The 286,937-nt window shown below is 41.8% G+C and overlaps 8 protein-coding genes across 22 annotated transcripts; 5 read left to right on the top strand and 3 right to left on the bottom strand.

Annotated features, from left to right (window-relative positions):
* The first annotated feature begins 7,321 nt into the window (after window positions 1-7,321).
* On the top strand, window positions 7,322-143,738 carry LOC120457308 (zwei Ig domain protein zig-8). Of its 9 annotated transcripts, none has more exons than XM_039644798.2 (10): window positions 7,322-8,007; window positions 9,826-9,944; window positions 41,794-41,883; window positions 72,772-72,864; window positions 92,882-92,997; window positions 105,756-105,925; window positions 124,160-124,370; window positions 132,907-133,034; window positions 134,014-134,182; window positions 140,487-143,738. In XM_039644798.2, exons 5-10 carry the CDS (start codon window positions 92,949-92,951, stop codon window positions 140,792-140,794), a joined length of 1,035 nt encoding a protein of 344 aa, XP_039500732.1. In that variant the 5' UTR covers window positions 7,322-8,007; window positions 9,826-9,944; window positions 41,794-41,883; window positions 72,772-72,864; window positions 92,882-92,948; the 3' UTR covers window positions 140,795-143,738. The 9 variants fall into 9 exon arrangements, with proteins under 9 accessions (XP_039500732.1, XP_039500733.1, XP_039500731.1 ...); XM_039644799.2 differs by having other exon boundaries at window positions 9,829-9,944; XM_039644797.2 differs by lacking the exon at window positions 9,826-9,944.
* On the top strand, window positions 64,827-65,864 carry LOC120457310 (transcription factor BTF3 homolog 4-like). Its single transcript, XM_039644804.2, has one exon. It carries the CDS (start codon window positions 64,996-64,998, stop codon window positions 65,773-65,775), a length of 780 nt encoding a protein of 259 aa, XP_039500738.1. The 5' UTR covers window positions 64,827-64,995; the 3' UTR covers window positions 65,776-65,864.
* An 8,796-nt stretch (window positions 143,739-152,534) lies between the features above and the next one.
* On the bottom strand, window positions 152,535-160,094 carry LOC120457306 (trithorax group protein osa). The gene is made up of 3 exons (XM_039644790.1): window positions 159,789-160,094; window positions 154,714-155,907; window positions 152,535-154,637 (listed from the first exon to the last, which is right to left on the bottom strand). The coding sequence occupies exons 1-3, from the start codon at window positions 159,789-159,791 to the stop codon at window positions 152,820-152,822; spliced, it is 3,015 nt and encodes a 1,004-aa protein (XP_039500724.1). The 5' UTR covers window positions 159,792-160,094; the 3' UTR covers window positions 152,535-152,819.
* A 16,303-nt stretch (window positions 160,095-176,397) lies between these two features.
* On the top strand, window positions 176,398-177,736 carry LOC120457313 (glycine-rich cell wall structural protein). Its single transcript, XM_039644811.1, has 3 exons — window positions 176,398-176,888; window positions 177,062-177,316; window positions 177,436-177,736. Exons 1-3 carry the CDS (start codon window positions 176,804-176,806, stop codon window positions 177,552-177,554), a joined length of 459 nt encoding a protein of 152 aa, XP_039500745.1. The 5' UTR covers window positions 176,398-176,803; the 3' UTR covers window positions 177,555-177,736.
* Window positions 177,737-264,618: 86,882 nt separating this feature from the next.
* Window positions 264,619-266,071, top strand: LOC120457311 (probable RNA-binding protein 18). 4 transcript variants are annotated; one of them, XM_039644808.1, is made up of 5 exons: window positions 264,619-264,725; window positions 264,788-264,912; window positions 265,031-265,105; window positions 265,479-265,571; window positions 265,650-266,071. In XM_039644808.1, exons 3-5 carry the CDS (start codon window positions 265,037-265,039, stop codon window positions 265,932-265,934), a joined length of 447 nt encoding a protein of 148 aa, XP_039500742.1. In that variant the 5' UTR covers window positions 264,619-264,725; window positions 264,788-264,912; window positions 265,031-265,036; the 3' UTR covers window positions 265,935-266,071. The 4 variants fall into 4 exon arrangements, with proteins under 4 accessions (XP_039500742.1, XP_039500739.1, XP_039500740.1 ...); XM_039644805.1 differs by having other exon boundaries at window positions 264,621-264,725; window positions 264,985-265,105; XM_039644806.1 differs by having other exon boundaries at window positions 264,650-264,912; window positions 264,961-265,105.
* Window positions 266,030-266,997, bottom strand: LOC120457312 (probable 28S ribosomal protein S25, mitochondrial). The gene is made up of 3 exons (XM_039644810.2): window positions 266,756-266,997; window positions 266,498-266,692; window positions 266,030-266,250 (listed from the first exon to the last, which is right to left on the bottom strand). Exons 1-3 carry the CDS (start codon window positions 266,890-266,892, stop codon window positions 266,079-266,081), a joined length of 504 nt encoding a protein of 167 aa, XP_039500744.1. The 5' UTR covers window positions 266,893-266,997; the 3' UTR covers window positions 266,030-266,078.
* A 67-nt stretch (window positions 266,998-267,064) lies between these two features.
* On the top strand, window positions 267,065-267,994 carry LOC120457314 (nucleoside diphosphate kinase 6). The gene is made up of 2 exons (XM_039644812.1): window positions 267,065-267,366; window positions 267,443-267,994. The coding sequence occupies exons 1-2, from the start codon at window positions 267,167-267,169 to the stop codon at window positions 267,693-267,695; spliced, it is 453 nt and encodes a 150-aa protein (XP_039500746.1). The 5' UTR covers window positions 267,065-267,166; the 3' UTR covers window positions 267,696-267,994.
* A 119-nt stretch (window positions 267,995-268,113) lies between these two features.
* LOC120457307 (b(0,+)-type amino acid transporter 1) lies at window positions 268,114-285,514 on the bottom strand. Of its 4 annotated transcripts, XM_039644794.1 has the most exons (10): window positions 274,480-274,731; window positions 274,067-274,238; window positions 273,334-273,380; window positions 271,963-272,064; window positions 271,447-271,553; window positions 271,311-271,386; window positions 270,653-271,151; window positions 270,486-270,582; window positions 269,882-270,200; window positions 268,114-269,813 (listed from the first exon to the last, which is right to left on the bottom strand). In XM_039644794.1, exons 1-10 carry the CDS (start codon window positions 274,553-274,555, stop codon window positions 269,743-269,745), a joined length of 1,566 nt encoding a protein of 521 aa, XP_039500728.1. In that variant the 5' UTR covers window positions 274,556-274,731; the 3' UTR covers window positions 268,114-269,742. The 4 variants fall into 4 exon arrangements, with proteins under 4 accessions (XP_039500728.1, XP_039500727.1, XP_039500725.1 ...); XM_039644793.1 differs by lacking the exon at window positions 274,480-274,731 and adding an exon at window positions 285,360-285,513 and having other exon boundaries at window positions 271,311-271,553; XM_039644791.1 differs by having other exon boundaries at window positions 271,311-271,553.
* Window positions 285,515-286,937: the final 1,423 nt, after the last annotated feature.

A 286,937-nucleotide genomic window follows, 5' to 3' on the forward strand; every position in this document is an offset into this window, starting at 1 on the left:
AAAAAATCATCATAAAAAATTACAAAAAATTCAACAAACAAATTTTTTTTTTTGAAAACACAGTTCGATGGGAAATTTAATTACGAACTCAACGAGGTACGCCATTCCATATTTGGACCTATATTTCTGATCAAAAACACACTAATTTATGTCTCGTAAACACCCGGGTTTCTGGTAGACACTCGAGTGTCTGTGGTAACATAATTACTGAAAAACGAAACAGATTATGCCCAAAATCTGTAGATAGCCTCCTTTTTTTGTATTCTTTTTACAGAAATTTAAACAACACGAAATATGCATTTCTTTTTTATATATTTTATTGTATGCATTGTTAAAATTTTTAATATTTGTTTGCCATATTTGATTAAATAATAAAAAAACAAGCAGCCGCAGCCAAAAGTCAAAAACTTAAGCGTTCCTCTCCATTTTCGCCCAGGTACTCACCACTTTCCTTAAGCTCTCCTCTCTTCCACGTCAGAGCAGACAGCTGGTTCCAGCTCCTGGAAAATAGCTCGCTCAGGCACTTCCTCCAGTAGGTCGAAATCACATTATTGGTATCCTCTGCTGCCACATAAAATCACTGCACCACTCACTCACATTTAGTATTTTTTTTTGAAAAACATCGAAAAAGTGGTTTGCTTATGTAGGACTTTTGAGAAGCGCAGAGGAGGGCACCTCTTTTTTTGGTATTATTTAGTATTTTTAGTATTAAGTATTTAGTATTATTTAGTATTTAGTACTTAGTGTTATTTAGTATTTAGTATTATTCATTATTTCCTTTTAATGTAACGTAATACTTTCAGCTATTTTACTTATAATTTTATAATTTCACTTTGAATGCCAGCTAGAACAATAGAAATAGAATAGTGTTAATTAAGTATAAATATCCAACCTATTAAAGTTCGTTGATTCCTTTTCCGTAACTTTGAATTTTCATAGGAATTTCAACTGCTCTCAAAATTTGTAACTGTTTGTCTAAATGGTGCTTCTTAAATGATGAAATTTACTACGATTTTCACTCTTCCAAGAAGGAGCTTAAACAATATTCTTTTTTGTTTTTTTTTTTTTTTTGGCAACCAAAAACTGGAACTGCTTGGTTTCGTTCCTGCCGCCGTTTGGCTCAATGGACGAGCATATTTCTTTGTTTGCTCACATATTCCCGCGTGCTCACACACTCAGGTGGTGTGTGTACGTGTACCTGATGTCCCTGTTTTGTCTGTTTGGTGTGCTTTGTGTGCTTTGTCTGTTGCAACCCGACAACCCAGCAACCCAGCGTCGACAGCAACAATAACAGTCGGCCAGGGTGCACCACAATGGACAGTTTTGCATAACGCATTAGAGAGGCATTCAAATAGGCATCCAACATCGCGTATACGCCGCGTGGTCGTCGACACGCATTCAATGGATTTTCGCCCATACTTTTTGGGCTCGGTTGAGGTTGAGGTGGCTGTTGCTGCTGCTGCTTTTGGCACGTAATAATAATGGAGGCAATAAACAATGCAAAATTTGTCGAATTTTGATTATTTTATAATAAGTAGTGGATCGAACAAATATTGCATTAATGAAGAAGACGATTCTGACTATGATAGATGGATAGATAGATGGATGGATGGGCAGATGTGTGGATAGATTGTTCCTGCGCTCATTGTTTTTGCCCCTTTGTGGCTTAAACCGATTGAATGGACTCGGGTGCTAACACTATGCGTACATACATATATGCATATTTTATATACATACATACAATAGTATATACGAGTATATTCCCCAATGTTATCGCTACGCACGAGTGATGGATATTAATTGTAATGGCCTTTGCTGCAACAACTGCTGTTTAACAATTGTGCACTTTATTCTCATTTGTCTTCTGCTTAATTAACTTGCTGCCGAGGTCCTTTTGTTGGTTTTGTTAGCTTCGAAATTGCATTGTTTTCACTCACCATAAACCGAGCATCTCGGTGTGGTATATGATGATGTTCTATGTATTATCGGAAATTTCATGATTAACCTAATAGTCGAGACGAATTGATTTTTGAATATTTGCAAAACGCTTTTCCTTCTGGATAGCATAAAGCACTTTAATTTCAGTCGGAACTTGCCATTTTCCAAGCCATTTGCAATGATTGATTACCCTGGAGTCCAAAAATCATTACAGGTAATAAGAAAGCTATTTCAGATTTTATGTTCTATATTCTCCACAGTTTTATATTATCCTACACTTACATAAATGGAAATAGGAACTTTATCGATGCAATTGTAGAGCAGTGTAATTTAGCCTGTGATTTTACGTCACGCATACGCCCCGTTGCTTCATATCTTTTTTGAGTAGCAGTACCTCTTTGGAACATAGCTAGCTTTTATTTTATCATAATGATTGCTATTTTCCCTTCAGACATTCGTTTGGAAAATGCATAGAAATCTCGGCCTACTTTTCGCAAATAATGCTACTGCTTTCTGTTTAATCAAACCCTATACGAAACGCTATTAAATGTGCACATCGTCACGTCGTCCAGTTGCCACTTGGGAGGCAATCCAAGACAATGGGCGCCCGTCCGAAAATGTAGCACTAATGAGGCACATGCCACACGCACACCCACCCCACCACCACCCAATGCCAGCCATTAGGAACACCCACCCAGTTTTAAACACCCACAAGCACCCCTTTCGCCACTCGCGCGAAGAAGTTGCGCTCTGCAGTCGCGCAATTGTCAACAGCAAAACAATATACAAATAAATTGTATTTTATTTCACTTAAGTTGAAAGGCAGCATCGCAAGGAGCCACGCGCTGCGCTGTCTTTTGGCAGCTGCACTGAGATAAATTCGTTGATAGTTGATCAGATTATGCAAGCAAAAGTAAGTACATTCTTTGTTGCGAAGCTGAATGAATTTTTTTTATTTTTACACACGATAAGCAGAAAGTCCTGCATTTTCTGGTTTTGCAATGCATTTGTTTTTCATGGTATTTGGTTAGTACATTTACTTATTAATGTTTCAGTTTAGTAACTTTTACTTTTTTAATGCCAGTTCCAGCTGCATTTGCTGTAACTGTGATTTAACTGTGATTAAATACAGTTTTGCTTATCATAAGCATAGTGTAACTCAAGTTATTTAAATGGCAGCAACTATGATGAATATTTGTGTACCGTGTAGTCGAAGACGAAACGAAGATGTTGCAGATGCGGGACTTGGGACTTGCAGGACCCTGAAATGCGAAGGGGGAGGGGGGGGGGAGGTAGAGGGGGAGAGAGAGGGGGAGAGAGAGGGAAAGGACCTTGAGGAGGCGACAGGAGGCGTTCAGGTGAACGTCGGCACTGACAATGCCCCGTCTTCGTTGTCGTAGTTGCATTTCGTGGCTGTTGCACTAAAACAAAGCAGGCTGCCAGGACAATGGTGGCAGGATAAGCAACAACCAGGATCTGCACAAAAGCCAGCAAGAAAACAACGGAGGGGGAGGGGGGTGGGGAGTATTGCAAAAAGTGGCAGTGGCGCCTGAAAATGGGGTGCTGCATTTAACCCGTTGTAGTGGAGCAGGATCATCGCCAGCGACGATTAGAAAATCGATGCTTAAACTCGTATAATTGCACATTTATAATTAATCGACAATCTAAGCGTATTATTATGCGCTTCCTTTTGCAAAACGCCAGTGGCACATTTTCTATGTTTGCTGTCTGCTTACAATTTTTAAGTTAATAAGCCGTTGAGCTGTGTGGTTTTGTGTGTTTGGCTATTAAGCAGTTATAGAACAATATTATGGCTAAGGGCAACATTCGAATATTTGTTAATTTGTGTGATTCTTAGGATTAAACATTTAGGGACTTACAAAATCTAGAAGCTAAACGAATTTTACATAGAAATTCAAGTTGTTTAATATACATACATACAATTCAAGTTGTTTAATACACATTCAATTCAATTTGTTTAATACACATTCAATTCAATTTGTTTAATATACATTCAATACAAGTTGTTTAATATACATTCAATTCCAACATGTTTCTCTCTCTTTTCAGACGTGCAACATTCACTTTCTTGGGCATGAATAATAATTTAACTTATTGAAAAGTCGCCTCCATGGGGATGGCAAAAGTTCAGGGACAAGAGTTCAGCCTATACATTCAAATATATTTTAAAATAAATGTTTTCATTTCTGTGCGAGAGCCTCGTCGAAATACAAGTAAGTATTTTGCTTACCGAAGAACAGATTCCACAGGGGAACTACAAAAGTTCATGGACATGCAGCCACCCCTAAAAAAGGGCAAAATATATACATATATAAACATATATATAGTATACAAAAAAATTTACATTTAAGAGGGGGAAAGGGGAAGGGGAGAAATGCGTGGTAGTCTAGATAATACACTTGATGGCGAACGCTTAGCAGACTGCTCTTGATTTAAATGAGACCTTAATGGCTCATAGACTGTCAGTTTTCAGTTTTCAGTTTCGCAAGGGGTATGTGTGCTACCATATCTTAAACCCCTCAAGACAGAGGACTTTTGTGGCAAGGTGGCAAAGGATGGTGCTACTGCTACTGCTGCTGCTGCGGCGTTTCGCATAAATGCAGAAAGTTTCCACCAAGGTAGCCGTGATGTTGCCACTGCACTTTTTGTGCCGCATGCCGCAGCAGAAATTCCCCCTTGCAACGCCCTTCCCAGCCAACAGAACTCGCAACTTTTGCCCACCTGCATGCAACAGAGTTGCAGCAACGCTTTTTGGCTCGCTGAGTGCAATTTTTTAATGACAACTTTCGCCGGGGACTGAGTGACTGGGTGGGTGTGTTGTGGGTGGTGTGGGTGGTGTGGGTGGTGCGGGTCGGTCTCTTGGTTGGTCGGTCGAAAATCAACTTGATGGTGCTCGACGATGCGCAAACCGAGCGAAGTGAGTGCAAAGGGCTTAGGACTCTTGCTGCCAAAAGCAGCAAAAACATGGCAAAAATCAGAGGAAAACCATCAACGGCAACAACAATGATAACAACAAGGGGGGAAAACCGTTCAAGTGAGCAGCCATAAGAGATTTCCCCGCCGCACCAGCCAAGAAATTCGAATCCGAGTGGCAGAGCAAAAGTAAAGCAAAGTCAGCAAAGTGCAACGCGCAGGGAAAACAACCTGAAAGCAGAATGCACCGGAAAAAATAGCTACGCCATGAATATATAATTAATCACGCAAATATGTGAAAAACATATTTATATTAATTGCCTAAACTTAACTAAATCAATACAAAAAAGAACTAAGTTAATAGTAATTTTTTAAAATTGCGCTTTTAAAAATATTTCTGTATTTAATTGTAAATAGAGGAAAATCCTTGCTTTAATAGTTAGTGTAATAGATAGATTATTTTCCCCTCTAATTTAATGATAATAAGCTTCTTTAACCATTACGTAATTATAATTTTTTTTTAAATTTTAGCTGCAGTTTTAATATGCATTAATATATGCATGCATATACATACATATATTATGATAAATTAATCATTGCCATGCTGTTTTTCGCTCTGAAAATGGAAGATGTGTGCCACACCATTGGATCTGCAGGCGAGGTGACACACTGGCCGAGTTCAAATGAGTCGAGTATCTGATGCCGAAGTTGAAGCTGAAGTTGAAGCTGAAGTTGAAGCTAAAGTTGGGGGCGTGCAGGAAGCAGGATCTGCAGCTGTCATCTTAATTTGCATGCTGTCGCTGGCGGTGCGTGTGTAATTTATTTGTCGCGCGAGCGGAATTCCCTTGAACTTGTCCGCTGGCATCAGCATCACCATCACCATCAAAACCAGCAGTGGCAGCAACACCAGCAGCAACTGTGGCGGACTTGCAGCATGCAACATGCAACATGAGCAGCAGCAAGCAGTAAGCAGTCATCAGTCCGTCTCGTGTCTCGTGTCCTGCGTCCTGTGTCTGTGCCACATCGTGCGTCTGCCGACGTCACGCAGCACTCTTCGTGCCTCCCGCTGCAGTTGCAGCGCTGCCTGCCTCTCGGTCACGACTGTTGCTCGGAGGCGCCACACGAGCCAAAGGAGCTCAATGGAGTCCACACAGGACACCGCCAGCGATGCCCCGCCCCTTCGATAACAAGTGGGCGAACCTACCTATTTGAGGTAATTATAGAATTATAGAAAATAAAATACATACATAAGTAGTAAGCATTTTGTTTAATTTCTTTACATACATACATACATACATACATAGTACGTACATATGTACCCATATCAAAACAAGAAATAAATTATATAGCCGAGTTTTAAAGCAATTTGGTAGAACTTTACAAGAGTAACAAAAAAGAAACAATATTACATTATTTTCCAAAATATTGTTATATTTAAGTAAATGTTTAATAAAGTCCCAAAAAGTTTGGAAATATCGCAGAACTCATCGAACACAAACTATTTCTTTACAAATACAAAGTTAGGCACAATAACGGAGAATAAGAAATGAGATGCAATTGAAAGAAGAGAGAGGAGATCAAAGTTAAATACGTGCACAAGCTCGTTTTCGTTCTCAGCAAGAATCAGAAAGCGAACCGAAAGCGACATGCAAAACTAACGGATCTTAAATAAAGCAAAGAGAGATGCAAAACTAACGGATCCTAAATAGAGCGAAGGCAACGCGCAAAACTAATGGTTCTGAAATAAAGCAAGCGCGGCATGCAAAACTAACGGTTCTTAAATAAAGCAAAGCGACATGCAAACTTAACTGTTCCTAAATAAATTACTTTCAATACACACTTGACTTGCCGAATTGTAAAACTGTTTGAGAATGAGAAATAACGGAACATAATAAACTGATGCTATACGGTATTTAAAAGTAACTGTTCTTTAGATGCAAATTTGAAAACAGTGATATGCATATGTATGTTATTGTATTTATAAATACATGCATGTGCAAGCTTTTGATTGAAGCAGTGGGTGTGTTTGTTTTCGAACAACACCCTTCCAATTGTTTTCAAAATTTCCAGTGCAAGACCACATTACACGTGTTTATTAATTTTGGGGTGGTTTAACCCTTGGCCGGCGTTTATCGAACTTGTGCTCATCTCCCAAGCGAATGGCTTCCACAGTCGCGTTCCACATGCGCCTGCGCATCGCCCGAAAATGGCACACGAAGTGGATTTCTGTGGGAGCGGAGCGGGATGCGGAAGTGGAGCAGAGGCACCGAACGCATGCCGACACACGCACACTCACCCACACGCTTCCGTCGTGTGCGCTGTGCCAAAGGTGAGTGCGCGTGTGTGCGTGTGTGGAACTCGTGGTCTCGGCCCACTGACGAATGGCCACGAGGGGACACGAAGCGTTGGCCGAGTTTCGAGCTTCGATTCAGTGTCGTTTAGGTTATCGAACGCAACGGTTTGTGCCACGCGATTGAAGGCGGATATTCACTGCATTTGATTCGACTCGATTCGATTCGTTTCGTTTCGTCTCGTCTCGTTTCGGATCGTCTTGCCTCACAACTCGAACTCGAATGCGAGTCCTCGAAATCTGAAATCTCTGCGATATCGAAACTGAAAATCACGAGAAATTCAAACGCTGCGAAAACCGCGGTGAAACGGTCGCGATCGCGATCGCCAAATTGCAATTGTGGCTGGCTCGTCCTTAAGCGCCCAACGCCCCACGTCCCATGCCACCGCCCGCCACCCTCGGAAAGTCGTCCCCTCACCGCGCCGCCTAACAAATTAACCTCCGTTAACCCCCGGGAAATTCAAAACGCGTCGCGTCGGGAAACGCGTGCCGCCGCCGCCGCCAATTGCATCTGTTGTTTGTTGTTTTTTTCGGTTGAGTGTGTGAGAGAGTGCCATCTATATTGCATTGTTGTTGTTTCTCTTTTTGGGGTTTTTCTCAATTGACAAGAAAAACACGAAAACAAAGAAGGCGAGAGACGTACAAGTGAAACGTAAACAATGAAAAGTGAGACGACGGCAGGCGGAAAAGTGAAATCCAGTTGATTGCAGTTTGCAGTCGGCAGCAGCTGCGGAGCGAAAGCGAAAAGCTTAGCATACTCTTGGGCCTGCCCCAATAACTCAGCCGTAAGTGTCCTGTGTGTGTGCACTTTTGTGTCTGTGTGTGAGTGTGTGTGCGGGTGGTGTTGTGTGTGTGTGAGCTTCTGTGTTGGGATGTCCTGAGGCTGTTGCTGCACAGTCTAAACCAATCGAAACGGAAATTCATTTCAATAAGTGCCAAAAACGGGGCTAAAATAAATACCACCTACTAAAATTACTAAAAATCATACTTTTGAAATAGAGGGAATTTCGTTAATTTTATAAACCGCTAGTGGAACAGGATATTACTATATTATTGTAACAATAATACTTTCATTCGTCCTAAAATCTGCTCACAAAAAAAAGATCGCAGTTTTATAAAGAAAATTTATGAAGAGTTTTATCAAAAAACTTGACATGTAAAATATGTTTGCTATTCATTATCCTGTGTTTTGTAATTACTAAAAAATTTGCCTTTTTGGTACGCAATTTTTTTGGGCAACAACAATTAATTCTTTCACCTAAATATGCGTAAAATATTGGGCAACAAAGTTCCTTGGAAGTGCAACAAAAATTAAAAATTTAAAGAAAACGCCAGAAGTGGCGAAAAGTTTGATCTGCGATCTCCAACTTGTACTAATAAATATGCTGAACATTACATTTTTTTTTTTAACTGCAAGTGTGCAAAACTTGTTTCAAGAAATTTTCAGATCCTGAAAAGAAAAGGACGACAAAAAAAAAATCCACACCTGCGAGCAGAAAATTTCAAGTTGATTCCATGGGCCGTCGCCAGAGAAGAAGGCAAAAATGTTTAAGGCGAATTACGAACTTTCACTCAATTTATTCGAACTTTTCTCGCTTGCCTACGGATTTGCTTTCATTTTTTTTTATGCCTATACCTATATATTTTTTTGTTGCTGCTTTTCTTCATTTTGGGTAACAAAAATCGAATCAACGTGGCAGGAGCGGGCAACAGCAAAATATATGTATATGTATACAACGAATAATGCGATAATTTAATCTGGTTAAAGCTGCGAAGGCTATGGCTAAGCTATATAGCTCGATTTTCCCAGGAGTAAAGCTGCTGTGCAGCAGACTTTCGGTCGCGTCTAAGCAAATTAAAAACTTTTTTTCCCGGTTTCCCGCTTCTACATGCTCATTTCCCTTAGCTTTTCTTTTTTTTGTGTCACGTCTTTTCGGGCTCTTTTTTGTTTTCCCGTTTTTTGATTCCACGTCATGTATATTGTATATGCATAAATTGTGTTTATGCAAAAAAATCCAGTCGGCAATAAAGTAGGCCTTCAATTTTGCACAATAAAAGGGCCAAATGCGAAACAAATGTGACGCAGCTGACGGATCCGAAAAGATCTTTTTGGCTATTGGTACGTACTATGTAGGTGGGTTGCAGGATGTCAATTGAAGTGGGTCTTTCGCATGAAGTGCAAATGGTTTGGGGCTCAATACAATCCATGTGAGTTGGGTTATAATATATATAAGTATGTACATACATATGTACTGACTGGGTCATAAAAAGGTGGCATAAAGCAGCGCCTAGATGGAAATCGAGAGAGACAGGCGAGGCTTATAAATATGCGCGACTTTATGGCCTTTGGGAAGTGTTATGTGCGAATTTCCTTTCGCATTCGCATTCCCATTCACATTTTCCCTTTTCCTGGTTTCTGGCCAAGAAGCGGCAGCAACACCTGCCCACTTTTCACACGCAGGAAAAGCTGGAAAATCGGCCAAGAAGCAGCTGGCATTGCTGATTAAAGTGCCAGTCGCACACCCACACACACATACACACAGAGTATATACATGAATATATATATATATATATAGATATAGTATATATATTCATACATAAAGCAGGCACCACGCACCGCGCAAAAGTCAAAACTCAAACTCAAAAGTTTTCTGTGTCGCCGCGTAGTGAGCGGCCACGCCCACGTGCTCTCGAAAAGAAGGCGGCAGGCGCTAAGTAGCAGGTAAGTGCGGCAATAAAAATAAATGGCAATCGCGAGCCGCGCATCAACTTTTTTGCACATTTTATTGGATACGCCACGAAAAAAGAGCACAGGGAGAAAATTAGATCGATTTCAGCTAGATTTATATCTAAATGTTAATTAACTTCTATGATAAGCAAAGCAAAGTACACATGAATACAGGAAATAACTATTTTCCAATGCAACAATAAGTTACATATTTATTCTCTTGCCACAATTTGAAAATAGAGTTGTGTGGAAATATATTTTTTGTACTGTGTGGGAATAAACAGGAAATCTTTAGTGCCGTAGGGAGCTATAGAATGCGGAGTGTGGCCACTCCTAGAATTGGAATAGTAAACAGAATTTTTAATAGAAGGTTTGAAATTGCACATGTTAACTCTTAAAGTTTGATCTTTATTCAAGAAGTAAATGTAAGGGAATGTAAGGTTACGGAGATTATTTGATTTTCTAAAACTCCTTCAAAGTTTAAATTCATCGATACTTAATTTTTTGTATGGATTATATTTAGTTTAGATTTCTTTAACTATCCAACTTTCGTTTAAAGAAACTTATAGTTGAAATTAATTAATAAAGCAGAGAATTCGTTGATAAAATATCCAATGAAACAAAAAGCCAAAAGAAAGTGTTTGCACAAGCGCTTTGAAGTTCGGAAACTAAACAATACAATACAATTCGCATAAAAGGATATTCCACTGAAATATTAAGCGAAAGTGCGTTTTCTCTATCGATTGAATGTGCTCTTAAATATATTTTAGAAAGGTGAACAAATTTTTTCATAGTTCCCTGGACTTTCTTGGGACCTAATTTATTTCGCTATTTTATTTCAAGCCGAGCCACTTGCACTAGCAATATATGTACAATATATACCTTTAAAACATTCTGTCTGTCTGTCTCCCAGGGAAACGTTGTTTGGCGCGCTTATAAATGCCATAAAAAAAAAGAGTCCATTACGGTCTAAATGTGTTTGCCGTATGTATGCCGTTCCGTCGAGTGGGTTACGAGTTGCCAACTCCGGCGGCCATATGGGCAATAACCCGCACTTCCGACCTCCGAACTCACCGAACTCTCCGACTTATTTGCATTGTAATGCGAGCCGGGAGCGGTGATCACTCATGGCAGGTGTCGACAGTTTGTTTTTGGACAGCCATACAACAAGGAGCCAGCCGCCGGAGTCCTTCGAGTCCGTCGGGTGATGAAGATGATGAGGACTTAATGTTTCTGTTTCTGTTGCTGTTCTCGTTCTTGTTTCCCCTCCCCGCCTCGTTACATCATGTCGTCATTCACCGTAATGTGTTATGTTATGCGTTGCAATCCACGATTTGATTGCCCCAGATTATGATGGTCTCTTTGTTTCGGTTTTGGGATGGGCGGTGGATTTGGGTATGCGGATAAGGATCCACATGCCACAGCTGGATTTGAGTTCGCTTCCGCAGGATAATTGGCCATTACAAATGCATTTGAGCAGCGTAATTTGTCGCAAGCAGCAAGTTAAAGTTAAAGGAATAATTATGGAAATTTAACAACAATATAATTCGTTGGCTGTATGTTTTTGTATTTTTTCACCAATTTCTAAGATCTTTATTGCAAGCCCATTTGATTAATATAATTTAAAACACAAAGATATGATGCTGTACCCTTTCTATGTTAAGAAAAACTAATTTATTAGATTAAATGGATTTGTGCGTGATTGGGTAATATTCTCCATCCATTCTATGCATTCGCTTTCATCTGTATGGTAGCATCCATCAATATGCTTGCCCACTTTTTGACACTAGGGGGGTCTTATCCATTTGCCATCTTTCAGGCTTTTAGTCAAGTGGAATCCATAAATTTGCCGGCCATCCAGCTAGCTAGCTACCTACCCGCATTAAATTTGAATTTGCCACGCTAAATCTTCGGCACTGAAGATGCCGCACATCGGATCTAATAACCGACATATATCATGCTAGTAAATAGTGCGCTGCTCGGACACTTTGGACATACTGCTGCTCCATTCAGGCATCTCATTTCGTTATGCAATCCCTCTGGCATGCCACGCCCCGGCTCTAAACCCGCCCCCCGCATCCATTTAGAAGGCATCCTGACCGGAAAGACCGCGAGGACAACGGGAAAAGCAATAAACTTGTTTGTATTTGTATTGCACTTATGCGCTGATTGCTTTTCAGCGCAATTTGTTTTTAAGCGATTCCTAGTGAGGACGGTCGGTTTTCCCCTTTTTTCTGCACCGCCCACTGCTCGACGCCCACCTGTTCACCACCGACCGCCTCACCACCCAATTTTCGTTAGTTAAGACGCAGCTCATCAGCGTTTTTGGTTTTTCCATTCGCCGGCTCATTACAAGACGAGGAGCACAGTTTTCAAGACAAGAAAGGAAAAGCGGAAAAAACACTAACCATTGAGTCACCTTCCACCACACACACGTACATGAGCACACACACTTTTCCAATCTGCAGACACACACACACCCACACCCCCACACACCCACACACACATTGACTCTTACATCCTGGCACTCAGCGCTGTTTGCCAACGCCTCCAACGCTTCGAAGTGCACACAATCCCATACATTCCATGTTAGGTTCGCAAACCATATTCACACTGAAAGAACGTGGAATACGTTTGGGTGTTTGGAAATAATTAGTAATGTACCCAAAAATATGTTTTACTCCTTAGACTACGCTGTAAGTAATTTTATAGTAATGTTTCGTTTTTATCAAAGTCATCCAAAAACGGATTTAATTCGGAACCACTTATTGTTTTTAATCACTTTTAGTAAAATGTCGCTTTAATGAGTTTTTAATGTAATTCTAGGGCAAACGAAGCTAAAAGTGCAGAAAATATATCTGTCACAAGATAAAAGTGCTTGGATGTATACTTTCTGGCCGTAGAGCCATCAAAAAGCGGATGCTTCTTGTTGGAATGCCGGCAATTAGAGGAAATTCGTTTGTGTATTAATTGGTGTGGTTCCTTTTGTTTACTTTTGATCGCTCTGCCACCCAGATCCATTTAAGACTGTTTACATTTCGCTCAGTGCACTTGTAGGTCCGGGTCCGGGGTCTCCGTCCGGGTGCCCGTCATGTCCGTATCCGTGTCCGTCTCCGTGTCCTTGTCTGTGTGGTGTTGGTGTCTCTATGTCCGTGTCCGCTTCCCATGTCCATGTCCGTGTTCGCTCCGCTTGTTCATTTTCAATTTCGTTTACAGCATAGAAAATTTTAGTTTTTTCTCTGTTTGTGCTTTCCATTTTATTTCATCTTCATTTTCATTTCAACGACTTTGATAGCGTACTGGTACTGGGATCGCCCCCTTTTTTTCCCCAGGAATTCCAGTTGTTGCTCTTGTTGTTGTTTTGGGTGGGGTGTTTTGAGTGTTTGGGAGGTTTTGATTGTGGGTTGATGGGCGGCTAGCTGGATGGCCGACTGGCAAGGAACCTCGCCTAGTTACTTACTTTAAAACACATCTATCTCGCAGATACGAGATTCAACGAAATCGAGCTGCTCCGCTGCTGTTATCTCGTTGCCGTGGTTGTATTTTTAGACCCCGGCCATTGTCATCGTCATCTGATTTGGCGTAATTGTTTTTGCTGCGACCAGAGCAACGAAAGCAAATCGGTTATCTCTCCGTTCCGAGCCGCAACGGTCCAGTCATCTGGATTCAGCATTCAGGTTGCAGGTTGCAGGTTACAGGACTCATGATGCCAGTACCACAGACAACAAAACAAAACCCGACTAAATGCTACCAGGACATCGTTGTTTCAGATCCACACTGGAACACGGTTTAAATGCAGGATTGTCATTTAAAAGGATTAGGCATCCTAGTGGCTTGTAATCTCATCGCATGCAATGTTTTTCGGTTCTTTTGGGTCACTGATATCGCCACTTGGTGGAGACAAAAATTTCGTTTTCACGGAAGTGGAAATCTATTAAAAGATTTTGAAAACTAGTTTACAAGTAGCGAATTATTATTAAAATGTATTATTTATATAAAATACAAAGTCAAGTTTTTATTGAGTATCCGAGAATATCAAGCCTATATCGAGTGCAAAGTTATTGGCAGTTTCGTATTCTGTTTGAAGTGCCCCATGAACGGATTTCATTACATTGCAAAATAATCCGAATAGTTGGAAAATCCTTGAGCCTTGACCGATTTTCATCGGAATCCGAATGCATTGTAAATGGCATGCACATCGATGATATTTTAATAGTTTGCAGTAATCTATTTGCTGTCTTGCATAGTTTATAATGATTTGTTGCCAGGACTAATCTGTTGCCCGCTGTTCACCACATTGTTTTTATAATTCGTTGGCCCTGGATTTCCTGAAATGGGCGATTTCGGTGGGTGGAAGCACACTGAGTGGCTCGGAAAAGTATGCAACAGAAATTGTTGCCATTGTTGCCATGCTGCGAATTCAATAAACGAAAAACGCAAGCGAAACGAAGAAATGAAAAGGCCAAGCAACGAGAACAGAATTTCAGCATTTCAGCCATACCAAATTGCCATTCCCGACCATTCTCCAGCTCCACGTCCATCTTTCCATTTTACCATTTCACCATTTCACCATCTTACCAGCTTTCAGTTTTCAGTTTTTCGGGTCTCTTGGCTTCTGTTTTCGCCCAGTTCAACAGTTGTGGCTGCTGCATTTTTGTTTATTGTCATTTCAGTTGTGCCGGGCTGTTTAGTGCAGCAAGGAATCCCGGCGCGGGGTTGCAATTCCTCCTGCATTATCCGTTATTATATTGCCGGCATTAACGTTTCCGTTTGTTCCTGCCACATGGAGAACACCACAAGAGCCTCGTCCTTGTGCAGCGAGAAAAAAGAGTTTGCTTTCGAAATCAATGCAAGAATACAAATAAGATATAATGTTTCCAACCTATGAGTAACACTCATAAATATGAAATGCTTAACGTGTTTTTATCATAATTTATATTTATTTCGAAATACAAAATTGATGGTTTATCTCAGTGCATTTAGATACAAAATGCATGTCGTTGTCGAAGCTGCAGCTCAGATTCTGGTTTTGATTTCGTTTCCGTTTTCGGTGCTGAGCCGTCCTACAAGCCCAACGATCCTTGGCCCTGTTTATTTGTTGCTGCCTCTTTTGCACCGCTCAGCGCTGCTTATTGCCCCTCATTTGGTTACTCTTAACTGGTTTCTGTGTGTTATTTTTAAAAAGGAATTTCAACAATTGCACACGCAATCCAGCCCTTAAATAATAAATAAGCCAAGCCACGCACACGACTCATTGGGAAAAGTAGATGGAGTGAAGATGGGGAAAAGGGCATATGACCAGAGCGAGAGCGAGAGCCAGAGCCAGAGCCAGAGCGAGAGCCAGAGCCACAGGACGATTGTCCTTTTGGCCAACTCAGCTGGAGTCTGGGTTAAGTGCGGCATTAACAATCAATTACAAGCATTACGAGCCGTAAAACTGACGCATTGACCAAATACCAACTCCTCATGTCCTGCGAATGCTTGCTCGCTGGACATGAGAAGTTGCTATTCGTATGGGCATGAGCATGAGCATGGGTATGGGAATGGGTATTATTTGGCTGAGCGAGAGAGGATGGCATTACTCACACACACCCATACACCGAAAATAGCGTTCGCTGTGAAAAATGTTGCGTGCAAAGTAAACCCGGCGGGCAAAAGGGAATCAAGAAATGGGAATGGAACTGGCGATAGAGGTGGAGGTGGAGATGGCAATGGCAATGGCTATGGCGAGGGCGATGGAGCAGGAGCAGGAGCTGCAACCTCAGTCTCAGCGGTGTCTGAGTTACGGTTTGTTGGCTCCTTGTATAATAAGCCAAGGGATATGGCCACGAGGAGAAATGGGAGCTATTGTCTTACAGATGGCAGCTGCATTCGTGCCGAGATATATTTTCTGGATCACTCCCCAGGAAGTCTTGGAAAAAGGTTTAAAAATGCTATAAAATGTAGCTCGAATTATTTGCATTTAATAAGTGTATAATGTTAAGGCAGTAAAGGAAATAGGCAACGTATACGTAATATTGATCGCTTTTAATGGCTATTTCTTGCCTTCGTATTATTTTATTTCGTTTAATCTGTGGGAAAAATGGTCGAATGGCCTTGAAATTAAGGTGCAAATGAAAACAGGAGCCGATAGGTTAGACAACCCAAATGCAACCCCAACTCATGTGCTTCTCCAAAACAGATGAACATACAATAGCCAATCCTATTACGTTCGTTTTCCAAGGATTGGGTCTGGAATTTAATTAACTCAAATGACACGGGACACATGGCCAAAATGAACCTGCTCCATTATTTGGCTTTTTTGCTCATTAGTTGATGACATTTTAAAGCGGGTCACAGACACTTTTTTTCCTTTGAAGTGCATTTGAAAATCGTTTCGTTTTGTCTTTGTCCTGCCAAAAAAAAAAAAAAAACAAAAAACTGCTGAAAATGTATCTGTGTGCCCTTGCTGCTTTGTCTTGTCGTTTCTTCTAATTTTATTTTGGGTTTATTATTATTTTTATTTGTTTTTTGTTCTAGTTTCATGTTGTTGCTTTCGCACTTGAGCGACAAAACAAACGATGTCGACGCCGGCAAAATAATACAAATAAATTTTATTGTGGTCAAGTTATACACGCACACTCGCCCATTACTAACTCGCACAGTTGCAGATGTATAGATACAAGCACGGATAAAGATGCACAGAAAGAAATTTGAGTTGTCTGTATATCTATCTACAATGTAATGGAAACTATCCATAATTCACATTACTTTGATTGTAATGTTTAATTTCTAATGGATCTTGTCTTTGCTTAATGAGGATTATTTCTTTTTTCTGTGTGGGTACTCCACAAAGTTATTTTTGTCACTGCAAGGATACAGAGAGTGAAACAGAGGCGACCATCAAGCAAATGCCAGACGCATTGTGCACAGATTTATGCCGCCTGTCTCCCCGCCCAATTTTCCCACCGACTGTTGGCCATAAAAAATGAGTTGCCGTTGGTGGTCGTCAGCTGCTCGACTCGACCTGCCCCAGTGGTTTTATTCCGACTTTTCCCGCCCCCGCAGCACTTTAATGGCCATTGTTATGCCCGTTATGTTGATTATAAGCTTCTCATACAAACGGCGTTCCCCTTTCCCTTCTTCCCTTCTCTCCGCTACCCCTTGCCCGACCCATGCCCAACCGACCACTCCGAACTTAAACAAGCTAACTGCATAGAAGCGTGTAAGCCTCTGACATTTTTGGGTCTAAACCGGAGCCCACACACCTCCGCTTCACCCCCACTAACCCCCCCCACCCCATTTGAAAATAGAAAAAACAACAAGGAAAATGAAAATAAAAAATTTACTAAATTTGAATTTTTCAACTGCGCCGAAAGGTGTAAAGCCTGATGAGGGTTAAGCGGTGTCCGACTCTGGGCGTGCGTGTGAGTGTGTGTGTGTGTGTGCAAGCGGCGGTGCACTGAGAGAAGTGGCTGATATAAATGCATATACGAGTTACTAAGATATTTATTACTTTTGTCTGATTTTTGTTATACAATTGTTAGGACCCTAACAATAATGTTTTTTCCTATAATAGTTTAATAGTTTGCCCTAGTGTTTTCTGGCAGTGCATTCGAGTGTGCTGCGCCAGCGGAAATGTTTTTGCCTTGTCCGCTGACGGAGCACAAACCAAAAAGGGGCAAACCTAATAGAATGGGCACTGGGTGGCCGGGCAGGGGAGAAGATTAAAAAAGTGTATATAAACAACATTTCATTGCCGGCAACGTTCAGCCTGCCCCGCCACTAACCCCATAACCCACTGAACACCCTTTGCCCCATGCCATACCATGTTCTCCACCTTTCTCCACCTGACGTCCCACCTGGCCGCTTTATATTGAAATATTTCTGTGGCCATGCAAATTTAATTCGCCATATGAGAAAAACAAGCGAAAACCGAAACCGAAACTGAAGCCAAAGCCAAAGCCTCTTGGCCCCATGTGTGCTAATTGGCGGTGCCGCCAAACCAGTGGTTCAAGGGGCGGTGGTTAAAGGGGGCTTGGGTGGTGCACATGGTGCAGTGGTGCGGTGGCGCAAAAAAGCGTCACACAAGCAAACGCAAATAAACACGGCCGAGTTAGTTAATTTTTTAACATGCCACTAAGCTGCAAAACTGTTCAGGCGGCATGCATGCACTGCAAAAAATGTATACTGCCAATAATAATGAATGATTAAATGGTATTTTTATAGCTGTAATACTTTATCAGGCATAACAAAAGTAAGAGTCCATTTCAGATCCTACGGATCTTAAACATTCAAATCCTTTATCATCTGCCAAACTGTATTTTTGGCAAAACTTTAACAGTTTCGTGATTCTCCTTCTAATGCCTTGATTTTTTGGCATTAAAGGCTGTCACACCTTTTGGGGCCTGGCATTTTTTTGGGCTGGTCTGCTTACTCAAGGCGGCCACGCCCACACTCCCGTTGCCGCCCATCTGCGGTCAGCAGAAGGATGTCGGGGCAGAGGATGCCTAAGGCTTTGCGGTTGGGACTGTTGTTTCTGTTGTTGTGTTGGCTCCTGTCATTCCCAGAATGAAACCGAAAAAGCCACAGGATGAGGAGCAGAGGAGTCCCGAGGAGGACCAGAAGTCCACAAGGGGCAGTGGCACACCGGAAGCGCTGCACTGCGTTCACTTCCGGCCGCCTGGCCATCTTTCTTACCATGCCATCCTAAGCAAACCAAGTCCATCCCGCCAACTTGACTTCATTTAGTTATTCCCCCTTGCCACTCCGAAGCCCTGTTTTCAGTTCATTTAACATGCCATTTGTTGGGCCATATCAAAACGGATTTATTGTTGTAGTTGCTGCATAAATTATGGCGCTTTTCACGCACTTTTCACCACGGTAACCGGCTAAAAGAGGCTGGATAACTGGAAAGCCAGCCTATTTTCCCTAGTCTTTGTCTCAGTGGCCACTTAAAGTGGCTTCTGGATGGAGCAGTGGATTCGATGAGCCACTTAGCCTGGGAATGCAAATGGGGAATAAGAAATCTCCTTGCAGAATAGAGAATACCCAGATGAGATTAGGTTTTCTGCCGATTTCTTGTTAAAACAACAGATATATTGCAACTGAGTTATTATTATATTTAAAACCAATATATGTTTGAAATGCATTTCTGAGGCAAATCAGGTATGCCTTTATTAACCCAATTATGAAATAAACATTTGTAGATTTTGTAATACTTATTTTACTGACTAACCAAACTCATCCAGTTGCATGGCTTGTTTTATAAAGATGACCCAGTTTGGCTGTTTCTTTATCTAAACCAGTTTGGCTTTCCGGCCGTCCGTCGATCGACTTCGTCGTTATATCTAAAGTAAGGCCTTTTGTCAGCCATCTAGTCCTATCGCAAAATCATTGCCTAAAAATCCCCTTTTTCCCCATTTTTGGGGTAAACAAAGCCCAGTTTTCGGTGCATGCTATGCGCTTCCGTTGAACGTTGAACTTTCCCCAGCTTTCGAAGGCAGAATGCAAATTGCTTTCGAGATAATTGCACTGACAGGGGGAGCAAAAAAAAAACCAAAAAAAAAAAAACAACAAAATTTAAGGCTTGCTGGTGGCTGGGATTTCACGGATTGAGTTCAGATTTGGGGCTAGTCACCTGCCAAGAGCTCAAATATTTTCTGGCCATTTGCTGTCAATATAGTACATACATATACATATGTATACATAGTAAACTTCTCTATCCTCTAAAATCAAAGAAATAAAATAAATGAAACCACTAAACGAAGGGTGGGCAGAGAAAATTTAAAACAGATTTCAAATCTATTTAAAAGTTATGGCCGCAACTATTTGCTTCCTGCAATGTTAAAGCTTTTGGACTAGACGGACGTAGGGACAAAGGATGGCAGGTGTACTATAGATATATACATATGTATATATATATAAATGCATATAAATGACCAGGGGCCAGAATGCAAAGTGCGACATGCAAAACTGTGCAAAACCTTGTTGGCCCAAAAATATCTTTCGATGGCCACTGAAAGTGGCGCTGTTGATGATGCCGGGTGACGTTGCCCAAACTTTTTGACACTTTAAAAACTTTGCCCACAGACACACACACATATAATACAGACACACACACACTGAGATACAAACACCATCTCACACACATTAACACTGACACGCTCACACATATTTGGCAAGCCTGGTTTTGAAAGTTACGTTAAATGGTTTTAAAGGTTTCGGTTTTAGGGTTATGCCAGGGTTGCCAACTTGTGGCTGCCTGTAAAGTTGCCTGTGTCCTGATGATCCTGCCGAATCCCTTTACAGCTGTCGGTGACTCTCTCTCTATTGAAATTCTAAATTTTTCTACCCCCTGCATATGTGAATTAGTAGTAGTTTGCTGTGGGTTGCATTCCCCAGTGGGTTGCATTCGCATTTGTCAATAATTTTCGTTCTGCAGCTACATTTTTCTATTAGCCCAACATTTGCGAGCCCCAAAACGAAGGTTGCTGTTATATATTTGTTTACACATCGTAATGAGAGTCGGCTGGTTGATGAATGACGTTTTGTTCAACAAATGTTTAATGACAGGCGAGTCGTGTTTGTTTTCATAGTTATCCACACTTTTAGCGAGAATTTCAATACTTATTCATAGTTATTGTCGAAATTGCATCCAATGATGATGAAATTGACAAAGCTTCTCAAATGCATGGAATATTTATGGTTCTGTGAAGATATTTATGCAATATAAATAAGAAAGCTGTCGTTATGTTTATAGAATCTTGGAGACTTTTGAATGCCAAAGCTAAGTCGTGTAGAACACAATTTTCGTACAACTGAATTATTTAGAACCTTTTAAGGAATTTATTGCTTTGCCTTTTGTTTGAATTATGCTTCTGACAAAGACAGAACCCTTTATCCTTTATCTGCGGCTCACCTATAATAAAAACATGAGCTCCTTTTGCTCTTGCATATTTATAGGTTTACTTTTGCGGCACAGATCACAGAATTTACTCCTTTTAAATACGACTTCTTTGACTGGCTTACATTCCGTTTTTCTATTTTTTTTCCTATTTTGCCAGCTTATTCCAGTTTTCTCCTTTGGGTTTCTTTGATTAATGAATCTATTCCGGCTTGGGAAATGGTGAAAAGGAGTCTGTGAGTCCTGAAACTCCTGCGACTGCTCGGCTGCATTTTGCCTCAATTTGTCAGAGAAGACTGCGATTATGGGGTCTCAAAAGAGTGAACAAAAAAATGTAACGATGTGCACAAAGCGACAATTTGGTGTTTTTCTGGCCAGAACAGAACTCATTAAGGCTAGAGCTTACAATCTTGATGAACACTTGCCACTTTTTTTTGTGTTCGACGCACTCCTTTTCATTTTATTTGATTGCCCATTTCTGACGCCTGACGAAATTTTACACTTTTGACATTTTTCAGCATAATGAAAAGCAATAACATTTTTATAATATTCCGCCTTACTCCCAGGCAGCAGTCCATGTTGTTTGAACATCATTCAAATGTTTGCCTCAATGATTCGTTTCTTTATTCTTTGTGGTGTTTTATTTATGCTTTATGTTTTATATTCGTGTTTTTTGCTCATTTTTCGAATGTACAATAAATAAAATGTGGGTTGAGTGAGAAATCTGCAAATGAATCGCTCTATTATGGTAGTGTCCAGTGATCGTGTGATGTCCTGTGCAATGTCCTGTCACACACACCCCCACACACACGCACACGCATTCGCACGATGGGAGATGTGAGACTGAGAAACAACTACAAACGATGCCATTTTTTATCGACTGTCATTTATTTATTATTTATTTGATATGTTCAACTCGATTTTTTCACTCGCCGAACGATTTCGCCTTACAGCTTTATCCTGTCCCGTCACTCTCAGTCATTTTTCGTGTTTGTTTTTTGTTTTATTTTTTTTTTTTGCGACTGGTTGTTTGAATTTATGCTCAATAATTTAATGGGACATCAGTTTTATGGCTTTGCTGTGGCATTAAATTGGAAGGGGTCTTTTGGCCACAGAACCCATGCTCTATACATCATACTATATATCCCTCCTCCTTTCCAAATACCAAATACCCCCTACTTTTGCCGCATGGCCTACGCACTAGCATAAAATTTTATGACTGAGGCGATGCCAATTTGCGAAACGCAATCAAACAAATAAACAAAAAAATAAATAAGGCCGGCAAAGGCGAATCCGAATGCGAATGCGAAGTGGTTGCGGAAGTGTGAGAGATGTGACCCCAGCAAGTTGTAAATTTCCGTAATTTACTTGATTGCCCCGACAACCCTGGCCACCTGTCGTCGCCCCCATCATCGTACTGCCGTAGCCTTCATCAGCCCCATCATCAAGGTCCTTGTGCTCCTTTTGGTCCTCAAACTCCCCGGCAGGCCGACAATGGCACATAATCAACGAAATCGCGCATATTAAAATTGCGAATGAACGCGCATTACGACTTCACACATCTCGAGGACAGCGAAAGGTTCACAGGATGATAAATCCTCGGATGGCCGAAGTCGAAGGGTCTAGAAAGTGTCAGCCAAAAAATTGCATTAATTTGTTGTCATATTTTAAATAGCCGTCTCATATTTATTTTAAAAATGGTTGAATAACTTCTTTAAACTTGTACACAAGATCTAAAATGGAATTTCCCTATAAATACGATAATAATAATAAAAATCAATAAAAAGCCGTGATGATTTAGAGGGATTTTTTCAACGCGACAAATTTAAGAAATCAAAAAAAAAAAAAGGCAATCCGCTTCAGCACGATTAGAGCCAGATAAAATCCCCCAAAAGGCGCTACCAACTCATATCGCTGGCAATAAACTCGGGTAATTGGAAATGCTATTTCTACACCAAAACCACTCATATCGCGTATACGCCACCGTCGCCGGTCTTTTGTCAGTGGATTGCTGTTGATATTTCGCCAGCCTGTTTGCCGCCCTCTAAGCTGGGCGAGCAGTGGGGCCTTGATTACAAACACATCAACATTTAACACAATTTGCATTTTCATAGGTTCTAAAAAGCAGCAAAACAAACAGAACACAAGCACACACACACACGTATACACTCAGCGATGGCAGTGAAATAAGAAATGAGCCGAACGTGAAACAAAAACCCAACAAAATGTGGGACGAGTTTCGGGGGCGGAAGGAACAGGAACAGGAACGAAACGAAACGGAACCGGAGCCAGAACCCGACCGTTAAAGAGCTTTCAGTGAGCGGACGGGATGGGGTGGGGTGCAGAGGGGAAGGCGGAAACGGAAGCGGGCGCTTGCATTAGCGGAAGTTGTCTTACAAGCGACAGGCGGTATTTCTGGTCTTGCTCTTCTGGCTTCGGGGATATTACGAAAATAATTCACGAAATGAGAGAAGAGCCCAGGCAAACAAAATGTGGAAAAAAATGCTCATGAGCATTTCGCACTTCACCTCCTTGGAGACTCATGCGGTTGATTTGGCAGCGCCACGCCCACCTCCCCGGCCGCCCCCATTTCTGCCCCCTCGACTGCCATATTCATAACAACATTTAAACATTCGCGCAATTCGAAACCAACTTTTGGTCACAGCTCGTGATATGAATAAGGCATTTTGGACTTTCTGTTAAGGAATTGTACAAAAACAAATCAAAAACTTATTTTAAGAAAAGATCTTAATCAGTTAAAACTAATTTGATTTTTGCCAAATGAAATATTATGTTTTAAATGTTAAATGCTTATTGAAAAAAAAAGTTTCCTACCCGTCGATTTAATTCAACTTATTTTGGAAAGTTGCTTAATCAAAAATAACATCTAATTGAATTAAAATGTAGAAAGTAATAGGTACTACCCATTCGATCACTTGTCACTTCAGAGTGTTGTGTCATGTTTTTTGAGTTAAAGTTTACTTTCTCTGGTGTTGCTCGACATTGTCTTTTGGCTCCCTTTGACACGTGCGTCTCGCTGCTGCTGCCACCCAACTTCATTCACCCCATAGGATACCATTCCGCTGGCCTACTCTACCCCAGCATAGCCCTCCTTTTGCCAGGACCCTTATTTATGATGTTCATTTGCAGAGCTTAGCATAACTGCCAGCGAGTGAGTGGGAAATGGAAAAGTGGAAAAGCGGAGCGGGAGAGCGCGGCTCATAACTCAGGACATGAGCTGGGAAATGGGTGGTTTTTCTAGCGGGGGAGGTATAGGGGGATGCCATCTATGTTTGGACCAGGTAGCGCTATAAAAAGAAGTTACAATGCCAAAGAACGGAGCGAATAGGAACGCTTGCTGCCCGTAAACAAAGGCGAATTGTTGTTGCCTGTCGCCGTTTTGTCATCGCCTTCTAAATTATGTCACGTAATTAAGCTGCATTAATGTGATAGTCCACAGACAGGCATCTACATACATATATATGTTTATATGTATATACTTAGATGCAGGAGAATATATCTATCCATCTCTGTCAGCGAGTGCGGGTCTGAGTTAAATGCGTAAAGTATTTTTATGCCGAGGCATTTAATTAAAATATGCTCGTGGATCTCTCTAATAGCCTGGCAGCCTTGGCCCAAAATCATCATCATCATCCGGCTCGACAGTCTCTCTGATCCATGAATCCTTGACCGTATCCGTTGTTCATTCAATTCCAGTTGCCAGTTTTTAATTCGCTTTCAGTTTTCCCCGCTCTTCGTGCACTGGAACAAAATTATGATTAAATATTAGGGACTGAGCTAAAAATGTTTCATATAAGTGATCTATATAAATTTACAAAATATTGAGGGGAATTTTATATTGTAATAGGTTTAAAGTAAATTATAGTTTATTTCCTTTAAGGCCCCGTTTACATAATTCTGCTTTCCTATTTCCAATAACTCAGTAATCTGAATCTTAACAAAATTAAATAACAAAATATATAATATTCAAAGACTTATTTTTTTTCTCTGCACCAACAGTGCTTATCTCATTCCGTAATGTTTCCAATTCATTGCCTTTCCAAATTTTGATTCATGACAACAACAGCAACCACTGCAAAAACAACACAAAATACAGGACTCTAAAAATTTTCATTAAATTTTTAACCAAAGCTGGCCATAAAAGGCAGCAAAGCAAAACAAACCACAAATTGCTAGCACCCTCCGGCAAATAGCGACTACTTCTACAAATTGTTCTACAAAATGGCCAATTAAACTGCCAATCGCCGCCAAACGCCGCCAAACGCCGCCAAACGCCGCGAGTATGAAAAATTCGAACGGAATGTAGACGTTTTCCCCCCAAAAAGAGCGACATTCGGCGACCAAGCGAAAGCCAAATTCTAATTCCAATTGCATTTAATGCACAGGCAACGCAGGGCAAACACTCCTGGCAAACAAACAAACAAGCGGGCTGCCAAACAGAAATAGAAACAAAGTGAAAAGCGAAAAGCAAACAGCAACAAGGAGATGGGAAGCGGAAAATAGCAAATAAATAAACAAACAGTATGACAAGAGCCTAATGCAAAATTTAAAACAATCAAATGACGAAAATTGTCTCTCGGTTGTTATTGTTTAAGTTTCGGTTTCAGTTTCAGTTTTAGTTTCCCCTTCTCTTGTTGTTGCAACTGCCAACTAAAGTGTCCACAAGTCACAAGCCTGTCAGCCACACACACACACACAAACAGACACACACACCCACACACACATGCATAAACACTCGTTCTCGCCATTTGACATTGCGTATACGCCGCGTTGGCTGGTTAAATATAAAAATGGATTTCTAGCGAAAGTGAGTGGGAATCCTAAAAAGTCTGGCGCATAAGTAGACACTTGATTGTCAGAAAGACAACCCCTATTTGTTTAATTTTTTAATTTTTGTGCGTGTTTTTTTCCCGTATACACCAGCTATTTATAGGACGCTATTCAACCCCTAAATGAGCGGCAATCGAGCCATTCCGGCTGACTTTATTCCCATTAATTATGTGCTATTTTCGTTTAATATTCCGCTTTAAATAGTTACCATAACCTGGAGGGTTGTGCCGAAAACGAGGTCAATATCTATTGATTTTGCGTCTTGGATTCGTGTTGCCCAATAAGAAAGCAGTTGTGTTGTGAATTATTTATGAGCTCGCAATCCGGCACAACAATAGATACTTCATTACACACTTAATACCTGCCAGGCAGTCAAACTCATACTCAGACTGAGCACAACTTTCAGACAAAGGACGAACTAATTTTTGCACCCTACTAACGGGGCGCGGAACGTAATCCAAACATGGAAGTTAGTTTTCAAATTTGTAATGGTGGGAAAACTCAACCCATGCCCTTTATTGCAGAGACTCTGCTTTTGAGGTGTGTGTGTGTGTGAAAATTTCACTTGGCGCACAGCTGAGTCAACGCTGCGTGTGTGTGTCCACTTGGCACCAGGAAAAATATCCCTTAACCACCCACTTTCAGCCCATTGGATGGTGGCATTGTATTTTGATTGTAGCCAGCGTTTGTTATTTCAGCCCTGCTCGCTCTATTCTTATTTCCCAGTTGCATATTTTATTAACTTCTCTTCTTGTGCAGCAGCGAAATAGAAGTATCTCTCTTGCTGTGAGTTTTATTTAAATAAAAAATGTTTTAATTCCATTTTAATTTCCATATTTCTATTCGCCGCGCTAAAAAAATATTATCATTGTTGATTTTCTGATTTCTCTCCCCCTCCCTTTGCACAAAATGGAAAATATCTCTAAGTTGCGGTGCGACTGAAAATTAAATGTTGTTTGAAATCTATTCCCCCTCAAAAAAAAAAAAACAAAAAAAAACAGACGCAAACATAGCAAGCAAACATGGACCAAGGACCTTCAACCCACCTGAGCCAAGGGCAGAATTTTGTTATTTTTTTTTTGTTTTTTAGGAGGGGAGGTTTGAGCTGGGCACAGGGTGCTATCCAAACAGGACGCCCTGCAGCTGTTTATTTGTCAGACTCTAAATGATTTTTAATAGCGCAATTGAAAGAGTCGCCAAGTCGACTCAACTCAAGTCACTGCCCGCGGCTCAACTGCAGGTGAAGAGGGGGAGCATTGGGGATCGGAGGTTGGCAATGGCTGTTGGGGCTTGGGTCGATTTTTGGCCATGGGGGCGACATGGGGGCGTCTTTGCATACCCAGTACTCATGCGAGAGGTGGGTGTGCTAGCTTCGGTTTCGTACTGAGACTAATTTTTCCGGGATGGAGAATAAACAATCAAAATAGCAAATGTTTTTGGCCAATTTTCACAAAAATCTGAATATATCTTTAGAGTCAACACTAGTTAAATTAAAAAAATATATATTTGCTTTATAGTGCGGATATCAAACGAAAGAATTGAAAACAGCTAATAAAATTTCCCAATAATACCGAAAAATACACAATTTGATTTTCAATCAAGATTTATGTTTGTTAGTGATTGGTTTATGAGATTTCCATTGAGCCAAATCGATTGCTGTTCATCATTAACACGCTTAAACTATTCGAATATAACAAAATGCATTTTGTAGGTACTTTTAAATAGAAGCATCGAATACAGAGAATAATGGAAATTTTGACACACTTCCTAGTGACTTATAAAGTTTAGAGAAGTCAATCAATTGAGCAACTACGAACCTTGGCAATTGCAATTTCTGATCACCATCTTGAGATGCAAAAAGTCAGGTATCTTGAGGTCGAAACTCTGAGTACCTTTGTGTTCACTTGTTCTGCCTGTCGTTGTTGTTGTGCAGCAGCACTTGCCCTGTGTTGTTTGCCCTTGAATATGAAATGGAAAACTCAATGGCGCAGGCAAACAAGCTGGCAAACAAACAGACGAACAGCAGTACGCTGGGGGGCAACACTGGCAGGAGGAAAGGAGGTCGAGAAGAACAGGGAGGAGTAGGAGAAGCAGGAGGAGCAGGAGGAGCAAGAAAAGCAGGAGGAGTAGGAGAAGTAGGAGAAGCAGGTGGAGGAACAGGACCAGGATGTGCCCAAGAAAAATGCGAAGGAACGGGCTGAGCAGCAGACAGGACACACCTCAGGGTTGTCAGGTAGCCGTCGTTGTCGTCGCCAATTCAGTCGCTCTTGTTATGGTCGTTGTTGTCTCATTGTTCTTAGCCCTGAATGAATGACTCCTTCAAGGCGGTGTTATGATGTCCTGGTGCGTTGGCCCAGTCAAGCGGACGAGCAAGTAGCTGTCATGAGCTCGAAATGCTCGCGGGCCCAGGATATACATTACATCCCAATCCAATCCAATCTGACGAGCAGTGTCGATAGCATGACATGGAAAACAAATAATCAAAGGCGACATCCCCACGCTCCTAGTTATTAGTGTGGACCACGGAACTGACGTTGAAAAAATAATAAATTTATAGTAGATGTCAACGATAGTCAGCGTTTAAAATTGAATTATTATTAATTTACTTGACTGATGCGAAAGAAACTTGGTCTTACCTTTAGAGATAATATATTGGATTTTGAAATAAATATGTATCCATAATGCGTAAAGATCCGATTGAATTTGCGGCTTTTGGAAATTCAATGGGATTTAGTGAAAATCATCGACACATCGACTAAGCTACATTTTAGCACTTGTCTTATCAATTTACATTTTGTCCCCCAATGTCCCCCCTCAAGCACTTAGTCATCGCTTTCCCCTCGATTGCACACCCTAATACACTCATATACACACAACACTTTCCCTTCGCACTTTTCCGCGGGCACTTTTCCGCACTCTAATGAGCTTTGATGAGCGATAGGGTGTGTTGTGATTACGAAACTCCCTTTTTTCCCAGCCCCAAGCCCCAGGCCCCCAAAAGCCGGATGAATGATGAATTTCAATTGATTGTGCCTGCATTTGGGCAAAGCATCAAAATTAAATCTACGTAAACAGCGAAGATGCGAGGAATAATAGGAAAAATGCGAAATTTGGCATTCGGGATTAAGACGCATGGCGACAATCAGTGGAATGGAAATATATATTTATTTCTACCATGGCTAGACAAAAAACAGGGACCTCCACGGAAAGCAGCTGGTTTGATTGATTGATGGATGATTGGCAAGCTTGATTGATGCCCGCTGCTACCCGCTGCTGCTGCCCAATTTGATTGACAAGTCGCGTGGGATTCACAGAATGGGCTCGGAGCCACGACGAAGTCCAAGTTAAATGGAATGGTGAAGTCCTAGGAATCTTAAGTCTAGACACATAAGCCAGTTGACTGAGCCCAAGGTGAATGAGTTGCACGATTGGGAAAGCGGGAAAAGCGGGGAAAGCTGAGAAAGCAGGGTGGCAAATCGATTGTTTGAACACCGCTAAGTGCTGCGCTGCAAAAGGCCCACAAATAAGTCTTTGGCTTTCTTGGCCAACACGACAGCAAATAGACTCGGCCAAAATGCCAAGCAAACAGTTAACAATCGTGAGACGCGAGACTCCGAGTTAAGCGGGCAAAGTTAACCCAACAATGTGTTATCCGATATCTATTTTCAGTGAAAGGTTAACATCCTGGTTTAACCCATAGTCGCATGTTAATGAAGCCAAGTCTGGCAGTGCAGTGGCAAACTGAGAACGAAGCTTGATTTATTGCTGTATACACGTTAATTGTCTATTATTATTAGATATTAATAAAATGTATTAAAGTATGTTGTCAAATTAGAGCATTTTAAAATGTTTTATTTATGTGGGAGGACATTCTTTTTATATTCTTTTAAAACCTACAATAATATTAGTAGTTGATGCAATTTCATAAAATATTATCAAAGATTTATTTGGCTATGTAGCGCGTGGTTATGGGAATTGTGAGCCACAAAAACCAAATAAAAAGAGGTTCGCTTGTTAGGCGGCCTCTTCAGAAATGGAAAACTCTTGAAAATCCGGCAAATAATCGTATTATGCGACAGACACACTCGTAGATAAACTGGTTGTGCCGTCGGTTTGTTTGCGGAAAGTACAAACACAATCGTGCATCAAAATAAAAATAAAAAGGAGCTGGCGCACAAAAGAAAAAAAATAAAAGTGAAATAAAAAACAGTAAGCCGACTTATAAATACCTTTTACCCGACTGAAGGGAGTCCGATGATTAGTGTTTGTTTCGCTAGAAGTTGAACGAAAAAATATTTTATAAATTTCAGTGATCCTGATCAAGTATACATATATATGTACTTTATAGGGTCAGAAATGCATTCTTCTATATAGTATAGAGTAGCGGGTTTGAAAATGTAGGAAAAATAAATAATAAAAGCGGGAAAAGGCAGCTGGGCAAACAATAATGGAAAACGATGCCCTAAACGCGAAGGAAAATCACTAAGGGCCTGTGGCAATGACCACATGCAGGCCCTTCTCTCAGCCGCTTTCCCCTTTTTTTTTTGCCCTTTCTCCCATTACTTTTTCGCTGGGCCTTTCGCCGGCACTTTCTCCCCCGCGCTTAATGGCTAGCAAAGTGCTAAAAAATGCTTTAAAACGAATGAGAGCAAAGAGCGCTGCAAGGAAAAGACCACACTAACAAAGCCAATCTCGTCCTGGGAATGTTTTGGGCCGAAAGCAAAACCGATGACAACTCGTTAAGGACATTCCGCTGCAGTAGTCGTATTAGTATGTGCGTGTGTGTGTTTTTTTACTTCGTTTCTTTGTCCGAAATTAAACTTCAACGTTGTGCACGGGCATTAGTGATCAGTAATTTTTACTCCTAAGACAAATTTAGTAGCACACACCAAGGTCATAAGAACAAGGAGTTTCCCTGGAGACTGGCGATCATCTGAGGCCTGCCGGACTTGGCCAACTTCTATGCGTCGAAATCCGCGTTTCCCCAAACTTTCCTCAGTTGTGTGTGTGTGCGTGTGAATGTGCGGGTATTAGTGCGTACTCGCAGATTGGAACACTTGTTAAGTCATACGCTCGATTCGCTCGTAACAAGCCGCAGAAAGAGAAAAAACACGAAAAAAACGAAAAGATGAAAAACGGGGGAAGCCCACTCAGCCACCCAAACTCCTTATGGGTTCTCAGCTTCTCAGGACCTCGTCCTTTGCCTCGCCCCATTGCGTTTCAAGTGTTAATTTGAGATCCCATGGCATAACCAGCACACACAAACACTCGCATCCTTGGAGGTGCGATATGTGCCTCCATTGTAAGGATGGAAAACGGAGGCGGAGAAGAAAGCCATTCAAAGAAAGGAAACGAAGAAGTTGAGTCTACTAGAGCCCAGAGTTGATTCCTTTGGCTCAAATGCTGTCATCGCTTCGCTTGCCAGGGCACACACTACTTCCCGCATCCTTTTTGTTCCTACGGGTTCTTCGAGTGCTCCATCGCTCCATCACTTCCATCGCTTCCATCCACCATTCCATACAATGCCACCGTCCTCGTCTCGAGTGTCTATCTTATTCTGTGAAGTTGAAGTAGTTTAAAAGCTTCAAATTTTCATCGACATGATTTGACCGCGTGCAAAGCGATGGAATGGGATGCTTTCGAAGGTCCTGTTGTCCTTTCAGACAGCAAAATGGAGGATGTGGATAGCTATTGCCTGTAATTAGGTAATAATATGTATTGATGTTATTGTGATGACCAATTGGTACAAGTGCGGTGCATGGCTTGCCAAGTGTGAGACCCGATTGTTGTTGCTTCTGATGGCTAAGGGCATTGTGCTGCAGTTTACTGTAGTGCTCCTGCCCCTGATATGTAATCGATATTGTGTTGTGCTTTGATTAAATAGCGCTTGGTGTACAGATATCACATTAATGGGAATGTGGTTTGCTGGGCAAGACATCAGACTTCATTAAATTATGTTTTCAAATAGCAGGGTTTTCTAATTAAAGGGTGTTTTAAGTTGTCTTATATGTTGCATGCAGGAGCCTGATGGATTCCTTTAAACAGATGTTTATTTGATTTTCAGTTCATAATTTGTGGCACCAGCTTAAATAACATATTATAGTTCAAAAAATACATGTTAGAAAATCGGGTTTGGCGATTGAATGCACACTTAACTCATATTTAAATGGAATACCAAGATCATTGTGTGAATATTTATTGGCTTAAATGACAGACCCAAAGCCGTAATGAGCCCCTGCGCAAATCTCGTCAGGCTTTTCTCGTCAGAGTCAATGATTTTCAAGGTTGATCCGTGAGTTTTTCAATGACATTGCAGTACCTGAAAATCAGCACCTGGCCGAGGCTCTCTTTAAGCTGTCGACAGGCGTATTGTCGCAGTTTCATGACAAACGTTTGTCAACATTCTTTAAATTGAATTTCAATGGATTTTCCTTTCGCTTGTCAACGCACGCAAACAATGGCACACACACACACACACACACACTTTCTGGTAGGCGTGTAAGGGTGAGTGTGCGTGTGTGTGGGTGCTGAAAAGGTCACGGGTTACAAGGGTTAGGCAGCTGCCACCCGCAAATACGTCTGCTCCTGCTCCTGATCCCACTCCATCCCCACCTCATCCTGCCCATTCCTCAGCTGACATCCGAGCCGGCAAACAAAAAGATCTCACGCAACGGCCCCCTTTTTCATCTGGAGCTCACCTGGTGTTTCAGTGCACTTGGAAAAGAGGAAACATTTCCAAAATGTGTAAAAATAATTACTTTTTGAAATAGGAATATACGTAGGAATTAATTCAAAAACTTTAAGAATTGTAGTATTTTTGTATTTAACGAAACATATTAAAATGTTAATGGAAAACATTAAATGCAGAATGTAGGATAAAAGTAAACACTTTATGACTTCAAAGGTTAGTTTTTTATTATATTCATTATAACTCTAGCAACAGTATTTATTTTCTCGCATACTGCACAGAATTTTCGCAGAGTGTGTCCGCATTATTCGACGTTTGACTTTGTTTCGGTCAGTGGTCGGGAGTGGTTCTTACTTTTGTTGCTCGCGTTGCTGGCCCGCGATATTGTTTTGTATAACGGAATACACTTTGAAGTGCATTTGCGCGTAATTGATTGAATTGAAGTTCCAGTTTCAGCGGCTAACACATGAGCTCCCGCATACACACACACTTGCACACACACGCACACATAGTCACGGGACGGCCATTTTCGTTTATGGCACTCTTTGTATGTGCGTCGCATAGTAAAACAGCTTGGTTGGCGACCAAAAAGCGAAACAGGCATGGAATTTAAATTATGTGAGCAAGCTGGAGGAAAAAACAAGTAGGGGATTAAAGGAGTTGGCTAACATTGGCAACAAAGCGTTAACATTAAACGCCATTTGATGTTTTCGTATTCGTTTTTTTTTTGCACAACTTGATGCTTTCGCAAATGGCGAAAATGTCAAAGGAAATTGTGTAGAAATGTTGGTGAGTGGACATACTTGCCGTGCCCCTTGATTTATGTGATTTCTCGGCGGCCAGCACACCGCAATTCAATCATCTTGTGTCATGCGAAAGTTTCATAAAATTAATATTAAATTATTTTCAAGAGCCAGCCAGAAATTCAAGTGAAAATAATATTGAAAACCTTAGTTTAAATTTTAATTCAATCAAAAATCCAGCTATACAGCGCTATTTTGCTACAAAATGCTTTCAAAGAAAATCCAAGTCCATTGAAATTTTAATCATTTCACAGGTGAAAAAAATGAAAGGTTGAAAAACTATTTTCAAACCACTGCAGTGCACTGGACCCCTTTAAACATTTGGTTTTTGATTGGACAAGTTCAATAAACTAATTCCAAACTTGAATCAGGTTTTCTTTTTAAATGTAACTGAAATGGGAACAATTTTAGTTTACATTTCCAATTACTCAAAAAAAGCTCCCAGATAAAAGCACTTGGCTGCAATTCAGGCCTTTGTAAACAAACGCTTGGCAACTTTCTTTTCTCGAGTCTTTTCCCTCTTATTTGCTAGAAATGCCTGAAAATCGCCACAAATTTTGCCACATATCTAGGCACATACTCACATGGATAGCTTAAGTAATTAAATTGTGGGGTTAATAGATCCAGCATCTTGTATTCTTTATTCGTATTTTTTTATCCATTGAATTTGTAGACCCAAAAGCCAAAGTCAGCTGTCAAGCATAAATAGTTCAAAATACAAAAATAAAAAAAAATGCAAAGAAAAAGAGGCGAGATGAGCTGCAACAGTTTTCACAGAAAATAAATAAATAAACCAACTTCATAACAATTTCCACTCGGCCTGAGATTGAAAATAGATCGATGCGGTTGATTGAGTGGTCGAAGGAGTGTGGATGCTGTTGGTGTTTCTCCTGTCTGTCTTCAAATCTGAATATTTTACCAGTTCATCATTTCCACTTTTGTGGGTAAAAAATGTGGGAGGCAAACACAAACACACACACACACACAAAAACTCACATACACATACACACGGCACACAAAGGCTGGGCAAAACCTAAATATAAATAATTAAGGTAATTCCTTTGCCTGGATGTGCGAGTTTGTCTATGGACGAAAGACTCTTAAAATGTCATCAGAAAGGTGAAATCAGCAGACACTTGCAAGCATATCCAGTGTCGCAATGGAAAAACCCAAGTAAACTCAATTAAAAATCCATTGATAGCGAGAAGGAGCAGCAAATGCCTGCATTTATATAGTACGTACGTAAAATGTTATGTGAGTACATATAAGATGGCAACCCATTGAGGGCGGTAACCGACCAACCGAACATATGCTCGATGGTATTATTTATAACTGAGCAGATTGACGGAGCATCCACCATATGGTGGCCCTAAAGTCCTTGAATCCTCCTCGCATCCAAAAGGGAGAGTAGAAGGGGCCAGACGGGAGAGCTACTGTGGGAGGATTTGCGAATGCAAAGTTGATAATAATTAGATTGATTACAATGGGATAGGTTCGGAAAGGGATTGGGATAGGTATAGCTATAGGGATGGGGATAGAGATGGTGATAGGGATATGGATGTGGTGTGGCATGAAATGGTGTCTATCCATACATTTGCTGGGCAGCAAAGAGGATTATTCGATGTACACTCGCGCGAACTGAAGAAGGAACCAACTAAGCTGGACTTGGGATTATGCCCAGATGCACAATATTTACTTCAGCTTAAAATTCAGACATAGCACAAAGTTGAGTTCCCCTTCGAAAAGTTTGGTGTCGGATATTGTGTTAATAATTTATATGCAACTTTTGTTGTTGCAACTATTTTATATAAGTGCCGGGTGGGAAACAAATTTATCCCTAAGCCAGATTAGATAGTGGGTTGCCTAATTGAAGCAAAGCAAATTGCTTTCCCAGGAATGTAAGTTAACAATTAGATTATTAAAATTGGCTTACATGTATAAAAAAAATATGAGTAAAATGGGCACCATTTACAGTACACCATACCGCATGATCATTTTTATACAAGAAATTATAAGAAAACCCTTTGTAAATATTGATAATTTTTCACAAGTCGATTTCCTGTGTTTCCGTCCAAAAGTAACCAGTTTCTTAACCATAACATTGGAAATAATAATCCAAATATGGAATGGCGTACCTCGTTGAGTTCGTAATTAAATTTCCAATCGAACTGTGTTTTCAAAAAAAAATACATTTTTTTTTGAATTTTTTGTAATTTTTGATGATGATTGTTGAATATTGGCCAAAAATAGTTTTTCTGTTTTTTGCGACTAAAAATGTAAGTATTTTGATCAGAACATTCGAAATATTGGTCCGTATATGGAATGTCATACCTCGTTGAGTTCGTAATTAAATTTCCAATCGAACTGTGTTTTCAAAAAAAAATTAACTTTTTTTTTAAATTTTTTGTAATTTTTGAAGATTTTTGAATATTGGCCGAAAATCGTTTTTCTGTGTTTTGCGACTATAAATATCAGTATTTTGATCAGAACATTTGAATTATTGGTCCGATTATAGATTGTCATAACTCGTTGAGCTCGTAATTAAATTTCCAATCGAACTGTGTTTTCAAAAAAAAATTAAATTTTTTTCACATTTTTTGTAATTTTTAATGATGATTTTTGAATATTGGCGGAAAATCGGTTTTCTGTTTTTTGCGACTATAAATATCAGTATTTTGATTAGAACATTCAAATTGTTGGTCCGAATATGGAATGTCATACCTCGTTGAGTTCGTAATTAAATTTCCAATCGAACTGTGTTTTCAAAAAAAATGAATTTTTTTTAAATTTTTTTTGTAATTTTTGATGATTTTTGAATATTGGCGGAAAATCGGTTTTCTGTTTTTTGCGACTATAAATATCAGTATTTTGATCAGAACATTCGAATTGTTGGTCCGAATATGGAATGTCATACCTCGTTGAGTTCGTAATTAAATTTCCAATCGAACTGTGTTTTCAAAAAAAAAAAAGAACTTTTTTTTTTAATTTTTGAATATTGGCCGAAAATCGTTTTTCTGTGTTTTGCGACTATAAATATCAGTATTTTGATCAGAACATTTGAATTATTGGTCCGATTATAGATTGTCATACCTCGTTGAGTTCGTAATTAAATTTCCAATCGAACTGTGTTTTCAAAAAAAAATACATTTTTTTTTGAATTTTTTGTAATTTTTGATGATGATTGTTGAATATTGGCCAAAAATAGTTTTTCTGTTTTTTGCGACTAAAAATGTAAGTATTTTGATCAGAACATTCGAAATATTGGTCCGAATATGGAATGTCATACCTCGTTGAGTTCGTAATTAAATTTCCAATCGAACTGTGTTTTCAAAAAAAAATTAACTTTTTTTTTTAATTTTTTGTAATTTTTGAAGATTTTTGAATATTGGCCGAAAATCGTTTTTCTGTGTTTTGCGACTATAAATATCAGTATTTTGATCAGAACATTTGAATTATTGGTCCGATTATAGATTGTCATAACTCGTTGAGCTCGTAATTAAATTTCCAATCGAACTGTGTTTTCAAAAAAAAATTAAATTTTTTTCACATTTTTTGTAATTTTTAATGATGATTTTTGAATATTGGCGGAAAATCGGTTTTCTGTTTTTTGCGACTATAAATATCAGTATTTTGATTAGAACATTCAAATTGTTGGTCCGAATATGGAATGTCATACCTCGTTGAGTTCGTAATTAAATTTCCAATCGAACTGTGTTTTCAAAAAAAAATGAATTTTTTTTAAATTTTTTTTGTAATTTTTGATGATTTTTGAATATTGGCGGAAAATCGGTTTTCTGTTTTTTGCGACTATAAATATCAGTATTTTGATCAGAACATTCGAATTGTTGGTCCGAATATGGAATGTCATACCTCGTTGAGTTCGTAATTAAATTTCCAATCGAACTGTGTTTTCAAAAAAAAAAAAGAACTTTTTTTTTTAATTTTTGAATATTGGCCGAAAATCGTTTTTCTGTGTTTTGCGACTATAAATATCAGTATTTTGATCAGAACATTTGAATTATTGGTCCGATTATAGATTGTCATACCTCGTTGAGCTCGTAATTAAATTTCCAATCGAACTGTATTTAAAAAAAAAAAGTACTTTTTTTTTCACATTTTTTGTAATTTTTAATGATGATTTTTGAATATGAGCCGAAAATCGTTTTTCTGTTTTTTGCGACTAAAAATATCAGTATTTTGATCAGAACATTCGAAATATTGGTCCGAATATGGAATGTCATACCTCGTTGAGTTCGTAATTAAATTTCCAATCGAACTGTGTTTTCAAAAAAAAAATGAATTTTTTTTTTTTTTTTTGTAATTTTTGATGATTTTTGAATATTGGCGGAAAATCGGTTTTCTGTGTTTTGCGACTATAAATATCAGTATTTTGATCAGAACATTCGAATTGTTGGTCCGAATATGGATTGTCATACCTCGTTGAGCTCGTAATTAAATTTCCAATCGAACTGTGTTCAAAAATAGAGATCCTATTTTTTTCAAATTTTTGGCAATTTTTGATGATGTTACCGCTTACAAAAAAATGCGAATAATAAATAAAAAAAAAAATTGTATCCTAGGCTCTCAAAAACTGATAGGGATCATTTCCAGTGGTAATAGGCTGCCCAAAACTGTTATTCTTTTAGTTATATGACAGTTTTTGTACATCTTTGAAAGAATTTAAAGTAGAAAATTGTTTTAGCGCTTTAAAGTGTTCCTAAAGTTCTCGGCCCTACGTCCTTTAATGTACATTGGAAGCAGGATACCAGCGCCACCTTCTCCTGATCGCCCGACCCGAATGACCTCCGGCTGAAATGCAATGGCAATCGAGGGGCGCGATGACATCGGAGGATGTCAGGGATTCAGATGCAGGCGCCGTGGCAAGTGATGCGTGTGGTAAATGCTGCAGGACACCCCTGCACATCCTGCATGCATCCTGGCCGTCCTGCTCGTCCTGGCCACTTTTCCAGCACTGTTCGCTTATTTTTTTTGCAACGGCATCGGGCCTCAGACGGGCACGCCATCGCTCGTTACAAATCATTTTAATGCGGTTACATGCCGCCACTGAAAATGCCTCACCTCCGCAATCCACCGACCATCCTTGGTCCTTTGCTGGCAGGACCTCTGTAGCCACAGCCGCCCACAACCGCATCATGTAAATAAAAATTATGAAAAGTTGTCGCGGCAGCGCGTGGCAAAATTCCACATAAGTATGCATTTAAAAATAATTTATGGCAAACGAGAAGGAATGAATCAGCGTAGTATGGCGATGCTGGGCGGCTGGCGGTTGGATCGACGGAGTTTCCTTTAAATGGACACAGTCGGCAGGACAAAGTGCGCTTAATGAGGCTCAACGCAACAACATGCCGCAATATGCTGGGCGAAAAGGACGTGACGTTAAAACACTCACACTCACACACAAACACAAAGACAAGCACAAGCACACACAATGCAGAAGGAGCAAAACAGCAGAAGCCTTAGCATTTTCCAGCTGGTGTCCGCTTATTTTTCCCTTCATAATTCCAGTGAAGAATTTTCCCAACAGCAGCACTTAAAGCCCAAAGCAGCTGCCTGTCAACCGGTGTGTGCGAAACGCCATGGGCTTTCTGGGTTTCTGCGGTCCATCAGGATCAACGTTTTGGGATTAATTAATGATGCCGAACGTCCTACAGTCCTGCTGTCCGCCATTCGCCATCCGCCATCCGCTATCCGCTGTCCTTTGTCCTTTTGTCCGTTGTCCGCTCAAGCTGGTCCGTATGAAAAATGCGCATAAAATATGAGCGTTAAATATTTATAAAATCCCACTACACATGCGTGTCCAGCAACGTTAACTGTCATTGCAGTTTTGCGGCTTTTTAAAAATATGACCACCACCGCTCTTTAAGCGGCTTTCCTGTTTCACTAAAGTAGGTAAAAGTGGGGGGTGGGGGGCGAGAAATCCTTCCTACTGAACACTGAATATGGCATACGGAACACTGAGTACCGAGTACCGAGTCCTGTTTGTCCTGGCAACGTCCGTGGCCTAGAGCCGCCAGCGTAGAAATTACATTACATTTTACAAGCGACAAGGGGCGTTGTGCCCGGGACACCGAGGCCATCCAGGCCAATAACAAACAACTGGGGGCGTTCAGTTTCGTTTCAGCCAGCTCGCCGCCTGGCAGCATAAAAATTTAAAATATTAACATAAATTTTTACAATGAGGCAACAATTTGCAGTCGGGACGAGGAGTCAGGAGTCCCCAAGTGCTGGAGGTGGTGGACAGTGGGCGTGGCTGTTGGATGGCCTGGTGTTAAATATTTTGTAATAAGCACAATAAACCAAAGGCAAAAACAAGCTCGAAATTTATTCACCAAGGCAAGGATATACTGTCCAGGCTTGGCAAGCGGGCTATGAGACTGTGTGTGTGTGCGGTTCTGGATACGTCAGACTGCCAGATAATGGTTCAATTATTTTTCCGCCCTATTTAACTGCAAGTAAAACGGGCAGACCCGTCTCCTCCTCCTTCCTTCTTCTCCACCTCCTCGGACGACCGATTTTCCACAATGGGCAGCCAACCTCAACGCTCCCGGATATGTTGGACAATTTTCCGGCCATAGACGAAAGGGAACCGACGTGCTGCACACTCACACTCACAATCACACACACAGACATTTGCCACCTCCAATTCTCGGACCCTCGGAACCGCAAAAATTTGTCACACGTCATATATGCCCGGCCACGCCCCCTGCTTTCACGGGACAACGCCCAACCGCCCACAATTGCCGGCGATGTGGAACAAAGCGCTTTATATGCGCCATTGTCAGCCCGTTAAATGCGACTGCTGAATTGCTTTGCCACTGCTCGTTCAAAGGACATTCCATCCGTCGCCCCCCTCTAAAGAGGACTTAGGTGAGACTGGAGGAAGTCCATCATAACTGACCTTTCAAACAAAAATCACCTGGATATTTATGCAATGGGTGTGGAAAAACATCGATGGTGGGTTGGTTTTGGCTATCGTATTATTTCAATTTATCAAAGGTTTGAATAGTTGAATCCAAACAAGTATAGTACTCGTTGTCTTGCGAAATGAAATTTTCACTCCATATTTCTATAAATTAAACATCGATGTTATCGATAGTGCAATTCGCTTGTTCGCTTGACAACCCGAACTAATTACAAAATTATTAATGATGTTGATGGGCAATCGAAGGCTTCCAGGACACACTCATTCCCCTCTACAAATGATTTTGAAATGCCTAGGCATTTAACATTAATTAACATTAATATAGCCATCCTGTCACGCTGTGTGGACAGTGCCACTTGAGTCCTGGCAACTGGAACTGGGGAGCTGTGGATCCGGATCCCGATGCTCGAGGCCTTCGAGACCTCCTCCTTAATAACTCAGTTAAACAGCTTATGGGCCAATTTAAGGGCCGCAAAGTGTTGAAACGCAAGGAGTCCACAGGACACCACTGTCCTGCCCCTGCAGGATTCGCTGTCGTTTCCTGTGTGCACTTTTGAAATTCTTTGCGGATACAGAAATTTAATTTCCTTTGTAGCATTTTTATTGCTATTTATTATTATGATTATTATGTAGCACTATAGACATTTTGTCGGCCCCGTGTTTGCCGGACTCGACTCGACTCGCCTCGACTCTTACTCGACCAGGACCGGCCGTTATGATGGTCATAAATTTGTTTGCTCACCCAGCTCATTGTGCTCCGATGGTGGATGTCGATGGCGATGGCCATGGTCGGATTCGATGGCGATGGTGGATGTGGATGTGGATAGTCGATGGCGATGGCAATGGCGATGGCGAGAAGGGTTCGATATGCAAACAACAATATTTGCGCAAATTGTTTGGATCCCCGCTTGGGGGGCTGTAAAATTGATGCCCACTGTTGCTTCGCCTGATTATGTTGGGCATTGTGTGTCCAACTGCTTGTAAAACTATAAAGTTGCATGATTTATCTCAATACGGCACTAAAGCCATGGAAAATGTTCAGCCCTGTGGAAGCAGAAGTGGCTTCACTACCAAAAAACGTTGACAAACTTAAAATCTTTCATTTTGATACATTTACTTTAATATTGGTGTCCAAAATTCATAGGCAAACATTCACCACAATTACACTTTCAGCGCTTGAAACTAATTGGATCCACATTATGATTTAATTCCCGACTAATTTTCATTAATTAATAATCTGCGGATTTAGTTTATTTTTATGTTGGCTTTTACCAGTTGCCCAAACATTAGCTTACTATCGTATAATATTTTTTGTTGTGCTGGCAATTTTGAATAACTATACTATGCAGCTAATCATTAACGTAAAGCTAAATAAACATTGAATTTTCCCAGAGCAAAGGAGTGCTCGTGCTTTTGGGAATTTCCAGAATTATTTAAGGGATTTTTCGAGTGTGTTTTCTTGCCGGCGGCTGCCAAGTTGGGTGCGTGATTGCAAATCTTTTTGCTAGCTAAACCCCTTCACTCATCTCGACAAGTCGCCCGCAGGCACTCTAAATTAAACCACAAAATATTTCGCATATGAATATTCCAGGACGGACATTTTTGGGATCTCGCAGCTTGAGCCGGTTCATAATAATTCCCATTCTAATTTTTTTATTCTGCCTTCCTTTCAGGACTCAAGGATCCAAGGACGGGTCCGATCCCAAAAATCGAGCATACGGAAAAACGTTAAAACGTAAAGACCACAAGAGCTCTGCAGTCGGGTAAGTTTCAGACCATCGGGGAGCGGCCTTTGGCTCGATAATGAAGTTGAATGTGTTGACAAGTTTATTTGCTTAATTTTGGCTCGGCACGCCATTTTTGAGATTCCTTTTTGGCGGCGATGTCGGTGGCGCTGGCAGATTCGGTGGCGTCGGGCTCTTGGGGCCCGTTTCCCGAAAGAGGCCGCCGGGAGCGGCGGCCTCGGTCCACGTTCCCAGTTACCAGTTACCAGTTACCCGAGTTCCCAGTTACCAGTTACCAAAGTTCCCAGTTACCAGAGTGCCCAGGTCCCAAGTCCCAGGTTCTCAGCTCCCCGGGGTAGCGGCATAATACACACTCGACTCGGGGCGTGGCCCGCTGACAGGCGCCCTCCATCACAATGATGATGAGTCGTTGATAAATACGAAACGAGGTTATGTACACTTTGGTCGCGGGCGTCGTCTGAAAACAAGTTCAATGCGAATGGCGAGGTAGAGTTAACCAACCAAAGGCCTTTAGCGACCTAAAGGGGCTTGGTCCTTGAACTCGCTCATTTCACTCACACGTGAAATCGCAAATAAGTTTTTGTTTTTTGCTTAAAGTGTAGACGGTTTTCAAATGCATATAATGGATATAGTTGTTGTTTAGATCTAGTTTTGTGCTAAGACAAATTTATTAAACGCAGACGACGGCTATCATAGGAAAAAAAACCAAACACGTGGTGGTGAAATCAAAATGCGAGCAGAGCTAGTACATTTTGCATTCCAGGAACCGCCACACCCACTCGGCATCCCCCACTCAGAATCTGAAATCCACCAACTCATCGCGCCACCTACATCTCAGCCCTTCAGCAGCCCCTGTCGTTGGCTTTGTGCGGCCAATTAGAGCGTTTTGACGCCGCCTCGGGTCACTTTGCGTGCCATTTGCTTATTTTGCTTTATGCATTTCATTTCCCAAATTGCGGTCATAATTTTGTAGCTCACGGCCTGCCCTTTGTGGTGAATGGGTCTACTTGATTCGCTCTTCGCGTTTGTCAATTCAAAATTACACATTAAAGTTTTCATATTTGCAATGTGACTCATTCTTTGAATAAATCTGAATTACTAATTATCCATCACATTAGTTGCTGTCAGCGAACGTTTGGCAATTATTGAAAATATTTAATTATATAAAAAAGTAAAACAATGTATATATAGAGCATTCATTAGGCTGCTAGCTTTACGTATTTGTGTTCGACCCTTTTTCTCCGTTTGTTTGTGAAAGTAATAAAATAATTATTAATTATGAACTGGCATAAGCACACATTTACGTACATGAAGGCTCTATTTGCGGCGTGTGTAAATATTTAATTTAACCATTCTGAGAACTAACCTGGCAATGGCCATCGAACTTGTTCGCTTATCGATTGAAGGAGGGCCTTACCTAAGAAACCAAAATTAAAAAAGCCCGCTTACAAGGCATTGAGAGCAGTGCGTATGAGCATCACGTATACGCCCCGATGTACCACACTTTTTCTGCTGACAAAACGAGCGGTTAAGGGAAAGCCGAAAGGCCAATTACTTATGCCAGTGGTAAAGGAATCCAGGGGCGCATTAAGTACACAATGCACTTGGTGCTGCTGTACTTCTGTACTTCTGTTCCTGTCACACAAGCTGGCAGGATCATCTAAGGTCCTGGCGAGGGTGGACGTAACTGGCAACTGGCAACTGGCAGCTGCATATATTAGCCAAGTTTCGCCCTTGCTCTAGGACCCATGCTCACGTTTTCCCGCGCAGTTCGTTACACTTTTTCCTGGCATGTACGTACACTTTTTCCTAACATGTACGAGCAGCTAGAAACTAGGAATCCGAATCCGAATCAAAATCAGAAACAGAAACAGCCTGGGCACGACGACCGTGCATGGGAGAGGGCTCCATTTCCAGGGTGGCCTAGTGGCAGGCACACCCACATCACCACGCCTCAAAGTTCGCTCAACGGAAACGGAAATAATTTGTCATTTTATTTCTATTTTATGATTATTTATTTTATTCTGGTTCTGGCCATGCTTCCACAAGTTCCACAAGCATATTTGTGCTACCGAAGGGAGACAGCGACTTACACACTTGCTCACACATACATTAGCATTAGTTTTTGGCCACGCTAACGGACTTCCGTCAGCCGTCAAGCGCTGGGGCGACTTGCCTTTCAAGTGCCACAAATTGTTGCATGCTTTGCGGGGCCTGTACGTTATCGATGTCCTTTTTGCTTTGGTGTCGGCTGACTGATTTCAAAGCATTTATGCTCAAATATACCAGGGTGCCAAAAAAAGACACTTTAAATTGTGTTACTCTGAATTTAGTGCATACAAAAACCTTAAGCCGTAGGGTTTAACGTTTAAAATTGTAAAAATAACTATGTGTACACTGTATATACATACATTCACCATCTATTCAATTTAGCATTTACATTTTCTTTATTGATTCGGCATACTAATAATATTTGCAATTGGCTTTTAAACAATTTTTTTTTTCTTCTCTGCCCGTAAAAGTGTGGCACACAAAATGAATGCATATATGTATATATGTATATTTGAAGTATTTTAGAGTTGGAATGTGCAAAAGGGAATGATTAAATCGCTCTTTTATTCCATCCATGACTATCTTTGCTTTTTTGTTACATTTTGGCTGATATTTTAAGTGATTTCATTTAATTGAGTTTTCACAGTCAGGTGGAGTTTGGTGTTTACGTGCAAAGGCGATTGATTAATCCTTCAAATGGTTTTAAATTTAACTTGAGCCAATCGGATTATGGGAATTTTGGTCACTGTGCGCAATGCGATATATATATGTAAATACATATATCTGGTTTATCTGGGGGTTCCTGGGCCCCCCCTCAACCTCCCCGCTTTGGGACACTTTTCATAGGCTATCGCTTACTTGCGCATACTTAGTGGGCAGCCGCCAGTCGCCTTGTTGTTCATGTCACATTCCCGCATTTTTTTTTTCACTTTTTTTCCATTTTTTTTGTAGCTTTGTTTTGACCACATTTTGCTGTCGTCGTCGTCGTCCTTGTTGTTTGTTGGCTTGTTCAACAAACTCGTGCGTAATTTTCACAACAGTATGTGTGTGTTTGTTGTCACTTTATTTATGGGCTCGCTTAGGCCCCAAGTTTCAGCTGTGGTTCAGGTTTAGCTTCGCATCCAGTTACACACTCTGAACACTCTGGGTACTCCACATCCACATCCGCATCCGCATCCAGCGATTCTGCTGCTGACCACTGATACAGTGATTTTTCATGCGATGATTAATTAACTAAAGTCCTGGACAGTCCCGGCCAGTACAGTCCAGTCCAGTCCGCTCAGACCATCCTCTACAGTTCTGGCCATTATTTAGGCCGTCCATAAATATTTAGGCCAGGTCTGAAGTGGGTGACTGGGGGCCTAGGTGAAAAGTGGGCGTACTGGCAACGTGTTTAATTTCCACTCGAGCACCTTCAACACCGCCGCTGAAAAACGCAAAGCAAATTGAAAAATGCTGAACCAAATTGGAAAGAGTCTGGCACAAAAAGAAAAAAAAGCAAATACATAACGAAGAGCAAAGCGAATTACTCTTAATGAGTTGGAAAATGCAAACAAAGAGCTGCATAAAGTTGGCAGAAATCGCACAGCCGCAAAGCAAACTCGACTGTTGTTGGCCAAAATGGCGCTGAATAAAAAATAAACGCCTCCTATATGTATATTTCTTTTTTTTTCTATTTTGTCCATTTTTTTTCTTTTTTTTTTTTTTTGAGGCAGGAAGCGCGGCCAAAGCGGCCGGATATTACAATACAAAACGAGCCACAAGAGCGGCGACGGCAACGGCGACGGACCAAAAAGGAATCAAATTAATGCAAACAGTTGAGTGAAAACTATGAGCGATGTCGGCCGGAAGGGGGCGTGCCACCGCCTCCCCTTGCCCCTAGTGAAGCGACAACTTTGCGTCGACTTTCTGGCACATTGTTTGCATTATATTTGAATATTATTAGCAGAAGAACGAGCGTAAAAAAGTGACTAAAGAAATCCATAGAGTAAAAGTCAAAGGCAATGGCGAAGGCGAAGGCGAGCATACCCTAGAAGTCAAAGGAATTCCTGGTACCACATTGCAGCAATGATTTGAATCCATGGAATTTTCCCACTTTGTCGACTGGAAAATGCCATGAAATATCAGTACATACTCAAAGGTGAAAAGACAACAATGCAGCCACTTTTGACCTCTGACCCTCAATTCCGGACGGGGAATCGGAATCGGAATCGGACTGTGCTCCTCTTTGTAAGTCCAGTTGCGTCCAGTTGACAAATGCTATTGTGCCCTCTGTTAGAGTATACATAATGGATGCCTTCATTTCCGCTTCCGAATGATGTTGCTTCATGGACCCACTTTCATGGCCTTCCATGGGTCCACAAGTACATGGCGAAAAAGGCATTATTAAGTCATGATTTTGCTACTCAAGATGTAAGCAGCGATCATGTGAACTGCATCTATTTTAAAAAGCCAGATGAATCTGTATTCTCGCTGAGCTACTTATTAAATAAAAAAAGATCTTGGTAAATGCAAAATAAATGCTTTTCAAAACATTTAATAAATAAAAGCGCTCGGTATTCTTTGCTTCCCTTAAAAATCTAAAAGATAAAACACATTTATGATATTTTCTCCACTACTTAGAAAACATTTTATGAAAACTAATAGTATAGTATATATAAAGTATTTTAAACGAAAGTAGCAAGACTAAAGCCATCACTCATAGTTTATGTTTCACGTTGCACTAAATATACATTTAAACGATTTTATGATCTTTTTTCAATGTGTATTTCAGCGTATGTGGCAGAGCAATCAAATCGCAAGTCATGCCGCCGCTGACCAGTTCGGTTTTTGGCCAACTCATTTTTGCTGGCCACTTGAGCAGCTTCAAAGCCATGAGTTGCCAGATGCCACATGCGGCCTGCTGTTCGGCTGTTTAATACAAAAAAAAAAAAAAATAGAATCGCATGGGACCATGCTAGTTGTTGGCATGAGGATGCGGATGCTCTGCTGCTCGGACTTTTGGACTGCAAGACACTGGGAGGCTAGGATGGCAACAGCTGCGGCTGCCATAGTTGAAAGCACTTAATTATGTGCGAACATTTTGTGTAGCATGTTTCAAGGCCATCGCCGAGACAGGGACACCGAGGATGAATGAAGGATGGGAATGGGGATAGGGATGGGGATGCGGCCTGCCCTTCAGTGCCAGAGTCATTTATAATCGCCAGTGCTCATGGCCTGCCACGCCTACCTAAAACCCTAAACCGCCACATACCTACCACACACCACACCACACAACGAATTTTGTGGCAAGGTCCGTCGTTCGGCAAAGGTTCTGCTCCTCCCATCCCATGTAAATCAAAGACACTTTTTGGTCACTTTATCAGTCAACAGAAATCTGATTGAGTTTTTCGGGACGGGAGATGGAGGACCGCAATGTCAATAAAGCAGTTTCTGGGAGCACTGCGGCTATGAGGCAATTATTCCAGTAGCCTGAATTGCGGGGAGGTCGAAAATGTAAATGGAGGGCAGGCAAATTAAAATGTGTGACCCTCAGTGCAGCGCAAGAGTACAAAAATGACATTCAAAAGGTTTAAATTCGAAGCAGAAAAATTCACAATTTTGCTTTAAATGTTGAGTAGGAGAGAAGCATTGAAAAAAGACGCGTACAAATAATAATAAGTGGAATAATTACTTTATAATTACTCAATAACCGTAATCTGAAAAAGAATTAAATTGTATTTAGTGGCAACTTTTAATCATCCCATCGTTTATGGCACGCAACTTGCAATTATTAAGTTTGAAGGTCTTTTCCTTCCTCATTTCCAAATCTTTTTTTTTTTTGTTGACTTAATTTGTGACCTTCTGGCATGAATTACCAGCTTATCCTGTTGCTCCCTCTTATCAAAATCTCACTTCTCCAGGGTCTCCAGAGACTTCCAACGCAATCCAACCAGAACTCTTACCCATCTTCGCCTCCAAATCCTCGAAGTGAATCGCTGTCGCGCACATCCCGAAAATTGTGAAGTGCTCTCTGCCGTCGACGCTGTTTATAAACATTTTTATTTGCACATTTGTTTTATGGGGCATTTGCTTTGCTTTCCGGATGATGCACTTGTGCTGGCCACCATCCACATCCATCCTCACTCGCACTTTGGGGATTCGCTTTTGCTTGCTTGCTTGTTGATGTTGCAACAGCCAAAAAAAAAGACGAAGGGGCTAAGAGTCCCGATGAAATGACTCGACCAGCACATACTTCGCAAGAACTATGATGTTTAACAAAAGCATATGGTATTCTTGCAAACATTAAATTTTTTTAATTAGAGACACAGAACAATTTGCCATCGTTTTGATTTCCTGGCAGCTTGGGTTTTTTCCTATATTATTCTTCTCTTGCAAAGACGAAAATGTTTCCTGTCAAAGCTTAAAATAAACTTGTTCTGGGAACTTATTTTCTCCCTGCTAAACACAGTGTACGTATATAAAGAAATATATATATATATATAGATTTTCCCAATCGCAATACGCCCCTCAATTCTGCAATAGTACTGGATATACCATATAATGTGGGAGGGTGAGCGATGGCCAAAAACAAGCTGTGCATAAAGCCAAAAAAAAAAAAGGAGGAGAAAAGGGCGTGGCAGTGCCATGCCGATGATTGTCGGAGTGCTTTATTCGATTTTGGAGACCCGGCAATGGGGTTCGTTGTTTTTTTGCTTTAATTTGCAATGGCGTGGTAAATCGTTCATCATAAATGTCAAGAGATTTTCAGAGCGGATTATGATGGTATATGGGCATGGTATGGTGGGGCAATATGGTTGCAGTGGTGTAGTAAGTGCATTTAGCTACCAGTTCAGTTGTGCTCGTTGTCATTCTATTGGAGGAGAAAAAAAACTAAGAAATGTGAAAATTCCATACCAAAATCACAAGGAAGATGCGAACTTTGAAGCAGTGGCTCCAAGATGGGGGAGACCTTTAACCTTTTTACTTGTTGCTCTCGTCCTTCGCAGGTCGCCGGGGACAGGATTAGGACCTGTCATGTCCTGCAAGCATCCTCACTGCCCCACTGCCTACTTCCTATGCCCTGTGTTGCGTGTCCAGGGCCATAGTTCAATTTTAAGCATCGGAGACAGCAGAAGCATTTTTGCTTCGCATTCTTTTTGGTTGTTGATGTTGACCATGGCATGTTTGACAATTTCCACTTTCCGCTGTGGCTCACAGCCAACCGGCACTGACAGTTCTCGGAATCTCTGGTTGCCTGGTTCCCTGGCTCTCTGGTGCTATGGCTCCCAGTGTTTCTCGATCTGTTGTCACCCTAAACATGCTTTAAACAATCAAAACAAACGACTGGCAGGCGGCAGCAACAAGAACATCAAGAACATCACATCACCCTGGCATCACGACATCGAACACACACTTTCTGCATTGTCAGTTTTAATAAATCGTCTTGTGTACGAGCATGTACTATTATGTATCACAGTCGAAAAAAACAAAAGCACAAAAAATGCAAAAACAAACTTTTGACCATCAGCAAAACTGAGCAAAGCGAAGCTAAACAAAAGATACACGAGCGGTTAGATATGGCAAAATGCATTCAAGAAGCGATGGATTTGTGGGATTGGATTCCTCAGGAGTTAAAAGATTCAAAAAAAGTAATGGATGTTCTTGGAAATAAAAGGATACAAAACGATTGCGTTGCTTAAACCGCCTCGATTTAAATTACTTTCCGGAAATGGTTAGGCAGCAGTGGTGGGGGAAATTAGGAAATATTTATGTGGAAACTTAAAAAAAATTCAATTCAGTTCGCTTTCCGCGCGATTACCACTTTCTTTCAATATATCCCATACCCATTACAATTGGATTCCGTGCGTGATGTTTGCGGCCTTTGGCGGCTTTGGCGTCTATTTTCATTTCTTGGGCCTCGTGGCATTTGCTGTAATTCAACTAATAAAATATTTACAATTCCCGGGATTTTCCGAGACGCTCAAAGCGTATATAGTACGAACAAAGGGCCACACAAGGCCGCGAAAAGAATGGAGCCAACGTTAAGGAACCGATGCATTCGTGTTTATTTTTACTTTCAATTTTCTGCGGGCTCCTATTTCTGTTTATTCATTTTTATACGAGTAATTCTCTATTCGGGCAGGTCTTACCAGGCTGTGCGATGTTTTGATAATGGCTGGAAACAATTTTTTATTTAACAATGTCTTTCAGTCTTAACTACAAAGAATAAAGTACAACAAAGAAAAATTAAAGAATAGACAAAATTCGAAAATAACTTGTGTGTTTGCTTTAAATTAAAACTGTTTTAATATTTATATCTGTTACGAAATTAGAAACTTAGTTTTATATAAATCAATTAAGAATGCTGATATTCAAATTTCCTTGAGAAAATTGTGCTGGGGTATAAAAATCTTCGTTAGTCTTCTTCTCTGCTGATTTTTTTTGTTTGCCACCTGCCGTTTAATAATTATCAACGCATTAGTGGGCGTCTCTCTTGTCCGCTTTCGCTCTCCTTCGTCGCTTTCTCCGCTTTCTGCGCTATCCCCACATTCTCCACTCTCTGTGGCGTTCTGGGCCAGGTTGGAAGCCTCAGGAAATGCTCTTGCCGCTTAATTATTCACGTTTTGGCTTGTAATTTCCCGAATGAAAAGGGGGTGGTGGTTGCTGGAATGAGGGGGTGGTGCGGGGCTGGTGGCCTGACACTTGTTGGCCGCCACTGTGGTTAGACGGCGATTAAAGAAGGAAGCTGCCGGAGGCCAGAGGCAGCCGCCAGCATATTTAATTAAATTCTAAACTCAGCACAAAATGCAGTCCAGATGGAGATGGAGATGGAGATGGAAAGGAGATGGGAATGAAAGCGGAAAAGAATAAGCAGGAAGAAAAATGATAGAGACGGCATACAATCAGTGGTAGCTTAGCAAAGGGTAAATGCGGGGTATAATCTATTTGCATATGTATGTGTGTATTTGTACCGCTACAGCGCGCTGTGTAGTGGTGTTTAGCGGTGTGTGTGTGTGTGTGTGTGTGTGTGTGTGGAGCTTTTGTTCTTTGCCTTTTCGCCATTTCCGGTTCTTCATTTCAGGCAAGCGTGCCTGGCATTATGCAGCGAAATATTCAACAAACATTTTCACTTCATTTCGCCGGGCATCGTTAGCAGCTGCCACGCCCCTAACAAAACGCCCACGCCTGCGCCCCCATTGTGCTGCAACTGATTTTAATTACATTTAATGCGAGACACTTTTTTCTTGCCTTCCTTCCTTCCTTTCTCTCTTTTTTTTTTTTACACTCACTGCCACCTGCTGACTACAAATTTTTATTAATGTTAAACGCTAGTTATGCCTGCGCCACGCCCCCCTCCGCCCACCAGATGGGCGAGTAGATGTCCTTCCGTTTTTCCACCCTTTTTTATTTTGTTGTTGTTTTATATTTTTTCTTTGCATATTCATGGCAGGCGGATGGGTCCATGTTTGTTTGCGCATCAGCCAAAGACAACTGTCGGTGGGAAATGGCGGGGAATGGAGGGGAAAGGGGAATGGGGAACGGAAAGGAAAGGAAACAAGTGTTCCCTGGCAAAATGGTGGGGTAATTGCTAAGTGAAGTTTAACTGAAAGTTGTGAACACAGCGGCAGTGGCGCAGTGGAAACTTTGCAGCTAGTTGATTCCCCCGAAAGTATGCAACATTGATTGAAACAATTAAAGTAATCCCTAATCGACAGGACTGGTTTATTCTTTGGCAGGTAGTTAAAGTTCAGTTAGTGGCGGTCTGGTGGCCTGTGTGCGCAAATACACTGGAAATAAATAGTATTTAAATGCGCTCTCTCTCTCTCTCTCTCTCTCTATTTGCGAGTTGCCCAATTCTGAACAATGAAATTCTTTTGAATGAAAATATTTTCCCTGTGAGCCGAATGCATTCAATTTGCTTTCACTCTGCGGTGACCGTTCATTACATTGATTCGCAGCACAGATTCGATACCCCCCTCCCCCCCTCGGTGCCTTAATTTTTGCGCTTTTTGCCCATTTAATGGCATTTGTAGTCAGTCTGGCTGTTTTTCGCAAATTATTGCCACCAATGAACGCACACACACACATGCACACACAAACAAGTTGCTGGGGAATTTAAGGCAAAATAATGATGCGACGACCAATGGTCATCCAATGCTGGGCCAATTTTCAATTTGATTTGCATGTTCAGCGGGCAGCGGAGAACTTCCATTGGGACCGTCATCGACATCGATATCGACATCAGATTCCGAATCAGAATCAGACCAACATAAAGCCGATCCATTGCATCCATTGCAGTCATTACGACCACAATGAAAACTGGCTTTCGTGTACGTCATTTATTTATTGCAAGTTTTGTGTGTGGCCTTCTGCTGGCTTAACAGGAGGCAGGAGGCACTAATGTGCATTTCATATCCATTAAGTGACATTATGGTCCTTCAAATTCCTTTGATCTGGGATGGGTGAAATATAACCTTTTCTAAAGTGCATGAGCAGGCTTACTGCTTTATTAATTCATTGTAATCTGTGAAAATCTTGGGTCTTATATCATTAAAAAAAAAGGAAATGCAACTTCAGAGGGCTTAAATTAAGTTAAGCATTCACGGGCTTTTACACTAGTTTTCTCATTTTTCAATTTTGTATTCAATTATTCAATTAATTAAGTTTCCCTGGCATTAAGCTTTCGAATCAAGAGTTCAAAGTATAAACAAATATCTCTTTTTGCAAATATTTACCGAAGGTGTTACAAAAGCCTGAACTGATTACACTGAGCTGCAAAATGCGGATTTTGGAAAGTGAAATTATAGATATGTTTATAGAGATATAAGTAAAAGATATTATTAACCTTTCAAATTAAAAAATCATACAGAATTCTCGGTTAAGTTTGAAAGCCATGCAAACAATATGCTACAATTACACGATCATATTTATCGATATAATACTCATGAGGGGTGCAAAGAGGCTTAAGGGCACATATGTGCACATGTGTGTGTGCGTGTGTTGCAGTTGCGTGTGGCGACATGCCACGCCCCCCGTCAGACAGCTGCCGCCCCTTGGCGTGTGCGTGATGGGAACGAGTTCGAATTAAATCACAGGCGGCAATTAAATGAAATAAAATTTCCTTCTCAAAAGTTGCCCACAAAAGCCCACAAAAGTGTGCTGAACAGTTTAAACCGAGCACACGCAATACTCAACACTCACACACACAACACACACACACACTCGGAGATAAACTGAAATCAATGACAAAAAATACAGCGCTATCTGGCCATGTGTGCGAGTCCCTGAGATGGTGTGGGTGTGGGTGTGGGTGCGGATGCGAGTGTGTGTGTGTGCAGACATACGAAGACATGGAGAAAAAAAGAACAGTGAGTCAAGCGAAGAATTCGAATGAACAAGGCAAAAGCGCAGGGCTGCACTGTAAAATCAGTATATTTATATGCAAATGGTCGCAAATAAATATTTTGTGAAATTGCAGCAAAAAAAAATTTAAGAAACTATGACTTATTTCAAATGACATATAGCAAACCTTTAGAGCTTTTATAAAAAGGTGTTTAGGGGTGCCTTTTGAAGACGCTATTCACTGGCTATTTAAAGACTCTAGTTTGGGGGGGTCATTTTGTTTCAGTGCTTAAGGCGTGGGTGTGAGGGTGTTGGCTGTTAGCCACCATCGATTGCTTTTGTTTTCGCAGCCCGTGCCGCTGCCTTCAACCGCCTCGAACTCCGCTGCCGTGGTGTTGCTGTAGTTATTGGTATCTGGTTGCCGTGTTAATCTGCTTCCTTCCGCTATATTTGCGCGGCATATTTACGCGACGCGAGGCAGGACGTTGCTGCCGCTGTCGACGCAGCAGCTGCTGCTGATAAGTGCAGCAGCCGTGACAACGCAGTGCTCGACAAACGTGCTGACAACAACAAACTCAGCAAACAAGCGGGCGAAAGAGATACGATGGCTCAGCACACTCACCACCCACCACCACCCACCATCAACCACCCACCGCATAACGCCCAGAGCCCCTTAACCACCCATTATCGCTCCAGCAAGTCGGCCTTTTTATCCGTGTTGTTAGTGTGCGTGTATGAGTGTGTGTAAGTGTGGATTGCGGCGAAATTGGCAACAAGGCGAGTCAGCGAGCCCAGGACTACAACTCGCTTATCCTGCGAATCAGACGGTGAGCTGTTTAATTAAACATTAGGCTGGCAACTTGCAGGTTGATTGCCAGCGCGTACCACACGGCGTATGAGCGATGTGCGATGTGCGAATGCGAATGCCAGTAGTTGCGGTTGCCAGCAAGTATTTTATTCCGGAATTGAATTTGCCGACGGATAGCAACTGATTAAGTTACCTCGCTGTTAGTACGTGTTTACAAGGGGAAACACAGAATTTAATAGTATATAGTTCCAATAATAGCACATAGGGCATTGATACTGCGAGTATGATTGGACTGCCCGCTGCCAGCGTTCTCAATACATGGAAAAATGTGTTATTAAATTGAACCTTTTAAAGCCAAAGCTGCACTTATATTATGTCTTATTTATTGCATTATACAGCCCGTGGTTTTATAGGTAATAGTTAAGGTACTATTTATTGTTTTTCTAGGCACCAATCGTTGTAAGTAGTCTTGTTGTTGTGTTGTGTTGGTTTCAAAGGCAAACAACTGACGCTAAATATCATTCTAAAGTGGATTATTCCTAAAAATGTTGTGGTTATATTCTCTAAAAGTCTGAATTAAAAATTGAATATTCCTCAACCAAAAGCAAAGTTCCTATCACGTTTACTTTATATTACCGATTGGTTTATATTAAAAACGCTCCATTAAATGAAATTAAAAAATAAGCAAATTACTTTTGTGCAGGGAATCCGGCAATTTCGATTCCTCAGTGCTTAGCCATCCGATTCCCAGCCAGTCCGCCCCAAATGTCTGAGTAATGGGATATTTCGCAAGTGAATTGGGAATCTCATTTGCTTGTTATTCATTGAGGCAACTAAAACCGCTGCCGGCTAACCAAATTAGTCGCAGCTCATCAATTTTCGTCATTAACTTGAGCGGGGTGTCCTGGGGGTCATGGCCTCAAACTGGGCGTCTTGTGCGCGGTGGGCGGTGGGACGGTGGGTCGGTGGGCGATTCTCAAGGCCGTTGGAAGCTGCGATGCCTTTGACATTATGACATGAGCACTTATGACAATACGCTCAGCCACCGATACAACGCATGGACTCATATAGGTCTACACATATACATTTATATATATATACATATATATTGATGCATTATTCATGCGGCGCTTGGGGTTTTGCGCTTTCCATTGTAGTTGCTCATTTGGGCCGCTTGTCGCACACACACATACATACACACACACACACACATAAACACTAAGCACACAAACATACACACACTTATGCGCACGCATGGTGTCTGCGCTTAATTACATTTCAAAGGTTATTATGTAATTAACCTCGGTCCTGGCGCTATCATCTCAAAGCTCCAATGGTGATGGAGCTGTCACATTTCATTCCAAAAACTTCTACGACTCGTCTCGAGTTCCTGGTCCTTTTTTTTTTTGGCGGACGAATCCTTTACCATTCTCCACTCGTCTTGCAATGAACTTATATACCTTAATTAATGTTCATGTTCTCGGTTTTCTTTCGTATAATTTTGTTTTTTTTGGTTTTTTTGACGCCCTTCATTCTGGAGCGTTATTCCCTTGGCACGCGTCAAAATGCAGGGTTTAAATATTTCTTAACATGAACATACATCTTCCTGCGCCGTCAGAGTTTCGTGGGCTTAACAGTGTTTTCCCGGCATAATTTTCCATCTTCGCTTTCTGCCTCTGCCGCTTTCATATCTCTCACTCTCATTTTTGATGCCATAAAATTTTTCAAATGTTCTTCATATAAATGCGGTATATTTGCCCTTGTACCGCCCCATCCGAAGGGCATGGCACAGGCTGGGGCACAACAAAGAGAGTCAAGGCCGTTTAAGGTATACACAGACAAGTATATACACACATGCATATACATACATATATATTATATAAGCGCTGTGATGTGTGCTTAATGTTGGCGCAAAATTAAAATTGCGTTTTAAAAGCAACAAGACCAACTCGTTTTTAGGGTTCTGTCAGCAAAAGGCATATGTAATAAGGTCCCGGCAAAGGAACTTGCTTTAGGTCCAAAGTCGGGATCTTTTTGCTCTCCAGCAGCTTAACTCTGGCTTTGCATTCTGCAAAAACATTTTAAGAGGCTTTCCGAAATGGCAAAAGCAAACGAATCAGATTTTGTGCACAGCCTAATCAAATACATATGATTAAAAATTATAATGGGTATTATTGGAAGGAACTTTGAAGGGATGCTGAAGTTTCAGTAATAATAACTTTTCGTCAATGGACTCCTTGGCTGCGATCATGAATGAAACTACCAATGGTTTCATGAAACTCTGACAGAAAGAGTATAGCTATTTTGTAATTCCCCACTGTGTTCTTTTAGTTTATTTGGTAGCAGTCTAGTTTGTTTTTGGGTCGACCGGCGTTTCTATTAAATTAACAAAAATGTCTGGGCCACCAGCAACAATAACAAGGATAACAGTGGCAAATGTGAGTGCAGCAAAGGCAAAGGCAAAGCCAAAAGGCGACAAGGCCAAAATGAGTCGCATACTAATGCAAAACTGCTGTTTGTCTGGTTGCTTGCTTCCCTGCTTGGATGCCTCGTGGTCCCCTAGTCCTTGCCACGCCCCTCTATCCACATCTCGCCCCCTCCCCCACCCTTTTTCCCACTGCCAATGAACGCATTAGGAGGCAACAACAATAACAGCGGTAACTACTTAACAGGCACATGTAATACGCTCGCATCAAGAGTACCACTTACATTTTACATTTTGCATTTGCATTTGCATTTTGGATGGCCAAAGGGGGTTGAAGGGGGGCCCTAAGAGGGTTCAGGGGGAAGGGGCATTAACCCCCCCATGTTTATTTGTGACCTGTGGCCAGTTGACAATATACAGTGCCACACGAAGTGACGATGCCAGGAGCACACAAATCAGACTGCAAAGTGATTAAAGTTGTCCTGGCACCGTAAAAGTTGGCCCCAAAAGTAGGCAATAATTTTTGCACACAAAAAGGGGTGGACCGTCTGCAGATAGTTCATTACTCCTCGTACATTTCGCATTTAGCTGACTGGCGGCTGGTGCATTAAGCAGCCAGTGCCGTACGCCATATGCCGCGTTTAAAAACGCGACAGCGGCAATAAACACGCGCAAAACGTTTGAATATGAGAAAACGCGAGGCGAATAAAGTGGGCCACAGTGGCAATTGACTAGTGACTAGCACACTTACTGATGAATGACTCTAAGCGATGGAATAATGTATTGTTTCCGTTTCCATTGTTGGCGGCAAGTCTGGTCTAGTCAATATGAGACCATTTAACTTTTAACATAAAACTTCCCCATTAATCATCAATTAAATGCCAAGAAATTACCTTTACCGGTAAACTGCAAAAGAATAACTTTCAGCATCTGTACTGGCTAACAATATTTAAATAGGACGAGGCCGTGATGTAAAGAATTTTGGACCCATTATCTCCTGTTGTCTTTGGCGACCATTAATGTTTGCGTCGGTCACAAAGCCCAACAACACACACATATGGATGTCCTGGCCATCCTGGATACGAGGATATTCTGTCCTGGTCGCAGGACTATGATAATGTTTGCCTGATGCCAGCGCACCTTCACTTTGAGTGTATTACTTGCAGCACTTTTATAATGATATCAGCACATAAAAATCGTGTTATTTGCCAACTTAAACATAAGCATATCAAGCATCAGAGAAGAATATTTTGCTCGTTCCTCTACGGGAAGAGAGCTTATAAATATTGTAGCGGTGGCTTGCCTCTGTTGTTGTTTGTCAAACGTTGTTAGTAGTGGGCAAAGTCGGGCGAATCCTGCAGGATTCGGGGGGAGAACGAGCTCAAAACGAGACCACATCATCAGCTTCAGAAGCTTCTGCTGTTGCTGCTGTTTCTGCTGTTGCTGCTGCTGCTCCTGATTCTGCATCAGCTTCTGAGCAACTGTGGCAACGTCAACAAGCGGCGGGAAATATTCACATGCATCCTCGGATTTGCCTAAGCGCCGTCTATATGTATGTATGTTCATATGTATGTATGTATGCATGTCCATAAAGTCACACACCCGCACACATCCCAGATCTCGAAAGACCTGCGTATACGAGTATATGCATAAATATATCCGTGTGCCAGGGTGTATGCAATGCGCTCCAAAAACTATCAAGAACAGCGATGGCAAGACAATAACAAGAGCTGCAGCCCAAAAAAAAAATGCAAGAATAATATGTGCAAATGCCAATGGGCTGATGCAAAGGTGCTGCTGCAGGACGAGGCAATACCCTAGAATAGATAATTCCATGTTATTAAATACTTTGATATTGATACAAAATTATAATAAAGAATAACCATTGAGTTGTCATTTTGAGCTGTTCTATGCCAAATTATATTCGTAAAACCTCAGTTGGGTAAATGAAAGCCCTGTGTCGCCGGTCTGCCAGCACTGCCATCACTGCCACTAAGCTATCCGCTTTCTCTTTTTCCCCTTTCCCGCCCACCCTCTTCACATTCCCCGCTCTGGCGACTTTCTCCCAACCCTTTATGCGATGCTGGTGCTGCTGCTGCTGCTTTCCTCCAAGCGACGGAGCACACGGGGCGCATGAGTAATCTAGGCAGCTTGTGCTTTGCATTTCCGTTCCGTACCGTCTACGTCTCCGTCGCCGCTCCCCTCGCGCTCTTTAGTCAATCCCTTATGCATCCTTTCTATATACTTTTATTCCAGCAACCTGTGCTGATGTTGTATGTGTGTGTGTGCTGGTGTATTTTTGGTATTTATTTTTGGCATTATTATTGCATATTTTGTGTCGCTCGCTCCTCCCTTTTTTTCCCCCATTTTTTTTCTCGCGCTTTACGTTAATGCGAAATTTATGCTTCATGCGCTTTTAGTTTTGCCCCGCCCCCCTCGCCACCTCGGCAGTTGCCATACCTTTTCTTGGATTTTTGGTATGCGAAAATATTTTCGCCGGCAGCCTGGATAAAAATGGGAGCAACCGCCCCCACCGTCCATTGGCAGGTGTTTTTGTGTGTGGGAGCGGCTGCCTTTGCCCACATATTGATATTGACCAAAAAATATCATCAGGCGCACGAGCGCACACAGTGCAAAAAGTAAGGAAATAAAAGAAGTGAAAAGAAACTTGTTTATCCTGGAAGCAGCAAAGCTAGAGAAATAGATAAACAAATACATAAATAAAAAGTGCAGACAACAAGGGAATACCGAAATGATAAAGAAATACTGCAGGAGGAATGTAGCCAAGAAAGCTAATGACGAAGTGGCGTATAAGTAATGCGGCAAGATGGGGCGTACATATGAGTAATGTGCTGCGACAGGTTATGTGTGTGGTTTTTGTTCCGAGGAAATAGGTTCTCAAATTGGTTACTAGTTGCAGGTACATATAAAGTAAAAGAGAGAGAGAAAGGAGAGAGAAATTTAAACAGCCTTGAGTCGCTTTCCTTTGATCAAAGAGAATTTCGATTACGAATGGCACAAGGAGCTGGGCTATTGATGCTTCAATAGTTTTGCACCACCCCCACCATTCAATTCAGCGTGCCCTTCATTATATTCCTTCCGCTTTCAAAAACTTCGATTGCATTTCCGTTACCATATCCGATTTACGAATATATGTATATACATATATGGTTATACGCACAGCCCGCATTTTCCAAGCACTTTGGCCCCGCTCTTTGGCATCGGATCACCCCATTTGGCTCCCGCCTTAATGGCCTCCACTTGTCGTATTTTATGCCGATTTCATTTTCATTTTCATTTGACTCGCCACGCGCCAGGGCCAACCAAGTACCAAGTGCATGCTGTGTGTGCCTCCTCGTCGGTGAACTTTTCCACATTCCGCATTTGGAGCACACGGAACCACAGACCCACAGACCCACAGACCCACAAAAACACTCATGAGCAGCACCACCGGCACCACTGGCAATCGAAAAGCCCCCGTGCTCGCACCACTCGCCGCCCACTTTCAAATAATCATAAAAGAACGACGCTGAAAATTTATTAAGAAACTTGGGCACTAAAAATAGTTTCTAACAACACAGCGGTGGGGGGGTTGGTTGGGTTTTTTCAAAAAGGGGGTGGAAAATATTACGCCCGACGTTCCAATTTGCTGACGAATGCCCTTTGCCATGGGAAGGTCAGAAAAATATGCCAAAAATAACAGTAATCAGAATTTCAAAATCAATCAACAGTTTTTGCATTGCGCTAATTGCACATCGAATGGACGGATGACTCAAAGTGTAACATTTTGACTGCCGGAGATTTTTAATTAAAATCTCCCAAAAAGAGGCAATATAGCCACAATTCTGGTATAGCAAATCTGGCATAAAGTTTACAAAGTATCGCAAAGGAAGTGTTTTGATCTCTGTTATAATTAAAATCTCATGAGGCATTTAACATATTGGTAAATTCAAAATAAAAGATATAATTTTTTTAATCGAAATATGTTTATTAAAATATTTATTGCTAAATATGCCGTAGAGTATCCAAAACCTAATTAAAAATTTCAAGGACAAAGTTCAAAGTCTTAATGAAATGAAATATGTAAACGGGGGAATTGATAATTGAATGAGCATCATGGGTCTCAACTCACAATGCAGAATTCAATTTCTAAAGTGAAATAAAATCGATAATTTGTGGCAAGTTGCTTTCAACGTTTTCATGCGTTTTTATGTGTCACTCAGAATTTTGCAAGGAAAAATGGCAGATTTTTCCACAACCAACATATTTTTTGTTTGGTTTTTGGTAAAATGTTTTTGGGCACTGCCGGTGGCTAGGCACGTTCATTAACCCCCTAAAAGTGCTCGTTCTTTCTAACTAACTCGGGTCCCTTGCCTTTTACTTTTCTTAGCCATTGTCCTGCTGGTTTGGGCCTCTTCCTTTTCCTATTTCCTATTTGGGTTCGGCTCCAGCGGCCTGTAAAATCCCTTTAACGACATAAACGGGTTAAGCATTTCGGTGACGTAAATATGAACAGTAATAACAACATCGCATGTGTCCTGAGTCCTGGCCAGAGTGTCCTGCCTGTCGGACATTGTCTGGTTTATCCTGCCTGCCCGTAAGCCTTCGTCTCCTTCTTCTGCCAGCCGTCGTTGAGCTTTAAAGCCTGAATTTCAGTTATGAGCAGAACGTGAGTCTCTCGCATACATATGCGACTGCATGCACATACACACACACACACACATGCTGGCACATCCTGTCACACCTACACACAATACACACAGAACCCACACACACTTCTTGGCCAACTCACTCTGCATTTGTGTGCATTGGGCATTTTTCAAAATGGCAAACAAAGCGCGCGTGACAGGAAAAAACGGCCAGCAAATCGTTCACTCAGCCTCAGAAACACCCAAAATCCATTTCCCTCACTCACTCATACCCACACGCTTTCCTTTTGTTTCAGAGTGTCCGTGTCTGTGTGTGTGTGTTTGTGTGGCTGTGTGTGTGTATGTGCGCGAGTGTGTTTGTGAGTGTATGTGTGGCAGACAGTTTGCCAGGCATTTGCTTAATTTAATTTTGCCTGCCTCAACGGCTGCTGCTTCAGCTCTTCTCTCTCTCTCCTCTACTTTCTCTGGGCTCTCTTTCACTTTTCACTTCATTTTGTTTCGAACTTCCCCGGACTTTAAGCTCACCCAAACGGCACGGGAAGGCCTTGGAAATTTCTTTCGGTGTACGCACCAGTGGCTGTCTTGACTTGCAGTTTGTTTTCTTAAAATTTCGCAATTAATCAACTTAACGTGTCCAATCCGGGAATCCATCTGAGCTCTTTAAGCTCGCCAAAAGCCTTCGAACTGCAGGCACTGCGCAAATATACTCAACTAAAATCAACAGCAAACTACAATTGGGTTCAAGAGTTTGGGATATTATCATATAACTCTTGTTTGTACTTTTATCAAAAGTATCATAAAAATGACTATTTAATTGATTGATTGAAATAAAAATCAAGCTGAGCTTTTTATTTTTTGACACCAAAGTGAATGAAAAACTGAAAACGAAACAAGAACTGAATTGAATTGTTTTCAAGTGAAAAGCGAAACAAGTTTGATATTTTTGATTGAAGAAAGGGACTTTCCACTTGCTGCGCTTTCAGAAGAGCGGAGATGTATGCAGCTACATGTGTGTGAGTGCCATCGCTCATCTGATATAATCGAAGGGGCGAAGGAGAAGGGAGGAGGGGCGGAAATGCCCCTTAAACACCGAACCCACTGACACCACCCACAAGTGTCACCCACTCCTTGCGAAAGTTGAAGGCCACAGGACAGAGAAGGTGACAATTGTTCATTTGTTTGGTCCTTTGTTTATCGCCAAACAGTTGACAGCTCTGCTGCTTTGTGGACCAAAAGCAAATGGAAATGGGAAATTAAGAGAGGGAATGGAACAACTGGGGAAATACAAGAACGTGCACATGACGGCTGCTTTCTTTTCGCAATTTCAATTGCTGACAGGCTACTTACACACAGGTACTCTACGTTGTAAAAAGATAACCGATTTTTTAAACTCCTATTAAGTGGGTTACAAATCAAATATAGAAACCGAACTGCAAATATTTAAAATATCTCCATATGTTTTCCTATAAACATTTGTTTATTTGAAGAGTAAAGCCCGGAGTTTTTCATTGGAGAATGTCATCCCAACATAACTTTAACTTTCGTGTTGTTCTGCTATCTGCATTTCTTGTATCTCCAGTGGAATTCACAGGACCATGAAAGATACCAATTAAATTGAAATAAAACCCATATCAACACTTCCGTGCATTTAGATTTCCAATTCCGTTGGCTGGCTTTTTGAGCAGAGCAGAGAGCTGGTGCTACAATTTTTGTCATTTGTGACTGGCGATTGAGTTCCGCTCCCCAGGATGCCAGGGCACTTTGGCACTGTGGTCAACACAATCAGGATGCAGTCATCGCCAGTTGGCACTCCATTCCTCACCCTCTCACTCTCACTCTCTCCCTTTCTCTACCTCTCTCTCTCTCTGTCTGGATTTCTCTGAATTTCCCGAACACACACACACACACACATACACACAGCTGCTCCAGCTGACATAACTCCAAATGCACTTGCTGACAGTCATTGAAAACACAAACTGTAGATTATGCCACTGCTAGGATCCTCCAGTTCGGACTGCCTCCTCCTTGTTTCTCTCCAGGCATCCTGGCAACCTGGCAACCTGGCATCCCAGCACTTGTTATAAATCACAAAACAAGTAAGAAAAAAAATATCGAAAATTTTCTAGCGAAAGGCTACTCAAGAGCAAGAGCTAGAGCATTGGAAAAACTCAAAGACCAAAAATATATAGTACGTAGCCGGGCCGGGCAGGTGGGTTTCATGTCTCTCCTTTTTGGCTTAAATGTGCAGCATTGCAGAAAATATTTCGGCCAAAATGCTGAGGCTGAGCTGCGGCCCATCCTGCATTTTGGCCCATTCACCTTTTTGCCGGTCACTTTGGCAGTTGGTAATGCGGTCAGTATGTGCTTGCTAGTATGTGTGTGTGTGTGCCTCGCTTTTTGGCCCGCTCTCTTATTCTGTTTATAAACGTAACAATGACCGCATTCCTGTTTTTTCTACTGAGCCGCCCTCGAGCCATAGGACCTCCGCCGCCGCCCACTTTTCCACTTTCTCATTTCACATTTCACCGAAAAGTGCAGCAACAAAGTTAAAGTTTTCCACCACTATCTCTCTCTCTCTCTCTCTCTGTTCCCTCTCTCTCTGTCTCTTTTTCTATTGACAACTGTGCGGCTTTGGTGCCAAAAAGAAAAGGAGAAAAAGGGTATCCTTACACAGATACACGCCCCCACCTTCACCTTGCAACACCCACAACCACACACACACACACACAGTCACAAATGAGCAGCAGGAGGAAGACGCCGCGAGCTCTTTACGCGGCCACAGTGACTGCGAAAAAAACATTCCGCTGCGCCAAGCAAACAGCCACTGGCAATTGGCTGAAGCACCGAGCTGAGCTCAGTTAAGAGGCGTTCTGAAATGGTTTGGTTTGGGTTTGGGGTTTGGGCATGGGCTCGAGGTCGCCTCGCCGCATTAAAACAAATAAAATCAAATAAACGTTTATTGCACTGAAATGTTTACGAGGCCACAAAAACAACAACAACAACAGCAGCGGGAGGAGCAACAAAAATGACAGCCAAAGTAGCGAAAATCTGGCAATTTAATCAGCCCGCCCAGCAGCGAAATGATGGACAAATGGCCACAGCGACTTTGTTTGGTTAACACTGGCCATGGATTTCTGGCCAGGAGTGGCGCCAAAAGTGGCCCACTGCCATGAACTCCAGCCACATGGAAGTTTTTCCCTTTACCCATTCTTATTTCATTTGACTTACCTGCATTTTATTTGTATTTTTTCCGGTCGTACATTACTGGCTTCGCTTTATTTTAGTCTCGGCCACAAATGGATTCTTACAACTTCTAAAAGCGTTGCAGCAGGTTAATTTCTTGGAAATACGAGAAAGTAGTGTGACCAAAGACATTAGAATAATATCTTTGGTGTGACCAAATCAGAAAGCCCACTGATATTCACAACAGTTCATATGAACCGAACCTATATCGATAGTTAATGTGCATTTTTTAAATTATTATTATAAATGAATGAATAAATTAATATATTATGCAATTTTCTACCGAAGTTATAAATGCATATTAATATATATTGAAAGAACTAATACCTATTAAACCAGCCTAACATAATAAGAATATGTGAGTCTAGGGCTGCCATCTGCAAAGATATCAAAAAATCCTAGCAACCCTTTTTGCTTCTGTCAAAAATTCCGAAAGGAAGGCGATGACTTTGCATTCTGAAGGCCCCACTTTTCTGATTTGGCGTGACGAGCACAGTCGATTCACACATCTCTGAGCTGATATTACCAAACTACTTGCTTAGTACAGCATTTTTCCAGGTGAAAATTAAAACGAAATTATTTTCTACGCACTTTACACCTTCAAGTTGAAAGAGTTTCGAAGCGAAGCAATGGATGCGAACAAGCTAAAGAAAATGGAGCAGGCGGTGCGCATCGGTGGCAGGGGAACGGTGCGCCGCAAGCACAAGAACATCCCATCCTCGGCTGCGGTCGAAGAGAAGCGTCTGCAGGCCACATTGGCCAAGTTACCATTGAGCCAGGTCAACGGTATCCAGGAGGTGACCATCGAGTTTACCGATTCCAGTGAGATGGTGGTAAGCATGCCCAAAGTTCAGGGCAGCACATCCAGTAATCTGTTAGTGATTACCGGCGATTTCGTGCGCAAGTCGTCATCAGCTGGAGGGCCATCGAAAGTGCCCAAGGCATTCAAGCCGGTAGCTGGTTCCGTCTATAAATCAGAATCGCAGGAGGCCATCAAGGTGGTGGCCAAGAAGCCCAAGAAGCCACGCAATCGTATTCGTTCTCGCAACAAGAAGGCCCAAATGTTGCTCGCCGAAAAGAAAGAGGAAGCATCGGAGCTGAAGAACGACCCCATGGCTGGCGGGGATTCGGAGCCGAAGCAAAGCGCTGCTGCTGAATCAATTCAGAGCTCTTCCGAAGATGGTGACGATCCGAATGATGGCAAGGAGTCATCGGATGGTTCTGATGTGGCTGAGACCATCGTCGGCGACGCAGATTCACTGGGCAGTTTCGACGATGATTCCGACTGCAAGTACGATGACGGCAACGAGTGGAACAATCTATCCTTCTACTCCGATGACTATGATTCCCAGGCGGAGCAGCCCGATCCGGAGACTACTAACGCTCAGGTGTCCGAGGACGAGGATTAGGCATCTTTGTTTGTTGCTACATTTGTACCAATATGCTGAATAAAATGCATAATAAATAAGTGCGCATATGCACCGCCATAAATATTTTACTCTACATTTATTTGGCATTTAATTTTTGTACCAAAAATAGGCATTCAATGTTTACCTTACAAGAACGTGGTTTTTTACGTAAGCATACGTAATGACTTACACTGCGTTACGTTTTTGCCAGTCATTACTTTTTGTTCTCTTTCACATAGTATTCGTTAGAGTTGTCATGTTTATTTGGAGAAATGGCCAACGAATGATTAATCGGCTAAAATCCTGTTGCTGTGTTATAAGCCACAAAACAAGGTACATAAATAAACAAAAATCCTTCTGAAATTAATAAATCATATCAATCGGCCATTTACAACTAAACATTCGTATTTGTTATTTTTATTGAGAAATCGATTAATAATCGATTGTAGTGTTGATAAAGCTATTTAGAGTTTTCAGACTTTAACGGCTCTTTAATGCTTGAAATTTAAATAACGTTTTATTATTTCTTGAACGCATTAAACAAGAAATCCACCCGAAATTCATTTAGCAAACGTTTAAGAGGAAATGCCACGCCTCTACTTTCGTATCATGATGGTGGAAGGGGGAGGGCGGCGAAAACTAATCTGCGCCTCGAAAAATGTACGAAATTAATCTGCACATAAATTAAGCATTAAAATTTAATATATTTGTTTATGGAGCCTCAAAGTGCGATGGGGGGTTGGCGGGTGGGCAGGGGAGGGGGCGGCGCACACAAGGGGGCGTGCCGGATGTGCTGAATATGTGGAAGATGGCATGTGTGTATATGTATAGGTGTGTGGTGTGTGGTGTATGGTGAATGGTGTATGGTGTATGGTGTGTGTGTTCTTAGTGGTAATAAATAAATAGCAAAAAGGTAATAAAACAGATAGCAAAAAGGAAAAAACGGGAAAACATCCCGGGGGGATGTGGAATCTGCCAACTGGTTGCCCATTATCGTATTAGCACATGCCACCAGTGATTATTATGAGGTGTCCTCCCTCTGCTCCAGGTCCTGCCTGTTAGAGCTCCTTTTCCTTTTCCTGCCCCCCCTGCCCCTTGCTCTTTCCCTGATCCTGCTCCTGCTCTCCCTCGTATCCTTTGTCTATGCATGCGTGTATAATTAATTTTGCACCCCTGCCTGTATCCACATCCCCCATGATCAGCACCCAAGCTCCTGCTCCTGCTCTCGTTTCTGCTTCTGCTTTAGCTTTTGCGTTTGCTATTCCCCTTTTGCATTCGAGGCAACAATGGATGGCCTTCATCCCAACTGGGAGCCAGCACTCTGGTAAAATTGGAAGCGAGTTTCCCCAATGGAATCGGGGCCAAATCGGACAGGCTTATGGCCTGTCGACTGACACCAAGCCAACGATATCCTCTTTCCGGACGAGAAAGGGGAATGAGTGCTGCATTTTAATTTCCCACTAGATTCCCTACAATGCATACGCATTGTTAACAGCCAATTGGCTGCGGCTAATACTGATTCATTCGTGCATTGTTCGCCATTACAAGGGACAAAGGTGCTCATTTTCTTATTGTTTTCGTATTTCCCAATGCCTATGAAAAATGGAAAATTTAAAACAAAAATTTTAAGCAGTTTGGTTCAGTTTTTAATCCAAATTTCTGCATCATTTTCCCATTTCTGTCGTTTTTTATGGAGTTTTAAAATGACATATACACAAGCCAGCATAACAGAAGTTATACCCAAAGAAAATGATAACAGCTTAAAAATGTTCAGGCGATGCTACTGAGGCATTTTTATTTGATATTTTTATGGTAGTATATACAATTTCTGTGGGTTTGAACTGAAGCTTCCAAGAGCTTAATGTTGGATTTCACTGGTGTCCAAAAGATACTTGATTCTCTGAGGGTTTCCAGTATCCAAAAGTCTAAGCTGATGCCATTCCATCAAGTGGCTTACTTTACCTTGGAATGTAATGTGAGTGCTTTTCAAAAAAAAAAAAAAAAAAACAATGGAAAGACGTTCAAATGGTATTTGTATTATGTCCCTCGCTTTTCGCCTCTTTGTTCTTGATGAACTCTGGAAATAGTGGCGTTTATAGAAGTTGTCATTTCGATTTGATGACTATTGTCGAACATTATCTACCATAATTCATAAAAGAATGGCGTATCCAGTTGATGCGGCGAATGGAAGATGGATGAAGATGTATGGGCCATAAGAACATCTCATTAGGCTGAGTGAAAAATAGACCTATACGAAACACCTACTTGAATCGCTTTCAGAGTGCTATGGGTGGCTGTGTGCCTTGTGCTACATACATATATTGTCGCCACTTTTGTTTGGACTCTAATGAAATACGCATTATTTGGCAACTGTCTGGCAGGCAGCGTGAATTTAATATCTAGCAACAAGGTTTCTGCTCCTACTCCTGCTCCTGCTCCTGCCCGCTCCTGCCTGTTCTTCCTGATGGCTCCTTGGTCGTGGTCTTCGCCTGTCATCCGCAAACGATGCCATTCATTTTAAGTCACATGTGTCGCCCGGGCATATGGCCACATCCTGGGCAAACCGATTCGAGGACATTGTATTGCGGTCGAATATCCCTATACCAAACCCTCGGCTTAAGTGTTTATTAATATCGAATCGTGCGAACCCGGACATGTGTTTGCCCCCTAAATTGACTTTGCCGTAACTGATAAGGTCCCATTCGCAAAAGACGCAGCCTGTAGTTATTGTAACAAGCCATTTGCGATTGTTATCGAGCTTTTGCGAAGACAACAGATGGTCACACTACACGCACGTATCGCAGCTAGGATTCAAAAGGAGTTCTTGCACAAAGCAAGGATTCGATTCGATTTGTTTTGATTCAACTATGGTCGAAGAACAATTGCGAACTGAGAACTGCAAACGGCCAACTGCGAAGCTCTTGAAACGGCAATTATGAACTGCGCCCTTCTCCGCGCTTCTTACAATCGAAAAGAAGGTCACGGGGTCAGCAGCTGGCGAGAAGTTCACAGTGGAAGGAGGGGAAAAGTTCGCCCTCAGTGCTCTTCAATTATTGTAATCTATTATAAGGGGCTCTTATATCAATATTTTCGATTCGTTTTCGAAAAGTGTTCTTAGCTCAGTTCTTCTGCATCGGTCGTTCCTTTTTAGAAGCTCCCTACTCCCATGCCAAATTCACATTCCTTGTCCGTGCCAAAATTCTTTGCTTAACTTTCGCCTCCAGTGTCTGCGAAACGAGCTAACCTGGCCCAAAAATACTATACTGCAGGATGCTTTCAGGCCTTGGCAACCCTCGGTTGGGCACATACACACAAACACATACACTCGAATGCAAGCACACGTTCTCGTTCCGCTGGGTAATGTCTTTATATTTGAAATTGCTTTGCTATTAAAACAAAATAAACGACGCGACGCGCAACTTATAAATTTTGTTTGAAAATCAAGTGAAATAAATGCAGTGGCAGAAGTAAGGCGCTGAAGGGGTGGGGTTTTCTCCCTTTTTTTTTCTTTATTTTTTTTTTGGGAAAATCTGTACCGGAGTGGAAAAACAGAATCGAAAAACCAAGAAAAGAAACGAGGCGAAAACAAAAGCGCAAGACAAACACGAGATATATACCCTGAAAAAAGGGTGAGGAGTTGGGGCAATAAATTTAACTTTTAGCCGGGTATGTGTGAGTGAGTACACACACACACACACACACACACACACTCACTCTTACGAAAAACACATGACCATAAATAGCAGTGGAAGAAAAACCTTTGCCATTTCCCTTTGCAAAGAGGTCCTTTTCGGCGGTTGCGACTTTTAATTTTATTGCCAAGGTCCAAAGGGGTGGAAAACATACACAATCCTCATTCCTGTCCACTAAAATGTTGGCCAATTGTCTGTTGTTGGCTGTTGGGGTCAGCTAATAATTGGTAGACGACTCTTCATATATCACTGGCGCCCTAAGGTAGTTGATTCTCGTAAATAATTGCCCACCCGAAATAAGTAAGCTATGGAAAATTTACGAGAAGTTCCTCAATTGATTTTGGGTGTCTTAATGAAAATATGTCAACTCAGTTGGCTTGCATGTATGCCGCCTCTCCTTGCTCTCTTTTTCAATATTCACATCCACATCCACCATTTTTCATTTTAATTTTAACATTAATTTTCAATTCAATTTCGCTGCTCATTGTCATCAATTGAAGGCAGCAGCTTGATCCTGCCACGAGTTTGTCATTGATGAATGCCTCGCTCTTGGGCTAAGAAAAGTTTCTCATTTATTTCCTGTTCCTGTTCCTGTTCACGTTTAAATTTGATTTTTATTTATTGCGTATTTTTCTAAGGCTTTGACTTCTAAGGTTGCCTTTTAATAACAGAAAACTCGCATAATTTCGCCCCAAAACTTTCTCCCCAAGCTGATTAGTCCTCTTGCGGTGGCAAAAGTTGAGTTCTCAATGTGGCTGGGGCTATGGCTACACCCGTTTCCTTTTCGGCTTTTGATTTGTGTGTGCGTTATGTAAATTCATTAAGCTGCTGCCTAAGCTGCTGCGGCTTAGTAGCCCCACCTGTACCGCCACGCCTCCCTCCCCTACCCATCGCCCACCGCCCACCGACAAAAGGCCAAACAAACAAATTGATAGCCAGACTTTTGCTCAGTCGACTTTTGCCTTGCACTGACAATGCCGTGGAAAGTTTTCATTATGCATGTGCGCCAAAAACTTGGCAAACAAAGAAAGTGGTCGGGGAGGGGGGTAGGTGGTGCAAACTTTCCCGGACGAAGCTTTGGCATAATTAAAATGTTTATGCGTTTAATTGCAAATGAATTCGAGGCGAAAGTTGCCAGCTGCAACTCTCACACACTCCGCACACACACACAAACACACAGAAGCACACACCATGACAATTGGTGTATCAAATTTTCCGTCTTTCGAATGGAAAAGGATAATAGCTTTGGGCTCGCTCAATCGGAAAATTGTCTTTAAAATTTAATCAACAAGGAAGGGCATCTCGAGGACTCTGAGGAATCTGGCATGTGAGTGACACACAAACCGCATTTGCGAAACACCCGTACCCAACCCGAGCAGATATGGTATGCTGCGTTAGTTAATGGCCTCCATGGCCACTTATGACATCACTGGCAAGGAGTAGCAAGCACTACCAGGATTATTGAAGTGGTTCCCCCAAACCAAACCGCAATGTCTTCGTTCCACACAGATGCTCCGACTGAAATAGAGAGGGTCTACTTTGTTAAGAGTGGCTAGCCACAGGACTCTCGCCACTCTGTCGTCTCCTCCGCTTCTGGCCAAGACATTAAACAGCTTCATTACCTGCAAATTTCTAAATCAAATACGAAGAAAAACCACAGGCTGAGCGGCAACACCAAAAACTGGTTACAACCGAGGAGTCAGAGACTCTTGGAGTCTGAAACTGAAACAGAAGCTCAAGAATTGATTAGCCAGCAGCAGTGACAATTTGCGGGCTGGATGGGTTTTCGGTTCTGGATTCTGGATTCCACTGGCATATATGAACATGACCATTGCAGAAGTATAAACGATGTTTGTTCCCGAAATTTGCTGACAGGACGAAAATGTTGCGGTTAATGTCTGGGCGGAGGTCCTTCAGCTCGGCTTTCGTTGAGTTGACTTGGGTTCATATGTGGGTAGTAAAGATGGCAGATGGATATTAAGGATGGTCACATCGGGCCACATTTACTTGGCCCAGCACTTGCTGGGGAGTTGTCAGGGAAACATTGTGGTTGCCTTGGTGGTCAAGTGCGGAATAAAACGGCAGTCTCTAACTGGGACAATTTCCCCGGGGAAAACGCATTGGATCGCTTTCATCTGTTTTACGATTTGATCTAGTAATCTGTGGTGTGTCGGGACTACACACCTATTCTAAGGCATTTAAATAGTTAGTAAATCCAAACATGGAATACTTTTTTTTCGTCGAACACGTATTTCAATTCCCAGTCGAACCTGAAAAATGCAGATATTTATTTGCTTACTCTGACAAGAGGAAAAACGGAAGGACCCTAATTATTCGTTGAGTAGGTAGTCCCAACTAGTTAGCATTTACCCCGAAAGGGATTGCCTTTTGCCTGGTAGATGGTATTCCATCGCAAAACTCCTTTTATCCTTGTCCCAGGAGCATCGCAGCGAGCACGAGGCTCTTCTGCTCACTTACTGTTTTACATTTGAATGGCTCGGCAGGTCTCCAATCAGTCTCGCCTGGAGGCATTCTTCTAGTTCATTTAATGCAATTTGCTGTCATCGTCACCCAATGAACTCTCCTCGCCGTTTCCCGCTCCACCCGGTCGGCGATAGGATCTGTATTGTATTCTCCTCCCAGCTCCCAGGTGGCTGGGTATCCTCCTGGCAAGGACATCACACTTCGCACACTCCACCCCTCACTTCGCCCATGAACTGCTGTTATCTTTCGGCTGCAACAAGCCAACAAGCAACAAAGCCATCAGGAACAAAAACAGATCTGCAGAGATATTTTGAATGTACAAGCATACTTTATAAAGCAGATACATATACATACATATACTCGTACATATATATAAAAGGTGCGTTCATGTGCCTGATGTAGCAGGCACAAGAAACAAAAAGCACCTGCCCAAAAGAAGTCGGGAAAAACTGAAGATAAAGAAACGTCTTGAAATGAATTCATCCCCAGGGACTTTCGACAGCGCCAAAAATTTGTTTACGGCTTTTTCTTGGGGCCTAAAGAATAATTACATCCCTGGTCGGTTCATCTGATGACACACAAATAGCCGAATGTTAATGAAAGGCCCCTGTTTCTATTTGGAATGCTGCGTAAATAAAAAGCGCTGTGAAATAAAATATGTAAATATCATTTGCAATGTCTTTAATGTGCACGTTCCTAATGAGTTTTCCCCCAGCCAACACGAAGGCCACTCAAAGTGGCCTCCTCTTTGGGTGAAAATAAAAAAAAAAGCTAATATGGCAAATATTTGATTTCAGTTTTCCTCATCTTCCATTTGCAGGCAAAAAAAAAAAGAATAAAATAAAGCGAGAGGAGAACGACGCCAAGCAAGAGCAAGAAGCCAAGGTAACTGCAGCCGGAATTAACACAAAAGGTAAATTTAGCCTCGAAACTTTCGTGGTGTGGCCACCTTGGCCATCCGACCACTTAAAGCCCCACAAAACTGTCGTGCACTTCAGCGATGCTCCAGCTAAGCCACTTATTTTAGTTGGCCAAGAAGTGGCAGGCCAGATCGAAGGGGCTACACCCTTACTTCGCTCTATTTCTCGGGCTTATATTATAAGAATTTCGTGTAGATAGAAGTCGTTATACCCTGAGTTTGTCCTAGTGTTCCTATTTCGTGCTAAATATTGCGAATATTCTAAATGGAAACTAATTTGGAACTAGTTGGAGAATAATATCCAACATGAAACATTTTATGTGCATCTTAAATAGCGGATAGGTGATTGAGTGTAACTTATAAAAATGAGTATTTACCTTGCAACTTTTAAGAGAGAGGGTGCCCCGAGGCTCGTATTGCTCCATGAACTTCTTGCCCAATTTTTCCCCGTCCCACATCCTTTATCCTTCAGCCTGGCCCACTGTCTGTACTGTCGGTCGAGATTCAGACGCTTAACGAGCAGCACTTCGCGATGGGGAAAACTATTTTTCCGCTCGCCGTTTGCTCTCGTCTCCATTTCGGGGTTTTTTTTCTTTTCTTTTTTTATTCGTTACTGTGCCTTTACCTTCTGTATGCTAAGTGAAATTTAATGCTGTGGAAAATTGTAAGATCTCAGTACTAATATTTATTTTCATATTTTTGTGCTGAGTCAACTGAGCTGTGGATTCAGAACGGAATGAAGAGGCTATCTGCACTCTTACCGCTCTGTGCGCAATAATTTAATTTGCAATTTACCCAATCCTGACCGAATTTTCGCACCGAATACTCCTATTGCAGCAAAACCATCGAGCACACATATGTACAAGTGTATACAATACGTATACGTTATACGTATAGATGAAATTAGTTTTTCGGTTAGCTACCATTGTTGTGCGGGAATTCGTGTCTGTGGGCAAAACTAAATTGCAAAATGATATTACCACAATATTATTACCAGTTTTTCAATTTTTGGACCAAAAACGGTACCGGGCACGTGGAGAAGGCATAAAGTACACAAAACCGAAATGTTCAAATGATCGCGCGGCTCTCAGCTTCTGCAAATTTAAACAAACAGGCGAACGTGTTGGATGGGGTTTTCCTCGGTTCTCCGCGAGTTTTCCGTGGGTTTTCCGTGGGTTTTTCGTGGGTTTTTTCCCGAAAAACGAAGGGGTTGTCCTTTTACCCGATAAACGGAGGCGTGTCTGGTTGGACAACGGCAACAACGGAGATGGCTAATGGCTAATGGCCCGTGGAAACGTGCCTGACTGCGCTGATTTGATTTCTCGGGTACCAGAATTTGCCAGCCTTACCCTGGCATTTCGCTGATGAAATGAGCAAACATTTTTATGAACAGAAGCCGTTGCTCGATAGCAGAATTCATTTTCATTTCCAGTTTCTGGTGTAAAGGGCTTTCAAACGGGGTGTGGTTATAAATCAGATTGCATTTTCAACAAGTCGCACCCAAAATCAAAAAGAAAATGAAAAAATACTAAATTTGACCACTACAAAAATTTCCATTGAGTTTAAAATTCCTGCTCCTTTGCATGTTCATTAGGGCTGCCCGATGCAAAATTTGCAAGGTGCATGATGCATTTTATATTTTACAAATGCATTACGTATACGCCGTGTATTCGCGATGCAATCACGCCGAAAATTCGTTTCCATATATTACACTAGCACACGTACACGCGATGTGTGCGTGTATGTATGCGGGTGCGGGTGCGGGTGTGTGTGTGCTTGTATTGTGTGTGTGCTTATAATATTTGTGTGTGTGCTCGAGGGGGCGTTAGGCATTGGGCGGTGGCCGGTGGGTGTGGCTCTTCAGCGAGGAGGGTTAAAATGCTTTTGATTGTTTGCCCCAGCCAGTTATTTATATTTGTATTGACTGCATTTTTGGTTTATGTTCCAGAAGCTTGGCAGTGGGTGGTTGGGTGGTTTTTCGAGTGGGTGGTTCATAGCCAGTGGGCCAAAATCCCCAAAAAGTGGGGAGAGGGGAGGGGGGAGTTGGTCTGTGGGTGCTGGTTTCACTGGGTCATGCCACTCTATATTTCTGTGGGCATTGCGGCAGCTCAATTTCGTTAGTCGAGCTCGGTTAAAAAAATGTTTCATACTCCCAGATTTTACTACTGCTTTTTCTTTGGGTGGTATAAATATGTGTATGTGCGTGAGTGTGTGTATGCACATATATATTTGGTAGGCAAAAAAATGTTGCAAATGCCAATTTTTGTTGCCGTTTGTTTTGGCGTGCATTGTGCATTTGTGTTGCTGTTGCTGTAACATTTCTCATGCTCCTTTTTTGGCCAGTTTATAACATTTTGCAATGCTGCTGTTGTTCGGGTTTTTGGCAAATTGGTTTACAGGCCGAAAAAGAGGGGCTAAAACAACAAAATAGCCACCACTCTACTATCCTTAGGCTAGAAAACTGCGTCGAACACTCAGTTGTTATTGTTGTGATTGCTGGCAAAATATTTATTCTCCCCTTTTTTGCATGTGTTATAGCATATTGTGATTCACCATCACTCTACGAACTCACCCACATTTCCCCGTTTCCACTCGATTTTCCTGGCCTCGAATCATTGCTAACCATCCGATTTTCGCACTTCCTATTTACAAAATGACACACATGTCCTAAACGGATATGTGACAACAAAACAGAAAAATGTATAAAAATTAAACAATTTTAAATTCCCTTGGAAATTAATTGTGCGATTAAATTGCACAGAGTTTTTTTCTGCAGAGTAATATCCCAAAGTGCCAAGCTGAACTGAACTGAACTGAAGGTGAAAAATTGCAATATGTTTCTATATAGAGTTATGTAGTTTTCAAGGAGCGTGAGAGCTAAATTCGATAAGTATTGTGACTTTTATTTCAAATGGTTAGTTGGAAGACATTGACAAGGAAAACCCAACGGAATATCCTTTCGTTTTTCGCCGCACTGCATAAGAAGGAAAAGTTTTCTTAGGAGGAAAGGGAGCTGTGTATTTTACCAAGATATTTTCAAGTTAAAATTCTTAAAATTCCAGAATTACATGCTCTGTGCGAGCTGTGGGAAAAGTAAGCCGCAGAATAAATAAACAGACCTCCAAGAACAATTGGAGACGGGAAAATAGGGAACCGCAACGAATTGGAAAAAGTCAAAAGCGAGAGATGTAAGTGTCTATAGATACATATACATCTATCTATACATATATCTGTGTGTGGGAAATGTACGTATGTGTCAGTGCATGTGGGACTGTGGGTGTGTGGGAAAGCTTCCAAATGACAAACATTTCAATTAAATTCCAATTTGAATAAATTCCTAGCAACCAAAACAAACTCCATCTTCCTTTTGCCTTCGTAGCAGAAAATGGTAAAATAAAATAAAATAAAATAAAATGAGAAAAAAAATAAGAGCGAATGAAACGTAACAAGCAGAAAATTACATCAGCGACTGTCCGAAAGTCGAACGAAAATGCCAAAAACAGCAGAAGGACATCCAGGGGACCGAGATTCAGGGTTCGTGCCATTCTGGGGACTCAAGGACCCCAACCAAGTACGGAAAACAGAGAAACGCACCAGCATCAGAAACTAATTAAGAGAATTGCAATTGACAATGGTGAGGGATGGACAGGGGGAAAAGTCGGGTGGCAGTCGCATAATGAGCTGCGGATTCGACTTGAGTCACTGCATCTGCACCCGCGGACAAATCGGAGGAAAATCAGCGCTTAAGGAAATTAAAATTTGTTAATTTTGCCATTTTTCAATGATCGACGGCGAGATGCTCCTTTACGGCGTTATTATAAAATTACGCTTTAATAGTTCAACACTTCAAAGGTCCAACGTAAATACATATATGTATGATTCGTTTAGAGATTTGGAGCTTAAAGATACTACATAGCTTATGTGCTCCACTCACCAGCCATAAATACTACAAAAGCAAAAGCCACTGGGAGCGAAAAGAGATGGCGATAGCAAGAGACAAAGAGATAGAGTGAGAGAGAGAGAGGGAGAGAGATAGAGAGAGAGAGAGATAAAGAGACAAACAGTCAGAGATAGAGGCCTTCTATCGACCTCAATTCACGGGCTCTGGCTTCAAATGAAATTGTAATTTTATACAAATCGCAGTGGCAATCGCCAGGCGAAAAAGGGCAAGACGAGAAGCCGACGGGCGGAAAACTTGCGGAAAAGTGAATGGGATGGGATGGGTAAATGGGTGAGGGGAGGGGGAGTGGCACCGCCGCCATACGTGCCTTGGCTTCATAGAACATAGAGCACTGATGGTCTTACCTCCGCCTTTCTCGAGTCCTCCGTCTCAGCTTTCTACTTTCTACTTTCTCCTCTCCCTGTTCTCCCCATTGGAACGTGACAAACGAAATCTCCTATTTCCTATTTCTACCTTTAATTCTGGCCGCTCTGCTCCACCTGCAACACCTTTCTCCGCTTCCTCTGATGACCGCAATTTGTAGTCATTGAGTGTGCCAAGGAGCAGGCGACCTGGAGAACCAGATTTCTCACACAGCCAGAAATGAGAAAAAACCTTGGGCGAGCTAAGGGGGCGAAGGACACGAAAACGAGCCACTTGTGTTGTTCACTTAAATAGTTGCAAGTTAATTAAGTTAAAATATGGCCAGGCGCTGCCAGAAGGTGGAGATCGAGCCGAAAGGAGGATGGCACCAAGTGAAGAGTGCCTACTAAACGAAAGTGCACAACTCGAAAGACAAACTCGGCAACGGGGCGTATGTGCGTTGTCCTTGTCCATCGTCTAATAGAGAAGCTGTCCTTAGGCTGTGTGCGTGTGTGTAGTCTGCAAAGTCTGTAATAGACAAATCAGAAGGCGTCAACTAAAGATGATTGAAATTGAAAGAATCAGACGAACTCAGGATGAAGAGCGAGTGCATGGAGCAAAGGCCAAACTTTTTGCACTAGTCATACATGCTCACGTTGAATCAAAAGTAATCAACTTATTAGGGACCTTAGGAGATTTCAATGTTGTGCTGTGAAACTTTTACGTTTACGAAAAATACTTGACAACCAGCTTGAGCAAATTAAATTAATGCAAGTAAAATTTGAAAAAAGTAGATAGTTTTAAATAGCTTTTTGTAGAAGAGGGAAGGATAAAAGAAAGTGGAAGGCAGGTGCCACATCAGCTTCCATGCCATAATTATTGAACTGAACTAAAACTTTCACCTGGCTGATGGCTGTAATGAGATACCCCGTGCCACGCCCCGTGGCTGTTTTCTAATTAGTTTTTAATACATTTTCTATACATTTCCCATAGATTTCCCCCCATACACAGAGCATCGAGTGATACACGAGCTCACATGCGATACAAGCCGCTTACAGGGGATCAAAGCCACTCAATGACTAATTAGCATATGTAGGAAGTTCCACCTGCTGCGGGAATATCTATGTCTATAAATCTATATATACTCGTATACAAGTATATCAATAGAAATAAATAATGTGTATTTTAATATTTTATGTAGACCTTTCAAAGGAACACTTATTGCCAAAGCTGATCTGGTCATTCCACTACACAGAATCCCCTTTTTTTTTTTTTTTCATGTCAAAAAAGTTTTTGCCATTTTTGGCCAAAAATAAGAAAACCAAAAGCGGTAGCTATATCTATTTGTGTTTTATTTTCGCCACTGCTGCCTTTTCGAAACTGATAAAAACAACGTTTGCCATTTCGACAGCCGTTTGATGGTTTTCTTGCCCCGCAGTTCTGCTGTGGTTAGCACTTTTCCAGCAGCTCCCTCCAATTCGAGTTTAGTTGTTGTTTGAGCCGCCATTGCGTGACAGCCGTTTGTCTCATCCTCCCCCCTCTCCCCGAGGAGCTCCTCCTGCCACGCCCCCATCCACACGACAGCCACACGACCCCGAATTCTTCAGTCACTGAGTGCCTGAATGACAGACGGCATGGACAAAGCGACAGACTGGCTGACTGACTGACAGCGAAATCATTGAAATGTCACTTGTGCTGTCACTTTCGCTGGGTTTCCTTGCGGTGGTGCGATGCGGGTGGTGCTGTGGTGCGAGTGGTGCGAGTGGTGTGAGTGGTGCGAGTGGTGCTACACGCTGGAAAATGTGTATTTCCTTTGCCATGTGAGGCTGGGCCTAACCTTTAGAAAACGAAATTTATTTTTTTACTGCGCAATACTAGGCTGTAAACAAAATTCCAAAAAATCTAGCATTGATTTATATCATGTCCTGACATTCATTAAATTGTTGTTGTGCAAATTAATAAAAGAACAAAGAAAATATGACCCTGATTGGTCCTGCCTCCCATCAAAAGTATTTAATGTATAAAATACTCGATATAAATAATTATTAAGACCTCACCTTGGGCGTCATAGTATTGAAAAGTTCTTTTCCTTTATACACAGTTTGATATCCCCTTTTATCCGACTGTATTTCGCCATGTGCCACGTATTGGATTTCAGTGCGGACAAAGATTTCCCCCGCCCAGTCACTTAATGTCAGTTAATTGAGCTGCCTGCCACGGCATTAAATCGCAACGCCCCCCTTTCGCTTTTTGCATAGGATTAAAATATCCTTTGGCAGTATGCCACCAAACACGGCGGCAACGAAAAGAAAATTAAAATCGAATTCGCTGTGTGGGGTGTGTGGTGTGGGGTGGTGTGGGGTGGTGTATTTGGATGGGAAAAATGTGAATGCATACGAAAATAGAATACATTCGTGGCCGGGCTTGCTGGTTGGGTTGACTGAAAATGCCGTTTTTTAATTGAAATTGCACTCATCATCATCTATCATATTTTCAGTATACGCAGTGTTATTTTTGAAGACTTAATTAAATTGACAGCCCGCAGGCAGGCGTTCTACATTTAAATTCGCATGTGCGCATCATTCAGCTCGGGAATCGTCACCTGAATATGGAAAATATATATATATATATGTATATGTATATATATATATATATATATATATAGATTAGTTGCTTACCTTTTGGGGAAATGTGGGAAAAGTTGGGAAAAATGGGTGGGTGGGTTGTTTGTTTGCCGAGTGAGTGAGCTGGTGAGGGAGGGGGCTTGAGTTTAAGTGAGTGATAAGTCCGCCACTCGGACAACTGAATCCCCATCTGTATTGTGAATGCATATGCATGCTCCATCTATTGCTGCTGCTCGAGTATATATTCACATTCTCGAGTCTCGAGTGGGGATACTTTATTTGCTGTGTTATTACGCACCTGTTTCGGTTCCCTTTTGGCCAGAGCATCGACACTAAAAGCATATTCCCATTGCCCCTAAAAGCATGCTGCATAATTTTAAGCTCCTGTTCTGGCGCCATGCAAATGCATTACGTGCCCTCGGTAAAAGTGGGTGTATATAGGTGTATGTAGGTGTATGTGTGTGTGCGAGGACGTGTCTAGGTATAGGTATAGAAAATATTGCCTGTCAAACATATTTTTGGCTAAATTCATGCGTGGCCATCCCGAAAATACCGAACCCCCCAGAATCCCGATGCTTGAATCCTGAGTCCTGAATCCCTGAATCCTGAATTCTGAATCCAGGATCCAACTCAATCTCGCGGCATATGCGGGCGTGCGTGCCAGTGTGGTAAGACAAAAATCGACAAACCCGCACACATCCATAAGCCATTTGACGTGGCACGTGAGTCAGCTTATGAAAATCATATTTCTATACAGAAACAAACTGGATATATGAGATATATGCATACATAAATGTTTGCAGCCACGACTCTGCAATGCCCTCCAATGATGGATATTCCTTTCGCAGTAGCAAAAGAAAGGAATGGAATGGAAAGGAAAGTAATGTCACAGGTATTCGCATTAAACTGACGTGAAAATTTCCATCATTTTTCGGGACACACACATATCAGGAAGTAAAAGAAGTGCAGAGCAAAAATTTGATTCTGGTAATTTATTTGAAATTTCAAACGAAAATTAACCAAGTCCTTTGAATTAAAAATATGTTATATTTTTATTCAGCTAAATTTAATTACGTCAGGAGCAAAAATATTTTATATAGACTTACATATAGACCGCTTAACTTTTCATTTATTGATATGTCAAATTTAAAGAAAATATTATGTAAGCACTTGTTTTTTGTTGTGTACGATAAGCCCGCGTTGTTTTCTGTGTGGCTGGTTTTCCTAAAGAGTTTTCCCAATAGATCGTGTTTGAGATTTGTATTTATTATTCCACTTTGTGCGGGTTAAATCAAATTTGCATATAAGACGTCGACTTTAGGATACGCCAAACACTTTTCACTTTTCACGTCCACATTCACATTCACATTCACTTCCCGACCGCAAGAGCTGGCAAAACTTGATGAAAGACTAAGAACCGGCGCGTATTATAATCAATGGCTAAAGGATTGGCTGGGATGTAAGGATGATGGAAGGAAGTGCGAGTGTGTGCGTGTGTGCGTGAGTTCTCAATTGAGGTTTTCACTTCAAATTGGTTTGGTTTAGTTTGCTGAACGGATTTCGGTTAGAGAGCCAAGTGCTGTGCTCTTGTGGTGCCCAAGAAGATGTTTCTGTTTCAAGCGCCGCAATCCTTTGTGCGTGTGTTTTAATCATTTCACGTGGCTGGCTCAAGGACACTCTGCATCTGTATTTACGCGTAGGTGTGTGTCTGTAAGTGTGTGCCTGTGTGTGTGTTGGCCAGGAAACGGATCCTCTTTTTTACGCCTCCCAATCAGTTGTTAGTCAATCAGAGACGGAGGCGCCTAAGAGTCGGCAACTGTTTTCACCGTGTTTGACTGAACTTAAATCAAGTCTTCCTTCAGAGTTGCCGGGCAAAGGCAAAGTTTTCCATTCCCGTTTAGTTGTTGTGGCCCGTAACTAATATAAACATGCATGCCAGGGGGCAGGAACTCCTAGTCCTAGTCCTGCTGCTCCACCTCCTGGCAGGACCCCCACTCGCTTCCACTTCCTTTCTTCCTTCCTGCGTGTGTGTCTAAGTTATTGAAGTTGATTGTGGCTGCTGTCCTTGTTTGACTGCCTGCAGCAAACCAATGGGGATACGACTGGGGTTGTGGATATATGGATGCGGGATGGGGATATGGATATGGTAGTGGCTCCAGATTCGAGGGGGGGAGGAGCTGCTACTGCTTCTGGGAACTCGAAGTAGACCACAGAATGCGTGCACGTTATGTTTACTGATTGAAGTTCAAGCGTTGGCCAAATTAAATACAGCAAAATAACCCTAGGTAGATAGAGAAAGAGAGTGGAATCAGGAAAATCCAAAGACAAAAAACAAACAAAACAAAACAAAAAAGTTGGAGCAAAAAACCAAAAAGACCACTCCTAAACGAAAAACCTAACCGGAAAGTTGCTGCCGGGCAACTGCAAAAATTCTGGGAAATTATAGAATAAATTTACATGGAACTTAATTATTTCATTACCAAACTTATGTTTTCACTATGAAGAAAGCCTGTCGGCTTATGAAAACAATATTTTTTTTTAATATTTTAACAAGATGGGTGTCGCTTGCAGTTGATGCAGTATTCAGGAACTTTCGTACATAAATTTGGATTTTTATATTAAACTGTTTTTATAGACTTCTTATCATTCGTTATATTCAGGAACTTGCGTACTTAAATTTGGATTTTTATATTTAGCTACTTTTATAGACTTCAGGGATATGAAATACATCGTTACGCATTTCATTATTTTTGTTGGGTTCTTTCTCTTGTTAAAGTATATAAACCAAAGACTCATTTATCGCAGAGTAAAAGGTATACTAGATTCGTGAATATTATTTTGAAGAAAACTATACTCTATACTTCTCTCAGTGTTTAAGACCATGTACATGTCATAGTTAGGTGGCGTGGAGAAGGGAAGGGGTTTTGGGGGAGAGCCAGCCAAAACTGTAACCAATATATACGTAACAGCAGGGGGAAAAAATAATGCAGAAATGTGTAACAAAGCGTTGCTACTTCATTAAAAGCGTTTGATGTGCGCCTGTGTGCGTGAATGTCTGTGTGCTTCTGTGCATGTGTGAGTGAGCTGAGGCAACGCATATGTCACGTATTTGTTTGGCAGTTGCTCAAAACTGTCCCAACTCGTTTGTTCATCTTCGATGTCATCATCTTCGCTTTGCTCCGTATTTAATGAAAACTGCTCAGTTGCAGCAAAAAGTTGCTCCTTTTTTTTGTGTCCGCTTTTCTCATTTTGCTGGAGACCCTGCTCTTCCTCACCTCCTTTGTCGTCATTTTCTTTACGCATACTAAAACCGAAGTTGCACATTTTTTGCCACCTTTTCCCTCCCTTTGTTCCTTCTCTTTCCCTCATTTTTTCCTTCATCACTTCCCAATACGAAACCGCGTCACCAATGTAAAGGGTTTAAATGGGAAGGAAAAGAGTTAAAATATTACCTTATATGGGATTATGCATATACTTAAACTTTTACTAACCAAATAATACTTCAATTTATACTAAGTTGAGACTGCATTTAAAAAATCAATTTAAATAGGTTTTTTTTTTCTCAGTTTCGGCTTTTAAATTCTTTTTAATACCTGCTATAAGCGAGCAACCCGATTGTTTATGATTCTGGTAATACATTCACAGCGCCTTGGGATATTTTTATGGGAATTGAATTGAACCTGCAATCCGAGCGACTTGCGTCTTGCTTTTGCTGGAATTTGGAGTGTGGGCAAAGTGTGGAAATGGAATTGGAAAGTGGGTGGGTGGGTGGGTGGCTTGGATGTGGGTGGATTTCTGAACGTGCGTTCCACTTACGCAGCGACGGTAACGGTAACGAAGGCGATGCTGGCGACGCTTTTAGCAGTCGCATTATGCATGCAGCAATGCCGCGCGTGTATGTTCGTCCGTCTGTGTGAGAGTCCTGTTCCCTGAGTGTGAGTGTGTGTGTGTGTCTATATATGTGAGGGGCGAGTGAGTGAGTGTGTGTGTGTGTGGTTGTGTGTGTGTGGGTTGGCTTCAGCAAAAAGTCCAAAGTAGGGCATGGCACTTAATTGAAAAACTTTTATGCGGTCGACAACGCAGCGAGAGAAACGAACTCTGGGGTGAGGAAACGAACAGTGGGAGTGGCAGAAAAGGCGGACAAACGGACAGCACCTTTTCTGTACACCTCCCCCTCTCCCTCACCCCCCTCAATCCGCCCCAAGTCCCCACCCCCCATAGTCGCCAACCCCTCAAAATCCCATCCTACACAGCTGTCCCATCTCATCCAACGGCAATAAAAAATAGTTTATTGTGGCACACAAAAGGCTTTGTGTCCTTGTCTTATATTCCTCTCGCTTGCCTGACTATTTTGATTTTTCCCCACATTAAGCCCGTTTCCATCATCTGCAATAATGCCACTTTATATGCCAGAATACACGTGTGTGTGTGTGTGTGTGTGTGAATAAATATGTGCGAGTAATTTGCATATGCACACAAAGAGATAGATGAGCGTTATGCGATTGGGATAGGATATACTTTATAAAATAGGCTGTGGGGAGGCGGTATTGTCTAAGACAATATGAGCTAAGCCTTTTCGGCCGAGTTGCATTGATTCAGAGTAATTCAGCAAAACTATTTAGTCGGAAAATTGGCAGCTCCCTAAAATCACTAGTCAAATAATCTCCACGGGGCTTAGGCTAGGCAACAATGCTTAAATAATGAATATTCCTGGAAATTATTAGGGATTTCTAAAATCAATCGGATTGTTATAATTAATTAAGAGTGTGCCTAGTGAAGTCAAATTTGATATCTTTATCTTTGATTTTCATATTTTCGCTTAGCTGTTTATTAGCAAGGTATTTGTTTACTCAATAATGATAATTCTGCATACGCACAATTTTTCAGTTTAGCGTCGACACGTGTTAGTTGCACCACTTCAATAGAATTGAACATCATTCAATTTTAAAGTTTTTTAAAGAAAATATGTAAAAATTAACTTTAATACTTTTTTAACAAGTATCATTGAACATAAAACATTGAATTGCAACATTAAATTGCAACATTGAATTTGCAAAATTAAATTGGCAACATTAAACTTACAACATTAAACATGCAACATTGAATTTGTAACATTGAATTTGCAACATTAAATTGGCAACATTGAATTTGCAACATTGAATATGCAACATTGAATGTGCAACATTGAATTTGCAACATTGAATGTGCAACAATGAATTTGCAACATTGAAACATAGGCAACATTCAACGCAAAACATAAAACATATCAAAAGTTAATTTGTATACATTGTAATTTACTTAATTTACATAATTAATGTAATGTAAACAAAATTTCGTCCACCAATACCTATAATTCCCAATCAGTTCTGACTCAATCCTTATGGGATAGGCGCTCTGGCAGCTCAGAGATCAGTTGACCGGAAGTTATGATGTGATAGTAAAAGTAGTAGTATGTGTGTCTGTGTGTGTGATAGTGGTTCCAGAGGCCATGTGGACATCCCGTCGTGGATCTGGATGCAGTGCACCATGGACCTGACCAGGTATGTTAGTAGGTAAATTATTATTATATTATTATATTATTATATTATTATATTATTATTTTATTATATTATTATATTATTATATTATTATATTATTATATTATTATATTATTATATTATTATATTATTATATTATTATATTATTATATTATTATATTATTATATTATTATATTATTATATTATTATATTATTATATTATTATATTATTATATTATTATATTATTATATTATTATATTATTATATTATTATATTATTATATTATTATATGATTATATTATTATATGATTATATGATTATATGATTATATGATTATATTATTATATTATTATATGATTATATGATTATATGATTATATGATTATATGATTATATGATTATATGATTATATGATTATATGATTATATGATTATATGATTATATGATTATATGATTATATGATTATATGATTATATGATTATATGATTATATGATTATATGATTATATGATTATATGATTATATGATTATATTATTATATGATTATATTATTATATTATTATATTATTATATGATTATATGATTATATGATTATATGATTATATGATTATATGATTATATGATTATATGATTATATTATTATATTATTATATTATTATATTATTATATTATTATATTATTATATTATATCTATTCTCGAAATATCTTATATGATAAGTTTTATACGATTAAGTTTGCTATGATTATGTTTTATATAATTAAGTTATTATATTATGATTAGGTTAAGACTAGTGGTGAACTCAGGTATAATTGAATATGCAGGCTACTTATTTATTTTCGAAACATATTTTATATGAATAAGTTTTCTATGATTATGTTTTATATAATTAAGTTATTATTATTAGCCAAATTATACCAAAAATACCAATCCTAAATATTGAAATTTTGCCGAAAATCGTTTTTCTGCTTTTTGCGACTATAAATATCAGTATTTTGATCACAGCATTCGAAATATTGGTCCAAATATGGATTGGCATACCTCGTTGAGCTCGTAATTAAAATTTCCAATCGAACTGTGTTTTCAGAAAAAAATAAAATTTTGTTCACATTTTTTCCAAATTTTGATGATGTTACCCCTTACAAAAAAGGCGAAAATTTGGCCAAAAATTATTTTAACATAGTCGTTCAAAAAGTGATTTGGTTGGTTAGTATTGGTAATTAGGAGTACAAAAATGTAATTCTTTTAAATTTCTGAACATTTTTAGCCAAGTTATCCCGAAAATAGCAATCGTAAATACAGTAGAATCCGGTTATAACGACTCCTCTTATAGCGTCAGTCAGTCAGTTATGGTACTAGTACTGCATGTACGGATTCGTCGCTTTAATCAAATTAAATTTAAAATAGCGAATATACATTAAGTCTATAGCCTTATGAGTCCCTCAGCAGGAGTTAGCCTGTACATTTCTCGTTTTCTGCTGGCCTCGCTTTTCTTTGAAGTCGAATTGGAAGCCATCGGGCTTAACATTTTAATTGGATATGCATTACACGACGTAAGGGTCTCTCTGCGGTATCGTCATCGGCATCGGCTGAGGGATAAGTGCTGGTCAGGAGTCGGCTAAACAGTCTATTTATCAATGGGCCAGGAATGCCAGCTCGCTTTGACCCCTTGGATGTCTGCCCCGATGTTATACTCCTTAACCAGTTCCCTTTTGGCCTGTTAGCCAGTTGTCCATCCATCGAGCATTTGTGTGCTGCGAACACAATGATGAGGCAGCTGCTGACGTGCTCGTCATCCGCATCCTAGTCATCACCATGCTCATCTCATCCTCATTGTAGCTGCCTTTGAGATTTTCCAGGCGCGCACCAAATGAAAATCCAATGACACGCAGTCACACACACAAATACACAAACACACACACTGGCACACACACACAAATGCAACGAGTGCAATTTTCTGCCAACTTGGCCGCACATTTGTGGAGAATTGTTAGGGAAAGAACATGGAGAAAAGCGCAAAATCATTACGATTTGAATGCCATAAAATGCGTTTTCTCGTTTCGAAAGAGGGGGGGTGCTGGGATTGTGGGTGGTTTTTGGATCAACCAAACAAAAAAAAAAAAAAAATAGCATGGGGACTGAGGTTTGGGTTTGGGTATTGTGTGCTTAACCGCAAAGTGAGCAGGAAAATGTCTTTTTTAGTCGACAGCTAAACACTATTCAGTCTGCCACTTCCACTCCCACTCCCACTCCCACTAGCAATTGCACTCCCTTCTATTTTGTCGCTCCCCTGACATAATAAACTGAACTGTCGTAGACATGCCACGCCTCCAGCTCACCCACCGCCCCCTGAATGTCCTGAACGTTTTTTCCATTCTCCTCGCACATGCAATTGGCAGAAGAAAACTCAACACACAAAAGGCGTCGCGTGTACTTGGTTTCTCTATTATTTTTTTTCAACGTTTTTTTTTTTTTTTATATATTTGTCCCGGTCAACAGTAGGTAAAAACAAAAGGCGAAGAATAAGAATGTCGCTTGCATTACATTTACCACCCAACTCCCACACCTGCCCGAAAAACACCTGGGCTTTCAACGTGATTTCCCCTTCAGTTGGCCAAGCGATATCCCCGAGCAACAGAAACAATCAAATTCAGCTTAACGACAAACACTTGACTTACATACCCCCAGATGCAGACAACTGTAAAGGGATGCCAGATAGTAGCAAGGACTACAATTAAATGGGACATATAGGATTTAAGATGTTACTTACTTGTGGTTACTCGGACATAAGTAACTTCCAAACTAAGTCCCTTCTAATTTTTTTTGTTTAAACATGTCAGCCAACCTTATATTTAAATCATTTAATTGACTGCATGCCTTATGCAGCAAGGTTCAACACACGTTCTGCACGAAAAAGGATATGTAGTCCTTTGCCAAGCCATTACAAAATGCCAGCAAAGAGGTAATAAAGCTCTTATCATTCTTGAGGCAATGAGCATACTGCCATCCTTCAACTCTACATTTTCGCTGCAGCGCTGCCGTATGCAGAGTTCTTATTTTCGTCAGCCTTTTTTTTTTTGGCTGTAATCCGCTTTACAACTTCCTCGAGTACCGAGCCATCCCTTTATATCCTTGCGCCCGCCGTATATCCTTCTACACCCACCCTCGAGAATCTAGAATAATCATAAGCTAACGGCGCCTCAAAGTATGCAATGCATGTGCAAAACTATGCTAGTGGGTAAAAATGTCTGTGTCTGTGTGTGCGTGTCGTGTCGAGTTTTTGTGACCTGCAGAAGGGTGAATTAAATTGCATTTTGTATTGATTTCAATTAAGTTTTGTTCACTTATCCGGATGGGGGGAAAACTGGGGAAATGGGCAAAACTTTTCCTCTATCTGGCTATGAGTGTATGTGTGTGTGTGTGAGTACTTTTTAGCTTTCCCGGCAAATCGAGTGGCGTGTTACGTATACGCCTCGTTGCGCTCCAATTGGCTGGAGTTCCCCTGATTGATTGTCTAATTGTATCGCCGGCAAAAGTGCAACCATCGACGTGCAGAGTTGGCAATCCTCCATTTCCATCTCCATCTGATTTGTGGTCACCCCTTCCCCCCTGTTGGCCACGTAATCTAATAAAAATGTGATTTTAATGTTTTCTTAATATCATACACACACCCACACAGACTCACCGAGATATCAGCGCAATATGTGTATGTGTGTGTGTGGGGGAAAAGAATTTAAGGAGGGCCACAAAAATGTAACTCGATATTTATAGCTCGCAATTTTCTCGGAAGACGCGTGGGTGTGCCGCTTGTAATCCTTTCGACAAAAACGGGGGAATTAATACTTTAGCAGTAGCTATTTATGCGCGCGCACATGTCGCAAAGCATTAAAATGTCAAATTTGGCTTGTAAAATTCACCCTGCCATTTCGAATTTTATTTGCCATTTGCCAGCGTGGAATTTAATTAATGCCTCTAATCGTAATGAAAAGTAATGCGCCCACACACAAAATTAAAAGCCAATTAGGCGGTGACGAGAAGGAGGCGGCTTTTTCCCATAACTCACGCGGTTTCTCTCCAACCCCCTGCGTGAAATGCAACCGCTCCTGGCCAACTGAAATGGGCGCCCATAAATGCCAATCATTGCAGTCCGGCCAAAGGGCTCCTGCTCCAGGCGCTTTCTTTTCGTCCTTCGCTGCCCCACCACCTCCTTTGGACTTTGGAGCGTACAAAAAAAAAAAAAAAAACTGAGGCAAAAAGGCAAGCGAGCAAAAATAACAATTCAGCTTTTAATTTCATTGCTTTGAGCACTCTCCTGGGATTCGCATGATAAATGGCGCCGACCAAAGCCAAGCCCCGTGGAAAAGTGGAGGCGCAGGCAGAGGGGGGAGGGGGGATGGGGGGATATGGTACAGTCAGCCAGGCAGCCAAGTTCATTCACACGAACTGTGTAAATACAAAGAATCGTAGATCTGCACTGAGCGAAAATGCCACGTGAGTAGTGGCCCACTAACTAACTGACATTGAATTAAATTAAATCAGACAAAAAAAACTTTTATTTATGTGTTCGATACCTTCCTCCATATGTTCTCTTATCTGAAAATCAATTAATTTATTTATTAATATGTTTTTACCCCTATGCAGCAACGAACAGTTGATGATAAATGTCAGAAAAATGTATTGCAAATGAATTCCATTCCCACAAATGCTGTAAAATGTTAAATGAGCTGAAACATTTTAGAAAAATGTTGCATCGATATTATTATTACTAAAATGTTAATTGAAATTTACATAATAATTGAAATGAAACTATTTAACTTTTGCCTCAGTGAGCCGAGAATAAAGTACAATTATTTGGCGTGCGGCGAGGAATGCCATCGCCACGCGGTAATCCCTCAAAATGTATATATTTCGACCAATTCCACGAATGGCTAACCCTAACCCCTAATCGAACTTTCAAATTCGTGGCCAACTTTTCTCACTCGAAAAAAAAAAAACGTAGAAAGTATGGCAAAACAAGGAGGAAAGCCAGACATTCGCCTGATATTGTTTAAATGAAATTCGAATTGACTCCCACACCTCAAAGTGGCAGCCATTTTGTATTTGCCTCAACATTTTAATCTAATTTCAATGTTCTCGACCTCTCCCACCCCCCCAAAAAAAAGTGAGGGGCCACAAAGGAAAAACGTAGAAAAGTTTTACTGAACCACAAAAAAAAAAACAGGAATTCACGCAGTGCAGGGTCGATTCGCGCGAAAAATCCTGTGGTCAGTCGTTGAAGATGGCCATACCTATATATATATACGTACATATCCCCCAGTTTCTCAGCACTCACAGTTTTCCACCCACTTTCGCCTGCACCCCGATTTCTATTCGCCTGTCAAAGCGTTGAAGTTAACGCCAATTGCCCGACGCTCTCAATTAACTTTGATTAAATGGAAGCAATCCGCATTCCCCAACCTTTTTTCGCCTTTATCTTTTGCATGGGTAATGGTATTAACATAACTCTGACAAGGGGTTCTGTGCACTTGGATCGTCCATAAATACAGCTTAGTTTGAAATGTCCGAAGGGAAAATGCGCAGAAATGCACAACGAAGATGAAAAGCATTGAGTAGCCAGCTAGCCAGTCTCCAAATGACATGTGACTACTTCTAAGTAATTGCTTGACTACTTAAACGACATGTTTACCATGGAACTTTAATAATATACAGTAGATGGTGGGTCAAATCGTAGGTGGTCTCATAATGGAAATCAAAGTGCCTAGAAGTCAAGTCTTAGGTGGTCGTAAAATGGAAATCAAGGTGCCTAGAAGTTAGGTGGTCTTAAAATGGAAATCAAAGTGCCTCGAAGTCAGGTATCATTAATATTGTAGCTCCAATCAGCTGGGAAACGAAGCTCCGAAACGATCAAGGCACAAAGGCCAAATTGTTGAGGGACCAAGCAGGAAAGTTCTCTGGATTTGGATTAACATTTGGATTGGGACAGATGGATCTCTCTGGACATCTGGCATGGTGGTTGACTAATTGTCGGGTGCTCCAAAGAATTTCAGATCCAGCTGGACCAGGTAGTTTTATTCGGATTTGATTTGACCCCAAAAATGTTTGCCTTTGACAGGACTCGTTCTGCAGCGCCTTTTTTGGTCCTTGACTGTGCTGGTCGGTGGCCCTCTCGTTGGTTCGTGAAACCCTTTTCATTTGCATTGCATCGCAGCTTGCCTTTTTGCGCCTAATTAAGATGACCAACGATGCAGGCAGCCAGGACACGACATGACCTGCAGTTCCACAGCTGCACATCCTTTGAGCGAAAAACTGCACAGTGGCTTCCCAGTTTCCCAGCTACCCAGCTTGCCAGCTTCCCAGCTGAAGCGACTAACCCGGCTTATTATCTCATCCAATTTACGGGGCTTCCCCCTTTCGACCGCTCACCACCATTCACTCGCCCGGCTAAATGAAATCAAGCCGTGTAATGAGCAAAAAACTTTCTAAAATGTGCCAATGCTCCCCAAGCAAGACGGAGTCCATAATTTTCTGTTAACGAAAGCACCAAAATTCCCCAGCTGCTCCAGCTTCATTGCACTTTGAAAAACCGGAGTCAACTGTTTGGCTCGTTATTAATAATAGATCAAGCCATATTTTCTCAAGGAGATTGTATTTCAGAATGAAACCTGCATTTCAATGTTGTAAATGCGTAATTATGATTACATAAATTATTTTAAGGTTTCTTACTTGTGTCTCCAGAAAACCATCAACTTCTTATAAGAAGCTTGACTCTTTTTCGTCAACTGCATGTACTACATTTAAATAAAAACAATTGCGCGCATTGCGCTTCCATTTGTGAAGTGGGCAAAATTATTCAGGGAGCTGCGACAGAATCGCAAAAATTTTAATTGTCGAATGCCGTTGTTGCTGTTCCTGCTGCTGCTGATGTTGTTGTTGTCGACACATCCATACACATACACATAGACACACAAACTTTACTTTACAGAGCCTGCAGGATATCTGCGCTGCTGCCGTGTGTCCTCGGCAATGTTAATGTGTCCATTGTGCTGGTTAACAAAACCAATTTGCCTTAGTGGATTTTTATGTTGCGCTTCGGTTTTGCAGTTCCGGGGCAACAACACTTTTGTCTGCGGTTTTCCGGGTTTGTTTGTTTGCTTGTTCGTCCATTTGTCAGTTTGTTTGTTTGTTTGTTTGTTTGTATGCCTTGCCGACTGCACAATATTGCTGTTTTTGCTGTCTCTCAACTGGTTATGAACTTTTGGCCGTTTGTGTAGTTCATGATTTGCTTTTAATTGCACTCCGCCGCAGGGCTCATTTGTCCAAAATGCAAAGAAATGGCTTCTCTGGGCGTCTAATTTGGTTGTAAGAATAGGAAATGCCACGCTGAAATCTTGTTAGCAATGTGGTAATGTCTTTAAATTGAAATGATGTAGCTTACATATAAAACTTAGCTTAGATAAAATGACTTTTCAGATCATAATTGGTTTGGGGTTTAATCAAATGCTCTGGCATTTAAGTATAATTGCTTGTATAGTTACTGATATGTGTATTTAATATTTATTTCTACTTCCAGCTACCATAAACCGAATCACGTTCCTGAGAAACAGACTTGGCAATACGTAAGGTGACCAAACACCAAGATGTCGACACATTGGATCATTTTTCTGGGCATTTTGTGTCTGCTCGCAGGTGAGTTCAACTAATTCTACTTTCCACCGCCTTCTTCTTAGGCTCTTGGATGACAGTTCTTGGGTCAGGGGCTTGTGGTAAACAGGACACCTGTTTCAGGGTGCATGGGGATTGTGGGATGGCGTTTTCGAGCCACAGACGGCAGCTGCCACGCCCCCTTTTTCACGATGAAAATCTCTTTTGCATGCGCGGCACGTAAAAACAATTTCGTTTGGCTCGAGCATCCGCGACTGCAGCTTCATCAGCAGCATGCCGTGCAGAAATTGTTTTAAATCATCTACTCCGCCATCTATTTTATAAACTGAAATTTAAAATAACAAGCTGTAAGCGTGCTTTGATTATTGTGGGCGTGGCACGAAGGAGAAATCGCAGCAGGACTCGAAATAGAAATAGAAATCGATATAAAATAAAGGCAGCAGCAATTCAGCGCATAGCAAATTGCAAATTGAGCAGAAAAACATTCAGTTGCTGAAATTTACAGGAGAAGAAAGAGATTCAGAATACTGGATGGCCATATTCCAGGTTATTCGAACAAATATTCAGAAGATACACAAAGCTCGTCATAATTTAAGTAGTTCGATAGGAAGTGATTGCATTTATGTATGTTGAGATATATAGGTGGTGCTTAACAGTCATACTTTCTTTTTATTTTAATATAAAATACGAAACATTTGAGTGCCACGTACTTTCATTGTTATTATTTAGTTGGTGACTGACGAACTCAGCAGTTCAATAGCCATATTAAATGGCTTTTTGAGGTCGCCAGCACCGGCGCCTTGATGAAATTAATGTTCGAGTCAACTGATGGCAATCAATAAAATGTCAAGCTAAAAGAAATTGTTGGTCTGATTAAAGTCAGCTTAGCTGGAAGTTCGTGCCTCTCTACTTCCGTGCCGAGTTAATTTTGTTCTTTTTTGGGAAATTCTATCCATGCCATCTCCATCGGGCTACCCCCTTTCAAAAAAAGATCAAAGGGCGTACGTTTTTTTTGTGAGTCAAATACTGGCTGCCTAATGACAAGCGCTAAATGGAAAGTAATCAATAATTTTGTAAGGCATTTCGGCAGGACACAAAAGCCGTAACCTAATGTAATCGCAGTGGTTGCATGGCTACGGTAAATTGAATGCCAATTAAAGTTCGTTCGTGAGGTGGCCCACGCTTCCAGATTAAAACGAATTGGGTCATCGCTTTGGTGACCCCGTTAATAAAATCGAGGAGACCCCGAATCGCGTGCATTTCATAAAATAAGTGCTAGTCAACAGGTTGATCGCGCCCACAATTATAGGAAAATGTAATTATAGTAAAACAAACGGAAACTATCTGAAAGTTGCAACAATTTATTGTTTTTGTGGAACTTTTGTCAAAGAAATAAAACTTCTGAGCTATGTTCATTTGAAAAGTGTTGACTTGTTATTAGCAGCACAAATTAATAAGTAGCTACTAGAAAGCAAAGGAAATATTTTGTTCATAAAACAAAACTTGTACAAGCAGTACCATTAAAGTGGTAATAACAATTTTTATCCCAACCTGCTGACGCTAATGCAGTTTAAAGTGCCGCGAAATCGCTTTCAACTGAGACCTTCATAAATTGCCAGTGATTTCCAAGTGTCGTAAGTCCTCGAATGCCAGCAAGAAGTCCCAGAAGTTCGAGTACTTTTCCCCTGCCAACTAGGCCGCCGCTCATCATAACCCTTGTCGGAATCTGGAGGAGACTCCGCGAGTGACATAAATCAGGGCAGGATCTCCTCCATTGCCACCTACCCATTGCTAGCTATCCGGTGCAACCCTATCAACATTACAATCTCATCTCGCCGCACTGGCCAACCGCAAGTTAAATAGTTTCGAGAACGGCCATTATATGGGGATATATATGGGTGAAATATGAAAAATGCCATCAAAACGCCGCGAAATGAACTCCCAACTCGACTGACTCACTGACTGAATGACTAACCGAAATGACTGACTGACTGACTGACTGACTGGATGACTGACTGAATAAATGACTTACTGACTTACTCTCTCCGAATGAGTGACTTGGTGGAACTGAAAAGACGCCGGGCCATTTATAACCGGGCTGGGTTTGCGTTTGGGTTTGGGTTTGGGCTTGGGTTTAGATGGTGGGGTTCCATGAGCCATGGGCCATGGGCCATGTTCCTCTGATGCGATAAGAATAATTGGAATGTCAGTTTAGATGCGCGCACGTAAAATGCGAACGCAAAGCGACACATACACATCCATTGCCGCCCCATCAACGCAGCGAGGGGCGTGCCAAGCTGCACATGTTGCAGACAACACTGAAGAAAAAATGACTCATTTATGCAAGTTTTTAAGATGTGCAATATATATAGTTTTTTTTTACAATATTTTTTGGTTTTTAAAGTGAATATTTAAAGGTATTCTCAGGAGTTTAGTTGTTTAAATAAGAGCAGAATTGATTTATGTTTAGGCAGATTTTTGAGTGTAACTGCAGCAAATATAGCACAATAGTTGCAGCAACATCGCTGATTTTGCTGCGGCTGCTGATGTTGCTGCTGCTGTTGCTGCTGCTGATGTTGCTTCTGTGTCTGTCGTCGTCGTCGCCGGCGCACTTCGCTGAACAATGACATAAGTCTAATGACAAGCAGAACGACGATGACGACGATGGCCGAATAGCGAATGGCAAACGGCGACCGCAGAGCCACCGCCAGGAAAAAGGACGAGGACAAGGACGAAGGCGAGGACGAGGAGCAGGAGCAGAAGGTCCTGTGGGGTGTTGCCAACCGGAGCTCCAGCTGCTGTGATGACACTGACAACAATGACAACGCTGACATGACATGCCGGGACAAGAACTCACAAAAAAAAAAAAAAGCGATAAAATGTCGAAAAGAGCGGAATTTCAAGTTGGCCATAAAGAAGCTGTAATACCCTAAAGTATCCGAAGAAGAAAAGCGTGTACTGCACTGGGTATTAAATTTTCAACCATCAATTAAATAAAGACGTTGAGGTTCATCATATTTTCTAAGCTTGTGGAGTTGCGTGCTGAGATGAAATGTATTCAATTTGAAACTTAAATGAATTCTGTTTTTACCCAACAAAGCTTTTTTATATATATATTTGCCTACTTACTTTAAGTAAATAAGTAGCAATGAATTGTTTGGAAAACATTTGGGGCTTTGCATTTAAAGTAATATAAATCGTTTGTGGTTGATCATCGTTTAGAGGTGCCTATGCCTGCAAAGAGTTCAGAAAGAAATCAAATTTGAACACAGTGTAGTGCCTCGGTGGGTGGTGGTGCATGAGTGGGTGGGTGTTTTGGGTGGTTGGTGGTGCACGAGTGGGTGGACAGCGGGTGGGCAGTCTAAGCATAAATTTAGCTGCATGCTGCGGTCAGCAATATGCGTCCATGATAAACGAGCTGGAATAGGGTTTTTCGTCCAGCGAGGAGTGCGGGTGGAATTTCGGGAGCTGTCACTACAGGACACCGAGAGGATGCAGTGGAGAGCTCAGGCAGCCAGCCAGCCGTGCCCATTTATCGTCCAAATTGAAATTGAAAATCAGGCAGGCGCAACGCGCATCGGCTGGCAGCAATCGTTCCACAACTTTGGGCGGCGCACAGACACAATCGGGCATCAGGCAGCGTAAATCCTTATCCGAGTCCTGAATCCTGAATCCTGAATCAGGCCAGTGCTGCTGCATCCGATGTCCACCATCCACTTGAGTTGTGAAAAACGGCGCCATGATTAGCTTGTTGCGCATGCGTTGTGGGCGTGTCCATTAGTCAGGGATCAGTGGATCCAGGAACTCGTCCTGCTGCTGACAGGATGTCCTCGAGGCGACCATAAAATGGACAGCAGAAGGGTCGACTCATTTGCCACATAGATGCCATGCCACTTGTGCGGCATGCTGCATGTTGCATGTTGCGTGTTGCTGCTGTTGCTGCTGTTGCTGCTGTTGCTGCTATTTGCAGCTGTTTTCAATGTTGTTGCCACTTCTGTTCCAGTTGTTGCACCAACTTTTAACACTTCTATATAGCTATATATCCAGAGTTGCTGCTGACTTTGCTCCTATTTCCTTCATCATTGTTGCCACACTGCAATTATAGTACTTCCCATTCCTGGTTATTGTTCAACCGATATTGTTGCTGCCGTGGCCATACATCATTTTTCTGTTTTTCCTGCTGCTTCTACTTCTGCTGCTCCTGCTGCTACTGGGAGTTTTCCAAAACATTGAAAACAAGTCAAAGAATCGTTTGTTTCTGTCGGCAAAAGTCATGAAAACTGTGAGTTATGTGTCGGAAAAGAAATGAAAAATTGAGGCAGTCGAACTGCTCGAATGGTTAAAGGAATGCAAACGGGGTGTCAGTCATTACTCTCGAAATAACATATTCAAAATAAACAGCCAATGTGATGCATCCTGAAAATGGCCTTGCATCAGTGGAAAATATATAAATATTTGTTACATATTGCTTGGGCAATTTGTACACCTGTTCAATGTAACAATTAAATTATTCTTTAGTATTCAAGTGGTGTGTACTATTTATACCCGTTACTCGTAGAGTAAAAGGGTATACTAGATTCGTTGAAAAGTATGTAACAGGCAGAAGGAAGCGTTTCCGACCATATAAAGTATATATATTCTTGATCAGGATCAATAGCCGAGTCGATTTGGCCATGTCCGTCTGTCCGTCCGTCTGTCCGTCTGTCCGTCTGTCTGTCCGTATGAACGTCGAGATCTCAGGAACTACAAAAGCTAGAAAGTTGAGATTAAGCATACAGACTCCAGGGACATAGACGCAGCGCAAGTTTGTCGAATCATGCTGCCACGCCCACTCTAACGCCCACAAACCGCCAAAAACTGTCAGTGTTAAAGAATCTCCTTCGCACTTCTACTAGCTGAGTAACGGGTATCAGATAGTCGGGGAACTCGACTATAGCGTTCTCTCTTGTTTGTAATTGAGGTTGTGTAGCTTACAGAATTGATATGAGTTTTAATTGGAAAAATGCATGGTATGAAAACATTTATATTGATTATAAATTCCCGTAATATATATTTCAATTTTCGTTTTTGCAAACGTTACTATGTTTTTTTCTTACTTTGATGGCCAATTTTGGTAATATCTTGCTGTACGCCCTCAACAAAAATAAAATGACCCGGAAATTATGAAAAGGAGCCAATTGAAAATGTAAAATTGCTGAACTTGGCACAAAACTCATTTGACATTCAAATGGCAGTTGGCGCGGGGAAAAAAGGGCGAGGAAAACACATTGAAAGGATATTGAGGGGGTGGCATTCTCACTCGATTTTCGCAAAAAGTTAACGGCGAACTGCGACTTTTGGCTTGTTTCTTGTTCGGACTGCTGGCCACTTTTCTATATATATATGTATATATATACTTGTATTTTTTGCTTCCCTTTTTTTGATAAATGTCATGGGTTGATGGGCTGCCAAGGCCATTAGGCGACAGCCTCTCAGACCGGGTCAACAATATATTACACGCTTATATGCAAATGAGTTCAATTTCTGACCAGCCGAAAAAGCATTATGGACTGCTGGACTCGACTGCGAATATTTGTTAGTGTGGGTGGAGGTTTTACGATGGTATGGCATTGGTGTTGGTGGCTGAAGAAAATTGCCAAGTTAGTGAATTATAAAACGGCTGAGAGGCAGCTGCAAAAACGGAAATGCCCGGCAAAAAAAAAAAATTGAAAATCTATGCAAAGGGCAAAAAGGGGCAGCAAATTGCTCGCCAGCAGTATGGATTTGAGTATTTTCTTCTTTTTTTTTTGGGTGTGAGTATGGTTTTCACATAAGGGGGCTTAAATTTGCATAAGAAACCCTAAAATAAGCTTCCCATTGGCACGCTAGACTGACCAACTTTCTTTTAGCCAATATTAAATGGGAATTTTCTTGCAAAACTCACACACTTCGTGTGCGCTGCTCACAAGTTTAGAGCTTCGAAAAAAAAAAACTTGCATAATTTCACATCTTGCATACCGAAACACTTTTAATTGAATTAAAATGCGAGTGAGCATTTGTGGCTGCATTCAAGCACTAAATTGGTCAACTTATGAGCTGTGACCTTCTTGTCGTGCACCTTCGAGCTGATTTCCTCAAATCTGATTTATCTGTGCCAATTTGCTTGTTTTTTTTTCGTTGCTGAAACTATTTCAATCAAAGACCAACTTTCAATTGGCAAGCCAAAGTGACTGCTTCCTCTTCCACTTCAATGCTGATCCTTGCGACCACGCCTCTAACATAGCCAACGCCCACACTTTTCTCGCATACAAAGAGAAAGCTAAAGCTCAGCATTAAAAAGTTTCCATACAAGTTTTTTGCACTCACATTTTGCCATAGATATATATTTCATCTCCTGCTACTTTGGGCGCTCGTTTTTGTGCATTTTATCAGCATATCATGCTATTAACTTTTACATAAATGCCTATCAGCTGGCCCGACTCCTTGAGCTTTCCACTTTTCCAACTGCTCCTGCTGCTCCGCTGCTCCTTTTCCCGATTTTTGTGGCTCATGTGCGCCTCAGGTGCACTGAAAAAAATAAATTATAAATTCCAAAATTATATCTCAATACTTTTTAAATAAAATCACTTCTCCCTTGGGAAACTATTTTTACGGTAATGCAATTTTTCTGCGATAAGCTCGATTTAAAAAGTATATTTTCCTGTCTGCCAGCAGCTCACATATCGGAAATGAAAGAGCGGAAAAAGTCGCGGATCTATGTATCTCGATGGGCAGACATTTAAAGCGGCGGGACATAGACGTCAAGGGTTTTGGCTGCGATAAGGAAGAGACATCCGCGAAGAAGACGAGGCACAAGCTGAGGGGCAGAGGATGAGGAAGAGGAAGCAGCTGAAAAGGACGAAAAGGAGCCGGCGGCAGATGCTTAGCCCCGTTGACAATTTTATTTGCATACTTCTTGGCGCACAGGGCGACGGGACTTATGACGCATGACGGAAAGATTGCGCTCGCTTCGAGGGCCCCACACTTTAGTCCCCCCCCCCTCCCCTCCCTCTCCACCTCTCCCTCCTTAGATCTCTTGCGTTTTCCCGGCCTTTGTTTGTTGGCTGCTCGTGGAAAAATTTCACTACGGCCTCAGTGTTAGTTTTCTTCATCTCCCTGTTTCGGTTTATTTTTATTTTTTTTTTTGTAGTTTTTCGTGTTTTTTGGCGAGCCAATGCTTTCGTTGCGCTGCCAACTCAATTAAAGTGTCCCCACGGACAGGGAGTAGTAGCAGTTTTTGGCAGTTTGGCATATATGCGCACACACATGCACATACGCCATACGCCATACGGCATACGCCGCATGCCACATGCCACTCGAAGTGGCCGGAAATGCCCGCCAGAGTTGCCACAGTCACGCACGCACTGCACTTGATGCGTCGTCGACTTGGCTTAGTCGCTGACTTTTCGTGGAAAACTCAAACTCAAACTCCGCACCGAACTTTTGCTCTGTGTTCTGCGCTATTCGTAATCCCGACGACCGGTGCAGCCGCACGTAGCACTCCCCGTATGCTAATAAATTATTTTATTTGCTTTATAAACCATAAAATTGGCATGCCACATGACCCCCCCGAGCCACGCCCCTTGTTACCCAACCAACCGCCCACGCTGGCAGCGCTTAAGTGCACACTTAGTCCGGCCCACACTGCGTATGATAAATGTTAAAAGCAATGGCCAAGCCGACAGAACTGAACTCGTCGTTCACTGGACCACAGAGCCAGCCTTTTTCGGTTCTCGCATTTCGGCAGTATGCTTTTTTGTTTTTTTTTGTTGTTTTTGAGTGGAGGCTGCGAGTGGATTTTCCATGTCCCAGTTTCGCGGACAGCAACAGGTATGGGTATAAAAATGAATGTTATAGGGCGGGAAAAGGGGAAAATGGGGGAAGAGCGCTCAAATCGCACGGCGGTAAAATAAAAATGCCCGTTAAATTGAGCTTGGCAGGAGAAAAAAGAAGCGATGTACAGGCAGAAAAAACCCCGCAGAGGTGTATGCATATGCAATCGGCCTAGAATTGCAAAAGGGTTGAGAGTTGAGAGTTTCGAGTTGGGAGCTCAGAGGACTGAGGGCTGAGTGCCGAGTGCCGGCAGACAATCATCGATTGAGGGCCTACAATGTGTTTGGGCATTAAGTCCATGGTTGATGCTTCAATCGCACATTTTTACGGCTCCACCAAGAGCATTCAATAAAAAATTGCACAAATTTATTATACCATCTATAGTATGTGCCATATATTTGCCGAGCATTTTTTTTGCCGTTTTTTTTTTGCGCCGCATCGCAAGATGTTTTTTGCAAACGAATATCCCGCGGGCTGCGCAAATAAAGAAATTACAATTATTAATTTGATATATAAATCTGATATAGGTACTATAAGTAATCGTCGAATTTTGCACTTTTTCATATGCAGATGAGGCAAAGTTTTTTGCTTAAAGCCACATATTTTTTTTACTTTTTTTATTCGTTTACCCATCGGGAGAGTTTGACGGTCGAATAAGTGCTGATCTTTGCTGGAGTTGACTTTTTTGCGCATTTTTGCGCATTTGAGCTTAAATATTTTCATGACATTGGATTAAGTCAGGGCAGTATGGTGATTTTTTTCTTAATTCATATTGGGTATTATTATTAATTCGTTTTACATTTATTCGTGTTTCTGAAATTTATGGACTTTTAAACAAATTTTTTTGTAGCAATTCATAATTTTTGTTGTTCACATGACAGATATTTTTAAGTATTCTGTGCAAATTACAATTCCATTCGGCAGGCTTTTAGCTGAATGGAAATCGAACCAGTAAAAACATGATTGTACTTTTAATAAAACATAAACAAGAGTCAAAAACATAAATTGAACATTTAAAGTATATATGTATATATTTTTTGTTAGTTTTCCCATTTAAGAGCCCTCGACTGGCGAAAATTCTCCAATGGAATGTTAGAAAAATTCATGTGCCCAGGCAAGTGGAGGCTTAATCAAGTTGCTCAAATGTCAGCGGGCATTAAGGCAGTTGCTCTTGCTCCTTGGCCTCATTCCTTCTCTCATTCTCCTCCCCTGTGCACCCTGTACACCCTGTACACCCTGTCCACCTCCTGTCATGCCATCACTTTTGTTATCCTGGCAATTGACAACTTAACGATGCCTCGGCTGCTCTGCTCCTTGAATGGCATGCTCAAAACATTATCACGCACAGCGGGACAAGTCGTTGGATACCAGAATGAATGTTGGCTCATAGGAGTGGGTATATGTCGGTATGGTGTGTAAAAAAATCATAAAAATGCAAAAAGACAAAGGACATGTGATTGCTGGGCGCCCCGTGTCCTTTCGCCTCCGCCACCCACCCGCCATCTGAATATGTGTGTTTAATAAAAAAATTATGAGCTTCAATTACGCAGGAGTGGGGGAGTTTGAGTTTGAGGCGCCGCAGCGAGTGCATAAAACGCTGAACAAATAACAGCCGCCAGGATAAGAGGGCCATGTGTGCAAGTGTTTGTGTTTGCATAACATAATTCTTTCTGGCAAAGTTGTAAACCCAAAACGAGGACGTGTCACGAGGACGGGAATGAGAATGAGCTGGGTCCTCTCACTTTTTACCTAAGTAAGCAACGCTCTGCCAAAAGAATATCAAGCTGGATGTGCAAGAAATGTGTGCGGCACCTTGAGATACCCATTAAATGTGGCAGCAAGTAAGATGCTGAATAAGAACTGAATAATAACATTTAATACATTTCTGAATTAAATAAATTATGAGGAGATAATATGTGAAAATATTTCTAATATAATACTTAATCATAGAAAAGAAACCTATTCCTAAAATACTAAATAATATAAATTGGTTAAATAAACAATACTGGAAGATCCTCTACATCACTGCTGTTGCGTTATATCTTTGAGGGTGTGAGTGTGCCAAGAAGGGTGTGAGTGTTAAGTGTGAGTGCGAGTGTGAATGTGAGTGTGAGTGCGCGCAGGAGACGTGCATGTGAATGGCGGCCATAAATCAGCTGGCGACAGCCAAGGGCAGCCAGGATGAGAGGGACGGGGGGTGCGAGTGTGTCCCCCGGAGGACTGACACTTCGCCTTTAATTGGCTGGCAGCCACCAAGGGCCTTGGGCAGCCTACACCACCCACCCACAAGCCACCCACCAGCCAAGCACCACCCTGCTGCTCATCAGCATAATCGTCGGTGTAATCGTGGCGCAAAAATGTTCTCGCACCTGCAACGCCTACGCCTCAAAATAGAAAAGTGCCACCGGCTCACGAATCATGGATGCCCAAAATGACACTTAACACTTAGCAAATGTCGCTGCCATTTTGGGGCGGCCATTTTCCTCCGCTTCGTTTCGTTTCCGTTTTCCTTTTCCCTCGTTTCCTGCAAGCATGGTTTTTAGTTTTAAAAAGTAATTGTTTAATTCCAGTTCTTATTACGATTTTATTTAACTTATTTTTTTCTAAGAAAAAATACGTACTTTAAATACATAAAAATGAACCAAGGTAATGTGAAATACTTAAGTGGTAAATATATTTCAATTAATTGATATATTTATTTTACAAATGTGTTTTTCTAACGTCAAATTTGCTATTTTGCTTGTGTTTTTTACTTAAAAGTCCTCTGTTTTATTTACACAGGGGCCGATTTATTCAGTGCTTGTCATCATTTCACCTTTTAAGCGAATTTCTTGGGTGTTTGCTACCGATGCTAGCCATTTAAGCTAACCTGCAGACAGCCAGTGTGCAGTCATGTCTGCTGCAAGTTGCAAGTTGCAGGTTGCCGGTTGCACTTTGCACATTGCAGGTTGCAGGTGTCTGGTTTTGGGGTTTGGGTTTGGGTTTGGGTTTCAGGTTGCTGATTCCCGCCTGTTGGCAGCACATTGCAAGTGGCACGGTGGCGTTTCGGAGACGGCCAGTTGGCAGGATGTGCACCAGTTATTTGTCCGTAGATGCGGGGGAATGTGCCTTCAGCTGAAACTGTGAAACTTATCTGTATCTGGCCAGCCCCAATTTGCTACTTGAGGGCATTTATCGGTGGAGACACCAGTAACCAGTAGCCAGTAGCCAGTTACCACTTGCCTGTTACCAGTTTCCCCGATCCAGCGAATATTCGCAGCAAAGAGTACAGCATGTTACATAAACTGCTTACAGAACAACAAACAAGCTACTGGGCATATAATATGGGCGTTTATCATTTAATTAATTGCCTTTCGGAGCCATTTTCATTAAGTAATTTTCGCCTTTCGCTGTTGTTTGCTCTTCCCCGCCTTCGTCTCCCTTCGACTTTTTTTTTTCTTCTTTTTTTTTCGTCCTTTTATCCTTTGTTGCACTTGCCTTGAAGGGAAAAGCTGTGGGAAAATTCACGAGAGAGGAGAGGCAACAGCTGTGGAATGTAGCCAGCTTGTATGTGTACTTATTGGAGTTGCACAGAAAGAATTAGTTTCTAGTTTAATATATCCTAGGTTACTTTTTTATCTTAATCAATATAGTTGTTATAGAAGAGCGCATGTTATGTTTAAAATTAACTCTTTCGTATAATATTTTTATTTGTTTTAGGAAGTTAATAACATTCATTTAGGCTAGTGCCTCTAACATGAATGCTAATTGAGTTTAAATATTTATACTTTGAGAAATAAATATAAAGCATCGATTGCTTTTTCGGCGTGTTCACATACGTTATTTCTTTTGTGTATATAAATACATAACGTATGTATACCTGTGTGTTGGTCCTGCAGAGTCCTGCTTAAGTGTATGTGTGTTTGGAAGTTGGAAGTGTGTATAGCAAGGGAGCTGGCTTTCGATCGGCTCCAAATTGCCACTCGTTGTAAAGTGGCAATTAACGCCACATGACGCTGTCAACAAATGGCCCTGGCTAGGCATTACACACCCACATCCACACCCCCATTCACACACACACACCCACACCCACACCCAAAGCCCAAGCTCGCAGACCATCAAACACTCTCACCCACACACACAAACGTGCACTTACAACACTTGTTAAGTGCATTTTTCAATGCCCCCCTGGCAGTTTTTTTTTTTTTTTGGAGTACAATAAATGAGGAGAGGGCAAGGGAGCTCAGGGGTTCGAATGTACTAATTTTTAAATTATTACCCGAGACACGACAGCGACACGAATGCATTTCTCAGAAAAATATACAGGTGCGACCTGGTGCAAACAACTTGGGAAAGGAATACAATCTGATAACAAAGCCATTTTCCACCCCTTCCACAGCCACGCCCACCTGTCATTCAGAGTCATTGGAAGGCTGGGATTTTCGGTGGGTAAAATTGTATGTGGAGAAAACAGCGCCTGTCACAGGGCTGTCAGGTGATTTAACAGGTCGTAACTACTATTATTATGTTACTCAAAACCTTTGCTGACTTAGTAGTTAATTGTGGAGCGTTTAGTAGAAAAAAAAAGTAAGCGGATACTTGCAAAAGAAAACAGCACTAAGGAAGGTTACTAGAAGAACTTAAGTAGTATGGAAAATCAAACATATTGTTTTCATGTGGAAAATGTCTAAAACGTGCACCGAACTGTCGTCACTGTACTTAGCATTTTTAAGTCATTTCAAAATAGATTAATATATTGGAATAAATGAAATCACAAAATAATTCACAGAATTCCTAACACTGCCAAGTAATTGTTAGAATATGCTGTAAGTATATATCACAGCAGTATATTAGTCCTGCTTATATTATAGCATCCCCTTCAAGGATTTCCCTTCTTACCATTTTGCTACTTTAAGACCCAACTAAATGCTGTTATTCCCACTATTTTACAGGCTGCACGGACGGCGCCTCGAAGCGCTTCTTCACAGACTTCCTGCAGGACCTGCCGACGCCCGGAACCGGAGGACCCACTTTCGACACGACCATTGGCACGAACATCACAGGACTCGTGGGCAAGACGGTGAAGCTGACCTGCCGCGTCAAGAATTTGGGCAATCGCACGGTGAGTACGCACCAAATTGGTGAGAGGGGGAGTGTGGGTCGGGGCGCGGGGGTGGGGATGCGGCAAGTGGATGCTGTGCATAATAATTTCAAAGTACTTGACCAAAAAAGAAATGAGAGAATAAAAAAGTAAAAGTTTCGCAGCGCAAACTTGTCAAAAGGCGTTACGCTTGACAGGGCGGCGAGTGCTGTTGTTGCAGTGGCAGTTGCAGCAGGAGCAGCAGCAGCAGCTGCAGCAGCTGCAGCTGTAGCATGCCACGCCCCCCAAACGCCTCTTTCAAAAAACGCCCCCGTTTCTGTGGGAGGGGGATGGGTGGTGGGTTGAAGAAGGCAGCTGTCGCCTGTCGTTTTTGGTTGCGGATTTTAGCTTGGCCCTCCGGGCTCTGAGTGAAAAGTTGTAAGCTGCTGCTGTACGCGGCCCTCCGCCGCCCGCTTTTCATTATGAAAATGCAGCTGGAAAATGCAGTTGCATTTGCTGGCGCTGTTGTTGCTGCGCTGTTGTTGCTGTTGCTGCTGTTAAACAATTAGCAAATTAAACTTTGAACTTTCAACTCTGGCAGCCGGCGAGCGAAATCGGAAAAACAATGCGAGTAACAAAGCCGTGGCGAATGTTCTTCTTCTGTTTCGCTCCGTTCAGTTCATTTTAGTTGAATTTAGTTTGTCGGTGCTGGTACAACGCTGCGTATGAGTGACGTGGATGCCATGGATGCCGTGGATGCCGCGGACGAGTCCCCCGCCTTTTAACAAGTTTCCTCCTCAAGTGTCGCGCGGCCATAAAACTTTCAAAATTTTTACGCTCCGCTGGCTTATTAGGTGAGTGGTGAGTCCAGCAAGTTCGAGTCCTGCCCCTCCTGCTCACCTCCTAAAAGCCCAAAAATAGAAGAAAAAAAAAACGAATAAAAAAAACTAAAAGTTTTTGCCGCTCGCTTCCCGTTTTAATTTCAGTTTGACAAAGTGAATGAATGACTCGAGTTTCGCTCGCAGCTCTCTTATTTTATTTCTATTTTGGGTAGAAAGCGAGATCCTGGCTGCCAAACTCGAACTGAGTGGGGTTCTTTTTGTCAAGCGGCGGTTATGAACGCGTCCAGCTAATTACGAGTCCTCTGCAAACAACCGCCAATTAAGTACACCTCGTGATATTAATTATTTCTCCGACAAACTATTGGATTGCACCGGTGGAAAAATTATATTGTATACATATATATATATAGCCTAGAATTATATTACATCAAAAGTCTGTCGGCGCGTGTTTCTCATTTCTTCTCCAGTTGTTGCAAAAACTTTCTGGGTATTATTTTCACTCAAAAGCAGACTAAAAGGCATGATGATTAGTTGCTGCGAGCAGCTTAAATTCTTTTATTGAAATTTTAGTCAGCAGAAATTAATTTCCTTCAAGCAGTGCACAAAAAATGTTATTTAATAGATAGATAAATTATGGAATATTTTGTAACCTTCAAGGGTCAATAATCTCGATATTCGTAGAGTAATCCTTATGGTTCATCGATCATTATCCGCGATATATTTGAATACTTTCAGTCCACAAAAAGTTGGATCGATTACGCCTTCATTAAATCGAAATATCCTTTTCATTACTTAGCAATATTTACTCTTACAAGTAGTTTATGCTACCTGACTGGCATAAATCCCGATTTCATGGGAGACTTGATATTTTCACTATATATAACTGGCCAAACACGCAGCGTGATGTATGCATTTGTGCGTTGGTCATCGAAGCTGATGAGCTGGCTAAATACTGTGTAATTAATCACCAGTCGAGCAGTTGAGCAGTTGAGCAGCCTGCCATTTATTACTCGCCAGTCGCCCATGCCTTGGATATCAGTTGATTTCCTCCCAGACGCCTAATTACTCAGAAGATGTTAGTTCATGAATTATACCAGCCACAGAGTGTAGAAGTTTCATTTTCCAGAGAGATCCTGCAGGCTGTAGCCTGCAGCTTGCACATGTCCCTTAATGGCAACAATTTTCCATGCGATTTAACAATTTTCGAGCGCGTTTTTATGCCAAACAATAAATGGCGCCATCAAGTATGCTGCACAGTAGCCGCTTTTGCGGGATGAGAAAGGTTTACTTCGAATAATTTACTCAGCTTTTTAAGAAATATTTAATCGAATTAGTGCGATTTTTAGCAAGAATCTTATCGGTTACAAGTTACGAAACGAATATTTAGTAATATATTGTAATATAATGTAAGCAACTGAAGTTCTGGCTCTTAGCTGTGCTAATTAAATACATATGTACTCGACTATTTAAGAAGCCTTGTTACCAAGGCAATGGGCACATTTTCAACGCATCCTTTGTAGTAGGCCAATTCCTGTGAGGCTCAGAACGCCGAGTGCCTGGGAAATCGGGCGACATTAAAATTTCCCTTTGCAATTCATTAGCAAACGCGATTTGGCGGCTGCCGAGTGTTTATTAACAAAGCCTCCACTTAACTTTGCGTGGGTTGCTTTTTGATGGGTGGTGTCGGTTGGCTGGGTGGTTGGGTGGTTGGGTTTCGATTGGTGGCGCCGACTGAAGGAGCATGTCATTTGCGGTCTTCGAGAGGCGGCGACCGCAAGTCAGGGCTTCTTCGACACCGCAGAATGTCAATGGCTGCAGATAGGGAATTACACGGGTGGAGCGGCAAGCGGAGGGGGGAAACGAAGATGGGGTCTTTAATGGGTGCTCCAAATTCTCAATGCATGTACTTCATTAGTGTGTAATTGTGAGGGTGTGTGAGTGTGAGTGTGTACGCACAAGTGTGTGCCGCATGGAATGTGTGTGTGTGTGTGTAGGGAATGCGCATCGATTTGCATCAATTGAATTGTCAATGCCCTGAGCAATGACCGCAGCCACAGAAGGAACAACGACAACGACATCGTGACCATGATGACCGAGGAGCCCATTGACCAGGTACAGTGGCCAAAACCACATAACTACCAAGTTTCTTTCGAAATGTATTGAGCTTGTGCGCAGGTGGTTTTTCAAAATGGAAATATTGCAATTAAAACTGCCTGTTTAAGAGGCAATTTAAAAAGATTACAAGGAAAAGTGTACTGAATGAAAACTAAAACCTTTCTAAACCTACAAAATATAAATATTTAAATATTAATATGAAAATATTATGATATTAAAAAAACGTAATCTTTTTTTTGCAGTTTTCGTAGTGTTTTTATGTTTTGGTAATCCAATCGAAACTGGCTAAAAAAAATCCACTGTGAACGCCGTTCATTTCTGGGCAACTGCAATTGAAATTGTTGCGGTTGATTTTACAAGTAAATTGTCACTGCCAGTTGTAACACAACCCAGTTCCACTTTCCACTTTCCAGTTTCCACCAACCGAGTACCGAATACCCCCTGGACTCAGCCTTTTGCCCCCAAAACAATTGAAAATGCAATTTAGCGTGTGAGGTTTCGCTGCGCCTCGTCCTTTTCCGTTTGGTTTCCGTTGTTTCACCGGGCCCTTTCGATCCTTTTTCTCATTTTTCCCATTTTTCTCGTTTTTCACGTTTTTCTCGTTTGGTACCCCATATCCAATCTTTGGTCTTTTGTTTTCCGAATGGACACCGCAGCGGGTCCATCACCTGCGCCCTCCAATTTCCCCCAGCTTTCCTCTGAGGTGGCAGGCGCAGCTATTTTGATGCGTTTTCGTTTCGCTTTCATATGTGTGCAAAAAAGGAACATCTGTAGGTCGGCACTGAACAAAATTTCCTTTTTGTCGTGGCTTTTCAAATTCTGCCAAAACTCGGGCTAACTAAAAAATTACCCCTTTAAATCTGAGACTCGTGAGGTATAAGTAATATTTTCAAAGAAATAGTTTAAAAATATCCCTTAAATATTTAATCATTTCTTTCTGCACCTGACACTGTGCCCCCTGAAAAAGTTGTCTTCGTTTTTGCGCTTCTTTTCTTTTTTCGCAAAAGTCACAGGCTTCCTCCACGCACAGAAAAAAAGATTAAAAATTGCGTTTATACATTTCGTTCTTTCTTTTAGCCAGCTGTATCTGTGTGTGTGCGTGTTGTTAGTGTGTGCGCTTGCCACGCCCACTCGCTTTGTGCCTGCCTTGACTTTCTTTCTGTTTGTTCGACGGTACAGAACTAAAAGCAAAAAGCACGAACCACAGTGTCCTAAAGAGAAATAAAGAAGAACTTTCAGCTTCGCCCGAAGAAGGAAAAAATTTAAACACTGTCAACCGAATGACCTCGCCTCCCACTCTGCCAGCCCAAAAATCACTATCCCCTTTTCTTTGTGTCGAAAAGAGAATTCGTAGTGCGTTCATTAAGTTAGTTTTAATACTCATAGAGAACAAAATCCTGGGCAGTCATTAACAAATCAATTTTCTGGAATGACGAAAGTTTTGGGGCGGCCCTTCCAACTGAAAATCGATTGCCATGCCCATATGGCCACGCCCCTTAGGTTGGCGCCCCTAAATCAAATATCAAAATGTGTGTTTACATAGCGAAAAGAAATCACATTCTCCTTCTGTTGTAAGCGTGTGTTGTCATCGCTTTATATGTGGGCGAAAGTGGGCGTGGCACCCTGCCGGCTAAAAGCAAATCAATCAAAGAAATGTTTAATATTTTTCGCTATCCGCTTCACGGGGCGCGGTGACATAAAATCCATCTGAGGGAAAGACCGAACTGAACTGAACTGAACTGGCAAAGTCAAAAGTAGAAAGTTGAAAAGCTGAGCGACTGTCATGGCAGCCGGAAAATCGGAAAAAGGAGTCGGGGGGAAAAAGGCGGGCGGCAACAACAATCGTCCGCCTTTTGTGTCAGCTGTCAATTTTCAAGCATTTACTTAGCTGGCAGGGGCAACGCGGTGAAAATGTGAAAATGTCTCGCGGTGAAAATGTCTCTGCACATGCGGGCACAAAAGAAAATCAGCTAATGATCTCAAGCGTGCTTACCCATCTCATCGAACATAGTCCTTAGATCAAGCTTAACACGAGGATGAAACTAGCTTTGTTACACATTTTGAAAGTCAGTCATGAAAAATCGAAAAAATTTCTGAAATGTGCACATCTACAGGAAAAACAATTAACTTGTATTATTCTCTAGCACTTTGATTTTGAGACAACTGTGCAGACAAGACAAATACAACAGCTACTGACAATGCAAATTTTCAATAAATTCCACATTTTGCTAATGTCTTTTTCCGTGAAAGAGCGGCAAACAATAAACCCAATAAAATATAACAAATTGCTCCGGCTGCTGCAGTTAGATTCGGGTGTGAGTGGGGTTTCTTATTTTGGTTTTTATTTGTTTTTGCCAGGGTTGCCAGGTGACATATGCATGCAGATACACATAGAGTAGTATATCCATATATCCAGCACCCATCCAAATCGTTTATCTTCGTCAATGGTTTCTGATTTATGTGCCCGGTGATTGCTTCACCTTGCGAATATATGTATCCTGTATATCCCAACTCTCCCGCAGGCACTTTTATCCCCCCCCCCCCTCTCATACTAATGTGCTGGGTCAAAGGTTGAGGCGCGACCATTCCGGCATTTAAATACAATTTCCCTGCCCCGCAGCTCAAGCAAAAAAATAAAATAAGCGAAATTGCGTTACGTGCCAGGTTCCAAGACACGTGGATGGTAAACGGATGGTAAAGGGATGGGAAAGGGATGAGGGGCATGGGCAGTGGTCCCCTGCTTATTATTATTATTATTATTTCATCTTGCTGTTGTTGTTGCCCGGGCAATTTCATTCAATTTCGCTTACGAATTTTCGACGCCCCCGGCAATTGAAGCCGGAAAACAAGCCAGCGATCTAAAGGGGAAAGGGGGGAAGGAAGGGCAAACAACAAGGGGATAACAACCACCTGCCGGAAGGAACCTCTAACCTCTAACCTCCAACCCCGCCCCATTCCAATCACCTGAAACAGTGTGGAGCAGCCAGCGTGGAAACCCACCCACCGTTTAGCTCGTTAGGATCGGACACTTGCGGTTTATGGAAAGCTGTTGCCGGCGCATCCTGGAACGTGTCCTGCGAGTGTCATTAGCAGAACCCGCGGCAAATCAAACAATTCGGGCATCCTGCTATCCCGGTTAACCATAAATTTGAGCGATGTGCCATTGATGGCCTTCTTATGCTAATTTCTGTGAAATTTTCATATTTATATTTCGCTGAAATCTTTTTATGGGCCTCTGCTTCTGTTTCTGCAAAAGACAAAGACAATTTTGGGTGACCGATGAGTCGTATGAGTAATATTTTGCGTGTCTCTATGAAAAATTCATGCGACTTGCAATCGCTCACCTCGTTTCTTCATTCGTTCCCAATACTCGAATATATATATTTATATATATATATATACTTTATAAATTTCCATCTTCGCAGCCAGCTGGCAGGCAATGGAAAAACGTTTTTGCAACAGAATAATAAATTATTCAAAATGCAAAACGTTGCGTATGAGTGATTTAAGGCAAATACAAATACTATATATATATGTATGTACATGCATAGACACATTCGCAAATATATTCGCATGGAAAAATGCGTAACCATATGGGATATGTATGAGCTGTACGAGTATATATCCTGCACAGGTAAGAGTGCCACGCCCACTCATCCATATCCATCCGCCCCCTTTGAGGGCTATTTCGATATCTTTGCATATTTATTGGCTTTCAGCATACTCGTGCCATGTGCACCTCCTTTTATGTTAGCTTTGTCTTGCTTACTTTTTATTAGCATACTTGGCTTCGAATCGAAATTGCTAAACTGGATCGAGGGTCAGCTGAATAACCGACTGTGGGGAAAAGTGGGGAAAGAAGAGAAAGTGCCCCAAATGACCACTTTCTAAATGGTCGGTGCAAAGAGATAATGGTCCCAGATATTGTGTGTTATTCTGTGCATCCTTACATTTAATTTGAGCCCCTCTCACCAAAGTCAATAAACCCAATTGCACATATGGAATTTAATATAGCTTTTAATCTTGCAAGCTATCGTCTACTTATTATAACAAATATTCAATTAGTATTAAATACAGCATGTGCTGGAATTTAATATCCAATGATGTGGGCATGTTAATGCAATTTAGTTTTGGTCTTTACCTGTCGTTATTCGCCTAAATAATAAGCCCTTTAAGTATTTTAATAGTTTTGAAATCAACAGCTTGCAAAGAACCGATTTCCATTACAAAGTGTTTAAGAAGCCAACAGGGAAAAACATCACCTATCGCAAATTTATCGATGTCAAGCCGCCCATTGAGTTAAGGCTTGCAATCAATCATCCTTAAACACATCCTCTCTCCAGATTCAGGTCCAATCGACTGCCAACCATCTTGCCAATCAGGCTCAAGCAAAATCTCCGGGCCCCGGGACTTTTCCGGCATTTTCCTTACGTGCTATCTGCCCTCCACTTTTCCCACTTTCATCCGACAGCAGTCGTGCATCTTATTTATTGCTTTATTAAACAGCAAAGGGCAGACGAAAGGGAAAAAACCAGGGACAACAATGGCAACCGGAAACCAAAGCATAAGTCCCCAAATAAACAATGGTCCCCAACTGAATTTGCTGCTCCGGAAAACTATGTATGTCTTCTTGGTCGAACTCTAACGCCTTCAATCAAAGGAGAGTCTCCCCTTCTGAAAGAGTGGCTAGTTTTAACCCTACTCCAATTTACTTACGCTTGGGATGTTTTCAAATATGAAAATACAACCTAAACTTATGCTTCATTAGGGCGGAAGTAAGCTGGAGTAAGTCCCAAATGAAAAAAGAGGATTTGAGCAATCAAAATAAAGCATAATTCATAATTCTTCAAAGAAGATAAGCTGAAATCATAGAAGAAATATACAAACAGCTTGAATAAATTCAGTAAAATCCTTAGAAATTGTTGATATCACTGGGCAAAATGATGCCTAAATGCCCCATACAACTATGATTCCCAAGGAACTGGCTACTTAATTGCATAATTCCAAATCAAAGAGCGAAAGTCAAACGAAACGAAGTGGAAGTGGAATTTTAACAGCAACTGCACACGACAACTGGCGAAAAAGAACGAAAAAGGGGCGAGGGTCGGTATTATAATGCCAGCAACTGTCAGTCCGAATGGCATAAATCATAAATTACACGACGAGCTTGTCAGCGGCACTCGTCCTTAAACACGCACGCACACACACACACACACACTCATAATCGTAGTCCTTTTTTGTTTTTCATTTTTAACTTGGCCAAGTCAAAAGCAATGTTGTCGTAAAACATTTACACGGCAAAAAATAATATGAGTGTGGTAGGTAGGTAAAAGAAACCAGCAGACGCAGTGCGCTGGAAACTAAAAACCGAAACAACCGCAAGGATGTGCCACAGGATATCTAGGAAAGGAAATTCAGGAAAAAAAGGAGAGCTCAGTCGACGAACGGCGGCGGCGGCGGCGGCAAATGAAAACTGTCATAAAAGTTGAGCACGGCGTTGGGGGTATTTGTTGCATTTGTCGGTGAGAGGAGAAAGTAGCGAGGGAAGGCAGGAAAAGAAAGGACGAAGGCGAGTCCTTGCAGGTGATTTCCGTTTGTCGCCAGCGGCAACTTAGCTGTCAGTTCAGACATCGTTTTTGTGCAAACTTTGTCAATGTCGCTCCGCAGTGCGCTTCGCCTTTTGGCTCAGGTTGGCTTAGGATCAGGCTAATCTTGGCCAGCAGGCGATGGGGGATTCGGATGCTGGACCCAGGTCCCAGCGAAATGGGCACGGAAAAGGACACCCAGGACATTCGACGCGCGCTAAGCGAAACACGTACGCCGACCCACTCATCACAGGGCAAGGTCGCCTCTCGGTGGTCTCGGCTCGTTGTCATTCCGCTGGAGTTCCGCCATCCAGCCTCATCTCACCTTTCACACAAATCCAAGTCCTCATCCAAATACACTCGGAGAATAGATACTCCAGAATATCGCGATAATACTCTATTGATAGTTTAGGAACCAAGAGCTAGCTACAAGAATTTCCAAAGTAAAATAGCTTGGAAAAAGTGTAGTTATAGTTGGTTATAGCAGTGATTTTATATTTGACATTTCTTTAATTGCATATTTTCTCCTGCAACTGCATTAACTGCATAAAAATCTCCAGATTAAGTGATTGAAATTACTTCTTTTCGAGTGCCCAAGGTTGATATGCAAATAAAAGACATCGATTTCCCTTCCGCAAGATTAATTTAGAATTAGATAAGTTTTTTGCGCTCGTGTACGGGGTCTAGGTTGTACTTACACTTGATAGGCTTCACGTGGAACGTGTTCGTGTCCTTGTCCGCGATGTCCTGGCAGCGATGTCCCTGTTGCCATGTCCCCGTGTTTCCGTGTCCTGCTGTCCTCGACAATTGGCGCAAAGAAGTTTTCCCCCAGCGAAATTCCAGGGTGCCCACCCATTTCGAGCAAAGAAAAGCGCTGAGAAACATTAGAGCGAAAGTTTGCTCTTAACGAAGCGTTCAAGTGGAATAAGTGGAACAAATGCGACTTTGCGCCCACGGTGTGGGCGAGGGGGCGTGGCCAGCGTGAGGCAGCTCTCCAACTCGATATAATCAGCATCGTCGTCGGAGGCGAACAAAAGGTGCGCCTCTAGAAGGAATCCACTGGCAGCTACCAAGCCAGATGACTGAGTACACTGTGAGAAACGATAGAAGTAATTCACAAAAGCACAAGTTAAATCATTTATATAATATACATATGTTAATTTGAAATTTAGTGGGTTAAATATAAGAAAGATTTTCAAATATATTTTTTTATTTGTTTGAGCTCAATGTTTTGAAACAAACAATGGCAGTGAGATGGCATTTTCACAGTGCGCCAGTGCAGTGCACTGTCAGCAACAATAAGATTGTCAACTAATGGGTGGAATGGGGCACGTTCATGCTGTGCCGATACCCCCGGGCGATACCTATTGATGTTTTCAGACAAGTTGATTGTAAAATAATTGAACAGCAGGCTGCCAGCGGCACACGAGTCCCAACAACAATTGCTGCGGATATGGTGGATACCATTACATGGTGGACGGTGCATTTATTGGCGAACTGAGTTCAGGTATTTACAGATGCCACACAAAGGGAGCATGGTCAGAAGTTGAGTTTATTTCAGTTGTTATTCGCAATGATTGTGACATGGTTGTGCGAAAATTAGAAAAATTGTTTTAAACCTCCCCAGCAATGGCAGCAATGTGCGGCGATAGTTTTACGTTTTGGTTTTATTAGATAGCTAAATATGAACTGCACTGTTTTTCAACTTAATTAAGACGTTAATTTTTTTGCCATATATATATTATTTTGCGACATGTTTGGTTTTGGGCAAAAGAAAAGAACACCCGAATAGGGCCAACCCCCAGAGAGATAGAGACAAAGGCAGGACTTCCCAGGATCTAGGAGCCAGGACCCAGACTGCCAGATAAGCAGATAGCCAGATAGCCAGATAACCAGTTAGCTGGGTAGGCCACCCACCAAGTGAGGAGCCAAACTGAATGGCGAGCCCAGGTCCCTCAAGGCCATTGTTTGACAAGGCCAATCCCTCTTTAAAGGCCGGCGGATGGAAGTGGGTGTGAGAGTGGGGAGTGGGAGTGGGGGCCAAACTAATGAGTGAACGTGTTCGAGCAAATTGGCCCTAACGGCATTCATCCCGGCCCATAAAGCCATGGCCTAATCAAAACCCATGCTGCCATCCCCGTCCCCAAGGTCCCTCCTCGTACGACATTTATTGACCAAATTAAAAGATGCATAACAAAAGCTTTGTCATGCTGCTCTGCTGGTGGAGCAGGAACTGTCTTAAAACTTGGTCGAGCATAAATCATAAAAAGCCATCCCCCCATTGCCCACATCGCCCACATCTCCATCGCCTCGGAAAGACATTTACTAACTAAAAGCGACGTCGTCAACTAACAAACAGTAATGAAAACTTTTAACAGAGCCCCCACAGACAACAGGAAAATGGAGAGAAAAGAACACTGGATGGATGTTTGGGGATGGATACGAAAGGGATGGATGCCAGGATGGTTGGATGGTTAGATGGTTGGATATTGAGAATGGTTATGGGTATTTCTGGATGGACTGGACGAGCTGGACGGGCTGGACGGTCGGGATGGCAGGGAACTGGGATCGGAGAAATACAAAATAAATTAAAAGCAATAATGTCATTGAGGCACTGGGTTTGATTGGCATCCAATGGCATGGGGATGGTTGACCATCTCCACCACACCACAGCACACTGTCGTCATTGCAAAAGTTTTAATCTTAAATCAACCAAACGACGACAAATGTTCACAAGCAATTTCTTGTGCTTAGCAAATATTTACCCAATAAATTCCATTAAAACTAACAATTGGTTTACTTTTTAGCTTAAATGGGCGTTGGCAGGGAGCAGAAAAGTGTGCCGAGCTGTGGAGTGCCAACTTTCGACTTGACTCCGCAGTTTTTTTTTTTTTTTTTTTTGCTGCAGTGACAGGAGACAGCTACCGCAGCAGCTGAAAACTCCAACTAGTACACTGCAAAAAATAAGCGCTACAAACCGAATTGCTGCCTTGTTCTCAGTGCCACTGGCTTCTCTTCTTTCAGTTTAGTTTCTAAAGGTGACATCTCCTTCTAGCTGTTAGGTAAATAACCCTAAATCGAACTATGCAATAGTTTCGATTTCTCTCAGTGTGCGAAGTAAATGAAGAATGCGAGGTGAAAGTGTGTTTCGGCGGAAAAAAAAAGTGCGCGGCGAAAGCCCTTCGGATGGTGTAGCCATGCGTAGGTGTCGTTGTAAGTGCCGGAAGTGGCTTTTTGCACAGTTTTTCTTCTTCCGTCCCGCTATCGTTATTTATCCTCCCTTTATCCTTTATCCTTTTTTTTTTGTTTTTTTTTGGTTTTTTTTGCAACGGGGGCCCAGGATGCGCGACATGCATAAAACAAAGCGATGCGAGCCAGAGTGAAAATAAATAAACATGCAGCCGGGAAAACCCAGACGGAAACCGATTGCGGATTGTGGGGGATCTTAAGGGAGGCTGCTGGTGGTGTCGGTGGTGCTGGTGGTGCTGGGGATTCAGAGTACTGCCTTGTGGCTGCAAATTGGTTTGCCTTTTTTATCCCCGCGCTCTCCAGTTGTAGCAAAATTTCCAACATCAGTTGCGGCGCCCGTACAGCAAGCCAAAAAAAAAAAAGAAAAGCATGAAAACAGCAACCGCAAAAAAAAGAGTGAAGGTTTCAATTGCCAAAGTCAAATAAACTTGAGCTGAGCAAGCGGTTACTGGTAAGGTTTTATCACCAAGTTCGTGACGGCTTTTTACTCCATTAGATTGGTAAATAAAATACAAAATTATGGTAGTTTTGCGCCTAATTTTAAACTATTTGATTACCTAAAAAACAATTTAGTACCTCGCAGATCTGTGAGAATAATTTCGGCATTTTATATGGTACCTCTTTATCTATCTATGCTATATAATCTTGAACTCCAATTTTGGTAACCTTTCAAGATCATTGCAGTTAGTTTTTCTATTGATTGACGAATTGAATTTCAGTCTAGAAAGTATATTGCTTTGCTTGCCAGCTTACAACTATTCGAAAGTTCTCAACTTTGAGACCGAGTGGGAACCGAAACTCCACGCTGATGCCCACTGCATTTCCCGCGACCTATTCAAAATGAATGAAAAGTGTGTGCGGAAAAGGGGAGGGAAAACGGCACAAGGAAAATGCCAATAACAGCGGCGAATAAAGAAATGAAAATCGCATTACAAGGGAAACTAAGGCGGGATGCGGGGCATAGCTTTTCCCCATTTCCCCTTTTTCCTCTTCCCTCGCCACTGGATCTGTCCGCCGAGTTTTCCGTCCGGAGCGTCGATAAAGTCGCCGTAACCGGGCTTTTTGTTATTGCAAAAAGATTTCGGTTTCGCCTTCCCCTTTCGCCACAAATACTCTTTCAAACGCCAGACTTTCGTAAAAGTCTAAATGGAAATATATATCAAGTTTAAATAAGAATTCTATAGTTTTTAAACTAAACTTTTAATATAATAATATAGCGAGATGTGATGAGATCCGTAATTAAGGGCAAAGTTAACTTGTGATGGATTGGGAAATACAATATTTATAAAAGCTATAAGCTTTAGTAGAAACTAATTACATACTATTATACTTCAACTTCTTGACTAAAGTAGAGTATTTTTCAATTCGACTTTCTTGTATTTTATCTTGTTTTTCGGTGGCACACATATCACGGACAGCAGGGACATTAGGAGGTTTCAGGATTCCGCCCTTCTGATGATTGGCTTGCTGGGCAGGGGGGATTTTAGAGGGGCGTTTTTTGAGGTTTTTCCTTTTTCTTTTTTGTGGTTGGAGGGGGGAAGGGGTTGGTTGTGTGTGTGTGTGGTAGGAGCGGTGAATTCCTTAGTCGAATCGGGACTGCGGCATGTGCTTCATATGTCCCCAAAGCCGCGCTGACAAGTTTTTTCCACGACGCTTTGCTCGATGGTTGTTTTTCTTCGCTTCGGCGACACTTTGTTACCCCACTGCCACTCGATTTTTCCTCTAGTTTTTTTTTTTTTTTTTATTATTTTTATTTACTATGGAATCCAGTGGGTTTTCCGTTTTTATTTTTTAGGTGGCTGGGAAGCTAAAAGTTTGCGCTGCGTGAAACTTTTTAGTTGGTTTATATTGCACCGAGCTTGGGCGATGGAAACGAGCGCAAATTATGAGATGTCCTTGCTTTTGAATATGTAAGGAGCTGTTTCTTTTCACTCTCACTCTGTGGACCCCATTTCCCCAATTTCCACGGCATTTCCACAGCCCCCGCTATCCACATTTTTCCCTTACCTGCACGGCTGTTTTGCCAAGTTGTTTGCTTAGTTTATTCTTGCCATTGTTGCTGCACGTGAGAGGCTGCTGATTGGGACTACCTGGAAATACCCGGCGATAGCTGGATATCTGGATACCTGGCAACTGAGCTGGGAGTCCGACTGCAGTCGAAATGAAGTGCCAATCAGTGCCAAAACCCCCCAACTGCGGCACAGAAGGTGGCACAGGTCGACCTTCCCACCCACACCCACACCCACACCCACACATACAAAACAGACACAACTCACAAGTCATTTCGGCAATCTCCTGTACGGAAACGGGAGAAAAAATGTGTCTAAGGATTTCCCGGGACTAACAATCCTCTGGATTATTGTTGCCTCACAGAAGGATACATTTGATGATTGCCATTTACAAAGCATATTTCTGTTATTATTATTTCTTGTTACACATTTCCTATCTTTTTGGACTAACAATTTATTATTGTCTGTCTGCCCTTTTGGAGTAGCACAATTAATGGGTCTGTCTTTGAATTAACTGCAATTGAAGTGAATATTTGGGTTCCGCTTGAAAAACACTAAGGATTCTGCTTAGCAAAAGCAATATTTTTCTTAAATAAAATTCAATTTCATTTTAATTAGGTGCACTTTTTAAATGCATTATGTTTAGATGGATTAGGGCATGTACTAAACCCATTTTAAAACGAAATTGAATTATATCTATAATTCGTTTTTACGTGTTTACCTGCCTCTAATTGAATTGAAAATTTTAAGTCAAATATTTTGCTGGCATTAAAAATGGCCCTAGCTTCGTAGCTCCATGGCTCCATAGCTGCATTCCCCCAATTTTCCGCAGGATTCTCCATCTCATCCGTTTCCGATGGCACAGAAACCTGACTAATGACACTTCCGTGATGTTGGCCAGAAAATTTTGCTAAATAAATTGAGCCCTGCTCTCGCCCGGCAAGATAGTGCAAATAATAATCACATTAAATTAGAAAATTCTGCACTCATAATTTTGCTCATTTCTGCTGCTGTTGCTGCTGCTGGATTTTCGCTTCCTGTCGTTCGTTTGCCAGGGGCCACGCCTCTTTTGGCACACAAAAGAGGGCGGAAGGTGGGCGGAAGGGGGGGAGGAGGATGCCCGTGGATGCCAAAAAAGCCAGAGGCATATTTGAAATGGCTGTAACCGGCAACTGTTCCTTTGCCATGGGTCGAGAATCGGGGCTGTGATTGCAGATTTTAAGGATTTTTGGCGTGTGGGTCACTTCATTTCGAGCGCCTGGAAAAACAGATGCTGCTGCAACTACTGTTGAATCAAAATCAAACCAAAATCAAAAGCAAAATCGAAAAGTGAATGGAAATATTGTAGCACACAATAATGGCCCCAGATCATCAAGTGCTGGCACAGAAATAGACCTCCTTACGATTTTTGAAGTACTGAGCAGCGGAAATCATTTTTGGAGCACCATAAATTGCATTGCCAGTTGGGATGAAGGGAATCCGATGGCAGGAGGTCGAGGACTTGAGCGAATCCGACTGAAATCAAAATGCAATCAAATTTATGCATAACAATATTTGGCGAGCTCGGGGATTGGGAAAGAATGAGAGTGAGTTTTCGCCAATTATTGTGGAGAACAACTGAATGGATAGAGATTCGGAAAAGTTGTAAGCCTTGAATGGCTTTTGGTGTACGAGTATTTCACTTTGAGGTTGCCATCATCAATTTTCCACTCTTATGCATAAATATTTGTATGTTTTTTTTTGGGCGTCTTACGATTAATGCAATTTCCGTTCTGAGCACTCCCTTTGGCTATAATAAAAATTAAAAAACATTTTAATAGCATTTTAGCTTTGGTTTTTAATCTATCTATTGATTGAATTGAATTTTCCCTTTGCCATATGACTTCGGGCTTTAGGTAAACTTGATCAAATGAGGTAAATGTGCGCTTTTAAATTGAATACACAGTAACGTGTTCATTAGGTAAGCTGGCTGGGTATTATTTCATTATATATAGCTGGAAATATATGTTGGCACTGCTAAATGGGCCAAGGCAATCCAAGGCAAAATCCCCCGATTTCCAATTCCATTCTCACACATTTCCTTGCCAAATCATTTGGCCTGCCGCCAACACAATCGGCAACAACGAAAGCGATGCAACAAATGCAACAAAAATGCGCAATTTGCAATTGCACAGAGAAAACACAGAGTGAATATCCCTATATTGTTGGCAGTGAAGGGGGCTTAAGGATATAAGGGGCGGGGAAACAGGACATACAAGAGGGCTGCGCAAAATGTTCAATCCTCTTTTTGGCGTGTGGCATCCACGCCGCATAAAATCAAAATTAATTTGCTAATAATGTTGTCGTAATTACCTAATTGCCTTCATACAGAATGCCCAGAATGCAACTTGGTGATTGGTGATGCAAATTGTACAACAAATTCATTAACAGACCCAAAAGCCGCACAAAATAATTACCAACTCTGTATGTAATGACTAAACCAAACATACTTAAAGTGCTAAAAAGTACATGACGCTCTAAATAAACCACATTTAGGGTCACTTTTTTGGAAGCTAGATTATCTTTATGTTCGTTTACCTGGAGGCTACTTTATCTGGCGTTAGATTTTCTGGGTGTTAGTTGTTTGGAAGCTAGTTTATCTTTAGTTTAGTTTACCTAGAGGCTTGTTTATCTGGGGGTAATTTATCTGGAGGTTAATTTAGTCATTATTAAGCATCACAAACCCAGTTGGCCACACTGAAATCAATCATATTCGAATTTTCTGCTAGTAGTTCGTTGGAGTTTCAATTCCCAGAGCAAAACAAATTCAAATTTGCTGTCATCGTGAGTGGTAGTGCATAGAACCAACAGCCCGGAACAAATAATCATAGGGACTAATATATGTCCAACCCCCCTTTTACACACACACACACCCACATGCATAGTGTGCATTTTGGAGTGGGACTCCAGTAAAATGAATTTTGAAACAAAAGTACAATTAAATGCCGCATCGAACGAGGGTGAACCGGAGAGAGTGCCTTAAAATAATTACAACTGCCAGGGCATAGAAAACGAATATACTTCGATGGATTGCTGCAGAGAGGAAAAAAACTGAAAATAATTTTTGTATATTCGAAATATATCTGATATCAAGTGTTTGGGAGTCATATTGGCAATGGTATGTTATAAAATGCACATTACAAGAATATTATACAAGTAGTTGGTTATAATAGATAATATCGCATGCATGTGTGAGTGGTTTCTCTCAGCGTTTGATTTGAAGTGTGGCCGAACAGGAAATATGAAAATGTGCCAGGGAAGCGGAAGAGGAAAAGGACGATTGTCATTGGGACATCTGCTCCAGCTGCCGCTCCATTTGCCAATCATCCAAAATGTTCGATTCCAATTCGCATTTAAACATGCAGAAACTGGACGTTTGTGCATGTGGCGGTGCAAGTTGGTCAGCCGTATATGTATGTATGTATGTATGTATGCGCCTTTATGTAGTATGCATGTTGTATGTAGTATGTAAGTGCGGGCAGTGGAACAAAGTCAACACAATCCGAAATGCCGAAATCCCGATATCCCGAAATCCCAAATCCTCAATGGCATCCCGTATTCAGTGGCACACGCTTTTCGGCATGCGATTGTTTCGCGCCATTGCCACAGACCACAGGCGATGTCAACGTTCCGCAGCCGAAAATCCTTTTTCCCGCACCCAAAATGCGATGCGTTTGTTGATTTGTCAGGACCGATTCCAGGACCTCACCCCCCCCTTTCCAGGCGCCCCCTTCCATCCGATTTACCAACGCCCCTGGCAGCGAGTTAAGCGGCGCGTAATTATGGCCAACAGTTAAAAGCCGTCGAGGGGGCTGCTGATTCGCCATAAAACTCAAAGAGCATAGAGGAGCGTCGAGTCCTGCACTTTCAGTCCTTTAGTCCTGGACCTTTCGAGTGTCCCGCAAAAGGCAGCGCGCTGCTAAGCTCAGCAAATCCGACACTGAAAGCAAATTTTGTAACTAAGTGTTTTGAAACAATTGCGGAAGATACTTCAAACTATTTTAGGCTAGTCAATGCAAACATTAGTTACATCACAATTGTTTTATAAATAATTTTGAATCCCAAGAATTTGTAAGCTTGCAAATAAAAGCACCTTCGAGTTTCTTCCGGTGTAAGCAGTGGTCCACCCACATACGATTTCAATTTGGCATTTAAATTGTTTATCGTACGACGCTCTCCAGTGGCTTCAGTGCGTGTGTGGGTGTGTGGCGCAAAGGATGTCCTGTAATCGTGCAATAAACACACACAAACTCGTGCAGGCTGACTGCACACACACGCACACACACACACAGAAGTCAAATCGATGACTAAGCATGCAATTAAAAGCCCCAAAAGTCAGTTTTGCAGTTTGGCACTGCACTTTGGAGGCAGCTCGACACCATTTCACCCGCCGTCAGACGCAGTACTAAGTGCCACCCCTCTCTTTCGTCCTTTCAGGTGTCCTGGGTGCGACACAGAGATATACACCTGCTCACCGTGGGCCGCTACACATACACCTCCGACCAGAGATTCGAGGCGATGCATTCGCCGCACGCCGAGGACTGGACATTGCGTATACGCTACGCGCAACGCAAGGACTCCGGCATCTACGAGTGCCAGATATCGACCACGCCCCCAATTGGACACTCCGTCTACCTGAACATTGTTGGTGAGTAATCGAACACATGTATTCATTTGAAATTATATAATATTTGAAGTAACTAAGTTACTTGTACTCAAAGTACAAGTCTTTGCAATAAAGTGGATTTACTCAAGCCCTGCAAATATTGCGATACAAAGCGAGAAACCCAACTACATTTAGTTGCCTTGTTTTTCTATTAATTCCCATTTCCATCTCCCCCCCCCTTTCTTCGGCTAGTTAATCAAGCGGCGTCGTTATTTCGCTCAGTGTGGCCCCAAAACTGCCGCCAATTTGTATGCCATGCACGGGATTGCTCCACCATCTACATTTCCTTCCCCAACTCCCACGACCACTTCCCCACTCCCCACTCCCGACCATCCTAGCCAAGCCCCACCTGCCCCTGCAGCTCCACAGCGCTTTTAGTTGGCTACGTGTGAGTGATTTGCCAACTACTTTGATGTTTACACTGATATCCAATCTGGCATGGTGGGCACATACAGACACAGACCGACACCGAACGACACACAGCCATACCAACGAATGTTGACCACTTGATGGGGTATCTATTTCCGGGTCTCCATTTCAGCTACCTTATCCCTGTATCTCAGTATCCCCGTATCCCCGTATCCCCGTGTCCCTGCATCCCTACATCCCGTATCTCAGTCATCCGCGGCACCCAGAGTCCACCATCCACATCCACCATTTCCACTCTGGCGCGCGGTGTTGGTGTTGCGCACATGTTTGTGTCGTTTTATGGCAGCTTTTTGCTGTTTGATGATTCCCCTGGGCACCATTTGCACTTTATGGCTTTTCACAGGCCGCCGCCACCCAGTTTCTCCCAGTTTCTCCCAGTTTCACCCAGTTTCTCCCATCCAGATTCATTCTGGCCCAGCCGATGAACACCCAAGCAACCAAGCCGACCAGAGGACCAAGCGCGTGATGATCTGAGATGGTGGATACCATACTATACTGTACTGGGAACACTGGGCATGAGTAGCCCAAAGAGGAGCCGCTAATGCTGGCCAACTGGAAGTTGGTGCTAGTGGGATGGGCGGCGGTGTGGCTGCCTCGGCTCATAAATCACAACTTATGCGGCACAAAAAAGGCGATGCCAAGAAAACGTTGCCTTCTTTTTGAGGCGCCGCAAACTAATGACACGACACACAATATTTTGCGTATTTTAAATTTACTTTGTCATGACCGCAGCTGTGGTTACACTTTCAGAGCAAAGTGATTGAAAGAGATCCGTCATATATTTATCACAAGGGAAAAACTATAGAGGATTACAATTCTTAATTCCTAACAAAATGGATTGCCTTGTACAAATTAGTGCCTGATAACTAAACATTTTAAATTTCCTGGGATAAGTTTAAGAATGAAGTCGTTCACTGCATACACTTTAAGCGTGCATTAAAAATGAAAACTTTAAACATACGACTTCACTCTAGTTTCGAAAGTTTTGAAATTTATAATCAATTAGTATGTTTCCCCAAGGCGAACTTCCCTAGATACTTCGCCTTATTAGCCGCCCCTCATTTTGCAACCATTTTTCGTCTGCACCCTCATACATTAGGCTCTTTGTAGATATCTTATTTAAATCAAAACGTCCCTCGCCGGCTCTTTTCAATGCATAATTTCTTTTATTAATTGTCGACAAAAATTACGAGCAAACTTTTCCGGCGGGCAGAGCGTGCGAAAAGTTTTCGTTTTCGGTCGTCGGACGAAGGGGCAGTTTTTCCAGGGGTGTGGCAGATGAAGCTTATTGCTGGGCAGGACTCAGGCAGGACTCAGTCAGGACTCAGGACTCAGGGCTCACACATTCGGAGTCACTGTCAGGCCCGAAAGCAAACAAATATGAAAATAAATAATGCAAATTTGTTTATTTTTCACACTGTCACAATATTTGAATAGTAATCAAAGCACACAAACACACACAGACATGCGGCATGGACATGGACATGGCAGCAAAAGTTGCAAGGGGCGTTAGGGATTGAAATGGGAGTAGGAATAGTAATAGGAGTAGGAGTGGAGATAGGAATAGGAATAGGAATCGGAATCGGAATCAGAACCTGAATCGGAATCAGAATCGCTGTAGAAGCGGAGGAAAGGACGAAAGGACGAACATGTGTACGGTTGCATGAAGCAGACTATAAACATAAACCAAACCATTATTATAATGTCAACACAAACACACATAATTCCACTTTCAACACTTTGCCTTCGGGTTTCGAGTGGGGTGTACACACATACTCGTATATTTATATCAGTATGTGTGCATATATGTTTGTATATGTATGCGGAGCGGAAATGGATAGGGGCTGCAGGTTGGGCCGGATACCGGAACGGGGGGCGTTGCGAACTGGGGCGTGGCCCTGCCCGCAGTCACGCACAAACACATTTGCGGTTGTTTGTCCGGGAACCGGCGCATTTCTGCCCAAGCTTAAGCTATTATTCTGGTTTTGACTGTAGATCACACCCTGAAATTGAGTCTATTGCACTCGCAAAAAGCAACCTATAATTGTGGTCATTTAATTTTGCTATTTTGCCTTCTAGAATTTTTTATCCATTTCGCTATATCAGCAACTAAGGTTTGTTTGGTAACGAAATAAAATTGTTTTATAGATATATTGAATATCATTTCAAGTCTGAGCCAGTTCTTTCGAGTGTAGCTCTGAGTATCCTTGTAGAGGGGTAAACGTTGGCATTCGTCCTTCTTGTTATGCCAAATGCCAGCAAATAAAGTGCGTCCGTCTGTCATTGGCTTCGTGACGAAAGCTTCGTGACGAAACCCGACCGAATCGACGTAGAGAGCAGAAGAGGGAGGTGGGCGGGCGAGTGAGTGAGTTTTTAGCATTTGTCAGTGACGACAGCCGCCATGAAATTGGGCGATTCGAGGGGTGGCTTAGCAATCGCCGGTTAAGTTATTGGCTTGTGGGGTGCGACATGCCATGCGATACGTCGAATGCCAAATAATTCAAGTCAATTTCCTGGACAAACCCAGCTCCATAGGGTTTATGGCACAGAAGTGCACCACCATTACGATTTCGGGGGGAGACAGCAGACGTCGCCAAATGTGGCAGAGGCGATATTTAATGAATATGCAGACATACACATAGTTATTAGTTAGTTATTTACTTGAAACAAATTGTGGCAAGCCCTTACGACAATAATGGATGTGCCAAAACGAAAGGGAAAGGCGCACATAGAGTACCTTACACTTCAAATGTTTGTTTGCATACCTTCAGAAACTTTTGGAAATAGTATGTTGTATTTGCCAAAATATAAACGTGTTACACCGAAAAAGGGCTTAAATGGGCCAACACTTGTCCGGCATCATAATCACATAGCAATTCCGTGCGCCGAGAGCTCTCGATGATTATGAAATGTGCAATGATTTCTCCTTCGTCCAAATCGATTCGATTCCATACCATTCCATTCGAATCGAATCGAATCCATCGCTTATTCCAGTGCCATATATAGATGTACATGTATTAATATGTATGCATGGAGTTTGGGTGCGTGGGTGTGTGTGATGCATATTGAATTTATAATGCACGGTTGATAGATTCTGGCTTTGCATCCTGTCAACTGCAAGCTGTTTGCCAGTACTGCCTTTTGTCCCGATTGTTCGGACAGGCGGAGTCAATCAACGGACAAAAGTCGATTTCGCAATTCGCCATTTGCCATTTGCCATTCGCCATTCGCCATTTGCAATTCGCAGCTCGCGCAGCTCGCATTTATATATGCATGTGTCGGCGGGGCAAGTTCATAAGCCGTTGCCCAATCAACTATTGAACCGTTGCATCGTGTACGTGCCACAGACCGTGGCAGCCAACTCATTGTCCTCTTTGTCCCCATTGTTCCCTGCCAAAGAGCTTGTTGCGCTTTGCCCAAGGGACCACTTAACCATGTCGCCCATATATCCTTTCGACTGGCCAAAAGTTCAAGGCAAACGCAGCAGTCTTCACTGACTGCCAACTAAATACAGATTATAAGATGCTATATGCTAAGATGGGCTAAATCACTAATAAAGTTGTTTAACAGCATGCAAGGCGTGATCAAGAAAGCAAATATATATATTTTAAATAGGAAATCCCATTAATTTTGAATACAGGATGACTTACCGCCATTATTTGCTCGAAATAAATCCCATAAATGGGTGTCGCTCGGTCGACTTCAGTGCTCAGACTCGTTGCCAAGTTGAAATATGTTGACGGTATCATAAAATCGCGCCTCGTAGAACAATGGCGACAACGGCAACAAATTTTATTACCCACAGTCAACGGAAAAATGAAGGTCGCCATCCGAGATCCGAGATCCGCCCAAAACTTCGGGACAATTCAATTGAAAACGCATAAAGGTTTATGAGCGTGTAAGCCTTTGCTGCCTTCTCGGAGTTTCAGTTTCGCAAAAAGTGGGCGTGCCCCTGCCCCTGACCACGCCCCCCGCCCCCGATTTTGTCTAAGTGGGTGCTTGTGTGTTGTTATAGGCAGCATTACGTTAACCTTTATGACAGCAAAGAAAACATATAAAATTCCGCACCGAAACGCTGACACTTTTATGGTTGGCATTAAAGATTGCGAGGCGTTTTTGGGGCTGATTCATAGGGCAAGTGTATATATAGAACTTTAATAAACCATAGTTTGAGTCTAAAATTTTCTGTATGTATTGCATTCATTTAGGCACAAGCATAACGATTTTGATGTATTAAATAAAGAGTTTGATATATTAACAAGAATATTTTATGGGCTGCCCTGAATTAAGTGATTTAAAGAGACGTCGGTCATTGAGTTAAAATCCTTTTCAAATTTTATCGTTCCATACTTAGTATGTCCTTACGAGGTCCTAGACATTACGCAGACCTCTTAAATCGAGGCACATAACAAATATCAAATGTATTTTGGGCAGGCATTAAAAATCAGCTTGTAAACAAGCAGAAAACGCAAATGGGCTGGTCGTGGAGGCGACCTTTTGAGAATCATTTTTGGGCACATACTCACTCGTACACACGTTTGATAGGTTTTATTTGTCTTTTTATTGAAATTTATTATTTGATTTACATGCCTTAAAGTGACAGGGAGCATCGAAGGCGCACGAAGGAACACATTGTGGCATTTAAATTCCTTGGGTTGTTTCGCCAATATGCCAATAAATGTGTGTGTGTGTGTGAGTGTGTGTGTGTGAATTTGGTGTTTGCCTTTCGGCCATAAATCACATTCGAAAGCCCCGGCATAAAAGTTGCAAATTAGGCTCAAATGTTGACATGTCGATTAATCAAAGTGCAAGGCGCAAATGCAGCAACTAATTCGATAAGAGCGCCCAAATAGAAGTTCCCCAAATCGAAAGGGGGGGAAGGAAAGAATTGTGTGGAGAGAAACTAAAGTGGGCCATGAATCATTCATAAGCGCCGTTTACACTCCCAAGGACTCCAAATTACGTTGATTAATGAGTTGAAGTTGGTGCCCAGCCCCATTGGACTGTCCTAATATCTAATATCTCGCCCATCGCCGTTTGCAGTCTGGTCACGCACTTGGCGCAGGCCAAGGTAACTACAGTCGCGGTCAAGATGGTGGCATCTAAAATATGGGTGCTTATTGTATTACTGCAGTAGCTTGATGTATATTAATACCTTCTTTAGATGATATTGTTACAATTACTTAGGTGGTTTAATTACTGATCTATTAATAATCTATGGTTCTGCCACGTTGACATCCATTGTATAGTTCTGAAAGTCGGATTCGGTTGGTAATTGAGTCGGTGAGTGGCAATGGGGGATGGGGTCACTTGGGGTCACCGAAGGAAAACTAAAAATCAGCAAAGATAATCCGTTCGGAATGCTCCAAGGAGCGCATGACCGAGCGCCGCATTGAATGGAATTCCCCACCAGATATCGCCCCCGCATCTTGTCTAAATTAAAAGTAAAAAGGTCATAAATTCCTGCCGGGTCTGATGGAATGTGGTGGTAGGGTGGTATTCGGACCGATATGGCGGGTTATTTGAATGTTCTACCGCATGAATGGCATAAATAATAAACCTGCTGCATACTTCTTGTCGCTACACACACACACACACACACACACACACATTCAAACTGGCAAAACACACAAGCAGAAATACATACACAATGCGAAAGCGTTTGATGATTTCCAGCTGCTCCCTTGTGTCGTATGCGTAATATTTGTTTAATATTAACTCGCCGCACACATACATGCGCCACGCCCTTCGGCCCCAAAGCCACGCCCACCCCCCCACGCCCCCAGGCCCACACACATAACGCCCACATGTGCCGAATGACCCGCAATTTGCTACGCAACCACCCACACCCACACCCCCCCTCCCTAGCCGTGTCCTTTTTGGCATTGTTTTTAAAGGCTCTGGCCAAATTCCGTAGGGTTCTGTTGCCGAACCAGTTTTGGATCAATAAGTTTAATGTGTTGCGAACGGCAAAGTTTAAATTGCCATAAAAGCTGGCGGCCAACGTATGTAGGTGAGACCAAATAGGGAATAAATAAGGACATGCAAGTGTTGTTCGTTCGACTGAATATTTCAGGCATGTGACCAGAAAGTTTCCAGACTAAGGTGACACTTCAAAGTGCAGGCGAAAATTATCTTCAACAAGTTGCCTTGGGTGTTGGGATCTTCGTTTTGCCCGCTTTTAAAGTAAAGTGCAAAGTTTTAAATACTCTCAGCGATTGCAAGCTATGCATGCATTTTGGTTTTAATTTAATGGAAATATTTCAATAAAATTGGATTAAGCTATTTACCCAGTTTCCATAACATGGCCCCTTCGAAGTCCTGTAGCTAATAACCATATCCATATATGTAAACTGATTTTTTCTTTGCATTTTTCGGTTGCTACATTTCGCCCCGAAATGCTTCCACTTTATAAACTTTTGGCTTATGGCACTCGCGAGGCATTTCCCAGCTGAAATCCCATTGAGTTACTTTTTGTGGCGCACGGATATGCAGGGAAACTTTTTGGAGAAGAGCTCGGATTATTCGCAGAGTTAACTGCACATCAGGTTGACCGAGTATCCGAGCAGCCAAGTATCCAAGTATCCTAGTACTCGGAGATCAAATCTCTGGCAAATGTGGTACTAACGCGGGACGAGGGGGGCGGAAATGTACCGCCGAGAGATAACTGCGGAGCATAAAGAACTTCAAATGGAGATTGAGAGATACGAGCACGAGATGCATAGCAAAATGGGGCATAGCCCAAAAGGCAAAAAATCTAGCCAAGTGAACGAAAACCGCCGACACACGGCATGCCACTCCATGCCATGCCACGCCCACCTATCCAGCCGCCCACTTTCTTTTCGGCAGTGCATAACTTTCACTAACCTTTAGCGGCGTTTTCAGCCAAGAGAGCACATTACCGTTAGCGACTACAGTAACTGCACTTTCAGACACACACTCAGACACGCACACACTAACACACAAACACATAAACACCGACGAAAGTTCTTTGAGAACCGGAAGCGCTAAAGCAGCCATTTTGCAGCTCCCCAAAATGGCGACAAAGGGGAGAGCGAGGAAAGAAAGTGGGAGAGGGAGATGCCGAAGGAGATGGGAATGGAAATGGAGATGTAGAAAGAGGAGGAGAAAGGCAGCAAAGAAATCCCAATTTATTAGCATTGAACAAGGGAAGAGAGCAAGAAAGGCTCCTCTATGTAGTATAGACACTAAAAAAACAGTTATATAAACTTTAAATTAATTTATATATTAATTGGAAGTGCATATGTAAACCCAAATATTTTGTAATGATTGTAATGATGTATTTTGTAATGATTGCTTTAGACACTTTAAAGGAAGTTCTATTAGGCTATGAAATTATATGAAATATATGATTGTGATGGCAAGTTTTTTTGCTCACTGCATGTAGGAATTTACGAAAGTGTCTGAGGGGCAAGTTGGGAATTTCCAATTTTAGTTACGACCAACCGAGATTTCAATCAATGTCCTTGAACTAATGACACAATTTGTTGTTTACTTTGGCCAGCATTTGAATTTGAGAGATATCGGTTCCTCACCATTTCTCATTTTTGTCGTATACGAGTATTCTCGTCCTTTTTCCCCTGTCACTTTGCATTTATTCGAACTTACTCTTTTTTCTTTTTTTGTAGCCATCCGCTGTTCTCAGTTACTCGAAAGTCAGAAATTGTTTTACGATGAATAAGAAAGTAAACAAACGTGTAGTTGTCAAATGCACGTGGTGCGAGGTTTTCGAGGTTTTCGAGGGTTCGAGGGTTTGAGTACATGTGCTCTGGTTACGCAGCAGGAAAGAAAACAATTTAACGCAACGGTAGATAAACTTTTCTTAAACAGGCTCAGGACGACTCCTAATGTCCTTGGGCATCTCTCTCTGTCTGTGTGTGTGTGCGTGTGTGTACTTTTTGTTTTTTACTTTTATTGTTGCTGCGGCTTAACCGAAATGAGCTTTCAAAATGGTTTATGCGCCATTTTGTGTGTGCGCCGCAGCTTATGAAAGAGGAATGATTTCACCCCATCCTTAGGCTAAATGTACGAGTATATCTCATTTTTTTTTTGCTCCTTTGTCTTGCAGAACCCGTCACCGACATCATCGGCGGCCCCGAACTGCACATCAACCGCGGATCCACCATCAATCTGACTTGCATTGTGAAATTCGCACCGGAACCGCCGCCAACCGTCATTTGGTCCCACAACCGCGAGGTGAGTGCACAAAAAGCCATCACAAAAATGTATAAATACCGCGAAACCGCAACGAAAACCACTTGACATGTGCACATCTTTGCAAGGCTAACGTATTCATGGCTAACCAACCCCAAGTACCATATAACATTATATAATAATTCGGGCTACAACAGAAGCCGCATCAATAATTACGTTTGATAAGGGTCCTGCATGCGGCTGTCTCTTGAATTTTTACGATTATTATTATTAGTTTCAGCTCTCTGGGCATGTCTTCTTAAAAAGTACCGACTTTTAAACCAAACACCAGCTGTATTCCAGCAGGAATTCCTTTTTGCCTTCGTCATATGGTTTTCCATCATGCCAGCAGATAGGCAAACTATCCCTTTTGGTAATGCCAAAATGCCAAATGTCCAATGTCATTTACATAGTATATGGAGTTAGTAAATGGAAGCATAACTATTTAATTCTAAGCTAACAGCTTTAAGTTGACCAAAAAATATTTACATAAATCCGAAGAACCGCAGCCCGCAAACAAGGTACAAAATCTTTGGTCAGCCACAATCTCATTTGGCCACTTTTTCCAGTTCTACATTTTTTTTTCTTCTTCGTTGCCTGTGCAAATGTCAAGGAAATTCTGTTGCCGGTTTGTATTTTTTATGTTTCTGTTATTTTTTGGGAGTTGCTGGCGAAATAAGAAATTTCCCCGGCATAACGAAGCCATTTGAAGCCAAAGCCAAAGCCAAAGCGCAACCCGGCTTGACTAACACGATGTCATTAATAAAAATTTAACTAACATGCTCTGCACCCAGCAGCCCAGCATCCCAAAAAAGAACACAAGCACAAACCCAAATATTATACCCCAACAACAACTGGAAATTGTAACAATCTAGCCCAGCAGTTCCCTGGGAAAAAAATATAAAAAAATTGTATGTCCTGGCACTTAAGCTGTTTGCCTTCCGTCGACCCCCCACCCCCCCGTCGGCGTTATTTATTTCAGATCATAAATTTCGATTCACCTCGCGGCGGCATATCATTAGTCACCGAGAAAGGTGTGCTGACCACCAGCCGGCTCCTGGTGCAGAAGGCCATCACCCAGGACTCGGGACTCTACACATGCACCCCCTCCAATGCCAATCCGACGTCGGTGCGCGTGCATATCGTCGATGGTGAGTAGCCCGGTATGCAAAACGCTTTCTGCAAACGCTTGCCTAAATATGAGTGTTGTCCTTGCTCTCTGCTTCTCCTTGCACTTGAATAGGAAAGGAAACTGAACTGAACTGGTATAATCTCTAACCTACTGAACAGATAGCAAACTATATAGCTGGGAAATTATAAGCTAGTAATAGAGTGGTTTTAAAAGCCAAACTCAGTTTATAGATATTGCTTACCAACCTAACTTGCTGGATTATCCTTAGTAGTTTTTAAACACATTTCTCGCAGTGCAGGACTTAGCTGCCTTGTGGGTCCGGGGGTCACTTTGCGAATGCGCCAGTCCAGCAAGACAAATGTGCGGCCCCCAAAAGTCAACTAAGCTTGTTTGGCTTTATTTGACAGACGAGCGCGTCCAGTGATTGACGACAAGTTTTTCGAAAAGCTCGTACCACCGTCTGGTTGGCCGTTTGGATTTTTGGAAGTAAAATCGCCGGGGGTTGCTTACCAACAATTAGCCGGCAACTTTGCGTATGAGCAATCTGCTTTTCAGTTTCGTGCATGGGAGAATTTTGGGGTAGAAATTCAATTGCTTTAAAAACTCACTATACTCTTACTACAGCATTACAAAGTCGATTGCAAGGAAAATGGTTTCATTTCTAAATAGGTTTCTTATTTATACGAGCACCATGTACGTTTAGGGTGAAAATAGGTGTTTAAAGTATATAGCTCTTAATTTTATAATACAATATGTTTTGCTTTCACCATGGCGAATCTTTGTGATTTATGATTCCATTAATGCTTGATTCTATTGGCTCCACAAGTTAGATATCCTCAATTTGTTGCCATATCTCAAATTTCCACACACACACACTTACACACATACAGACACACCTACACAGAAAAACGCACATGGTAAAGTCAAAGAAAATTAGTTAGGAAAAACTTTGAGCATCAACATTTGCGCAAGTTTTGACTCGTTTATGCCGCAGACGCCTCACTCTTTTTCGCCGTAGGATTTCCCCGTCTTTTGGCTGCCACGCCCCCCTCTTTGGCCACTCCCCCCCCCTGAACTTCCGCCCGGCGTTCGCCGCTTCCGCTGAGGCCGGAAAAAAGCGCTTACAAAGCAAAAAGTTTAACAACTTGAGCGCAAATGACTTTGGCGTGTAAGCGGCACGCTACAACAAATACGCCATGGAATTAGACTAAAATAACAAAAATTATAACAACAACAATAGCAACAGAAACACTGTTGTAGAAGCTAAGGCATTTGAGAGTGTGGAAGAGAAGAAGTAGCAGAAGAAGAAGAAGCAACTTGTTAAGTGGAACAACTGCTGAAACTTAAGTAATTAACACAAGTTGTTTGCGCTCAGCGTTGCGGGCAAAAGCGCCGCAGGGCATGGGTATTGATGCCAGCGGGAGGGAGAAGGAAAAGGGGGTGGGAGTGGGAGTGGGGGTGGGTGGGTTCGAAAATAGCCACCCACACACCTACCGCCCACCTCTCTCAAGTAGTTTATTTAATCAAAATAAAATATCTGACAGTCCACTCTCGAGCATGACAAAGAAGGAATCAAACAGATCGATCACGAAATGGTCATTTTCCCGCAACAAAGTGGATTGCATCAATCATGAAACTTGTTAGTTAAATATATAAAAATTAAAATAAATATATATATATAAGGAGATAAATATATCAGAAAATGCACTAAAAGCAAACTGCAAACCAAAACAATTTCATAGAAAAGCTCTTTAATTTAGAACGTTTTGAAGCTATAATTGAAAGTTAATACCTAGTTAACAAGTTATAGAAGATGTCACTTTACATTTTATTTTATTTGATATTTCTGTGCAGCTATGTTATTACATTTTTCCCGTGCTAAAGCCGCTGAGTGTGCGCAGCCAAATTGAAATCGACACAGAGGCGTTCAAGTACCAGCGAATAGAGAGATCACGCCCCCTTCCGGAGGGGGGTTTAGAGGGGTTGGGCGTTGGGGATTATTTCCCCCTTCCGGTGGAGTCGAACTCTTTGAGCGGCGAGGCATACCTAAGTCGGTAAATGAGCTTTCGGCAGCATCTTTGCAAATGAGTAAAGAAATCAAGAGCACAAAGTCGAGCAAGTTTTTGGCATCTTATTTCGTTCTGCAAAGTCGAAGTGAATTCCATTTCATGCTCCAATGTTGTCAGATATTCGATTTCAGCTTATTTTCGTTGACTTAAGTGCGTTTAGGCAAAATGGAATATTAAATATTTACTTGTAGTTGCAGAAGTACATGTGAAATGAAGTGTTGTAACAATATCCACTGATTTGCTGCATTCATGGACATAATAATTTTCGACAATTATAAATATTCTCCCAACTGGGAAATAGTGGTCCAAATATGGAATGTCATACTTCGTTGAGTTCGTAATTAAATTCCCAATCGAACTGTGTTTTCAGAAAAAAATTAAATTTTTTTCAAATTTTTTTTACAAATTTTGATGATGATTTTTGAATTTATGCCGTAAATAGTTTTTCTGTGTTTTTGGACTATAAATATCAGTATTTTAATCAGAACATTCGAAATATTGGTCTGAATATGGAATGTCATACCTCGTTGAGTTCGTTATTAAATTTCCAATCGAACTGTGTTTTCAGAAAAAAATTCTACTTATTTCTCATTTTTTGCAAGTTTTGATGATGGTACTTACAAAAAATGCGAAAATTTGGCCAAAAATTATTTTAACAATGTCGGTCAAAAAGTGATATATTTAGTTACTATTGGTAATTAGGTGTACAAAAATGTAATTCTTTTAACTTTCTGACCATTTTTATCCAAATTATACCAAAAATACCAATAGTAAATATTGGATTTTTGCCGAAAATCGATTTTCGTTTTTTTGCGTAAATAATTATCAGCTTTTTTATCACAGCATTAAAAATAGTGGTCCAAATATGGAATGTCATACCTCATTGAGTTCGTAATTAAATTTCCGATCGAACTGTGTTTTCAGAAAAAAATAAAATTTTGTTCACATTTTTTGCAAATTTTGATGATGGTACTTACAAAAAATGCGAAAAAATGGCCAAAAATTATTTTGACACAGTCGGTCAAAAAGTGATTTGGTTGGTTAGTATTGGTAATTAGGAGTACAAAACTGTAATTCTTTTCGATTTCTGACCATTTTCAGCCAAGAAATACCGAAAATGCCAATCGTAAATATTGAATTTTTGGCGAAAATCGTTTTTCTGTTTTTCGGGATAAAAAATTATCAGAATTTTTATCACAGCATTCGAAATAGTGGTTCAAATATGGAATGCCATACCTCGTTGAGTTCGTAATTAAATTTCCAATCGAACTGTGTTTTCAAAAAAAAATTCTATGTCGTTCCAATTTTTTGCAAATTTTGATGATGGTACCCCTTACAAAAAATGCGAAAAAATGGCCAAAAATTATTTTGACACAGTCGGTCAAAAAGTGATTTGGTTGGTTAGTATTGGTAATTAGGAGTACAAAAATGTAATTCTTTTAAATTTCTGACCATTTTTAGCCAAGTTATACCAAAAATACCAATCGTAAATACAGTAGAATGCGGTTATAACGACTTCTCTTATAGAGTCAGTCAGTCAGTTATGGTACTAGTACTGCATGTACGGATTCGTCGCTTCAATAAAACAATTAAAAAAAACATCCAAAAATTAATTGCTCTTTTCGTGAGTAGTGCTCATTAAATGAACTGCAACCTTTCGTTGTTGGATTTTGGATTTCGTACCATTTCCGTGAGCAATAGCGAGTCGAAAGTGCCAGCTTACGGACAAATACATTCAGCATTTAATTTAATATTCTACAGTTTCCACAGAAGCGTGCTTTCATTTCATTGTCTCGACTGTCATCTCGAATCCGTTCGTTCGTCTTCGGCTTTACTTGCCACTTCCATTTTCGAGACTAGAGTTCAGTTCACCCTAAGTTCAGAGTTGCAGGACCTCATTTGGACGAAACTCGTCATTGGTGACCGCCTTCAACTGGAATACACTGGAAAAATGAAATGAGACGTAATTTAATGAGTTTTTAAAACAAACTAGGCACTTTCTATGATGTATTCCTACCTACAACTGATTGCTGTAGATTTTTCCCTCTGTACATACCTTCCTCGGTTGTTGCATTATTGATAATTTAGTCTAGCTTCAAAGCTGGAACAAAGCCGCTTACGCCTATTTGTAGTTCCGCACTGGGTTTTTCGTTTTCCTGGACTTCTTGGCCATTTAAGGCGATCATTACACCTAGCCACACACAAAAGTCGACTCTGTGGGCCGCAGCACACACATCAAAGTCGTTTTCATTAATTGAACTGCTGTCTCAGCTCCATGGTCAAGTTGATGCCCAAGTTACAGAGCTGCCGAGGCAAACATGGACGACTGAATCACTGGAACACTGGACCAGTGGACCACACGATATCCGACCCCCAATCCAATTAAGTGTACTTTCTATGGCGCTTTTATCTGCAAGTGCTTGCTTTTTAACGCACTCAAAGGACGAGTCCGATGCCACAAACTGCGAATGAGACTGAGGCGCTGTCATAAGTGGCAAATGGCAAATGGTGAATGGAGAATGGAGAATGGCTACTGGCTACTGGCAAATCGACGACAATTCATTGTCTTCTGCAAGTTGGTCCTGGTCGGGATGGATGGTGGCGACTAAGGACGCAGGACGCAGGACGCAGAACGCTTAATTATGTCAAACCCTATTAACTGGGGAATTGGGGGAACTGCTCTCCTTTACTTTCCGCCACTGTCAGTAATTAGAGACGTTGGACGATCCGCTCTGCGTCGAGTTATTGGCGTTGTCGTTTAGCATTCGGCATGGAAAACTTTTGAAATGCGTATAGCACGTGGTGTTGCACAGATGAAATGAGTGGAGTGACGAACAGTGGTACATAAATATGCATGGAATACTCATTAATCTACATAGAAACTATTCTTATTAAGTGGCTCTAAAATTGTGTTGGAAGAAAAATGTAATTCCTAAACCCAAATGATTTATTTTCTTGTACTTGACCTATTGAATAGGTTGCCATCGTTTAAATTTATGCGGAGCCATTAAGAATGCCATTTAGAGACTCTGTAGTTTCTTGTAAATGCTGCTGCATTTGTTATATCCAACAGAATTTCAAAGTTTTATTGCCTTAGCCATAATCAGTATTCTGCTTGCTTTCACAAGGTGTATTAGCCCCACAGTGCGGCCCAGTCACACACACTTGCGCCCTCGCACGCACACTGAGACAGTGGAAGACCTAGACAAAGACACCGACACCGACACAGACACAGACACAGACACATACACAGACACAGACGGACTCTTAAGTAACAGCTCATGATGGGCATCAACGAACTCGTAAAGGACGAACGATGCATGATAATTGAAGCTGCAGAAGCTACAGAAGCTACAGAAGCTACAGAAGCTATGGGAGCTATAGTATCCGCCACGACGAAAGACTCTCGCGCATTTCATGCCAAAATTTATGGCTCCCTATCCGCCATCTGTGCCTCCAGCCACCCACTGCCACCCACTGCCACCCAAGCCATCCAAGCCACCCAAACCACTCGAACCACCTTTTCGCTTCCAGAGAAAAGAAAAAAAAACACCCATCTAGTCGAGTGCCGCCAAGTAGTTGGGCAGTTTTTGAATGCGGCTCTTGTTTTTTGTTGCCGCCACTCGCCTTTTTTTTAGCCAGTCTTGGCGTTTTTATTGCCGGCAATTAAGTTAATAGGCAATAAAGCTTCGGGATTTTCCAAAGGGGAACAGCAGTAGCATCACCAGCAGCAGATGCAGATACTACTGCAGGCCCAAAAACCCCCATCTACATTCCATTTCACTCCACGCCACGCCACTCTGCTCATCTCGTTGTGAATCAATGTATTCTAGTGGATCTGGATCTGCGAAATGGGCTTTCGTCTTTACTGCACTGCAAGTCCACTTCGAAATTAACTTCTTGTGCTGACTTTATTGGTCTGCGGCGATTTTTATCGCAGCCAGGCTGTTGATTGTTTTCCAACTATCTGAATAACATTTTCGTGGAAATTTATGTGCTCACTTGGCCAGCAGCAGACTAGTTTGCTTGTGACTTATTCAGTTGGCAGTGAGATTTTTACAGAAAGTAAATATTTATATTTTGTAAATACTAGCTGAATATTATAAAGAGAAGAGTTGAATATTAATTAGTATATTTTTATAGGCAAGGGCATGTAAAAGTGTGAGTGCTTATGTCGTATATGTCACTGTTCCGCTTATCATTATGTACCGCCCATTGACCGCTCTACCGTTTCCGTTTCCGTTTCCATTCCAGGCGAGCATCCGGCGGCAATGCATACGGGCAACAACGGTAACTCCACGGCGACCCAGCCGCCAGTCCTGCTGCCGCTGGTCCTGCTCACCTGCGGCACACTGATGCTCCTCCAGCTGGTGGCCAGCTGCTCCACCCTCGTCCCGGCCACGCCCCCCGGCCGCAGGATCGTCCACCACACCAGCACCTTCGCCACAAAGAAGGCAAGCGGACAACGAAGCAACCGGAACTGCCAGGATCTGCAGGAGTTCGAGGAGTCGCAGGATCTACGCCGCAGGGGAGTCGAGAGGAGCCCGGTGCCTGGGACATAGCTCTTCAATGGATCGAGAACTGGAAACGCTGCCGAATTGCCAACTGGAATCGCATTTTAGGATGCCCTCTCTTGCGCTCACCAACCGCCCCTGTTCCTTGATTCCCTGGTTTTCCGGCTGCCGGCCCTCGATGATTTCCGGTATCCGGTTTCCGGTTTCCGGCTTGATCCTGCTCTCCAGTCCCACCTGTGGGCCTCCTTCTCCACCGCCACCGGACTTTGTGAGCGGGCTGGAGCTTATCCTGTTATCACTAAATTAAGTAGCCCGACATGGTCCGCCGTCAAAAACAACACAACATATTTATCAGACTTTTCTAAAACTAACCAAAAATAGCAAATGCAACGGGGTAAAAACGGAACAAGTATGGATGGACCCCATGAGAAATATTGAGATAACGAAATAGCAGAGGTAAGCGGATGATTTTCGTAATGGTGAATGGTGTCGGGGTCAAGATGAGCGTTTTTATGGGGGGCACGTTAAAGGGAATAACTAATACACCTTGTAAATAAAGCCACTGACACGAGATTTCTCTTCCATTGATAAGTAATTGGTAATAGGAAATGATGACGAGTGCATGAATTCTCATCTACTTAACTTCTTTGGGTTGGTAACAACTTTTACACACACACACGAACACAAACCACATTCTCTAGTACAAGAATAAGCTATAGGTGTCTAAACATATTATGAATAAATTGCAAGTGGATGTTTCGTTGGGAAACGCCGTGCGATTTGCGGCAAGTTTAAGTACGATAAAGATAATGAATTTTTTTTGATAACTAGGATAAGTTCAAGACTATAGTAAAATGTAAGCATAATGAGTGGAGTAACCGAAGAAAAATAGCTAAAACGGATGGGCAGATTAGCTAAGATTAGCAACAGATTGTTGAATTAAATGTGTACATATTAAGCAAATCTGCATTAATGGTCTATGGATATTTTTTTTGTTTTTTTTTTTTGGCTACTCCCCCATATATCAGATCAGAATAATCTCTACCTATACATATATATAGGGCATTTTGATGTGTTTAGGGCTTAAGCGATATTAATTATTGTTGTATGTTTGACAAAACGAAACGAGTGGCTAAAACCAAATGCCATTGAGAGCAGATATTGACATAGAGAACTAACCAACTATCCAATAAAGCGTATTGCTAATTCATCTCGAGTATTTAAGTGTCTCTCTCTATCTATCTCTATCTCTCTCTATTTCTCTAAAAACTCTCTCTAACTGACTCTCTCCAAGGAAATGAAGTATAGTAAAACCCAGTCACAGACACACAGTAACTGTAACTTTAAGCCCAGCTAGTGGAATGATCGAAATACACTGAAAACAACAAAAAAACAATACTGAATCAGAATCAGACAAAGAAGCAGAAGCAGATCCGCGATCCCACCCCAGAGAAAGGGTCTAACCCTATCCCAATCCCAGCCCCTAGAGATCTGGTGAGCCAGGCACTGGATACTTCTCATACGTTTTCGCTCCAAAATGAAACCAAAACAAAAACAAAAACGAAAACGAAAGATAATATGCAGAATACTCTCCATACTAAGCGTAAATATATGGATATGGATATGAATATAAATATGAATATGAATATGATGTACCACTTAGTATCATAAACCATAATAAAGATGGAGGATGGGGCAAAGAACGAAAAACAAAAGGATATATTTTATGAATGTGATGACGTTTAGCAAATTAAAAAGTATATTGAAGACCCTCCCCCAAACTAAAGACCAAGAAAAATTCAGAAAACCCCATTAAAGAATCGAGAAAAATAAAATAAAAGCGTTGAATGTGGCGAGATTCGGCCAGCCGAAACTAGGAAAGCTCCTTCCAAAGGACAACGAGTCCAAGGATCAATATCAGCATCATCCCAACCAGAATTCAAGATGCAATTACCCTTTGCAGGGAGCTGCAAACGCATTTAAAAGTTGATGTATTTGTAAATGTATCTGTCAGTACTTTGATTTTCCTCTCCATCTATCCGCATGCACTAGTCTAAGCAAAACTCAACAAAACAAAAAAACAAGTGTTTAAATGTTTATAAGCAAATTGAATGTAATTCAATATCAAACCGAAATAGATAAAAAAAAAAACAAAGAAAAAAGCGCATAGCAAAAATGCAAAAAATGCAATAAAAAAGAAACAAATCGAAACGACAACAATTTCTATGTATAAAATAAGGTGAAATAAAGTCCATGTTGCAGATGCTAAACCTATGAATATATGGTATATTGTAATTGAATGAATCCGATATAAATATGTAAATGATAAGCGATAATTAAAAATGTGTTGACCCCGTTATTATGTTCATTCGATATGTGTATATTAATTTTATGAAGCTCTTTTTATCGTTTTTACCCCTTTCTCCGCCATGGTTTTTATTTATCCGTATTTTATTTTGTTGTTGTTGTTTGTTTTTTTTGAAATTTTTCCGCGTGTTTTGTTTTTGTGGTAGAGTTAATTAAAGAAAAACGCAAACAGAAAGTGCGTGAAGTGCAAAAACAATTTTAAAGTAAATATGTTAAATACAATTTTAAGCATAAACAATGGCGACAAAAGCAAACAATTTTAATGTGGTTAAATAAGAAAAATGCCGAATTCAATGGAAAATATGTGTGTTGTTCCATTCGAAACGGAACACTTTGAAATATTACAATTCATAATAACTACGAGTATAATTACGAAAAAAGGGTAAGAGAATGGCATCCTACCATCACGTGGAACAAGAGTTACGGATTAAATTGCATAGGTCTAAGATCAAATTAAGGAAGCTATTTACCAGGCCACACACACACTCACACACATACCCAATCAGCATACAAACTAACATACAAACACACTCACAACATTCACACACACACAAACAGTGAAAACCATGCAATTTGAGCCGAAAGACGCGGGAGATTCGATCAGAAAAACCAAATATGAATTCAATAAAAGTGTAAAAAAAAAAAAAAAACTCAAACGTTGTATTTTCATTTGGAAACTCGTAACAATGCTCCCGTCACCGAGATGTGAACAATTTGTGACCGTTTTGTGGACATTTCCGGTTCAATTGGGAAATTGGGAAAAGGAATTCCATTCGTCATTCGCCATTTGCCATTTGCCACTTGCCATTCGCCAGCCTTTAATTTGATAGCTCACAAATTTGTTGACACATCCAAGCGAACTCACCCAGCATTAGAGTGCGGAAAACAAAAAATATAAAATAAAAAATGAAAAATGCATATAATTTATGCATACGCCTTTTTTTCCATCCAGCTGTTGATGATGTGCAATTAAAAGTACACGGCTATCGTGTTTGCCAAAACGCGTGTGTGTGTGTGTATGTGTGCCACGTGTGCCACAAGTGCATGTGTGTGTGCGTGCATACAATGATGTCAACTAGGCAATTAAGTTATGGCCGTCTGGGCCAGGTGTTAAAATGGCGACCAAATCGATTAGCGCCCTGCACGAAAATGGAAAAAATGAGAAAAACAAAAATGTTGCAAATATGGTCAGTTCAAAAGCAGTGAACTCTACAGAAAATGGCAAAAAGGAAAGCACTTGTGGAAATGGTGGAAATTAAGGTGGGACCGGAAGTGGGAATTTAAGAAGTAAGTCGTTTAAGTGTATCACATTGAATGTTTATTTATTTAAACATAATTTCAAGCTTAGTTGTTTTATCGAAAATTCTTTCGTCCATTTAAAGTTGCGTCGCTTTCGTTGAAATCCGATCCAATATAATTTATTGTAATTAATATTTAATTTACTAGGCGGCTTCGATTGCCAACAGCTCTCTCTCTCTCCCTCTTTCTCCCTATCTCTCTCCCTCTGTCTCTGTCTGCCGTTTATATCTGTCTCTGTCTGTGGTCGCATTGAATGTTTTATTTGATTTAATTTCGCAGTGTCAGATATGATTGCACTGCAGTTTTTTGTTCCTTTTTATTGGATTTCGCCCGCTGGTGAGGTTTTCCGTTTATTTTCATTCATTTCGCTTTACATTTTTGCACGACTTTTGCATATTGCCTTGTTTTTTGTAGTTAAATTAATTTGCATAATGCAGGACACTTTTGAATCATGGACGACGTGGACATGAAAGAAGCCTTAACTCCACCGACCACGTCGTCCAACCCAACCAATCCTCTCCAGGAATCGATGTAAATGCAAATGGCCATAAATTGCGACTCCCCTCTGTCTCGGCATATTAACTTAATTAGTTGAACGTTATTCAACCAACCCACCCATCCCATTCGCCACTTTTATTTGCGAATTTAATCGCAATTTTATTAAATGTTTTTATAATGAGACAGAGCCGCAGACTGTTTCCTATATGAAATATTAATAATTATATCCCAGATCAATGGATCTGTGCTGGCGCACGGCAGCAAGTGCGATTGAAATCGTTGTCATTGTCTGACAGTTTTCATTAAGGACCTTAACGTCCGTCCTGCAAAAGTGCAGGGGCACTGGACATCCGGCCAAACAATGCCAGCGACATCGGATAATGCGCCTCCGCCTTTGTGCAGCTCATTTTGATTGGATTCTGTGCCGTGCCGAGCCGAGCCGTGCCAGCTGAAAGCCATCAGATTGCGCCAGTAACCGGCAAAATGTCCCATTACTCGGGATAAGTCAAGTTCTGGCAGGAGTGCCAAAAGGGCTTCACTTTGAAAAAGCCCGCAAAAACTTAATTGGCCATTAAGCGGGCTAAAGGCGAAAATCTGTGGTTTTACAGTGGGAAATGCTAAAACTGGATACTACATATACTACATCATATAGCTGTAGAAGGGATTAAAACTAATTGCTTTTGATCACAATATAGTGCACTTCAAAGTGCTCAAACTAATGGAGCTGTAGATTGGGAATATGAAAAACAGTTACCAAAATATTCCACAAACTTCCTACTTAATTATTTTTATTAAGTACACTCAACTTTGCAACCTTAGCGTTTTGTCACACAGCTAACCTTTCTGGTTCCAGTTAAACAAAGATGTTCCTTCCTTCAAATATTCCCGCCAAACTTGCCCCGTGCAGCTGGCATCTGTTTAGTCCTTCCAGCCTAGGAATTTGCTGCTGCCATTGGCGAACATTGTCCATTTGTCGCTGCTTTTTATATATATTATTTACGCTCGTTTAATTTTTCGCATGCTTTCTTTATTCGACGCGCTCAAGTATTTTAACAAATTTTACAACTTTTTAAGCGGGCCTAAGCGACTACGGCCACCTGCCAGGCATCGCCCAACCACCGCCCCCTTTTAACCCCACACACAAAAGGACACGCGGCCTTGGCTTTTGGTGGCGAGTCCTTTTTGCAGCGCCAAAAGGAGGAGGCTTGCTTAAACGTTTTGTCGAGCATATTTGTTGGCCATAAATTAACACGCCGCTCGCCTGCTTAATCTTTTTATGGCCTAGGCCACGCCTCCACCCTCCTGAGTCCACAGACCCCGCCGCCCACTTGAAACACCTCCCCCGCTCCCCCGCTCCACCTCCACACCCCACTTAGCGGTCCAAAAATTTAATAATTTGCTCAACATTAACCACTTGGCGGCCTGTTGTTGTCCTTGGGCTTTCGGCTTGTTGTCACCGTTTTTTTTTTTTTTGTTGTGTTTGTCCTGCTTGCTGCTAATTATAAGGGGATTATTTGCTTATCCCTCGAAGTGGAGGGCGGGCGACATAAATTCACAGTCGGCAGGTGGGCGTGGCAGGCGTCGTTTGGGGGGGTAAACAAAGGCAAACAAGGAATACCCACTTATTGTCCGCCCCAGCTGTAAATTAACCGCCTGCCCACCCATTCGCCCATTGGCCCATCCGTTCATCCACTCAAGTCTGCCATAAATTCCCAATTAAAAGGTGTAATAAGCGTTTGTTCCGCTTCGGCTATGAATAACATTTTGGGCGCTGAATCCACTCACCACTCACCCACCACTCGCCGCCCAACACCCAACTTGTCAGCAGCTGCGACTTTGTAATGCAATTGCAATAAAACAAACTACAAAATGGCCAACGGGGCGACTATACGAAAGCCCACGGGGATCAAAGTAATGGTTGAGTATGATGGCAGCAAAGAAAGGTGGCTTTTCGCACCGTGGGACAAAAGTCTGTTTGTCCTCAGAGATTTTCTTGGCAAGACAACTTTAATTAATTACAAGCAACTCTGTCCTCAAAGTAACAGATTAAATTGATTTGGAATTAAGCACATTAAGCAAAGAGCAATCTACTTGAAGAAGCTGTGAATGAAAGCAGATGTCCCAACAAAAATCTTAAGCAAATTAAAAGCGAATGCAGAAAACAGTTGCACTTCACAGAAAGCTAATTCGATTTTTAAAACAGAAGGGGCTGTAGAAAATTGGAGTGAAAAATGTAGATTTATATGATTATTTATTTTAACAAAAACTACTAAATGCAGCAACTATTTTAGGTGGAATTCAGTTTTAGTCAGCTCCTACATCATTTGGGCGTAGTGACTGCAATATCCTGGCACATATTTGCAATCAGATGCCACTGCTTTTTCCACGGTGCCCTTTTGACCTGTGGGCAATTAAAAGCGGGTTCGAAGTGCGAGTTGCAAATTATATGCGCATTTAATGAAGTGTGCCAGGCACACAAGCACACAACACACACAAGCACACATTTCACACATGCGACTACGTGCAGTCATTAAACATCATCACACCCACCTTGGCCCACCCACCCATTCTCACCTGAGCTCGCCCCCGGTCAAAGGTCACGCGCTGGCCGGGCCAAGAGGTCACTTAAACAAAATGAAATGAATAAATGCATGAGCTCCACTCATCTTGGGAATCGTGGGGAGTGGGGAGTGGGGATTGCCTGACCTGCTCCATCGAATGGCCAACTAAACGGTTTGTAATGGACGCCTTGGCTGCCGGGATTGAAACTTAATTGCAAAAATTTTAACAAACAATCGCAGCAATAACAATAATTTTTAACCAACTGCAGTGGGTGGACACTGGGCAGAGATACGAGTATCCTAGCTGGCTGTTTGCTTGGCTGCTTGGCTGCTCGACTGGCTTCCTTTTGCCAGGAGTCAAGATTTATGCGCCACAGACTGAAATTAGAAACGCTTTCCCTCCCAGTGTCCTTGTTTTTTGGCCAGCAGTAAACAAGGCTCTGCCACGCCTTATGAGAAAGAAGAAAATGGGCGACGGCCAGGAGGATGGGTTGGTGTTTGCTGGCCAATGGCCATTAGTTGTTGCTGTTCGCCTTTTTCGCGGCGACAAGTGCACTTTATTAGCGCTTTTCATTTCGCTCCTTCGAAAGCCTCCCAGTTTTCTGCTGGGTAGAATATTTCATTTTCTTCTTTTTTTATTTTTTTTTTATTTGCCCTCCTCGGCGAGAGCCATTTGGCATAAATGCGTTCATTAAAGGCACATTGACACGGCGCCGCAGTGGGTCAGCATAAGGACTCGGCGAGGTCCTTGCCTCGGGCGGCACTTACGCCATGTAACCCCAGTTATTGATGCTATGCGGTCGAGGTACTTAAAGTAGTTCTGTGACGTTTATGTGTTTAGTTGATATAGGAGAAATTACCCAACACCTACAATACAGAAATACAATAGTTATTGATGATACAAAAATATAGATCTTAATATAATAATATATTATATAATATTTTATATATTATATACTATAATAGCATATACTAAGATTTACATCGGAATGGGCAAATCTTGTAAAAAGTAGATTATCAGACTCACAAAATGGCGGTTCAGTTCAATTAGCTGTTTAGTTTTGAATCAAAGTATTTCTAAGCACGATGATTTATTTTTATGATAAACAACTATAACAATAATATATATATATATATTCAGCTGTCTACCTTAAATTTTAGATAATGAAACTCAGAAGGGGAATGTGATATTTAACAGTCTAGGTAAACTTTTAGTTATTTCTTTCTCCACAAGTACAAGTGTTGCTGACTGGAAATATGGCACATTCACTTCCCTGGACAACTGGTGTAATCGCTCAAAGGATCCACATGAGCTGGGGTCTCCTTGTGCAGCTCCAAGCTCCAAGTTCCAAGCTCCAAGCTCCAAGCTCCTTGTTCTTTAGCGTTCTTTAGCGCAGCGAACGCCTTGACCTGTTATTTATGCTGACCGCAGTCACGTCCTGGCTAAGTGCTCATGTGTGCCCCCATGTGCTGCGTTCTTGGCTACCCAGCCACCACTTATTCCCTGGCCATCAGGCATCAGGCTGGTGTGCTCGTATTTGTGTCGACATTTGCCGTGGCATTTATAAAATTGTGCATAATTTAAGCTCAGCAGTTGCGGGCTCCCATTCGCCGCCAAGTAAAAGCAAAAGCAGAACAAACCAAGCCAAACCAGAGTGACCGACCACTTGAATGATGGTTCCCGTGGAGCCGACACAAGGATAATACAGAGATGGTGCACAGTGAGAAAAGTGCGCCAAGACGTCTATCAGATCAGCCATAAAGCCGCTTGGATAGATAGCCCTTAACACTCTGGTGTTCTTATGTCAGATGACAGTGAGAATTTTCCAACTCATTTGCCAAGGTAGTTAGCAACTTGATAAGCTGATCTCCTTGTGCTGACTTACTCTTTTTTTTCCCTCTGTATGTGTGTGTGGGGCAAGGTTCACGTCGCCGGCGTCGACGCATTGCAATTGCAGCTGCGCCGGCGACATTAGGATGGGGGTAAAAGGATATGGAAGGGGGGGTGAGGAGGATGGCGGAAGGACGGCGCCGACACGGCAGCTTGAAAAGCATAATGAAGGATAATGAGTTCTTGATTAGTACAAAGTGGAAAATTGTGTATTTTTGCCCTGTCGCGCGCAGTGCGTATAAGCTTTGGCCCATCAGCTCAGGAAAACTCCCTGGCCATTGGAAAGCATCCATTCCATTCTTCAGCAGGCACCAATTAACTGTAATTAGGGTCGCCCCATTTCTGCGTGACCAGAGCAAACAAACACCCAGCACTCGCAACACTCGCAAAAGTAGGCGAACCATTTGCCCGATTGCCATAGGCATCCACTTCCATTCCCTCTTGCCAAAAAAAAAACATAACGTGGCCAAGAAACCGATCCGCGACTTGCAGATACAGGCCAAATACTCAAGTGCAGGACCAACAACAAAAACATTCCACTCACCGCTCACCGATACCCGCACTTTTCAGCTACCGTTCAAATAGGTTCTGCGTATACGTAATGCGTATTACGTATACGCCGTGTAAACAGGACGAGCGTCCCTTCGAAAATACCGCATGGTAAATAAAATCAAGGAGAAGTACAAAAAACACAACAATAAAATACTGAAAAATCAACACCATTTTCAGGACTCTTCCATTTTATGCCTGCTGTAGTGCTTTTTATATATATTTTTATTTTTATTTTTATTTTACCACTCGTTCAGTCTGGTATTTCGCGAACTCTTTATAGTTTTATCTCGCAGGAAGTTGTTGGTATACTCTACAGCATAAAGGAGCTTAAAGCCAGGTGAGCATCTTCAACTAAAAGATTCCATCTTCAGTTTTTCAATATCTCTAAATCTATTCTTGAAAATATATTTATGTAAAAACTATTAATTATCTGGAAAGAGAAACGACTATTTCATTTGTTTTGGCTAAAGAGCATACGAAAGTAGTGTGAATACAAAATGTTCATTTAATTTGCTCCTTTTATATGAATTGATTTTCTTGACGGGACTTTTGTTGGATTTCCGCATTCGCATGCAAATCGACGATTAATCAAAATACCACTTTCCCCCAATTGTTGCTGCAAATTACATTTTTCGCGTTTTCGCTGACTGAAATGACAAATTTACACAATTGGCAGCCGATCAGGCATTGGCCCCCACCACCGAATGGCAATGGCCATGACGAAAGTCAAATTGCGAAAGTTAATGGAAATAAGTGAGAATCGAAGCCACAGCAAATACATGCAACAACTTGTCCACTTGCATCTGAATTCCCCATGAATTTCGATTTAAAGTGTTTCGAAAGAGCCTCCCAGCTGGTTTAAAAGCATCATTCTCATGGCCCTAATTTGTGGTTCTGGGCAGTCGGAATTAAAGAATTACATATAGAATGTGAATTCAAAATGATGCATTTTTTACTTCTGACTAGTTTATTCCTTTTTGCAGTAAGCCGTAGAATAGAGTAATTAAAATGGTTGTAAATCCGAGTCTTACCTTTCGCCAAAAAATACTTTATTCGTTTGAATTGCATCCTGCGATTCCACAAAGAATAGGGCCTCCGCACATCGACAAAGCCCATCTAGGTGCTGCTCATTTTGACTTTTTAATAACATTAATTAAAAGTGCGCAAACTAAATGAATGCCCTGCCAGCGGACCATCGCCATCACCAACTCCTTCCTCCGCCCTTTCCGTCCATGAACTACCCATTGGCCTCCATCTGTCCGTCCGTCCGTCTGTCCGTTCGTCATTCTGTCCGTCTGACGAGCCTTCCGTCCGCCAGTTCCCTTCGACGCCTCGGCAAACAAAGGTGGCGGCTACGTGAAACGCAAATGGGGCAAAAATGAAGTAGAAGTCAGAATATGCACAGCAAAAAAAACATAACGATTTCAAATACTAATCCTCAGTCATTAATGCGTTTCTATTTTATTCAAAAAATAATAAAATATGTAATATAAATATTATTTTCAATGCCTTAGCTTTTGTGTGCTTTTGGGTCGTCTTTTCGCTCAGTGTAGGTGTACGAAACGAAATCAGTAGCAAGGCGAGTCCATGTCGAGGCCCAAACTGAAGCAACCAAATATTAATGAATGGGTAAATAAAGCGGCGAGAGCTTCAGCACCTAACCCACCCACCCAGCGACGCCCAGCTCCACTTGACAACCTAACCACCCAACCACCCAACCACCCAACCACCCAACCACCCACTGCCCTGAAGCCGGGCACGTCTTTCTTGCCTTTTCCCTCGGTTATGTAACGGTATAAATTTCTAGTTAATTAATCACCTTTCGCTTTGTTTATGGCTAATTTAATTAATTTAATGTCTTTTATTGTTTCTTGTTGCTCTTTGGCGGGCAGTCGATTTCTCTGCGGATACGGATGCGGATGCGGATGCGGATGCCCATGAATTGAAATGGAATTGGAATTGGAAGAGGAATCGGAATCGGAATCGGAATTGAGCGTGAGAAAACTTGAGCTCGCGACCCTTTGAAATTCTGGCCAAAAAGTTGAAAAATTATTAATTAAACTTTCGCTGGAAGAAAGAGGGAAGAAAATGGATAAATAGGCAGCGATAAATTTCGTGTAATTCTGGTAAGTCAATAAATATTCATAAAATAGACTAAGCGATTATTCAGCTTCGTTACTAAGTTAACAAATATTTGCTTGAGAATTAATGCGTTAATATAGACTGAAACTTAACCACTGTGGTTATTATAATGCAACCTGGCTATTTTGGTAACACTTGCAGTTGCAAGTGTTGTCTGCTTAGCTCTTTGTCGGCATTTCAAAGACAGCCAAAACCCCCAACCCCCCAAACCCTTTAAAGTCCCCGGCTGCCAGTTCATTTGCCTTGGGTCATCATTTAGTTTTTCGCCCTTTTGCATGCCATTGACTGACATTTGCGCTTTTAGATGACTTGCACTTGACGGCGGCGGCGGCGGCTTTTCACTTCGAGTTCGAGTTGCACAAAGCGCTTTTTCTCTGTATACATATACATATTTATTTATTGTTTAAAGCATAAAATACAATACAATGCTATAATAAATTAATTATTTATTTTAAATAACTTTTATACACGAGCTGCGAGCATGAAAAGGCACTTTTCACGCCACGGGGCATCCCCTCGTCGATTCGCATGCTAGCTTCTTGGTTCTCTTTGTGTGTGTGTGTTTGTTTGTGTTTGTGTCATTATTATTTTTTTTTTTTTTTTATTTCTTTGTTTTAATGGATGCCCCCCCCCCTGTCCCCTGGACTTTCACTTTATGGCAACTGGGGGACAGATGGAGCACTTAGCTCTTAGTTGATGATGATGAGGCAGCAATAAATAGGTTCAAGCGGCGCTGATGAGTTCGATGCTAACTAGTGACTGACTAATGCTTGGCCTCCTCCTCGTTGACCACGATCGGTTCGATCTCCTTGACTTCGGCGGGGGTCTCCTCCTCGTTATCCGGATTCTCCGGCAGGACGCGCACCTCCACGCGATTGGAGGAGCTAATCGACTGCTCCTGCTCCTCATCATTCTCATCGGCATTGGCCAGATCCTGATCCTGATCGTGTTCATGCTCGTGATCGTGCTCATCGGAGCGACTTTGGGCCTTATGGTTCTGGGGAAGATTCTGCTGCTGCTGCTGCTGCTGCTGCTGGCTGGGCTGCTCGATGGCCGTGAGGATGGACTGCAGCAGACCTTGGGACAGGATCTCCTCGTGATTGGCATCGCCATGGGCGACACCAGGGGCATTGTTCAGGGAACCACCGAACTGCACCTGGAAGTTCTGCGTTGGCTGCTGTCCGTTCAGCTGAATGCTCTGCGATTTCTGGGCGGACAGAACATCGAGTCCATCCAAACCTGGAAGCTGATGGGGATCGGTGCCATCGGGCAGTGCTGCCACCGCATTCTTCTGCGATGCATATCCGGTGTGGTCGTAGTCCAAGTCATTGCCAGATGGCGGTGGACCATAGCTGTCCGCCGGTCCGGTGACCAATTGCTGGGTGTGCTGCTCCGCCACCGGGATGCTCTGCGAGATGGCATTGTAGGCACCGGCGGATGCGGCGGAAACGCTGCCAAAGTGCTGCTGCTGCACCAGCTGCAGTTGCTGTTGCTGTTGCTGCTGCACCTGGTAGCCATTGCTGCTCACCAGATTCGGACCATGACCGCAATCGTGGACGATGATGGGCTGCTGCTGCTGCACCTGCTGCAATTGCTGCACTTGCTGCCCTTGCTGCAGATTGAAGCGGGGAGCCTGCTGCGGCAATGGGAGTCCTTGGGAGTGGAACTGCGAGGCGCTGTAGCTGTTCTCCGAGTGGTGGTGCTGCTGCTGCTGTTGCTGCTGGTAGAAGAGTGGTCCAGATGGCGCGGCGGGCAGGTACTGCTGAGTGGGTGGTGGTGGTGGTGGTGGTGGTCCCAGGGGTCGCACATTGGCCACTGGTGGTGGTGGCGGCGGCAGGTACTGGGGCTCCGGTGGTGGCGGTGGTCCCGGTGGTCCGAACTGCTTCTGGTGAATGAAGATGGGACCGGGCTGTGGAGCAGGCAGCTGCTGCTGCAGGCTCAACTGGGGCGCGGATGGTGGCGGCGGTGGTGGTGGTGGCTGGTAAAGAGCCTGTGGCGATGGCAGTGGCTGTGGCGCAGATCCGGAAACGGGAATCTCATTGGCCGCTGGCGGTATATAGGTCTGTGGCTGCTGCTGTGGCTTCACTCCAAACTGATCCAAATGCTGGACGGTGGCTCCAATGGACTCCAGGAGACCAGCGGGCACGGGTGGACGATAGGCCACCGGTTTGTTGGGCTGACCGGCTCCGTGCTGCGGGAAGGGCTGGGGATTGCCGGATGGTGGTCCGTACTGGATGTTAACATTGGATTGCGACTGCGAGTGGGCGTGGCTGCTGCTGCTGCTGGTGAGGGCTGCAAACTGTGGTGGTGGAGGTCCGTAGTTACCACTTGGTGGTGGTGGTGGTGGAGGTCCGTAGATTCCACTTGGTGGTGGTGGTCCATAGTTACCACTTGGTGGTGGTGGTGGAGGTCCGTAGTTTCCACTTGGTGGTGGTGGTGGAGGTCCGTAGTTACCACTTGGTGGTGGTGGTGGAGGTCCAGAGTGTCCGATAGTCTGGTACTTCTGGGCATGCACAGAACCGGGAGCGAAGGAATCCGATGGAGGCTTCGAATACGAATCATCCAGGGAACCAATGGCGGCCTGTGAATAGAGAGTGTTATTAGAAAGGAATATACAGGAGGTAAGCAGCTAGTCCCGGGGTTAGTCTTCAACGCACCTGCAAGGCTTCCGCTTCAATGGAGTTGCCTCCTGGTCCGGTGATCACATTGGCTCCATCGCCGCCACCCTGTAGCGCCACCGCCACGAGCTGTTCGTCAGTGAGGCCGTCGATGATGCTGCCACCACTGCCGCTTCCAGTGGCACCAACGCCCAAGCTGTACTGCGTTCCAAAGGTGGATCCAACATGTCCCTGGGCCACCTGGCTGTAGCCACCCTGCGTCTCGATGTGGTTCTGCTCTACGTAGGCACCCACTGGCGCCGGGATCGGTTTCCAGCCATCGCAAGCCGTGTGGAATGGCGCCTGGGATCCGCTTACACTGTGTGTGTGACCCGACGAGTCGATCTGGATCTGCACCTGCTTCACTGGCCCGGGTCCACTGGGTCCACTCGGCCTGGAGTGTCCGCCGGTCAGGATAATCGTGGTAGCTGGTCCATTGCCGTTGCCGGGCAGAGCCACGGGCAGTGGCGGTGGTCCGTAGTTCGGTGGCGGGGCATCGAAGATCTGCTTGGGCGGCAGGTTCAGCGGTCCGGAGGCAGGTGGTCCGTACGAGGTGGCTGGCTGGTGGGCGGGCTTGAAGAGTGGTGCCGCGTGCGGCGAGGGCAGCAGCTGTGGTGGTGGTGGTGGTGGACCGTACTGCAGTTTCGGTGGTCCGTATTGTGGAGCCGGGCGGTGCTGGATCTTCAGCGGCGGTGGTGGTGGACCGTACTGTGGTGGCGGTGGACCGTACTGAGGCGCCGGCTTCGGTGGTGGTGGCCCATACTGTGGGGCTGGCTGCGGGGGTGGACCGTACTGTGGTGCTGGCTTCGGTGGTGGTGGGCCGTACTGTGGTGCCGGCTTGTGCTGGATGTGCGGCGGTCCGTAGAAGGGTTTGGGCACTCCGAAGTGCGTCTTGATCTGCTCGTGCAGCGAGCTACCGCCGCCACCGCCTCCACCTCCCAGGAAGTTTAGCTTAGGTGGGCCGTATTTGATGGCCGGCGGACCGTACTCCCGGAAGGGAATCTGCTGCGGCACACCGTATTCCCGGTGGGGCACGTGCTGCTGCTGCGGCGGTGGGCCGTACTGTGGTGCAGGGCGTGGCGGCGGACCATATGTGTCGAATCCCGCCTCGCGGCGCTTCACATCCTTGCCATGCACCACCGCCTGGGCGGCGCAGAAGCAGCAGGCGGTCAGCAAAGTCAGGCGGAGCAGCATCTGGTGGAGGGAAGGAGCGGTTAGTGTGGGTCAGTCATTTGTCAAGATAGCATCTGGCGGGAAAATAGTTGGCCCCAAGCGATTGGACCGGAAGTTAATCTCCTTCGAGCCAAGCCATAGAAAACATAACTCAGAAAATCCAGCTTACGAAACTCGCAAAAAATATGGACCAGCGTATAATAATGGCAATTGAAAGTGCAAAAAATTTACTCCCATTTGAATTATTATTTAAATCAGAGAAACCCATTCTATAAATTTCTATATATAAAGCACAAGATCCTCAAACATTTTATTTAACTAGCTCAACTAATAAATGCCTAATTAAAGGTATCATATAACTGGATGGGTGGTATATAAGCCTCAGCTTGTTAAAGTGACAATTTTTGTTCATAAATGTAACAAATGATTGCAACAGAAAGAGTTGTAATATGACGGGTGGTTAGTCAGTCGGCTAACCGACATCGTAATATTCATTGAGTGGCATCCGCACAAAAGTGTCTCCAGTTGCCATCCATCTCGGCCATCTCGGCCATCTCAGTTATCTCGGCCATCCGGCCTCAACCCCTTTTAACCGCTACCCATTTGTTAGCTGTCTCGGTGACCTTTTCGGCCGCCGGCAACTTGTCAAGGCTTGTCAGAGGTCACGGGTCACAGGTCGCCGCTCACAGGTCCTCAATTCGCTCGCCATTTCAGCCAGGTGTCGTTTTCCGTCAGTTGCTGACAGTGTGTGTGTGCGTGTGTGTGTGTGTGTGTGAGTGTGTGTGGGTCGCCCTAATCCCAATCCCATGCCCAAGTATGTAACCATTATATGCGCTAATTTGCAAACCTACGATTTACTTAACCCTCTGAAAAAAACACTGTGCAGCAAGTTCAAGTTGGATAACATAATTAAAACTAAGAAAATAACATTTACATTTGCATTTAACAGGTGAACTTTGCCTATTGCTTAACTATTTTATTGCCAAACTCTGTAATTTAATTTAAATTTTTACTGTACACAACTTTTAATAGAACCCCATTTTATTACCTAAGAAATAGTTATACCAATCAAAGCTTAAGTACATTGCTAAATACTCGAGAGCCATAAAACATTTATGATAAATTGGTTTTTGCTTTTGGCCAACGGAGGAGGCGCTAATTAATCCATTAAGGCCAAGTTTGTTGCGCGGTGTAATTGGCATTGCGGTTGCCCAGAAAACGTTGGCGCATTACGCTCTAATTAAAACATAACCCGGCCAGACTTGCCACCATCGCCATTATGATGATCATCATTACATTCGTTATGGATGTCGCCGCTCATCATGATCATCAATAATTCAGCAGACGAGTGGCGACTTTGTGTCACTTAAATAAGTAACAAAATAACAGGCAACTGAAAAGCCAAAACAAAACTGAAAATCACCAAAAATAACCGAAAATCGGAATGAAGGGGGGTATTTAATTGGTTTTATGTTTAACAACAATGGCAAATAAGCCAATCAAAACGGGCCAAAGAAACAAAGAAAAAACGATATCAAAACGGCGCTTCTTTCAAAATTCCACGCACAACACGCGATTTAGTAGCCGGTGGTGGTGATGTGATGCCAATAAAAGTGGCAAAAGGCACGCGGATCGACCGCAAAAAGGTGACGAAGCTGGAATGCCCTTACATAAGAAAGTGATGGTTTTGTTGCGTAAGAGGTGAAGGTATCGTGAAGATGAGTGAATTGTGTACTCAATGAATCATGGATTTTGTAAATACAACTTTTTCCATAAACGATATAGTTTGATAAGTCGTTTTTCTGTTGACGATTTCTGTCTTTTACTTACATTGCTTGTTATTGTTTTGCTTTTATCTTAAATGTATAATTTACTATCTTAGAAAAAAGTGCTATCCACTTGACCTCACAGATATACGAAATGCTATCCCAATTGCTCTTATGCAAATGCCCTACGCAATTACTTAAGATGAAATATCCGACTGCGAAAGAATCAAACCAGAGACATCTCAAACTAGTAGCCAACTGTAATAGCCAAGTTATTATGCCATTTGCCATGATCGCATCGCCTCTTTCTGAATTGCATAATGCGGGCAATCAGCAATCTTTGGAAATGGAAAAGTGCACCTCAATGGTCAGCGATGCGCATTGAATACAACTGCCACAATGAGCCACAAAATGTGTTGTTACTTCTTTTCGCTTTTTTTCCTCTCTTTTTTTTTGGGTTTTTTTTTATATTGTACTTTTTGGCCAGCGGCGGCGTTAAAATGTCATAAGCGGGCGAAACGGAGAAGATACAAAAAATACAAATAAAAAAAAAGAGCCGCGCCGAAAAGGTAACTTTCACTTGGCTCCGGCTGTATCTCAATATTTCCATGTATCTGCGTATCTGTGAGGTTCGCTTCGTGGGGATGAGTAGGTGTCACAAATGTTGGCAGTGAAATTATGCGCCGCATAATGAAAATACATTATAAAAGAAATGGCAAACAATTAATGGGGGTGCTGGTAATGGTGTGTTGGGCATGGGCGTATGTTTGCCGAAGGGCGTGAAGGGGGAGGGGTCCCATTGTCTGTGGACCGTGTGAAGTGACCCGCATGTGGCCACCACTTGCAACTCCACTCCATTGTGGATCGGTTTTGCAGCCCGTATACAAGTCACTAAGCCACTTGGTCGCATAAGCATTGTTGCAAATATTATACAGTTTAAATATATACTATATATATGGGATTTATTTATATAAAGGGTGTTGCAAAATCAAAGAGAAAGAATACATATTTATCTCGTTTCTGGATGGCTTTTTGTTCGATCTCAGCCATTTGTGACCCACAATTGAGCACCTGTCTCACTGGTCACCGTTTTTGCGGGCGGTCACTTCTTCAGTCACCGCTTTCTTTGGCCGCCGTTCGATTTCTGTTCATTAGCATAGCCCACAAATATTTGTTATTGATGCTAAACAATTGACAACAACGGCAGACGGCAAACAAATAAAACCCAGGCTATGGCAACAACAGCAACATCAAAAAAAAAAAACAAGAAAACAACATATAAACAAACAGACGGACCGGCAAAACTTTCACTCTCGCTGAGAAGACGTACATTTAGTTCGAAGACGAAAAACGAGGCAAAAGTTCAGCCGGGAAGCGAATCCGGAATGCCAAAAAAGGGTTGGCGGGTGGGAAGATGGGGCCCTAAGTTTTTGGCCACAGCTGCCTGTTCTGTGCCCAAAAGTCGAGAATCGTAATCTCCGTTAATTAAATTTCCTCCACCCCTTTGCCCCACCAACGGCGAGCAAATGTGAATGCGAAATTATTTATGAATCAATTTCGATAATGAATAAATTATGTCCGGAGACAGGAGGCCCAGCTTTCGCCCAACTCCTCTCGCAGCAAATGAATAATCTGGCCCAGGATTTGCCAGGTCCAGGCAATCCGGGTCCTGCATCAATTTTCGTTTGGACCAACCCGGGGCAACCCTCATCAATTAGCAGAGGTCGTGTCACAAGGTCAAAGGGTCAGGGCGCAGGCGTGCCAACCCACAAAAAATAGGTATATTTGCACAGAAACTATAGGCGATTCTCTCCTGCATTTCGATTTTAGAGGTTTATCTAATACTTAAGTATATTTAGATGCACTGTCTTCTTTCAATGTGAGTTATAATTTACGTTTGCTAATTTTGTAGTTTCAATAATCTGCCCGCTTGAATATCCTAATTTGTTTTCCGTGCACTCGGATTTTTTTCCAAAGTTTTGGGAAATCTATTTGAGCCCCCAAGGGATCGGGTAACTTTTACTTTCGCCGGCATTTCCCTCGAGTGCCCATAGACTTTTTCCCTAATTGGGCTTGTGTTTGAGTTTCTTCCGTAATCCTTTGCACTCGAGTCCAATTAGAAAAGCGAGTCTTTACCATGCCAGCTGCTGGTTGTGGGTGGTTATCCTCGGCACAAAAGCACTCGAACAAAAAAAATGTTAGTTGAATTCAATTCGATTGTCGAAGGCACTGCACACAAAAAGGATCCGTAGCTCGTTAAAAAAAAAAAAAATTGAAAAAAATAAAATGCAATTAAAACGCGGCGCACTCACGAAACGGATCACGGGGGATCACGGTTCGGAAACGGTACGAATCGGTACGGATCGTATTGGGATGTTTTAAACTCAGATCTCGGATCTGATCTCTCGACAACGGATCGGCGACGGCGACCGCTGCTTGTCAGTCGCGAGTTGAAAATGCTGCCGCTCAGATGATAACGCCAGCTCATATAGGTAATAGCCCGGCCAAGCGTCGACCGCGCTGCCGCCGCGCAGCCGCTGTAGAAACCGAAACTGATTCCCATTCCGAATCCGAATCGGAATCCGAATCCGAGTCCGAGTCCGAATCGAAACCGAAAGTGAAGAAATTTCGTAAACCCGGAGCAAGGTGCCGCCAAGTTTTAAGGGACAGAAGAAGCTGAATCTGAAGCTGCAGCTGAGAGGTTTTCCCTCTCTCGCGACCAGTTTTGCAACATTTTCACATCGATACCTTGGCATCGAAGCGCTGGGAGCAACCTTGCCACATGGGGCAAGTCCGCCGCCCCATCATGATCATCATCATCATCATCATCATCACCAACCATCTCTTCTCTCGCAACATCGCGATGCCAAGTGTCATTTTTTGCAAGTCAAAGTTGAGGATCCTTGTCAAAGTGCAGAGCCTTGCCTTGAACACCAACTTGAGTGTTGATTTTCAAGTGACTCAGTCTGGGGCTCTTGACCAATGTAAACATGACTAAACTTAATGGGTTTCCAAAGCGAACGCTTCCTCATGATCGCCAAGTGTTGTTAGTCCGGAAAACAAGGGAGTTTCATCATGAGTTGCAAATGGGTTGCACCAATACGTGTACTTATTTACTTTTCAAGTGGTTTTTGTTGCATTTTCTCCAACATTTCCTTAAAAATATAACCACAAAATAACGTTTTTCTTAAATTATTATATGCTTAAGTATGGCTTAGATTTCCAACTACATATTTCTAATATTTCCAGCCAAACTTAATAATTATTTGAGAATAGATCAATTAAAAACAAGTACTGCATCTTTAATAAATGTAAGATTTATTCGACTTTCAACTGCCTAATTAAAATCCGTTTTAAAACTCTTCCATTTTGTTTACAACCATGCATTCGTGTTTCGTGTTTTCTACTTAATTCAAATTTCGATGTTAAATTCATACGAGTCCATTTCTATTTCGATTAATATGTATGATGGTATTTACATAATTTCCATTTCATATTACTTAATAGTCGCGTCGCCTCCGAAAGTCATGCCAAATTTTCTAGGTTGCAAAATGAAGAGCTCTGCGATATTCATGAGTCGCTTTAGTGGGCCAACCGGCTGTAGAACAATGTCAACACACTTGCCACAATGTCCGATAGTGGAACTCTTTTTGATTTTTTTTGGTTTTGCCCCCTGCTTTCCACAAAGTTGAGTCATAAAAGTGCTGCGGCTCTCAACTTGTTAAAGAAGTTGCAGCCGCCAGAGAGATCAAGTTTTCATCTTGGCGAACAAAGGGGTATTTCGGCGTCTTCTGGGGGAAATGGAAATGGAGATGGAGATGGAGCTGAAGTTGAAGCTGAAGATGTGCGGCCTTCGCGTGACTCGATTTCGCTTTCATTTGCATTTCTTGGGCCACTCTTTTCTCTGAATTTGTATTTTGCCCCAGCGGCAGCCACACCATCGTCAACATCTCCATCTCCATCTTCATCATCATCATCATCATCGTGGTCATCGTCATCGTCATCCCAATACTCATCTGCATCCCAGCAGCATCATCAACATCATCACCATGATCGCCATGGCTATCTCAAGACTCTGCAGCCAAAACAAAAATCCAGAAAACGGCTTTCTCGAATCGGGGAATGAAAATGGGAATCCACTCCTTTTCCCTTATTGACGGGCTGCAGTTGAAAACCAGAAAGGAAGTCTGCACCCAAGGCGAGAAACCTTCAAATACCCTACCACAGAAAATGTATATTAAAAGGATGCAAATACTATTTATTGTCTTTTGGAGAAGTGTTAGCTTCACAGACTTTCAGTGCTTCGCCAAAAAAACTCAAGGTAAGCAGCAAACTTACATAGATGAGTATACCCGTTGTTAGGGTATGAATGAAATCCGAATATTCGCACAACCCAGTCGCAAGTCGCCAGACGACAGACGCCATCCATTTGGCGACTAGTGACCCTCTTCCCTCCTGGCCAGGTTACTTCACAGTTGCTGTTGCTGCCAAGTTTGGACTTCCTGCTGTTGCATCTTGCGGGTGCCGCATGGCCAGCATGTGACCAGTTGCAGCAGCCACAGCAGCAACAGCAGCCACAGCAACAACATGCAGCAACTGCAACAACTGCAAACCAGCAACATTCAACTAAGTGGCAATATTTTTCGGCCGCATCTGTTGCCCGCTGTTGCTTTTGTCATTACACATTTAAAATATATATATATATATTTGTATATATGCCACAAGTACATGTGTATCTGTATCTATTGGTGCCCGCAAGATTGTGTGGGTATATATACAAAGGTAAAGTTTTTTGTTTTTTGTTTCTGGTCGGTCGCAATTATTTGCGCTTTTACTTCCTCGACTCTTGCGTTGATGGCTACTTTCGTTTCGGGCTCTAAATGGGTTCATTGGAAAGAGCCCTCCAGCTCGATGGTGATAAGGGTCCCAAAAGTGAAGACAAACTGCCATTGCAGCAGGCGCCTCCTAAGCCGAACTGCCAATTCTCTATTAAATAGTGTTCCATCTTCCATAAAATAAATTTAAAATTAATTTGTATTTATGTATTTGTATCTGAGTACCCAATCAAATCAAATACAACTTTCTATTGACATTTTTTCACTAAGTGGCCTAAATTACTTTCTTTATCAAGAGTTTTGAGCCAGCGTAGGTGTTTCTTTCGTTTACCAAATATAGTCGATATACATGGCACTTTATTTCCATATCAAGCTGATGAATTAATCTTACGAACTTCTTCGATTTTTTATTAGGAATTTAAATCCTAGCAGAAAGCTGAAAGTTTCTTTTTGGAAAATAATAAGTATACTCTATGCAATAAATCTTGTTCAACGCAATTTGCCATAAACCATAGTAAAACTATTTTATAGTAAGAGGGCATTTCAGTTGATTGCATTGTTAAAACGAGCTGTCAGGTTTGGCATTAACCAAACTTATTGACCGTCAATAATTTGCTTGACAATTTAATCATTTTAAAAATAATGGATGCAAAATTGAAACTGTAACGCTGTAACACAAAGCGCGTTTCTGTTCCCGGATTAAATGGTGAAGAATAGCGTGTTTATAATTTTTAATTGAAATCATTAACCATCGCCCCCTGCCACTGCACTTGTATCTGTATCTGCACCTGAACCTGTAACTGCAACTGCATCTGCATCCGCATCCGAACCCCAACCTGATCCCTTCGATCCATGTCCAATCCAATCCGAAGACGCAGATACAGATAGAGACTAAGATACAGATACAGATCCGAGAGGCAGAGCCGCAGGCACGCACAGAAACAATTGGTAAAATATTTAAAGAAGTGAAATTGCATTCCAACGGCATGAGGTGTAGTCGTCGAGCTGATGCTGCTGTTGATTTTATGTTGTTTTTCATTTTTTTTTTCTTTTTTTTTTTTGGAATTTGGAGCTGCTGCGCCTAGGCCTCGCCCACAATTTCGGTTTCGGTTTCAGTTTCTCAGGCTGTCTCAGTCTGCCAGAAAGAAAGAGAGATAGCAGGGGAGAGAGAGAGCGAGAGAGAGATAGCCCTTAACTTGGCTTCAAGTGTAGCCGCACAATTATGCGGGTCCAGTCCCAGTCTTCCCCCTCCCCTCCCCTGCCCCTCCGCCATTCTACCACCTAGCCACCCGTTTTGGGGCACCCCTCTCCCTTTCTCCGCATCTCATTCATCGCCGGGGCCACCGGCTTTATGTCATGCGGCAGGTATTACGCAATCCGCTTTCTTCTCGCTGTCTTTCATTCTCCCACAGACGCACAGTGGTCTGCGATCGATTGAAAAAGCGCTACTCAAACTATCTAACAGGTGCTCGCTCGCTTACATGATATTGTGAAGCAAGTAGGAATAATTTTATATATCAATAAAAGATTTTAATGTTTGTATATCATAATAGAAACTATATCATAAATGAAACTAGTAGGAATAACTGATGTTAATGTTTGTATATCATAATAGATCTGCATTGATAAATATTTCAGTTTCTATACCTATAAAGTGTTTTATTAAATATCCAGATACCAGATAGGTTTTGACCTTACCACTCAATTACAAACACTTTAGTCCCACTGTGCCCTGTTGCTATGACACTTGACGTTACCGTGTATCGACGACTTGAGCTCCGGCTTCCCAGTGTCCCAGTGTCACAGTGTCCCAGCATCTCGGCTTCGCCGGCATCCGCTTCTCGAGGGCGACACCCAGTGGGTTGGAGTTTGGAGACGGACTTGGCGATGGAGACAGATGGAGGCCAAGCTAAAGCGATTCGCAATTTGTCATGCCGCGTGCCGTGCTCCAAAAACCATTGATTGCCAAGTACAATTGCCATTTCCATTTCCATTGGCTCACTTTCACAACTCTCTGGTGCCTGCCTGGTCTTCTCCGCAAAACCCCCCGCGGCTTTTGGGCCCTATTTATTCCAGTTTATTTCTGTTTTTCTGTTTATTTCTCTAGCTGCTGTTAGTTAGTTTTGTGCCCCAGCCGAGTCTCGCAATTCGCCTTAATTAATGCTAATTAAATGCGCTTATCGCCGCGCCTCGGCTTATCAGCCAGCGCCCAGCCAGCCAGCACTACGACTATGGCTTCTACTCCAATTTGGATCCGGATTCCGGATCCTCACCCCCAATTCCGGAACTTACATCCCCATTCCCCACTCTCCACATTCCGGATTCCAAAGGCCCATTTGCCGCATGCCTTTCGAACGCTTAATTTTATGTTAATCAGCAGCAGCCATCCATTCTGCAGCCTCCATCTTTGTTCGCAGTGCCAATGCAAATGAGCCTCGTCTTCGGGGATGCCCCAAACCCGCTCCTTGCGCAGGATTCCCATTCATATTCGTACTTATGACAATCAAAAACGCAATGCAGAATAGAAAATTCATAAATATGTTTATGCCGCAGCAGTTGGCACTTTTTTGGCCAGGAATCGCACGAGGTGTGCTTAACCAGTTAATCTGCAAATAATTATAAATTTATAAAAGGTTCTAGAAAGTTAACATTTTGAATATTATAAATAAAATAAATAGACCAACATTCCAAGCAGTCCATATTGAATTGGGCAATCTTAAGAAAATTGAATTGTATTTATTATGATTTGTTCTCCATTATTTGTTCTTTCTTCTTTCAAAAGTCGCACAATCCAAGTGGCAAACTTATTGATCAGCCCCATGAATGTGAAGAGCTCACTTGTAAGTCGAAAGCCGTAAGCTAGTGACTAACTGACTTGACTCCTGCAGCCTATTGATCCAACCTGGCTTGTATTCGAGTATTCATGGATGGTGATTCCATGGCATTCGCATAGTTAACGCATCCTCGCCAAACATTTCCTACATAAATATCTCGTTGATTAACTTTGAGTTTTCGGCGCTGTGTTGGCGCTGTCAACATTTGCCATTTCAATTTGGGCGCACGCATCTCATTTGCATTCGCAATAAAGCTTTTCCAGGGCGAAAAAAGTGGGCGGTGTGGGCGGAGTGGGCGGAATGGGCAAAGTGGGTGGATTCCTCATTATGACACTTGAGTACGCCTTTTAGAACGATTGGGTCGAAGTCGCAGAAGTGGAGCCCACCAGCCAAATTGAATTCGATGTGGAAATGGAAAAATGGTAGTAGCAACCACTCCCAATTCCGTGCTCATGTGGCGTAAGCCACATTTCCCAGCCAAAAACTCAAGTTGGCTGCAGATTTATGTTGCGTTGCCGCGACGGCCATAAATTACCATATTAATCGCCGCGAGGTGTTATACTAGTCGGAAGCGAACGGAGCAGCTAGCCGCTAAATCCAAAAGCCCATCTTAGCGCCAAAAGTCGAAGAGATGAACTACGCATTATGCAGCTGGCCATGTCCGAAAATCCAAAAAGCGTAAGGCCTTTGACTGACTGACTAAATGACTGACTGCCTTCGAGTTGGCCAAAAGAAACGCGCATCTGCCGTACAGCAAGTGTCTTGGTGTCTTGGCCATCTTCGACTTTCACCCATTGCGCAAAATGTGCCCAAGCGTCGAGATCTTGGAGGAGTTGGAGGAGTGCCAGCGGATCGATCGCCAAAGCGTTCAGAGAAAGCATTTAGGATTTATTGAGATGCAACATAGTTCATTAAAATAATATTCCAAATTATGTAAACATAATTCGCTGAAGTATTTTGAAAGTCGCCGCAGGGCTGTCCCATTAAATCGTAATTTAGCTATTGCTTTAAAAAATGAACCAACATATTTCCTGCAATGCGATTCGGAAACAAGTTTTTGCGATGTAATCAAATAATATATATTTTTTTACTTGCGAGTTAAATTAAACACTTTGTTAAAATATGCTTATTGCACACAATTTTAAGAATAATATAACATTTGCTACAAAAGATTTGTTGAGACAGATGTACCTTATAATTTAGAGACATTTACAAATTGCGCAATGGTACAAAAACTTAAACTACCTGTGAGCACACTTATGTTTTAACAGTGCTTAGCAGATTTTTAAATTATGGCGTTTACCTGCGATGGTGGCCGTAATTTTTGTTTGCCACTTTTTCAGATATTTCCAACCTTCCATTTATTTACCTTGCACTGTAGGTCGGCACTTGGTCGGTAACAATTTAATTGGAATTTATTTAGTAAACGTATATGTGCGCTAAAATCGTCAGTCATGCAATTGCAAATTTGATTTATAATTGGTTATTCACAGTGATATTAAAATTTATGTTTTACTCTGATTAAGACCACTGTTCAACTGCAAATAAAGGCATGTTGCATGCGAAAAGGGTCCCAAAACAAAAATGTGTCGCCACTCACCGATGGCAAAAGGTATATACAAATATATATACAAAATGCACACAAAACGATATATTTTCCGGGTTTGCAATTCGGGGAAGTCTCGCACTTGTGCCGCTTATGTCATCCGTGCGATTTTCCCTACGGCGGAGTCTGTCACCTGCCATCAGCGGATCAGCGGATCGCTCAAGTGGCCAAGTGCTTTGCCTTCAACTTCAATTTCGAATTTCGATTGCAACGCGAAATCCAACGGTAGCCAGTTGTTTTGGCCGTGTTTTTCAGTTCATTTCATTTCATTTCATTTCGGCCGTGTGTTCAATTAACTTTCACTGCTCGCTGGCCAACGCCTTGAGGCGCCCTTTTCAGCTTCTCAAATGGCTCAAATGGCTGAAATGGCTCAAATGGGTTTCATTGCACGCATTGCTTTCGATTAGCGACTATCCAAAATCAACAACATGGGCGGAGTCAGGGCATCCAGAGGGGGGTACTTTCTGGGGTCAACACCTCCGATAGTGTCCGCATTCGGTGGTTCGTTGGTTATTATCTAATCAGCTAGTAGTCGATGGATTGATGGGCACTCGGCAGTTCAAGAGGCAAACAAGCTGATCACCCGGGGCGCACTGCTGATTAGGGGCGTGGCTGGGTACGAGATGCCACGGAGAGGATCGAAAGTTTTAAATAATTATTGCCAATTATGCACTCATTATCGGAACGGTTGCTCATACATATTGTTCACATCATTAGGTCGCTTGATTAGATCTGTTGATGCTAAAAATCTATTTAATTGTCGCATATAACACATTTTATGACTTTATTATAAGTTTAGCTATTTATATATATACTTATGGTTAATCAAAGAAATCATTGATATTTGGTGAGCATTTCCTTTGAAAGGGTAATCCCTTCTGCATTGCTTACAAGCAATGCTTTAAATTAATGCGAAGGCAACACAACATTTGGCCTACATATTGGCATAATCGGATTGCCTTTTGCTGCGACGTCTGCTTAATTAGCCACGCATTTTCCCGCACCGCCGTGAACTTTACAGAAATTCGAAGGCAAATGCTTCACACAAACAGCCCCAAACAAGGATTTGCTTTCGCTGCTGGTGGTGAGGGTGGTGCAGTTGCAGTTGCAGTTGCCAGTTTCACGGACATTCTGTTTGCTCCCAGGACCACCAACCATTCTTATCCACGACGCAGCCAGCCTTGGCACATTGGAGTGTACGCTCGAAAGTGCACTTAAAATATATAATATTATATATAAGGAATTATGGTAGATATAATTAATTATTGAATGAGGGTCGACACTAATGCAATACTTATTTATTCATTAAGAAAACTAGTTCATCTTAAGCTCCAACGTTTGCACTATCCTTCAGAATATCGAATTTGCTGCTTGCTGAAAGGGACTTCTGGTTCCACTGTGCCACGCCTCCTTTTCAGCGGGACATGGCTGTCATGGAAACTTTTGAGAGCCGCTCCAGCTTGGCATCGAGCCCAGCATCGAGCGGCAGCTGATTATGCGCTGTATGCTTTGTGTTTGATATGTCATAAGCTTGTTTGTTTGCCCTGCATGCATGCAGTGCGAGAGCTGTCGCATCCAGATCAGAATCACTAAGAAAAACATGCATTTCTCTTTTCGGGATAGAAGGTCGGAGGAAAAACGTACTACATATGATTAATCAAAGTATTCAATAGGGTAGAAAGTCGTTTACCGAACTATTATTAAAGGTAGTAGTCATTAGAATTTCATTTCTAATATATATAATTTATAAGATCAGGTCGCTCTATAAAAGGATTGTGCTATAAAAGATCTTTGATACGTTTGAAAATATCTAAGATCACATATAAACAAAAATGGTTAAGATCTGGGTATTTAACATTATGAAATCGATGGCCATCTGCAGAAGAGATTTAAAAGATTGAAATGGATCTGATTTAATCTCCAATGACCCCAATGATCGTCGGCATCGCATTTTCTCTGTGCAGGCTGTGCTGTGCAGTAGATTGTGGGTTGCCCAAGAAGCGGCAGCCATACGCGAATTTTATTTTGCTTTTATTATTATTTTGCTCGGTTTTCGCATCTTTTTCTGTCGCAGTTGCTGTTGCTGTTGCTCTTCGCTTGTGTTGGCATTTGGGCGAAAGTGCAAACAGCAGCAGCAGCAGCAACAGCGCTCTCGAAATGTGCAAATATCAGCCAGTGGGCTCCCAGGTCGCCTCTGAACCACCATGTGCCATATGCCGTCACAAAAATCACCCATCCTCCATCCTCCATCCGACATCCACATCCAGCATTTCCCACTATCATTTGGAGCACGCAACTGCGGTCTTTTCGGTTTTCCGGCGGCGAAGAGGCGGCGGGGCGAAGGGGGGGAGGGGCTTGTGTTGGCACGGGGTGCCAAAATCAAATAACATTTGCCGTAATTACACAAGTACTCAACTATATTTATGCTTATTTATTTGCACACACGAGCTGCAGGCGATGTCTACAGATCAGCAATGGGACTTGCAACTTGCGACTTGCGACTATGAAAACCCCAATCCCAACACTCATACGCCCCGTGTTCCCACTTTCCTTGCCACATTTTTGCGTACGCAAATATTTTATCATCTCGGGGCACTTCCGCACCTTTCGCCCAACAAATGCCCTTGCTAAGGTCCAAGTCGGATCCGCTCAGCATTCATGGTATATTGGTAGATCTTTAATTAATTTAGCAAGCAATTTGAAGTTTCATCGACGTGTGTGGTACGATAAGGTGATTATAACATAAGGTACTTATAACATAAATTTAAGCATATGCCATAATACTCCACCCTTTTGTAGGGTACTTTGGTACTTGCCAAACTCGGAGTATAATAATAATCCTGACTTTTGGCTAACTCCACTACTTAGGCGTATGGAAATGAGACTCGGAAGAGGGGCCATCTCGAAATCACCAAGGTCAGTGTATGCAAATTTCGCAGTGCCTGCAACTATTGACTCTGGGATGCTGCATTGTAGCCCCAATCTCGGTGCCCAGTTCCCCCCGTTTTCCCGTTTTCCCGTTCCCCAGAGTTCCCCATTCCAAGCCGTAAATTCGAAATACGAAATCCCCAGCGCCCATCAACATTACCCCACGGATATCTCGACACGCTTTCCCAGCAACTGTTTTGTTTGTCTACCTGTTGTGTGTTTAGACTTGCTATGGGTCTTGCTCTGGGTTTGGGTCTGAGTTTGGGTCTTCGTATAGCCCCCGAATAGCATCGTGTTTGGCCGTGGCCACAGTGCATAATTGAAATGCAAATACGGAGAGATGTCCCGGCTGCACTTGCAACATCGAAATAAAACTCCAAACTAAACTACGACTACGGGCAAATTCAAGAGCAAGTGCTCACTCATACTTTCGTACCATTAGTTGCCCAACCCGAATTAACTCAAAACTGAGCCGCATGATGCAATTACCCACAATGGGTCACTTAACACTTGGGCGTGATCGGATCAACAAGAAAACAAGGGGTTGCATAAAACGAGACCCTGCTGATCCGACGATGTCCGGGATTGGACCTGAATAAATACGCGTATACGAGTGAGTATTCCAAGTCTGAGTTGGGGAAAAAGAGGCTAAGCCGTAAGAAAAACGAAAGAGATTCGCTTGTTAGATGTTTATCCAGCAGCAGCCCCCTACTCATTTTGCTTGTTTGTTGTTTAATTGGTCAAGAGAAAAGCGCTGGTAATCAGCGGACCAGCTCCCTAACGATAATGGGGTAAAGAGTTTGGGGTGCGGCATTTCATAATTCATAATTCCCAAGTAAGTGAACTACGATGTTACAACTGGCTACGCATGAAAAAAACAAAAAAAACCTGACGCTTCCTCATAGTAATGCCTACATTAATTTAAAACTATAAAAAAAAAACGCCATGATATATTGTGATTTTTTCTTAATAGGCTGTATACGTAAATAGATAGATCTTAGGATTGATTTATTTAGGTGGAAGTCGGAGATACATATATTTTGAATGCTCCACTTTCACATGAATTAAGTAGAGGTGATTCTCTGACCCGCAACGTTGCTTATGCAACTGCAATTGAAACTGCTGATTTTTTGCCCGCCTATCGATTGTGCGACAGAGTTTTGCATTATTTTATTGGCGCCACGCCACAGCGGGGGCAAACAATTAAGAGCCTAACAAAATATTGCCCCCGGCGGTGGCAGCAGAAACATGGCAACAACATTGATGACAATGACAACACCGCTCGTTGGTCAATTTCATTGTGTTGACTTTGTAATGGCAGCAGCAGCAGCAGCAGCAGCAGCGGCGAACAACGAGCAATAAACAACAAACAAATCAGGCAACAATAGTGGGCAAATAAAATTATTTAGTCACCGCTCGTAATAATTTTTGTTGGCCCTGCAAGCGCGCAGATACTCGAGAGCTTCTCTAAATTTTGCCAAATCAATTTGACCCAAGTTGAAAATAAATTCCCGCACCCAAAGGCAAACGCAATGTAGTACAACTTTCTATGTTATCGCTGGCCGTAAAAGGCCCCCATGTGATGTCATTGCCATGTGTATCTAGTATCTTGTATCTGGAGCGAATTTCTGTTTGTTGCTACATTTTTGTACGGCAATCAAAGAGGAAACTTTGCAAACTCGAAGAACAAGTAGGTTCCAGAGATGTGAGTGAAAATTAGAAGCTGCTGCACATGCCATTCCAACGAAAGCAAACATGTAATCACAGAAATCTATAAGCCAGGACAATAAAGGACATTTGAATACATTTTAAATAATTAAACCTTAGTCTTTGACATTAATGCCATTACTATTCTACATATTTATCAGTAAAATTTGCATAGCCCACCAGAACAAAAAAAAATCATCTCGAAGTCAGCAAGAAACTGACATTCTATTCAACTCAAGACCGGTGCACTGGAAAATGTTCGAAACAAAGAGTGACCCAGTACGAGTATCTAGAATCTATTCCCTTTATAGTTGAGCAGCTGCCTTAGCAGATACTGGGATACTTGAACAGGAGTCCCCAGAGCCGGGCAACTAACTGACTTCCTTGCTCAAAGTAATTAAGCCAAAAAAGTATATCGTATCCATGAGATACCATGGCAAACCCATGCCGCAGTAACCGAGCTTTTGTATCTTTTGCATCTGGAGAGTTGCTCTCTTGACGCATTTGCATGCTTATTACTTATTCTTTATGCCGTTTGTTTGTTTGCTCTCATTTTGCCATTTTTCCCCCCACCCAAACCCCAGGTTTCCCTGGATCAGCATACCCATCCGCCCATTTTTGGTACTGCTCCTGACTTTGACTGTGACTGTGACTGCTCATCCTGGATTCGACTTCTCGTCTCTTGTCATAATTCCCAGCATTTAACATGTTTCTCTTGTCCAAATTGTCAGAGTTGTCAACTTGTTTATTGCATTTCAGTTTGTCATATAAGCCAGAGCGATGTGGGTGCCATTTTCCGGGAAAATGCGAATGGGCATGGAAATGGGGCGGGGCTGGTCGGCAAAACACTTGGATGGACGACGACGAGCTAACGGCTCCCCCAACGTTCCTAAAAGTTTTCATTGACGTTGATGAAGTTGTAGCTGCTGCTCAGCCTTTTGTGGCTTTTGCATTTTATAGAAACTGTCAAATAATAAAGCTAATTTGCATATTTTTCGCAGAGAAGCGTTGGGTTGGCGTTTTCTTTTCTCCGCTCTCGGAAAAACTATGTGAGTGTGGATGTGTAAGTGTGAGTGTGAGTGTGAGTGTGAGTGGCATATCTCAGTTCTCAGTTTCCAGCTTATCTACAGCTGCAGGCATTCTGTATATTAAATGAATGCCCTGCATTGCTCAGGATTCGCCTTGTTTTTCATTGCCTTAATAATAAAGCGGAGATGGAATTATATTAATTTTTCGCTTGTTATTTAAACGTGATCGTTGTAATGAATTTATGAGCCATTCGCTTTATTGAAAATACAGCCCAACTCTCTTGTCATCCTATTATTTCCCTTAAATATTGGCACTTTTACATTTTGTCTACAAATAACTTGGGCAAATATAGCACAAACATAAACAAACACATCAGTGGCACCATCAACGCTTTCGAGAAGAACTCCACAGAGCACAAATATTGGTTTTGTGCCACAAAACATTGTAGGCAACAACAAAAGGCAGCTAGAGCAATAAAAATGACAATAATAATATTAGTAAGAATAACAACGGCGACAGCACTCGTTTGGCAACATATTTTTAATAAACAAAATATTCATGTTGTATAATAATAATACATTTTACACGACATGTAACATAATTAATGAGAATTGAGTTAATTGGCATCATCAAAATTGGCGAAAAATGCCAAGAACTTAGAATTTCAAAGTATGTACATGGATCGATAGGGAATTTTGTTACGAATTCAAGGAGGTATGGCATTCCACTTTTGGACAACTATTTTCACTGCTATTGAAAAAAAAATGTTGTAAAAAAATCGGATATTTTTAATCGGGGTTTTCGCGATAACTTGGCCAAAAATGGTCATACAGCTAAAATAAAGACTGTTTTGTGCTGCTAATAAACATAACTAACTATGTGTATCCCTACCTTTTCGATATTTGAAAAAAAAAAAATTGACAAATTTTTGCATTTTCGATAAGGGGTACCATCATCAAAATTTGCGAAAAATGGCAAAATGTTAGCATTTCAAAGTATGTACATGGTACATAGGGAATTTTGTTACGAATTCAACGAGGTATGGCATTTCACTTTTGGTCAACTATTTTCAATGCTATCGAAAAAAAACCAATTATTTTTTATCAACAAATCAAAAAAAAAAATTTTGTAAAAAAATTGGATATATTTAATCGGCGTTTTCGCCATAACTTGGCCAAAAATGGCTGCACTGTTTTGTGATGCTAATAAACATAGCTAACTATGTCTATCCCTACTTTTTCGATATTTTTGCATTTTTGATAAGGGGTACCATCATCAAAAAATGCGAAAATTTGGCTAAAAATTAATTTTACAAAAAGTGATATGAGTGATGTGTAATTTTTTTCACATTTTATTGAGTAATTAAAGTAACATAGACTGACGGTTTCTATGACGTCTATATTTTAAAGTGGCATATTTGTGAAATTTAATGCTTTAATTCTCCAAGAGTATACGTGATTTTCGTACATATAAAAAATCCAAATTTCGGCACTAGTTTACTAAGCGCCATTCACAAGTTCAATTATGGAAGTGTGCGGCGGAAGTTACGACTGTTACCATTGCATTTTGGCGGTGGCCAATTGGTTTTTAGCTGGCATATAAATCAAAGCGGCCGCAAATAAATATTTTATACAAAACAAAATGGTTTTTCGATGGCCATTACATCGCCGTGCATTGTTTACGAGTTTAATTTGGCTTATGCCTGACCATGCCCATTTCCATATGCCCCAAGTGGCCCCTTTCACCATTTCTGAATTGGCCAGAAAGGAATTTCAGTTGCGGCATCCATTTTTGTGGTCTGTCGACAATGGGCGAGCAATCGCAGGTGGTAACAGGTAGGCAAACGAGGTGGAGGTGGGGAGCAGGTGCGGCAACTGGGCGTGGCGGGCGTTTAATTGAGGTCACTCATCGCGGACTGGAAAGTGGTCGTCGTGTAAGAAGCAGAAGTGACCTGTTTACCTGCAAGACGAACACCAACTTCAAGATACTCATTCAAAACACTGAAAAAAGGGGAGAGAGTGAGATAAATTCCAGCGAAACGAAAACCAATAAATACGCCGTGAGGCGAGAGCGAGAGAGATGGCGAGATGGAGAGATGGGAGATGAGAGAGGGAGATGCCGATGACGATGACGCGCGTGGTAAAAGTAAGGCCTCGTCTGCGGTTACGTCACGTGTATCCATCAGATACGCGCTTACACTTAACTACGAGTATAGGAAACTTGTTGTATTTGTAGTACAGCTCACGTACAACAACACGCTTACATCTAAGAAATAAGCTACTATAGATTATGTTTTTTATTTAATTAACATTGCTTACGTTCAGCTCTTTTTATTTAGATTCTTTTCTGGCAGAAACCATTTCAAATCTTTTGTTTTTGGTGTATATCTAAAATATAACTAAAGCAGAAAGTAAAATATTAATAAGCAAAGACATTAACATTAATATGTTAACAGCTATGTGTATTCCACATATTTTTGCGAAACAAATTTATAATTTGCCCATGTACATCTCCAGATACAGATACAAATTGTTCAGCTGACTGGCCTACATATTAGGGTTTTTACCTTTCCCTCGCCGAAAATTGTGACAATGCGTGCGTGAGATCTAAATAGAGGGAGGCCCATCCATCTTGTTATCTACAAGTACGCATTTGTATCTCCATAGGGATGTATCTGCATCTGCATCTGCATATCAACATCTGCAGCAGGTGATGACATCACTTGTGTAATTTTTTGTGTGTGTTTGGACAGACATGACAAGCGGATTTGCATCAAAAAACGTGCAACAAATTTACAAGATAATCAACGCAGAGCGACGGACGACAAGCACATAACGAGATACACGTACTGACAGATATTCAGATAGCCGAGTCAGTTGCAAGTGCAAATGGAAATCAACATTGAAATGAAAACGAAAATGAAAATGAATGCAAAGGGCAGTGGAAATGTACAATTCATATTTGTTTTGCTTTGTTTTGTTTTGTTTTCCAAAGGGCTACCATTTAATGCTCACTTTCATCAGCTGCATTCAAATTGCTCTTGGCCAGGCTTAAGCCGGGCTCAAATCACTGGTCAGAAGCAGCTGTAGCTGCCAGTTAATTAAATGAAATTACATTTGGGAGCCACTACAGTACAACAGCACAGTTTCGACCGACTTGCAAAGGGACTTTCGCTGCTGCACCGAGATTATCGCTGGTGAAAGTAATCGTCAATGGTATCTGTATCTGAGATCGGGATCTTAAAATAGTTTAGTTGTATCTTCTAGAATGTGATTTCTGCACTCGCAATCCATTAGCATAATGAACAAATAATCCAAAGGTCTATTAGCAACTTGTACCCAATCAAAATGAAACACTTTTACTTTGCTTTCCGCGTTTCGCTTTAAACGATTAACAATTCGAAACGAAAAAACAAAATCTCTATCCCTTTCTGATCTTTGTTTTATGCACATAATTCGAAATTTATTTTATGTCTTATTAATTTTACATAAGCGACCGCTTCCGCGAGTCTGGGAAAATAACTTCGGGATGGGATGGCTTCATGGCAGATGAAGCAATTAACAGGCCAAGATGAAGTGGAAAAGTAAAAGTTGAAAAGGCTTTGGCTGCAGGTGGCAAAAGGCCGCGTCTGAATTCGAATTGATTTCGCTGCCGAACGAAAGAAATGTGTCAACAGTCAGAAATTTTAAAATTCGAAATTTGAATTTTGAATCTGAATCTGAATCTGAATCGGAGGCTGAGTCTGAGTCTGACTGCGTGGGAGTTTTCGGCTGAGTTTTGCCAATCAAGCTGTCAGACCAATCGAACCCAACAATAAAATAATATAAAAACCCGTGCTTCGATTTGGTTCAACAACTTTCGATGAGTTTTTTTGGTTTTGGTCTTTTGGTTTTTTGGGGTCTCAGCTGGGAAGCTGGAAAGCTGGAAAGCTGAAATCCGAGATCTGAGCATCAACTGTCGTGTCATTTGCTTTGTTGTCGTGCTGTCTGAAGAGCCATCAAATCAAATTATATATGAATTTGTCACAAGTTGAAAGCGAAAGCCGCACCGATCGCCCGGCAGACAACTCTATAAAGGTTTCCTTTGTTGCAGTCGACAAACGGCAGTTCCAGCATCAGCATCAGCATCAGCACCATCACTCGGCATCCAAAACTCGATACTCGCGATACTTGGCTTTTTGTTCCAGAAGATCTCCTTCGAAATTCATTCCAAATGTTGCGCATACGCAGTGTGAGCCACGTGCAACTGCTCGTTCTAATGGCAATCGTTTTGGTGACGGCAAAACAGGAGACTTCAAGTAAGTGAGCTGGCGAACTTTAAAGATACTCGAGCCATAAGTTAGCAATTTGCTCTTTGAATTTAATACACAAATGTTGAAATTTAATATTTACCTAAAGAAAATATGGCTCATACTCAAGTGAATTAATATTTGACTTAGGCAAGTAAACAAGCGATTTCTGGCCATTTCAGCGCGTCAATTTGGTGGCCAGAACTTTGGCAACGGCCTGGGTCCCTCCTTCGGTGGCGTGGGCGTGGGTGGTCTAGGGCCTGGGGCCGGGTTCGGACCTGGATCCGGATCCGGATCCGGGCTGGGAGCAGCCGGATATCCGGGACAGGGCGGCTACGGACCACCGCAGCAGCCGGGCTGCCCGCTGTGCGACTCGTCGGTTTACTCGTACTGCTCGCACAAGATGGTACACGATGCCTGTTGCTGCGATTTTCCAGGTAATTAATCAGGGGCCTTGGTGAGCCTTTGGCGACATTATTTATGCACGCTCTTTAATCGCCTGCATTTATTAATTTTATTCAATTTGACGCCGGTCGTAATGCGCCTTAACCCGCAGGCGGTGCCCCACAGTTGAGACCACCCCAGTGTTTGTACTACGACTGCTCGCTGCTGTATGCCAAATCCTGTTACGAACACGCCCTCATCAAGAACTGCTGCTGCAATAATCCCTACTGACGCGCCCAATTATCGCAAAAAATCGAGAAATATCGCGCAACTGGAAATGGGAAATTGGAAATTGGAAATGGAATGTGCGGAGTGCCGAGTGATTTGTTTGCACTTTTGCTCAATTTATTTATTCAATCCATTTAAAATGCATGTGCGGACAACTCAGCGTTTAAATCAAACTTGTGCAATTGCTTGAAGCGCGCTAAATTAAATTAAGTAATTTATTTGACAAACCAAACCGAAGTCTGTTGTGTTTGTTTAAACTGGAGGAATATATAATAATGTATATATAATATATTAGCGCCATGTTTACAATTTAAATAATCATTTAATAAGTTTAGCATAATGTTGAACAGCGAGTGCCGAAGAAAAATTACATTGACCCCAAAAATTGTGGTCATGGTTTTTGGGGAAAACATGATTTAACTTTTTCTAAGCCGTACATTAAATACTTTCTGCACTGCATTTGCCCATTTGGATGCTAACTTGTTCGCCGGATTATTCGGCATTAATAATGTGTTCAATTAATTCATGGCTTTTGTTTTCATTTCACCTACTCGCTGCCTCATTTATCAATTGCCGTGATTCGCTCCACTCGGCGTTATTAGCATAATGAATGTTTTCTCCCCAGATTAATTGATTTTTAATACGCAGCCATAATCGGCACACACATCTATGCATTTACTACGCATTTTTTGTGTTTTTCATTATCTAATCCCAAATTATGTGGCTTAATAAATTATTTACGGGAATATCACATGTATACTTTTTAAATGCGACTGCGGCCATAAAGTATACAACTTTCCATTTACACGCACATTTAAATCTAAATTAATTAGTTTGCGCACAAACACGTCCAATTGTGAATAAATAAGGCCCAAGAAATGAATGCCTCAACAAAAAATCCAAATAAAATCTGAAAACTTTGTTGGCGATTATTAGATGACAGGCAGAAAAGAAAAAAATAAACAACATTGAGAAGATAACAACAACGAGTCAAAACTTCTCTGGATTGCTCGCTTTCTTCAGCGCCTTTCCATAAATCTAAAATTATAAAAATCTCTCGTAATCTGGCAGCAACAACAACTGCAAAAAATGCAAATCCAAGGCGCGCCAAGAAATATTAGCATATTACATAAGAATTTTCACTTTCATTTAGTATGAGTAGGATCCACTCCACTCCCCGCGATTCCATTCCATTTGAGCCCAGCCGAGTTCAGATGAGATGACGAAGTCACCGACTGGAGACCACAGACGCCTCCTCTCGGCGAATACTTTTCAGCTTGATTAGCATAAATCTCTATATTAAGTGGCTCGCCCCGCCTTGCCCCCTTCCATATAAATATATTTTTTTGTGTGATTTTTTTTGGTGGGGGTTATCCGACTGACAGGCGGCAAGGCCGTTTGCGGATGGAGAAAGCTTCATACCCTATACCATATACCATATACCCTATATTAAGGCATTACGAAATGAGTCCACGGCACAGCGGTTTATTCAATATTTATCAAACTGATTTATACCATTTCGCTGCTAATCGGGTTACTTCCGTGATACATCGCGCAATTTGTTTCAATTTGGTTACGATGACTAACAGAATTTGCTGCCGGTTTTACTTGGGGTCTTACTGTTTTTGAGTGCTGGTTAATATATCCTGGATCTAAGAGGGCTTTCATATTTCGGTTATATTTTGACCAGATTTCAGCCTTTTAGCCAGATTGGCGCAACAATTGGCCGGGCAATCGAGAGAGTGGCCACGCCCAAACACTTGCCGCATTGACAGTTATTGGGCGAAACAAAGTTGACTTTTTCTGGCCAGCCTCGCAGGACGATGGCTGATTGGAGAGGTCCGAGACGAAGGACCCAGGCCCAGGCAAAGGCAACCGAGATAATCACAAAAGTTTTGTAATAATTTCAATTTTTTCCGGGCACTTCTTCTCCTTCATCTGCGGTTCGTTTCGGTTCGGTTTGCTTACGTTTTTTTTTATTTTTTTTTGTCGACTGGATTCTGCTTGCCGTTTGCACTTTTCTAACAATTTCGCTTCAAATGAAACCTTTAATGGATTTCAAAAGAAAAATTTATTTTGACAATGACAATGAATTTTCCCTGCTTTTCGCCGCTCTTACACATTTCATTTTATTTATTCATCTGCAGGACGACCTTTTGTTGTTGCTTTTCGTATTTTTTTCTTTTTTTTTTATTTTTTATTGCCTTTCCAAAAGTTTTTAATGAGCGCGCGTTGAAATTTTATCTGCCAGCTCAACCCTCAACCCTCTACGATTTTCCTTTTTTCCGGCTTTTCCGCCTTTCCCAACACCCCCTTCTCGCCACGCTCTTTAGTTTCAGTTTGGTTTCATTTCGGATTTCTGTTGCCTTTGTCTTTATGAAGTAAAAACTCGGGACACGTTTACTTCATCAAATGCGCTTAATTAGAATTAGCATCGGAATGTGCCTCTGCTGGGGAATTCGCCTTCGTTCGCTGAAAAACAGCAAGAAGTCCACAAAAAAAAAACAGAAAAGCAACGGATTCGACATTGAACTATGTCCAACTGACAATGGAGACGGACTAAAACCGGGTGTGGGGCTTCAGGCAGGTGAAAGGGCTTTTCCGGCCAAGCGGAAAAAATTGCAAACATTTTTGGAAAGTGTCAAATGGACTGGAGGAGCAACATCCTAGGGCGGGAAAAATTTAGATTGCTGAGCCTAACAGTAAAGGCAATATTTGGACAGGCTTCCGATGCAAAAAAAAATTGTAGGACAACGTTCTGTGCGCCAAAAAAAAAACTGTGAAGAGGGGTTTTTCCAAAAAGGACGAAAAAGGAGATTGGCAAAAAAAAAACTGGTTACAAATACCAATTTATTTGTTTTCGGTCAGATTTTAATTTAATTGTTAGATAAAGTAATGCAATACATTTATTAAATACAAACAGATTAAAATCACATTTGATTTTATTTAAAAACTTAACATTGCAATCTGCAATCAATTTTCTCACATTTCATTCGTAACTCAAATTTTAATTCGGTACATTAATTAAAATTAGAAATTAGTAATAAAATATCGAATATATAGTACTATATTTCACTCTGGTGCAGATATTTGGTTACCCGTAATCAGTGGCTCAATAGAAATGAAAATGATGGAAATTGTTGTAATAACCCAATAGCCTGCTGTTGTAATTATAATTATAGTCTGTATTAATTGAATGTGGCTTAAAAGAGACATATTATACTTTATAGGTTTCATAGGCATTTCAAAATTTATGAGCTATTGTAACTTATAGTCCGCAGACAAATTTGTTTATCGATATGCGCGATAAGTTTGAATTAACAAATGTAGAACTTACAAATTGAAATACCACAATTTGCAGTTCAGTTGTGGTGCAACAAAACCATTAATATATATTTTTTTGTTTCTGTTCAGCAATTATAAATCACTCTGTTGAATAGCAACTGCCATGGCATATGAATACAAAAACATTTTACAGATGCACCACGGTCCATTATGCATTTTGTTAGACTCCGAAGACTTGGCGTCCCATTTCCCCGATTTCCGAGGAAGGCTTAACTTTTCGCCATGCTTTCTCCGCCGATTTGAAGTTGAAGGGAAGTACATCAGACATCGTAATCACCGCAAATGGTGTTATGCAATCCCATGGCGCACGCACTCAGCCCAAAAGTAAATAAATATTTGAAAACAAATTATGCTTTCGGCACTCGAAAGCTAAAATTGACAAAGAAGACGCCAACGGATCGGCTGGGAAATGGTGGACAATAAGTTGCCATTAACTGCTGGATTATTTCGAAGTATATAAACATAATTAGCGTCGCAGCTCATTATAATGATCGCGTGAAGGATGCGATGCGGCATCGAAATGGCAATGATGCTGGTCGGTTCCGTGACCATTTCTCACTTTCGGTAAATTAAATTCGCATAAGCAAAATCAGCAAGAAAAACGATACCAAACTGAAACTGAAACTGAAACCGAAACAAAACGGGCAAAACAAACCAAAACGCTTCCAATGGCCCATGACAACAAAAAAAAAGTAGGGGAAACGGGGGAAAAATTACCAGCACTGGGAAAAACGAGCTACCAACATGCTGTTATTTATTGAAACATTTGTTCAAGCTATAACACACGAAATTCATGGATTAGATATATGCACATTAGTCATTGTTTATGGAGTTTCAATCAGTTTTGTGCAAGCGATAAAATTTTTAGATTTTACTCGCAGTGTGCAGAGAAATGAGAGCACATTAAAATGGCAAGAAAAACTGCAAAAACTTTTAGGTGCTGCTGAGTTTGGGGTATCATTTAAAGCTGGTCATAACCACTTTCAATCGCGTCGAGTCATCAAAATTGGCCAGCGTCTACGATGATAATGATGACGAAACAGTTGACGACGCGAGTGGCTGGAATTGGAAAAGATACAAGCACCGGAACGCCAATGTAATGATGCTAAAAACTTTTGAATGAATCATAAAACTAACAATTGAATACAAATCATGCGGAAAAGTAATCGAAAGAGATGTGCAAAAAAGCTGACGCAATTACAAGCAAAATAAAACATATTATTCCGTACATGCTCCACATGGCAATTATTTAACTCGATTTAACTCGATATTTGTGGATAATTTTAAAGCTTAAAGAAATCCGAAATGAAGTGCTTTTCTTTCAGCAATCAACATAACTGCCAGCTTTTAGAAATCAACCTTGGACAATTATGATTCACAATGCCCGAAAGGCCAAAAAACACAAAGGACACCATGCAGGACACAGTCAGGGCCCAAATGAAAGGTTGGGTAAACAGAACATCCTCCGTTCGTCCGTCCGGAGGTGCATTAAACTCTCAATAACAATGAGCTGAAAGACAGATCAACTGGGTCTGGGGCTCGGATAGATGAGTAGATGGATAGATGGATGGATGGATTGTTGGGGTCCTGGAGAGGAAGTCCTGCCTAAGTGGGTGCACATGTGGCTGTCTCTTTCTGTGTCACAGCATGTGCGGAAGTGGAAATCTCGCAACTAAGAGGTCCTGTAGGTAACTCAGCATCTGCTAGACTTGCAGATACACAGAAGCGAGGCAGAGAGTTAAAATAGTGAGCTTAGCTGCTTTCCTACCTTAAGCATAATTATAAGCAGAGCCCAGTGAAATCCCAGCATTTTGCATTAATCAATTCAATTAAATGTTGCAGTACATGGCTTAAGCACTTTTGCAGCAGTCTAAAATACTTTGTTTCCTGGCTGTAGAGAGGAGTATCTCTTGAATTCCGTTGGCTTTGTTAGCTGCAATTGTTTTGACCCAAACAGAACAACAACAACAACAACAAAAGCACCAGTTGTAGATACTTTTTCGCTATGTTCATTGTCTGTCTTTTGCAATTCCTCTTCCATTTTTTCGGGACAGGGCTAATGGGTGTTGGTGGGGGTGGAAGTTTTTCCCGGCTGCGCACTCATTTTCTAGCCGTTTGTCTGCTCTTTGGTCCTTCTTCTAGGACTGCTTCTTTGTGCATACGCGAGTCGAGGTTGGGTTGAGGGTCCTAACAAGGACAATTTGCCACACAGAGCTACAAAAGAAGCTGTGCAAGTGTAAGTAACTAAAAGGGAAATAATTAATGAATTATATATATACAAATGTTATTTAATGGTTATTAACGTAGTAGAGCTCCAATAAATAGAAGAAAGCATACGGAATAGTTGAATGCAGGTGTGTAAAACCTTTACGTATTGTTCATTGATTACGTACATTTCTTTTACTCTTGACTTCTTTTCTCGCAGTGCAGCCTGCAATTTTGTTGTCGCTGCCACCGTTCCCCTGCGTTTTTCCAAAGAGCTTAGCAATGCAAACAAAGACAACAACAGGCAGACGGACCGAATGTAATTTCTCCTAAGGACATCAACTAAGCAAATACCAGCCAGTGGGTTTAGCTGTCTCCTCTCGCTGGCTGCACATCCTTTTCCCTTCACCTCTCCACCCCTCTGCACCCACCCCTCTCACGTAGTTTTTTTCCATGTTTGCCGGGGCTGTGTGCCAAGGCATTATTATTATTTCATTTTTCTATTATGTTTTGTTTCGTTCGGACGGTGTATTTTTCCATGTCCTTTGTCATGTCCTGCGAGTTGCCAGCTGCAAACATTTTTCACCGCTAGTTTGAAGTCCTGCCCCCTTGTTCCCTCAATTTCGCTGCACAGGACAAATCAGTTTATGTAACATTTTTTTTTTCGGCTTTTTGTCTCCGTGTCTCGGTTTCTTTTTCTTTTCTGTTTTTTTTTTTGTTCTTTGGTCATCTCTGGGTGAGCGAGTTCCGCAGAAAGTTTGTTTATTTTCCCTTTTTTTTTTTTACTTTTTCACGCGTCTAAAGTTACACAAATAAAATAAAATTTGTTTCGACTCATAAACAATAAGAATGACAGGAGACCGTCGCCAAAAGGACACAAGAGGACGACGCGAAAACGAAACCCGGCGACGAAGGCCGCATCAAAAGTGGACCTAAGCTTGGCTTTGGCTCGCCGTCAACTGTTGTCAAATAGTTCTAGTGGAAGATATCCTGCGGCAAGGCTCAAGAAACTGCCAGACGCTGCATATTTGCATTTGCATTAAATTCAAACGCAGACTGCTCACCCTAACAATTTCAATTATTCCACAAGTGCGAAAAGTGCGAGGTACTGCATACTACATATGTGGCACCTTTATACATGATGCAAAATTCACTACTTGCCACAAAACGGCAATTCGAGAATCGAAAAATTGCGCAAAACTGGTGTCATTGCCGGTAATTTGAATTCCTCGATTTTTCGAGTTTTCCAGTGCGATCGCTTTCGGATTTATGCCGGAAACATCACAGGACTCTCGATTGCAGTCATAGTTTATTAAGCCCATGACCAACTCACGTTCTCCATCCATCTATCCCTCCCTCCCTCTCTCTCTCTCTCTCTCTCCCTTTCTTTCACCATCTGTCCATCTCTTTCTCCATCCGGTGGACTGATGCATGCCAACATTTTCGCATTTTCGGCTGCCTTCAGCACGCGTTTCGCATCGGCAGTTATGATGCGGTTGCCTTGGCTTCCTTCGTTCTCGCATCATTTGCAACGGCCACCAGATCCTGCCGCGCCCCTTTTTGCAGCCTTCCGAAAATTGCATTTCCAGCTTCTTCAGCTATTTTCCTACCCCTACCCCTACCCCTATCTCTCTCCATCTCTCTCTGTCGCTCTGACTGTTGCTATCTCTATTTTTATTGTCTCTGCCTCGGCCGCCATTTTTGTGGGCAACGGCTGGCATTTTGTGTTTGCTGGTCACGTTGTTGCACTTAATTGTCGAAAGTTGTCAGCACCGTTTGCCAAAGCACCAAGCCGCCTAGCCACGCCCCTTTGTCCACCGCCCACTGCACCAGATACTTTTGGCCATACCGCACTAATTGCCCGCAGTGCGTGAATTGCGTGAGTTTCTTTCTTGGTGACTCGCGCCCAAAATCAAGTGGCAAAAATCGTCGACGCCGTGAACAATTTTGGCTTTTAAATTGGAAATAAGAAACGCATTTGATTAATGTGGATTTTTTGTAATACCATTGATACTGTTTTATTATGATTACCACATCTGTGCGCTGTCATATATTCAAAGAGGCAACTGTCTAAAAGTATGCAATGGCACAGATAGAAAACCATTTTGAATCACTAGAAACTATCAAAAAAGTAATACAATATACAGATATTTCTATGTTGTTATTATGTTTTCATTAGCACATTGTAAATTAAATTATTAAATCAATATTACTGCCTAAATATGCAAATATCATAGGCAAAAATTCGATACAAATATTTGGTTATATGAGTAACTTGCGATCACATTTGAACATATTTTTCCCTGTGTTTTGGGTGATTGGAATGGGAGTGGCTCAAACTCGGCCATAAATTTCATTGCCTTGGCTCCGCTTCGTTTTTATTATTTTTTTATACATTCTCTGCGTTCATGTTATTTTCAAGTTTTGTGGAAATAAATTATGTTCTTGTTGTGTTTTATCAGGCGGAACACGAGACAATTGCCTGCTGCTGCTCCGCCTCCCTCAGGAAAATGACGAAAAAAGTTTCCGCTTCGCATTTTCCTCCCTTTTTCGTTTTGGTTTTCGTTTTCCTTTTCGTTTTTGTTTCATTCGTTTTTCAAATGGAATACAATTTTTTCGCTGCCGCTGCATTCGATGGAAGGCATCGTCGTCGTCGTTGACGGTTGCTACACATGTCAAACTTTCTTTCATATCATTGAATCAGGCAAAGTTACATAAAACTTTTCCTCGCCTACAAGTATGCAACAACATTCAAAACGGCAAACTTGAGCCCCCTCCTCCCCGTGCGTGCGTGTGTGTGCGTTTCGTTCCCTATCAGTGTGAGTGGGCACACACACACACAAACACTTACGAGGCGCAGATACAAATCTCGAACATTCGAAACAAATTTGCAAAAAAAAAAATGGAATTGAAGAATTTTCATGGCGAAACAAAAACCTGAAACTGATAAAGGTAATCGTATTGTTTTCATTGCTTTCCAGTAAACTCTTTGGCCAACTTCATTTTTGCCAAGCCAAATTGATATTTAAATGTATCGGTATGAGAAAATAATTTAGCTGTGAAAGGACTCTTAAAGAATATTAAATACACGTGAGCGAGGGAATTTCACATTTATTTGAATTTAATTTGCATATATACACTGGGATATGTGCATATTTGCTACTTGGTAAGTTGGAAAATCAAGAAAAGCCAGGATTTTAGCTAGATAAATATGCTTCTGTAGCTTTAAATAATAGGTCTGCTTATGCTATTTTATTTTTTGGTCTAAGCTATTTTTAACATTTTGTTTATAAAATGTTTAATAATATATCTCAAGTTTTAAATATATAATCTGCATGCCAAGTTTGCGTGGCGCCTAAAAGTGTTGAATGTGTGCAATTGGCGCGTGTATTTCGTCCTTTATCCGAAATCCCGGAGGAGAAAGATGGCGGGGGAAATGGCGAATGGGGAATGGCTGTTAAATTCACATGGCCATGAATCTTCCGGCCGGATTCCTTTGTGCGGCTTGGTCCTTGCAAGGCAATCGGCCGTCGGCAGCCAGGCCACAATAAATCGTTGCATTTTCCTTACCAACTTTTGTATGCGCCGCGTGGTAAGATGGCTGGCAAAGGCAAAGGCAAAAGGGGTTGGCATTTTGGGCGCTTTTTCGGGGAAACCCGCTCGCTTTGACACTATTGACAGTTTTATTGCAGCCGAACGTCATTGCCCGCTACCTGGCCAAAACATGGGCCAAAGATACATATACAGTTACAGATACGGATACAGATACAGATACAGGATTCTGCTGGATTCGGCAGGATTCAGAATTCAGCGGATGAGGGCAGAGCATAAATTGCAGTTCCCCACAGCGATCGACATGGAAATATATTCGCTGCATCGTGTGCATCCATTGCATGCGTTGCACTTTTGTGCGCCGCCGATTAATTGCAGCGCTTCTGGGTTAAGGGATAAAGGATAAAGGACACCGACTTCGATTTTCGGCAGGATTAATGCCAAAAGGCATCACTTGTGTAAAGTGGCAAGTTTTGGCACAGAAAAGTGTTGAAAAATATGGGTTTTAACACACCAAAAAAATGAGTTTTATTTATTATTTTGGCACAAACGTATATGAATACCGTGTGTTAGTTTTCCGTTTTAAAGAATTGGGTTCCCAAAATTCAACGGACCTTTGGAGGCGGGGTAAGCGGCTTAACAGCGGGGGGAGGGCGTACAAGTACACTCCGCACTTATCATCACGGAAATTTTCCCTCCGCTGACCGTAAAATAGCCGCACACAAGGCATACCAAAGTGCCACCAATCCGGGAATCCTGGAGCGGACTACCGAGCTTCCAACGCCGCAAGCGGACGTTAAATGCTACAATTTAAGCGGATTTTACAATGCACAACATACAAAGGCATGTGTCGAGCAGGTGGGGAAATGTGTCGAGAGGCGGGAAATGGCGGGGAGTGGGAGTGCAAGTGGAAGTGGGAGGGAGTGAGAGTGGAAATGGGGGATTTTCTGGGGGCCATGTGAGCGCTGCAACATGATTGCTTGTATGTTGAACTTGTGTCTAAACATTTGGCCACAAGGATCCAAGGATCCCAAGAGTGCTGCAATTTTAAAGCGAATAACTCTCCGTATTTGATCACAAAACAATTTCAAATTAAAATTAATACGGTTTAAATGAAATAAGGACTAGTTTAAGGATAGATTCCCGTTCTGACTTTGCCTACAGAACTCAGTTCTTTCTATGACCATCATACTATCATTGTCTCCACAGTCATTGTCCTTTCAGTGAGCCCCGGAGATTGGAGTATTGCATTTGGGTTAGTGTTACTTTTGGGCCACGATAAGCGTTGTACAACCATCTGCGATGGTTTGCCAGCCAGTTGTTTTCTTGCCCCGCAAACGTGAAGGCAAAAGCCAAAGGCAAAGGCAAAGGCAAAACACAGACGACGAGACCACAGCAGCAGCAACGAGAACATTGCCTGGTAGTTTTCATTTCATTTTGCCTTTTTAGCCTCGTGTATTCTGGCCAAATAAATTTGCCCAGCAGATAAATCACATTTGGCCAGCCCAATCCAGTCCAGCCAAAGACAGGGACAGATCCTGGATGTGGGTTGCTGGTGAGCTGCAAGGAAAACAATTGGCTGACGAGGTGAACTTTTGAGAAGTGCAGAGCCCATCTCGCACTGAGGCCTATTGGAGTGGGAATTGCTGTGACAACCCTCGCATGGAACATGAGCTTTGAGTTTCTCGCTTGCACTGACAGAAAACAACAGTCACTTGAAAGTCACAAAGACTAATTGCTAGACTTCAGTCAAGAACGATCAGAAACCCTGGTAAAAAGAAGTCTCATGCTTAATTTGAATTTAATAATAAATTATGAATTATATTTATATTCGATTCCAGTATGGTAGCCCGTTTCGCGCAGTGTGTTCGCCATGGGATGCTGCTCTCCAGTCTGCTGATACACCGAGGAGTTATTAGTTAAGTTTTTGGACCGGCCATCAAAGCGGATGTACCGCCGCAACCCGCTTATATATTTCGTCGAGCGGGCCTCATGAAGCCGAGATTGAAAATTGTGTACAAATTTTGGGTTTTTGTTTGACTGCTGGCTGCCTGGCTGCCTGGCTGCCTGGGCTTTCGGGGCTTAGACTTGGTTTTCGTTTTGCGTTTTCGGTTCTCGGGTTTCGGTTTTCATGGCATGGGCATGGGTTGACTATTTGCACAAAAAATATTGATTGTTGCATGTAAATTGACTTAAATATGGCTTGGGAACCCCATTTTGCCCACTTTGCCCACAGAAGTACACACGCACAGTTGTTCGGTTGCAAGATTCTATCTGCTGGTAGTTGGCATTGATGATGTTGCCATTTCGGGTTTGTCTACTTAAATTGGCCAAAGGGCAGCGGTAGATGGGCAATTTTTGGTTTGGGAGCAGCCAACCTTTTGACTGCTACTTTTTGTCCTCCATAAGAATTTTGGCCATCAAATGTGGAGGTCCCTCGTCCCACGACCCTCGGCAAGTGTAATAAGTTTGTTTGGTGTTTTGGAAATGCATAGATTCAGGCTTGTGATCGCATTAAAGTTAGCTATGTATATTACACTTCAAAAACAGGAAACAGAAACGCATTATACCGCTTTTTACTGTTTTTATTGCTGCTTAAAAGTACGGCATTAATTGAAAGCCCGCAGCCATTTGTTTAATACTTGCTTCAACCCTTTGATAACATCATTACTGAAAAACACTCAGAGGCATTTATCAAATAAAAATGGTGCCATAAAAACATTTTTTAATTGATTTAAATTAAGTTCTTAAGCGATTTATTATTGGTGAAAAACGCCAATATATTTTTAATGACCAGCTCATAACCAATCGGTGATTTGGATACTAGCCATCATTGATGCGTTTTAATATTCTGCAATTAATTCATTTAAGCCGTATTAATCCTAATTCGAGTCTGTGCTTAATAGCCACTACTGATTGAAGGAAAAACACCTAAAAAAAAAAAGGTCCACGACATACAGAACCTAATAAGCTCTGGACTGGCATTTCCCATGTTCCAACTCCATGTGTTGCCAATTTATCAAGGGCATCCGTCTGTCGCACATGTGTATGGGTTTGTTTTTGCCCGGCTCTAGTTGATTGCCATTGCTTTTTGCATTGGTTTAACTTTTGCTGATTTCTGCGTGGCGTTGCTCCCTCGTCGACTGCTCCTTCTCCTTCTCCTTTACCCAAACCCTGGCCAAAAGCCACCCAAACCCACCCATCCTGCCATCCTGCCATCCACTTGGCATTTAGAAGACCTCCTCCTGAATCCGAACTCTCGGCCCGGCAGTGGCGTTCTTGTTGCTATAATTCGATTAGATTTTGTTTCAGATTACAGATTCAATTTAAATTTCAATCATGAATTGTAGCATTTTGCAATGGCAAGACCAGAGGGGATTCTGCAGACCCAACGGTATGGGCTGCGTGTTTGCGGTTTGATTTAGATTTCATGCTTGTTAACACATCGTTTGCAAGACCAGAAATAGTTTCTCGTCCCTTCTACCAACGAGGGCTTTAAGTTCTACACAGGATTCTCGCACAGAATTCATAAGCAAAATGAAAGGGAAATCGGACGGGGCGTACGGATTCGTGGACGATTCAGGGAGAATTCAGTGAGAATTCAGGGATTGGTAGACTCAAAGGGAGTCCTGTCTGGCTTCTGGCAAATCCAATCAACCAGCAATTGCAATATAAACGCGTTGACAAGGAATTCGGGGTCTGGGAAATGTCGGCCACCTGACAGCCGCCGCAGAGTCCTTGGCAACAAGCGGCACCGACAATTGGGGGGAAAAAGGAAAAAGTGGTGCAGAGTGAAAAGGTTGGCAGCCAGGATGCCTAGGACTACTGCGACGACTAGGACAAAAGCCCCACTGCATGCACAACGAACATCCTGGCTAGTCCCCACCATAAAAGTTAAATTTTGTGGAAAAATGCATTCATGTGCATCGAGCAGTGAATCCGATGGAGCCTGCACTGCAACACACTCGGCACATTGTGTGCTTACATGTGTCGAAGTCGCATCCGGCGAAGCTCATCCACACATCCGTCTCTGGCCAGGGTCCCAGGATCCGACGGCCCAGCTACCCAGCTACCCAACTACCGAAGGACGCTAAGGACCCTTCTTCACCCTTCTTCACCCTTCACCCGCCCCCCTTTCCAACTAGTCTTTCATGTCCGCGTCCTGTCTGCCGCGGTCCTCTGTCTTGTTGCCATTGGCAGCATTCCATGAAGGATGCGTTGCAATACGAGGCGCTTAGAAATATATTAGGAAGTCCAAATACACTTCGTCCCTTGCACACAGAGAAATCGGGGAATGGTATTCAAAACTAATTAATTCGTATTTTTAATTTTAAGTCTTAAATCCTTTTCTTCCATTTACTTTCTTTTGAGTGCGCAGTCTTATATCCATTGCCTATTTAATTATCATAGAACTAATTTATTTACATCATTAATTGAAATAAATGTATTTATTTAGAACTTCTTGACTTTTCTATAATTGCAAATATTGTGCAGTAACTTGCTAATTTCTTTCAGTGTGGCTTGTCTCTTGCTCTGCGTGTCTCATCTCAAGTGGTTATTTAGCTCTCGCTGCTGCCGTTGACGTTTTCGCGGAAGTATTGAAAACATATTGAATGCTATAAATCTACCTCGACTTCCATTTTGCCATTCGCATCCACCGCCACATCCACCGCCACATCCACAGCCACATCCGCAACCCATCTCTTCCGGACAGAGCAACAAATGACCTTCCATATGGCAGAAGTGGTTGAATATTGGACAGGAGTATATCTCTTCCATCACCACTGCCTCATATCCTTCGAGTGATTAGCCTGTACCACCTATGCGTGAAAGCCTTCACAAATTTGTTGCAATTTAATGCCATATATAACTGAGTAGTTGCATTCCAAGTCATTCGAAACTGGGTAGTGGTATCCAATCACCTCGATTCAGCTGCAAGCCATCTCTGTCAATAGAAGTGCCTCCCCGTTTCGCACAATCGGGTCGCCAAGGACTCGCTTGTGGGCTGCCAATCAATGAATTAGATAAATATTTTCACAGCAAATGGAACGTAATGAAAAGCATGCTTAAGTTGCTCAAAAGCTAAGTCAAACAAGGCGGCCAGCGAATCATCGGAGCAGCCAACTCAAGTGCATGGGCAACAGCAACAACAGCAACAATAGGAGTCAAGCCAGGACAACCAAGAGAACCAAGACAACCAAGTGAACGAAGTGAACGAAGACAACCAAGACAACCAGGACAACCAGGACAACTTGAACAACCAGGACCACAACAATGGGCAGCTGGCCAAAGCTGGACTATGGCCGATAAGTTATCGAGCCGAGGTCAGGCCAAAAGCGCCCAATTAATCATCGACAGAACGGCCGAGTGGCCACGGAAAATTCAGCAGGAAAATGTCAAAATGCCAATTAATTAAATGCTGGCCGAGTAGAAGTGGCCAAGTCCTGCCAAGTCCACTTGAGCGAGTGCTCACTGTGTAGCCAAAAGGATTTCCAAACATGACCCCCACACTCACACTTGGCCTCGCCTTGGATGAGAGGACGAAGCAGGATACAGGGTGTGGAAATAACGAAGACAAAGGCCGACAACATCGGCGACATACACATGACATACGAGTATTATTCATTTCGCTTGAAATCGACACAAACACTTAGAGCAACAATAACATGCGCCATTTATTCATGCAGCGCTCTGACGAAGACAAAGACTGGGGGCGACTGGAAGCGCAGGGGCGTAGTCTAGAAATGGGATCGAAGGCGAAGAAGCATCGTTAGATTAGTTGTTCCTCATCCAGCTTTTCAACAATATTATTACTACATATATATCTCAAGGATGATCTACTCATATTTAGAGTCCCTTTGGTACGCCTCTGTTTAGAGTAGAGATGAACTGAGCTGGGCAAGGCGAGCGAGCGTAAGATTGCTGCTCCAGTCTGAAGTTGTTTGCCGCTCGTATTGGAGACAATGGACGACCGACATATGTCATGGAAAAGTCGGGAAAAGGAGGGGGCGTGGCCAGGCATGCACCAACTATATGATTTCTATCCGCCTTCAGTACCAACAGCGCATTTCAGAGTGTAGCCACAGAATGGAAAAAAGCCCGACAAAAATCAGCAAAAATTCAATATATACTATTGGTGTTTTCGGTATAACTTGGCTTAGAATGGTCAGAATTATAAAATAACAATTAACAATATCGGTCAAAAATATAGTTAGTTACTATTGCGAAATGCCTAAAATCGTTTTTCTGTTTTTTGCGAACATAGCGAACTATGTCCATCCCTACTTTTTCGATATTTGAAAAAAAAAAATGTTACAAATTTTTGCATTTTCGATAAGGGGTACCATCATCAAAATTTGCGAAAAATGGCAAAATATTAGCATTTCAAAGTAACAACTATTTTCACTGCTATGGAAAAAAAACGGATTATTTTTAATCAACAAATCAAAAAAAAAATGTAATTACGAGCTCAACGAGGTATAACATTCCATATATGGACCGCTATTACCAAGTTTATCAAAACGTGCGAAAAATCAAAACTTTTATATTGAAATCCTCTTAGTTTGGGAAATTGGGAGAAATAGTATAATTGTCACAAATATTACTATTGCGAAACGCTTCTTAATGAGCATGGGACTGGATTAGACTGATAACCTGTTAAGGCAGTTATCGCACCCTTCGCAAAAGACCAAGGCATCCGACTGAAAAATGTCCAAAGAGTGCTTCGTGTGGCTTCCGCATCTCACACGTTTGTCATATACGCAGCTGTTGTTGTTCGTGGAGGCGTTGTCTCTTTAACTAGCAGGCTCTTCACACATTCAGTTACAAAAGCAGGATCCTTGGAGAGCAAAGCGACTCCTGCGCCTCGTTATCATCAGTGATGGTCAGTCCTGTACTGCTGGGCAAAAACTTGGCAGCAATATAACTTTTGTGATAATGAATTTATAGTAACAAGAACATTTTTCTTTCCTAAAAAAAACACATGTTTTATGAGGTAACTATTTTATCTTTATTCAATAGGCAGTGAAGGATTACCTCATGACTGCTACACTATTACATGTGTATTTCTCGGTATCAATGCGATATAAATATCCCTGGCATCCTGCGCATCACTGGCTATCATCGGGCTGTTTTGAGGCTGTAACAGGGAACTTGGTCTATTGACAAATACGCAATTGACAGTTTGCAGCACGTAGCCGCGTACAATAACATAACAGGCACGAACGGCGGCAACAACAAACAGGACACACAGTCGAAGGAGGCACACACTCACATACACACTCGTGTGTATACAAGCCCACGCAGGGACGAAGGCACACATATGCGGCGTATCCTGGTAATAGTTGGCATTACAACGCGTCATGCGGAGGAGGCTGCAAATTGATGGCAGGATGGCAGAATGGCAGAATGGTAGAATGGTAGAATGGCAGTTGCCTTTGCTTTTGCTTTTGCTTTTTATTAACTGCCACCCGAAACGGAGACAAGTGTAAGCGAGCAATTATCGGGCCTCCTGTCACGGAAGGTGCGATTGGGTTCATGACTCTAGGCATTTGTGGAGCGTCTGATCGGGATGTATGCCTGGCTGGCATACCTACCTGTTTTTTCGCAGAAACATCGCGAACTCTCCAGCAAATTTATGCTCGCACACACACACACACCAGCACACATTCAAACACAAATAGAAGCTGAGCGCAAATAAGTGTGCTACATAAATTGCGCTCATTTGTGCGGGCCACGACGAAGGACGAAGTTTCGGCAATTTGCCTTGGCGTGACCTGACCCAAGCAATTGCAGTCACCCAGAATTCGGAGACGCTAACTGCATGCAATCTCGGCAAAAACTCGACAAAATCCCAAAGGAGCACGGCAAAAAAACAGCATTGACTTCTGGAAAAGTACCATGGTTGCATTTTTAAAGTATTTTCTTAAGACAATTTTAATATCAGCACTATAACTAAGCTAGTGCGTTCCTCATATTCATTGTTAGCTGCAATTATTATTAAAAATTAAAAATACATTTTGTTGAGTGCACTTACAAACTTGTAAGAAACCGGCAATAAAGACATGGCTTAGAGAGCTCAGGTGTCAACTTTGCCCGGCGCCTGAGAAAATCGTTAATAGAGCTAGATGCGACCAAGTTTCGCTTCAGTTTTTGGCCGCAGTTGATTCATTCGCGAGTCGAACCTCGTTCCTTATGATCATTTATGATTTGCCAGCAGAGCCAGCTGAACCACCGCCATTACCACGGACCACGGACCACGTGGAACCGGAGGCGTTGAGGCAAAAATATGATTCATGTCAGAATTGTCGTGCGTATAAATGAATATTTGAATTATTATTGTTGTCGTGCTACGTGTTTCGGTACCTGGTTCTGTGTGCGTGTATTTCCGTACTCCTGCGTATCTGTGCGGTTGTGTGTGTGTGTGAGTGAGTGTGCTGTGCAAGTTCATAAATTATGCCAACTTCCTGGGACACTGGAAGCCACGGAGCTGGCCGCCCGAAACCAGAATGCGGGTCCAAGGATCCGAGTCAGGATCCCCAACTTACAAATAGGAAGGAACGTAAGTCCGCACTATACAGAGAGAAAAGGTTTCTAAATTTCCTCTTTTATACAACTCTTTAGTATTTATAACCTTTGGATAAATTGGAATAGTTCATCTTAATAACGAATAGATTAAAAATTTGCAAACTATAAGAGGCACTTAAGTGGACTCAAAATGGAAACTTTAATTTGCGAGCACTGCCTTTCCCAAATGCCTCAAGGTAGAGAGTTAAAAGCTGGGCATATGTTGGTGTGTTTTGTCCCCATTTTGGGATGGCTTGGGTCACCTGCTTATCCTCAGATTCTTGGGCTTTAGCCTGAGCTTGGGCAGATAAGCATAAGTTTTAATGTCTCAATTGGCTTTATTACTATATCTGCCTGTCTCCCCTTCCACGTTTTCCATGTGTGTGTGTGTGTCTGGAATCACTTAAGTTTGGTTTTGTTTTTCAGTTGCCAAAACTCGGCTTGAATGCATAATAAGCGTGTTCTTTATGGCATAAAGATTTCACGGGGGTGGCCATATATATATATATATATACAAACATATACATACTTTGTTATATTATGTTGAGTGCTGGCTATTAACTTACACCGTATGAACGTGCGGCGCACGCGGCGTATGAGTGATAAATAAATGATGCGCCAACAGGCCTAGTCAAGGAATTCGTATCGAATGAGGGCAGAATGTGTGGATGAGAATGAGGATGGTTGGGGATGGCTTGTTGTCTTTCGATATTCGAAATAAATTAAAAACTTTTTCAATTGCATTTCTCCGGCTACGTGCCCTTTGTAAATCGTATTCAAGGCGTTGCCCTGAAGCCATACACTTCGATGTACATTTAATCGAATTGGATTATAACAAAAAAAATATATATACTTTATTACTGCATACAGTGCAGCTTGCTGCTTAGGGTATTGGACCATCGAAAACTTTGTTAGAATGTAAGATATAAAGTTTTCACTAAAAAAAGGCAAGAGGCTACCAGATTACCAAAAGACACAGAAAACTATTTAATAATTGCAGAAATTGCGCCACCTGCCTGGCCTTTGATGATTTTCCCAGCTCTTTGTCGTGGATCTCCAGAAATTTCCAAGCATTTGCTGTTGTGGTCGGAGGGTTTTTCCAAGTGGTTGCGGCTCGCCGGTGAATTGCCTGTCCCGAAACGCACTGTAGCAGCTTCACACACGCTCATTTTCAATTAATTTCGCCTCAGCCCCTTTTCATCCGGTTTCCTCCGCCTCTGCCTCTGCCTCCTCTACTCAATTCAATTAAGCTTATGAAAACTTGAAGCACCAAATTTAAAGCATCATTAACACTTTCATGTGTATGTGTGTGTGTGTTTGTGTGCGAGAGCATGTGCCATGTTCGTGTTGTATAATAAAATTAACAACTTTATTGCATTGTCGCCTTCATCTGCTGGAGCAAAAACCCCAGGACTTCAAGCGCCCTTAAATGCCTGAGGCAGAGAATTCCTGTCTAGCCAATATGGTATGGATGTGCAAGGTGAAAAATGCCGGAGAAAGTTGATCGAATCGAAAAGTCGCCGATCGCAGGAAGTGCAAATCGGCCAAGTGCCACGCTTCCTCTTTGGGGTGAAAGAGCAGGTCCTTTTGTTCAACTTTCGTGTAAATGGCCTTTTTCACATCCAGGCCAGCTGCTTTTGGCCTTCTCACCGCTCGGTTATTTTTCACTTGACCGCCGACAGAAATTGCTACCAAAATTGTTTTCGCTGCAGTGGAGAAGCCAGTGGGAGAAGAGAACACATATAAATTTAGCCAAGAAACTTTTAAAGATATTTATACATATTAAATAGGCAGGCGCATAGTAAACTGGTGATGATATAATATACCTTTTAATACATTATTATTATTATACAGTATCTATTCAAGGTCTAGTTTTTCTCTGAGTGCATGGGCAGTTGGCAATGGAAGTCCTTGGGCCATGGACACAAGGATCTTTGACACAAGTCTGCTGGCCGGAGCTGGAGCCTCTGCTCACCCGAAGTGATTTAGTGCCAATCATAAGGGCAAGGCTTTCATTGATTTACGCTAATGCATTTTTAAATGCAGGCGCTCTTCTGTGGGAAATGCAGGCTGCAGGCTTCCACAACAAGGTAAGCACTAAAGTTACGAGCCCCTCTACACACACACACACTGCAGGATGGCAAGATGTAGTCCCTAGACAGGATACTTTAAGTCACCTAAGTGCGAATAAATCAGCAAATTGCAGACGAGACGACGATGAAGCGAGGGGAAGACCGGAGCGAAGTGAAGACGTGGAAAAACACATTATAAGCTAAAATTATTATAATCGTTGCATACTTGCAGGCGCGCTCAGTTCATAAATAATGGTTATCCACCGACACGGCCAGAAACGAAGTGGCATAAAAAACAGCTGCAAAGGAAAGGAGAGAGTAAGTTGAAAAAGCAAAGAAGTATGCACTTGACTACTATACGTATGCTATATCACATTCGCTAGGTTTTCTATTTGTAATGTGTGAAATTCGCTGAAAGCCATCCACTAAAGCAACTTTTTAGGCATAGGAAATATTTATATAGAATTTGTTTTATTTTTCAAGACTTGCCAGCAATAACTGTTGATTACCACTGCAATCTTTATTTTTACTGCCCAGTTTACTTGCGCAGATCAACTCATTTCACATAAAATCAAATCACAGATCACAGAAATCGCTTCTAGAACGGTATTCTCAACTAATCAACTAATTAAAAAGAACTTCGCTCGCGCCGTTTAAAAACTTGAGCATTTATTTATAACTCATGGCTTTTTGCTCAGCAGTTTCGACACCTTATCGAATCCACTTTATAGCAATCTAATTTTGTTGACCGCGGCCAATAAATAATCAAGTTTGGCGAAAGTTGCACTCAGTACTTCATCTCCCCAACCTCTGTGGTTGTTCCCCCGAGGCAAGGATACTCCTCTGGAGCTGGACACCTAAGGAAGCTCCTTAAAAATGTCTTTGCCTCCTCCTGCGAAGGATGCGCTCAAGTCGATGCAGACAGCTTAGCTCAGCTGTAGTAGCAGCACTAGCCGTACTAGCAGTTCCACATTTTCCACAGATTCAGGAACAGAGTCGGGCAGCCATAATTCAAAAGCAGCCCCAGGGGCATGGGGCTTACACCTTCAGTTAATATCTTGTGGGTCAGATCCTTGCTGGACTTCTTATCGGTTTCCCTTCTGTGCAGCTGTCGTTGCTGGGTGAAAAAAAAAAAATAATAAAAAAAAAAGAAAGGGAAGGGAAGAAAAATGGGGAATATCTGGGGTAGAAAAATGCTGCCACTTTAGAGGGCAAGCTTAAAATTTATTGGATTCGAAGCGTAGTAATGATAATCACAATAATCATAATGCAAATATTGCATAAAGCAAATTGCCGCAAATATTTCACAAATGCCATGGGGGCCAAAGTGCTGAAACCTTTTTTCATTTTATACTCGCCACTCTCCATTGTTATTGTTGAAATTAATGTTGATGTTGTGGCGTGCTCATTGACGCACAGTTCCCACAATGGCCATTAATTTGTTTACAATTACATGGATTTTTGCTTTACGCGCTTTATGTTTACTCATTTATTGTTTTCCTATTTTTTGCATTACGTATTACGTAACCTTATTTTTTTTTCTCGTTGCAGCTCCTGTTTGCCATGCGGTTGTTTGTTATTAGTAAATTGCTTTTCCTCCATTTTTTCGAGGTGTATTTTATGGAGTGCAACCGCCAAGGATTCATCCACGAATTCCGGCATGTGGAGTGAATGAATAATGTGAGTTAATCGGAATGAGTAGTACAAGTGGAAATCGATTGGGAAATGGCATGTGTATGCATAGCATCAGAATCAGTATGCATGGAAATGGACCAAGCTGGACAAGAAAATGTGAGAAGAAAGATGGGAAGTGACTTGAAATACACAAAAAAGGAATTTCCAAATGGCGTGGTCTGAATAGAAAAGGATTCGCTTAAAAATAAAGAACGCTTTATGAACAACTATATTAACAAGCGATTTAGTAAGTAAATATTTACAACTGGTTAATTGGTAAATATGAATTGGAACCAAAAAAAAAGGTTAAATAATTATATTTGCTTTTTAAATGCAAATAGCTCTATAAGAGTTTTACAAGGGAGCTTATTGATTTCATTGATTAACTATTTATTATTTTTGTTTGACCGCTTTGTATTCCCCACCGCACGATTGCTCAAAATATTATTGAAACTTAACCAATTTCATTATATAAGCCTTTTCTGGCCTTGTTAATTCACATTAAATGCAATTAAATTGTTAATGCTCTTTCAAAAAACATTATATGCTGTTGATGTTACTCGACGAGATCACGGAGGTTGTCATTCTGTAATGAGGCTATTGTCAGATGAGCAGATGTGGTTGATTTCCAGCTCGGCATTCATTTAGCCTGTGTCATTTTTGTAAATATTATTATTATTATTGCGACTCTCGTGCTTTTTTCGATGTCGTTGTCATGCGCTCGTTGCTGCTGCTGTTAATAAAGCCATAACAATCGACATCATAATCATAGATGTCATTGTGAGTAAATAATTGTAATTAACCCCGAAATAATTTTTTAATTAATATTTGGACGCTGTGCGGCATCTAATTAAAAAATTAAATGGATAAAAAGTGCAGCACACATAGCAATACTTTGCGACATGCAGATACAAATTATTTATATTTTTTCCAAACAAATTCCTTAGTAGCCAATATAACATAAAGTAGATAAATCAAAGTGTGAATAAAGAGCTGAAACTCTTCAAGCGATGCCACTTGTGTTTTTATGAGGCTCCATATAATTTCAATTACTACGACAAGTGCACTACAAACTGTTATCTTTTTTGAATAGCTTATGATATAGTAATACATTGCGTATACGTAATTTAGACTTTTGATTTCAAAGAGCGTAAGCTGTTTAAAACGCAATTGTTGCATGTCAATCATATAAATGTAAAGTTGCTCATACTACCAATGCATTCTGCTCTCGAGCGAATTGAATACGTCAATGAATACAAAAATGAACAGTCTAATGCACAATAACTGGCAAACTGGCAAATGGAAGAGGCGATTTGTTACCCAAGCAAGTGCACCGGTGATTTCTGAAAATCAACTGAAATCAACTCTGATATGAGTTATCTCCGCCGACTCCCAAAACCCCGACTTTTGACAGACGACCACTCGTTGACCCTTGCAGCCGTCACTTCGCTGCCATTTGCAGGATTTGCAAGTTGCAAGTTGCTAGTTGCAAGTTTTGTGTGTTGCATTTTCTTTGCGTATTAAATTTGCATTTAATTAAAATGCCACAAACTCGTAATGAGTCCGTCCCGACACTCCAGCAACTTTTTACATTAGTTAACGTTACACGGCAATGCTCAAGGCTTCAGGTTACGCTTACCTACGCTATGCTTTGCTGCTCTTGATTCCCATTGAGCCAAAAGAGCGCGAAATATGCGGGCCAACCACAAAAAAAAATATAGAAAAAAATAGAAGAATTAACAAAAAAATAGGAAAAAGAAAAAGAAAAAAACGAGAGCTGTGCAAATGACCAAGAGTTCAAATGCGAATGATTTATACGGAAGCAGTGGGAAAAAGGCAGCGAAGTAAAAAAGCATTGCATACTTATGAGGGCAGCAGAGCAGATTCCAGTTCCCAGATCCTGGCGATTTGCATGGCGAACACAACTGCGAACAGTAATTGTTGGCTAAGCTGATGCAGCGGCAAAGTTGCATAAATTCAGCAGCGTTTGCTTCACTTCTATTCCCTTCAAGGATAAGTATTTATGCATCGCGCAATCTCCATCTATTAGTTGGTATCAGTTGCCTAATTAAGCTTTTCGTTTTGCCACCTTAAGTATTCTGTTAAATTTAAATACATTTATGTATAAAGCTTCTATAAAAGTGTACCTAATTACAAGGTAAACAAACTGAATGCAAATATTGACAGTTATTTATCAATTATTTACCAGCTTGGCAAAACGATGGCGAATGTGCCATTTTTTTGTGTAATTATTGCATAAACATCCGGGGCGGTTGAGCACTCAATTAAAATGTCGTAATAAATTAGGATTTTATTGGCAGTTGAAGGAAGGAACGAAATAATGGTCTCCTCAAATCTTAATCACGTTTTGCACGCCTGTTTTAAACTAATGAACATTTTTCGCAAACAACTGATGTACAAAACACGAAACTATGAAAATCCTGACAAAAAATACAATTTGCATTAAAGCTTTGGCCATTTTGTTATAATTAGCCTGTTAATTGAACAACAATTTCTTCACAAAGTTAAATCGCCACTATGGGGCTAATGCGGAAATTAAAAATGATTAAATTAAAGTTACCGGCAAATTGCTGATAGTTAAAGACCGAATGCTTTGACACTGGCTGTATGGGTGACTGCGTTTTGGGCACAGACGCATAGCAGTTTGATTTATTTGCTGTGTCAAGTGAATTGCAAATGCAAAACTTTCGAGACACACGAGTGCTGCATGTTAAGCGTAAGTTTCACTTCCCAACCCCCTCGCAGAAGTCACTTGCCCAAAAAGAGAAAATGTCAGCCAGGCCGACAGACAGACAGATAGACAAACAGACAGACAGACAAACAGACAGACAGAAGTACAACAATTTGCGGCTTAAACGAGTCAAAAGCGTAGCGTGAACTTTTCTAATTGTAAAATTGGGCCGAGTACATTTTGCCGGCTACAGCTACAGCTACAGAGCTACAGCTACATCTACGGATTCACTTCACTATCACTGCATTGCCCCCTTTTTCGTGTTCTACACCCATGCACGTGTCAAGTGTGCCATGCAGTGAACTTTTTGTATTAAACTGTCAATGAGCTCTGTCTGTTTGCCCACAGGCAGCCTTCGCGAAATGGCGCACTCGTGAGGATCCTGAGATCCTGGGACAGCGCACCGTCAGTAAAATGCAATACTTAATATAAAAAAAGTATGAATAAAAAGTATATTATCAAATAAGATTGAACTAATGCATATTATATTCAAGAGATTTCATACTTGTATGAAAATACTGAAAAATATTGCATTAAAAGCCCCCATTTCTCCCAGTGCCTGTGAGCAATTGTTGGAAAATGGGCGGGGGGTGGGGCTGGTTGTCCTCGGCAGTCAGCGAGCTAGAAAAATGGCAAAGCGTGCAAAACAAAAACATTGCCAATGGCATCAATTTTCAGCGTCAATTTGCCAGGGCAACAGAAACAACTGAGACACAAGGAGCGTACTTGCCCTTCCCTTATCATTTTTCCCACTTCCCACCACCCACCACCCACTTTTTCACTTTTCCCATCTCCACTTTATGGGCATGTGTATTTTCTGGCTTTGTTTGCTTTATTTAGGCTGTTGTCTGTCTATTTACTCAAGTTTGCATACAAATGCCAAAGAGGCGAGTGAGTTACTGGAAATTTTAGGGGGTTACGTAGTGTTGTTTTCTGGAGACTGAAGTCGGAATACACTTTCACTCTTATAAATAACGTATTGATTAGTTTTTCAATTCAAACTGACCTTAGATTAGTTATTGCAGTATATATATTAGTAATGGTGAAATTCGTATAAATAATATATGCTGTGGTGCCTTTATTGCCACAGTTAAGACACCCACAGTTTATTTATCTGCGCAAAAGTTGCCAAATAAAAAGGCTGTGAGATGGGACGGCGAGTTAAGGACACCCCACTGGAGTGGCCGAGTCTTTAATGTTATTAAATCAAAGCCAGCGCTTGGCAGGCCACAAGTAATTTGGATTTATAGCGGACTTTTCACCAATCCTAGGATCCCTGGATCCCTGGATCCATTGCGCCACCAATCCACCCTCACTTAACCCACAGTGAAAGCGCAGCGGAACGTTCTTTGCCCGCCTTCCTTTCACTTGGTCAGCTATTTATTGGCGATGCAATGCAAAAAGCGTCCAGGGGCGTCAAAGGGGATCGTATAAATATTGTGCCTGGAGCGAAAAAGGGGTTGTGCGGCGAAGGGTGAAGGGTCAGCTTTGGCAGCAGTTTGTTTGCTTGGCCTAGCCAAACTGAGAAGTACACCGCGAGAATAAATGTTCTAAAAACGAGCAATTCAAAGAATATGCCACTTCAGTTGTTACCCAGTATTTAACTATCATTGGAGTTGATTAAAAGTAGAATACAAGTATCGGAGAATAATTAAAAAAGAGCCTATTACAAGTTATTGTGTAAGTGAACCAAAATCGTTTGTGCTCCTGTGGAGCTATTGACCTTTGGGCGGCTCACAGCCCGATTGCCATTGTGTGTGTGAGTGTGTGTGAGTGTGAAAGTCCTTTGTCACCCACGTCTCAAGTCCTTGTAGCCTCAACTTTCCAATGAGGAGAAGCATGCCAAGGGTCATCCGCACACACAAAGCCCAGAAAATGAAGTGGGAGCGACCAGCACCCACACCAGCGCAGCGACACACACTCACAGATTAACACTTCCGTTTCGCCCGTTTCCGGCTTTTTACTTCATTTCATTGTTCGCTTCCCGTTGACTCGGTGTCGTCCACAGCCTCGGTCCATTGTCTTTACCTTCGTCGCATCTCAACCGAAGCAAACAGAAGCGAACCGAACTCATCCACTCATCTTCATCTTCACCCGCCCGATGCTTTGAGGTAACTCTTAGTCGCCCGGCGTGTCCTGCGAGTCCTGCGAGTCCTGTGCCCCTTGCCACTTGCCCCATGTCTCGCATTTTTATTTCGAGCAACTGATAAGCTTCGATATAAGAGGATTTCAAAGTGTCTTAAATAACGCTTGAGCGCATTCTGTGTGAGTGAGCCGCTGGGACTGGACGGAGTTAAGTGGGCTGCTCCCTGGGTAGACAGGGACGAAGGACATGTTTCTGTGGCTGCATTTTTAGCTTTGGGCCCCCCGTACAATAAGCCTATATCTGCCATCTGGCGACCGAGAGAGTGCTATGTAGTTGGAGTGCGACTGCGAAGGAGGAAGTCGGGACAGCTTTCATTGTGTCATCCTCGCCGGAATCCCTGACCTGCCACGCCACGCCCACCAGCCACCCAGCAGCCACCCACCGCCCACCTACACGGACTTCCTTTATTCATTATGGGTGTGAATAATATGGCCCAATACGCATTGTAGATGCCGGCAGGGCGAACGAGTTGCGAAGAGGCAGCAGCAGCTCTTGTGCCAAATAGTTGCAAATTCTATGTAAGGACTTCTGGGCCGATCGAGGAGTATCTGTGATTTTTGCTTTTATCTTTTGCCAGCTGGTTAACGAATAATCATTTCACTTTGAGTAAGCAGTGTAGAGAACCTCAAACTATATTTGAACTATATTACTTAAGTCAGATGAACGTCTTTAAGAAACTATACTTAATCCTTCAAGCGCGAGTTACAAGTTTGTCTAATTCAATGTGATTCGATCGTGTGCAATTGCAATGAACTCCTCAAGCGCACCTCGCAATGACGTTCCGTTTTCCGCATCCCGAACATCCTTTTCTGCTGCCTTGTTTGACGGAGAGAAAAAGGTTTTCACCTTTATTTGCTGCATGCTTCATTGAATATTTCCCTTTCGTTAGTGAGGCAATGAAATGTCTGTTATAAATGCACACACACATGGACATGGACACAGACACAGACACAAACACAGACACAGGAGCTGAAAAAGTTTGAGACAGGCTCACACTCACTCGCACAGCCATTCAAACACATATACTCGTATAGTTTATAGTCTGGCGCTATCAACACTTTAGGATCTGCTATGTTAAACCGACTTAAACACATAAGATTTATGCCTTTTTCACAAACGTGCGCCTCTTCTCACACACACACCCTTCCACACACACACACACGCATACACACATATACATACCTTTGGCGAGGGTCTTCATCATTTCCACATAAGTGCCATGGAAAATCAGGAACCAAAGGAGCGAACGGGAATCGAAATGGGAAATGGGAAATGGGAATGCTACTGAAGCGAGGTAGATTGGCCCTTGGCAATAACGATCCTTACACCTTCCACGTTCAGGATTGAATAGTCCGAAAATAAGATTTAAAGCAGAAAGATACAGCTACCTACTTTTAGACTTCAAATGCGTCTAAATGTATTAACAAATACTTATTAGCAAGTAGAACAGATAAGTAAGTGAACATCTAGTACAATTTGTGTGTCCTGTAAAATCTTTAAATAAAATGTTGATATTTGCAGCGCTTCGTTTTGCAAACAACTTTGTTTCTAAACTATCAGCGTCACTTGAAAACAACCATTAAATAAACCGCAAGATTTAAAAGGGAAAAAGTTGAACGTATCGCCCAAATAGTTGCACTTTTTTCCGCATGGCCTGTCGATCGTTTGTCAAAGATTTAAGCCAATTTCGCAAACTTCATCGGCGCCAATTGACGGCAATTTAAAAAACATAAAAATTTCAGCAATGCCATAAATAAGTGAGCTTTTCCCCCATCCCGCTGGCCATCAGCTACCAGCTACCAGCCATCAGCCATCAGCCATCAGCCACCAAACTGCAGCTGCAGCCAATCCGCTTCAGTCATTCGCTCAAAAATACCCAAGGCAAACATAACTCGAAAAAAGAAACGAAACACACTAACTGTGAAGGGAGAAGTAGCAGAATGTGGGAAAATATTTTCAAAAATCTCCACGATAGGCAGTGGGAGGGGGAGGGGGAGAGGGGAGGAGAGGAGGGGGGGCCACAGGATGTAGCGGCAATCCTGGCATTGTTGAACCAGCAATAGTGGCCTTCTCTGCAACAGTCGCCCAACCTTTGTCCCAAAAACAGAGTCAAAATTAGGCTTAGGCACAGATTTTGTCCTCCTTCCAGTCTTATCCTGAATATATATTTTCTGTTTTCGGTCCTTTGGATGCGAAATGCTCTAACCGAAAAAAAGGGTCCTTAAAGCACTTCTGCTTATATCAAACGTATTTATGAAACTATTTTTTATTTCGTTTTATCTTCCGACTTTAAATAATAGATATTGTGTTTGATGCATGAACAAAAGCGAAACTTAACAGAAAACCTGGTTCTGAATACGAGTAGCGTAAATCCTTTGCTTTCAATGCGTAATGAAGCTCCAGTAAGAGTATCTCCAGTTCATCCCCTTAAACGCTATTGCAGACTTTTCATTTTTTTCGCCCGTCGTATGTTTGCTTCTCTACATTTTTTTTTGCAAACAAGAAGAATTGTAATTTGGCTCGGCTCACTGGCCATGCCAGTGCAAAGGACTCTGGATGCGGAATTCGGGATTTGGGAGACAGGATGAAGGACACAGGACACAGGACACAGGACGAGGAGCACAGGACATGCATGGATCCGTAACTACGACAACAACATCAACAAGAGGAGGCCAAGTGGTCGAAGGACCAAAGCAACCACCACTAAGCAGAGCATGGCAAAACATTTTTGCGGTCAATGGGACAAAAACCTATTTAGATAGTAATCAAAAATGCTATTAACTTTATGCCAAACAATTTTACAATGTCGTGCGTCCAGCGAACCTCCCCCAAGTCACCCAAGAAAGGGGACCACGAAAAATATATGCCCACAATCGGACATTGACTGTCATGGTCAAGGTGAGGTGCTTTCCCAAGGTGGAAGTCCTGGGAGTCCTGGAAGTCCTGGGATTCCTGGCTGTGGAGTGGGCTGGCCAGTTGGGCGGACAAAGTAAAGTAAATAAACTTTTCAATTCAATAGTCAAGAAAATCCGCACCATAAAAGAAAACAAAGGCATTTGGCCCATTTTATGCTAGAAGGAAGCCGAGGTGGCATTAAAATAAGCAAAACATTTCGGGATTCGGGTTGGGCATAAGAATAGTTTTGGACACGGGTTCTTTCTAGGGTCACAAAAGACCCAAGGATGAGACTTGTTTAGCAGCTTACGCATTTGAGTGTTTCTCCTTTCTGTTTTTCGAGGAGGCTGTGTGGTTCTCTGAAATATTAATATGCCTCTGTTAAGTATTCAAACCCCCTCCATTTCAAAAGTCCCGCGCTTAATGCAAAACAATTTAATTAAAAGTGCGAGTTTAGTATACTTTAGTTCCCCCATTAAACTGGGCGCATTTTAGCCCCCAACGAATAAGTGCGGGTTAAAAGCAAAACACAATAAAAATCGAGCCAAATGTTGTAAATATCACAGTGCGTACGTGTCGAGAGCAGAAAGCTCCTGGACCACAAGGATGTCAGGATGTATTCGGGCCCAGGATGCTGGAAAAACCGAACTGAGGTTGGCTTACTCGGCTAAGCTTCCCAATTTTTGCTTGTGGCCCAGTTATGCCCGCAATCAAGTTCGAATTTGGTACATTTGTATCGGGTTTCTACTATTTCTTTTTGCTGCTGTAAACTGTGCAGTTTAGTGCCAGGTGATCAAATGGAAACTGCTATTTAATGCATAAGCACTTCTTCAAACTAAACTTAATTATTTGAAAGCACTTCTTAATAATTGCAAATGCTTGAGAATTTGATGTCAATTAAACACGTATTACAACATTTTATGACTTATCAAGAAGCTGATCTGTATTTTCCACCCATTTCCTCCTTTGTCTGCCCAATTTTCTCCTGCATTTATACCTTCCACTGGACTAGCACTATATAGGGGATTACAGGGGACAAACTTTATCTACAAATCGTTTGCATCGCAGATCAGGTTTGTCCACACTTAGCCAAACTTTGGCCGCCTCATCCGGGGTCCTTCTTGCTCCGGCATTATCCTTTTCCGGCACCTTGGTGACTTTTCACATTTGCATCTCTCCTCCTTGTTTCGGCCAAATCCCCTCATTTTGCATTCTTAAATGCTTTGAATTTGATGCCTTAGTTGGTCTCTTTGTTTGGCCAGCTCATCCTGGAATTTTCCTCGTCCTGTCTTGAAACCTGTTTACTTTGCTTTTGGCCATTTTTTTGTTTTGTTTTTTTTTTTTTGTTTTGGCAGCTGCACAACTCACTTAAGCGGCTCTTAATGGCCTGCCACGCCCCCTTCTGGGCGTGCCACGTTAAATGCGCAAATAATGAGTAAAATAAATAGTTGCATAAAATATTTGTAAATTGCCTGAAAACTTTTCGCTTCGGCTTCCTCGCTTTCCAAAACGCTCGCGTTTCACTGGCGCAAAACTTTCATAGTTTCATATTCATTGGCCAACATGAAACTATGGGAAGCTAGAGAAAATGTCGGTATTTTCCAGGGGCTGGGGTGGGAATGAAAACTGTGGAAACTTCCAGGCATTTTCATCTTCCTACTCGTACAAGGCAGTCAACGGCATTACAGCTAATTGCCAGGCAACAAGGACATCTATTCAGTGAGCTCAGAAAGCGAATTTTGTTCTTATGAATAGTAAGCCCAACAAAGTTTGTGATTTACACAATACACTCTGTGACTTTAGATTATCATCAGGTGATTCGATTAACAGCTTCTTTCGCTTTCCTTAGCTCTAAAAAATATTATTTTAAGTCCATCAGCGATTGAATTTTAATAATCAAGCGGTTATAGCATGAACTTAATAAACTTGGTATTATGAATGCATAAATCACATTGTGAAACCTCACTACTCGAAATTTGACCTATTCCTATATATTAAGATGAAAACAAATTATATTTTATAATTAAGAGATTATTTACTTAAGACAACATTTAGGTTAAAGGCTTTAATTGACCTGTTCCTGAATAATATTAAATAAAGATGTTAATTAATTTAAAAAAAAAAAAAAAAAAAAAATAAATCACATATTTAGCTGTTTGTTTTTCGTCCATTAAGCGATGTCAATGCCGTCGTTTGAGTCGACGTCTAGACGAGATTTCATTAAAAAGCAAATACGCACGCATCGCAGCGCCACGCCCTCCGGCTCGACTTGTGTTATTTTTCCAGTGGCCGGAAAAACCACCCACCAAAACACCGCCCACCAAAACAGCACCCACCAAAGAGCACCCTTCGCCTTGATGAGCCATGTTTATGCCGCCAGAGAATTTTTAATTGAAAATAAAGAGTTTAAGCAAACATCAAAAATCACACATACGCCATGTTGGCTGCGAAGGCTCCGGCTCCGGCTTCGTGCTGTTTAATGACTTCATTTGTGTGGCGATGACAGCTGGCTGACAGGCAAACACAACGACAGCAGCCGCAGAATGTCATTTTAATAGACTAAACAAAAGGCTCAAATAAAAATTAACAGCATTTCGCTTGCTCGCCGAAGAGTGAAGTGTGCGAAAACGAGGCATTTGTATTTTATGGCAATACTTTCGGGCTCATAACATTTTTACAGTTCCCGCTTTTGGCCAGTTTCGCGATGTTGATGATTATCATGATCATGATCATAATGGTGGATGATTTTTGATTCGACTGCTCTTCGAATTGTCGTTGTTTCCACGCAACAAGTGGCAATTTCATTAATTAGTAATACGCCACCCACTTTTCACGCCCAAATCAGCGTTGTAATATTGCCCACATCAAAGGACCTGGGAGTAGAGAACATTTTTAAGGTCCAAAATTGAATTAGCAGTTCCATTTGGCTGCCAACGAGGCGCTTAATAAATTATGCTTTAAAAGTAATACTTGAAACCAAATGGAGTGCTATAAAAATATTGTACCAGTGGTATTTAAATTGAAGTCTAATCTAAGTTTGTGCAATGATAGATTTCTGCGCCCCGAAACGATTTCTGCCATAAATCAGTTTAAATATCCAAGCCACTTCAGTATTTGTTACTTTACAATTTTCACCTTGGCAACGTCATCAATAGTACAGTGCTGTCCAAGCGTATAGCTGCTGTGAGTGAGTAAGATGTAGCAGCCGAAATCGCTTATTATGTGAAATGGACTTGCGAATGCCCCTGGGGGCGTTTTCAAAACCTGACGCCCTGCATCGCAGTAAATTTGAAATTGATTTTCACTCAAGTGCTGTTGCTGTTGCTGTTTGCTGGCAGGCAACCAAATCGAGTTGTTCATCAAACAATGCCTATTTGCATTCGGGCACATTTATATATTACATATCGGTGTGCCCAGGATGCCAGAATGAGCAGAAACAACATCAACATCCACACCAACAATGACCGACGGGTATGGCAACAAAGTCAAAGTAATTTCCCTAAGTAAATTCCGAATAGTTAGATGTGCAAACCCGTTGGCTTTCTCTGCCCCTCGAGCCACAAGATTTTTATAGTGTTCGCCTACATGCCCCGCCCCCGTTGCCTGGAGAAAGCAAATTGTACAGCTGAGGCCAAGGAAGTAGAGCCAATATGAACTATAAGAAAATCACGTAGATATGACATTTTACCTCATTAATCATATAATCTTTCAAATTAATAAAACTTGCACTTTTTACTGTAAACTTTACTTGCCTTTTACAAATCTACGATATGTTACCTATTTTTAATTATCATTTTGCATTACCATAAAAGCCTTTAGAAAGTAAAGAAGTTGGAATTTTGCTGTTAAATTGAGTCGTACTGTGCACACACACACACACGACCACGCCCCCATTTGGCCCATTTCAATTTGCACGTTTGCCATTCTTATCAATAGTGAAAAGCTTGCCTGCCCGCCTCGAAGTGCCGAAGAATGAAACTTCAGCTGTTTGTGGACTAACTGACTGACTGATTGACTGACCTCCAGATGGCGAGTGGTGCTCTGTTTTCCTCGGTTTTCCCTCGGTTTTCCCAGCAACCAGAGCCAGTGGCTCTTTAGTATGCCAGTCGTGTGTGCGGGCGAGCTGAAATGGTTTCGGCCAGGCTTAGTCCTTAGTCCTTGGTCCTTGGCACTTGGTCCTTGCAATCCGGCAATACTCCTCCATTTATCCCGCCTGGCGAAAAGTTGCCTCGTTTTTCAAATTTGAATTTACTGCCTTCGTCCTGCCGATTTGAGCAGTCAGAGTCAGTCAGCCATTCGGTCAGTCATTCAGTTGTTCAGTGGTTCAGTCAGTCATTCGGGCAGTTGGATTGCAAATGGTATGCGAGTGGTTGGAAAACAGTCGTGCTCATTCGCTCATTCATTTAGCCGCTAATCAAACAAAATTGAGGCATGCATTAGTTATCTGCACGCACCACAGACGCTGCAGGCATTTGACTTATACAGTGGGCTCAGAAAGCTTATTCCACCTACAACTAGCATTCTAAAGGACATAAAAATGTAAAAAATATATATTAAGACCAAGCACTTTGTAGCAAATCAAGCCACCAAACTGGTAAAGCCCTTCAAATTCTTCTTTAACGAAAATGAAGTCATTATAACACTTGCTACCTTAATTTGGCAGGTTTAATAATCGAGTAAGCTAAAAATGAAATGGTATCAAAGTTAAGCACAAAAATGGATGTTTCAAAATAAATATGAAAATATTTGTCGTAATCGAAATGGCCTTTTTTTTTGGGGGGTAGCGGCAGCGATAATCCTTCGGCAGCCAGGAAGCGAAATTAATTGAAAAATTGACTTAATATTCCAGCAAACAGCGGTTGATTCAGATCGGGTAATTTGCGATGGCTTGTGTACCGACCAATTTCCACAACAACATAATCGTTTTTTATCCCCCTGCACAGTGGAGTGACTTTTGGGAATGCCAATAATTCACGATCTAGAAATAATTAATGCCGCGCTTTAATTAATTCTCTTTGGAGAATAAATTGTAGTACCATTCAGTTAAGTTTAGAAATGTTAAGAAGATTCTCTAAACAACACTATACTAACCTCAATAAATTTTTACCATTTTTGAAGTATTGTTGAAACTTTTTAACCCACTGTGCGTGGCAGGAAGAAAAATCGCCTGGCTTTATGTATTATGCTATGTATTAATTTTTCGGGATTAGTGAGATTGCCGCCCTGGCATAAAGATCAAATTATATAGCCATTCTAAAGTGGAGCGATGCAATTGATTTTTGTCATCAAAACGAGTGGAAGTAATCCACTGTCAGGACGAGGCTAATTCCGTGGCTGTGGATGACGATGAGGATGGGAAAGAGGATGCTTCTCAGGACTTGGCTGGTTATGAGGATTTTTGATGGGAGTGGATGTGGAAGTGGAAGGGGGAGTGGGAAGTGGGAGCGGTTGTGGTGCTGATGATGACGCTGGTTGAGGAGGACAATGGCGCACGCGCTGCCCGTTAATGGCCGCTGCCACGCCTCCCCCGCCTACCACGCCTCCCCTGCCGAAACAACACCCAGCGTTCCACCGAAATTTTTTGGTCCGTTTAAGGGCCGCTCACGTACGCAAATAATGTCGCTTTCAGGCGGATGAGATGAGAGGCGGCTGTTGTCGGTTTGCTAACTTTTAGCCAACTGAAACGTGATTTGCCGCAAACAAATAATTTTCTATAGCCAGCCAGCCAGCCAGCCAGCCAACCAACCAGCCAGCCAGCCAGTTTGTTTGGTTTTTCGAGGAGGTCCTGGTTGCCAATATATGTATACTTTCGGGGCATTTATTTGCAGAGATCGCATTTGCGGCAAAAGCGGCAATTAGCACGGCTCGCTCTTAAAGCCAAGATGAATCGAAACTGCACAGTGGTGGTGGCCCTTATTGGTTAAATAATAATTGGCAAGCTTTAATCGCTCACAAGTGCCATGAACGGTGATTGCTGTTTAAATTAGAATTTCTCCCAATTTGTTTTTCGGATGGAGGGGGTGGCGAAAGGTGGGGCGACAACCATAATTGGATAAGTTTGCCACACTTTAATTACACACTAATGGCAATCAGGCATAATTGTTGCCTGTTTTGTTGCACTTCTATCATGAGAACTTATTGATTACTTTATGCATCCAATTAGGGCGGTTGCAATTTGTGAAATTTCCGAGATGCATGACTTAATTTATTGGCCAAGAAGCAGCAGTGGGTAATTATTATGCTTTAAGGGCTGTCAGCACTGGAAGCACCGAATTTTGCACTCGGAATAAAAATGATCAGAAATGATTAGAAGAAATCACTATAATACGCACTTTCTAAGTAAGTAAGTAGGCAACGAAAAAATACACAATCCGCAGATCTCATCTCTTCCATCAGCCCAAAAGTATGCAACATGTATAGAGCTGATGTGCTGCAACATTCATTCATTTTTCGCTGCATACTTTTGGGCTGCAAGAAGAAATTCTTGCTGCGGCCAAGATTCCGTTGCATACTTTTAGGATCTGTCGAAAAACGCTGACCAGCTGATGAGGAATTTTTAGTTGCATACTTTTGGGCTGATGGAAGAGATGAGATCTGCGGATGTGTATTTTTTCGTTGCCTACTTACGAGGGCTGCTTGATTTTAAATTCAGCAAAGTCACTTCCTGACATTTCTGTTTGCCTGGTATCTAAAATCGATTATCTCTCAATTTTACCACCAAAACTCGGCTTAAAAATCCGGTTTTTGGGACATTTCATTGTTTTATGCACCAGGCAATCATAATTAGCAGTAGGTGGCTACTAAAATCGCTATGATCGTTGGCCACTTCCTGACATTTCTGTTCGGCTGGTATCTGAAATTCGAAATATCTTCATTTTTCGAACAAAACTCGGATTAAATTTCCGTTTTTGGCACATTTCATTGTTTTATGCACCAGGCAATCATAATTAGCAGTAGGTGGCTACTAAAATCGCAATGATCGTTGGCCACTTACTGACATTTCTGTTTGCCTGGTATCTGAAATCGAGAATCTCTCAATTTTACCACCAAAACTCGGCTTAAAAGTCAGATTTTTGGGACATTTCATTGTTTTATGCACCAGGCAATCATAATTAGCAGCAGGTGGCTACCTAAATCGAAATGATCGTTGGCCACTTCCTGACATTTCTGTTTGCCTGGTATCTGAAATTCGAAATATCTTCATTTTTCGAACAAAACTCGGATTAAATTTCCGTTTTTGGCACATTTCATTGTTTTATGCACCAGGCAATCATAATTAGCAGTAGGTGGCTACTAAAATCGCAATGATCGTTGGCCACTTACTGACATTTCTGTTTGCCTGGTATCTGAAATTCGAAATATCTTCATTTTTCGGCTTAAAAATCCGGTTTTTGGGACATTTCATTGTTTTATGCACCAGGCAATCATAATTAGCAGTAGGTGGCTACTTAAATCGCAATAATCGTTGGCCACTTACTGGCATTTCCGTTTGCCTGGTATCTGAAATTCGAAATATCTCCATTTTTCGGCTTAAAAGTCCGGTTTTTGGGACATTTCATTGTTTTATGCACCAGGCAATCATAATTAGCAGTAGGTGGCTACAAAAATCGAAATGATCGTTGGCCACTTCCTGACATTTCTGTTTGCCTGGTATCTGAATTTCGAAATATCTCCATTTTTCGGCTTAAAAGTCCGATTTTTGGGACATTTCATTGTTTTATGCACCAGGCAATCATAATTAGCAGTAGGTGGTTACTAAAATCGCAATGATCGTTGGCCACTTTCTGACATTTCTGTTCGGCTGGTATCTGAAATTCGAAATATCTCCATTTTTCGAACGAAACTCGGCTTAAAAGTCCGATTTTTGGGACATTTCATTGTTTTATGCACCAGGCAATCATAATTAGCAGTAGGTGGTTACTAAAATCGAAATGATCGTTGGCCACTTTCTGACATTTCTGTTTGCCTGGTATCTGAAATCGAGAATCTCTCAATTTTACCACCAAAACTCGGCTTAAAAGTCCGATTTTTGGGACATTTCATTGTTTTATGCACCAGGCAATCATAATTAGCAGTAGGTGGCTACTAAAATCGAAATGATCGTTGGCCACTTTCTGACATTTCTGTTTGCCTGGTATCTGAAATCCAGAATTTCTCAATTTCACTTCCAAAACGAGGCTTAAAAGTAGGTGGTTACTAAAATCGCAATGATCGTTGGCCACTTACTGACATTTCTGTTCGGCTGGTATCTGAAATTCGAAATATCTTCATTTTTCGAACAAAACTCGGATTAAATTTCCGTTTTTGGCACATTTCATTGTTTTATGCACCAGGCAATCATAATTAGTAGTAGGTGGCTACTAAAATCGAAATGATCGTTGGCCACTTTCTGACATTTCTGTTTGCCTGGTATCTGAAATCCAGAATTTCTCAATTTCACCTCCAAAACTCGGCTTAAAAATCCGGTTTTTGGACATTTCATTGTTTTATGCACCAGGCAATCATAATTAGCAGTAGGTGGCTACTAAAATCGAAATGATCGTTGGCCACTTTCTGACATTTCTGTTTGCCTGGTATCTGAAATCGAGAATCTCTCAATTTTACCACCAAAACTCGGCTTAAAAGTCCGATATTTGGGACATTTCCTTCATTGTTTTATGCACCAGGCAATCATAATTAGCAGTAGGTGGCTACTAAAATCGCAATGATCGTTGGCCACTTTCTGACATTTCTGTTTGCCTGGTATCTGAAATCCAGAATTTCTCAATTCTGGTCCGATTTATGGGACATTTCATTGTTTTATGCACCAGGCAATCATAATTAGCAGTAGGTGGCTACAAAAATCGAAATGATAGTTGGCCACTTTCTCACATTTCTGGTTGCCTGGTATCTGAAATTCGAAATATCTCCATTTTTCGAACGAAACTCGGATTAAATGTCCGGTTTTTGGCACATTTCATTGTTTTATGCACCAGGCAATCATAATTAGCAGTAGGTGGCTACTAAAATCGAAATGATCGTTGGCCACTTTCTGACATTTCTGTTTGCCTGGTATCTGAAATCCAGAATTATTCAATTTTACCACCAAAACTCGGCTTAAAAGTCCGATTTTTGGGACATTTCATTGTTTTATGCACCAGGCAATCATAATTAGCAGTAGGTGGCTACTAAAATCGCAATGATCGTTGGCCACTTACTGACATTTCTGTTCGGCTGGTATCTGAAATTCGAAATATCTCCATTTTTCGGCTTAAAAGTCCGATTTTTGGCACATTTCATTGTTTTATGCACCATGCAATCATATTTAGCAGTAGGTGGCTACTAAAATCTAAATGATCGTTGGCCACTTCCTGACATTTCTGGTTGCCTGGTATCTGAAATCGAGAATCTCTCAATTTTACCACCAAAACTCGGCTTAAAAGTCCGATATTTGGGACATTTCCTTCATTGTTTTATGCACCAGGCAATCATAATTAGCAGTAGGTGGCTACTAAAATCGCAATGATCGTTGGCCACTTTCTGACATTTCTGTTTGCCTGGTATCTGAAATCCAGAATTTCTCAATTCTGGTCCGATTTATGGGACATTTCATTGTTTTATGCACCAGGCAATCATAATTAGCAGTAGGTGGCTACAAAAATCGAAATGATAGTTGGCCACTTTCTGACATTTCTGGTTGCCTGGTATCTGAAATTCGAAATTTCTCCATTTTTCGAACGAAACTCGGATTAAATGTCCGGTTTTTGGCACATTTCATTGTTTTATGCACCAGGCAATCATAATTAGCAGTAGGTGGCTACTAAAATCGCAATGATCGTTGGCCACTTACTGACATTTCTGTTCGGCTGGTATCTGAAATTCGAAATATCTTCATTTTTCGAACAAAACTCGGATTAAATTTCCGTTTTTGGCACATTTCATTGTTTTATGCACCAGGCAATCATAATTAGCAGTAGGTGGCTACTAAAATCGAAATGATCGTTGGCCACTTTCTGACATTTCTGTTTGCCTGGTATCTGAAATCCAGAATTTCTCAATTTCACCTCCAAAACTCGGCTTAAAAATCCGGTTTTTGGACATTTCATTGTTTTATGCACCAGGCAATCATAATTAGCAGTAGGTGGCTACTAAAATCGAAATGATCGTTGGCCACTTCCTGACATTTCTGTTCGGCTGGTATCTGAAATTCGAAATATCTCCATTTTTCGGCTTAAAAGTCCGATTTTTGGCACATTTCATTGTTTTATGCACCAGGCAATCATAATTAGCAGTAGGTGGCTACTAAAATCGCAATGATCGTTGGCCACTTACTGACATTTCTGTTCGGCTGGTATCTGAAATTCGAAATATCTTCATTTTTCGAACAAAACTCGGATTAAATTTCCGTTTTTGGCACATTTCATTGTTTTATGCACCAGGCAATCATAATTAGCAATAGGTGGCTACTAAAATCGAAATGATCGTTGGCCACTTTCTGACATTTCTGTTTGCCTGGTATCTGAAATCGAGAATTTCTCAATTTCACCTCCAAAACTCGGCTTAAAAGTCCGATTTTTGGGACATTTCATTGTTTTATGCACCAGGCAATCATAATTAGCAGTAGGTGGCTACTAAAATCGAAATGATCGTTGGCCACTTACTGACATTTCTGTTCGGCTGGTATCTGAAATTCGAAATATCTCCATTTTTCGGCTTAAAAGTCAGATTTTTGGCACATTTCATTGTTTTATGCACCAGGCAATCATAATTAGCAGTAGGTGGCTACTAAAATCGAAATGATCGTTGGCCACTTTCTGACATTTCTGTTTGCCTGGTATCTGAAATCCAGAATTATTCAATTTACCAACAAAACTCGGCTTAAAAGTCCGATTTTTGGGACATTTCATTGTTTTATGCACCAGGCAATCATAATTAGCAGTAGGTGGCTACTAAAATCGCAATGATCGTTGGCCACTTACTGACATTTCTGTTCGGCTGGTATCTGAAATTCGAAATATCTTCATTTTTCGGCTTAAAAGTCAGATTTTTGGGACATTTCATTGTTTTATGCACCAGGCAATCATAATTAGCAGTAGGTGGCTACTAAAATCGAAATGATCGTTGGCCACTTTCTGACATTTCTGTTTGCCTGGTATCTGAAATCCAGAATTATTCAATTTTACCACCAAAACTCGGCTTAAAAGTCCGATTTTTGGGACATTTCATTGTTTTATGCACCAGGCAATCATAATTAGCAGTAGGTGGCTACTAAAATCGCAATGATCGTTGGCCACTTACTGACATTTCTGTTCGGCTGGTATCTGAAATTCGAAATATCTTCATTTTTCGAACAAAACTCGGATTAAATTTCCGTCTTTGGCACATTTCATTGTTTTATGCACCAGGCAATCATAATTAGCAGTAGGTGGCTACTAAAATCGAAATGATCGTTGGCCACTTTCTGACATTTCTGTTTGCCTGGTATCTGAAATCCAGAATTTCTCAATTTCACCTCCAAAACTCGGCTTAAAAATCCGATTTTTGGCACATTTCATTGTTTTATGCACCAGGCAATCATAATTAGCAGTAGGTGGCTACTAAAATCGCAATGATCGTTGGCCACTTACTGACATTTCTGTTCGGCTGGTATCTGAAATTCGAAATATCTTCATTTTTCGAACAAAACTCGGATTAAATTTCCGTTTTTGGCACATTTCATTGTTTTATGCACCAGGCAATCATAATTAGCAGTAGGTGGCTACTAAAATCGAAATGATCGTTGGCCACTTTCTGACATTTCTGTTTGCCTGGTATCTGAAATCCAGAATTTCTCAATTTCACCTCCAAAACTCGGCTTAAAAATCCGGTTTTTGGACATTTCATTGTTTTATGCACCAGGCAATCATAATTACCAGTAGGTGGCTACTAAAATCGAAATGATCGTTGGCCACTTCCTGACATTTCTGTTCGGCTGGTATCTGAAATTCGAAATATCTCCATTTTTCGGCTTAAAAGTCAGATTTTTGGCACATTTCATTGTTTTATGCACCAGGCAATCATAATTAGCAGTAGGTGGCTACTAAAATCGAAAATGCACCAGGCAATCATAATTAGCAGTAGGTGGCTACTAAAATCGCAATGATCGTTGGCCACTTACTGACATTTCTGTTCGGCTGGTATCTGAAATTCGAAATATCTTCATTTTTCGAACAAAACTCGGATTAAATTTCCGTTTTTGGCACATTTCATTGTTTTATGCACCAGGCAATCATAATTAGCAGTAGGTGGCTACTAAAATCGAAATGATCGTTGGCCACTTTCTGACATTTCTGTTTGCCTGGTATCTGAAATCGAGAATTTCTCAATTTCACCTCCAAAACTCGGCTTAAAAGTCCGATTTTTGGGACATTTCATTGTTTTATGCACCAGGCAATCATAATTAGCAGTAGGTGGCTACTAAAATCGCAATGATCGTTGGCCACTTACTGACATTTCTGTTCGGCTGGTATCTGAAATTCGAAATATCTCCATTTTTCGGCTTAAAAGTCCGATTTTTGGCACATTTCATTGTTTTATGCACCAGGCAATCATAATTAGCAGTAGGTGGCTACTAAAATCGAAATGATCGTTGGCCACTTTCTGACATTTCTGTTTGCCTGGTATCTGAAATCGAGAATTTCTCAATTTCACCTCCAAAACTCGGCTTAAAAGTCCGATTTTTGGGACATTTCATTGTTTTATGCACCAGGCAATCATAATTAGCAGTAGGTGGCTACTAAAATCGCAATGATCGTTGGCCACTTACTGACATTTCTGTTCGGCTGGTATCTGAAATTCGAAATATCTCCATTTTTCGGCTTAAAAGTCCGATTTTTGGCACATTTCATTGTTTTATGCACCAGGCAATCATAATTAGCAGTAGGTGGCTACTAAAATCGCAATGATCGTTGGCCACTTACTGACATTTCTGTTCGGCTGGTATCTGAAATTCGAAATATCTCCATTTTTCGGCTTAAAAGTCCGATTTTTGGGACATTTCATTGTTTTATGCACCAGGCAATCATAATTAGCAGTAGGTGGCTACTAAAATCGAAATGATCGTTGGCCACTTTCTGACATTTCTGTTTGCCTGGTATCTGAAATCCAGAATTATTCAATTTTACCACCAAAACTCGGCTTAAAAGTCCGATTTTTGGGACATTTCATTGTTTTATGCACCAGGCAATCATAATTAGCAGTAGGTGGCTACTAAAATCGCAATGATCGTTGGCCACTTACTGACATTTCTGTTCGGCTGGTATCTGAAATCGAGAATCTCTCAATTTTACCTCCAAAACTCGGCTTAAAAGTCCGATTTTTGGGACATTTCATTGTTTTATGCACCAGGCAATCATAATTAGCAGTAGGTGGCTACTAAAATCGCAATGATCGTTGGCCACTTACTGACATTTCTGTTCGGCTGGTATCTGAAATTCGAAATATCTTCATTTTTCGAACAAAACTCGGATTAAATTTCCGTTTTTGGCACATTTCATTGTTTTATGCACCAGGCAATCATAATTAGCAGTAGGTGGCTACTAAAATCGAAATGATCGTTGGCCACTTTCTGACATTTCTGTTTGCCTGGTATCTGAAATCCAGAATTTCTCAATTTCACCTCCAAAACTCGGCTTAAAAATCCGATATTTGGGACATTTCATTGTTTTATGCACCAGGCAATCATAATTAGCAGTAGGTGGCTACTAAAATCGCAATGATCGTTGGCCACTTTCTGACATTTCTGTTTGCCTGGTATCTGAAATCCAGAATTATTCAATTTTACCACCAAAACTCGGCTTAAAAGTCCGATTTTTGGCACATTTCATTGTTTTATGCACCAGGCAATCATAATTAGCAGTAGGTGGCTACTAAAATCGAAATGATCGTTGGCCACTTTCTGACATTTCTGTTTGCCTGGTATCTGAAATCCAGAATTATTCAATTTTACCACCAAAACTCGGCTTAAAAGTCCGATTTTTGGCACATTTCATTGTTTTATGCACCAGGCAATCATAATTAGCAGTAGGTGGCTACTAAAATCGCAATGATCGTTGGCCACTTACTGACATTTCTGTTCGGCTGGTATCTGAAATTCGAAATATCTTCATTTTTCGAACAAAACTCGGATTAAATTTCCGTTTTTGGCACATTTCATTGTTTTATGCACCAGGCAATCATAATTAGCAGTAGGTGGCTACTAAAATCGAAATGATCGTTGGCCACTTTCTGACATTTCTGTTTGCCTGGTATCTGAAATCCAGAATTTCTCAATTTCACCTCCAAAACTCGGCTTAAAAATCCGATATTTGGGACATTTCATTGTTTTATGCACCAGGCAATCATAATTAGCAGTAGGTGGCTACTAAAATCGCAATGATCGTTGGCCACTTTCTGACATTTCTGTTTGCCTGGTATCTGAAATCCAGAATTATTCAATTTTACCACCAAAACTCGGCTTAAAAGTCCGATTTTTGGCACATTTCATTGTTTTATGCACCAGGCAATCATAATTAGCAGTAGGTGGCTACTAAAATCGAAATGATCGTTGGCCACTTTCTGACATTTCTGTTTGCCTGGTATCTGAAATCCAGAATTATTCAATTTTACCACCAAAACTCGGCTTAAAAGTCCGATTTTTGGCACATTTCATTGTTTTATGCACCAGGCAATCATAATTAGCAGTAGGTGGCTACTAAAATCGAAATGATCGTTGGCCACTTTCTGACATTTCTGTTTGCCTGGTATCTGAAATTCGAAATATCTTCATTTTTCGAACAAAACTCGGATTAAATTTCCGTTTTTGGCACATTTCATTGTTTTATGCACCAGGCAATCATAATTAGCAGTAGGTGGCTACTAAAATCGAAATGATCGTTGGCCACTTTCTGACATTTCTGTTTGCCTGGTATCTGAAATCCAGAATTATTCAATTTTACCACCAAAACTCGGCTTAAAAGTCCGATTTTTGGCACATTTCATTGTTTTATGCACCAGGCAATCATAATTAGCAGTAGGTGGCTACTAAAATCGAAATGATCGTTGGCCACTTACTGACATTTCTGTTCGGCTGGTATCTGAAATTCGAAATATCTTCATTTTTCGAACAAAACTCGGATTAAATTTCCGTTTTTGGCACATTTTATTGTTTTATGCACCAGGCAATCATAATTAGCAGTAGGTGGCTACTAAAATCGAAATGATCGTTGGCCACTTTCTGACATTTCTGTTTGCCTGGTATCTGAAATCCAGAATTATTCAATTTTACCACCAAAACTCGGCTTAAAAGTCCGATTTTTGGGACATTTCATTGTTTTATGCACCAGGCAATCATAATTAGCAGTAGGTGGCTACTAAAATCGCAATGATCGTTGGCCACTTACTGACATTTCTGTTCGGCTGGTATCTGAAATCGAGAATCTCTCAATTTTACCTCCAAAACTCGGCTTAAAAGTCCGATTTTTGGGACATTTCATTGTTTTATGCACCAGGCAATCATAATTAGCAGTAGGTGGCTACTAAAATCGCAATGATCGTTGGCCACTTTCTGACATTTCTGTTTGCCTGGTATCTGAAATCCAGAATTATTCAATTTTACCACCAAAACTCGGCTTAAAAGTCCGATTTTTGGCACATTTCATTGTTTTATGCACCAGGCAATCATAATTAGCAGTAGGTGGCTACTAAAATCGCAATGATCGTTGGCCACTTACTGACATTTCTGTTCGGCTGGTATCTGAAATTCGAAATATCTTCATTTTTCGAACAAAACTCGGATTAAATTTCCGTTATTGGCACATTTTATTGTTTTATGCACCAGGCAATCATAATTAGCAGTAGGTGGCTACTAAAATCGAAATGATCGTTGGCCACTTTCTGACATTTCTGTTTGCCTGGTATCTGAAATCCAGAATTATTCAATTTTACCACCAAAACTCGGCTTAAAAGTCCGATTTTTGGGACATTTCATTGTTTTATGCACCAGGCAATCATAATTAGCAGTAGGTGGCTACTAAAATCGCAATGATCGTTGGCCACTTACTGACATTTCTGTTCGGCTGGTATCTGAAATCGAGAATCTCTCAATTTTACCTCCAAAACTCGGCTTAAAAGTCCGATTTTTGGGACATTTCATTGTTTTATGCACCAGGCAATCATAATTAGCAGTAGGTGGCTACTAAAATCGCAATGATCGTTGGCCACTTTCTGACATTTCTGTTTGCCTGGTATCTGAAATCCAGAATTATTCAATTTTACCACCAAAACTCGGCTTAAAAGTCCGATTTTTGGCACATTTCATTGTTTTATGCACCAGGCAATCATAATTAGCAGTAGGTGGCTACTAAAATCGCAATGATCGTTGGCCACTTACTGACATTTCTGTTCGGCTGGTATCTGAAATTCGAAATATCTTCATTTTTCGAACAAAACTCGGATTAAATTTCCGTAGTTGGCACATTTCATTGTTTTATGCACCAGGCAATCATAATTAGCAGTAGGTGGCTACTAAAATCGCAATGATCGTTGGCCACTTTCTGACATTTCTGTTTGCCTGGTATCTGAAATCCAGAATTATTCAATTTTACCACCAAAACTCGGCTTAAAAGTCCGATTTTTGGCACATTTCATTGTTTTATGCACCAGGCAATCATAATTAGCAGTAGGTGGCTACTAAAATCGAAATGATCGTTGGCCACTTTCTGACATTTCTGTTTGCCTGGTATCTGAAATCCAGAATTATTCAATTTTACCACCAAAACTCGGCTTAAAAGTCCGATTTTTGGCACATTTCATTGTTTTATGCACCAGGCAATCATAATTAGCAGTAGGTGGCTACTAAAATCGCAATGATCGTTGGCCACTTACTGACATTTCTGTTCGGCTGGTATCTGAAATTCGAAATATCTTCATTTTTCGAACAAAACTCGGATTAAATTTCCGTTTTTGGCACATTTCATTGTTTTATGCACCAGGCAATCATAATTAGCAGTAGGTGGCTACTAAAATCGAAATGATCGTTGGCCACTTTCTGACATTTCTGTTTGCCTGGTATCTGAAATCCAGAATTTCTCAATTTCACCTCCAAAACTCGGCTTAAAAATCCGATATTTGGGACATTTCATTGTTTTATGCACCAGGCAATCATAATTAGCAGTAGGTGGCTACTAAAATCGCAATGATCGTTGGCCACTTACTGACATTTCTGTTCGGCTGGTATCTGAAATTCGAAATATCTTCATTTTTCGAACAAAACTCGGCTTAAAAGTCCGATTTTTGGGACATTTCATTGTTTTATGCACCAGGCAATCATAATTAGCAGTAAGTGGCTACTTAAATCGAAATGATCGTTGGCCACTTCCTGACATTTCTGGTTGCCTGGTATCTGAAATCGAGAATCTCTCAATTTTACCACCAAAACTCTGCTTAAAAGTCCGGTTTTTGGGACATTTCATTGTTTTATGCACCAGGCAATCATAATTAGCAGTAGGTGGCTACTAAAATCGAAATGATCGTTGGCCACTTTCTGACATTTCTGTTTGCCTGGTATCTGAAATCCAGAATTATTCAATTTTACCACCAAAACTCGGCTTAAAAGTCCGATTTTTGGGACATTTCATTGTTTTATGCACCAGGCAATCATAATTAGCAGTAGGTGGCTACTAAAATCGAAATGATAGTTGGCCACTTCCTGACATTTCTGGTTGCCTGGTATCTGAAATTCGAAATATCTCCATTTTTCGGCTTAAAAGTCCGATTTTTGGCACATTTCATTGTTTCATAGGTGGCTACTAAAATCGAAATGATCGTTGGCCACTTCCTGACATTCTAAAATAAAATAGATTTCTGCTCTACAACGGCTCTTTTTTAATGCAATTAAAAAACCCAATCTGTTTTAAAACTGAAATTTTCTATAAAGAGATCAAGTTTTTAGAAGTGGATGGGTGACAGGTGGCCAGGTGTCCACAATCGCTCACCGTATCTATTTCCCTGCCGAGTGCGTTGATAGTAGAGCTTAGCTTCAAGACAGATTACAGCTTAAATGATGCATTAAAGCACACCAACACACACTCACACACACTCTCAGCAAGTCACAGTCACACCGGCGTATCCTAGTTTATTATTGACTGCTAAAGAGTCAGGACTAAGCCAGGACGATTCGACCGAGAGCGGCCAACGGCAAATGCCTTGGCATTTAAGAGGATTTGGGGCAGACGTCGCTCACACCTACACACACACACACACACCCACGCACACACACACGCACACTGGCACGCAGATATTTGGTGTCAAACTTGGTCAATCAGGGCGTCAGGATGTGGAGGATGACCTGGTCAACACTTAGCCGAAGGTGAGAATTAAAAAAAAAAATACTCCAGTGAAAGTGAAAACTGGAAGAACGTTTTTTCACCCAGATAATCTGCCATTCAAGTCCTTTTGTTTTAGTAAGAAGTGTTTTGTTTAAGTAAAAGTGCGAAGAAGGCTCTTCAACGGGTATAAAAACTATAAATAAAATGAACATTACTCGTATAATGCAACAGCATCTTTATTGCCTAATAATTTTAAGTGGATTTCACAAGCCCTTGGTGTAAACGCTGTGAGCTCAGCACAGATATGTAATCCCCTGAATATGCTCTTAATTCAGATAATTTATCCAAATTTTCCAGAGTGTGCCCCCAGAATTGTGGCTGCTCCGCCATTACACTCATTTAATTACATCAGCAAAATGAACAAAACAGTCTGCCAATCCAGCGCTCATCCCATGATATGTGAGCCAAGGTTCTAAGTGTTTTGCACAGGGATCAGAGGATTCAGGATTCAGGACTCAGGGAAGATGGGAAGATGGGATCCTTTGTGTGTCGTGGTAAATTTTCTAATGCGCACCAATAAATTTTCAGCGTCGAAAAGTGCGTTTTATGCACTCTAATAATTCAAGCCGCTCCAACAAAAACACTTGATGCTGGGAAAAAACATTCGTTATAAAGTGCTAAGAGTTTCAAGGAGCCCAGTACCCCAGTACCTTAAGCCAAATGAAAGATGGTAAATGGTGAGTGGAAATGGGGAGTGGGCAATGGGGAATGGGTCATCCAGCTCCAGCTCCAGCTCCAGCTTCAGATCCAGCTCTCCAGCTTTAGCTCCGGCGATAAAAAGTGCCCCTCTTGGAAAACGACTGTCCACAGTTTGGATGGCAAAAGGAAAATTAATTATAAGCGCGGACTTCTAGTTAAGATTAACAAACTGTGAAAATTGCTCAGCTTTAATTGAAATTAAGCAGCACTTGAGAGCCAGAGATACTTTGTAGTTTTTGTGCTTGCGGATTAATTTAAATTTATTAGAGCCAAGCTTTCAAAGTTGCATTTACATTTTACATTTCTCACTTCTGCATTTCGTGGCGGTAATTTATGCCACGCCCGGCAAATCATTTGAAAATCAGCTTAGCCACCCAGTCAATAACTTCTGACACTGTGCAAAATCAACAAGAAAATATGTAGCAAAAAAACAAGTAGAATAAAAACAAAAAAAAGGAAAAAATGAGAAAAAAGAAGGCTAAATTTCCGTAGCTATGGCTGTGGAACACAAAGGGCTGTAATGAGGCGTTGGAAAGTGCGGGAAAATGTGGGCGGGGGGGAAATGCGGAAAGCGCGGAAAAGCGGGGGCGATGGGCCAGCTGGCGATAAGCCCCAAGTGTTGACAACTGGCAGATGAAAACTTTGGCCTGAAATGCGCAGGGAAAACAAGCAAGCCTACACCAGCAGCTGGGGAAAACTTTCTAATAAATAACTTATTAAAATATTAAAGTGAGGCAGTCGAGCAGAAGGAGTCGCATCCTTCACATCCTTCCTCACACATGGCCCCCATTTAAGCCGCCCTAAGCCAAAGTAACTTTTTAAGTTCACTTCTACAGCCAAGTTGTCTGGATGCCAATGGATGCCGATGGAGCACGGCTATAGAAAGATATGCGGAATGGTAGTGGAAATCGAAGGGTTTTAGTGCAGAGCAGTAAAAAATGAGGAAGGATATAAAATACAGCCAAGATACTTGTCCACTTCGAAGTTAAGAGATTATTTATCATATTTATGCTAAATTACTAAACAAGAACTAACTGAATTATATTGGCAATAAAAAAGCATTTTATTGGCTTCCCCACAGCTAAATGTTAAAAGATATATATTTTATTGCTGCTCATTAACATTCAACCTTTAAAGCCTATATGGCTATATGGCTTTAGTCCTCACAATTCACACTCATGTTTGCATTACAAATAACATGTAAGCGCATTGCAATATCCGACTTTTTCAAATAAATCAGATTAGCTACGGCGGCTAATTAACGCCCATTTCAACTTGGCTAAATTCATTTAAACAGAGAGATTGCGTGAATAGATTTCGTAACACAATGAACTGCACATACTTGTAGCTGAGCATTTATAATCGAATATATAAATAAAATAATTCGTACATTTTGAATGCAAATTCAATGAATGTTTAGGAAGCATTAGAGAATTATGTTAATTACCCGCTAATCGAACCAGAGTACATATCTTTTCAATGTGTCAACTGAAACCCAGCGATTTCCCAAAATTTGCGCTTTGCCGCTTGAATGTCTAGTTTACGAATTTCATAAACATTTTTCATCGCCTCCGGCATCGTCTGAGTTTCATTGATTGGTAATCCCAAAACGCCTCAAGTTCACTGCAGCGAACCACTTCACTGGAAAGCTTCACATGCGTTTAACCACCATATCAATTTTATTTTTCAGCCCATTTCCCATTTACTTGCGGCTTATGAATAGAAAGACATTTGATATTTAATAGAATAAAAAACAAATATCCATATATGAAACTTACTAATCTTCATAATCCCAATTTAAAGCTTAGCCTCAGAATTGCGTAGTTACTGTTTTAAATAGATTGTATGTAACATGTATTGAAATTCCTAAGGCATAGCTGAATATGACTTAAGTCAATGCTTTCAAAATCTATCCCATGATTTGGCATCTTTTTTAATTTTGAAGGCAACCTGTCAAGTTTGTTGACGTTTAAGTGACATGCCCAAAAAGTGAGCCAGCCAAAAAGAGTGTTTCAATTTTTTCCTTCTTTAATCTTCTTTTTATTTTTTCTGGCTCAGACTGTGTGGCTTTGTTGGGGATTTATCATTCACATGTTGCTCTTTACCAGCAAACACAGCCAACCCGGCCAGGAATTATGCAAAAAAATTGACTTTGCAACTTTGGATTATGAAGCATGTAAAATGGCGCCATCAACAAAAACAGGAAAGATTTAGGGGCCGCAGACGCAGCAGCATAAAAAGATACATACTCGCATATAGAAACGGATCCAGACAATTGGGGTTAGGTGGCTGGGGGGTTCAAGAGTTCAAGAGTTCAGCAGTTCAACAGTTCAGCAGTTCGGCTTTTGGGGATGGTTTCAATGGTTCAGTCAGACACGTAAAGGTGGCAATAATGAAAACGATAACAATGCAAATACGTGATGGGCCTGAAAAGAGATTCAGGTGCCAGATTTGTGCCCTTCTAATCCATCATTAGGCCAGGTAATTATGACTGAAATTAAGGGAGTGCCATGTGTGCGTCATAAAACAGGCTTAGTCTGATTTTAGCCTCTATACTCCATTCTCCATTCTAGCTCGCTACTATTACTACTCGTATTTCCGCTCCGTCTAGTGTTATCCATGGACTTGCATGGCTTCCCTGGCTTGGGTAATAAATTTTGCCGTGTGCCAGGACCAAACACAAATTGCCAGCTGCTTTTTGCACTCCCATTTATGCAAATTGAAAACTTAACAGCATTTTTAGTGCGCCAGTATGTGGTGTAGTGTCTGCGGGGCTTTCGGATTTTCGCATTTTTCAAGAGGGCATTCCGTCTGCAACATCCTGCGCTTAGAGGCCCAACAAACTCCACAAACCCCATGAACCCCACAAAATCGTACAAAACCCGGCAATTAATCGTCCACTCGACTAACTGACTGTTTCCCTCCCAGTAATTGTAACTGTTTACAGCAGCCAAACATGTCGCATGTTTTATGGCGCCGCCAGGGGTTAAGGATATGGAACACAGGTCATAGGTCACGGAAAGTAGGGGGGAAAATGGGGAAAAGGGGCCCTTGCAGGGGGGTGTATCGCTTGTGGCTGGAATTTGATGCGATGCGGTAAAAGTTGTTTATGACACGATGTGATTTGGGCAACTCAACTGCCACAAATAGGCAGCCATAACGAATGGGCTTTTGAAATTACCACGAATATATATCCTGACAAATCCTGCGAGTGCTCAGCCAACAAATATATTCCGACAGAAGCCATGACAAATCCCAAAACGCACTCAAAACGGAATCATTTAAATTTTGGTGAGTGCACGCGTAAAGCAGCCGTAATTGGCCTTTTTGTTGTTTTGCGATTTTAGATTCGATTTATTGCAATGGAATAGCTGGGATTTTTAAGTTAAGTTAAGCAAATATCCAACAATGTTGCATGAAACTCCATCTAACATAAAACAAAATTCACCGAAAGCGGTTTATATAATACATATGCAATTTAAAATCTGCGCAAATCAATTTCAATTTTAGCTAGCTTTTAAATTTAATGATTACTCTGATCTGAATAACTATATTTGCAGATTTTCGTAATTTGAGCTCGCAAGGAAACACGCATTACTATCTATACTCTCTATATCTATTTTACCATTTTGAAATTTACAATTGATTTCCAGTTACGATGCTCCACTGTGCAGCATATGATTGACAAATGCCACAACGCAATTTTTTTGGAGCCGAGTTAATTTAGCCGTTATGATGTCCAAGTCCACAAACACTATTAATTACCATTAGCAAAGTCTGGATGTGAATGCAAATGCGAATTCTTTAATTAGGCGGCCAAGGATTCATTTATTGAAATTGTATTTCCATGTTAGATCGCAATCGGTGGCAAATAAATTTCAAATTATTGCATAAATCAGTTGCACATTTGGTCATTTGAAATTAAAGTCGTAATTTGTTTGCCATTGCCAAAATTACAGATTACTGGCAACATGCTAAATGATATTGCGACAATGTTGTGCAATTCATTTATGAAACGTACGAGTATTTATGCAAATTAATTTCGACCAACGACTCGGTTCGAGGTGGCACTGGAATTGGTATTGGGATTGGGATTGGGATTGGGTTTGGGGGTATAAAGTACACGTCGGCTGGGATCCTTCGAGGCCCTTCGAGCGGAATAAATGATTTCATTGTGAGTTTGAAATAGAGACGCCGCCGACTGCCGACCGCATATAGAATGCCAAACGAATGCTGCACATTAACTTGCAATACCATGGATTCGGAGAAGCAAGGAGCACTCCTTTCGGACTGCTGACCAACACCACAAATGAACAATTGCCGCAAAGAATACGAAAAATTAATGAAATTCTCGAAATGTGGCAATGTGGCAATGAAGACGTTCGCCGCAAGTCCAACTCGAAATGGTCCTTCAACGTGTCCTTGCCACAGCCCACACCCCTCCCACCGCCCATTGTGGGCCTCTAAATTTGCCAAAAAGTTCATTAGAGTAAGACAAAGATGGTTTCCACTCCTCCACTTCGCTCCTTTTCCCATTTCCCATTTCCCATCTCACTTGTACACCCTTCCATCTTGGCCTTCTGCGATGCCAATCCTTTGTACCTCCTCCGTGTTGTGTTGGTTATTTTAATTAAAAGCACATAAACGAGTCGGCCACGGTCCGAACTTAGGGCTCTACACTGAGCGAAATCCATGAAGCTTGACTCGACTAGAAGTGCTGCTTGAGAAAGATGACTTCAGGTGATAGCCAAACATAAATGCAGTAGGATAAACATGCCGCTTTCTATTAATAAATAATAATAATAATACATATTCAATGTAGACACTTTCTGCAGTGAAGGCAGTTTTCCAAGGCTTAGAAAAAATGTTAGAAAATGCACATTTCTACTGTTGTTTCCCAGATCCATGATGGTAGGTCCGAATATTTTTTCCCGTGTCCAAGAACAGACCACAGTCCATTCAGCTTCCCTATGCATGCGCCTGCCAACTTGCGGCCACAAAATAATTATTGCAGGGAAATGTTCTATGAATGGACGCAGAAACTTTCATGGCTGTTCACTTTGTGCTACGCCAAACAATGCAACATGGGAAACTTTTACTCTCCTTGGCTTCGAGTTACTCACTTTCCCCGTTTTCCCCTTTCCCCCACGATTTTCCCCCTTGCAAGGTGAATGAGTATACAAGAAGAGTTGGAATTCTTGGCCACAGTTTATAGCCCACGCTCCAGAGGCCCAAAAACAATGCCATCGAAACTTTGACGGAGCTATGTCAAATACAATTTCAGCACTCGAAACTCCCAACTGGCAGTCGATCGATCACTTCGGAAGTTCCATTGTGTTAAGCAACTCGACTGAAATCTGCATTTACATGGTATGTGTTTTCCAAACTTAAAACTCCCCTAAAACTCCAAACATTAGCTTTTGAAAATGATTTGCTTTAAATAATAATATCTCAAAATTGAAAATACTTGGTCCATTTCCTGAATATTTATTCAGAGTTTTCTAATCCCGTACATCACACCAATGATATACGAGCCATATGAGCAACTTTCGTTTCTGGCATTAGTAGCCTTTAAAGTTTTGCCCATTTATATGCTAGATACGCTCGCTTTTTGGGCGGCAGCTTCACCTTCAATTAGTTGCTCCAGTGGCAGTGCTTTTAAAGCATTTAAATAAATGTTCACACCGCATTAAGCGTAATCCCTGCCCTGTCAGCCCAGGATTCGGGATACAGAATATGCAGGTTTCTGGATACAAAACTTCGGTCCAGGATACAGACTTGAGTCAGGCTTGAACTGCTCTTTTCTCCCATTTTGGCCAGAGCTCTGTGAATACCCGGGTTTTACGGTATTGCACACTGTGCGTATGAATTTGCGACTTAATTGAGTAAATGTGGTCATCAGTTGCATTTCGGCGAAGTTGTGTGTTGGATCGTGAGGGCAGCGGTAGAGTGTGGCATGGTGTGGCATGGTGGGGTAGGGTGGAGTAGGGTGAATGAGGGGAAATTTCAGCAATTGCCGAAGGCCATATGCACCACTGTACCGGAAATGACGAGGAGCAGTTGCCGCTAAGCAGCTTAAGCACGCCAACTGAATGCCACACTAGATATGCGGCCAAGTGGGGCGGTGTGTGGCAGGGGGGTTGGGGCAGGGTTGGAAAGTACTTTTCCAGGGGCGTCGACAAGTGAGGGGTGACGGGTGAAGGGGCGGCAGCTGCCACTCCGGGCAACTTGGCGTGCAGGAGGCGGAAGGCAGCAGGCAGCAGGCAGCAGGTTGTGGCCATCGCCATCGTCATCACCATCGTCATCGCCGTGGAGCGCTGAACCTTCCTCCAAAGTACGAACTTTGTGGCCTCCAACTACAGTCGCAGAAAAAAGTGTAAAATATCAATGACATCAATCTCAACTTTAATATACTTTACTATATGTAAATTATTATCGTTTAAATAGAAGTTGAAAACGAAGCCTGGCCAACTGTGCGTATGGGTAATATGTTCAAAACAATCGTTTCAGATACTTCAAGCGCACTAAACAATTAAATAAAATCCAAATCGAAGCAATTTCATAGAATTTAACTTTAAATTTCCAACGTTGCATTTGCTACGTTTAAGTTTAGCCATTTCAAGTACACTTTTCCGCATAAGTTACTCATACGCACCGTTGTTTCCGCACCATGAAGTTTAACATTGTCCTTAGTAATCAAAATATGTTATATTATTATTTATTATATATTATTATTTATTATATATTATTATTTATTATATATTGTTATATATTATTATTCATTATATATTATTATTTATTATATATTATTATTTATTATATATTATTATTTATTATATATTATTATTTATTATATATTGTTATATATTATTATTTATTATATATCATTATTTATTATATATTATTATTCATTATGTATTATTATTTATTTTGTTATCAACTTTTTCCCGCAGTGCACTCCTGAAGCGAAATTCCAAAGCAAATTTGCACGTGTGCGGTGGCCCTGGGCCTTCTGTTGGATGGGTCGTCCTGGTCGTCCTGGCCGGCGGGCATCTCCTCCAGAAAACCCGATGACGACGCAAAGGAAGAGGGCTAACTCAAATTCGGCCATTGCCGTTCTCGTTGCGCCATTTAAATATTAAACGCATTTGAAAGTTGCACTCGGAAAGTGCCATCGAATGAGTTCTGACAACGAGTGCTGGACTTATGGGGCCGGATGGAAATATCTGCTCTGTTCTGTTCTGTTCTGTTCAGTACGTTTCAGTACTGTTCAGTTCCCGTGAGACGGGCAAAGTTTTCGGTCCGAAAAGAGCACTTCCAGTGGAGAGGCCATCCGAATCCATTTGCAACGAGACGAGACATTTGCACCGCGTTATGCCTGCTGCCCGCTGCCTGATGCCTGATGCCTGATGCCTGGTACTCCGACATACAGATGAGACTTCACGGGGGCACGGGGCATCCTGCGAAAGGATTCTGGGTTTTATTTCGTTTCTAATTTGCGCGCTGCGCCAGCAAATTGAAACATTTCGTGCAACGGAAACGAAGTGCAATGACTTCAATCCCTACACTATCATTCCTACACCACCACCACCACCACCACCACCACAAAAAAAGGAGAAAATAGAGAAGGCGGAAAAAAAAGGACGAAGGAGGGGAATCTCCCACTCGGCATCTCGACATTGTTGACTTGTCCCCACTTGTCGTCACTCGGAGTGGCTTCCACTCCGCTGTGCATCAGAATTTTGTCAGCTTAAGGGCGTGGATCGGGGAATGGGAAATGGGGGGCGTGGCAGAGGGTCCTTCAATCGGCGGACGAGGGGGGTTACATTCATGCAATTGGGCGCATCAAATCCGAAAACTTGATCGCAGTGGCCAAATGATTGCCTCTAAGGACGTCATTGAGTGGAATTTCTCGTATCTTCCTAACGAGACTAATGTGTATTTTAATATGTTATATGTTTATTAATTAAGCGCACTTTCTATGAGTACTTAATAATCTTTTATAACCGTTAAACACTGGTGTGTATTTCCCATTTTGTGTTAAGTTAGATCTTTCATTTTCTCCTTTTTATCTTATAAGAAATATATTATTAGAATTTTTTCCCCCGCACAACTCACAAATTAACCCTTTGAAGCATCGGGTTGCCATCTTTAGCAAGTGTGCTGCAAGTTTATTTAATTATGCAAAGGAAATTTCATTTTTAATGGAAATTGTTTGAAGTTTTGCACACGATTGCCGTCAACGTTGAAGCCCCCATTCCCATTCCCAACCCCATTCCCAACCCCATTCCCATCCCCACTCCCATATTCGCATCCCCATACTCATTTCCATATCCAATGCCACATTGATTTTCCTACATGTGTTTTTTCGCACAGATGGGCTGCCAGGATATATAGTATTCCACCTACATATTTATACATGTCGCTGGCTGCTATGATTTATGCCTGTGGGGCCGTGTATATCGCTTTGGATTTCTTTCAGCTACTTTTTTCATTATTTCTTTCTTTCGCCACGACTCAAACATATTTATTACCTTTAATTAAAAACGCCATTTGTCAATGGAGCCACCCACACACATACACATACATAAGTATCGCGGGTGTAAGTATCTGTGTGAGCTTTCTTTTTTCTCCTCTTTGGTTTGGTTTGGTTGTGTTTTGTAGGTGACTCCGCACTCAGATGTGCAGATGTACGAGTATAGATGTATCCGCGTGGCCCAGCATCGATATTATTAATTGCTTTCAATTAAGGCAACAACACAAAGCACTCGGAATCGAATGACCACCAACGCAGCAGAGGACTTCCGAATTCAACTTTCCCAGAGATTGAACGGTCCATAAAACCGGATACCTACTAGCAGACATCAATCAGGAGGAGGAGCACCCTGAATAGCCCTTGGATATATAATACTAACAAGGCGAACTGAGTTTATTACCATCTAAAAGTTTATAATCTGTATACGATTTCACTCCTTAAAAGGAGCAGGAATTCTGCTTAATTATTACTACAATCTCAATTGCTTGAATGCTTTTTTCCTCGAGGCTCTTAAAAAAGCATCTTCATGCAATTTGATCGCATTCAAAGGAGAATCTCACGAAGGTAAAGTCCTGTTCAATTTAAATTTCAATTAATCGTCCCTGGCTGCGGAAGATAAATCGCATGTAATAAGCAGACAGCCGCTCGCCATGTGGCCGGAATAAATGCGAGTCCATTAGAAATGAGCGATTTGTAGTCATTGCTTAGTTGGTGGCAATAAAAATGAGATCAGAACAAATAAATTTGCTCCTTCTGCTGCCAATGTGAGCTGTGTCAGATGGCAGAGGGTCAGGGGTTCAGCGGTTTAGTTGTTCAGGGGGTCGAAGGACTTGTATCCTTGGGCGAACAACAATTGCTCACCGGGTGAAATAATGATGTGGCAACGACATCGATGCAGGCCAGTACTGCTCGGTTGCACCTTTAGCCACGAAAATAAATTCGCCACAACAGAACAGACTCACTGGATGTGGCCAAGCCAACCAAAACGAAGCCATCTCACATCCCATATCCCATATCCCACATCTCACATATCCTCGTCCTTGTTTGTGGCCCATGGCAGCAGACTGGCAGCTAAATGAATTTAGTTAGCTCCGTTTACCGCCCCTCCTCCCTTCCCCTTCCCCTTCCCCTTCCCCTTCGGCTTCCACTCAACTGTGGCCAAGTTTTTGACTTGGCTTTCCATTCTCGTCCGCATCTGCTCGGCTTGGCCCATAACTTTGTTAGACGCCATATTATCAGCAGCCGCAGCCGAGTGGCAGGATCCGCACTGCGAGAGAATCCCAGTTGCAACACTTACCAGTAGGTTATGAAAGGAATTATTAAACAAGCATTCACTAGAGCATTTTTTACACAAGAACACTGAGGAATCCAACGATTGGAAATGACTTTTTAAGTACCAATTTAGCCTATTATAGTTTTGCTACTATTCCAGCTAATTTCTCCAAGTGCAGCACAAGTGGCAGCTTCTTGGCGAACAGGAAACTTAACTTAACTCAACTGAGCTGCTCAGTTCAGTTCAGTTCAGTCATTTTGCTGGAGACTCCAGCAAGTTCAAGTTCAGCGCAAAGCGCGCTAAACAAATTGAAAGTAATTGGAATGCTTACAGCAGGTCAAAGGGCATATCCTGTTGCCTTTCAGACACACAAACACACACACACACATCCGTGGGGTTAAACCGGGCCAATAAGGTGCCAAATGCCGTTCCCACTGATGGCGGACACTTTAGCAGTGAAAGGCGATGGGAAATGGCCAAGTGAATGGGGCAAGTGCAATCAATCAGATTGTGCAACAAGCGGTTGCAAGTTGGCCACGCTGTGTAAAGTGCTGACCGAAGTCGAATGGCTTTCAAATGAAAGTAAATTCCACAAAATGAATCATTTCAAAGTAAATGATCATTTCAACTTATATGATTAATCGTATGTTGGTCAAGATTAGCCGAATTGAAGATGGCATATGTTTGCAATTTCGAATGCTCATGTTAATTGAATTTAGAGCAACTTGCAACTCGCCTCAGATGCGGCAGTAGATTTTTTAATTAACTTGGCTTGCTGGCAGCGATTTTGAATGGCACCCAATGGTGGTGGAGCATTGTGTTGGGGATGGCGGAATCTTGTAATTATCTCAACAATGTTACCAGAATGCAACCAGTAAACCCCTCTTCAAAATCAAGTTAATGAAAGCGGTCTTTCCCTGTACTTTCCTGTCCTTGGCAGTGTGACACAAACAATGGCAAACACACACGCACACACACACACACACACACACTAACACTAACACGTATGTATATCGCTGCATGGGTCCTTTCAAAAGGGGTTTGTGTTTCAGCTTCAGTTTCTGTTTCTGTTTGTGTCTGTGTCTGTGTCTGTGTCTTTGCAACTGTTTGCGAAGCGGGCTGCAATTGACGCTGGCCAGGTCCTGAAAAGCTGCAAGTTGAAGTGTCGCAAAAGGGACAGTGGGAGGACTTTAAACATGCCACATGGCACAGCGGGTGCAAAAACGTGCCACACGAGCAATGGCGGTGGCATGGGCAAAACAATTTCCGTGATTCGGCAGCCATTGGGGCGCTTGTCACAACCGCCGCTGCAGTTTGAGTTTGGGCTTCACTTGCAGCTGCGATGCCAATTGCACTGAGCGAAACGTGTGCGCACATTCGGAATGGGAAAGCTCATGCTAGCAAAAGAAGTTGTTAGAAAAGTCCACTGGCAGTCCTTTTGTATGTTTGCTCATCAGCTTGTAATTGGACCAGTTGCTGGTTGAAAACTGATTTATGATTTTTGAAAGAATATAACTTAATGTGTGGCTATGCAAATCAGATCTATATGTTAATAAATATATTTTTCCAACGCAAGTCCAGCAACCTGGCACTTAATTGTAGGCCCGTTGCGTGATGAAGCTTTTCCCCAGTTTAGCTATAGCCCATCCTGCTGCGGTTTGCCTGTGGATTAGTGGACATGGGTTGTGCTGAAAGCGGGTGGAAAAAAGGGGGAGGTGTGGGGTCAATCCTTTCGAGCACGTTTGCCTTTCTCGCTTTGGGAAATATTTCACACTTGCGGCGCAGTCAGCAGTCGCTTTCAATGGACGGCCGTCGTTTCTTTTTTGGCGCCTGTCAGCTCACATCAGTTCGCCCGCTTTTGTGCCACGCCCACTGTTTTGAGAACACTGGGCGCCATTTCTCAAATGCTGCTAACATCATCCTAGATAAACCTGAAAAACACCATGGGAATAGTGCAGCTAAATTGCATAGAAAAATCTGTGAACTTCAAGACTCGGTAGATCCGCCTTCTGATCGGCAACATTGTGGCTGTCGGCCAAGTTGCCACTGTGTTTTTCCGCGAAAACGGAATAGCAACTTTGCGGTTAACACTGTTGCAACTTGCAATCAAAATGACTTGCAACACACACACACACACACACACGCGCGCGCACACACACAAAACTCCCATGTGCGTCCTGCCAAGTTTGTTGTTTAAACTATTGCAAGTTGCACATTTTTCGCGCGCACAGCGTTGTTGCTGTCGTGTCAGCGGCAGATTTCAGCTTTGAATTATGTTCATGGCACGCACTGTAAACCGCAGGCACGCACCGTGCACAACCATCCCCCCCCCTGCTGCACACCCCTCTCAATTTGGCAAAACTGTTTAAGGACGACGTCCGCTGACAGTTTTTAATGCGAAAACAATATGCCACGCAGACTAATTGAGAGGCTGCCAAGAAAGTGGAATGGATGGCACACAGAAAGAAAATGCTGGCATTTGGCTTAGGCAAAATACGAGAACTAAATGCTTTAGAAGCAGTAATTGCAAGTAACCAACAGGGCGTATAAGTAATATTTACGTAATAAGTTGCTTGATTCCACATTGAATTCAGATACGGCTGAAATAGAATTGAAGTACAGAACTTCTTAGCCAATTTTTGCTGTGCACCTTAAAGTTTTTGCCTTACACGCACACACACGCACACACATGCTAGTCCTGCGACCATGTATACATGTGTGAGTGAGTTGGCTCACGTCAGCTAGACATAAACCAAACAATAAACAAAAGTTTATGCATCTAATTTAGTTGTGAATGCTGGCAAGTAAATTCGAGCAGTCATGCTGCCGCTCTTGATGATGCACACTGCCAGAATGAGCAAATTGCGACACCCCCCCTCCACCCCTCCCCCATTTCCCCGCATTTCCCCGCATTTCCACAGCAATTTTCCTACCCCACCCTTCGCTCACGCAACTTCAGTTTCCTTATCCGGTTGATACTACAGCAATGTCTTTGGCTGCTAAACTTAATTAGTTTGCTGGCAGCAACGACGGCGAAGTCGACGCGGGAAGCCAACCGCATGCGGCGCGCCACGCCTACTATACTCCGCCCACCGCCCACCTACCACCGCCCTCTTTATAGTGCCACCGAGATACTTATACATCCCCCACCCATCGAGTTTGTTTTATTGGCAACAGCGTTGCATAAGCGGAAGCTTCCAGTTTACTTGCGGTCCAAAATCGCCAACTCAACTCATCCAAAACGTTACACAAAAAGAAAGTTATTAAAATAAAGCAACGACTAATGAAAACTATAAAAACAAACTATAAAAATTATAAAATTAAAATACTATATTATTATAAAATAATAAAATAAATACTAGTTGCACTTTAATCGAACAGAGCGAAGTAAATTGAATTGGAAAATAATATTTCAACTATTACTATGTTCTTTGTTCGTTTTGTGTTCAACAAATGGTTGCAACAATGAAAACAAAGTGCGGTTCATGCCACAGGACAAATGCACATTAATTGCTGGCTTAAAGTCGCGACTTTGTCTGAAGACGTTCCTTGTAAAATGAATGAAAGCAATTATGGAAGATATGCTTTTGGCCGGCAATACTTTTGACCGCCTTTCCTGCGAAAGCCAGTCGCGAATTAATAACAATATGATGTGGCAACTGAAGCTGTTAGTGTGTGCGAAGCGCAGCGTGACTGCTTTTCTAATTAGCTGCAAGAAGAGGAGCAAAGGCGAGTCCTTCGAGGAGCCGGAGAGCTGCTTTAGAGCCACACAATATCCTGCGTGGCAAGCGGGGAATGGAATGGCAGAAGGACTTCCACTCACGGACACCTAACAAGTGGCAAGGGCAAGTCGAACGGAGGCACAGTGAAGCCTCCGAAGGGCTCTCGATGCAGTCCTTTAATTCATTACTTTTCAGTCGGAGACTAGGTCAACGTTTAAGCTGTCCATCTGGTTGATATATTTTATATATTTATTTAATTTTATATAGTTTCTTTGTGTTCTTTCAACAAATGAACAAAAATTGATTTACATTATATATTTACCAATTAAACAAAGTTTTGTCGTAGTAAAAGACAGATAATCTTACCTGTCCGTGTTTTGAGGTCAGGTTCCACTGTACCCCGAAAACCGCATGCCGCCTGCCACTTGCCACGCCCCATTGTCTGCACCGCCCCCTTGCCAACTGGCTTTGTGTGCTGCTTGTGTGTGTGTGCATTCGGGTTAATTGCGTGTAGCTCACCTGGCATTAGCAACGCTGATGTGGCTAATAAACTTGCCGTCTCCGCAGCGCCAGTATCTGCAAAATCCAGAGAAAGCGGAAGACAAGGAGATTGGGATAGAAGCTGGCGAAAGTTAGAAAGTTATTTGGCACAGCCCCCGAGAAGGAAGAAAGCAGTCGCTCGACAAAGAAATAACAGAGAAACCCTGCCAGCCAGCTTCATGCAAAACGTTTTCAGCCAAATTTCCTCCGTGAAAAGTTTCCCTTTTTTTCACGTTTTTTCTGGAGGGAATGAAAGGTGAGGTATAAGATTTCTGGTGAAGTTTTCACTTTGATGTTGGGAAATCCTAGTGCGCCAGGGGATGCGATCGATCTGCTCGGCTGATCAGCACACTCCACACACTTGATTGATTGCCACCCTGTTTCACTTGCAACCACGGAAAATCTACGGAAAATCCACGGAAAATCCACGGAAAATCCACATGCAACGGACGTTGGCCAAGTTTTTGTTTACTTGGCCACTTCAGTGGCCTTCGCTGGCCAAGTTAGCCACGCAAATCGAGCACAATTTGATGGCCCACTAAATGAGGCTAATTTTGTAAATTTGTTCTACTTGGCTTACAAATGATTTGCTTTTTTCCAGTCTCTTTTGGAATATTTATAAAAACATATGAAATATTATTATGCAATGTGTTTCACATTTCTAACCTACGCAAAGATATATATACAATTTGAAACCGTTTGCAGTGTATCCGTATCTGTTAGGCACTGAAAGAGCTTTCCAACTTTGGCGATAACTGGAATACAAGTCATCAGCGTTTCCTCAGCATTTCAGCGTTTCAGTGCTCCCCACTTTCACCATTTTCGGCTCAATTTGACTGCCTCTTGTCGGTGGGAACGTGAGCTGAAAGCCGAACAAGAAATTAACATGACGAGGACAACAGCAGCGAGTCCTGGCCAAAAAGACGATGATGGTGGCCGTGATGACCATGATGGCCACGCTGATGATGGCCACGATGAGTCGTCGCTTTACGTTGATGCAATTGGCAGGTGGGGGCGTGGCAGTGGGGCAGTGGGGCAGTAGGGCGTGCGGAGTGACCACTCGGAAATTGGCAAATTTGTCACACTTCAGGCCGAGTCGATTGTGTCTCAATCTTCATAAAACACACACCGCACACTCACACATGTGGGCCTGAATCTGGCTTTGATTGCTCGCCGTTTGTCGCGTTTGCGAAGGACTCGCGAGGACGAAGGACGCTGGCTAATCTAGAAGCAGAAACAGTTTACCATAGATGATGGATTAAGGCCGAGAAAATCTGTCTGTTTCTACTTACTTACTTACCAGCAGTGATTTTTGCCTATGAAAGCAGCCGAAAAAATGTATATGTTGCATAGAGTCTTAAAACAAATTCCCGAGGCTGATCATCAGGATTCGACAGGATGTCGGCGCGCTTTGGAGAGCCCGTGGGCCAGGACTAAGTAATTACACATAAATCCACTTGATGGAGCGCAAGGAACAGCTCCTCAGCCACTTTAGTCGACATTGATGATGCACTTAGATGTCAGCACACTCACGTGCACAAACACTCGCACTTGCAACATGCTACTTGCTACTTGCTACTTGCTACTTGCTACTTGCTACTTGCTACTTGCCACTTGCCACTTGCCACTTTCCACTTGCAACTTGCCACTTGACACTGGAAGCCAAAAGTCTTGCACTCTTTGAAGGCCCAAAAACAGTTTCAAGTCATCAAATTCAAAGTTTGTGTAGCCGCTTGGCTGGCTGGTTGGGTAGTAAGTAGTGCTGTTCATGTGGCAGCCATAGTTTCCATTTCCAACCGATTTTCCACCCAAAAGGGCTTTGCTTGTGGTTGTGCCGCCCATTTCATGTAACATGAAATGTTAATGAGAAATTTATTATGGCAAATAAGCTCGATTTGAGTTCTGCGTTCTGGGTTCTCTATTCAGCATCCTGCATCAAGCATCAGGCATCAGGCATCAAGCATCAAGCATCCTGCAGCCCACATTCTCACATTCCCACATCCAACATCCTGCCTCCTGCCTCCTGCATCCTACATCCTGCATCCTGCATCCTTGGCAGGCTGTGGTTCGCTCCGTTTCGGCCATCTGATGGCAATGGCGAAGGCGTTGTTAAGTGCATGTGGCGCGCAATTAGCGCAAATGGCGTAAATGTGCAAGTTGCAACCACCCACGCACGAGCCGAATAACAGCACCCATCTAACCACCCAACTGCTGGCAAAACACCACCCACCCACATCACCACAAAGCACCAAAACACCAGCCATTCCAGCATTCCACCACCGGCAACATTGCCACCAAGGCCCTTATTATTATTATTGTTATTATTATTATTGCTGCCGTATTGCCATTCCGATTAAGCCAACAGAAGGGCAACCATAAGTATGCCCCATGAAAAAGTGGAAAACGCGCAGGGGATGGAAAAACTAATAGAGACGTAAATATGCATTTTCAGGGCAACGAGAAAAGCAACAGCTAGCTTCAGAGTTGCTGGTTAACTAGAAAGGTAGCCAAAGTTGCAAGTCAAGTGACTATGCATTTTTTAACTAATTATTTATAATTAAGTTCGATGTAAGTACTTGACAACTAAATATTATTTTAAAAACACACACAGTTCTAATATTATATTCCGTTTTGTTGAGCAGCAACCAATCATCTTTAACGTTTAATGCCTTTAATTCAATTTTAATTGATGACTTCATTAGCATGAGGCACAAAAATGTTGTAATTAGTATTAGGAGGGAATCACAGACAAAACGAGGCGGCGATATTGTTGAAAAATTTATGGCAGCCAAAACAGCAATCAGTTTTTGGCCAAAGGAACAGGAAGTGCTGCGAGGAAAATTAGAGGGGGGAAATTTCCAGAGGGGGCATTTTCCACAGCGGAGTGGAAAGTGGGGTGAGCTGACTTTGAGCAATCAGAAAATGAAGCGACAAGCTGCCACCCAAAAAAGCGACGCCTTTTGTCCGAAAAAGCAGCCAGCACCCTTCCGCCCACTTAGACCCCCCCCCCCTCCCCCTTTTCAACCCACCCCCGCGCCCCCTCCTCAGCCACTTCAATCAAATGCCAGGCGCCGCAATATTTGCGTTTAATTTACCAACAATTTGTGTGTTTGGAGCGTTGAAAATTTTAAACATGCGGTGCGCGTCAAGTGGCCATTGAGTCGGCTCGAGGGTTCCGAATTTTCCGGGTCTTGGGGAAATACGTTTACACAAGTATATACATCGTTTATATACATATATATATATATATATACAACGGACAACAGCCGTTGATGGCACAGTTTGTACTCGTAAACATTAAAATGCCTGGCAAATTAAATCGATAAATGTTTGAAGTCGAGATTTTTTGCCAGCCTTCTTGCTTTTTTTTTTATATTCCACATGAATTGGGTATTCATAAATCGATAATTGCCGCTTTATATCGCCAACAATATATTTTCGTTGGGCTCGTTGCAAAAAATAATTTATTGGGTTGCTTAAATTGTCTTCAATAGGCTCATAAATGCACGAGAATTACGCTGATTACAGAAAATTAATATAAATGACCGGGAGAGAGTTATGGTAGAAGTGAATTTACCAGATCGTGAAGGGGCATTACCTTTTATTATTAATGGGAAACAGTAGATGAGAAGAAACTTCTGGGCAGCCAAACTTCTAGGCAGTCATTAAGTTGTACTACTAATCTTGCGTGGTTTTTATAAGGCTTCTTAAATGTTTACTTTGCCTAAAAAATTGCACAAAATGGGCATAGTTTTTAAACATTCACTAGTGAAATGCAGGACGAAGGTAGCAAATTAATCCGGGGAAACACATTCTTGGCAAGACGCGGCCACTTGGCCAATGCAATTTCTGCATCTACAACGGCCAAACACTCGAGGCTGCACATACATGCATACGTATGTATACATATGTATGCATATATGTATATATGTATGTATGCACAAACACACGTGCAGGAAGTGCCGTATAAGGATTTAATGATTCTCGATTCTCATTTACATTGCCACTTGATATGGAATTCGCGCCCCGGGCGCATTCCCTTCCGGCTTGACACCCAAGTAACAACATCGGGAGCTCGACTGCCGTTCCCGGCGGCTGCTTACGTAACGGTTACGTAATGTGCACACTTCACTTCGTCCAACAGCCACCCACCACCACCCACTAGCCACCACCCAGTGCCAACCCAAAATCAAAGCCAGCACCACCCACCCACAATGTGCCTGCAACCTCAGTGATGGAAAGCATGCAGGTGGATTTTTCCACAAACCCACGGGTACGCTGGGTACATGTAAATAAATGAAAAATCACCCACTTGTAATTACAGTGCATTTAGGATTTTGGTAGCATACTTTTGGACACCTATATAGAGGATTTTATTCCAGATTTTTGCAGAGATTCCGGAAGAGTACACACTACAACTAGGTACACGGTGGGTGGCGCCACCAGCACCGCCGAAGAGTCGAGACCACAAGCACAGTTGGGGAAAAACAAAATGCAAATTTTGCGAGACGGCATCGTGATTGACATTTGAACTGCTAATGAAGCTATCACTCGTCGCAAGGAGAAAGTGGGTGGATGTCGCAGTAGCTGTCATCAAGTGGCAGTCAGAGATGGAGATTCACACACCCAGACACTCAGGAGCTTGTGTGGATTTTTCCAGGAGTTGGGGCAGGTCCTTTCTGTGCTCGTCGGTAGAGTCCTTCTCTTTCTCTTTCTGTATGTGAGTGTGTGTGTGTAGAAATGGCAAGTACGTGACTACGTTGCAACAAAAACACACTCGTGGCTTTCCACCTCATCGAGGAGCAGGAAAATCTGTCTGCACATTGCACTTTAACATTTTGTTTTGACAACTGCGAATTCATCAATGCGCTCTCCCGACTGATGGCCGATGCAGATTGGGTTTTTCCGAGCACCAAGCCATCCCACTTTCTGCACTTTCTACACTTTCCGCACTTTCTACACTTTCCTCACCACCGCTGCAACTGCCATCAAACCGAAAGACAATCAAACGAATGCAAATTGAAGTGGAAGCGATTAAGCTGAAAATGGATTTGTGTACTTTATGCCATTGCCAAAAGGTTCTTGAGCTTCTTTGCTTCTTTTGGCTTTTTCCCACCGCCAAGGGAAATCCAAAAACCGGGGTAAAACAGCTTGAATCGGCAAAGTTTTTGTAGGCCGTCGCCACTAAAGTTTGCCACGCCCTTGCCACTTGGGCAAAAATGGCGGCTGGGGCGGTGGTGTTGCAACGGGGGCGTGGCTGAGAGTTTTGTGCATTATGCAGCCTTATTGTGAATTTCTGCTGATGCGGCAGAAGGCAGCAGCAGCAGCAGAAGCAGCAGCAGCAGCAAAAGCAGCAGCAGCAAAAGATTGCAACTTGGGGCCAAGGAGGATATTGTAGGATACTCGGATGGCTCAGGAGCAGACAAATTGCAAATGCCGCACAAAAATGCAAACGCAAATTCTTTGGAAAATACGTTCGAATGGACGGAAAGCGCTTTGCCACAAAAGCCAAAGATAACGAGACAATTTCATGCGACGATAGTTGAACAGAGTTTGATGGAAATCAACGAGCCAACTCAAATTCACGAGCTGAGCTTGCTCTCCTCGTTTCACTACGCTTCTTTTTTGTCCCACTCATCTGCTTAAATTATTATTTAAAAGCGTTTACGAGATGATTTAGCTGAATTTGAAATAGTTAATATGATTTTCTTTGAAATTAAAAATAAAAATATAACGAATAATAAAAGATCTTTCTTTTATACTGCTCATTTTGGGCAACAGTTAGGAAGCTTAGACTTATACAATTATCCTTTGATATTTATAATTTTTTGAAAGCTGCATACTTTTCCACTCCACAACCAGATGCACACAATCTATTTCAGCTGGCTGGTGGGCAATTTGTTAGTTTGACGCGTTGCAACAAAGACGTCGTGGGTGCAACAACACCCATAATCTGCACAAAGAAGATGAGTTGCGTCGATGGCGAGTATTAAACATAATTTCGCTTACGTCACTTGACTGATTAACCATCTGGAATATTGGGAGGTGGGTGGATGAGATTGAAGAGATGGGAAAGGGATAAAATAGGGAAGGAAGCGGACAAACAGCAAATATGACAGGGCATAAATTGAATGGCTGAAACATGAAAACGCACTTAAACAGCAATCAATTGCACTTTACACGAGATTCACCTTCAGAGGACACTTGACCCCATCCTCAGCCCAACCCCCCAACCTCTCCCTACCCCCCTCTACGTTCAATAAACTATGCGGCAAAGGAGGGCGGACAAAAATAGGGAAGTTTTCAGTTCGGGGGTGGGGGGGGGGAATGTGAAAAAACAATGTGCACAACACATGCAAATATTTATTTTACAACAACGCTAGAGCGCCCCCTTTGTGCCACGCCCCACAGCTCACTGCTCACAGCTCACAGCTCAAAGTTGCCGGCGATATTTTCGTTGGGAGAACGGAAAATGGGAAATGGGAAATGCGAAAAGGAGACGACAGCAGAAAACACAACAAAATACGCCGAAACTTTTCATCCAAAGAAGTTCAACTAGTGAAAAGTTTTCTGCACGAAAAAGGAACTTTTCAGTTTTTTTCCAGTTTTTTTTTGTTTTTTTTTCTTTGCAGTATTTTGAAATTTTTTGTTCCCTTTTGACTGCCAGCAAGATGCGAAACCGTCAAATTCTCCATGTTTATTTTGAAATCATGCAAAAACAGCAAAATCAAATTATGCAAAAAATGCGAATGAAAAAATAACGCGACAGAGATGCAAGCACTACAATTGCAATCAAAAGTTTTCGCCATTCCAATAAGCAATAATTTGTGCACAAAGGCCACTGGACCATTGAATAAAATCTTCGACAAGTCGAGTTATCGAATTGAAATACACTGCAGTGTACCTATGCATTATGTATCACCATTATTGGTAGTTAATTAATTAGCCGCGCTTAATTGCCGTAAGTAATGCCGCCTCAAAGCAGCCTCAGCAATTAAAGCGGCGCATAAAGTGTTGAGTTTGGCAAGGCAAAGAATTCACTTCATTAATTTCCGTGGTGGCAAAATAATAAAGTGCCATTAATTAGCTAATGGATTAAAGGTAAGTTTTCAGATTTCTTCACATTCAACAGAGCAAGCTTATTATTAAGAATCGCTTTCTGGACAACACAGCTGCATATATGTACATTTAGCCAGCAAAGCGGCCTAGTATTAACTAGTGCACTAACCTGTTCAATCTGCAGTCACTCGCAACTCTGACCCGTTTATTCAAGTCTTGGCCGGGTCAAAAGCGTTCGCAAAACAGCTGAAACATCCTGGAGGAAAAAAGGGCGGGCAAAGGGGGGCAAGTGCCTGTTCTCTATCAGCTCGGCGAAACTTTGTGCGCTGTGCATCATCAGCAGTTTATGAAATTGTTGCAGCTGCAACACGGAGATGCCCCAAGGACCCAAGACTGAAGACCCACTACGCAGTAGCCAGTAGTAGTCAGGATCCAGGACGAAGGACCAAGGCAGTCGTGTTTAAAGTTGCCCACGCAGCTGCTGCCAGGCCTCGTAAAACAATAAAAGCACACAACTTGGCCAAGGGGAATCGAATGCTACATAGCTCGCAGTCCTCCAGAAATTCACCACCAAGTTGGAGGTGCACTGAAATTGCCGGCAGGGACAATCAACAACGGTGGCCGCCACATGGCGGCAAACAGATTTACCCGTATGCCCCCAAAAGCCCCATGCAGTCCCATTTTCCGCTCGAGATTGTCCCCTTGTTCTATCATCTGACTCCGACGGGGAACTTGTGAACCTGGTAGTTGAATAACCCACATCACTGGAGCACCAGAGATGTTGCCACCTTGTGGCATATTTAGTAATAATATCAAATACAGTTGATGGTAGTTCGAAAAAACTTCACCTCTGTGCACTTATAAAACACATACCTCTTGCATAAGTAATTATGAAAATGGTTCTGAGCAGTGAGTTACTGACTTGGTGCTTCTTTGTTTGGAGTCCTGCGAATTTGGGCTTCGTCCTGCGACCTCTGCTCCCCCCGCCCCCCGCTCTTATCCACCGTTCTTATCCACCTGCGTGCACTCAATCATCCGGCGGACTGAGCTGCTCTTTAAGCCACGTTGGCCTTCGCAGCTGAGCCTATGCAGCAAATGCCTTACAAATGCTAATTCGCAATCTTAATGACAATAAGTCGAGGTGCTGCAAAATGCGGGGAAGACACACACAGACACACACAAGACACACACACAGACACACACAGACACACACAAGACACACACACAGACACACACAAGACACACAGACAGACAAACAGGTGGCAGTTTGAGGGCGGCACGCCAAACAATTCTAAAATAATTTGCATATTTGCTGGAATTGGGTTTGGGTTTGGGTTTGGGCTTAGGTCTGACTTGTCTCCGGGTTTTAGCTTGCGTTTTTCCCGGGGTTTTTCGTTGCGGGTTTGGGTGTGGCTCCGGGTTTTGGGGTCTCTCATAACTCTGGCGACATTTATCTCAATTTCACGCACGCTAAATACTCGCCACACACACATACACTGGGAGAAACGTAGCTAATTTTACCAAATAATACAACAAAATATATATAAAAAAATGTATTAAGAATGATCTAGTAAAATACTTCTATGCCTTAATTTAGACTTTCTAGTTTAGGCTGAGTAAATTTGCTGGTAGTTTCTTTTTGTCTGCGCATTTTCGACTTAACTAGCAAGCATTTTAGTGCATTAGCGCCCAATGTGCAGAGAGGGAGACACACACACACACATAGAGAGGCAGCTACTAGGCATAATAATAACCGGGACAATATCCTGCCACGCACCCTCCCCCGTCCGCCGCCCATGCACGCCAATCCTTGCCAGCTCGTCGCGTTGTCGTCATCGCTGTCAGCGTCGCCTGTTTCTGTGCCTGTTTCTGTTTAAATAATAAACTAAGAAAGCTTAGCGCTGAAATGCAAAGTTAAATATGCAAAATACACACACGCACCTCCTCAACCCTCCCCCTCGAAATGAGCACGGCATTGCGCGAGTGGCGAAGGATGCGAGGGCTGCGAAGGATACGATGGAAGGATCATAAGCCGCTCAGCAGCTCGTTGAATGTATTTAAGCATAAATTTCAATTATGCACAAAATAAAAGAGACGGAGAGCCAAGGACTCTAAGCCGCTGCCATTAAAGCCGGCAAGTTACCGACTGCGGCTTAAAAGATATTCCATCTTGTTTCTTTTTCCGCCACCTTCAGAATGTCCTGATTTCGTTTTTAGCGCTGGAAGGACACGCGGCACTCTAAAGGGCGCACGGCTGCAGCATTTAGCAATTTGCGTTCATTTCTTTTTTTTTCGCTTTTTTTTTGTTTTTTTTGGCATGGCGTGGGCCTGGAAAAAGCCATCGCCCAACTCAAACAAGCTTCACACACACGAGGAACACGCGTCGTATACGCGATAACGTGAAACGGCTAATGGGAAATGGGAAATGAAGAATGGAAATTTAAGTGAGTGGGAACAAGCGGGCGCAATCAATTAGCATTAGGTGGGTAATAAAGGCTCACAAAGCCAAGAGTCCTGAATTCCCGCATTCCTGAATTCAAGCACCTGAGTTATGACTGCCATTCAATGGAGCAGATCAAATGCTCGATACATCTAAACCTAAGCTATAGATAATATTCATGGCAGCTATTAATATGTAAAACTACAAGTTATACACGAATTTAAGACAAAAGTTATATATAGAATTATATAAAATTATATAAAATGTTGAATTCCAATTTTTTCAAAAAATAAGTTAGTATTTTAGGCTTTTAGTTATGTATATTAGCTATGCAAATAACCCTGCTCGGCGAAGGAAATAATGAAATGACATTTAGTAAGTTTGTGTGTAATTGCGACCAGCGATGGCAGCAAGGACTAATATTGGCACAGCCACCTGGGAACTTCACATGGAGTCCTTGGCGAGCATTTCTAGCGGCGGCGAGTTCAAAATCAAATTATATGTTTAACAAACAAGCCACTTGCATGCCATTGAGCACACACACACCACACTCACACTTGCTCATATAAACAGTGTCACACACACACACAGACGGATGCAGGCAGAAGGACATTAATGCACCCCCGCAATCCACGAATTTCTGGTCCTATCGCAATCGCAAATGGCCCCAATGCGTTATGTTGCGACTAATTATTCAACATTAATTCTAATTTGATTTGTTTATTTTGTATAACAAAATGTGTTTGCTCGGCATGTGTGCGAGTGTGCGGGTGTGCGGGTGTGCGGGTGTGCGAGTGTGCGAGTGTGGTGTTGAACGTGTTAGTGCATGTTAGTGCTCAGATCCTTCGAATTCAGATCCCCACTCTCCCCTTTCCTTGCCAGTCCTTCACGCACACAATCAGATGCAGAGGAAATTCAATTGCATTTTGTTTGGGCGTAATTAAATAACACTCGCCAGTTAGCCAGTTAGTCAGTCTGTCAGTCAGTCAGTTGGTCACTTAGTCATTCCGTCAGTTCGCAGGCTATTGTTTGATGCTCATTCATGCACGCATACATTAACGCACACACACACACCCGCACAGAAAGAGGCTAACACACACAAGCAGCACCGATCTGACCCGATAATAAATGTTGGAGAGCTGAACGCAATCGTGCCAAGACTACACAATAAGTACACTTGCGAAAAATCTATGTAAAATAAGGAGTATACGAAATAAAAAAAAATACGAAATAAAAACTATATATAAGCCAATTACGCATTTTTAACACTTATTTACAGCTAAAACCCCATCCAAAGATAACACAATAAAGATGATTTTCAAATTTACACTTGGCTTAGACGATCTTCATTTCAGGACACCTGTTTTTTGATTACTCAATAGATTTGATGATGATTTCATAAAAAAATAGTTTGTTTTTAAGACCATGCTTTTTGTTTTAGTGCTGCCACTTTAGCAGATGCAATCGTAATTATTGGGCTTTGATTAAATCTTTTCTCTGAGTTTTCGAGTGTGCTCGAGTGTATATTGTGTGTGAGAGTGTGTGTGTGGAAGTGGCAAATATACACAGACACACAAATACAGGGAAGAGTTGATTGTGCCAAAGAAATTTGATGTTGTCAAACAAAAATGTACAACAAAACACAAGTTGTCGGGTGCAAACAAGGCGTGACCCCATAACCCTTTGCACACAACCCTCTGGCGATCCAGCAATACGAGTATATAGATGCGTATATGGCAATAGCCATATAGGAATAGGAATGGGAATGGGAATGGAAATGGGAATAGCAAAAGGGGCGTTCATCATCGGAGGCGTCGCAGCTGCAAGTGGGGCCGCCAAATGCGAAATGCAAACAGCAAAAAAGAGCAGTTGGCAGACAAAAAACCAAAGTCAACGCAAAATCAAAGCAACGGCCGCAGGACTAAACGGCACAAGTCTGAAAGTGACTGGGGGAAATCATCCGAAATAAGGATTCACTCCATGTTGGTCCTTCGGTAGCGAAAATTCAACTCGGAACTAATGAAATGCTGATTCCTAAAAAATTAGAAACAATTCAAGCGCTGTAACAATTGACATGCATTTTATTAACGATAAATAAATTAACCTGATTAGCACACCTAATATTCATCAAAATGACAATGTTTTATTCGCATTAATCCTATTGGATAGAACTGAAAGGCAGTAGACAAACAATTAAAGCATAGAACTTAAATGCAACTTAATTTTCATTCAAATTGGCTCAAATGGAACTTAATTACATTTTTCGTTAAATGGTTTTCAGCATGTCTAAACTATGTTTTTGATTATGCCATTTACTAAAGCAGAATTTTAAATGAGCCACAAATAACATTGGCTTAATCTAATCAAGTTATCTGCCTATAAATTGTGTAGAAGATTTTTCGTTTATTATTATTTTTCTGGCATTTGGCAGTGCAAGTACTTTAGGCACCGAAACCCACAATCAGGATAATGAGAAATACGCACATGCAACTGCATCCATTGTTCCACCTTGTGTGAGGGTGTAAACTGCATAACTTGACCAGAATCCCAGGCCGTTGCCCATATAAATAGGCAATAGTTTTTGCTCGCCTCGCCACAGGAGCCACACCAATGCATTGGTGGCAAAAAGCCAAGGGAACGAAGGGGAGTCATGGGGTGTGGGTTTCGCTTAGATAGCGGCGGATACACAGTGAACCCTTGGTTGTCATAACCGCATTTCCCAGAATTAAACCAGCAGCATGCTGGCCAAAAAAAAAAAAAAAAAACCGAATGTAACCACCATGGTGGAGTTTTCAGTGTGCAAAATGCCTGCTCGTTGGTGTATTTATGACATTTTGTAATGGAAAACCGCAACCGTACTCTAATTAGCACATACATGCCGCTCACACACATACGCACACACACACACGCACACACACACACGCACACACATAAACGTGCGCAGCATCTCTTTTTGATATTACGCATACGCACCGGTGACAATGCTTCGTAAGGCTCGGTTACCTTGTCGATGGTTCGCCAGGCAAAAACCAAGACCTGTAATGAGCACATAAAAGAAAGACAAAGACCTGGACATACACAATGAAAAATTCAGGTAAAAACTACTCGTATCTATATTTCGTTGGTTTTTGTGGCAATATTATTAAATGAATCTGCTTATGTGCAAATACATAACTGATTAATATTTAAAGACATTTATTTTAAGATTCTCCACGAAACACTGACTAAAAATCGCCGAGTCTTTTAGCTGTGTGGCAGGTAATGGGATGCTGGCATGCCTTTTTGGTAATTGTGCGATTTGAAGGCTCTGTTTTCAAACTGGCAAAATTCAATGGGATAACGAAACGAGGGGTAATTAGGTGGTGTGTCACATCACATTAAATTGATTAGCTGTGCGTACATGTGCCGCGCATTAGAGTGCTTCACTCGGAGTTGGGGCGGGGCCTAAAAACTCGAAGGGAATGGCAATTACACAATCATATATAATTAATTTTGAACGCCACTCAACCCGCTCTCATCCGTTATCCAAAACCAAACAAAAAATGGGGGGAATTAAAGCACAACCCCACGGCGGCACTCAACAAATTAACCTTTAATGAGCCGCAGAGGAAACATTTTTGTGGGTTGTGCACTTTTTAGTCGATTTATTCCCAACTCCTTTTCGCCTAAGCTGCCTTCTCCTAACATCCGGATGTGCGTGGCAGATTGCAGCCAATTAACGCCAATGCAATTAATTTTAAATGCAACGCATCAAAACTAATTGCTCAAAACTGAATTAATTAAAAAAATACAAACACTGCCAGCACGAGCTAAGCTTTCGGAAACAACAGCTCCGAATGGAAAACTGTCAACGCGGATTACTCGATTCGAGCATACCCTTTCGGTTATTAATTCACTTTAATTTATTTCTTTAATTTTAATCAGCATAATACTGCTAAGATAAAAATGTCACTGTGACTTAAAAACCCTAGGAGTAACTTTCCAAGTTAATAAATTCCTCAGACATAAATTACCAGGTTAAGGTGAAACGTAAATATTCGTTAACACTTTAAAATCACTTTGGGGTGCTGCAAAAAAATGACCAGTTTGTAAATTCCCTTGAAAAGCGGTTAACAAGTGTGCAGTGAACACGTTTTCCCTACTGTTCAGGTGCAGATCGGTCAAAAGTGTGCCATAAATCCTGGGCGGCCAACGGGAGTGCCAGCCGCAAATACCCCTTGCTCCTGGGCGAAGATCAAGCCAAAGGCGAGTGGAGAAGGTCATAAGCAAGGATGCAGCAGCAGGAGGAGCAGCAGCAGCAGCAGCAGCAGGAGCAGGAGGATGAGGAGCAGGAGGAGGAGCTGTGGAAGGACATTCGTTCAACTACAAAGTATGGCAAACGGAGGCGAGGCGCCATATTGTTAACAATTCTGTGTGCATACTAAAATGGCAGCCCCCTTAAACCACCGCCCAACTCCCTCGACGCCGTTGTGTTTAATTTCTTTTTGCCGCTACCGCTCCGCTTCTTCTTTTACCGCCGCTGCCTTTGCACGCGGCATGCAAATGAAATGTCATAAAAATTGCAACTCGGCAGCGGCAGCGGCAGCGGCACGGGCAGCGACGTCAATGTTGCAGCTGCCACTGTCGCTGCACTAAGAACAAAGCACAGCAAGAAGGCACTAAGCAAAACAAAGGCATCTAAGGTATCTAAAGCTACGCAGAAAGCTAAATTTAACAAAATCTTGATTATATATATTCATATAAAAAATTACATTTTAAATTGCAATTTAAGAGCTACAAGAATGTAATACTGAGAGCGAATTAACTTGAGGGCTTAGCTAGTCCCATGAATTGTTTTCAGTGTGATGCGGCTATTGGTGTTGCTGCTGCCGTCAACCGCAGCAATGAAGCAGCGACGGAGCGCGCATATTTTTGCAGCGTTTTTTTCCAATTTTTTAATTTTAGAAAAACGCAGAATATTTTTTTTTTTAGCCTTAGCTTCTTTTGCCTTGCCGGCTGTTGCTGCTGCTGCTGCTTCTTCTTTGCTCTGTGGCAATGTTGCACAGATGAAAATGGGAATGGAAGAGTGCACACACATATCCTGTGAGAGGAGGAGGTGGGCGGGTGAAAGGGGGCGGAAAGCTGAGAACTGCAAGGGGATGAGTGGCAAACACACTCATTTATGTCTCGTAAACACCTGGGTGTCTGGTACACACTCGAGTGTCTGTGGTAACATAATTACTGAAAAACGAAACCGATTATGCCCAAAATCTGTAGACAGCCTCCTTTTTTATGCATTCTTTTTACAGAAATTCAAACAACACGAAATATACATTTCTTTTTTATATATTATATTATATGCATTGTTAAAATTTTTAATATTTGTTTGACATATTTGATTAAGTAATAAAAAAACAAGCAGCCGCAGCCAAAAATCAAAAACTTAAGCGTCCCTCTCCATTTTCGCCCAGGTACTCACCCCTTTCCTTAAGCTCTCCTCTCTTCCACGTCAGAGCAGACAGCTGGTTGCAGCTCCTGGAAAATAGCTCGCTCAGGCACTTCCTCCAGTGGGTCGAAATCACATTATTGGTATCCTCTGCTGCCACATAAAATCACTGCACCACTCACTCACATTTAGTATTTTTTTTTTGAAAAACATCGAAAAAGTGGTTTGCTTATGTAGGACTTTTGAGAAGCGCAGAGGAGGGCACCTATATTTTGGTATTTTTTAGTATTATTTAGTATTAAGTATTTAGTATTATTTAGTATTTAATACTTAGTAGTATTTAGTATTTTTTAGTATTTAGTAGTATTTAGTATTATTTATTATTTCCTTTTAATGTAACGTAATTCTCTTAGCTATCTTACTTATAATTTTATAATTTAACTTTGAAAGCCAGCTAGAACAATAGAAATAGAATAGTGTTAATTAAGTATAAATATTATTTAATAATATATAAATTTGGGTGCTGAGACATCCGGTGTTTAGCGGGTGCACTTAGAGTGTCGGTGGCTTGCTGCGATTCTCTGGCGGAAAGGCCAACGACAGTTTAGAAAATGTGCACAAATATTACATTTCAGACGCCAGGCCACAACAGCGCAACCAAATGGGCTACAATCCGTCGGAGGAGTGGGGTTCACTGCTCACTGGAGACCGCGAAGGTAAAAGGGCTCAAAGTTGCGGTAACATATTCCCAACAGACCCACTTACACAGACACACATACAGACAACCAAAAACGTGCAACTGAACAGTTTGTGCGCGGTTTTTTCGACTCCCGAGTGCCTCTGGCCAAAAGGGTGACTCACCTGTGCTGGCCAAGTCCGGCGGGCAACAGACGATCATCTTATTGTAAAGATTTCCTTGGACTTGGTCTGATTTCTATACTTATGCCACTAACTTTCTTTTAGCCAGCTGATTGATTAAAAACAACAAAAATGTGATTTAAGTTTATATAAGGAGGAAAAAGAAATGATACATCTGAGTACCATATGAAGTATGAAAAATAATTTAAAGCATAGCCGCAGGGAAATACATTCTTGAGTGATCTAATTATTATTCTTGGAGTGTTCATATTTTCCATTTGTGTCTGTCTTCTCTTGTTTCCCTTTCATCTCCGAAATCCTCAAACTTTTGCAACTGTTTTCTTTTTTTTTTCTCATTTAAGCCAAAGCATTGGCTACAAAGCTCGTTCGGTTGCTTTTCGAAATTCGTGTTACATTTGCAATAGTTAAGAGGCGGATTTTGTTGGCCAGGAAGAAGACTTGCCGCCATCTCCTTCTTCAAATGCCCTAACTTCGCCCTCTTCCACATAACTACATGCACTCAATGCACTTGATGATGATGTTACTCCGCCCTCCGTCCTCCGCCATCCCTACGTTCAGTTTTCGGTTTGGACTGCCCGAACTGATGATGACCACAAGCACCGCACACTTGACAGCTACCCCACTGCACTGACCCACCCACTGAGCCACCCACTGAACCACTGGCAGCGAACCTTTCGAACAATGTGCCAAGTGCGTGCAAAGTTTTCCCACATCGGGCAACTTTCATCGGGCGACGGGTCTCCCTGCTGCAAATCGGTCTCATATGGTGGATGTGCTGTCCGAAGAAAACGCCTCGAGTCGAAATTCAGTTAAAACTCTTTTCACAGAGCAGCCAGCAAGGATGTTTTTCCAGGGGTCGCTATGATTTCTCAATGGTTTTCCGCTCAGATATGTCATATAACTAATTAGCAAATGTCATATAAATAAGTAGCAAATATCATATAACTAAGTAGCAAATATCATATAACTAAGTAGCAAATGTCATATAACTGATTAGCAAATGTCATATAGCTCCAGCGTGGTTTGGATATTAGATATACTGCGTGTATTATATAATTGGTAATATGATAAATGCACTTTGGCCAGCTTTTAGCCCTTTAAAGAAATCCTTCCAGTGCGCCACTGATTGAAAATTCGCACTAAAATGCCGCAGGAGAGAGCTGATCAAAATTATTTGAAGCTTTCGCAATTTTTGTAATTAAGCGAACAAAGCCAAACATTTGCTCAGGCATTTTCCCCATTGTCTAGGCGCTGGGTGGTGGGTGGTGGGTGGAGGGTTGGAGGGTTGGAGGGTCATCGGGATGTGGGTTCACTTTTCTGGGGTTGGTGCTACAGCTTTTTGCCTGATTTTTCGGGTGGCTTTTCGGGCTGCCTTCGAGTGTGGAATCTGCTGCAAGTGGCAGCTGAAAGTGCCAGTTTTATTGTTGTTACTGTTGCCCTAACTGCTGCATTTGCTCCAGTTGCTGTTGCTGTCGTTGTTGCTGTCGTCGTCGTTGTTGTTGTTGTTGTTGGTGCTGCTGGTGCTGCTGGTAGTGCTGTAAAGTTGCTGGACAACTGAAAAACTGCAGCATGCAAATCGAAAAATAATTACAATTGCGCAAAGTTTTAAAACGAACTGACAACTGAGGCTGCAGCAAATGAGGAGCGTAGGGGGGGATTTTTTCCCAGGCGGCAGGGCGATGAGTGGAAAGTGCCTGATTTCTTTCCGTTTCCTGGGCGAGCTGCTGGTGGGCGTGGCAGATCGGTCAAGGGGGCGTACGATGTCAGTGCGAATTGAAGATAAACCACATGTTGCGAAGGGGGCAAGTAGCAAAAGGGGGTAGTGATGAAAAGCCTTCGAAACACACAGAGAGTTCTCAAAACCATATCGAAAATAATGAAGGAATATATCAAATTCATGTTTGAATGTGGTAAAAAGAATAATTAACAACAGTTTAATTTAAAAGACGCTAATCAGATTAATTACAATATTTGCAGAGAAGGAGATGCAACTATCTGTGGCATGTGATATACGCGTATATTTCAAAAATCAACATTAACAAGCATTTGCATCCACATTTGCGAAAGAGTATCTTGAGTTTCTAGGACTGCGGCAATTAAGAATGCGTACATGTACTTAGTGTAATTGGTTCGCTTTGAGGCAACTCGAATGTTTTCCATTTGAGGCAAATGTATTTAATTTTATTTTCCCAGTGGAAAAGGGAGGAAAAGGCAGGAAAAGTGGCTGGCAGAAGTGCATGTGTGTTTTGACAGAACATTTGGAGACGGCTTCAGCTGCTGGAGACTCGGAGTACGAATGGGCTCCTCAAAATGCATTAGACACACATTTGCCAGGCATGGAGCCATTCCAACATGCTCACATTCTCACATTCTCACATTCTAACACAAACGATAATGCGTTTGTCCCCTGTCCCCCAGAAATTCATACCATGCTCTCGCATCCTGGCCGAAAAACTTTGGAAACTCATTCAGTGTCATGTAGATTTTTCGTATTTTTGCGTTTGGCCCGACAAAAAATAATTGTTGGCTAACTTTTTGCCAAGCTCATAAAACTGTGCCCCCTCCCATCCTCCCGTCCTCGGTACGGTGTCAGGGAAGGCAGTTATCCTGAGTTGGTGGCATTTTAAAACTATTGTTCATTTCAAGCATCAAGAAACTTGCCAAATTGTTGTTGAAGCGCTGTCGAAACTTTTTAATTTTGACGCCTTGGCAGGTGGTGTTTTGGATCCCCCCGCCACTCCGCCACTCCGCCACTCCGCCCACCCTCTCCGCCCTTCTACGCCGACAGAAGTGGGCGTGGTTGGGGTTTTGTCATGTCTATCTTGGCAGGTGATGTCGGTCAAAAAGTGATTTGGTTGGTTAGTATTGTTAGTTACGAGTAAAAAAATGTAATTCTCCTTACTTTCTGACCATTTTTAGCCAAGTTTTACCGAAAATACCAATCGTAAATATTGAATTTTTGCCGAAATTCGTTTTTTTGTTTTTTGCGACTATAAATACCAGTATTTTGATCAGAACATTCAAAATATTGGTCCAAATATGGAATGGCATACCTCGTTGAGTTCGTAATTAAATTCCTAATTAAACTGTGTTCAAAAATGGAGATTCTATTTTTTTCACATTTTTTGCCATTTTTGATGATGTTACCCCTTACAAAAAAAGCGAAAATTTTGCCAAAAATTATTTTAACAATGTCGGTCAAAAAGTGATATATTTAGTTAGTATTGGTAATTAGGAGTACAAAAATGTAATTCTTTTTACTTTCTGACCATTTTTAGCCAAGTTATACAGAAAATGCCAACCCCTTATGCAAAAAGCTAAAATGTATCAAATTTTTAATTTATTAAAAATCAGGCGGAAAGTAATAGGGATCGTAAATCTAGACAACAAGCAGGCAACAAAAGCCATCCTTATTGCTGTGTGACCATTTTAAGCCAGTTTCAACGGACATTGCTCATACGCACCGTTAACGACAAAGAGGAGGGTGGTGTTTGTGGATTCAGGGCCTTTGATTCAATTAACTTTGTTTATCGCGCATAATGCATGGATTATCAATATCAATTGACATCAATTTCGGTTACTGTGGAAACCAATAGCATTAACAACAGGCCGAAGGACGAGGAAATTGTTTGTCCAAACAGCATTTTGTGCGGAGCCATTGGCAAGTTTTTCCTTTTTGCTGGCGGCCTCAGCGGCATTTCAATTAAATCCCCCCGCGTCTAATTGAATTGAACGAAAATTGAATTGAGTGTGGGGCATTCGTTCGTGCGTCACTTAAAGTTGACCCTGTGACCCATTAAATTCCACCCAGCACTTGGCTCTGCGATGAGCGGAAACACAAACCAAAGTAATTTCAATTTTAGCTTGAGATGAGGATGAGGTTGATTGGGGATGACAGAGCAGCACGTTGGGGTTTTTATACGGCTTTAATTGCCAACAAGCAAACACTCACACCCACACCCAAACATACACATATGGAACACACCACCACACACACACACACAGATAATTAAAAAGTTTTCTGCCGCTGTAAAATGGGAAAAATCTTTGCATATTCCCATCTTCAATATCCTGCGTTCCACTCTTTGCGCATCTCCTGGATAATCCGGAGCGCACCACGGAGCTACGTACAACATGCCACAATTTACGAATTATTATATGGCTGCTGCTCCTCATTGTTGTTCATCACAATCCTTGCACTTTCGGTTTGCTCACAATCCTTTATTCGCGGGTATTTTGAATCAGAAAATATCTACCTTGACTTGAATCATTTAATATAAATAAAAAGTTTACTTAAATTTTAATTAAATTCAGACTATTTCAATCAGTTTAAAACATAATTTGGTTTAATTTTTGTATTGTGCCCAAAACTAATCTCACAGCTAAATGAAATGGGTATCTAAACGTCGATCAGAGCAATCGCAGTGGGGGCTCTTACATTTATGTTGTGCTTTTTATTGCCGCCCCAAGAGCTAAAGACGACAACGTCAAAGAAATGCGATATGGAGATGAGCGAGCTGGAGTCATTTCGCCAAGGTTCACATAATCAAAGCCTCCCCTCTCTTTCACACCCCGTTAGTCCGACTCTTTCGCACTGCTTCAGTCTGTCCCTCTCGCACCCAACGTCGGCAGAATGCAATTTGTTATATGGTTTTGTAGCTGTTAGTTTCCATGTATGCGGAGTGGGCTGGGATATGTTCCTTATCCCTTATCCTTGCTCCCACATACACAGATACAGATACACACACACAGACGCACAGAAGCACACACACTCACTCAGTGAAAACAATGAGTGCATTATGCACAGGATAAATTTATGCAACACTCGTCATGCCTTATTATTGTTAAAGATTCCTATTGCATTTGCTGCTGGCATTCCTCGAATAAGTTTTAATTAAAATCAAAATCTGTCGGCATCTCTGCTTAACTAATTTGCATGACAACCCAAGACAGTTGACACCTTGGCATTCTCTTCTCTTCTCTTCGGCATTGTAACACCTATCCTGCATCCTGCATACTGAATCCTGCATCCTGCATCCTGATATCCTGGCGCCAAGGAGCCGCTCCCCTACTCATCCTACTCTCTGCGATTCATTGTCTTTGCCCACCCCTTCATTCAATTAGACTAATAAGTTTCTAATTACATTGCTGTTATGGCAAAGTTTATATATTTATAGTTGATTAAGTATATCAAAAGCGTCAGCCATGTATAAATCCATAACTAAAACGGTTAAATAACTGAAAGTTCAATGCCGAATAGCTATATTTTCTTTAAATAACAGCTGCTTATTGAAATACAAAATCGATTGATTGAATACCAGTATAGCTACTAAAAATAAATTTAATTCCAAGAGCAGCTTTTCTAAGATATATCAACAATTTTCGTAAATAATAGCTGGTAAATATTATTAAACTAAATTTCTGTTTTGGCATGAAATTCCCCAAATCACTTAGAATTCAAATAAAAATATGAGAAAGTTGCTCGAACGAAGTGCCTGCAATTTTCCTTTCTCGTTTCAGCCTTCAATTGTTGTTAACTAATTTGCATGGCATTCTCGATGGACATTGCAACACGTTATCCTTAAGGTCCGTTGCAAACGGCAAACAGCAAACGGCAAACGGCAAACGGCAAACTGCTCCTGTCTTTCATTTCATTCACGTTCCAGAGTTTTTGGCTGAGGCATTTTATTGCCTTCATATTTCCATGTCCTGATCCCAGACGCTGTCATAAATTGCACTAGCCTGGCACAAATGAACCGTGCACAGGACGAAGGATAATGGACGAAGGACGAAGGACGCAGCAGGACGGCAGGGAGCAGGCCAAGATAGAAGCTCACCGATGCGCTTACATAATTTGAATAACTCACAAAAATGCACATTTATCGCATAATGCTCTCGTACATCAGCCTGGTCAGGACACAGGACACACGCAGGACTCTGCCATGTTCCATATCCTTTTCATAGGAGCACCCCACTATTTTTAGGCTAGTCTACACGACGTTTCAGTCCTGGAAAATGCCTTAAAATTAATAAATTATGTGGTTATTCCTTGGGATATTACGCAGCTCGAATGAACCCAAGCTGGCATTTTTGCCAGATGAGAGGGGATTATAAAATATACGAACTTGATTTGTGCCTATATTTCCTCTACATTTCAATGGCTTCTTTCAAAAGTAGTTTGTTATTAACACCAATTCGCAAGCATTAATAATTAGTTTACAAAACGATGGAGACCTCAGCTTGCTATCCATATTTTCACTTGTAAACCTTAAGAACTTTTAACCGCATAATCCAAATGGTATGCTAGGAAAGCTTCCAGCTTATGCAACCTTCTTAGAAATCGTCCTTTGGCCTCCTGCTAAAGTACATTTTCTAGCCTAGTTTATATGCCATGGAATACAGAACACAGAACCCATGACAAAATCATTACAACCATTTCGTGTAGTTATCGTTCCACATATGTATATACAAAATACATACACTTGCCCCGCCCACACTCGCCCCTTTTCATCGTGATGTTGCTCTAGGAAATGGCAAAAGCTGTAAAAAATTTGCATTTTTATAACAACTTAAGTCACCAGACGACTTTACTTTTCCAAGCACTTGAACTGGTTTGCTTCCTATACAAAGTTTTGCATGCGTGTCACCCCCATGCCACGCCCCCTCCGCCGCCGCCCTCGCCATATCTTGGCATATCTAAACTATGAGCACGGCTAGAAATCGTTATGAGCCCCATATTAGGTTTTAGATTTATGGAGTTTAATTAAAAAGTTGAACTTCATGTTTTATACTATTAAATATATACCTCAAATTTCAAATAATAATACTCCTATAATAATTTAATAATTTGTTTTTCAGTGTACTCTTGTGCGAGTATGAGTGCATTTATAAAAGCAGTTATATTTATGAACTAGAAAGAGAAAACGATGTTCCAAAAAAGAAAGCAGATCCAAAAAAAATAGTGTCCATTTTGCAATTTGCCGCCGGCGCGGTGAACGCAAGGCAAAATGGTTAAAAGGCCAAAAGGGGGCGGTGGGTGCGGGGGAAGTGGCCTGAAAGTGGGCGGCAAGGGGCTTTAAATGGGCAGGGCGTGGCAGTGGATAAGTGGAGACATATGCATGGAATAGCACCGAAAACTAAATAAAACAGCACAAGTCTGTCCTCGGCGGAAATTCATTTCGTTGAGAATTTTCCTGCTAGGAAATTATGATGTCCATAATTGGAAGCACTAGTTTTTGCCCCATAAAACCTGATACAAATTCTAGAGAAATAAATTGGTATAAAGCAGAGAGATAGATCTTGGGTCAACTAATTCCAGGCAGCGTTTACTCCATAAACTTTCAAAGAAGTATTTTATCTTAACAACCTATTAAGGTTATTTGAATGAAACCGCTTTTGATGCAATCAGAAACTTAAAGCTGCAGCTGCTCCGTGGTAATTTGTATGACCTGCACCCACTAAATTGGCATTTTGGCGCCATCAAGTGATTTGCTGGCGACATTACGTATGCAGAAAATGACCAACATGTTGCTCCCAGGGCTCTGCCATAAAAAATGGCATAAGAATCATGTAGAAATTGCAGAATGCATACTAAAATGCACTTCTGAGATGCAGCAAAGCATCTTCTGTGGCCCTAAGCAACTATACACCATGTATTGTATGTTTCAAATAATTGAAAAGGAAACTACAAATTTAAAGAGATTATGTATGAATTATAACAAGGGATATTTTTTTTCAGTGTCCTGCAGTGACCTCTTGTCAGCGCCAACTCCTTACATATGCATGCGAGTGCGTCCTGGCTGGACAAACTCGATATGCATCGTGGAGCCCGGCGTCTCGGTGAATTATTTAAATAAATGGTGGGTGCTGGGACAGAGATCAAGCGCCAGCTTTTTTATCATCGCCCCCTAACTCATGTGCACTGTGCAGGTTTCCTTCTGCAGGACCTTTTTCGCTTGTTACTGCTGCTTTGGCTCAACGATGGTAATTTGTAAGGGCAGGAATGCAGAGAGCATGTGGGACACACGAAAATAAGTGTACATATACAAAATACCTCAACTTCGGAGCACAACTGGAAATTAAATGAGAGAGTTTTTTATAAATTGCTTAAATGAGCTTTAAAATGAGCTTCAGTGGTTAGCCACAAATTTTGCTACAAGCAATTATTATATACATTAAAAACCAATTAAAACTGTTTGTAAATACATATTAGATATATATAAAAATATAGCAAAAAATGAGCAATTTATACAACTTTAGTTCCATTTTTTCCCTATGCCATATAGAGACAAAATTCCTACACGACTCGTAGCCAACTTACCATAAAAATAGCTTGCATTTCTGCACTCACATCCAGTCCAGTGTCCAGAAATGAAGATGTCGGAAGTTGTCCTCCAAAGGGGGTGGCTAAAAAGTCCTGGCCAAGAGGAGCTGGCCCTGGACTTATCGCATACAATGCGCATTAGCAGTGTCTACATGAGTCCCCATCAAGTTATTCCCATCCTGTCTCCAGAACGGCTGTTCTGTTGCATATTTCAAAGGACAGGGCAAGGTCCGCTGTTTGTCATCTCGTTTTGGAGCGCTTGAATCCGTTTAGCCTTTTTCTGGACTGCAGAGTGCGGGCAGCTTTACAAACTGAAGACCAAGGTGTTTGAGTTAGTTTAAGTTTATTGCCTTTACAGTATAAACTTTACTTATTTCTATTTTAATAGATGATTTCCAAACGTGAACTTCAGTTATTGAAATTTAGATAACTAAAAGGCAGCTTACTATATTTTAAATAGAACCAAATTCATATCTCTTATTTAAATGAATCGTAGAATCGTTGTCAATTACATTTTGAATTTAAACTCACCTCACTGGGTTCTGTTGGCCGTTTCATCGTGGTGAATAGCTGCACTCGCCAGCTATCGATATCGATATGCATTGATGTTATTCCGCACTTTGCCCATCCCTAAGCTCAGTAGACTGCACAATTTTTCGTTTATTTTGGCACACAAAATGGCTAGCACTGTCCGTAAATCCGTGTAGAACCGCACTCCAGTCGCATTTCAGTGTCCAAAATGTCCTTGCAGGCCGGATCGAGTGGCTCGGGAGGCGCTGGCGGTGCCGGTGCCAGTGGTGGTAGCGGCAACGGCACTGGAAACTCCGAGGAGGCGCGTCGCATTTGGGTTGGGAATCTGGATTCGCGCATCACCGAGTAAGTTGTGGCTGCCAAACACGCAGCGCGATTCCATGGTGCTAATAGTTCCCTTTGCATTGCCCCCTATCGGTTCCAACTCCTCAAACTGATGCAAAAATGCGGCGCCATCGAGAAGTTCGACATGCTGTTCCACAAGGGCGGTCCCATGGTGGGACAATCCAGGGGCTACGCCTTCGTCACCTTCGCGCAGGTGGGTTCATTGCACTATTGGTGCAGACGATGAAGACGGTGCAGCTGCAGCGTTATCGTGGCCTATTAAACTTGGGTTTTGCAGTGCGACTTGCTCTGTATCTATACTCGCAGTTACACTCGCCTAAAAACACACCAGATTATTTTTATACCTGTCACACGTACTTAAAAGGATACTATATTTGTAGCAAAGTATGTAAAAGTAGAAGAGAGCCTGTCAGGACTCTAAGAGGTGTATATACACCACTAACAATGTAGATTCAATAGATTAAATTCTGGCTAGGGTACACAATGTGTGGCTGTGATGCAGCGTTTTCAATGATATTTATTATTTAGCTATTGCCACTTACCAATTGTCACCAAATTCGTTTCAGAACGAGGGAGCCACCAATGCCCTGCTGAAACTGGACGGCACCAGCGTGGGAAACCGCTCGATAGCCGTGCGTTTGGCCAAGAACATTAAATATGTAAGCAAAACCGAGGCCTTCGAGTCACCAAGCGGTAGTTAAGCCTCACTAACTTATGACCAATTCTGTACACAACAGGACGACCTGCAGAAGCCCAAGCCGCGCCTGGAGATACCAGCGTTGGGAACAGGCAAACGCGAGGAGAAGATCAGCAAAACGGAGGCCATTCGCGCCATTGAAGCCAAGCTGAAAGTGCTGGAGCGGCAGACTGACGACAATCTCGAGCTGAACACAGCCGGCAGGGGCGAGGCCAACGTGCCCTTCATCCAGCGCTACCAGTTCAACAAGGACCGGGACGGATCACAGCGCTACGGCAAGTCCTCGGCTCCATATCATCGGCAGCAGCGTCCCAAGCGGCGCTAGGCTCTCCCAACACTCGACTTAGCCACCGTCTCACCCAGTAGTCTGTAAAAATCATTAGTACTTAGGGCGCTACCTCAGCAGACGAGCCTTGCAGGTGTAATTTACAATTAATTTATTAAAAAAAGGAACAATCAGAACGGACGTCTATTTGGGTGCGAACTTGACCTTGCCGCGCATGTGATCGGGCAGCGGCACGGTTCCGGGACAGGGCACTTGGCCGGGGATCTCGCAGATGCAGTGCCTGCCGCATCCATAGCCAAAGTTGGCCGGATTGTCCTTACTCTCCTTCAAGCGCTCCTCCGCGTCGAGTTGCTCCCTGGAAATGAGAATTGAATATGTATTAAGTGTAAATGTACGATGAACAGCTAAAATAGAATAAATGGCGTTTTCTATACTGAGCAAGCTTCTTTCCAACTCGCAATTCATTCTTAAGGGGAAGGGTTCTATAAAATGAAGTTCCTCCAATAAGAATGAGTTCCTAAAGACTATCTACCGATACTAAGGCTATCTAATGATAACCACGCAAAACCTAAGTTTACAAGGGAAAAGTAATGGGTTCTCACCGGGTCTTGCCCACCACCTTGACCAGGTGCTCGATGATGTCGTCCCGATTCCGGCTATCCACATCTATAAGCATATCGCGTCCATCGTCGAAATAGCAACGTACAAACGGCGAGGGCGTCATGTTCTTCAGGGTGAGCACCTGCACCTCGGGATTCTTGAACTGGATCTGCGGTATGTTCCAGAACACAAAGTCCCTGTGCGTTTGGCATTTATTAGCATATAGTTCAGTTATTAGTCAAATATATGCCATAACTTACCGAGCTCCCGCGTGATGATCTCCATATGTGTTGTAGTTCACGCTGAAGATGCGCACCTTGTCCTTGAGCACCAGCTTGCCGGCATTCAGATACTTCAGAGTGCGGCGGATGGGCTCACGGCCCTTCATGAACGGCATTTTGCACTTTTAATTCAAATTCGTCTGGACAAAACAAAAGAAATCCAATAAAAAGCGGCTCTGCTTGTGTAATGCGAACAGCTGATCGATTGGTTAGCTAGTGACACCCCACGGCGATAGTTCCCATCGATAGAAATGTGGTGTCGATGATAAATGTGGCACTCGATTGTTGTTCTGGACAAATATCGATAGACCCATTTGGCCAAACCGGCTGGCTAATTTGTTTACCTGTTTAATTTAAACGTTAATGTTAGTTTCCCATAACCAATAGGATATGGAGATAACACTCGCTCTGATAAAGCCGCACGTGCTGCGGAATACCTATGCGATGCAGCAGATCCGAGCCCTGATCTCCCAGAACTTCACTGTGCTCGACCAGAAGGAGGTTTGCATTACGAAAGAACTATCGGAGCGATTCTACGCGGAGCACAAAGGAAAATTCTTCTACCACCGGCTAACTAGTTTTATGAACAGGTCTGTACAGCCCCAAGGCACATCCTTACATCCGCAAGCATATAGATTTTATAACAAGTTGGTATATATCTTTCAGCGGACCTTGCTATGCCCTGATTCTGCAGTCGGAAGCCTGCATCCAAAAGTGGCGCAGTCTCCTGGGTCCCACCAAGGTGTTCCGTGCCGTGTATAGTGATCCCAACTGCATCCGAGCATTGTACGGGCTATCCGACACCCGTAACGCCTGCCACGGATCCGACAGCGAGGCATCCGCCCTACGCGAGATCAGCATCCTGTTTCCGGAGTTCGACGCGGCGGTCGGGAGCCGCCAGGGGAAAAGAAAGACGTAGTCGAGGATTAATTGATCCTTAGATTAGTTAAAATGTCCACTACCAAAGCGGTTGATGTTTATATACTGTTTAAATAGCTATTGGAATGGTCCTTATTTATGTTTCTTATTTGTATTGCTTTGCATTTTTAAGATTAGTATTAAGCGTTGACCAAAGACAGCAAATTATCATACGAAAATGTTGATAAGCGCTGCATTTGAAGTACTTTTATAATAATTTTTGTGACTTGCGTACTAGTATATCTATATATTTGCTTGTAGCAGCAGGGGAACAAATAAAAAAGCATTTTAAAACAATAATTCCATGTTGAATAGTAAAAAGAAATACATAATTGTCAAAGCCAGCAAAACTGAGATTACCATAGATGAAAGTATAGAAACTAACATTTCCAAATCGGAAGCGCAAATTCAGAGAGACATGTGTTTCAAAAACTTTATTTCGTCAATTTCCGGTTTACATAATACAATTCTTTTGTTATTAGGTGGTAGGTACATGTATAGATAGAGATTTTCGATTTGCTCTGGTTTCCGTTTAGCTCATTGTAAATAGTTGGTAATAAAATTATAAAATTTATAAACTTAACAAATTATATAAATATATATTTATGTGTGGGTAAGTTCTGTAGTATGCCTATAAATAGGTAAAGATATAAATGTTTTGTATATCGGTTCAGACAATTGAGAAGTATAGTAAGAAATTGAAAAGCGGGATATATATCAATAAAAAAGATCTAAATTCTTGTATTTTCTTGTATTTCCGAGCGAGACGGCACCTGCATCTGCTGTCTTTTTCTAACTCGTGTGCGACGAGTCCTTCACGAATAACAGAAAACTAGTTTGAACAAAAAACAAAAAAAAAATTGGCATTATAATAATAATTAATGTATAACCGTCTCTCTAAATCTAGATCTAGTTTTGGTTGCAACGATTTGTCAAAGCAGACACAAGTCGCAAAAAAATGTATTTAACAAGTATCCATAGTAGTATTTACGTTTGCTTTTCTTTCATTCATTTTTAAATGGCTTTTTCTATTTTTTTGTTTGAATTTTCTCAGTGTTTGTTTTCTTTACCTTACTTTGGTATCAATTACAAATCTTTAATGCCTATTTGCAGTCCTACGAATTTCACACGCGATCCCCGACCGCCAGGTGGCGCTCTAGTCGCACAAAGTTAGAAACATTCAGTTGGGATGTTTGTATTTAGCATTTGTCCTCTGTTTTGTGTTACCATGCGGTTTTTGCCTTATTATCATAGCTATGATCCTCGTCCATTACACACATATATATAAATATTGCTATGCCAGCCGATCTCTAGATCGGCCAACTCGTATATAATGTGGGTAAATAACGCCAGCGGAAAATCCAAATGAGAACAAACAAGGATAACCCGAAGCTCTGCGGCGAGTGTTGACTTTGGTGGGCACTGTACGGATTGGTGGTGTCATCGATTCCTGGCGGCACTGTACTCAAACCTCAAGATCCCAAGATCCCATCATTCCCAGATAATATGTAGGTATTATTTATGGGGCCTGCACTTCGAGCCGCTTGGCAATGATATCTTCGACTATTTAGGTGTGTGTATTTGTGTGTCTGTGTTTTGTTTTTTTTTTAGTTGTTTCTGTCATTTGTCTTGATCTTTAATTAATAGAACACAAAAATATATGTATATATAGATTTGCTTTGTTTGTATAAACGTACGTACGTATCAACTATGCAACTTGGCCTATGCGCGCTACATAAAGATACAAATCTATGTATCCACACTAAATATCTGTATATTCACATATAATCTTTGAATATAACCAGCTCATAGCATAAAAAGACTATTTCAAATAGTTTTTTTTTTTCTCTAGCACTACTTTGTCAACGACAACGTCAGTATATCAATATAGGGTTGCTCCTAACGCTCTCAACCCCTTTTGCATCCTGTCTATGCTGCACTCCTAATATATCCTCGTTTTATAGTAATTAAGTGAATGTATTTGCTTCTCGCTTTCCGAGCTTGTTGGCCTCCCTTTGAAATCTTGAGCACTTTCCGGGGATGATCCTTCACTCGAACATGGCCATCGACGAGGTGGGCACCACCTCCAACAGCAGCTGGAAGAATAGCGTCACCTTGTCTGCAGGGAGAAGAATTCAACGTTAAGAATTGCTTGTTGTTTAGTTATGGGAACTTTCGGTTACTTACTCATAAACCTCGGCGTCATTCCGAGCTTGACGAATGGCACATAGAAGATCAGGCCCGCGAATATGAAGAGCAGTGCATAGAGATACTCAACGCGCGGGGTCTCGAAAATTGGTGCCGCCACGAGATACACGGAGATGACCAAGACCACAACGGGAATGATGATCGGCACCTTGTAGGGCCGAGGATAGTTGGGTTTGGTGTAGCGCATCACGATCAGGGCCAGCATCGCTCCGCCGTAGAATATCCAGGCGGTGAAGCTGAAGAAATCAATCAGCGAATCAATTGTGCCATGGAGCACCATTGCCGAGGCAATCAGCGACTGGAGACGGGGATAAGTACGCACAGAGAAAGATACAGAGAAAGAGGGGAGTTTAGAACGAGGATCGGATCGATACACGGGCATTCACAGGCGTTGTCAAATAATAATGAGGGGGGTACTATAAGATTTCAAAATGGTTTAGAGGTAGTTATACATAAACGGGGAAACAATGAGAACTGTAGTAAAGTTGGATCTACAAATTTCATTTGGGTCTGCTAATAATGTGGTTTATGAAGCAGTCTAGGGTATGTTTAGTAAATGAAGAGGGTAGTTTCAGATACTTACGTGGAATATCAGCCCCGGAGCAGGTGTAAGACGACGCACATGGACATATGAGAGGATATCCAACAGGTGACCCTCTCGACTGGCCGCGAAGCACAGACTGAAAGGGGAGTAGAACAAATTATAGATAACAAAGTAAAAATAATAGTAACAGTAATAATAATCCTTACCGCCCAGCTGCAAAGAGCGTTCCATTGGCGCTGCCAAACGTGCTGATGGTGACGCTAAGTGGCATCAGCCAGGCGAGGGCGCCCAGGATGCGGTTGCCAAAGGTGACGGCCACCGCCTCCGACTCGATCATCTCCTGCGGCGACATGGCCGCCAGGTAGGAGATGTTGATCAGCGCATAGCAGAGCGTGACCAGCGGTATGCCGATGATGATCGAGCGCGGCAGATTCTTGCTGGGATTCTTGATCTCCTCGGTTACGTAGTTCAGGTTATTCCAGCCATCGTAGGCCCACAGGCCCGTGTAGAAGGCCGTGGCAATGGCGCCCACATTGGGCATCGGGCCATTAAATGCATTCGACAGGTGCTGCGTGTTGCCCTGCATCAGTTTCCAGGCTCCGCCGCAGATCACAACCACCACAGCCACCAGTTTGGCGGCGGTGAACACGTTCTGCACGGCCATTCCCAGGTTGACGCTGTAGCAGTTCACGAACAGGATCATCACTGTACAGAAGAGGGAAACTCATTAGTAGAATTCATTGGTATATTAGGAGATATATGGGAAATAGGGATCAATACCAGAGTGAATCTATCAAAATAATCCAGTTAAATCTCTATTATTTGCTGGTACTAATCCCCTTACATTAGAAGGGTTATTTTTACCAATTGCCACCAGGGCGACCATCTTGACCACGCCCCTGGGCGGATCGCATTCCGTCACAAAGGCCTCAACGGCGTACTGTGCAAATGATAAGCATATTATAGCCATTTGAGATGGCTTCAACACCAAAGTCGATACCCATGAGAACAGAAACGCCGGCGCCGGTCCATAGGCATCCATAAAGTAAGCCCATTCCGCCCCCGACGACGTGTTCATCGTGCCAAGTTCAGCGTATGCCAGAGCGCCTGAAAGTAAGCAATAAAATGCATTAGTTAGGTATAAAGGATGAACATCTTTAAATTATATTAAAATACAAATAAAAACTAAGGATGCAAGAGAACTAAGCAGTTACATTCTTTAGATAAATAGTTATTTTCTCTTCTGACCAAATACAATTTATTAGAAGAATTTTTCTTTTTTTAATGATTTTAAAACTAGAATGCAGTTTGCCAAGCACAATTTCGCCGAGTGTATGGTGCACAAGATTGGAAGGTGTGACATTCCGCGAAAGTTTGGCTCCTCGCCAGCCGTGCAACAAGTTGTGACGAGAGTGCAGGGTCGAGTCTTGGGACTTGGCCACTTGGCGGCGTTAAGTGGGTCAGCTGCACGTGGTGCACATTTTGGGGGGATGGTGGTTCTAATGACTTGACTTACCCAGCAGAGAGAGCACACCACATGCAAGCCAGATTATAAAGCTAACTCCAACGGAACCAGTGCGAACCAGTAAACCGGAGGGTGACACAAAAATTCCAGACCCTATAGATTGACAAAAGAGAAAGAGAATATATAGTTATATATATAGATATAAATATAGATATATGTAGCTGGGAATATAGATATATAGAAGCTAAACGTTTACACAGCTGCGGTTCGGAAAAACAGCTGATTAAGGGCCCACATTGTTGTTTTCCCTACTTTCCCCATCGATACGATTTCCCGTATGCTAATGAACGGCTGGCGCGGTTCTACTACATAGTATATACCATTTGAGTGGGTGTTGCGGACGTCATCAGTGGGCGGACAAAAGTTCGGCGAAAGCTCCGACCACGCGGCGAATGAGCAATACCGGCAAATAGTGGTTTTTCCTGCAGAGAATCTCAGACAACGCTGCCCGGAGCGGAAGGGAAAAATATGAAGTTGGGTGGCCATCCGACCCCTGAGGCGTGCAACAATTTCGGTAACGTGCCACAAGCTGGCGCCATTGCCTAAGGTCAAAGTGCAGCAGCGACAATAGACGCCATTCGTGTCATAAATATGTATTTCAATACAGCCCAGTTTTTGAGCCACATACAGCAGCGTCCAAATTGGTAGTGAGAACTGGCTAGAAAGGATACTAGCCAACAACTAGGTTTTTAAACATAACATTTGAATATGTTTGGTTTGTTTTCCTTTCTTGTTTTAACAAGGGACTACTGAGAGATGTTTTCACTGTATTATATTAAACACTAAAAAACATATAGTGTGATTACTTTGATTTACCACCGCTTAACGAGCTCCACTTTTATAGGGCTGCCCTTTTCGCTCCCTAAAAATATGCCTGGAAATTGGCCTTAATCCACGCCATCCCCCGCACTCCCCCCTCCAACCGTCTGATGGCACTTTCATTCTCACGCCGATTGCGTACCTACATATATACATCTATACATCCATACAGACAGACAATATATATATATGGGTGGGCCTAAAGCTGTGTATATGTACTATGTGCCGTGCATATAGCTTAATTCGTGCGTACGTATTTTTGGCCATGCGCGCCTCCAACCTGAAGAAAAGCAGCAAGGAAAATGAACCGTATGACAAACTGTGCCTCAATATTTTCCACCGACTCCCAGAGCGAAAGCTGTATTAAAAAAGAAAAACAGGAACGAACGGGACAGCAAATTTGACACAATCCGTGAAAAACTGCGTGTTCGTGTGTTTTTGGGGGACACTTTGGACACTTTTCTCTTTTCCTGTCACTTCGACATGCCTGCCCCATGTTTTATGCGTTTGTTTTGGCAATTGCGTTGGGGATTGTACACTCACCTATCATAGTTCCAACAATTAAAGCCACCCCACTGAAGAGGCCCAGCCTGAAAAGACAAAAACAAAATGTAAATACAATAAATAGTATAGTAAATGCAATAAAACAATTAAATAAATTTAAAGAACAAATACAATCATGAGGCAAGATTTCATCATTCAAATCAGCATGTTCAAGTCAAAAGTCCATAAATATTGACAGGTAGATGCTAAAAATACATCCATGTAGTCGTTAATTTTGTGTACGTTAAGTAAATCACTTAATTGGCAGCAAGGTGTTAGAAATAAATCAACTGAATAGCGCGTTTTTAGCCAAGTAAATAGAAACTGTTTACGTCTACACTGAAAACATTTGCTTTTTGCCACCAGGCTAAAAATGGCTCTTTGCCTTGTTCTCTTTCCATTGAGAAGTTTGATATTATCTCTAAAGCACATTGCTGAGTTTACTTGTATCTAATACTAAGTTTATATGAAATAGTTTGGAAAATAAATAAATAATAATTATATATAAATCTTGATTATTAAAGTAATTCTAGTGTTATCTTGCCAGCTATTTATAATTTACTATGACAAGCTATAAAACAATTTAATAGATATAATTGACCGTATCGACTTGAAAATGCAGTTGCTGAGTCTCAATAAAAATGAATAAATTATAAAAATCTCATGAATTTCGGGATAAAACGAGGGATTTTAATGCACTATCATTTTGAGTAGTGAGACTAACGATCGTTACCTTCTCTCGAGGTGAACAACGTGGTTCTGCGTTGAGCCATTCCTCTCCAGCGGCTTCCGCATCCGCCCGGTCCCTGATGAGTCGGTCTCTGGCGCCTCGGGCCCTTCTGTCCCAAGAGTCCCATTGGCGCACATGGTCCCGTTGCTCGTTGCTTTTGTTGGCACATTATGTCCTGCAGGATCACCATCATCATCATCATCACCATCACCGCACAGGATCGCAAAAAAAAGAGAGAGAGCAGAACACATGGATTAGCATAAGTCGTGAGCAGGAGCACCAGAAAAAAAAGAATCACATATATCACATAGCAAGTATATGGCACGTTTTTCTTTTCCGTGTAGACAGAGTTTATGAATGGACTTGTGACACACATACACATACGGATACACCCGCACACACACACATCCACACACCTCTGTTATTATCTGTTGAATTATTTTTGCATGCGTTCTTTTGCAAGCAAAATAGTTGTGATATTTTATCGCGCATGGCATGGACGGATAACAAGTTGCTAAAATTATTTCGCCGCGAATTTCAGCACTCGGCGAATACAAATATATGAAAAGTATATATATATATATATATATATATATATAGCTATGTATATATATAAATGTTTTAAAAGAAGTGCGGACCAAAAAAAGTGTAGCGCAGTGGGCGGCGAATCGCAGGCAACTGTTCGCATCCCAAATGGCGGCGGCGTCAAATAGTCCGTCCGGTGAAAGCTTTCCGCCGAGCGGTACGCGAGCGGTACTCGGCCGCCACTCGGGCGCCACACGAGCGGTACACGAGCATCAGACGAACAGCAGCCGAGCGTCGGAAAAACGGCAGGCGATGAAAAACGAGAAAAGCGACCGGCGTTGGGAGAATAACCACTTTCTCCAAACGAGATTGGGCTCGAGATGAGTTCGACTGGCTTATATCTTCTATCTTATATCACACTCATCGAGGATAATGATAGTGTTCGGCTTGCAGGAGTGAATGCTATTGATAATAGGATAAAATATCACATTAAGGGATAATATTCGGGGTTGGAGTTTTTGGAATTCATAAGTTGGGATAACAAGAATAGAGACGGCAGGCAAACCTTCGTATCACATACATTGATTGAAAACAGCAGTAATATCACTTAAATATAGATAAAAGTAATATAAAATATAAGAAAATACTATTTTAGAAGAGCTCTCAAATCTTCATAATTCCGAATGAAAGTTTTTAAATTAAGTACTGTCACAGTGATAAGAAAGTAAGATATATTATTTTTTGTAGTAAATATTTCCAAGCCAGTCCTAACCAGCATTAATGGTTACTTTCTATCCCCACAGATAAGAGTAAAATTCAATACAAATGGAATTTTATAAAGAGGTATTAACATTTCTTTGGCGTTGTTTGGGACAGCGTTTCAGCATTTTTGCTTCTGTTTTTTCCCGCGGCTGACTACGTGACACACTGCGTATGTATGTAGAAAAGTCCTCCTCCTTCCGACTGATTTATGCAATTCGCCTCATCCGTCGGTTGTATGGTTCTATATTTTGATTATAGAATTGTCAAGGTGAAGGCATTTTCTCTCCTCAGATACTAACTCTCGGTCCGCCACGCTATTTATAGCTTTGCATAAAAATTTCAAATTGAATTAGTCGGCTAATGCCGCGGCGACGTCAGAAGGTTCTCGCCGCCGATCAGAATCTGCAGTTTAGTAGCATCATCTCTCTATGGTCGCCTCCATTCATCGGCTACTCTCAATTAATTGTTGCTTGCGCATTTCATTTGCCTCAATTGGCCGCTTATTAATGGTCATGTGCTGTGACTCCGTTCGCCACACTTTCATATGTACATATATGCTCGTATAAATATATTTATATATATATATATTGCATATAACTCACTCCCGTTAGAAGTCGGGCTACAACGTCACTGGTTCTTTAACTCTCGCCCACGAGGCGTCGAAATTTCATCAGCCCAACGACCGCGTGTACATAACACTCTATGTACATTCATAATTTTAAAGTTCTCCCACTATTTTTTTCGGCCACTGGATGTGCCCCCAAAAATCGTATATGTACCAAGATAGTGGGCTGAACAAATAGATATCTATCTGCACGAGCATAAATATAATACGTATCCAAAGATTTGGATACACACGCCAAGGCGCCTACGTATGCACTCGCACAACTGGGCCAAAAAATTAGCATCGATTTAATTTCAATTATAAGTTCGTTCTGTATAAAACAGATCGAATTTCTAGCTGGAGGTTCTCTAAAATCTCTATAGAAATAAACAATTATTGTGGCGCAACAGTGCGTATACGTAATGTACATCAAGTATACGTAACGTTGCCACTATCAAATAATTTAAGTAATCAGTTTAATCAGCTGATGATCATTAGTTTCCCACCATTTCCCAATATCCATTTTAAATTATGAAAAGGTGAGAATGGTAAGAATTTTAAATCAGCGCTATTCATTCGACTTTAAGTGTAGGTATAAAAATAAATAATACACGTCTATACACAGAGTCTTTGTATATGTAGCAACATAAACATAAATAAACGATTCCTACGTTAAGCTCTGTGTCGTTTTTCAGATTCTTCTTGCTCCGCATTTTTTTTCTCAATGTATTTTCTGTCATAAAAGTCACGCGGCTTGTGGCCATTTTCGTTTTTTTTTTCTGTTTTTGTTCAACGCCTGGCAAAGGGGGCGTGGAATGGCAGGCGGAGAATGGGTTAATCACAAAGTGTATATTGCACATCTGCAAAGTAAACACATAACCCAATCGCTCAGTAAACCGATCACTTAAGTTTTAAAGTGTAATGCAAAAACCTACAGACAGCCAAATGTAATTTAATTTAGATAATGATGTTCTCGTTGAGTGTTCATCACGATGCGAATACAACCACTTGGCAACCAGTTCGCGATAATAGAATCTAATGGTCAATTAAAACGAAACACGAGCCAGACTCAAAATACCCCTTTCTGAGGTCCCCAGTCAGTGAGCAGTTAAGTGAGCTCCTTGCGCCGTTTTATTGAATATGATTCCGATTCCGATTCAGAAACTCGAGGCACCAGACATGAAGCGCCACATCGATTTACTGCCTGCAATTGCCTGCCTGCCTCCTACGGTCATCATTCCGAATGTGAAAATAATATTTTGAAAATGCTCATAACGAATTGAAATGCATTACTAAAGTTATGAAGAACCAACAATAAGAACCAACAATACAACATTATGGAGTGACCACTGTACTTTGATTAGGGCGAACAGAACCTACGACCAGCAATGCACGTAGACTGCGGATATTTGCGATATTTCTTGGTATTTTTAGGGGCCGTGCAGGTCGAACATTGTTTGGGCTTGTCGGCTGATTTTCGCTCGCTAATTATTTAGGCACTCTAACGCAAAAAACAAACTGCAAAGATATTAGTGTAGATAACACCAGCGGCTGACGAGCTAGGAAAATGTCTAGCTCATACAAAATAATATGGTATTATTATCGCCCAGCAATTATACCCAGCTGATTACTAATAAATCAATTTAATTTTCGTAACGTCAGTGCGAATAATAAATCATTTTTTGTCATAGAATGAAATTGTTTTATGGAGCTCATGACTGCCTTTTAATTCACCCATTTAAATGGTTTTATCAGAGCGAAAGGATTTTTAAACAAGAAAACAACGTGCTGTCCTAAAGATACTGTTAGAATATGAATTCTTCATAAAAATTCCCGCCTTAAAAAATCCGATCAACGACAATGCGAATTCTTCTAACTTTGGAATTTATTCTATCTATAGACTAGTTAATGTAAATATTTTGATATATTCCCTGACTATTGTTTAAGAAATGAGGTGTGTTTACCTTAAACAATAACGTAATGATTAGGGGTCATAGCTATATGATATTTTTGGCAGTGTATGTTAGCGAAACCAACTCCAGGGGAAAGGAAGCCGCTGTGCCAACGTCAGCGGCACTAAAATGAGTAATAATCACGCGCTGGTCAGCCAAATTTCTGGGTCGAAGAAAAGCTGCTCTACGTGCAAATGAATATTTGAAATATGCAAAGCTCGGCGGGGGAAGTTCATGCATCTAAATTGGCCGGCGGCCAAATAAAAACGATTTTCCTCTGCCGCCGACGTCGTTGGTAAATATTTTCAGTTAATTTTGTTGCGGGTGTCGCGTCAGAAATTCTTGAAATCTAAATGATCGTGCACGGGAACAAGGACATCACTCCTATTGCTAATCCTAAACTAAAGTTCCACACAAACTATCATAGGGACTTCAGCCAGTAGGCTAAGAAAATCTAAGCAAATTGTAATCCATTGGAAAAATTATATTTTTGGTAAACATGTATTAGCGCTATAAAAATTATATTTTGTCAAAAGTTTAATAGCACCCAAGTTATTTGGCCAACTCATTTACGATCTTTTTATTCGCGGCATTGTCTTTTCCGAGCTGACATCTCAATGAAGATAAAATTCATTCGAATGCCGCACTTGTGGAAATTCAATTTAAATTACTTGTTTACTTATTTGCGTTAGCGCTGTTAATTAAACGAGGAATGAAAAGTTTCATCTGCTTGTGTCGCAAATTCGTTTGTGCTAATTAGAGCAGAATATATACGGATTGATTGATCGAATGTCCGCGTCTCACCTTTGACACTAGTTATTGACCAACCAGCTCCCCGTTTCCATTCCAATCCCCTCCATACTCAACGAGTCAATCAAAGAACTTGGTTACAAGTGTTTGCTTAACCCTCGACTGACACGCGAGCCGCAAATGCTCCCGAAATAAACCACTCTCCATTCGCTTAATTGATTTATTCTGTATCGTTAGACGTGTCCCGTGTCCCGTGTTCCGAGTCCCGAGTTCCAAGTCCCGACAAAAGTGTCAATGGCCCTCTCCCATTCCCAGTCCCAAGTCCATGTCCAAAATTCACAATTCTCTTGGCCACTTCGCATAAGCAGCGCATCGGTTTACACGTCGGCGCCATTCGCGAACTTGACAAGTGGTAATAAGAGATTATTACGTTATCATTTCACTTTCGTTTTGTGCACTTTTTCATTCATTTGGTGGTTTTATCGCAGGCCATGAAAGTGTTGCTGATAAATCAGGTGTGAACCAGTTGAAATCTAATTGAAACTTAATCTGCGACTAATTTGTATTGCCGCTGAAACCACTTGCAAACCGGTTATAAGCCGATTTCGAGTGGTTAGTGTGTTTAAATAATAACACCAAATAATTCGCTATAGATTTGATACTTCTATAGGTTTAATAGTTTATTTAATACCTTTCAAATCTAGTTTTTAAAGAACTTCATCATACTTTCCCTTGTTCGCGATATCCGTCTGCGCATGAACATCCGAATCCACTTATGAAATGCTATTATTTCAATATGTGCTGCGCTCCATTTGCGTCAGCCATGCCCACCTCTGCCATCTCCTGTTCAGCACCCATACTCCCCTGCTCCATATTGTTTCATTGGATGCTGTCGAAATGCTGTTTGCCCTGGTCTTAATTGAAATGTATCGTTTGTCGTTTAACGTTGGTCACCCCTTCCCCCGTTTCCCGTCCCCCGTTCCACCATCGCCCTCTTTAGATTTTTGTTAATTGAGGTTCTAAAAGGCAGGAGTCGGTGCAAGGGGTGTGGCGGTGGGGTTGACCGGGCGGAAGAACGACAAGGTCAATGTCAAGGCGAGCCGTGCACTTAAAAGCAAGTGGGTGGCAGTGGGTGGCAGGAGGGCGTGTCGCCAATTCGCAATACCCTCAAAGTGTTGCACCCTTAAAAAACAGAGGAGAAAATTCTTTTAACAAGCCGACATTCGTTGCTCCTTTTTGTATCATAAAATGGAAAGATGCAAGTGTTGCATACTTTCTGGCGTCTTGTTAAGAAGTGAAATAACAAAAGAAGCTGCATATATCCTATTGGTATAAAATTTGGCATGTAGTTCGGTATTAGAAAAGAAAGATCTTTAATCTTTAGGATTAGATATGTTATGCTTTGACACGTAAGCAGCGCTGCACATTTTCTCTTAGTACACAACCGTTTTAAAGCCAACTTGTCACTTTTATTACTGTTGGCACACTCTGCCATTATTAGCCACAATAATTGTGACACACACATAGAGAAAAATCATTGACGTGTTAATTTGTGACGCCAACAACACCTTGACATTGTCACCAACCAAGGTCAGCGAAAAAATGCCAAACTATGGGAAGCCCTCTTATATAAAGTACAAAACCAGGATGTCAGATGGGTTAAGTGGCAAGTATTGGGAAACCTCATGAAGAAATAAAGATTTTAGAGTTTACACAGAAGCTTTTGGCCTTTATAGTATGGACACGAACCCAAAAAGTCTGTTGCTGAATACGATCACGATCTCAAAGTGCAAGAGTCTGGCTGTGATCTTCATCAACTTAAGATGCCCACTTCGCACATTTCTTAATCCATTGTATCGAAAACTCTATCAGTTGTATATTTGCATTCCCTCAAAGTCGAAAGGTGATCTTTGGCAAATCGGCTTACTTGACTTCGCCCATTTTGCATCTAGTTTCTGCGGACATCCAGTTTGTACTGGTGTCGTTGCCTTTTCTGTTGGCATATCAATTTAACCCAATTGATTTTCAATTGACTCGTGACGCGCCAAGCGTTATGGTGACTGCTCTGCCAACGACGACGATGATGACGCTAATGATCGCTCGTAATAATCAGAAAGCTATAAATTCATTTGGACACGAGACACAAGACACGAGAGGCGGCGTAAAGGGCGATTCGATTCTATTTCGTTTGGTTTGTGGCAGCTGAGAATGTAAGACCAAATTGTTGGTTTCGAATGCGATTGCAAAATAGAAAAACACTTATAAAAGAAACAATTTCCTAACCCTTGACGTACAAATTCTCTATTTACAGAAGATAGATCTCTATAGAACAGTAGATAAAGCCGGTGGGAAAATCGTTGCGAAATCACCAGGGAAAAAGCGGCCAAAAGTCTGTAGGTGAACGATATAGGCATGAAAATTGATTGGGAAACGCTTCTAAAAATACCATCAAACAGGTGCAATAGAAAACACGGTCCTGCTTCCGTTTCTTTTGATTTTCGTACCGGTTATCTCTTATGCATGGTGGAAACACATCGGTGGAAACATCGGCACATGTCCATGAGAATTGAAAATTAGAAATAGCTGTGGCAGCTGAGCAAAAGCCGAATACATTTCCCCCCTTCTCATGCAAGCTTAATGCTTCTGGTGAAATACAGAAATTGGCTTCTCAAGCTGTTGCCAGGGGCGTTGGGTTAAAAAAAAAGGGGGGCAGGGGGGCAAAACACAGCACCAGACAGATGGAAAAGGGGCAGCGAAAGTTGGAGCACATCGAGGCATTGAACTCATTTTTTCCCAACTCGGGGCGCCATTCAATTATTTGTAAGCTTAGGCAAGGACACGCACACAGTTGTAAGTACGAGGAGCAGCACCACACCAACACACTTTTGTGTACACATACACATCACGAAACCTTTTTTGTTTGTGAGCGGGCTATGAATTTTAGAGGCTCGTCCTTTTTCTTCGCCCTTTGTACTCGTACCCGCCTCCTCTATGGTATTCTCTTGAAGCGAGAGGGTCCTTTAGCTACTGTCTCTCTTTTGCAGTCAATATAAAGTCAACTGATAGAAGTATTATAGAATATAGATTTTTAGTGAGTTCCTAAAGCAGTTTTGCCTACAAAAGAATTGTTGTTTAGATAGTAATAGATAGGATACAATATTAATTCAAAGTGACTATCCTTGAAGTTGAAGGGAGCTTAATGATTCAAACACTCTGTGCTAACTTCTGCCGGGTTTCTCATCAAGTACATGAAATTTTTATAGACGCCCTTTGTCGTCGGCCGCCGCTGCCATCGAAAGCGGTCCACGTGTCGCTTCTGCGTGGGTGTGCGTGTGTGTATGCCCATCTATATGTTGGTATTTGTATTTGTATCAGTGGGGCACGCCCCTCTCGCCTTTGGCTGGGCGGTAGGCCACCTGTTTTTATGGGAGCCCTCGCACTTACGCAATGGAAGCCGGCTCGCAGTGACGTTGCCAGCTGCTCATGTACACATATGTAAAACCATGGATATAGATATATACATATATATATATATATGTATATACATATAAGTGTATATGTAAAGAGTTTATGGGTATTTGTGTGGCTCGAGTCTGGGCCAAAAATAGCCAAAGTCGGGAAAATGGGAAACCAGTATTCTGCGGAAAAGCTCGGCTCTCCCAGCGCCGGCGCTCTGGATGATGTCCTTGCCAGGACATCTCGCTGCCGTTGCTGATAACAATTCGCAGGCTGCGTTATCGCCGCAAAAACTTTCACTGCCACACCGCGTTCTGCGATTCCTGAGCGCCGCTTCAGCGACGTAAAAGTTTCTCGGCAGCTGGGGAATTCCGCCCCGAAAACACGTAGCGCACTTTTCCGGGGGGCCGTTTAAGGGTCTGGCCCAAAGGACCTGCCAACTGCCTGCTGGCATCCACTAACCGCCAGCACCACCCACTCGAATGACAGAGCCAAGGACAATGCGTGAACACAATGGCGAAATGCTTAACCCTGGCCCCCAAAAATCTGTAATGGCCATGGGCGGTGATGGCCCAACCACCTCTCCCTGCTCATCTGCAAATGAAATCAGGCAACTGCGACGTTGCTTAAACACGAACTACATTAGGTCAGTGGGGAAAAGAAGTTGCCAATTGGATTTGGTCAAAAGGAAAGCAAAGGGTAATGAAACAAGTATTCTAAGAAATGCAAAAACTTGCACGCTACACAATAATACTATTAAATATCAGATATGGAATTTCATGAAATTGGACATTAGAAACGTAATTGCGTTATAGGTTTTCTTTTTAGCAATAATTGCTCTTGTCACCGACATGACACGTACATTTACATTTACGTCGTACAAAATCATTCATTAAATAGTTTCCTATAAATGGCCATAAAGAGGGCTGAAATTCCCCGCTTCGTTGGAGAGGCTGGGCAGAGTGGGCGGGGCCGAGGAGGTGGGATCGGAACTGCCCCCACACTCAGCAGATTGCACAAGCAAAGCGAAAAGGGAAATGCGAAAAGTGAACTCAAGCTCCCGCACCGCAGAGCAAGCGGAGGGGAAACCAACACTGGGAGGCACTTCACCCACTCTCCTCCAAGTGTGATTAATGGACCACAGTTCTAAATTATTAGCTAAATGCATCCGATCATCAGTCGCAAACTATTTTCGCTTGCGGACAATAAGCGAGCGAGTGCCGCAACTGCTGAGCAGGCGGAATAATAGATGCGAATTTAAATGTGCTCTCAAGATTCTATATCTGCGGCATTCCTTACGAACGATTGCACATGCAAGTAATTTTGAGCTTCTGAATATAAGATTCTTCTCTAACTCTTTAAGGAAATTGAAATGTATTTAAAGCTAAATGTGTAAAAACAATTCTTGATTATGGTAACTAAGAAGGTTCTATTCATCTTAAAAATCCTCAGCTCGCCTCAAAGAAGCTATGAATTTATGCTTACACTCGTATAACTTGTATAACTAGGTTGGCTATACACACTTTCACACACTTTTTTTCAGTGCACAGCACAGTATTGCGTGGCCAAATTATGTCAAGTGCAAAATGCAGTCACGCCAACCAACAAACAGCCCTCATGCCACCACAAGCCACCCATTCATCCAGTAAAGACCACCCACGCACTGAAGAATACCACCCCTTTATGGCGTTGCCTTGACTTTGTCCTTGACTCGCTTGGCTGGAACTTTTGGGTTTTGTGGGCTTCCGGCTGCCAAAGAATCTCGGTTAAGCCGAGCTCTCTTTGCATTGAAAAAGCCGGCTTTGGAACTATAATTAGACCGCTTCCAGTAATACAAAAGCCATGGCAGCGCCTAAAAGCAGGCAACACCTGGCTCTTTGCAAGGCCATCAAGTGCCAATTGGGAATCTATCTGCGTATCTGTATCTGCAAACATGAATGTGCCTACCATTGCCGAAGGGGTTGGGGTACAGTCGACACCCACTGATAAGCAACCCTCGGCAGCTTTTAACGATTGCGTAACTGACAATGGAAAGCGAGGGGGAATGGTGACCACGTTAAGCCATCGTAAAAGTTGCTTATAGGCACAATAACGTAAACAACCTCAAATGAAAGTGAAATGGGACGCAAGTCGTATAGACAGTAATTGCCAATATCTATCTAGGTTCCCTAACATGAAGATACATTTGCACTTGCCAAAAGAATTTGCATAAGTTATTTCATTCAATATATATAGAATTCAACTAAACAAATACACGTAAATTATATTCCTCTTGCATCTGGATTTGTTATCCTAACAGAACCATTTTTTTTCCAAAAATTAACAAGTATCTATGTATGTATTTGATGTCTGCAGAGGCAATCTTTATATATTTACAATTTGATTTTCTAATCGAATACTGTTTATGAATTAGTTTCAGCCAAAAAATCAAGGAATATACTCCCAATCGTATGTTGTTCCCACATAAATCATTTAGCAAGTTTCGGTTTGTTTTAGGTGCACGAATCTTTAATTTCTTGGGAATTTTGGCGAATGTTTCTCTGTAGCCTGAATCAAATTTCACTATATCTACATACAAAACCATATAAGTAATAACCAAATGCCAATCAATAAAGTCGCATTTTTAAGTTTTCTTTCATTTTATCAAAACAACTGTCCGTCTTGGGGATAAAAGTCTTAATGGAGTGTCCACTGGTCTTTGATAAGTTCTTCAAAGGGGAATTATTGGATATTTCAGTGATTTTCACAAGGGAAATGAAGGCTTGGCGTATGTTCTACAATTTCGATGTTTATGCTGCAACTTTTTTGAACTTGGCTTTTGGTTTGGGCTGATTAGAACAGCTGTTCTGCTGCAATCGTGCACAAACAAGCACATTCACGCCCTCACACACACACATACATACACACACACACACACACACAGACAGATGAGGATAACCGTTAGCCGGTCAGTAATTTAGCGTTCTCCTTTTATTTTTGCACATGCGCATGCGCGTCACACAAAAATTCACACAAAAAAAAAGTTGGTAGAAAAGCGGAGCAGAAACGCGAAAAAGGCACGCACACCTGCCATCACATGCTGCAACTCGAGCAATTGTTTGCCCGCTCACTTAGCACCGCAGAAAGGCACGAGATGGCTTGGAAATGGACATAATGCGAGTAATCACCACTAATTTGCAAAAAAAATAATTAAACAAAAAAGGAAAAAAAAACCTAACGGAACTAGCGAACGATAACGATAACTCACCATTGGCGTGAATATGATTTGTGTTGTTTGGTTGGACATGCTGATACATGACTTGCTACAGTGCGCCAATGTCGTCACTTTCATGTCACTTTAAACACTGCGAGAGAATGAAAGCGTCGCCCTGCGGCTCAGCGTATTTATAAGGCGCCGGGCAGAATCGTCATCGCCATCGCTATCGGTATCGGAATCTCTTGGTTTCGCGCCTCTCTCCTCTCTTCTCTCTCCACTCTCATCGTCTTCCTTCTGTGCCGGCATTTTCCCAGTATTTCTCTCCACTCACCACACACGCTGCTCCTTTTTGGAGCAGGGAGCTGAGCTTTTGCCCACATCGCCGACTACACTAAAAAAAACATGATTGATTCGCTTTAGAAAATACTTAAGCTTACAGTAAATCAAACCCAATTAGTTGCTTTTTAAAATAAATAGAATTATGAAATATTCATAATTCTAATAGTTTTATACATTTCATTGTATTTGGTTTCAGTGTAGAGAGAGAGAGCTTGCGTAGGCGTGCGGCTTGCAGGAGCCGAGAGCTCGACGAAGAGTGTCGTGAGGAGGAGGAAAAGGGGCGGCTTGATGACGTAAAATGGGCGGTGGGCGGTCGTTGGGCGTAACTGAATTAGGACGACGGCACAAACCGCACAAGCTATGCGTGTAGAACTGGCCGCCCATCGAATGCAGTACTCTGAACGATTCAGTGGGGAATCACCTGTTCGTGTTAGGAGCAGTGGACAGTGGACAAGATAATAGCACCTTTTGTTTCAACTGTTAGCATAGACAATTCTATATTTTAAATTTTTAACGCCTATAAAGTGACTATAACCGCTTGCAAACTAATGTAGAATAATGCTAGTACGTCACTTTTTCGTCGACTATACAAATGATTATTAACTATTATTCAAATAGCAAGAGAGACCACATAAAAACTGCGCGTGGAATAATTTGCTATGAGTTACAACGTTTTTTTTAGCCATAAATGTTCATAAAGATATGGTTGTTTATAGAACGTGATTTTGTATTGTATCTATACTTAACAGCAAGGTGTGCATATCTAGCAAATATCTCAAGCTAAATTCTGTCGAATAGTTAGGATGCCCTTTCAAGGGGGTTTAAAGGTGATTACTATATAACATAAAATATATAACAATTTGGTGTTTAAAACTGCTGTTAAAGTACACTGCTTGCGGTAGAATTTATAGTTTATGAGAACGCCATGGTATAACTATGAATATTTAATGTTATAAAGTAAGCTACTTTGAAACAATTTTCAACTGTTTAATGAAGTAACATATTGCTACTAGTAAAAATAACAGTAATTATAAATAAACAGTAAGATAACAGTCATCAAAAAACAAGCAGTCTCTTTTTTAGGACCTTGTTCTATATATTAGCCGTAATAATAAATTGGAAAAGCAAGTCCCATGGGTAAATTATAATTGAAGCTCTTTGAAACGCTTACCTTATTCTGGTCCATTAAATCCAGTAATTCTTTTAATTTTCTTTAAAAACTGAGATATAAAATCACTTTGACAATCAAACAAATCCAAAAGGCAACCAAAACAAAACACATATGTTTGG

Source organism: Drosophila santomea, chromosome X (genome assembly GCF_016746245.2).
Source record: "Drosophila santomea strain STO CAGO 1482 chromosome X, Prin_Dsan_1.1, whole genome shotgun sequence".
Lineage (NCBI taxonomy): Eukaryota > Metazoa > Arthropoda > Insecta > Diptera > Drosophilidae > Drosophila > Drosophila santomea.

Bases quoted from the DNA above. Each gene is read 5' to 3' on its own strand.
- LOC120457310 (XM_039644804.2), top strand. From the start codon at position 64,996: ATGGATGCGAACAAGCTAAAGAAAATGGAGCAGGCGGTGCGCATCGGT.
- LOC120457312 (XM_039644810.2), bottom strand. From the start codon at position 266,892: ATGCCGTTCATGAAGGGCCGTGAGCCCATCCGCCGCACTCTGAAGTAT. The intron at 266,693-266,755 runs GTAAGTTATGGC...CCAAACGCACAG, and splicing joins GATCATCACGCGGGAGCTCG to GGACTTTGTGTTCTGGAACA. The intron at 266,251-266,497 runs GTGAGAACCCAT...TCTCATTTCCAG, and splicing joins AAGGTGGTGGGCAAGACCCG to GGAGCAACTCGACGCGGAGG.
- LOC120457313 (XM_039644811.1), top strand. From the start codon at position 176,804: ATGTTGCGCATACGCAGTGTGAGCCACGTGCAACTGCTCGTTCTAATG. The intron at 176,889-177,061 runs GTAAGTGAGCTG...TGGCCATTTCAG, and splicing joins GGCAAAACAGGAGACTTCAA to CGCGTCAATTTGGTGGCCAG. The intron at 177,317-177,435 runs GTAATTAATCAG...CTTAACCCGCAG, and splicing joins CTGTTGCTGCGATTTTCCAG to GCGGTGCCCCACAGTTGAGA.
- LOC120457306 (XM_039644790.1), bottom strand. The intron at 154,638-154,713 runs GTGCGTTGAAGA...CTCTATTCACAG, and splicing joins TTGAAGCGGAAGCCTTGCAG to GCCGCCATTGGTTCCCTGGA.
- LOC120457308 (XM_039644798.2), top strand. From the start codon at position 92,949: ATGTCGACACATTGGATCATTTTTCTGGGCATTTTGTGTCTGCTCGCA. The intron at 105,926-124,159 runs GTGAGTACGCAC...TCGTCCTTTCAG, and splicing joins AGAATTTGGGCAATCGCACG to GTGTCCTGGGTGCGACACAG. The intron at 133,035-134,013 runs GTGAGTGCACAA...TATTTATTTCAG, and splicing joins TTTGGTCCCACAACCGCGAG to ATCATAAATTTCGATTCACC.
- LOC120457307 (XM_039644791.1), bottom strand. From the start codon at position 274,555: ATGCGCGATAAAATATCACAACTATTTTGCTTGCAAAAGAACGCATGC. The intron at 274,239-274,479 runs GTGTGTGGATGT...GTGATCCTGCAG, and splicing joins TTCAACAGATAATAACAGAG to GACATAATGTGCCAACAAAA. The intron at 271,152-271,310 runs GTAAAAATAACC...TCTTCTGTACAG, and splicing joins GGTCGCCCTGGTGGCAATTG to TGATGATCCTGTTCGTGAAC.
- LOC120457311 (XM_039644805.1), top strand. From the start codon at position 264,642: ATGTTATTCCGCACTTTGCCCATCCCTAAGCTCAGTAGACTGCACAAT. The intron at 264,913-264,984 runs GTAAGTTGTGGC...TGCCCCCTATCG, and splicing joins CTGGATTCGCGCATCACCGA to GTTCCAACTCCTCAAACTGA. The intron at 265,106-265,478 runs GTGGGTTCATTG...AATTCGTTTCAG, and splicing joins CCTTCGTCACCTTCGCGCAG to AACGAGGGAGCCACCAATGC.
- LOC120457314 (XM_039644812.1), top strand. From the start codon at position 267,167: ATGGAGATAACACTCGCTCTGATAAAGCCGCACGTGCTGCGGAATACC. The intron at 267,367-267,442 runs GTCTGTACAGCC...TATATCTTTCAG, and splicing joins CTAACTAGTTTTATGAACAG to CGGACCTTGCTATGCCCTGA.